Source organism: Podarcis gaigeae (genome assembly GCF_964106915.1).
Source record: "Podarcis gaigeae genome assembly, chromosome: 16".
In the NCBI taxonomy this organism is placed as follows: Eukaryota; Metazoa; Chordata; class Lepidosauria; order Squamata; family Lacertidae; genus Podarcis; species Podarcis gaigeae.
In genome coordinates this window covers 38,213,654-38,448,533 of record NC_139693.1, presented here as the reverse complement: position 1 = coordinate 38,448,533, position 234,880 = coordinate 38,213,654, and the positions used below count along the sequence as shown (strand labels likewise).

At 44.0% G+C, this 234,880-nt stretch overlaps 10 protein-coding genes and 1 long non-coding RNA gene across 16 annotated transcripts; 7 read left to right on the top strand and 4 right to left on the bottom strand.

Annotated features, from left to right (window-relative positions):
• Window positions 1–23,815: 23,815 nt before the first annotated feature.
• SBNO1 (strawberry notch homolog 1) lies at window positions 23,816–62,913 on the bottom strand. Of its 2 annotated transcripts, none has more exons than XM_083716887.1 (32): window positions 60,539–62,913; window positions 57,770–60,444; window positions 56,313–56,417; window positions 54,859–55,168; window positions 53,199–53,299; window positions 51,488–51,584; window positions 50,323–50,483; window positions 50,063–50,196; window positions 49,868–49,958; window positions 47,933–48,094; window positions 47,075–47,210; window positions 46,884–46,989; window positions 44,899–45,052; window positions 42,905–43,087; window positions 42,653–42,750; window positions 40,806–40,957; window positions 39,398–39,595; window positions 38,622–38,789; window positions 38,334–38,503; window positions 37,207–37,338; window positions 36,522–36,657; window positions 34,880–34,992; window positions 33,415–33,486; window positions 32,976–33,075; window positions 32,457–32,531; window positions 30,964–31,110; window positions 30,295–30,389; window positions 30,088–30,180; window positions 28,576–28,713; window positions 27,690–27,766; window positions 27,091–27,284; window positions 23,816–25,310 (listed from the first exon to the last, which is right to left on the bottom strand). In XM_083716887.1, exons 2-32 carry the CDS (start codon window positions 57,893–57,895, stop codon window positions 25,168–25,170), a joined length of 4,167 nt encoding a protein of 1,388 aa, XP_083573013.1. In that variant the 5' UTR covers window positions 57,896–60,444; window positions 60,539–62,913; the 3' UTR covers window positions 23,816–25,167. The 2 variants fall into 2 exon arrangements, with proteins under 2 accessions (XP_083573013.1, XP_083573012.1); XM_083716886.1 differs by having other exon boundaries at window positions 57,770–57,897; window positions 61,617–62,913.
• Window positions 62,914–66,659: 3,746 nt separating this feature from the next.
• Window positions 66,660–82,459, top strand: KMT5A (lysine methyltransferase 5A). 2 transcript variants are annotated; one of them, XR_014559104.1, is made up of 8 exons: window positions 66,660–66,805; window positions 70,413–70,531; window positions 72,154–72,310; window positions 73,860–74,067; window positions 75,549–75,636; window positions 76,689–76,748; window positions 78,637–78,914; window positions 80,118–82,459. XR_014559104.1 is itself a non-coding variant. In XM_083717579.1 (8 exons), exons 1-8 carry the CDS (start codon window positions 66,796–66,798, stop codon window positions 80,326–80,328), a joined length of 1,044 nt encoding a protein of 347 aa, XP_083573705.1. In that variant the 5' UTR covers window positions 66,662–66,795; the 3' UTR covers window positions 80,329–82,459. The 2 variants fall into 2 exon arrangements, 1 of the variants encoding a protein (XP_083573705.1); XM_083717579.1 differs by having other exon boundaries at window positions 66,662–66,805; window positions 78,637–78,827.
• A 3,291-nt stretch (window positions 82,460–85,750) lies between these two features.
• On the bottom strand, window positions 85,751–95,626 carry RILPL2 (Rab interacting lysosomal protein like 2). The gene is made up of 4 exons (XM_083717737.1): window positions 95,068–95,626; window positions 90,971–91,122; window positions 86,863–86,976; window positions 85,751–86,049 (listed from the first exon to the last, which is right to left on the bottom strand). Exons 1-4 carry the CDS (start codon window positions 95,428–95,430, stop codon window positions 86,028–86,030), a joined length of 651 nt encoding a protein of 216 aa, XP_083573863.1. The 5' UTR covers window positions 95,431–95,626; the 3' UTR covers window positions 85,751–86,027.
• Window positions 95,627–99,219: 3,593 nt separating this feature from the next.
• Window positions 99,220–101,398, top strand: SNRNP35 (small nuclear ribonucleoprotein U11/U12 subunit 35; the record flags this gene model as incomplete). Its single annotated transcript, XM_083717699.1, has 1 exon — window positions 99,220–101,398. The coding sequence occupies one exon, from the start codon at window positions 99,220–99,222 to the stop codon at window positions 99,961–99,963; it is 744 nt and encodes a 247-aa protein (XP_083573825.1). The 3' UTR covers window positions 99,964–101,398.
• Window positions 100,938–138,409, bottom strand: RILPL1 (Rab interacting lysosomal protein like 1). Of its 2 annotated transcripts, XM_083717383.1 has the most exons (10): window positions 137,677–138,409; window positions 132,913–133,063; window positions 125,974–126,092; window positions 124,787–125,005; window positions 118,902–119,077; window positions 117,697–117,789; window positions 106,444–108,563; window positions 104,700–105,926; window positions 103,629–104,384; window positions 100,938–103,263 (listed from the first exon to the last, which is right to left on the bottom strand). In XM_083717383.1, exons 1-7 carry the CDS (start codon window positions 137,974–137,976, stop codon window positions 108,419–108,421), a joined length of 1,203 nt encoding a protein of 400 aa, XP_083573509.1. In that variant the 5' UTR covers window positions 137,977–138,409; the 3' UTR covers window positions 100,938–103,263; window positions 103,629–104,384; window positions 104,700–105,926; window positions 106,444–108,418. The 2 variants fall into 2 exon arrangements, with proteins under 2 accessions (XP_083573509.1, XP_083573510.1); XM_083717384.1 differs by lacking the exons at window positions 100,938–103,263; window positions 103,629–104,384; window positions 104,700–105,926 and adding an exon at window positions 111,520–111,607 and having other exon boundaries at window positions 106,707–108,563; window positions 137,677–138,405.
• LOC310834329 lies at window positions 114,922–117,803 on the top strand. The gene is made up of 2 exons (XR_014559193.1): window positions 114,922–115,780; window positions 116,210–117,803. It is a non-coding gene; the product is annotated as an uncharacterized lncRNA (long non-coding RNA).
• A 16,810-nt stretch (window positions 138,410–155,219) lies between the features above and the next one.
• Window positions 155,220–166,897, top strand: TMED2 (transmembrane p24 trafficking protein 2). 2 transcript variants are annotated; one of them, XM_083717740.1, is made up of 5 exons: window positions 155,220–155,694; window positions 159,483–159,675; window positions 160,237–160,257; window positions 163,109–163,216; window positions 165,048–166,897. In XM_083717740.1, exons 1-5 carry the CDS (start codon window positions 155,515–155,517, stop codon window positions 165,170–165,172), a joined length of 627 nt encoding a protein of 208 aa, XP_083573866.1. In that variant the 5' UTR covers window positions 155,220–155,514; the 3' UTR covers window positions 165,173–166,897. The 2 variants fall into 2 exon arrangements, with proteins under 2 accessions (XP_083573866.1, XP_083573867.1); XM_083717741.1 differs by lacking the exon at window positions 160,237–160,257 and having other exon boundaries at window positions 155,293–155,694.
• Window positions 166,898–169,950: 3,053 nt separating this feature from the next.
• On the top strand, window positions 169,951–183,699 carry DDX55 (DEAD-box helicase 55). Its single transcript, XM_083717317.1, has 14 exons — window positions 169,951–170,147; window positions 172,752–172,802; window positions 172,891–172,977; window positions 174,348–174,439; window positions 174,548–174,610; window positions 175,626–175,775; window positions 176,306–176,495; window positions 176,969–177,051; window positions 178,117–178,248; window positions 178,831–178,923; window positions 179,121–179,235; window positions 179,921–180,089; window positions 181,955–182,247; window positions 183,492–183,699. Exons 1-14 carry the CDS (start codon window positions 170,040–170,042, stop codon window positions 183,639–183,641), a joined length of 1,776 nt encoding a protein of 591 aa, XP_083573443.1. The 5' UTR covers window positions 169,951–170,039; the 3' UTR covers window positions 183,642–183,699.
• A 1,677-nt stretch (window positions 183,700–185,376) lies between these two features.
• On the bottom strand, window positions 185,377–197,247 carry EIF2B1 (eukaryotic translation initiation factor 2B subunit alpha). The gene is made up of 9 exons (XM_083717838.1): window positions 197,153–197,247; window positions 196,212–196,317; window positions 195,188–195,350; window positions 193,762–193,878; window positions 193,034–193,150; window positions 190,204–190,268; window positions 189,054–189,129; window positions 187,388–187,513; window positions 185,377–185,543 (listed from the first exon to the last, which is right to left on the bottom strand). The coding sequence occupies exons 1-9, from the start codon at window positions 197,163–197,165 to the stop codon at window positions 185,388–185,390; spliced, it is 939 nt and encodes a 312-aa protein (XP_083573964.1). The 5' UTR covers window positions 197,166–197,247; the 3' UTR covers window positions 185,377–185,387.
• Window positions 197,248–197,302: 55 nt separating this feature from the next.
• On the top strand, window positions 197,303–209,804 carry GTF2H3 (general transcription factor IIH subunit 3). Its single transcript, XM_083717627.1, has 13 exons — window positions 197,303–197,414; window positions 198,818–198,897; window positions 199,278–199,384; window positions 199,975–200,120; window positions 201,411–201,473; window positions 202,040–202,069; window positions 203,018–203,046; window positions 203,141–203,215; window positions 204,462–204,515; window positions 205,263–205,331; window positions 207,480–207,615; window positions 207,729–207,765; window positions 208,477–209,804. Exons 1-13 carry the CDS (start codon window positions 197,405–197,407, stop codon window positions 208,544–208,546), a joined length of 906 nt encoding a protein of 301 aa, XP_083573753.1. The 5' UTR covers window positions 197,303–197,404; the 3' UTR covers window positions 208,547–209,804.
• A 9,979-nt stretch (window positions 209,805–219,783) lies between these two features.
• TCTN2 (tectonic family member 2) lies at window positions 219,784–233,927 on the top strand. Of its 2 annotated transcripts, none has more exons than XM_083717227.1 (18): window positions 219,784–219,898; window positions 220,976–221,080; window positions 221,279–221,352; window positions 222,031–222,235; window positions 222,986–223,086; window positions 223,781–223,977; window positions 225,366–225,489; window positions 226,040–226,172; window positions 226,979–227,044; window positions 227,147–227,251; window positions 228,632–228,709; window positions 228,993–229,073; window positions 230,081–230,192; window positions 230,721–230,824; window positions 231,465–231,621; window positions 232,186–232,311; window positions 233,165–233,253; window positions 233,667–233,927. In XM_083717227.1, exons 2-18 carry the CDS (start codon window positions 220,999–221,001, stop codon window positions 233,780–233,782), a joined length of 1,950 nt encoding a protein of 649 aa, XP_083573353.1. In that variant the 5' UTR covers window positions 219,784–219,898; window positions 220,976–220,998; the 3' UTR covers window positions 233,783–233,927. The 2 variants fall into 2 exon arrangements, with proteins under 2 accessions (XP_083573353.1, XP_083573352.1); XM_083717226.1 differs by having other exon boundaries at window positions 219,792–220,182.
• The last annotated feature ends 953 nt before the right edge of the window (window positions 233,928–234,880 follow it).

Genomic DNA, 234,880 nt, shown 5'->3' with positions numbered 1-234,880 from the left:
ATAATGTGATCACGATTTTTCTAATATGCCTGTTAATGCAGGCTTAATTAATTGAGCAATCAACCAACATTTTGGATGACAGCCCAAATGATAATGATATTTAGAATTTTTATAGCTTTTTCAAGTAGGCTTGACAGCGGATCACAGAAAGCTCTTGCCATTTAATCAAATAAATATTAATTAAATTTACATATATTTTATCTGCCATAGTTGTATGCCATTCAGTAACAAAGTTCTTTGGGCACCTTAAAATAAAGAATTTATTTTTAAAAATTAAATACAATTCCCCCTACCCCATAAAATCAAAAGCTACATGCATGCAGCAAAAGACAACAACTACTCACCCCCCCCAAAAAAAATAAAACAGGCCCAGACTGTATAAGTTATTTAAAGATCTTCACCTGGCACAGAAAAGACAACAAGGAGAGTGGCAGGGAAGCCGTTTTGTAGCTGCGGTGCCACTACCAAAAAGACCTTTCCCCCTGGTGATTAGCTCCCTTGCTTTCTTTGACAGGGACACTGGGTGCAGGGCCTACAAAGATCTTAAAAGTTAGGGGGGTAGCTTTATATGATAGTTTTGAAGAGGAAAAAACTTTTTGATTTGTTTTTTAAATGAGCTTTATATTTGTGTGGCAGCAGGCAACATCTTAGAAGCGGCAATTCCTTCCAGTGCAAGTATGAAGAGAAAACTCTTCAGACAGCGCCTGCCATCAGCTGTATTTATATTTATATTGAAAATAATTAACTTTTAAGTGTGTTAGAAGGCACCCCAATTTATCACCCCCCTTTTTCTAAAACCTACTCTTTCTATATCAGCTATCTTATTCAAGGGCAGATTTATTACGCATTATTATTGCATTTTATTTACATACCACGTTGGAACCTCAAAGGCCCCTGAAATAGTGAACAGCATTTTATAACAACATGTTCAACAGAGTACAAAAAAAATCATAAACTAATCCGCAAGTGCAACAAAAAAATCACAACATTGGTCAAGCAAACAAGAGGGTCAAAGGGTCTCTTGTTCACCCTTCTTTCCACAGGCTAGAAACCTGAAGGGACAATGTGAAATGGTCAACGAGATAAATGACCCCAACTAAAAGTATTCAGGGTGTTCTCAACATTCTATCGGTACTTGAGAGATTCAAGGTGAACAAGTAATCCAAAACTATTTTAAAAAGCAAAATTGGGAATACTTGAAATATTAAGAGTTTCCACAAAAGTGTATGATGTCCTACGCCCATGCCTTCTTAGAATAAAAAGAAGGCCGCCTTTTCTTACAATAAAATGAAGTCAAGAAAATACAACAGCAGCATCTGGAAGTTGTAAAGCAACAGACTATTAAAAACACAGAATCAAACCAAATTCAGTTAATGTTTGAGATGACCTGAGGAAATAAAGGGGGGGGTGTTCTGGCACCAATACCAGCACCCCACAAAAACAGGTGTCAGGTGGGTTTTATGGGGAGAGCGCACCAGAGATTAGGGGCAGAAAGCCTGTAGGCTTCCAAATGCTCTTGGACTCCAGCTCCCATCATCCCTGACTCTTGCTTATGCTGGCTGGGGTTGATGGGAGCTGGAGTCTAGACACCTGATGACTCACAGGTTCCAGTCCCTGCCATACCACCTGCCCTCAGCTTGGTGTTTTGACAATGAACATAGGGTACAGACAGGTGTGTTTATATATATTTAATAATGATTTTAATCTGCTCAGTTGGGCTTACTTCTGAGTGGACAAGCATATAATTGCACTCCAGTTGCCCACATAAAACTGCAGTTCTGAACACATGCACACCATGGAAACAGTAGGTTACTGAAAATCTTAACATGCATTTTGTCTGCTAGATGCTGCGGAAGTCATCTTTAACATTTAAAAGGGAAGTCATCTTTAACATTTTCCTGTCATAGGAACCAACACTAGAGCCTAAGGTCCCTTTGCTCCCCAATAAAATATATGAGGGGGCAAGGTCCCCACAGAGTTGATGGGCATTGCTATTTAAATGGGGTTTGTGTGGTGCATCATAGAATCATAGAGCTGGAAGAGACCACAAGGGCCATCGAGTCCAACCCCCTGCCAAGCAGGAAACACCATCAGAGCACTCCTGACATATGGTTGTCAAGCCTCTGCTTAAAGACCTCCAAAGAAGGAGACTCCACCACACTTCTTGGCAGCAAATTCCACTGTCAAGCAGCTCTTACTGTCAGGAAGTTCTTCCTAATGTTTAGGTGGAATCTTCTTTCTTGTAGTTTGGATCCATTGCTCCGTGTCCGCTTCTCTGGAGCAGCAGAAAACAACCTTTCTCCCTCCTCTATGTGACATCCTTTTATATATTTGAACATGGCTATCATATCACCCCTTAACCTCCTCTTCTCCAGGCTAAACATGCCCAGCTCCCTTAGCTGTTCCTCATAAGGCATCGTTTCCAGGCCTTTGACCATTTTGGTTGCCCTCCTCTGGACACATTCCAGTTTGTCAGTGTCCTTCTTGAACTGTGGTGCCCAGAACTGGACACAGTACTCCAGGTGAGGTCTGACCAGAGCAGAATACAGTGGCACTATTACTTCCCTTGATCTAGATGCTATACTCCTATTGATGCAGCCCAGAATTGCATTGGCTTTTTTAGCTGCCGTGTCACACTGTTGGCTCATGTCAAGTTTGTGGTCAACCAAGACTCCTAGATCCTTTTCACATGTACTGCTTTCAAGCCAGGTGTCACCCATCTTGTATTTGTGCCTCTCATTTTTTTTGCCCATGTGCAATACTTTACATTTATCCCTGTTAAAATTCATCTTGTTTGTTTTGGCCCAGTTCTCTAATCTGTCAAGGTCGTTTTGAAGTGTGATCCTGTCCTCTGGGGTGTTAGCCACCCCTCCCAGTTTGGTGTCATCTGCAAATTTGATCAGGATGCCCTTGAGTCCATCATCCAAGTCGTTGATAAAGATGTTGAATAAGACCGGGCCCAAGACACACAACAATCTTGTGATTGTTTGTGCAGGGCAGGGCTTACCTGGGACCCCCTAATATTTTATTCAAGTTGGCACCTCTGTTTCCTGTTCATGCTTTCAAAAATAACACCCCTAAACCAAATCTACTTAAGAAGATAATAGTGTGTCCTCATTTAAGTATAGAGACAGCCTCATCAATTTAATTTAGCCCTCCTTGATTAAATGGCTCCCCACCAGCCAACATTTAATTGGTTAATTTACCAAACAGTACCAAACCCTAGTGATAGCAGCAATAATCTCCCCAACTCTGCAACCTCCTTGCCCAGGTGCTTCTTGTCAAGAAAACTAGGCAATGACTTGCATTCCCTTCCCTTCCTTCAGGTTGCTCCCATGACCTGTAGAACTAACAGTCGCCTATTCTTAGCCAACTCCCATCTGAAGGGGAGTTTAAAAAAAAAGTTTAATGTTTTCTTATGTTTTATATATGATGGAAGCTACTCAGATTGGCTGGGGCAACCCAGTCAGATGGACGCAATATAAATAGTATCATCATCATCATCATCATCATCATTAGTGCTTTTCTCCAGGGGGACGCAGGGGGATGCATACCCCTAAACATTTTGTGAATCTAAGTTTGGCCTCATTGAGGGGCAGTATTTCAATACAGTGGTACCTTGGGTTACAGACGCTTCAGGTTACAGACTCCACTAACTCATAAATAGTACCTCGGGTTAAGAACTTTGCTTCAGGATGAGAACAGAAATCGTGCTCTGGCAGCATGGTGGCAGCAGGAGGCCCCATTAGCGAAAGTGGTGCTTCAGGTTAGGAACAGTTTCAGGTTAAGAATGGACCTCCAGAACGAATTAAGTTCTTAACCCGAGGTACCACTGTACGAGTAGGAAATTGAGAGTACCCCTAAACATTTTAAAGAAAAAAGTACATGATGATGATGTTGATACGTCCCTATTTTCATTGGAGAGATATTGGAGGGTATGTGAGAGAGGGACTCGGATGCATTATTGCAGCTAAAAAAGTTATCTAAATAGGAAGGCGACTTTCACCCCTCCCCCAATAATTTTAATTGTTTTTCATTTAAATACAATAACAACCTATAACTACAGTAACTTGCCCAATGGTACATTCTTATTAAGTTTCATATGCAGTACATAGTACACAAGCAATACATTTATTTATGTATTCAAGTAGCCTCTCCGCAGAGATTCTGGTGTTGATGATGGTGGAATTAAAATATTTTCCGTCTCATTTATAAAGGAAAAGAAAGGAAGTCGGCATCCCACCAAAAGTTTCCATCCATTAAATGACTTTAATTACCCTTCTGTGGTGAGTAAGGCGTTCTGGTAGAGCCACATTCCAAATACTATTTAAGTAGACTTCAATGGGGATTTATAGGGACTGTTTCCAATACCTTTATTGGCATCACAGTATAAAACATTTCAAGTCACTGGGATAATTAAAAGGACAAGGGTGAAGTTGTTGAGGGTCATAAGGTCACACTGTGATTGTGTGCACTTAGATATTCTGCTTCGCCCTGTCTGTTCCCCAAAAGGATGAATCGTTAGGAAACCTTTCAGGTAAGATTGTGGCTAAAAAGGAGGCTACTAAAGCAGTGATCATCTTTGTCCCAGGATCTGCCAGGAGAAGCCTCATTTGACGTCTTCTCGGAGTTATAGGCCGGAAGTCCAACATTTTGCTCAGCATCAGTTGGCGAGGTCTGCTGTGCAGAGAGCAATCAAAGAGAATGTGGTCCATTGAATCAGGTACTTCTTGGTTGCAGGCACACAAACGGGCTTGATATGGAGTATGTGAGAATCTGCCTTTGGTCACTGCAGAAGGGAAAGTGAAATATACTCAGTCGAGAGTGGATTTCATGCTCTTTATTCAGCTCATAGTGGTAAGGAGGAAATGAATGTCCCCTCAAAGTATCTGCTTTATATACATTATTTACACAATGGGCTGCACGTGATTGGCTAATTCCAAAATTCTCCTGTAGGCCAATCAGGTTGCGGATTCACTTCTATCTGGAGCTGGATTGGATGGCTCCTGCCGACCAATTATACTGCTGCATTGTTCTAGGACCAATCAGACTGCTGCATTCTAGATTCTATTGTTCTAGGACCAATCAGACTGCTGCCTTTTAGATCCTATTGTTCTAGGACCAATCAGACTGCTGCCTTTTGGATCCTATTCAACCGAAGACATAACAGAAAGCATTTAATCTCATGAGCATAAAGGCTCTTCAATGGGAGGGGAGTAGTAGATCCTTTAGATATTTGGCATGGGTTCCGTAGGGTGTTGTGATACCTAAGGCCTCTGGAGAACAGAATCTTGGAGTATGAGGTAACAAGCGCTGTCTTTTGTGGTTGTAGAGCAGCTGCTTAATTATTTGGAATATGTAACTTTTGTCACATGCTTCAAGGCTCTTGAGAGCAATGCCCAAACTTTTTTTTTTAAATAATGTTTATTAAATTTTTGTTTAACAATAAAGACACATAGTAACATAACATTTTCCAATATCCACATTTCATACACTTCCTTGGACTTCCTCACGCCTCTTGTTCCTGCTTTCTAAACTCATAAAAATTTTGCCAGCAAATTGTCCGGAGGCGGCGCGAACGGTAATGGCTGCCCTCTTCTAAACGGGAGAGGGAAGCTCCGCTGAGAACGGGTCGTCCGCTACGGCGAAGCGGAGACCCACATCGGGAAACCACAGGCGGCAGAAGCCTGTGGTCTTGGGACCCGGCAGGCGCCAGGAGCAGCCCCCAAAACGTTGAAGGAACCCCGTAAGGGGCTCCGGATCGCGGAGGGGGTAGCGGCGCTGAGGGTCGTTCCGCAATCAACGGAGCGAAGCCGCGAAGCTGTTGCCGGTGAGCGCTGACCTTTCTTCCTAAAACCTCTAATTCGGAAAGCAACAACCCGTGAGTAATAAGGACTTTAAAAAATTTATCGACTTAAAATACACTGAATTTGGCTGAAAGCGGAGTGATGAAAAAATAGGAAGTCCGTCTTCCGCTGCTACTGAACTTCAAAGCAAAGAGCAGGAGGAGTGGAGGCATAGAGTGAACTTTTAACCCAACTGATCTGAGCACCCACTGAATTTTTTTAATTTTTTTTTTTTTTTGAAGCAGAATAAGGACTTTAAGCATTGGATTTTATGTCTTTTATTTGGACTGTGATATCTCCTTCTATTGGAATTACAATTCAAGCAAGAAACCCAGGTGCTGGAACTGCCTGAGTAACTGAGCAGTCAGTCTGCAGACTTGGATAATTTGAATCTAAACTTTGAAACAATCTGAGGTGTTTGGATTTGCTACTTTGAAGCACCACTTGGAATGCCAGCAAGCACTGTTTGAGACATTGTATTTTTTTTCTTTTTTAACACCAACTCTGCTAAAACTTATCATATGAAGGTTCCTGGACATTAAAATTGATTTTATTAATTCTTTTGGAACTGATCTCTTCCCCAAAGACTTTTTAAGCTCCCCCTAGAGGATTTGGGATTTACAGCAGTGGCATTGTTTTACTTTTCCTTTCCCGGCCTCCTGTTTGACTGTTACCATCTGGGCCGTCTCTTTATCATGGGAACAACTCAGCTTGACCTTGACTTTTAGATAACCTTGGAATGAGTGGTGCAAGAAAGAGGGGAAGAGGTAGGCAAACAACTTTAACTAATTTAACCGCAGCCTCGCAGACACGTAGATCATCTGTGCCGACTTTGCCTTCTGAGGAAGAAGTTGCCTCTCTGCCAAGGGCAGGGGAGACTGAAACTGAGGAATTACAATTGGAAGATATGGCCTCAGGTGCTTCTGCTTCTATTTTAGAAAAAATCTTTGAAAAATTTGAATCTTTGGATAAGAAAGTGGAATCTTTGGATAAAAAAGCTGATGAGCAAACCTACAAAATCGATCAAAACACAGAATGTTTGAATAGACTAACTGGACAAGTTGCACAGAATGTACAAGCAATTGGAGAATTGAAGGAGACTGCAGGTGAAAATCGGAAATTGGCTGAGGATACCAGCCAAAGACTTGGAAAGTTAGAAAAAGAGGTAAGACCACTCAGTAAACAAGTAGGTGAGCACCAGACCTACCTCTCTATGATCGAACTGCGGAATAGGGAGACTAATTTAAGGATAAGGTCGGTACCAGAAGTGGAAGAAGACAACTTAGCTGAGTTTCTGACCAAAAATTTTTCCAAGTTCTGGAACTTAGAGGAGAAAGATTTTAAAATTGTATCAGCTTTCAGGCTTGGTAGACTTATAAAGAAAGAGAAGCCTAGAGACTGTTTGATAACATTGAGATCAAAGGAGGAAAGGGACAAGATTCTGGGCCTGCATTACGGGAAGTCACTGGACGATTTGGACAAAAGAATTGAGATCTACAAGGACATTCCTAAACAACTGTTGGACCTTAGATCTGATTATTTGGAACTAGTAAGATTGTTAAGGAGCAATTCAATCATCTTCAGGTGGGATTTTCCTCAAGGATTATCTTTCACTTTTAGAGGGAAGAAGATTAAAATTAGAACACCGGAGGACAGAGGCAAGTTTCTGGCCGCATACGGAGAGGACCTTCAAAAAGGACTTGAATTACCCTCAGGGCCGGGAGCACCAGAGGCACCTGCACCCTTGGATTCTGAAGACCCAGCGAGTAAGGTACCACCCCAAGGAAAATAACCAGATTTATTCAGGATGTCTCTGCAACTTTTGAGTTGGAATATAAATGGCTGTAACATCCCGGGGGAAAAAAGGAAAAATTTTCATATATTAAAAAAGGAACAATTGGACATTATTTGCTTACAAGAAACACATGTGACCAGGCTCCATAGAAAAGTGTTAATAAATAAAAGACTTGGCCAGGAATTTATATCTTCAGACACAGTAAAGAAGAGAGGTGTGGTGATTTATGCAAAAGAGAGCCTGTCACCTAAATTTTTATTCAAAGACGAACATGGAAGAATCTTGGCAATCGAAATACAACATCAAGGAGAGAAGATCTTGATATTAGGAATTTATGCTCCAAATGAGGGGAAATCAGAATTTTATAAGAAGTTGCATGAGACCATGCTGGACTATCTGGACTATAACAACATCATTATGATGGGAGACATGAATGGAGTCGTATCAACTAACATGGATAAGTCACAAAGCCAAAACATTACAAAAGATGGCAGACTACCAAAGACCTTTTTTTGAAATGACAGACAATATGGACTGGATTGATATCTGGAGAATGAGGAACCCCCTGGGAAGAGAAGGAACATTTTTCTCTTAAGCCCAGCTGACTTGGACGAGAAGCGACCAAATATGGATAACTAGAGGTCTGGCCCCCAAGGTCAGGAAGGTGGAAATCTGCCCAAAGACCTGCTCCGACCATAACGCACTGAAACTGGACATGACACTAATACCAACCGGATCCTTTAGATGGAGGATGAATGACAACTTGTTTAGAGATCAGGAGATTACTAAGAAGGCCCAAAAAGTTTTGAAGGACTATTTCGAGATAAATATGAACACTATGGTGGAAAAAAGAATCATTTGGGATGCAAGCAAAGCCGTGATGAGGGGGTTCTTGATACAACAGAATGCTGTAAAGAAAAGAATACAAAATGAGAGGAAAGATAAGATCTTAGAGAAAATTAAAGAACTAGAGAAGAAGTTAAGATCAAATCCGAAGTCACAGCCGATTTTGAGAGAAATCAAACTTTACCAAGCACAATACTCTAAACTGATCAATCAGGAAATAGAGTGGAAGATTAAATTAATGAAACAAAAAACTTTTGAATCGGCAAATAAATGTGGGAAACTGCTAGCTTGGCAGTTGAAGAAGAGACAAAAACTAAATACAGTTACAAATTTGGAAATTGAAGGAAGGAATATTCAGAACCCCGTGGAAATTAGAAAGTGTTTTCAGAAATATTTTAAAAAGTTATATACCCAAGGGCCGCAGGATGAGGTTGAGATTAAACAATTTTTGAGAAAAAATGGACTTAAAAAACTGTCTCAAGAAAATAGATCACTCCTGAACACCAAGATAACACGACAAGAGATTGAACAAGCCATTCAGAATATGCAGCTGGGCAAGTCTCCAGGGCCAGATGGTCTGACCTCCAAGTACTATAAGACACTAAAAGACTACTTGATACAACCATTGATGGAGGTCAGCAATGAAATTATGGAGGGGAAGAGGGCGCCGGAATCGTGGAAGGAAGCCTTTATCACATTGATACCTAAATCGGAATCTGAAAAGACACAACTTAAGAACTACCGTCCCATCTCCCTTTTAAATGTGGATTACAAAATATTTGCAGACATTTTGGCAAGTAGATTTAAAAAAGTATTGAATGAAGTAATTCACAAGGACCAGACAGGCTTTCTCCCAGGTAGACATTTGTTTGCTAATACAAGGAACATTATTGACATCTTGGAACTTTTGCAAACAGATATAAATACAAAAGCAGTGTTAATTTTCATAGACGCGGAGAAGGCCTTTGACAACATCTCCTGGAAATTTATGAAGGGAAATTTAAGAAATTAAGAGAGACTTAGATAGTTGGACAAAGTTAAAACTTTCTTTGTTAGGCCGAATTGCCGCCATTAAGATGAATGTATTGCCAAGAATGTTGTTTCTGTTCCAAACTTTACAGATTGTTGACAAGACGGAGTGTTTCCGGAAGTGGCAGAGAGATATTTCTAAATTTGTCTGGCAGGGCAAAAAGCCCAGAATTAAGTTTAAGATATTAACTGATGCGAAAGAAAGAGGGGGCTTTGCCCTGCCAGACTTAAAGTTGTACTATGAAGCCGCAGCTTTCTGCTGGCTAAAAGACTGGCTACTTCTTGAGGACACTGATGTCCTGGATTTGGAAGGTTTTAATAACTCTTTTGGTTGGCACGCATATTTATGGTATGATAAGGTTAAGGTCAACAAGGCCTTTAAGAACCACATTGTCAGAAAAGCAGTATTCAATGTCTGGACAAAATACAAAGACTTCTTGGAAAATAAAACACCAAGGTGGCTCTCGCCTCTGGAGGCTAAGGCCCGAAAAAGACCCAATATGGAGGCCAAATGGCCAAAGTATTGGGAAATACTAGAAAAAGATGGAGACAATTGGAAATTGCAGAGTTTGGAGAAAATGAAGGATAAAGTGTGAGACTGGTTACATTACGCTCAGATTAAAGAAGTCTTTAAAAATGACAAAAAGCTAGGGTTCCAGGTGGAGAAATCGAAGTTGGAAACAGAACTGTTAGAACCTAAGACTAAGGTACTTTCAAGAATGTATAACTTGCTGTTGAAATGGAACACACAAGACGAAATGGTTAAATCGGCCATGATAAAATGGGCACAGGATATTGGGCATAACATTATGTTTGAGGACTGGGAAAGGTTGTGGACCACTGGGCTGAACTTCACTGCATGTAATGCTCTGAAGGAAAATGTAATGAAAATGATACATAGATGGTACATGACCCCAGTTAAACTTGCCAAAATATACCATTCGTCTGATAATAAATGTTGGAAATGTAAAGAAAAGGAAGGAACATTCTTTCACCTCTGGTGGACTTGCCCTAAAGTGAAGGTCTTCTGGGAAATGATATATAACGAGCTGAAAAAGGTATTTAAGTATACCTTTACTAAGAAACCAGAGGCCTTCCTTTTGGGTATTGTCGGCCAGAAGGTGTTAAAGAAGGACCGAACATTCTTTATGTATGCAACAGCGGCAGCAAGGATACTCATCGCTAAGAACTGGAAAACTCAAGATTTACCCACACTGGAAGAGTGGCAGATGTAGCTGATGGACTACATGCAATTGGCCGAGATGACTGGCAGAATCCGAGACCTGGGAGATGAGAGGGTGGAAGAAGACTGGAAGAAATTTAAGATTTATCTACAAAAATACTGTAATTTGGTTGAATGTTAAGAAGGATGCTAGATCATAAATAATTGACCACCACTAATTTAGATTTAAATTTGATGTTAAATGAGATTAAGGATAATATAAACTTATTGGAGAAGTGTTAGATTATATTTAAATGAGCGGATACAAGAATGTAAAGAAGATGATAATTTGTTTGAAAAATTTATCTTTAACGATGTAAGTGGGAGCGGGAGATGTGAGGGAGTCCAAAGAAGTTATGAAACTTTGTTACGACACAAGTAATGTTGTTTATTGCTTATGCTTTATTTTTAAAAATTTTAATAAATATTTTATATATATAAAAAAAATTGCCAGCAAATTATTAACTTAATTTAGTATATATAATAAAATTTTCCACTATTAATATCTCAAGTTTTGAAATTTAACGACTCTCTTATTGGAACTCAATTATAAAATACTGTTTATCCAAAGTTTGTCTTTTCTTTCAATTACCTTCAAATTTGTATTCCTTATTACTAATTTGTTGGAGCCATGTTATTACAAATCTTACATTTTTCTTAACATTCATACAATTTACAATGTTTTTGTAGATAATCCTTAAATTTCTTCCAGTCCTCCTCCACCAGTTCTTCTCCCAGGTCTCGGATTCTGCCAGTCATCTCAGCCAGTTCCATATAGTCCATCAGTTGCATCTGCCAATCTTCCAGTGTGGGCAAATCTTGAGTTTTCCAGCATTTAGCAATGAATATCCTTGCTGCTGTTGTAGCATACATAAAAAAGGTTCGATCCTTCTTTTGCACACTCTGGCCGACAATGCCCAAGAAAAAGGCTTCTGGTTTCTTAGGGAAGGTATACTTAAATACCTTTTTCATCTCACTATATATCATTTCCCAGAAGGCCTTCACTCTAGGGCAAGTCCACCAGAGGTGAAAGAATGTTCCTTCAGCTTCTTTACACTTCCAACATTTATTGTCAGACAAATGGTATATGTTTGCAAGCTTGACTGGAGTCATGTACCACCTATATATCATTTTCATAATATTTTCTTTCAAGGCATTACATGCCGTAAATCTCAAAGCTGTGGTCCATAACTTTTCCCAGTCAGCAAACATGATATTGTACCCAATGTCCTGTGCCCATTTTATCATAGCTGATTTGACCGTTTCATCCTGTGTATTCCATTTTAGCAGCAAGTTATACATTCTTGAAAGTATCTTAGAGCTGGGTTCTAACAGTTCTGTTTCTAATTTTGATTTTTCCACCTGGAATCCTAATTTTTTATCTGGCTTAAAAACTTCTTTGATCTGAGCATAATGTAACCAATCTCGCACTTTCCCCTCTAATTTCTCCATACTCTGCAACCTCCAGTTGTCTCCATCTTTCTCTATTATTTCCCAATATTTCGGCCATTTTATCTTGAATTGCTCTATATCATCTAGATGAAATGCGATCTTCAAGCACAGAGGTTAAGAAGGAGTTAGATGTTGTTTTGAAGTGAACTTTCAGCCAGGCCTTGATTGTATTCAGCCATGCTTTGGCTTCCATCAGATGTTGACCGGTTTCAACACATAAGGTTAAGTAACTCATGCATTTAGGGGCACCAAGGAGCTTACGAAGAAAAGTCGCTTGAATTTGTTCAACTTCTCTATTAAATGCTTGTATCCAAATTGGAATGCTGTACAATAACTGAGAAAGGACCTTGGCATTAAAAATATTTATTGCAGCAGGGACCATCCGGTTGCCTCTGAGGAAGAAAAAATGAAGAATCGGCATCTGTGTGTTGTCCAGTTTAAATTTCACTGGTAGAATATCCCTAGGAAATATTTTACCTGGTCAATGGGGTGATTATCTAGTCTCCATTTGACAATTTGACGACTTTGAGAAAAAATCATAATTTTAGATTTTTCGTAATTAATTCCCAGGGAGTTGATCTGGCAGAAGGAAGAAAACAAGTTCAGAAATCTTCTAAGGCCGACCTGGGTATGAGAAAGAATTGTAGTATCGTCCGCATATAAAACAGTTTTATTTTATGTTGGCATAATGTCAGTGGATGCCCATTTACATCCTTAGAGTGATGAGCCAGGTCATTTAATAAGTGGGGTGCCAAGATGCATCCTTGCTTTACTCCTTTGGTTATATTTATTCTTTTTATCAGCTCGCCTTTAGAGTTACATTTAATTTGACAGAATGTAGCAGTATGTAATTTTTTAATTTAAAACAGCAGTCATTGGTCAATTCCTATTTTACATTATTTGTGCCAAAGTAGATCACAGGGGTCAGAAACTCTTTTAGTCTAGGAAGGCGGGAAGAGAAGCCTGCAGGATGGAAATGGGGTGGGTGGGGACTTCCGGTTTGGATCGCAAGCAGCAAGGAGCGCGGAGAAGCTGCGGAAGGGCTTTTCCGAGCCTCATGGGGGCTTGGGGGCAATGCAAGGGCACTGCAAACCCCAAAATCTCAAGGGGGACACCCTTGATTGACAAGCTGTCCAGCAGCGTTGGAGTAGTTCCAACGTTTTTTCGGTTTGTTTTTTTAAAAGGACTCGAGAGCGACGGGACTGAGAAACGCGAATGGTAAGCTCTGGGGACCCCGTGTTGCGATGCCTCTAGCTCCCACTGGAAAAGCGTCAAACCTCCGTAACTTTAGGAACAGAACCCTTAGTGTTTTTGGAATAATTCTTGGCTAAAAATTTGGATTATACACTAAGTGAACTCTGGATGTAAAAGGATTTAATTGGGGAGCCCGACCCATTTTTTGGAGTGAAAATGGCGCAGGATATATTGCCGTAAGAGTCTTGAAAGGAAGTGATTAGTCACCCGCTGTAGAAACAGAAAAGTGAAAGTCCTCAGCAACTTTTAAGCGAGGCAAAGGAAACTAAATAATATAAAAGTAACGAAGAAGACCTTTAGAGACTTTGTATTCTTTCTGGGGAGAGCTTTAAAAGATAAGAGAAAGAACTGAACAGAGTGGTTACAAAGAGTGAAATACTTCGAAGCCTTAATCCTTAATATGGAAACATAAGGGGGAAGGAGGGGAGAAGAAAGAAGATGAAATAAAACACAAAAGCTTTAAAATAGACATTAAATAATAATATCCACTTTTTTAAAAAATCCTGAACCCCCTATATTACAGCTTGGTAATTGATAAACAGGAGTGTAAATTTTTGCTTCTTTTTTTCAAACCTCAACTTTGGACTTTAACCTCCCCCCCCAAAAAAAGAACTTAGATTTTTGACTTCTTCTTCACTTCCTTTTTCTGAGTCACCTGGAACCCTACATGAATTGAACTTATAGGGCTATATACATATCTTTATTTGGATACTTATCTGTTCTCTTTGACTGATTGGATTAAACTCTGAATACCCTGCACTCTCAAAGGTTGGAGCTTTTTGAAATGGAATTATATACAAACTAAGTCATAGAGGGGTATATTTAAGATTACTGGGGTATATACTCCCCTCCATTTGATAGACTGATTTTGGATCTCTACGTCTCTTTTCAACATAACTCAATATTGGATTAAGCCAGCAAGTGGCTGAAGAGCATAGAATTTATAACTTAAAATAAACAACCCTCTCTTCTCTACCTTTTCCTTTTTTTGGAGGCCTAAATGTTTGGAACCTACCAGACTGCACATTAGAGACTACGCTTATTTTTTATTTTTGTTTTTTACCCATCCATTTTTTTCTCTCTACAGACTGTGTTGGCTCTTTTTGTCTCTTTCTGGATACAGAATAAATTTATTTAGACCGATTTCCAAATACGGATTCTCTCTCTTGATAAAATATTTGAATTGGATTAAGCCAACCAAGTGGCTGAAGATCAAGTAAAAGAAAGAACAGGAAGCCATTATCTAAAACAAAGTCAGATATATGTTAAATTCATGATTTTTCTAATGGTTACTTTACATAAAGTCTTTCTTGTAAGATTAATATTTTATTAACGGTTTTCATATAAGGCCCTTATCATTGCATAAATAACAATTTCTTAATAAGATTATTACTGAATCAATTCAAATTAATCTGTATTAATTGTAAATTTACCTTGGACTTTACCTAAATTCGGAGTTTTCAGATTGTAAATTTATAAATTGGGATTTTGATTTGGGAAACTAATTGATATTTGGGACTTTAGATTTGGAGTCGGAAATTCTACAAGCTAATTTTGAATGAATAGCATCTTTGTGTATTTGTAAGAACCTAAAGGGACTGAGAACAACCTGATTTGTCATATTCACAGAACTACCTCATACGTTTATTTTTTTGATTTCTATTGGTAAATATTTTTTTTTTGGAATTAGATTGTTTAAGAAAATGCTGTTGAATATATTGTCTGATAATTAATTAAAACTGGTTAAGATTGTGCACCCTCTAGGGGAGAGAACAAATATTACAAGAAACTCAATTTAAAAAGTCGAGAAGGAGAAAATGTCTGGGAAAAACGGGAAAAAGATAGGAGGAACACCATTAGATAGGAAAGCATCCCGACAAGAAGAAATAAAGGACTTGGATATCCTATGGCTAAAAATAAAGGAGGAATTCAAACAGAGTGAAATACATATGGAGAAAAAGCTAGGAGAGATGCATGAGTTGATAGATAAGAAAATAGAGGGAGCAGTAGGAGAACTGTCAAATAAAATTAAAGACTTGACAGTTCGGTCAAAGACCATGGAAGAAACAAACAAAAAAATACAAAAAGATATGAAAGAACAAAGGAAGGAGACAGATAGGATAAAAGATGAAATAGGAGAACTGAATAGAAATCAAGATCAAGTTTTGGATAATTTAGCGATGATTGAAATGAAACAGAAGCAGCTAAATTTAAAATTTAGAGGAGTAGGAGAAGAAACAAATGAGAATATTAAAGAAAAAATGACTAAAGAGCTAGCGAAATGGTTAGAACTGAAAGAAGAGGAAGTTGCCTATACGATGGAAAACGCCTTTAGAATAAAAATAAGGTCTAAACAAGTAAAAGAAAAAAAAGTTCCAGGAGATTGCCTAGTTATATTTAATTCGATGGAGATGAAAAATATGATATGAAGTACAAGTTATCAAAAGAAATTAATCGTCGAAGGCAGACCAATCATCATCTTTAAAGAGATACCAACTAGACTCCTACGCAAAAGAGAAGGTTACAAACAGCTAGTAAGTGTGTTAAAAAACAATGGTATACAACATAGATGGGAGTTCCCTAAGGGGATCTTCTTTTTCTATAAAGAAAAAAGATTCAGAATTACTGAGACCCAAGAACTGAGTAAATTTTTGCGTAGATATGAGAAAGATCTTGGAAAAGTAGAGGAGAGATATGGAGGAAGAAATGGAGACCCAGAGGAGAGAAGAAGGAAAAAGGAGAAAGGAAAATAACAGGAAGATAAAGGAAGGGAAGAAGAAGTAGAGGAAGAGGAAGAGGGAGCAGCGGAAGAAGAGGAAGAGAATACAGAAAACAAAACCACTCGAATCTAAATTATTCGTTATTTGTAGATTGAAAAGGAAATACAATAATGAATCTGAAAATTTTGTCATGGAATGTGAACGGTTTGTATGAAAAAACCAAAAGGAATAAAATCGTGAATGTTTTGAAAAGAAAGAATCTTGATTTAATCTGTATACAGGAGACACACGTGACTAAAAAGCATAAACATATTCTGATAAACAAAAAAATAGGGGTTGAGTTTATAAATTCTATTGCGGGAAAAAAGAGGGGTAGCGATATACGTCAAAGAAAAATGGGAATCCAAATTAATCTGCAAAGGCGATGAAGGATGGATTTTGGGGGTACAAATTAACTTCCAGGGTGAAAAACTTCATGTGATAAACATATATGCCCCGAACCTGAATAAATTGGAGTTCTTTAAGAAACTGGAACTAATATTACTGGAGCTAGAGTGTAACAAGACGATATTATTGGGAGACTTCAATGGAGTGCCGGCACCAGAAAAAGATAGACAATCAGAAAAGAAAAAATGTAATCAAGGGAAACTGCCAAGATCCTTTAACAATCTGGAGGAAAATTTACATTTAGTAGACATCTGGAGATACAAACACCCAATAGAGAAGCAATTCACCTTCTTTTCAGAGCCACATAAGATCTGGGGCAGAATTGATCAAATCTGGGTCTCTAGAGAACTCACATTAAGAACTTCAAAGTGTGAAATCCAACCTAGAACCCTCTCTGATCATAATTCAATAGTTTTCGAAATAAAAGGTGTATCACAGGGCGGGTTCAGATGGAGAATGAATTAATATTTATTAGAGAGTGAAGATGTTATTGAAAAGGCCAAAGCCACCTTAAAAGACTATTTCAGTCTGAATCTCAATAAAGAAACAAGTATAGATGTAGTCTGGGATGCCAGCAAGGCGGTCCTAAGAGGGTTTATTATTCTGCAAAATAGCTATAAGAGGAAAGTAAGAGAACAAAAGAAAGAGGAAATCCTTAGTCAGCTAAGAGAATGTGAGGAAAAATTAATAACAAACCCGAAAGATGAACAAAACATACAAATAATAAAAATGTTACAAACACAGTATTCAATGCTAACAAGTCAAGAAATTGAATGGAAAATTAAGTTAATGAAACAAAGATATTTTGAATCGGCTAACAAAACAGGTAAACTATTAGCTTGGCAACTGCGAAAAAGGCAAAAACAAAATGTAATAAATAAGATACAAATAGAGGAACAATTGATAGAAGATCCAAAAGAAATAAAGGAAAATTTCCTCAAATTTTATGAGAAATTGTACAAAAAGGAAGACGAAGAGATAACCCGGATAGAAGAATATTTAGAAGACTACAGTGGGAAGACCATAACAGAGGAAGAAATAACTCAATTAAATAAACCTATAAAAGCAGAAGAGATCCAGGATGCGATAAGGAAGATGAAACCAGGGAAAGCCCTGGGACCGGATAGACTGTCAGCTAAATATTATAAAGTATTGGAAAACCAACTAACACCAGTGCTATGTGACATCATAAACAATATATTAAGAGGAGGTAGGATGCCAGAGACATTGAAAGAGGCCCACATTACGATGATCCCTAAACCAGACACGGATAAATTAAATATCAAAAACTATAGACCTATATCACTATTAAAAACGATTATAAAATTTTCGCATAGGTGATGGCAAACAGACTCAAAAAATCCCTAGTAAATTTAATACATAAAGATCAAGCAGGATTCCTCCCAAATAGGTTACTCAAAGACAATGAAAGGCATATCATAAACATTATTGAATATCTGGAGTGTAAGAATGAGGTACCTGCGGTGCTGATTTTCATCGATGCAGAGAAGGCATTCGACAACGTCTCATGGCTGTTCTTATTAAAAAGTATGGAGAAAGCAGGGCTAGAGGGCGAATTTATGGAAGGAATAAAATTGATTTATTCGAACCAATCTGCTAAACTGATTATAAACAATAATCTAACAAATTCATTCAAAATTGAAAAAGGAACAAGACAGGGATGTCCTCTATCCCCGCTTTTATTCATTATGGTATTAGAGGTAATTACGAACAAAATAAGAGCAACACCAGAGATTCGAGGGGTCAAAGTTGGAAAGAAGGAATACAAACTAAAAGCGTACACAGATGATCTGGTGCTATCCCTAGAAGAACCGCAGGAGAGTGTTAGTAAGGCCTTGGAGATATTAGAAGAATATGGCAAACTATCTGGTTTTAAATTAAACAAATTAAAGACAAAAATGTTGACTAAAACTTTGGGAAAAGATGAAAGAGAACAACTGGAGATACAGAATGGAATCAAGGTGGCAAAAAAAATAATTTTTTTGGGAATTTGGCTAACTACAAAAAAACATAAATTTAATTCAGGATAATTATTCCACAACATGGAAGGAGATTAAAAAAGATCTGGATACGTGGAACAGAGTAAAACCTTCGTGGGCGGGAAGGATGGCGGCAATAAAAATGAACATACTCCCAAGAATGATATTTTTGTTCCAAAACATCCCAGTGATTAGAGGTTCCTCAATGTTTAAAGATTGGCAAAAAACTCTTTCGAAATTTATATGGCAAGGGAAAAGACGAGAATTAGATTCAAATTACTTACAGATCGGAAAGAAAGAGGGGGATACTCGGTACCCAATCTGTAATTATACTTTGAGGCCTCCTGCCTCTATTGGATCAGAGATTGGATTAATTTGGAAGACACCGATCTGTTAGACTTAGAAGGCTTCAACAACAGATTCGGTTGGCGTGCCTATTTGTGGCTAAATAAAGAAAAGGTACATAAAGGTTTTTCAAACCACATTATTAGAGGGCCACTATATGAAGTTTGGGAGAAAAATAAAAAACTTCTGGAATGGAAAACACCCTGGTGGTTATCACCAATTGATATTTTAACAACCAAAAAAGCAAATATGGAAGGAGAAAGACTGACATATGAAGACCTACTGATAAGATCAGAGAGTGGATGGAAATTGAGAACATATGAGGAGTTGAAAGACAAATTAACAGGCTGGCTGCAATTTCATCAAATAAACGCAGTATGGAAGGAAGACAAAAAAGTAGGGATAAACGAGAAAAAATCTATCTAAATTCCAGATAGAAATAATTGAAGGTAAATCCAAGTTATTATCTAAAGTGTATAACATATTATTAGATTGGGACACTAAAGATGAAGAAATAAAGGAGGTCATGACAAAATGGGCAATGGACCTGGGATACAATAGAGAATATTATAAGTGGTTGAAATTATGGACTAGTGGAATGAAATTCACAGCATGTGTCTTACTCAGAGAAATTTTAGAAAAAATGATGTATAGGTGGTACATCACACCGGCAAAACTAGGGAAAATGTACAAAACAAGAAATAAGGCTTGCTGGAAGTGTAAAATCAAAGAAGGCAATTTCTACCATATGTGGTGGACCTGTGAAATAATGAAGAAGTCAACAACTTTGGTCAGCCTCACGGCCCTTCACTTCATGAAATCTGGCCCTCTTTGAAAAAAGTTTGGACAGCACTGGCTTAAGCTTTAAAGCTGTAGGCCAGAGATTGTTGGGCTATTTCAACTCCCATCAGCCATTCTGGCTGATGGTCTGGGACAAAGGCTTCTGTAGCCCAGAAACACACCCACAAATTGTGTTCTAAACAACCCAGCTTACATTTTAAAAGCCGTTTTGATGCTGGGATTGTCAAAACAATTGGCATCAAATCTTTGCAAATCATTATGTTGCAGCAATTCCTGTAATCCTTGCAAAGTACCGAATCACAGGAAGTTTCCTAGTGGATTGCACACCTTCTTTAAATCTTCCCCTTCCTTATTTGTTCCTAGAAGAGTCTTTACCAACATGGCCTCTGCATATTTCATATCCTCCAAGTGTCCTAATTTGCTAGTGCTGGAATTACAAAAGCAATCCTGGCTTCTGCTTTGATCCCAGAACGTCCCGATTTCCCCTGCCAGTGCTGCTGCTGCTGAGCTTAGGGGGAAAGGATGAGCCATCCCAAACTGTGACTGTGAGGGAGCACCCCTTTGCCTCTCCTGGTGCTGCCGGCCTCCTCTCCATGGCAGCTTTTAGTGGCTGCCGGAGAGCGGGTGAGGAGGAGGAGGAGGAGGAGGAGGAGAGGCGGCCACTGAGACCCAGCCCCACATGACACACTGGCTCTGAGAAGGCAGAAGGCAGGGCCACCCTGGGCAGGAAGAAAGGGGGAGAAGAGCAGAGCACAAGGCTTGATATTTAAAAAAAATGCTTTTTGCACCTGCGTCCAATCTTGGCCCTTTCCAAAATTTATTTACGGTGCGTCTTTTTCTTTTTGTAAATCTACCAAAGAATAAAATAAAACCGGGATTAAGCAGTTTTATCAGGATGGTATCCCGTTGGTGTAGTGCTGGTGGCACTCGCCCTTCTACTTGTAGGAAATGCTCTGCGAGGGGTGGGAACACACAAAAATTGGGAATCAAGGAAGGTCAGTTCCTGAGGAGTGCATAATGTCCTTATTTTCACCTGAGGGTATGATACTTGATGGGAGTGGGAGTCCAAAACATATGAGAGCGCCATGTTGGCAAAGTCTTGTCTACACTAAATAAATTTAGACACCAGCTGAATGGACAGACAACTCAATGAATAGAAAATCGGGGGGGGGGGGGCAGGGGAAGAGCACACAGGTCTGCTTCTATGCCGCTGCCAGTCTCATCCCCTCCTTTTAAGGGTTGCACATTTCAAGATAGCGACAACCCATTTGGGAATTTATTCCAAGGCACAGTTACCTGATCTCTTGCTATGTGGTAACAAAGACTTTATTTTAACTTGGAATCTTACATTTCTATTCCCCTTTCACTCAAAACACTGTCCAGGTAAGCTTAAATTAAATTTTAGACAGTGGAGTATATTTTAAAATACATGCATGTTGCTCTCTGTAAAACGTTATAGCAGTTGAACAGACTGAAACTAAAACCTACACTAAAACAGGCAAATGAATCATTTTACATTAAACCAGAAGAATCAACACATCAAACCAGGAAAAGCAGCAAAAGACTATGAAACAAAGCCCTCCCCACAAAAAAAGTAAATTTCAGCTATCGCCAAGACAACAGGAGGGAAGAAGCTGAATGAACCTCCTGGGGAGAAGGTTCCGAACCAGGGCTACCACAGAGAAGGCGCTTGCAGAGCCCAGAGTGGAGACATGTGGCCTTCAGGTGTTGCTAGAACTACCACTTCCATCATCCCTGGCCACTGGACCATTCCAGCTGGGACTCATGAGCTGGGAGTCCGGCCACAATTCCTACCCGAGAAGTATCTCCATCCTAGACGCTGATCCTTGACAGCATATGCCCCTGTTAATTTCTGTTTGGATTTTCCTCTCTCATCCCACCATCTTGTGAAGTTCTTCAGAATTCAAGAAGGGTTGAGCAAAGAGCTAAGGTTGCATAAACACACCAAATTCCAGGACGAGGGGCATTGGAACAGCCCCAATTCAGAACCAGAATGCAGACTTGTTTCATGAAAGCAGTATTTGAACTGGAATAGGTTCTCTCCTTTTGTCTGTGTAAAGCAGTCCAATGCCATTTATTTGTTGTGCCTTGCTAGCTTTTGCTGTAGCCTTTGTCCAGCTTTGCAGGGCTTCAGCGGCACCTTCTGGCAAATCACAAGTAGGTCCATTAAAAGGAGGAGATTGCTAATAAACAAATGGGAGGGAGCAAAACTTTACAGCTGGGTTTGAACCTTCATCTCACTCCCAACCAAAATTATCAATTGTCAGGAATCATGGGAATTGTAGTTCAACATCTGAAGGGCCAGAAGTCCCCCATCTGTGCTTTATAGCCATAACAAAAGCCAACATCCTTTTTGACCATGTAACTTTGGTCTTATTTAAGGTAAAGGTAAAGGGACCCCTGACCATTAGGTCCAGTTGTGGCCAACTTTGGGGTTGTGGTGCTCATCTCGCTTTATTGGCCGAGGGAGCTGGCGTACAACTTCTGGGTCATGTGGCCAGCATGACTAAGCCACTTCTGGCGAACCAGAGCAGCACACGGAAACGCTGTTTACCTTCCCGACGGAGTGGTACCTATTTATCTACTTGCACTTTGATGTGTTTTTGAACTGCTAGGTTGGCAGAAGCAGGGACAGAGGAATGGGAGCTCACCCTGTCGCGGGGATTTGAACCGCCGACCTTCTGATCGGCAAGTCCTAGGCTCTGTGGTTTAACCCACAGCACAACCCGCGTCCCCTTGGTCTTATTTAAGTTTGTGTAAATCACTCTAGGAACCAAGGGTAGGATATAACTTGAACAAGTGAACAAGCATTTCTCAAATTCAGTAAGTGACGGCACACAGTTTGAGGAAAAAACTGAGACTAATTTCACTCCCACCAAAACAAGACTTGCTTTTTGGAATCAGAACCTTCCTTAGATGATCCCACCACTTCTACTGGAGTCACCACTGATTTGAGCACCTCCTGGTTGTTATGAGGCAAGCCCAGCGCAGGGACTCCAGAGCGTGGCTAATTCAGCTGTAAAGGGAAGCGGGTGGTGCTGTGGTCTAAACCACTGAGCCTTGACGATCGGAAGGTTAGTGGTTCAAAACCCTGTGACAGGGTGCGCTCCCGCTGCTCTGTTCCAGTTTCTGCCAACCTAGCAGTTCGAAAACACACTAGTGCAAGTAGATAAATAGGTACCACTCCAGTGGGAAGGTAAACACCATTTCTGTGCACTCTGGCTTCCGTCACAGTGTCCCATTGCGCCAGAAGTTTAGTCCTGCTGGCCACATGACCCGGAAAGCTGTCTGTGGACGAACGCCAGCTCCCTTGGCCTGAAAACGAGACGAGCTCTGCAACCCCATATTTGCCTTTGACTGGACTTAACTGACCAGGGGGTCCCTTTACCTTTTTTAAATGCCGCTGTGCTGATAATGGTTGATTCAACCACACCTGATGCAGGTTAATGGAAAAGAGGCAAGTACTGTGGTAAATCAGTGACAAGCCGGCCACCTCCCCCTTTGAATGGGTTCACAAGTGCCTTCAATTGTTTAATCCTGAGTAATCGAGACATGCTCATGAATCCAAGGCAGTGTTTGGGAGTTAGTGGTGTGAACTTCGGTTAAAAAAAATGGTAAAGGACCCCTGGATGGTTAAGTCCAGTCAAAGGTGACCATGGGGTGTGGTGCTCATCTTGCTTCAGGCTGAGGGAGCCGGCGTTTGTCTGCAGTCAGGTTTCTGGGTCATGTGGCTGAACTGCTTCTAGCAGAAAGGAACACTGTGATGGAAGCCAGAGTGCACGGAAACCTTCCCGCTGCCACAGTACCTGTTTATCTACTCGCACTGGTATGCTTTTGAACTGCTAGATTGGCAGGAACTGGGACAGGTCACACAATTTGAACCGCCGATCGAGACAGTTGATTGGCAAACCCAAGAGGCTCAGTGGTTTAGACCACAGCACCACCTGCTCCCTTCTGGTGTGAACTTAACCCATGACTCAATCACTAAAATGTTCTGAGAACTGTGACAGACTGATGAAAAACACAGGACTCATTGCTTGTTAGAACAATAGCTTTTTTATTTATTTGACACCTACAAGATTTTGGTATCTTGCAGTTCTGTGGACAGGTTTATACAATCTCAAATTTTCAATAGTGCAACCTGTGCAAGCAAGAAGAAAAATGACAAACATTGTCCTTCACTTTCTTTATAAACATCTACTATTATAGGCAAAACAAAACTTACCCATATTTTTTAGATAAGTGACTATTCACATTTTTTACATTTACAATTTTAAACAGCTCCAGGATAAACTCTACAATGTCTTACAACATAAACAAAAGTATTCAAGTTAAGGGGCAACGGGGGAAAAAAATCAACCCAGCATACACATCGTAACCCTCACGTGCTGCTGCCCCCCTCCCCCCCATGTCTAATTTACAGCTCAAGTATTGAGTAACAAAAAACGAAAACTTTTTTTTAAAGGGCTGTAATGTGAAATGGAAGTAAATTTGCACTTGTGTTTCCTAAAAACCTCACTGGATAAAGGAAACATTTGAGAAGGAAAGAAAAAAAGAAAATAAATCAGGCTTTTTTAAAGCCATTCTTGCAGCACACAATTAGGAACACCATTAACACATTTTAAAAAAGGAACTTTAAAAATTTAAGATGTTTTCATCACACACGCACACAAACATGTTGCAGATTCAAATATATAACCTCTAGAAGAAAGCCAGAAAATGCAATTGCTGGGCCTTTTTCTTAAAATGCAATCCTCAATGCTGTACTGAGATTGTCTCTCTCTTCCTTTTCCATGTTGACTTTTTTGTAGGAGATCCTGCTCATGCCTAATCCAAAGACATGCACAGCCCAAACAAAAACGGGGAACAAACTTGAATGTGTGGTTTGCAAACTTTTAAATTTTCATGCTGCTTTTTAAATAAATGTACTTTTTTATTGAGACCTGTGTTGCCACAATTATATATATCATCTCTACAATATGAACTCAAAATACATGCATCTGAGGACCTCTCCCGCAGCAATGGCACCGATGTACTGCATTAAACCCTGAGCACTGTATGACAAGGTGAATGGATAAGTTGGTTGGGAATTTTCAAGCCTCTTCAAAAACAAAAAGTCATGGTTTGTAGCTTAAGTAGGACAAACATTTTTTGTAAAAAGAAGCAGCTCTATAAAGAGCAGGGGGGGGGGGGGTAAAAAAAAGGACACATGGACCGCTGTGAAACAATGTTTGGCTTTCAGTTTGACCACCCTTCAGGTGTCTCTCCACTTCTGCACAGTTCTCAGAGAGCATGATGGAACTGAAAGTTATTTCTTTGGAATCTGTCCCTGATATTTTTTAAAAATGCAATGATACGCTTGTACAGCCAAATACCAAAGACTCTTTTCTTATGCATTGTTGAAGTTGGTAATGCTCTGTGGGTGATGCTGTTGCCATATCTGTTGCTGTTGCACTGCAAGCTGTTGTGACTGGTCTGATGTCGAAAGGAGGTTTACAAGGGGAGACACACAATTTGCGGGAATGATCAAGCCTGCAACAGAAAAGATTGGGTCTTATTTCACAGACATTCATGCTACTTGTAAGCAACCTACAGTATCCTTCTTGACTCCAAGTCAGTGAGTGGTCCTCAATTAACTGACCACCTAAAATCTTTTACTCTGAGGACAATCACCAGCTTTGTGGATTTATGGCGGCTATTGATGTCCAATCCCATATACTGTGCACACACAGGGATACTAGCTGCTACCATAGATATTAAGGAAACAGGTAAGTTCTCCGTGCATCTGGGATATTATCCTTCTTTAAGTAGAATCTGGCCACAAGAAATGCCGTCTGACCACTCCTCCTCCCTTTTTACCTAATTTAGGGGACAGAGGCCTAATTAGAAAAGGTTATTTTAAGCATGATCAAGAGCTTGTGGCGAGCCCAGTACACCCACATCCCTCTACCTTTTCAACTATGAATGAATGAATCTTTATTTACGTCAGCCATTGGCCATAGCAATAAAACAACAATACAATATAAAAGAATAGAAATAAAAAGTCAATTATATAAAATACATTTTAGGGTTTTGAATCAATAGTCAAATAGTGGATCTTTTTCTAACTGCCCCAGCTAAAACCTTGCAACCTTTGCTGTCACCTGCTCATCTTGATCTGCCAAGAGAAAGGACACTGTGGCAGTGGCTGGGCGACCCGGAATGGACAATAAAAGAGGGGTGATAACCTCAATCCTCAAGTCTTTATAAAGAGTGCAAGCCAGAAGGGCATGCGCCACCAATTCGGTACTGCCATCTCCACAGGGACATAAGTGTTTTTTGTGTGGAAGTGAGAGTAAAAGTGTGTCGACATTTTAGAATTGCTGGGTTATGCAGATAGGGTGCCAGAGAGTCAAAATGGGACGGTGGAAAATAGTCATACCATGGGCAAAATTTCCTTATTGTGGCCAAGTTTTTCTGACGCTCAATATCATTTAGGCACTGATAAATTAGACTGTTTGCTTTACTAAAACCCAAAGTGAGTAGCTGTTGTGGTGATAAACCACAAGAGTGAAGTTTTTGATAGACCAGGGGGATTTAAGTTTAGGCGAAGCCAATAGTTAAGTGTCCTACGCCAGATCCGTAATTCTACTGAGGGAAGATTAGTCTCTAGGCGCAATGATGCGTTTGGGACTCGGTGGTACACAGAAAATTTGCCTTACGAACTTTGATTGGACAGCTTCCATAGATCCAAGGTGAGTGCCTGTCCAAATCTGAGCCCCATATAACAACTGTGCTAGTGGTTTAGCTCTGGAACACTTCCAGGACTGATGGTATAGGTTTACCACCTTTTGTGTAGAAAATGTGTGTCAGAATTTTGCATTTCTGGAGTGCTCCCCATGACCCCATAGACTGGGAAATAAGGCCAAGATATTTGAAAACTTTAACCTGTTCAATTAGCTGGTTGTCCATGCGCCATCTACGGGCCCTATAGTTTCTGGAGAAAACCATGACTTTGGTTTTCTTGTAATTCACGGCCAGCTGTTCTCTCTGACAATATCCTGAAAATGCTCTCATCAGTCTTTTTAGGCCTACTTTTGCTTGGGCTATGAAATGCAGGCCCTTTGCTCCTCAATGTAAGACACTAAAGAAACATGCTGCAGATTCATTAATGTATCCTTGGAGGGAAAAATAAAATAAAATGCAAAATGAGACTTCTTTTCCAAGAAACCAACAATACACAAAACTAGTTGTACACTTTTTAAGGTTAGAGAGACTTCAGGAGTTAGACTGCCACATGGACCAAAAGGTAATGACAAATTATCAGACTTGCCTACAATCCTCTGTCCATCCTCCGTCCGTAGCCGAACGATCTGCATTTTAACATTTGTACCGCTTACTGAGGCTAGAACTCCTTCTACCTTTGTCCAGACACTTAGGACTGAACCACACAGGACATAGTACGTCCGACAGCGCAGGCCAACTTCACAAACCAGCCCCAGGCCTGCTTTTTTGCAGTTGCCTCTCCTGAAAGAGGAAGGGAAGGAGGAATACTTAAAGATAGATCCTTTTCTTTAACACATACACAATTTTTAATGAAAAGCAACACACAAGGATACTGATGTCCCACAATATTTTCTGAATAACACTTTGATTTTCCATAACAAATTGTTGCCACACAATAGACTAGGATGAGCTGCTCAAGCACGCAAGTCAGACAAGAATAGAGGATAAAGTTAGTTCTGAACAAAGAAGGTTCCTCAAGCCTAGTTAGAACTAGCACAAATCTCAGGCTCAATATTTCTTGTGGAAAAGCTGCCAATGCAACGCTTTGGTGAAGCTTTCACTAAATAGTTTCTTTTCTCAGACGCATTTTGAAAAGCCCAGCACACCACGCTAGGCATTTTGTACCGCAGCATTTCAAGAACTCACCAGTAAGCATGGGTGCAAGTGTCTGCTGATGACGTGTACTGCTCTAGCCAGTGGGCCACAGCATCGTCAGAAGGAACCTGAAAATGAAATAAATTAGATATTGCATATTTATTACAGCCAGATTTGGCTTCTTGATTTCCAAGATTAAGAGTAACTTTACAGGTCCCATCAGATGCAAGGCCAAGCCATGCTCTCATGTTACATGGATGAGAAGAATCCCAGGGCACCTCAGGTTCACATGCTCTTCCTGCCTATGCAGCCCCCAGTCCTTACTGATAGAATACAATAGTTCAACAGTTGTCTGAAGGTGTGATGGTTTGCAGAAAAGCACAAATTAGAGGTTGCTTGTTTGGAAGAACTGGCCAACTCTGATTTGGAACAAGAATCATTTTTATTTTTATTTTGCCAGGGGGAGGGAGGGAGGATGCTACATGTGAACAGAAGGCCCCACAGAATAGGACTATTTAACACCAAAATTATGGTTTGGCATTATGCCTAATTTAGTTGCAATACCAACTATTCAGCACCCAAGTATTTCCACAGGGTCATCTCATTTGACTATGGCTGCAATCCTAGGCATGCTTTACTTATGTAGGAAGTAAATAAGATGGGTAGTTCGCCAGTGTGTGAGAGGGCAGCCCAGGTGAGAAGAGGCAAGCGGCAGGGATGGGGCATGTGCACAAATTATGGGTCATGTGAATAAACTACTCTTTACATCTAGGATCTGTGTATTTTTAATGTAATGAATGCATATTAAGGGTATTCATGCATGATATTCATGCATACTTTCTTTCTCCCTTCCGCAAGATTATAGGTTTAATACATATGTGGTATTTTAATGTTTTCCACATGTTGTAGTTATATTTGTTTTTAAAAAGCAAGTAACCTTTTTATATTTTTTCTTTATTTCTGCATACGTCTCCAATTTCAATTGTTTTCCGGTATTTGGTCTATATACTAGAAAAAGCTTCTTTTTGGGATTCACTTCTTTCACCAGGATGGCAGTTTTCTTATTGTTTCGTATCTGGAAGGGGGGAAAAAAAGGGGGAATACTGTGAAAATGCAGTAAACATTACGTAAGATTCTGTCAGGATTTAACATTTATTTAAAGACAGACCAGGTTTAGAATGTGTTGGTTGAAGCAAAACTTACCAGAAAAATAAGAAATCAAGATAACCAACTTTGTATTAAAAAAATGGAAATGGTTTATTGAATATTTATAGATAAATTGTAAACAGATAAAAACATTGGCACGAGTATTGTAATAACCTGGTTTCATAAGAGTATATATTTAAAGACGATGAATAAATGAGCAAATTAGGTTAATTCGGATACGCAGAAAATATTAAAAATAAATTTAAGGAACCGCAGAAAGGGGCAAGGAAGTCAAGTTTTGAAATGTTAAAACGACTGTAAAATTAGTGAAATGTATAAACTGGAAAAGTATAAATAAAAAAAATTAAAAAGGAAAAAAGAAAGAAAAGAAAACAGTCCTGTCGATGGCGAAACACATCCCTAACCGCAAAACAGAATTGGTTTTATACAGAAGCAGAGTTGGTGGCTTGTTTACACACACGTTGTGGTAGCAGTCAATAAATCACACTACACTCCCCAGAAGAAGAAGAAAAAGAAACTGTTGGATGAAGTTAAAGAGGCAACAAAAATTTCAAGGAGGCAGCTTTATGGCACATGCAAGAGTAGTTCTGTCCTTCTGACCCAAACCTCAGCTCTGCTCCCAGATCTGGTCTGAGGGGGCTGCTATTCCGGGAAAATCTATCTTTTGCCACCATACTCTCAATCTCAGGCTCCCACCTGAAATACTGACTACACAGTCCTTCAAATGCTTAAAGATACACTGCATAAATGTCAAGTATTATTTCTTTATTACGTTAAGAAATTATTAGGTTTGTAAGAAGGTAAAAGGTAAAGGACCCCTGGATGGTTAAGCCCAGTCAAAGGTGAATATGGGGTTGCAGCACTCATCTCGCTTTCAGGCCAAGGGAGCTGGTGTTTGTCCACAGACAGCTTTCCGAGTCATGTGGCCAGCAGGACTAAACTGCTTCTGGCACAATGGAACACCGTGATGGAAGCCAGAGCGCACAGAAACGGTGTTTACCTTCCCACTGGAGTGGTACCTATTTATCTACTTGCACTAGTGCGCTTTTGAACTGCTGGGCTAGCAGAAGCTGGGACAGAGTAATGAGAGCTCACCCAGTTGCAGGGATTTGAACCGCCGACCTTCTGATCGGCAAGCCCAAGAGGCTCAGTGGTTCAGACCACAGCATCCACCTGCTCCTTTTTTTACCTTTCTTTTTTTGTTTTTATTATATACAAGATATACTAATGTCCAATGAAGTTAACATGCTTTTGGGTGGAAGTTTGCAGAGAACAATCTCACCTGAAGTGATAAATAAAATCCATCTTCTGGTCCAGTTTGTTCAGCCCAAATCTTAGTTGCTTCTTCCCAAGACATCCCTCTCTCCACGCTTATCTAGAAAATACATTAAAAGTCAAAAGGGTACTTAGCAAGAAGTTTTACCATTTAAGAGTCAACAAAAAATGTCAATGGCTCATGCAAAGGTGAACAATTAACCAAGAAACTTACAGTATACAATTCAACATGTCCTGAGGTAGAATATCCTGGTGTGAGGAATTTTTTAGCATCTGCCTTCCTCACTTTCTCATCTCCTGAACCCAGATCTTCAAGAAAGAGAGTCACAAGGTACATATGAGTATAGGACACAGAGAAGAACAAAAGTCTGTAACGATTCCTGTGTGGAGGAATCACCAGTCTCTGAACAGCCTCCTCTACTGAGGCAGCATATCACTCTCAGAGGCATTTCTGAAGAAAATAAGGCAGCACAGCACATAAAAGTAGCATTACTCAAGCCTGCCTGCTTTGCCATCACAAGAGCTACATGAGCAGTGCTGCAGAAACATGAGATAGAGGCTAGGCATCGGGGGCCCTGCAATCTTCAGTAAGCATTACAGAGCAGCACAAGAAACAGCGACTATGCATGCGATGCCGGAATGGCAGAAAGACAGAGAGCTCAATCGGGGGGCTAATCAAGGAAGCAGGTCTGAAGAACTTCAGTTGTTTGGCTCTTGCTGCTACTAAAACCATGGAGCACTTCCTATCCGTTCAAGGCACCATCTCAGACGCTGAAAGAGGTGGTGGCTGGTTTCCACCTGCCTCTATTACTGGCAGTGGAAGAACGTGGGCTCCGAAAAAAGCCTGGCAACGCAGGTTGTGCGAACGAACTCATGCTCTTACCTAAAATGCCCATGTCGTATCTTCCATTCTTTTTAGCATTCTGTATTACTGCATTTAACGTGTCTGAGAAATACTGGAATAAAGCATTCTGCTGGTGCACTTCCATACCCAGAATCCGGTTTAGAAATTTCCCTATATTGTTGTAATCTAGAACAAGAGGAGATGAAGCACTTTAAGACAGATATTTTTTGGGGGGGATGGGGGGAGAAACACAGCATTTTATTTCATCTTTGTTTTATCAGTGGAAAAGCACTATCCTGGCAGTCTAAACAGAAGGCAGGAACCTTATGGATGTTTTGGGGACTCCCAGCTCCCATCAGTCATAGCCAGAATGGTCAATAGTCAAAGACAATGGGAGCCATAGTTTGGCAACATCTGGAGGGCCACAAGAACAAGGAGGAGTCTCCACTGGCCAATTCTTTGCAGGGTCATGCCACAATTCCACAGAAGCACAAAACACCTGCAGTGTGTTGTATTGGGTACCAAATTCAGCTGCTGTTTTCAACATTTTCGATAGCTGTGGGGAGCACAGCAGCATTCTCCATAGCTCTTTGGCTCAACTTTATCTACAAGTACCTCTGCTAGTAAAACCAGAATTGTGCACAACAGGAGAAATAATGGAATACAAATCTCCTCGATTTGTATAATTAAAACTAGTTGATGAAGTTAGCTGTCTTGGAAAATAATTTATTTTTTGAAGCACACAGTACACACAGCCCCACCCTCTCTATAAATGCAAGTCATCCACCCACAATGAATGCAACCAAGATCCTACATAAATGGATGGGTTATAAGACAAATCATGAAACAATCGCCCTTAAAGTTCAGAGACATACAGAATACATTTATGGGAATTCTCCAATTCTCTGAAGAGGCAGATCTGTCTGGCACCTACTCCACTGTCTCATGGCTCATCACAAGGTTACCAACTGCATTATGTAGATGCAGATGGAGGACATAGCTGATTCCTATAACCCCTTTGTGTAGGCACCAGCTGCCCACCTTTCTAGCTCAGTAAGTTATTTGCACTCTGTAGTATTTCTTCCTTAGTTATACTAGGCATTCTAGATTATTTTATGAGCAGGGATATAGGCAACTGTATGAGGTACACACTCTTCCTGAACTCTGTCTAAGCAGTTTCTTCCCACCCCACCAATTTCAAATCTAACCATAAAAGCTGCATTAAGTTGTTCTTCTCCCCCTCCCAAGCCCCCTTCTGTATTAGGTCAGTGAGGCAGAGGGAAAGAGACAGGCTGGCCTCTGTCTTTAGAGCCATAAAGCACTTCAAAAGCACATTACCAATTTCAGATCACTGTGTTATCTGAAACCGTAGCTTTGCTTTGTATAGTCATACAAAGTTAGTCATGTATTAATTTAAATGGGTCTACTCATAGAAAACAACCCTTTCCGAACTTTGCTGTTGACTTACAAGGCCATTACAGAATTTTTTTTTAAAAAAGTCAGTTACATAGACATTAAAAAGGAGCAAGTACCTTTGTCAAGCGTTAGAATTCCAGACCGGTCTTCTACATTTATTAGGCCCACACCTATTAAACCCTGACGGACATCTAGGAAGAACAAAGGGAAGCTGTCATGGGTTCCATTCTTGCTGTTTACTAGTTTAACTAAGGTAATTTAAGTACCATCAGTATTTGTGAAATGTAACCAAACCTTTGATAGTTTCCCTCCCCTAAAAACTAACACAACTGATTCAATGTGCAAGAGAGGTCATATGGCAGTACAAACAGGTGCTGCTATCTACTACCCAAAGGCCCAACGATTCCATAGCTGGAATGCCATAATTAACCCAAACCATTTGTACTCTCAGATCCGAATTCTGAAAACAGATCATGCAATTTCAAAAGGAACTGTTGAATTTAGTTGTTAGGAAAGGGTACATATAGTCTCACCAAACAATTAGAGTACATAATTTTAATTCATTATCTGAAATTGTTTCCCTTCACTGATAAACGTGATTATCACTGCAGTATTTTTTCAAAAAATTCATATACCTTTAAAGAATTCTCCTGGATAGTCAGCAGGTGGAGACACTAACGGCGAGTCTAAGTTCACAATGGACTTCATCACTATTTCCAATGCATTTCGGCCGTACTGTTAATGAGAGAGGGGGGAAAACTATTGTAGCCACCATAAAATACAAACACCCTTCTTTTAAAAGTATTATGTTTGTCCCCTGGAAAGTTAGGACACTTGCCTTTCACATCCAAAATCTGGCCAATTTATACAGGCAGTTTTTAATGTTTGATGTTTTACTATGTTTTTATATGTGCTGTAAGCTGCCCAGGATGGCTGGGGATGTTCCAGAGTCTATAACCCCAAAAGGGAAAAGGATAATCATGCAAAGAAACACCCCCCCAAAAAAACAGCCTATTGTTTTTTAAGTGTCAAGGCAAGATAGGGCTTGCTTTATTCAAAAGGTGTCTCGCTTACCTTGTTGTCAAAGTTGAACCTGCTGAGGTCTCTCGTTTCTGTTGCTCTTCTGTCGCCATGAGTGAGAGCTCCCTATCAAGAGACAATAATTTTGAGACCAAGTTGTTTTTATATTATCTCCTAAATGCTTAACACATCTTTATTCACCATTATTTCACTTATCTGCTGAAGAATGCCTATCATCTGAAGCCAACAGCCTGGATCCAGAGATAAGCACAATGAAGGGGCTGGTGGAAATGGACGTTCCCACTCCCTCCTCCCTCTTGCAGTCTCCAACCCTTCCTCTCTGAGGGTCAGGACCTGTTGAGTGGAGAGGACTGCAGTGCAGGAGACAAAGGGAACTCTCAAAACTAGATAGAGGTGCCTTCTTCCAGCCAAACTCTCACTCATGGAAGCTGAGTCTTGAGGAGCGGGTGGAAAATTCTGTTTCCACCAGCGCCCTTTGATATGCTTATTTCTGGATCCAACCCAATTTGCTTGTGCCTCAGCACATAACAAACGTGGTGCAATTTTGTTCGATGAGAGGTACATTTTGCCCACTTGATTAAGAATTTAATCATCCAGGAGCATGGAAGATATTACAAAAAGTTGCCATAAGAAGCCAAAAGTATGTCAGAGAGTAAGGCTCATCAGATAGTGACTTGTACGACCATAGCCAATAAAGATGGGTTGTTGTTTTTCCGTTAAATATTTGTATTGAAAGTTTTCAACATAAGATACAATAAAAGCCAAACTAATCAAAAAAAGAAAAAGATACAGAAAAGCCAAAATAAGAGAAAATAAAAATAAAACGGCAAGGGGGGGGGGTAGATATAAAAGCCTTCTATCACAACTGTATCGTGTCCTTTAACCATATACAAAAAGGTAGACCTTCCCAGCTCCCACCTGGGAACTTTTGTTTCTTCCCCCAGACTCCCACCCTGGGGGATCTTTTCTACCCTGTCTCCCACACAGAGCCCTTCATCATCTACCTCTCACTGATGAGAGGTACATTTTGAACACCTGATCATGTCCACAAGACAGATCCTGTTCATTCTGCAGAGTAAAGTACAATCTATACTGGGGATAGGAAACCTGTTGCCCTGTAGAAGATGCTAGACTCCATCTCCCACCAGCTTCTCCCAGCAAAGCCAGCAATTGGCGATGATGCGAGTTATAGTCCAGCAACATCTGGTGGGCCAGATTCCCTATCCTGCATCCACCCAATTATTTGTATTGAGTCTCCAACATATTAACATAAATTGGGAACTGCTTAAACCCCCCTATGAACCCCTACCCCACACAATTTGAGATACGAGAGCCACTCTCTAGACCACAGAATCTTAGACGTTTTCTGCTTTGTTTTCAACTTGAACAGAACCTGGTATAATTGAGAAATGTGTTTTCACAGTTCTGTGTCTTTAATCAAAATCTGCTCGCTTGCAGTAAATTTCCTAGTCAAAGCTACACCTAACAATCTGCTTACCAAGCTCTCCAGGCGTTTGGCAACGATTGACGCAAATCTCTGTTCTCCAGCCAGTTCAGATATTAGGAAGACATATTCTGGTGCAGTCACTTGGTTGGACCTGTGAGTTCGGCCTGGATAGGAAGAAAAAGAGGTTTTGTTCACTCAAGTCACCCAGCAACAGCCACCCGTTCTCAAAAATACTGGCTAGGAAAACAGAGGTATATTTGGAGGCCATGTTCTTCACAACAATAAAATAAACAAATGATTCAATTAACCATCTCAAACTGTTTTCCAGGGAATTCTGTGGTTCCTCACAAATTTATAAGAGGTTTATTTTATGATTATAAAAACATTTCTTTACTGCCACATCATAAAATACCAGGGTGGGGTATAACAGGAGAATAGAAAACACTATGAAAACAACAATACATATAATAAATTGAGCAGCTGATAAAAAAAATTAAAATTAAACAGCCACAGAAGCCTGCCAAGAAAAAAAGCGCCCTCTGTGAAAATCAGTAATAGCAAATAGCTTGCTAACTGCTATCATATCCTCCTTTCAGTATACAACCACAGACACGGGTGATGCTGTGGTCTAAGCCACTGAGCCTTTTGGGCTTGCTGATTGGAAGGTCATCAGTTTGAATCTGAGCTACAGGGTGAGCCCCCGTTGCTCTGTTCCATCTCCTGCCAACATAGCAGCTCGAAAGCATGCCAGTGCAAGTAGTAAATAGGTACTGCTGCAGCAGGAAGGTAAACGGCGTTTCCATGCGCTCTGGCTTCTGCCATGGTGTACTGTAGTGCCAGAAGCGGTTTAGTCATGCTGGCCACATGACTCAGAAAGCTGTCTGTGGACAAACATCAGCTCCCCTGGCCTTAAGCAAGATGAGGGCCACACCCCATAGTCAGTTCATATGAGGCACAACAGGCCTAGGAAATGTACACTGGAGGGATAAGACCCCACCAAGAAGGCAACACAATCCACAAACACCAAAACTTGTCCAAACCCCATGTTCATTGCCAAGAATAGTCTGGACATAGTATTGACTTGAAAGAAAGAAAGACCACTCTCTGTGGAGTGGGTAACACCAGGCCTAAGCAAATTTGAATCACTATCCTTGGAGCTAGTAGGAGACTAACTCTTGAAGACAAACAATTTTTACTGAACTATGAAGATTCAACTTGCTTGTGTTTGAAGCTACATTTTGGCTCAGATATACCCGAAGTGAAGAAACAAGAATTTAAATTTTACTTTTTAAGGAAACTGTTTTAGAAATGAATACTTAACTACCTTGCAAGTCACTTCTTCCATAGACACCGATTGAATTGTGTTCAGTAGTTTGTCTCTGTGGCAATAGAAATACTACTCAAACTAGACAGAACTAGAAAACTCTGTTCGAAGACTCCTACCATTATGTACCAATCAATGTGTTGTCAGATTTCATTATCTTCTGGCACTGTGCAAAACCTAGCATAGACTGAACTCTAGTTTGCATATCAGAACACTATGTAATTTGAGAGCCTACACACATCTGTTTAGCAGCATTGCAAAAATAGGCAACTCTGCTAAACCTCTCTTACTGCAAATGATACAAACTCAACATTAAGTGCCTGACAAAGAAGCATCATTTCCAAGTAAAGCCAAGACAAAACTGCTTACCAAACTGCTGTATTGCCCTATCTGCACTCCACGGCAACTCCAGAGTCATGTGTACCCTTCGCCTCTGGTTCTTGGCTCGTCGATCTGCTTGCAATGAAATACCAGAGCTGGCTGCTTCAGAAATGATGGCAATATTCTTTAAGAGAGAAAGAATGGAAAGGTTGGATTTTAAAATTTTAATATGTCTATGAACAGGATGTGAACATGTGTTTGAATTGGTAGGAAGAGACTGTAATTCAAAAGGTAGATCACATTCTTTGCATGCAGAAGGGATCTCCAAGTCACCTTTAATGAAACAGAAGTTACATGTGTTTTATCTCTATTTTACCTCTTTAGCTACTATTAACTTTAATAATCTTTTGAATGTTTTAAGTAACTGTTTTAACAGTCTTTTATCGAGAACAGAGTCAGAGGTTTCCTGTTACTGTTCTGCTCTTGTTTGATAAAGACCATCTTGGCTTTGAGTCCTGGAAGACCTGCAAGCCTTTTCCACCTGTCCTGGGAGGGCAGGACCCTGACTGACTCCAGCTACAAAAGCTGAAGCTGCTGAAGAGGACAGGGACCATTTTGGCTGTCTCTTAGTGCAGACCCAACCAAAATACTGCCAAGAATTCCCTGACATCTGTCCATCTATTTTATATGAATCTTTCCTTGAGAACGGATGTAGAGTTATGAAAATGGTTACCTTATCTCCATCCATGAATCTTTGCTTCTCTGTGATGTTTAGGATTTCAACAGGAACATCGAGCTCAGACCTGGACTCGTAAGAGATGCTGCCATCATCATTACTCACGACTCTCCCTTTGCGACCTGTCATCTTCGGAAGAATGACCTGTTTTAGCATGCTAAATAGTGCTTTTAGGAATCCATTACATACTTCCAAACAATTTCACATGCACTCAAGAAAAAGATTGTATGATTAAACATGCTGCCCATTTCTAGCAGAGTTTGTGTCCAAAGCCTGACTCGCCCTAACAAACTTTTAGGTTAAGATTAATTCTGCTTCCCTTATTCTCCTCATGTGTCCTGATAACACCTGAAGGCTCACTCCAATGGAAGTAAGAACTGAGGGGTTGGTGGGTTTGGGGTGAAACAGTGACTGGTCAGAAGCCAGTGAGTTATTTTTAAAGGGACACGGAAGAACTTGTGTTTAAAAACTTCTCTATGAACAAAAGGTTGCTTTTGCAACTGTTTGGTTTTTCCTATTTGACAAAAGAGGGGGAGCAGGGAAGTCAGGACAGCAGTGCTGGCTTTCTAAAACACCTACATGCTGAAGACATCCCAGTCTACTTCTCTACCCAATAACTTTTGCCTTCCATTCAATTCCTTATGTATTAGTGTCTGATATTTCCATTTGGAAGCATCATCACCTGAAGCTCAGGATATCCAAGACTCTGGACTTCTAATCACTGAAGGCAATACCTTCTTTCTTTACTGACAATGTCACCATCCGTGTTGTTGATATGAGAGAGAGTGAAAGAAAGAAAGGGCGGGTGGACAGGCAGTCCTCATCAACAGTTGCCCATAAGGGTATGTAATCCTCAGGCTAAAATAGGTTTGCTACCCCTGTTATTAGTGGAAGGTAGTTTGACTCTAGGCCAATTAATGCAAAGGCACTGGAATGAACATCACTAGGCTTTATTTTATAAAATTATGTTTTGGTTTATCAAATCTTTATTTAATTGCATTTAATGTTAAACATGTTAAGGTATGTGGATGTTCTGTAGCAATTCCTGCTCTTATGTGTGCACACCATAACACCTCAAACTACAGGTCTGCTTCCCACACAGTTACATAAGATCCAGCACCTACCTCAGCCACATTCTCAGGACCACCCAGTTCATCTATAAGTTCATCCAGTGTATTAGGAGGAAGATCTTCTGATAGTTTTTCCAATTTATCAAGCAACTCCTTTTTCATCTGCTGGGCTCTCTCAACAGCATCCTGACTTGTTACATAGCTGGTATGTGTATTACTGTTAGCTGCAGCATATATATAAAAAAAGGAATGGTGGTGTTTAGAAATGTGAAAGTGTTGTTTCCCTTGCTGGAAGGAGCATTCTGACTTCAAAAGCCAATTCAGAAGCTGCATTCAACATACCAGACGTATTTGTAGTAGAGGAGGTAACTACTGTGGAAGAAAGAGAACTGGGCCGTTTGGATCCAAGTCCAGACGCTAGTAAGGCACTCTGAATGGAATCTGGGTCTATGCTTTTCTTTTTTTTCTTCTCTTTATTTTTCTTATGTTCTTTCCTAATTAGCCAGGGGTCTGAAGAAAAATAAAATGTATTAAAGGAGAAAAAAAGACTTCTGGAAAAATATGAAAGTTATGAACCAGAGCAATTTCTTTTGTAGGTAAATCTTGTATCAGCTTAATGAAAAACAGTACAATTGTAACTTATGAACATATAACACATGCGGTTTCAGTTCTATGTGCTTAAAGGTTGGCCGGCTGAAATCACACAAATTACCGGTAAATGTATGGAAAGCAGAAAGCTTAAAAGATCTTTTGTGCAGGGTTTTCCCAGCACAGAAGCTTCCAAGCCTTGCTTACATGGCTCTTGCAAGATCTTGTGGGAACTTGAACAGCCTCTTGAACTCTCTTACAAGAGCACTCCAGAGCTTGAACAAGAGTATTCTAGAACTGATCAAGGCCCACTTGCTAGATGGCTCCAGAAAGGTAAGGATGCTTGCAAGGCGAGTAGTTCAAGTATACATGCTTGTGTGTATAGCCCTGGAGCGTAATCCCCCCACAAAATGTGACAGTACTACACTCAGCCTCTGCAAAGTAATACTACTGTGAATAGTGGCAGCACATGCAGCAAAGCAACAATTGAAAAGAAATACTAAATTCCATGATACCCATTATTATCTCACCATCTTCATCATCCTCGCTAGATTCATCCTTAAATGGGTTGAAGTCATCATCTTCCCCAGAGCTTAAGAACCTGGAGCTCTCATTATCACTCTCTTCATTGTCCGAGATGTCCGACTCACTGTAGCTTTCATCAGAACTGCTCCCAGCTAGCCCGCCAGTTTTACGCGCTTTCTTGGCTTCTCTGCTTATTTCTTCACCTTTTTCATATGAAAGGTAATAAAGAGGTGGCTATCACTGAGTGGCATTTACCCCCACTATTCTCTCTATGGGTTGTTAGCAAAGACTTTGTAGATTTTTTATTATTTATGGATGTTTAACAAGGAGGAAAACCATATCAAAAGAAAAAGAAAAGGGGGGGGAAGGGTCCTGTTGTACTCCTTACACATTAACAGGCTTCCTTTCAAGTCTTCTTCAAAGTATAAAATTACAACTTCACTGGAACTGATAAAAAAGGGCTGGAGATGAGGGAACCTCACAGGACACTGCCAAGTTTACAAGCCAAATGTTAAAAACCCAAGGTTGTGCGTATGTGTGTGAGTTTCCCTTTGCTTGTTCTAACTGTATGGAGACTTTTCCCGTAACAAGTCATGATATTTCACTGCTGTTATCACCTACTGTACCAGTTATAATATTTTAAACAAAGTTAAGGAGCTGGAGAGAAGGGTCCTTATGGGAGCAAAGCAGTTTAGGACCCTGGGTCACTCTGATGTGGAAACTGGGATGGGAGGCATATATAACAGCAGGGGTTGCTGAAGGTTCTATGTTTGTTGTGGTGCAGCAGGCCTATTACGTCCCTATATGGTAAGAACGAGCAGTGCAAAGCCCTCTGCAATCAATTTCTGAACACTCAAAATTAAATGAGCACCACTTACAAAAAGGGTGGTTCAAATGAAATTTGCTTTTCACATCTCTTGATATTTAAATCAGTTCAGGCAATAGAGAAAGTGACAAACATAGTAAGTATTTCAGACAAAAAGCTTCACAGCAGAAGACAGACACTATGGTCTGTTCAAGTAAGGAAGAGCTTGCAGCTGAGTGTGGGTAAAAATCAGTGTACCAGTAGCTTGAATTAGTTCTTCAGTGACCCAGTGCCAAGACTCCCTGCTCTATACAATTGCTGATTAGTCTTCCTTGCACACCTGGGAACACAGTTACTTGCCAATACTGCTAGATTTTCCTATTTCATTTCATTTTATCTATATCCAATATTCAAGGTGGCGTACATGGCTCTTCCCCTCATTTACTCCCCACAACAACCCTGTAAGGTCGGTTAGAATGAGAGACTGGCCCAAGTTCACTCAGTGAGCTTCATGGCCAAGTGGGGATCTGAAACTTGGTCTCCCAGGCCCTAGTCCAACACTCTAACTGCTATCTTAACTATATTAGAATAGCATTACAACTATGTACCTTTGCGTTTCTTCATTTTGTCCTCCTTGCAAGGACTGTCTCTAGGAGAGTTGTTATTACTTTGAGCAGACAAGTCGATTCCCAGCAAGCTAAAAAGCTTCTTCCTGTCAGGAGCTGGGAAATGTTTCTCAATGAGAGACTGAAATACTCCCCTGCAGATTTAAAAAAGAAAAAACAGTTTTGCTTGGTTGAATGGGCAACCTAAAATTTCTCTTCTCCCAGCATTTTTAAATGCTGCTGTCTATGTAGTATTTTCCTGAAGGTCTGACTTGTTTCAGGCAGATGCTATTAAATCTCAATTCAGTCCGAACTGCCATACCAAGAGCGGCAATGAATCAGATGGGGACTGGTTAGTCTTGGGTCAATACTGTTCGAAGGAAGACCATCCACAGTACTGCATCATGGCAGAAAATTATGAAGGACCATGACTTGACATGTGAGAGTCACTGAAAGCACACTATATTATATGCTGCTTGAACAAAGACCAATCAACTAAGAAACCAAAGACCTTAGAAACCATCTCCCCTCTTACATGAAATTGCAATTTCCAGAGCTCCAGAGGCAAACCGATGACAGAAAGTAATAGTACCACTTTATTCTGCCTTGATGAGACCACACTTAGAGCACTGTGTCCAGTTTTGGGCACCACAAATTAAGGATACTGACAAGCTGGAATGTATGCAGAGGAGGGGGATCAAGATTATTGACGTCCTGGAAAACAGGCCTTATGAGGAATGTTTGGGGGAGTTGGGTAAGCTTAGCATGGAAAAGAGGAGACTATGATAGCCATCTTCATATATCTAAGGGCTGTCAAAAGCTGTAGCAAGCTGGTTTCTCCTGCTCAAGAGGGCAGGACCCAAACCAATAGATTCAAGTTACAAGAAAGGAGATTACGACTAAACATCAGAAATAACTTTCTGACAGAGCTGTTCGGCAGCGGAATGGACTCTTTCAGGTGGTGTTGGACTCTCCTTCCTTGGAGGTTTTTAAGCAGAGGTTGGGTGGCCATCTGCCATGGATGCCTTAGTTGAGATTCCTGCATTGCAGTGGGCTGGACTAGATGACCCTCAGGGTCCCTTCCAACTCTACAATTCTATGATTCTATAAACAATGATGCAGCAGAAGGCTGCATCATTAAAAGAACATTTTGCAACCAGAGATGAGATTTTTAAAAATAGCCTACAAGGTGCCGCTATACCCAGCAAAGTCACTGTGCAAGTCGCATGGCTCCTGCTTCTTTTTGTCCCACAACCCACATACACCTCAGGCCTGCTCCCAGGGTTCCTCCCAATACACCAGAGCAATTAGGGGTGTGCAGGGGGAGGACGCTCTGGTGTGGAAGCACAAGTTGCTCTACTTATGCAAGGACTTTGCTGGATACAACCCAGTGAATACATAAACTTATGTACAGCACCTATAATGAAAGTAGAGAAACTTGTAGCAGCTATGCGATCATTTTAGAGCTGGCACAAACTTTTCCTCAGGATAAAAGATCAACTAAGTTCTGTAATATTCTTTCCTATTGTTCTCAAAGCACTGTACGCTCTCATTAGAATTCCAAGAGTTTCCAGAAATTCTGATTGCTTGGGGTGAAGAAAAAAGGCAGCTGCTGGACAAACATCTCCAACATTTGCAGTTTTAAAACAGCACTGAAAGACTGAGTGCAGTTGATTAGCCTGCCCTCTTCCTCCTCCACTTTGTGAGCCCTCCCTCCCTTCATGTTCATTTTTTAGTAAGCTTGCTGGCAAAACCTATATTGATTTTTAATGTACAGTTCTCTGCATTTTCCAAAAACCTGAAAAACTAAGTTACTTCTCCCAGATTTGTATGACTGATAGGAGTCTTACTTTGCTGTGGAAACAAAGTCGTTCAGTTCCCCACCACCTTCTTCCAAAGCTTCTAAGGTTCTTGCTTCCCCCGTGGACTGCAACCCAATGACTACACACTGGAGAGAGAAAAGAACACTCAGTTTAAAGCTCTTCCAAATATACAAAGCATATCCGACCCCCCCACCCCCCCACACATCCAGTCACTCTGACATTTCCCTGAGAAAATGAAGCCATGTTTTGAAAACATTCTAGAGTCAACCTGAAACTTACTTTGCCATTCTTTATTTCTTCTCGTGCCAGCTGTACCACCCTTTTCACCTTGGAAGCTATGCAGAGGTATTTGAAGAATCTCTGGTGGGCAGACCAGAACTGGCCCCACATAGACTTCTTCATCCGCTGCTCAGCATCAATGAGGTCGGCTGCTTGCTGGAATCTCTCCCTGGCACTTACCCACTGAAAAAGGAACACCATAATTTTTTCTATAAGTAAATATGATGAACTTCTACAGTGTAACAGATTAACCTGAGATGATTTGTCCAAGAATGTTTCAGTTTATCACAACAAAAAAAATTCTTTCCAGTAGTTTTTTTTGTTTTGACTATGGCAGACCAACACGGCTACCTATCTGTACTCAGTTTATCACAGTTCTTTTCTAACTTGCTACCTTCAGGGAATCAAGGATGTATCATTCTAAGGTGCTTAGTCAATTCAGAAAGAGTGCTGTCAATAACTACTGGACCTCAGTGTTGCCTCCTATGAGTTGAATACACCCTAAAATGGGAGACGGAACCTGGTGCCCTCCAGATGTTGGACTACAACTTTGATCTTCTCCAATAACTGTCCATGCCGGCTGGCGCTGGCGGGAGTTAGAAATCCAACAACATCGGGACAGCCACAGACTCTCCATTCCCACACAAGAATATACCCCATGATAAAACACTGCCAAAGACTACTAGCAACAATGAGTATTCTGTCTTTCAGGGAAACTCACTCACTGCACTGATCTTCTCACAGAGGAGTCCCAGGGTTCCCTGTCAACTACTGCACTATAGAATGATCACTGTAACTTTGTTCAAATCAATAATTTTATCATTAGTGCTTTTAATCTTACTCTGAAGACTGCAGTTACATTATGATGTACAAGACACACACCTGAATATTTAAAAGTCAGGACAAGTGACAGCCATCTCTTACAGGCTTTACAAATATGTATTGAGAGGTCCAGTAAAAAAACCGCATTTTCGAAGGATGGGAAACACATCAGTGATAAAATAATAAAATAACTTATTTGAAACATTTTAAAACATGTTCTCCTAACCTCTTCCTAAGCCTTCACCAATAAGAGCATGAAAACCAACTTTTCAAGGAAATATTTTTATTTCCATAGTACAAGCATGTCTCAATCCAGAGAATTTACACATAGCACTGAAATCAATGGGATACGTTAGTCATGACTAATTTGAATTATTTAAAATATTATTTATTATTGTAATATCAATCTCACATGTAGAATAAATAAATAAATATAAAACACACTAGTTAAAGAACCAAGTGGTATTAGTCTTAACAGGCAACATTAAATTAACAGGCTTTAATTTACAACAAACAGTTGATAATGAAAACTTATCAGTAATGTGTCAGGTGGAAGAAGTTCCCCAACTGGAGCATCAGCACCAAGAAGGATCTTTCTCAGGTTACTGCATTATATGCTTCAATGTATGTGGAGGGCCACCACCACAAACCTTAATACAACCCTTTAGGTAAGAGCAGAACCACTGTACTGCCAACTGCCAACCTACACAGCTAATCTAGCAAAATACCTTGGGTGTTGGTATTAAGAGCTGCTGAGAGATCAAAGAGGAGAAACAGGGTGGCACCTCCCCTTCTGCCCTCCATCAGAGCAGCCAGGGCTGACTCAGTCCCTAACTCAGGCCTGAACCCCAACTGAAATGAGTCCAGATAATCTGTATCCTTCAAAAGCATCTGGATGGCCATCACCCTCTTGCGCACCTTCCCCAACAACATGTGCAACTGGGCAACAGCTTTCACAAACTGCTGGGTTCACTCCCACCGAGGAGCAGGCACACTACTGCATCTTTAAGAGTGGCAGTTACCCCCCCATCCTGCAAATATTCATTTACACCTTGGACCCACCTGATCAGCCACCCTACACCAGTGTGGATTAGGGTCTGTGTGTTCAACTACAATTCAAAAGGTACAGTGCCTAGTTTAACATGTAAAATGCTGTATTTAAATACACTTACCATTTTTACAGATTTATTATACATTTTAACATAGTGATGTGAAAGCTGAACCTCATCAATTTTGAAGGTTACACCCGAAAAGCTCAGCTGCCTTGCTATATACATTCCTCGTAGCTTCATATCCATAGCAACAATTTCCATGGCACCTACACCTCTGAAAACAAACAAACAGAAAGGAACCATCAAGGTAATTGATAAGATGGAAATTATTTTAAAATAGAGAATTCTTGGATTTTTTAAGGGAAAGCTAATGTTGTATTAAAGCCTGATTAAATATGGTTTTTCAATGGAACAAATATCTTCAAGCACTATCACACAATGACATCACCACCAGACTGAGTTGCAAGCACCATATTTTAAAAACACACTAGAGACATGAGAAGGGAGAATCTGTCAAGCTTTCTATTATTTACATCAATAGATGACATGGTAAAGGTAAAGGTAAAGGTACCCCTGCCCGTACGGGCCAGTCTTGCCAGACTCTGGGGTTGTGCGCCTATCTCACTTAAGAGGCCAGGGGCCAGCGCTGTCCGAAGACACTTCCGGGTCACGTGGCCAGCGTGACATCGCTGCTCTGGCGAGCCAGAGCTGCACACGGAAACGCCGTTTACCTTCCCGCCAGTAAGCGGTCCCTATTTATCTACTTGCACCCAGGGGTGCTTTCGAACTGCTAGGTTGGCAGCCGCTGGGACCGAGCAACGGGAGCGCACCCCGCCGCAGGGATTCGAACCGCCGACCTTTCGATCGGCAAGTCCTAGGCGCTGAGGCTTTAACCCACAGCGCCACCCGCGTCCCATTAGATGACATGGACTTTGCCTCAAATAAGAAGTCTCCTGGGAACATACAACTGAGGACCCAGAAGGCATTCTCACCCCCTTCCTGTGCCTGAACAGCTAATGTCAACTGAGTGGAGAAACGCTTGCAGTATGTGAGTTCTCAGCTCAGCAGGATCCCTTCCTGCATTTGCATCCGGCTTGAGTGCGGCACCCTATGGCTTGGATTGTTCTTTTATTGGAGGGGAGAAAGCAAGGTCCAGGTGAGCAAATGACCCTGCTCTGTGACTGAAGGACTAGATAATGTGGCCTTCTGGAGCCATCTGATTGCAGTATCCAGTAAGAGAGACTTGTATTGCAGTCACCAGCCCCGTGCTGTGTAACACTCCTCCAGCAGATTCAGCAAGCACCTTCAGCTTTTGACTGAGGTACCTCTTGAAGACCTTTTCATGCCAACAGGCCTTTGCAGCTATTTAAAACTTTCTTGACTAGTCAGTTTAATAATTGTTTTGGACCATTTATATTGGTGTTTTATGTCTGATTTTTATACCACAGCGATATTTTAGTATGGTGGCATATAGATACTTCTATAAAAAATAAAACTTCCAAGTGACGCAATGCAGTATCTGCTTTTGAAGGTAGAAATGGGTCCTTTACTTGCCATCATTGACAGAGACCTCTACAGAAAAGATCCTCCCACAACTGCTTTTGCATCTCTAGGAAGTTTGGCACTGAACTGAATAGTCTTCACATTTAGGTATTCTACTTACAAGCATGCATTTTGAATAAGGCAATTCACCATATTTCACTAGAAGGCAATTCAGATTTTCCTACAGCAAGTCTCTAATTTGTTTCATGAAGCTCCCCAGATTTAGTATAGTATCAGTTTCATTTCTGAGTCACATGAAATACTCCCTCCTCTGTCTAGGAATTAAATGTTTGTTCTTACATCCTCTGGCAAATAATGTTGCCTTCAAATTCAATCCCTGAGTTGTCCCTCTAAAACAGGGAAATCTTCAAGAGCCATGTGCAACTTGATAACAAATAACACCTCATATGAAACTGTCTTATAGAGTCAGACCATTCCCATGAGCCATCTTACTGAGGATAACCATTTTCATGCTGGATCTTCATATAAATCTTGAGCTCTACCACATAGTTATAGCCTGCATATTAAACAACAAGAGTTGACATATGGAGTCAACAACTTACCTTCTTTCAACAGCCTGAATAAAGTCACTGAACTCCCTAAATGGAGTTCCTTCACCCCATATCCCAAGGCGGTTCATATATGCCATATTGCGTGGCTCAGATGCACCTGAAAACAAATATCTAGATTAAATTTCATACCTTTCCACCAACTTAACAAAACAACAACACCACATTTAAAACAGAGTACATACCTGTGGCACTAGCATAGACAACTCTGGCTTTTGGAAGTTTATTCTGCAGCTCCAGAACCGCCAAACCTGTCTTAGTCGGTTTTGATGACCCAACAGGACAAAGATTTTTAGCCTTGTGACATTCATCAAATACTATCTGAACATATTGTTAAGGAATAGACATTAATAATAAAAATAATCTTACTCCCAAGGAAGTTTTGACTTACAGTGAAACAGAAATATTGGTCGTAATGTTACCCAATTATAAATAAATAATGCAGCACAATCCTAAGCATTTCTCCTTGCAAGTGAGCCTCACTATGTTCAGTTGGACTTTCTCCCGGATAAATTGGATAGGGTTGCAACAGCAGCCGATTAATCATACAAATATTAGTCAATCAAATGTGCATATTGGTTGTTTTGGTATGACATATATATGCATGTGTTTCAGTGGACACCTTGTAAGATCATTCCTTCTATTTGGAAGAGAATGAGGGACACCTCAAAACAATGTTTAACATATACAGTTTTTAGAAGTAGTGTACTTTTATTAACAATAGATTTTGCAAGTAAGAAAAGGTGCTCCATCTGGACAATCAACTAAGAGCTAAAAAGTCAATCAAATACTGCAGCTTAAAGATCAGTTTAGTTTTTTATTAATTAACTAGACATCCATGTCTTTACATTTAACTATAAATACAAATGTTTGACTGCTTAGAAACACTTCTACACTTGACAGATGTCTTTCCCAAGTGACTGAGAGTCCAATAATTTAAAACCAGCAAGACGCACATGCTTAAGAAAGTGAGTGCAGGCACAGGTTTAAAGAGCTATGGGAAGAGTCTGTTATTGTACCAAGTTAGAACACTGAAAAGATACAACTCCATCAAAGTCATCTCCGCACCAGTGAAGAAGTTGTTTGAGCCTGGTTTTATATTTGCCCCCAGACTGACTTTCTCCAATAAGAGAGGAATAGGTGGCAAATATGACACCTTTCTTCACACTCCCGTTGTGTTTTGAAGAAATTTTTCCATATTTGAACTAAAATAAAAATACCGTATTAGTATAAAAGACACCCTGCAACTGGCACAACTATTAGTTCCTTACAAGTATTAGTTCCTTAAACTTTGTTTATAAACTTGTACATCCAACATTCAATTTCCATCAATATAATTATTGTAAAGTTGCAACAGGATGCACGTACCCAATATAAGCAACACAGGGCAACACAGTGATCTTAATATCTATACTTTCTCCTACAAAGATCATACACATTTCCTCTATTTTTAAAGTTCAAATGACAAATGTTCCTAATCTTGGCAAGTCTGTGCCTGTGCCACTTTTTGTTTCTGCTGAAATAGTTCTAATACCAAGAGACATGGAGAAATGTTTTTTGCCTGAAATCTATGGTCACAAGTTACAATACCCTTTTATACTGTAACTGTACAACCCTGGGAAATGCAATTCCTTAAAGGTGGGCCAACTCCCAGCATTCAGTACACTATAGTAAGGGAAGAAGCCCAAATATTCAACCCTGCAAAGAGCATTAGACTTCTTTATTCAGTGTGAAAAGTGGCACTGGTGTGGCACATTCAGTACAACTTTGCTCTTTATTAGAAATAGGGATACTGCAGGATTTTGTTTAGTACACATTTTTTAATGAACTGACTTGATTTGTATTTCCCAGACCAATACACAGATTGTAGCAGTTATCCTTCAGTTTATGCACTTGTTCACATTTTGTGACAAAGTTCTTGGCCCAAACATGTTCCAAAATGCTTATTTTATAAGAAAAGGCATAAGAAAAGAGTACAGTCATATCTCTTGCTGCGTTAGGTTCAGGATACGTCCTGCCACAACCCGGAAGTAACGGAACGGGTTACTTCCAGGTTTCGCCGCTCGCACAGACGCTCAAAATGACGTCACACACATGCGCAGAAGCAGCGAATCGCGGCCCATGCACACACGGGTTGCATTCTGCTCATGTTACGAACGGGGCTCCGGAACAGATCCCATTCACAACTAGAGGTACTACTGTACAGTAGTGTGGTTAAGAAAATTCACGATGCAGAACAGAGTGGATTTATGAGTGAACACATGCAAAACAGAAGTGGACTGGAAATAGATCTGTCCATTCCCAATCAGAAACCTGCACAAATGCAGTTCTTTCCAAGAACTTGTTAAAATGTTATGCAGAGCTTCCACCCAGATCAATAAGACTCTTTCCCACTGTATATTTAACATCTAGTTGCCAATAACTCATTTGTTACTATAATCTTGCAAGTTTAATAGCAGGTTTGTGAAATCTATGAATGTCTAAGAGATAATTAAGACATGGAGACCCATGTAAATGATGATTCATAAAACTAATCATATTAATTAATAAGTCTAGCAAGATATGCAATGCTCTAAAGCAAAGGACTAACGAAACATTTTCCACAACTAAATTTGTTGAGAACTACAAATTTCAGTGGAAGAGTTCAGAAGGAAATTTCTACCCAAATAAACTCAAGAAAGCGCAAGCAATTGTCATGTGCTTAAATAACTGGACAACCCCACCCTACCCCAATCCTGAAGTCTTCATCAAGTCTGTAGCAGTGCTCTAACACCATGCCAACATCTTGATTTTATAATATTGCACTGGAATAGCGGCATTCTAAGCAACTAGGTGCTAGTATTGCAACTTAGGAAGGCAACAAAACCATAAACAGCAGGTTTTAACATGTCTAAGATATACAGCATTCACATAACATGCATCTCACACAAGCATACCTAATACTTTGCTTCAACTGTACATAGTAAAAAAATCCACACCTTGTTTAATGAATGAACCAAAATGTTTTTTGCTCCAATATCTCTCAGATCTCTTTCTGCATCGTATTTCAAATCATTTGAAACACTAAACCTAGGAGAGAGCAAACACAACTGTGAAGATACAGGCAAAAAAAAATGTTAAGGATTTTGCTTACATAGCACCCCCCCCCCCCAATTTAAGTGATCTCTACTTACCATACTGCCCTTTTTCTACCCAAGAGGTAGTTCTCATATATTATTCCAGCTATGGTCCTTCCTTTTCCTACACCTGCACCATCACCTATCAAGAAACCAGCTCTGTCTCCATTGGGTAGGAATGTTTCATGTTGCTGCAGAATGTTAAAAAAAAGGAAGATAAAAGATTCAGCATAGGAGAAGTTACACGCCAACCCCACACCTTCTGTAGCTGAACAGGAAATTGGTTCGTTTTGAGTAAACATGAAACCATGACATACCTGTGCTGCGTATGTAACAGCTTCAAGCTGCAATGCTGACAGCCAGCCACTATCAATACTCTCTTCAGGAATTGAAGACTTATACCAAACTTCTGGAGGGGTAACACTGGAGAGAGAGCTGGTTTCTACCACTGGATCAGGATGACGCAGACCAATTTTTACTGTTTGTAGAATATAATACAAATATTATAGGCAACATCCTATCAGAGGTTACTTCAGCAAGATAAAAATTTTAGTGACTCTAATTCAAACATTTGCTCTTTATAAAACTAAAGCTAAGAACTGCTCTAAATACAAGGCTCTTAATCTACAAAGCCAGCAGGAATTCTGAGGGTTTATTAAGTAAAGGGCAGAAACTAGAGTTCTATCTCAGTGTGACTCATGATTTATATACAGCCTTGTTTGCAAGATTTACATGTGATGGTACAGGCCTAGTCCCATCTCCTGAAGAAATGCAAGAGACTAAAGATGCTCCACAAAAAAATTAGATGCATGCAAAGCAACCACACTGCCTTAGACCACATGATAAAGCCACCTTGCTGAAGCTAATGAGGTTTGAGTTGGGAGAATGCCTGGATGGGAGATCCCATGCATGTCACCTTCAGCTCCATGATGGAAGATGCAGGACATAAATGTACTCAACACATGAAACAAACATCTGCTGATTGCTTACTCAAGCAAGAGGCAAAAATGCCCTGAAGAAATAATCCATTGAAGTGATATCCTAAAAGGAGCCTTGGATAAACACAAAGGCAATTCTGCCTATGCAAGGAATTCCCTCTCCTAAATTCCTGCATTTCCCCTTGGGCAGCACGTACTTCCATTTGTGTAACTATCCAGTATGTTTTATTACATCCTTCTAGCCCCTGCAACACTAGATCGAAAAACATCTAGAGATCTGCGGAGAGTGAAGAAGGCAGATGTTCACAGTGACATCTTTTATGGATGGTTCCCCCCCCCCTTATGATTTTATTGTCTAAATTATGCCAATGAAGGCTGAATGAATCTAGAGATCTGTTGAAACCCAGTCTTCAAATGAACAGAGGTAGGAGACATACACATAAACACTACAATTATCTACTTACAAGAAAGATATTGGTATACCTATATATAGTAGTTTAATATTTTTTAACAGTTGAATAACCTATGCAGTTGAATAACATACATTTTATGGGCATGTACTCTGCATACGTCTCTGCATGACCCATTTCTTCCTCATCTTCTTCTTCAGGCTCTTCTTCCTCTTTTGCTACTGGAACTTTCTGCAGCAAAGATGAATATTTGTTAAATTGTGATACAGAAACAGCAACGCTAAAGACTAATCAGGAAGATGGAGCCAAAAGACTCTGCTACACCAAGAGAGAAGAATGCTTATCTTTTAAAAGTGCTATGCCAGACTTCCAGTGTGCTGCAGGCTATGGTGGACGATGGGGTTCGCTCATCCTGAGCAACCCGATTGCTGCGAGGAGGCGGGAAGGGAGCACTAGCAATGCACCTTCTCTAAAAAACCCAAAAGGAAAATTCGGGTTCTGAAGGCTCCAGTGGTGTCAGGAACGCCCTCTAGTAGCCCCCCAAAGCTCTGGAGGGAGCCATGGGAGCTCTGACATTGAGCACAGACACACGGCGTGATCAAGACCTCACAATAAAATGCTTCATGAAAGCATTTTGCCATTAAAGCAGCGACTTCTCTAAAAAGTAAAAGGAATCCAGGCCAGATTTAATAAGAATACCGTATTTTTCACCCTATAGGACGCACCGTCCCATAAGGCGCACCTAGTTTTTTGGGGGGGAAATAAAGGGGGGGAATTATTTTTTCCCCAGGCGCGGGGCTTCCCCCGACCCCAGCCCCCAGAACACGCAACTCTCCGCAAGCGAAGTCTTGCCCAGCCTTCGGCATGCGGGCAACTCTCTGCAAGCTGCAGGAGCCCAGCGCAGGGCTCCCACGGCTTGTGGAGATCTGCGCGAAGCCTGCATTCGCCCCATAGGACGCACACACATTTCCCCTTCATTTTTGGAGGAGAAAAAGTGCGTCCTATGGGGCGAAAAATACGGTATATCAATTGGATCCACACCCGAGAGGGAAAGAGGAGGGGCCCCCTGCAAGGAGCTACTGATCTGCATGGAATAAAATCTGCAGGGACTAAGAGAAGAATAAATAAAATACCCGCTAATGATTTTTCTTTTTAAGCATTCCAGTGGATGAATCGAATTAACATTGTAATTTGAGCTAATACTGGAAGCATAAATTTAAGGCTTTAAAGATCTTTTCCGGCAAACTTGCCAAACATTGGAAAGTTAAGAGAAGAAAGTGGGACATGAACTTTGTGGATTATCAATCTTAATACTCTAAAGAAACATCTTTAATTCATTTGCTTCTTTTTATGAACTAAATGAGAGACAGACACTGTATGTATGCATTTAAAATTTAAATATTAAATTGGGATTGGCTTGGAAATATTTTTAGAGCATGCTATAAATGGATGGTTAAATATATTTATTATTGTTATTGTTGTTTCCATTATCATCACCATCATCATCATCATTATAAGGGTCCAACAGAAACCAGAAACAATTTGGAGGTGGGGTATTTATTTTTTAAAAATAAACCTAAATCTTTACAGCTGTAGGCACCTGTGAATATAGCTGGGTAGGAAATTCCCAAGTCACAGTACCACAAAAGAAAGGCTTTCTCTAATCTCTGGATAAGCAGAGCAAGACCTCAGTAGATCTTAAGGAGTAGACTTATTTGTTACAGGAGCAGGCACTCCTTCAGTAGCTTCTATATTTGGCTTCTGGGTGCAGGGAACTAAAATTTTCAGGAGCAGTGTTCCGTTAGAGAGCAATGTATACCTCGCTGCTGAGGAAGTTGCACCTACCATTGTAGGAGAAAAGCTTCTCATTTTCATGTCATTTATCCATATTCTTGCTACCTCTTTAGTAGATGCCTCCTTTTTTACAGTACCATTGCTTAGATCAGCTACAAAGAGAAAAATTCCAAGTTACTATATAACAAATTAAATTTTCTAGAATACAATCAAATCTTCTCTATAGTTGAATGCTGAGTCAGAGCATATAAATTTCTGCCAATCTTAAACAAACAAACAAACATTTCTCAACAGGTTCTGCCACAGCAACACTAAACAGGTTGCTGGCTGTTAGATCAGGGCTACTAGTGCAGGTGCCACCGTTAAATCAAACTTACATCTGGATCACCTTGAAGGGTGGGTTAAAGAGAGGAAGCCCAATTCCCAGTCTTAGCAGTGAAACCAAAGTTTATCTTACCTGATTTGGTGGCATTTACCACCATTGTAGAAACTACAATTATTTCTGGAAGAAAGTCAACATTTTGGGGTCTAAATAATTTTTAGATTATTTAGATGAACACATAATTTAGCAGTCTCTCTCTCTCTCTCTCCATCCAAATCAATAATATGGCAATAGTACTCATCACTTGATATGATTCTGGGATGTGTATATTATGTTCAAAGACTTGCAGAAATTATTTAATTTCCATGTGTCATATCCATGGCCCCTGGACAAAGTGTACTTAAAGAAAACAATTTCACCACATCTTTATGAATGAGAATGTAAGGCTAAAATGTAACTCTATTTTCACAGGAGATTTTTCACAACAGGTAACAATGTAAATGCTTTTTAATCAAGAAAACATTCATGTGCTTCTATGCCACCTAAGAAGAGTCTATTCATTCACAGAAATAACCCCCCCCCCCAGAGGAGCCTTGTATCTTTCTGCAAGGGTTTGCTTTCCATCACAGTCTGCATTTAGAGAAAATGAAACACAGCAAGTATGTTCTAAACAAGAGTCCCGTTTGTAAAGGTACTCAAATGTAAACTTCATGACACAGGTTAGCTTTTAATGCACACCATGCCCAGCAATTCACCTACATCGGCCTTCACTAACTTGGTGCCCTCCAGACATTTTGGCCTACAAGTTCTATCAGCAGTGCTGCCTGCTAAGTTCATCAGGTTGGCCGAGGTTGGCCTACTGTATTACATGCTACAAAGTTTACTATTTATTTAGAAGAGTCACATTAACATAGTTGGCCTGTCCAGTTTATGCTTGCACACCATTTTGTTGTATGATGCTGTAGCAAAAAAAATCAGTCTGAATACCAAATATCTAACATAGCCTTCTCCAATGTGGTACCCTCTGAATCAGGCTTCCTCAACCTCGGGCCTCCAGATGTTTTGAGACTACAATTTCCATCATCCCTGACCACTGGTCCTGCTAGCTAGGGATCATGGGAGATGTAGGCCAAAAACATCTGGAGGGCCGAGGTTGAGGAAGCCTGCTCTAAATGTTTTAAACTATGAACTATCATCCCCAGCCAATGTGGCCAATGATAAGAGAAGATGGTAGCTGTAGTCCAGAACTTGTGGAAAGCATCAAGCTGAGGAAAGGTGATCCAGCATAAAGACAAATGGCTAAAGAGTCTGCAATGAGCATGCTAGATTATTCTGTTCAAGTCCCCCCAAAACTAATACTCCATCCAGTCAGCTTCTTAAGCCACTTACTTGCAGCTGTCGCAACCGGCTGAGCAATGTTGGGAGGTGGCTTCAGCTTCATCAGCTCATTAAGACTATTGTTTTTTAGCAGATCTTTTAGCTGGATCTGGTCCTTGGGAGTTGTGGACGTCAGGGCATTCCGAACTGCTGGCGCTGCAACTGACGGCCTGGTAGTGGTGCTGGTCTGTATAATTTTTGCTACAGTGATCGTCTGCCTGGTAGTGGTGACTGGGGTTGTTTTTGTCATTACTATGGTAGTTCCCAGAGTAGGAAGCTGGTTTATTTGATTCAACACAAAGGTTGTAGTTGATGGTGGTTGCTGCAGAAAGAACAGAAAGATCATGACCGTTTGCTGGAAAACCAAACTTAAAACTGTTATTTAGTCCTGGCCTGCAAGTGAAAGCAAAAATGTAAAACTGAATAGTTCCGGTTTCAATTTCAGACTCCACAGCAGTGTCTCATTTGCTTGCTTGAGCTGGGCAAGACAGAAGTGTTTGTATAAAGTCTTATCTTTTTTAGAAATTTGGTTATAATAAAAAGTAGTGCTTCCAATAATTAATATAATGAAAGCGATGAATGGAGGAAATGGGTAGATATATACTCTGCAGGCAGGAGTTGGCCAACAATGCAGCAAGAATGAAAAAAATAATAATGGCATGCAGAAACTGTGAGCAACTGTGAGTTGGTGGGGAGGGAATTAAGATGGGGTACTTATAAAGCTTTGTTTTTTGTTTTTAAAAATACATGCTAAGTTAACTTTGGGGCATCAGAAAAGTTCTCAACACAACTTACCCTATACAAGTTTCCTAACTTAGGTAAAAGTTAAGTAATTTTTAAAAGACATTTTCCTGGATTCCCGCCTCCATATTACTATTTAGTTTTTTTGTTGAGCTGTCATTTTAATAGTGGGTGGCATCCAATGTTTTTGTTCTGAGTGGATAAGGCTTTCATTCACGGATCAAGAACAGTGCATTATACAATGTTGATAGTATGGGCAGTTTGGGACCTGTTTAGTACAACAGGTCTTAAGAAGCACCATATACAATACTAAGGGTTCCAAAAATACTCAAGTAAACTGCCTCCCCAAGATAGATTTGGCCCTAACCATACAATATATACATGAATCAGCATGGTATGCAATAGTTTAACACCTTTCCCATAGAAAAAACTGTTTCTTCATAGCTCAAACCATTCTGTGAAACAAGGTATCTGCAGGAAATTTGTCCTTACTCATTTTTCTTTCTTCATGTAATCAATTCCATCAGAGGCAAATTTCCAACTCAAATACTTACAGTATTTTTCCGTGTATAAGACTAGGTTTTCCCCCTAAAAATAATGTCAAAAGTTTGGGGGCATCTTATACACAGATACATCTCCCCCCATTTTCTTAAATCGGAGTCCCCCAAAACAGGGGGCACCTTATAGGTTGAAAAATACGGTAATTAAGGCTTTACGTCTCTTACCCTGATGTTCAGTACAGCTGGAGAAGATGCAGTCTGTGGTTCTGTTTTAACAGCAAGTGATGCTTCAGTCTCCATGCCCAGTTCTAAGGCACTAACTGGGGCTGACTAAAGAAAGACAGAGAGAACATATATTGGACACAACATTCAATTAAGACAAGCATCTCACTTGCTATGCCTTTTTATTTATCTATTTAATACAGTCTACAGTCAAGAGGAAGCCAAAGGCAGTTGGTCTCTCAACCAGCAATGAAATTGCTCTGCAACCTGAGTGAATGGGTTAGTACCAAATGACAGTTGGAGAGCTTTTATTCTTAGATATATCCCAAAGAAGATACTGTATGCGCAGACATGCAATATGTGCTCACAACACGTATGCAGATATTCCACACAAGATACTCCTGCATATACTTCTGAAAAATGAAAAACACTGACAACTGTGACCTCACAACACTTATTTTTATATAGTGATTGTACGAGTCCTCTTCAGACATTTGCGACGGAGTTTCTATATGGAGTGACAGTGGTGCCCTTCACTCTCACTCTGCATTCTCCATGCAAGCGCAGTGCTGTAGCTCAGTGTTTCTCAACCTTTTTCCGACCATGGCTCACTTCTGATCTTGTTTCCTTCCTGTGGCCCTTCTGTCCTACCGGACAGCTTGGTGCAAACAGTAGTGGAGTGCGGAAGTGGGAAGGAGAAGGGGCAGCAATGCTGCCATAGAGTACGTGTGGCGATTCATCCACTAGGAAGCATGGTCACTTCTCTGTTCATGCTACTTGTTTTCTATTTTCTTCTGTTTGTGTCACGGTCCCCCATTTACCTGTGGCCTCCTTGAAATAACCTGGGGGGGCCCAGGGGGCCATATGGCCACCAGTTGAGAAACAATGCTATAGCGTACACCATTAGCCTACACACATCTCCTCCTCAGTATCAAGAGGAGGGCAGCACAGGGCATAGTAGCAAGAGTGGGAAAGCAGTCTCTCTCCATATGACTTCAATGGCATGAATCGAAATGCTTAAATGAGGCTAGGTTATTGCAATTAATTTGAAAGACAAGACTGACCAGGTGATGGATCTAATATTATTAAATGCTTAAAATTTTGCAAGACGTAAGCAGCACCACAGGCAGAAATACAAAATGTTACAATGTCACAGGAGAAACTTTCCCAAACTTTCTACCACTAGGAGCAGCACATAACCCGAAAAGCTTATTTCCTAGATTTTATCACCCTATCTCTAGCCACAACACTAAAGCACCCAAACTGAAGTTAGGCACACTTATTCAACAGCCATGTTGCTTCATATCCAATCTATCACTTTGTTTTAGTGTAGAATAGGTAACTTTTTAAATATCATTATTTTCCCTTTTCAATCACCCAGTATCAGCATTGTACTTGAAAAGAAAAGGCAGCTCAAACGTTATTACAGTAACAAATTTAAGTGTTTTTGGTTTATCAACCTGCTGAACAGCTGGAGCTGGGGTTGCAAGACCCATATCTGTAGACTCAATATCAAACAGGTCATTTGGGCTGATTCCACTCTCACTCAAAGCAGCAAGCAACAGATCTTGTCCTGGTTCCACCATCTCTGAAACAAAGCAAATTTACAATTAGGTGGTTTAAGTGGCAAGAACTCAAGAAGACAATCCTCCTGCACACTTTCCACAAGCACAGCTACAGCACCTATGAAGTTACAAATACTTATAAAATTATTCATAAAGCATTTAAGTCTTCACGGAATTAGGTGAAGAACTGTTCCTGTTAGGTAAAGACTATTAGGTTATGTCACACTTCTACTGTTCCAAAGAACCACCATAATGTCACTGGGATTTGCTTCTAATAAACATGTTTAAAATCAGGGCATTGGAAGATTTGGTCAGAGCAGTGGAACTTAAATTACAAATAACTATGTTTACAGCAACTATGCTGTTAGAATATAGAGGGATTCTGACAACAGTTCATAGTTAAGAGGACTGCACACCTTGTTTCGCCAAGCCAGGGATGGGCAACTGTTTTGACAAGTGCACCTAAAGTCTGAGGTATTAGGTCAGAGATAGGGAACCCTTAGCCCTCCATATGTTGCTTAACTACAACTCTTATCAGCCCTAGTAAGAATGGCCAATGGCCAGGGATCTTGTCTTCTGCGCATGATAGTAGGCAGGAGTGCAGGCGTGACTATGCCACACATAAGCTAGTGGGTTCTTCTACTCTCTTCCAGGAGTGCCCGTGTCACATAAGAAAGGGGTATCACATGTTGGCCACAGCCACCTGGATAAGTTGGCCAAATTATAAAGTATCACCCCTAATACTTTTATATTTTCTGCTTTGCGTCCTTAATATGGACATTATCACTTGGTTCTACTTTTCTGTAAAGTCTGCTCAGCATGTATGGTTGCTATACTCTGACCATATCCAATACTGTTAACTTTAAACGCAGAGCCACAATTTCTATTTCTTTTACTACAACTGTTTGCATTAGACTAACCCTTCCCATAACAAGTAAGGTGATACCATTAGTTTCCAGTAATGAAGAGCAGAGAGTGAACTACCAAAAAGCAATACTAAAACACATTTACTATTAAGGTTATTCTCCCTTGAGTTTTGAATGAACTGAATTGGTCTCTGAAGTTCTGTGCAGCTTCATCAAGAGCTCTACTAAGTTTTGACAATTTCTCTCTCTATATATATATGAAGCCTTCCACCTGAATCATTTTCAAGGTGGATTATAGTGGTTCTAATAAAGTACAACACTTTGCCCTCCAACTGATGGATGGGGCCTTTGAAAACAGTTTGGAAGCTTCAGTTACTGCAGCCTCACAGGTTTAGGATGAACAGAAGAGAACACCAATTCTGTTCACATTAAATTGGTTGCCTGTATGCTTCTGAGCCCAATGTTATTGGGAAAGGCATTCCAGAAATGAACATACCTGGACCCTTAGATCATTATGTGAGGCCCTTCTCCAGGTCCCTCCTCTGAGGGAGGCTTGGAAGGTGGTGGTGGCAAAGGGAGGCGGCCTTTTCAATAGTGGTTCCACATCTGTGGAATGCTCTCTTTAGGAGGCCTGCTTGGCACCTTCACTGAAATCTTTTCAGCCCCAGTCTAAGAGATAATTTACCCAGGCCTTTGATACATTCAGTTGAGTTTGGTTTACAACCAAAGCTTCCTGTAGCTGTTACTGGGGGTGGGGTTTTTATATGTTGCATGAAACATTTCCCCCTTGCCTACAGTACAATGTATTGTGTATATGTTTTTAAATGTAAGTCACTTGCAGACATTTTAGGTAACCAATGATAAATACATTTAATAAATAATAATATGAAACTAGGTCACGGATAAAATATATTCATTATTAAAAGAGAATCTCAAGAAAGCCTGTGAAAATTACTACCGTCATTTATCAGGATTTTAAGTTGAATACAACAGCTTTCAAAAAGTACCATTTATTTCAAGCAGAAAGTTTTCTGTCTTTGGAGCAAGAAAATATACTCATGTTCACAAAACAGATCCAGGTAGGTTGTTTTCCCCTATCAAACTCTGAGAATTATGTTCACAAAGTTAAACCAGCAGGGTTAATGGTCAGGGATGGTATGGGTTGCAATTCAGCAACTTCTGGAAGGCCACAGGTTCCCTGGCGCTGGGTTAAACAGACTTTGGATCTATTTCACAAATTAATGTTTTCCAAACAATGTTGATTCCACAGGAATGCCGCAAAAAAGTTCCTATGTGGATCACCAGATCTTAGCCTTCCACAGAAACCACATGTGCAGGACATAAACCTCCAGGTTAGGTTAGCTCCACCTGTGTAATTGTTATACACATGGTATTGATTGATCAACTAGAATACCCCTCTTAGTAGCAGACTTTTACATTTCACTGAAAGATGAAAGTCTGCTTGCTGAGATAAGGAAAGGGAACTAGAAACATCCAGGAATGAAAATGATTTCTGCTTAGTCAGGCAGGCAGAACAAACTACAGCTGTCCTCAAGTTTTAAATGCAGCCAATTCTCTTTAGAACTTACACACCTCAACAGGGTAGCTCAAGGCATCCTTTGACAAAGGGCTATAAGCTGAAGATTGTAACTTCTTTCACAAACAAAAGAAACAAAAATCCCAGCTCACTGAAAAAGGCTCCATCTGCAAGCATGCTATTGCCACTGGCAAACTGCAGTGGAGTTTGTTCTGACCTCTCATCAGTTGAAAGAGCCTGTGAAAGAGTATGTTTATATACATTATAGAGCAAGCCAGAACAGCCAGCTGCTATTTCAAAACCATGCTTCTTTACTATCTCTAATCTTGATGTATCCACTGCTATTAACATTTAGATTTAAGCAATGTGTGTGGAAGAACCTTGGTTTAGAAATGATTAGATTTTTTAATGGACCATATACAATTACAGTGCTATACATATAGGGGATTGATTACCTGTTACACACTCAGTCCTCACCATCTTTCTTCTCTGCCCAGCCTGTGTGGAAGCAGGGGGTGCTAGATGATTAGTTCAATTAAGGTGGAAACAAGACCCTGCCCTAACGAAGACACTAGGCCAGTGGTAGCCCATGTGCTGTCCTCCATATTTCACTAGACTACAATACGCATCAGTACAAGCTGGCATAGCCAATGATGAAGCATGATAGGAACTGCAGTCCAACAGTAACTCGAGGGCACCAAGCTAAGCCGCAAAGGGAGCTGCAAGGCTTTTCCAACAGCCTGGTATCCTGGCATAAACCACAAAGAAAGTAGAAAAACCCATTCCTAACGGGGAAGGAGGGAGAAGACCCCTTGCACCATAGAGAAATTGAAAGGAAAACCCGTAAGATATTTTTTTTTGGGGGGGGGGGGTTGAGTGTGCGAAAGAGACGACACACCAGCTCAGTTACTTTCTTCACAGGGGTGGTTTTAAAGCAAATTCCTCCTCTCTCATGTCTGTTACATGGGGCCAGCTATGCTTGTTCTCAACCTGAAGGGTTGGGAAAAGAAAGAGCCCGCTCCCCGCAATGCAACAGAAGAACTTCAGGGCTCTACGCTGTGTTGTTGTTATTAAGCCCGTCTGGGGTGCGCTGAGGGGAGGGAAGAGGCGGCAGAAAACGTTCCCCTGTGCAGGACTGAGGGAGGGGACGCGAGAGCAACACCTGAGAGAAGGTGCGTGTGGGGAAGGAGCGCGGGGGGGGGGCGCTTCTTCCTTCAATACAGCAAAGCTACGAGAGACAGAGAGAGAGAGAGAAGGCGGGGCGGCAGCGGAGGGGCCCCCCACCGACGACGGATGAAAACCAAAACACCCCAGAAGGGTCGGGGCAGGAGGGACTCACTCTGGCCGGGATTCCTTCCGCCGAGCTGCTCTCCCTCCTCGACGCCTCAGCCGCTTTCTAACTCGCCGCCGCCATCTTTGCGCGCCCGCCTGCCCTCCCCTCGCGCAGAGAGGGCAGGGGGAGGGAGGGGCGGCGCGGCGGCGCGCGACGAGGGGAAGGCTCGCGGCGGCGGGTGACGCTGCGCCACGTGACCTCAGCAGGACGGCTCGGCTGCTGGAGTTGCTGCTGCCGCCGCGGCCGCCGCCTTCTTCTGCCCGGAGACGCGCGACGCCACTGCGCAACCACGTGACCATCGCCCGGACTCCTCTGCCCCGCCCGTCTCCCTTGCCCCTCGCGCCCAGGGAAAGGCCAGTGCGCACGCGTGCTCCTTGCTCTCCTCGGCGTCGTCACCACAAGCTCCTTCGCCGCCTTCCCTCGCATCACGTGGCGGGCTGCCCGGACGATCCTTCGCCGCGTCCCTTGGTCACGTGGCCCGACGTTTCCTCACGCTCTTCCCTCACTTCAGAGGAATGCGAAGGGGAGGGGGAGGCTTCTAAAATGCGAACCCCCTCCGTGAATCCCGATGCCGGCTCGTAGTTCGCTGGAGTAACCCGCAAGCTGCTGCCTCAGGCTCGAGGGCCGGACTAGGCCCGGTTTTTTTCCCCGTTGGGAGGGGCAAAAAGGAGGAGGTCGAGGAGACGACCGTTGGGAGTCACGTGGTGCTGCTTCCCAAGATGGCGGCGTCGTGCGTGCTCACGCAAGAGTAAGAGGTCACACGTCTGGCCCCATCGCGAGAGTTTGTTGCTCGTGTGGTCTGACGGGAGAGAGTCGTGCCTCCCGAGCGAGCCATGAGGAGGAGGTCCGGGGGCGCGGAGAAGGCACTGCGCAGGCGCGTCTCTCTTTTGCATGGGAAGTATCCGCAGCAACGCGTGTCGCGTTTGGCCCCATTCCCTAAATGTAGCTGCACGTCCTCGTCGTAAAAACTGAAGCCCAGTTGCTCTGCCTCTCCACCTCTCAAAGTCGAATTCCATTTCAGAGAAAATGCACACGCTATTTCTTATTACCACTACTGTATTTAGAATAGAAATACAAAAATACATAACAAAAAACAGTGACTCCACCCACGTACAAAACCATTTAAAAGGCTGTCCGTAGATGGGTCTAAGGCCGTTGGTGTAGAGGAATGTTTTTGTCTGGCACCTATTTACAGAGCATCTTACTGTTACCACATATACTGTGACTTACACTATGAACGCAGGTGTTGCACTGTGCAAAACTCCCCAGTAAAGCTGTGTAGGTCATGGGGAAAGCTGTGTAAAAAAATTTCTAGTGTTTTTATTTATAAACTTTTGTCTGATTCTGTTGGAGTCTCATCATCGCACAAGGGGCAGAAACAGAGCAGATGCCATCAAATGGGACTTTGGTCACATCCGTAGCACAATGGCTTCTTCCAAAGAATCCCGGGAGATGCAGTTTCCTCAGAGTTTCAATTTCCACCACCCTTAACAAACTACAGTTCCCAGGAACCTTGGGGGAAAGCCATGTGTTTTAAATGCACTGACTGCTATGGAAAAAAAGGTTAAGACTGGATCTGGAAGTCCTTTTCCATTTCTGAAATAAATCTTCCTGTTGCCAGTTCACATTGTTTTCACTTTCTATGGTGTAGAGCATTCTTCAATATTTTAGGCATCTTTTTATTCACTCACAGTGTGATAGGAATTTTATGGTCTTAGATATATGATAATGTTCATAAGTTTACCAACCAAGCACATACATAGATCAGCACAGGAAGGCCAACCTGGAACCATTTTGATTCCTAAACTGAGCAAATGTTTTTTCTGCAAGGTCAAACTGGAAAAGCCTCCCCATTGTCTTTTCCTTCACAAATCCTGTCTTAAGGGTATGTCTGTGTTTGAATAGGGTGTGAGCCTGTGACCTGGCCCAGGAACTAAGTATTTATCACTACAAAAGAACGGCCAGGCTCCCCAGGCAATCCAATTAAGTAACCTGCCAGATAGGAGATAACAGGAGAAAACCAATATTCAAAATTCTGTTTTAGACCGCCTTATCTGTGATGTAGGTGTGATGTATCTGAGGGGTGGTCTTAGATTACACCCCTTCTGTGATGTATGTATGATGTTTCTGGGGGTGGTCCTGATCTACAGGATGGGAATTTCAAAAGTATAAGGCCTTGCATACCATTTTTCTGGGTCCCTCCTCTCTCCTGCAGGTGAGGGGAGCACCCTGTTGCAATAAAGATCAAGCTTAATAGCTACTTTGCTTCTTTGGCCTCTGTTATTCTCTCCTACCAATAGGGAACCTATGTAAGGAGTCTATATGGGCTCTTGGATACCCCATAAGGGAAAAGGGCAATTTTTGTTTACAACACGGGAGACTCTGTCTTTATGATTCTCCTGAGACAGACGGATACCAACAACAACAACATACATACATATACTTACATACACACACATATACATAGCTGTCAACTTTCAGATTTGAAAATAAGGGATCAGCAGCCTCACCTGTCCTGGGGACAGTCTACGAGATATCTAACAATCCGGAATAGCAGTGGGAAACGGCGCTGGAATAAGGGAATTTCCCGCAAAAAAAGGGGATGTTGACAGCTATGCATATACATATGTTGGGAGAAGCAATATATATATAAATGTATTGCTTCTCTCAGCCTTGGATTCAAGTAGAACTCAAACATGACTCTCACCACTATTTTTCTTGAAAATTTGGTGCTGGAACTCACCATTAAGGCCTCCCTCAGCCTCTTAGAATGGCAATGGTCCCTACCTGAGAGGTGCTGGAACTGAATTCATGCGAGTTCCAGCTGCAAGAAAAAGCCCTGGCTCTCACACTCTGGCTTCTGCCTGCTCCTAGCCCAGCTCTTTCTCACACAGGACTCTGGTTTTGTCTTTCTTACAGGAGCCAGGTGAGGGAGCACCCCCACCCATTTGTCCTTTGACAGAAAGCCACTTACATACTTAGATGATAACTATGACCTTTTCCAGGGGACGCAGGTGGCGCTGTGGGTTAAAGCCTCAGCGCCTAGGACTTGCCGATTGAAAGGTCGGCGGTTCGGCGCCTGCCAACCTAGCAGTTCGAAAGCACCTCCGGGTGCAAGTAGATAAATAGGGACCGCTTACCAGCGGGAAGGTAAACGGCGTTTCCGTGTGCAGCTCTGGCTCGCCAGATGCAGCTTTGTCACGCTGGCCACCCAAGTGTCTCCAGACAGCGCTGGCCCCTGGCCTCTTAAGTGAGATGGGCGCACAACCCCAGAGTCTGTCAAGACTGGCCCGTACGGGCAGGGGTACCTTTACCTTTACCTTTACCTTTATGACCTTTTCCTGGCTAATTCAACAATGGAATCTTCCAATGGATTTTAACCCTTGCTGGATTCAGGAATTAGAAGGGATGCAGGCATCATAACAGCCTAACCTCCACTCCAGTTTACACCATTATGTTACAGGATACACATTTGAGGTGTTTTGTGTTTATTTAAATATTAGTTGAATTGTTTTAACAGATTCTAACTTGTATTTTATGTTGAGACACTTTGAGACTTTTTATATAAAAAGCAACTATTAAATAATAAATAATAGCTATTAAAGAATAATCTCACTTGTGAAGAATACTCACAACTTCAGCAGCGCCATAGTTGCATGTCTCCTCAGAAGTAAAACTCATTGGTGGTTTAGTAGTTATGCACTGCATATTGGGAGAAGGCAGTGGGGTCTGCATTGTGTTTTACTCGAGCTCCAAGATTCACCAACAGGAGTCAGGCGAAAGAGACATTCACTTAGGGCTCACCCATACTGCTGATTAATGTGGGTAGAAAGCTCCCTGTACCTCCATTGATTCTTTCCTGTCTATAAGATGTTGTCCCATAGACAAGTCCTATATCACTGCTTTCCCACACTTTCCTCTCCCTCAATCCAGACTTTCTCTTGCCATCTGCTTTATGGAGTATCCCTGATGCAGTATGAGAAAATATAGATTGTGGGAGGGAAAATGAGCGAAGGGTAGGGTAATTTTAAGATGTTTCAGTATTTTAACCTTTGCATATTTTAAAATAGGTTTGTAATTTTTTCTCAGTGTTATTATTTATTCTTTTTGTAAACTGATTTGAGTGGGGGGTTTTTTACAATCAAACAATGAAACAAACAAGGGACACGCGTGGTGCTGTGGGTTAAACCACAGAGCCTAGGACTTGCTGATCAGAAGGTCGGCGGTTCGAATCCCCGCAACGGGGTGAGCGCCTGCTGCTCAGTCCCTGCTCCTGCCAACCTAGCATTTCGAAAGGACGTCAAAGTGCAAGTAGATCAATAGGTACCGCTCCAGCGGGAAGGTAAACAGCGGTTCCGTGCGCTGCTCTGGTTCGCCAGAAGTGGCTTAGTCATGCTGGCCACATGACCCGGAAGCTGTACGCTGGCTCCCTCAGCCAATAAAGCGAGATGAGCACCGCAACCCCAGAGTCAGCCACGACTGGACCTAATGGTCAGGGATCAATTTACCTTTACCTTAATGAAACGAGCAAGCAAACACCTGTTTTCCAGCCTTAGGGTGCACCCCTAAACCCCGTTATTGGAGAAAAAGCCTCAGCTTGAACTCTGTGGCGCTTTCTATCAGCTACGTGTGTTTCCTTATGCCGGCGTTCTTAAACTTGGGTCCCCAGCTGTTGTTGGACTACAAGTCCCATCAACCCTAGCTAGCAGGACGAGTGGTCGGGAGATAATGGGAGCTGTAGTCCGACAGCAGCTGGGTCCTTCCGCCTGCTACACATAATAACTCGAAACTGTTACACACACGTGGAGTTAGTCCCGCCGAGAGGAGGGACAACTATCACCCTTCTCCTCCTATCAGGCGCCTGCTCTCCGCCTCGCTCGCCAATCAGCGGCAACCGAACGCCAATTTTAAACACTCCTCCTCGGGAAGCTGTACTGAGGTTCAAGTGCAGAAAGGGAGCCGTAGCCAACCAGAGGCCGGGGAAACGTGAGCGGCGGGCAGCCGGACCAATCGAACGACAAGGAGAAACTCCACTGTATCCATTTCTTTGAAAGCGGTTGAGAGGTTGGGGAAAGCCTCCCGCATCTTTGCTGCGAATTGTCCAAAACGGGGAGAAAGGAGCCCCCCTCGGTTGGTTCTCGTCTGCCCCGTTTGCTGTTGGCTGTGAGCTTTGCTGCTGGCGATCATGAGCAAAGGTATTCCTCCCCATTGGTTGGAGGACTATTATGGGATGGGGTTTCGGGAAGAATTTGATATGGGAGGAGGGGGGTCCCAAATGGACAGAGGTGATGGGGAGGGGGGGCAAAGGGCGCTTGGGAGAGCAGGCGAAGATGAAAAGTGCCTTTTGAGGAGTGAACTTTTAAAAGTGAACGGAAGCTAATCTGCAGGATGGGAGATGGGATTTTTGGTGCGTGGGTGGAAAAATTCAAGTTGCCCTGGGGTTGGGGAGCAGGGGCACCTTACAACCATGGATGGTGGTCCCCAGTTTTAGACGATTATGGCGCTTCTAACAGCAAAAGGTGTGGGGCTTCCCCTCGGACCTGATTCTACCAGTTCTTCTGATATCTTCTGAGCTTTTACAGTGTGTAACTGTAATGGATAGTTGCTGAAGGGAGTTGAATTATACCAGTGTTTCTCAAACTTGGTTCCCCAGCTGTTGTTGAGGCCATGTACATTGTCCCTGCACAATCCATAGCTAGCAGGACCAGTGGTCAGGGGGGTGGTGTTGGGATGTGGTTGTTACCTGCATCTAGGATTAGTTGTCTAGCAGCATGGCTTTTAAAATTGATTAAATCTGCAATGTCATTTAGCTGGGAGTATGCCCCAGTGAATTCAGTAGGACTTACTTGGAACATGGTTAGGATTTGTGCTGTAAGTTTGTGTAAATAGCTACCTGACAGTTCTGAAGGGCCCTATCTAAGGAGAGGCATTCCTTTCTGAAGATGAGATACAGCAATGCCTCTTTTAAAGGGGAACCCTCCCATCCACGGCTTTCACAATTTTAATTTTAAAAAATCAAAAAGAAGTCTGCTGTTTAATTAATATTGGAAGCACTCAGTGGCGTAGCGTGGGGGTGCAGGGGGGGCAGCTGCACCGGGCGCAACATCTGGGGGTTAGGGTTACGGGCGCAAATCCACGGGTTAGGGGGTGCAAATCCACGGGTTAGGGGGTGCAAATTACTTGCCTTGCCCCGGGTGCTGACAACCCACGCTACGCCACTGGAAGCACTTTTAAAAAAATAAATAAAGAAAAAGGATCTGAATCGATAAATTGTGGAAGCTTCCGAAATTAAGATTTGTATGTAGAATAAAATATAGTGTTTCGTTAATTCACCCTTCTGAAAACTGTTGTTGTTTTGGTATTTTTTAAAATTGCATTTTCACATACTGTACAACAAACGTTTGAAAGACAAATAAAAAAACAGCAGCTACGGTAGTTGCTTAATTGTCAAGGATGAAAGTGTATCTGGCAACTTAAGGTTAATGCCAATACAAAGAGAATGCCTACACTGTGAATTAAGGTCATTAGTCCAGTAAATTCCCCAAAGGTTTCCATGAGTTTGTTGTGGTTGTCTGATTTGATAATCACATCATCTTTAAGAGATTAATGTTTCCTGCTTGGCAGGGGGTTGGACTCGATGGCCCTTGTGGTCTCTTCCAACTCTATGATTCTATGATTCTAATGGGTGCCAAGCAGTGTAGGAGGATAAAAGATCCATTTTGCCACTGGCTGCTTTGATCTGGCATGTCAATGTCCCAACCTGGGCAACTGACCAAACATGTATGTACCAAGAATCAACAGACAAACCTGGTGCAGACCCCCAAGGTTTGGCTACTTCCAGATGTGTAGCCACAAATAAGAACATTAGCATTTCCCTCTAGAAATTGTTTAAGGTTAGAAGTTCAGGTGATGGGGGGCACTGTAAGGAATGCATAATTGAAGATGAGATCACCTCAAAAAAAGGATGCTGAAGAATTGGAAAAGGTTCAGAAAAGGGCAGCCAAAATGATCAAGGAGATGGAGCAACACAGGAAAGTACAGTACTTATTTACACAGTGCATAGTTGAACTATGGAACTTGTTTGCACAGGAGGTAGTTATGGCCACCAACTTGGATGTCTTTAAAAGAGGATGATGAGACAAATTTTTGGAAGAAAAGACAACCAGTGGCGACTAACGGTGATGCTTCTGCTCTGCTGCATGGTTGGAGGCCGTAATACTTCTGAATGCCAGTTGCTGGAAACTGGAGGAGGGGAGAGGCTCTTGTGCCTGGATCCTGCTTGAAGGCGGCCACTGTGAGAACAGGAGGCTGGACTAGACGGGACACTGACACGATCCAACAGTCTCTTATGTTCTTAAATAGTATCTGGGGTACCTTGTATAAATGTTAGGAGGACGTGAACCGTGGTACTGTGTGCTGGGAAATCTGAAGGAATACGGAGTTGAGGCGTTATGTGTAAGGTTGCAGCCATGGTCGAGTGTCTGAGGTCCCAGATTTTGTAGCCCAACCACCTCCAAGGAAGCAATTTGCTTTTGCTTAAAAAGGTATAAGGAGCTATTCTATGACTGGAGCTATTTCATGACTAAGACATCACACAAATACATAGCTGTCAACTTTTCCATTTTCTTGCGAGGAATCTTATTCTCTTAAAAAAACGGGGACGTTGACAGCTATGCACAAATAAACTTGTGATCCTACACACCAAGGATCCTTCAGCTTGGCACCCTCCAGGCGTTTTGGACTACAACTCCCATCTGTATGGCCAACAGTCATCAATAATGTGAATTGTAGTGCAAAACTGAACACAGTGAATATGCACAGATAAATGTCAAATGTCTGAGGCTGCCTGTATTTATGACTTGGTTGTTTTGCAATGATTCTGTTTCCCTGCCACAATATTTCAGTCTATAGGCTGTGGAGCATGTTTAGGTACAGAGGTAGGGCAGAGAGTTATTTGGCATATGAAGTGCAGATGACAGCAGAACTCTCTGGGGAGGAAGGTTTCTACTTTGTAAGGGGTCTGGGGCTCCATGTGGAATAAGAAAAAAGAAGCTTTTTAAAAAGCCATTGTGGGGGTGCATACAATTGCAGGTTCTTGTGCAGAAATCCAACAAGTCGTTTTTGTTGGTGTCAGTGCCTCTTCAATGTCTTCATGCAGCAGCATTTTTAAAGAATCTGAAGTCCTAATACAAAGGTGTGAGCTCTAGGGGTGAAGGGGGAAGCCGAGTGGTAGCAGGAGGTGGGCTGTTTTGGGGGCGCCGGGGGAAAGCCATGCTATGGATCAAGCGCTGTCATAAATACCAGGACGGAAGGAATGGTAACTTGGGAAAGTCATGGCCGGAATCTATATCTGGGGGTCTGGAAGTGGGGTAGGTTATGCTCAGTGCATATCAGGGCCGCTGTTTGGGGGGGGGCTTAATTAGGGGCGGAAAATCAAAGGGAGAAAGGCTTTTGCGGCGGCGGGCGACTTGGGATGAATGGCGATGTGGTCTGTGCCGGAGCTTGAAGGCTGGCAGCTGGAGGCTGCTTGCTGCCGGCAGACGGACTCGGGGGCGGGGGAGTCTAATTCCGGGGGGGGACGGACGGAGATGACCCCGGCTGCTGAGCTGCCTGCCTGCCGCGGCTCCACCTGGTGGCCGGGAAGGAGCCTGGCCAGCCCTTTAAACATGGCGGTGGTGGGAAGCGGGGCGGCGGCGGCGGCTCCTCTTGCGCGCCGGGGGCTCCGGGCATGAGCCGGCGCCGCGCTCTGACCGCCGCCTTTGCCCGGCCTCTTCCCGCCACCCGACCCCGCTCCACCCGCAGGCCGGAGGAGGAGGAGGAGGAAGATGTCCCGACCCCGAGAGGGCAGAGCCGACGGCGGCGCGGAGGTGGTCGCCGAGAGCGCGGAGAAGCGGGGCGCCAGCCGGCCCAGGATGAACGGGGTAAGCCGGGGGGGGGGGATCGCTGCTTCCCTTCCTCTCCCCCAGCCTCGGATCTTCCCCCTGCCCTTTCCCCGCAGGGACCCACGCTCGCTCTCTCTCCTGCCCCGCACTTGCCAAAAGGAGACGGCGAGGCTGCTCGGCCTCTCCAGCGCGCCCTGGGCGCAGCGCGGCGCCCCCGAAGCGGGCGGAAAAGGCCTCTGGCGCGCCCGGCTCGTGGGCTCGGAAGCGCAGCCGGGGACGCCGCGCCCGGGGCTCCCCTCCCCGGGTCACCCGCCCCCGCGAGGGCCTTTGCTGCTGCTGCTGCTGGCGGGGCGCGGTCCGTGATCCTCCCCGCCTTCGCCTTTTTGGTCATCTTCGGGTCCCACCAAGTCGGAAGGTTGGAAATGGCAACTCAAGATCCTGTTTTGAAAAAGAGCCTTTTAAAGTAGGGGGTGAGAGCCCCTGGACTTCTCAGGAACTTCAAAAATGAGTTGGGCTACAGATCTGGATGGTAGCCTTTTATGGGCTTGCACCCCCCCCCCCCCACCATGAAGAGTATTTTATACTCCAGATTTGTATGCTGTTCACCCAGGGCAACTCTGATCAAGCAGGCTGCATCAATCCCCATTTTATAGATGAGGCCAGAAAGGAATTGGCTAACCGAGGCCAGCATGTGAGTACATTGCTGAGCAAGGATTTGACCCCCTGCCTCCTTGCTCCAAACTCAGAAATAGAGCACTAGGTCTTAAAATGAGACATCCCCCCCCTTTCTCCTCACCCCCCTCTGCTTGCTGCTACTTTCATTATCACTACTGTTATTGTTATTTCTAAAGTGCTTCAAAAGCTAAATGCTGTACAAAATTAGACCTTTTCTCCAGGGATAGAACTGTTGGTCCCTTGTACCATTTTGAAAGTGTAATATTTACTTGGAAACAAATGCCCACTGTTTTAGTGGGCATTGCTCCCTAAGGCAGGAGTTACCACTGTGGTGTCCACAGAGGCTCCCCCTTCTATTCTCCCTAGTAGAATAGGATGTGGTGTGCACTTAGTTGTGTCTGGGTAGAGCCCCTGATATCTTCTCCAGTTTGCAGATTGTTAGTGTTACTAGATTATTACCTGCCCTTCATCAAAAGGTACCAGGGCAGGTCAGCAGCTGTATAGCCCTGAATGTGACAGGAGAGTCTTGTTGCCTTCCTGCCTCAGTTGTAGGCTTCCTGGTTAGCCACTGGGAGTGGCAGGATGCTGGACAGGATTCAATCTTTGGTTTGACCCAGCAGGGCTTTTCTTATGTGCTCAGTCCTATTCATGACGTGGAAAAAATTCACATTGAGTCCAGTAGCAGTTACTGCCCTGTCAGTGTGCTATGACTGTATGTACGTGCACTGCCACTAAGAATCCTAGTCATGTTTCTCTCTTCCAGTGTTGCATCCTGATATTTTATTGGGAATTGTACACACAGTTGTAAACCTCAGCTTCAGGGGCTAGAAACTTGGTGAGTTCCCTACTCTGCCCACCCGCCCGCCCCCAAAAGAAAGCTGGCATTATCCACCACAATTCTAGAGCTGCATTTTTAAGAAGCACAAAAATATGCCAAGAGAACCTGTGTACCTGCATACTAGAATATTTTGACTGTTTCATTTTAGGAGAACATATTTACTTGCCAGTCCAAAATCTATACCTACATGAGTCCAAACAAACCTCCTTCTGTACGACCTCCACTTCAAGAGGAAAACTCCGCCACACATCACGAGGCAAAATGCCAGAGCAAAATGGGGAATGAAAGCTACAGAAAAGGAGACGGTAAGCATGAGCTTTTGTTATTAGCGACTTGGTTGGCAATGGGGCCAAACTCATTTAGATCAAGGTGTGTGTGTGTGTGTTTGTACACATGCATGTTTCTTTTTAAATTTGTTGCCTAGATTTCACTCAGAGGGAAAACGCTTTTTCACGAGCACCATAAGAGGTTTCTTACAGTGATGTTGCATCATCTCTGTGGGTGCTGCATCTTTCCCCTTCCCTACCCCATGCTGTATCCTCACAACAGCCCTGTGAGGTAGGTTAGGCTGAGACACAAGGATGAGCACAGATCCATCTGGAGAGCAGAGATGTGAACACAGCTCATCCCCCCCCCCAGCCCATCCACATTCAACTTTTCAACATCACACTGACTCTCAAGCTCTAGAGTCTAGACCAAGAGAGGCTAAGCTTTTTCACTGCAAGGGCCACATTGCTTAGTTGGAAAAAAAATGAGGGGGAAGGGCACCCGGTACCTCCCCAACCCCAAGCCAACACGTTTGGTGTTTACAGGGAGGATTTGCATATCCTAGTATCCAGGGCATTCCTAAGGTGGAGGTAGAGACATGGGGTGGTATCCAGTGCTGGATTACCCATTAGGTAGACTAAGTACATGCTTGGGGCATGAGATGTTTTATTAAAATAATGTGGCATTTGAAGAAGCATCATGGGAAAATATATCCTACAAATGTTAATTTAGCTAATGCAAAAGAATCGGAGCCTGTGTTGTAATAAATATATGTTTTATTACTGATATAGTATTGTGAGTTATATGTTCCTGATTTGGTCTCATCCCCTGTCCCCCGAAGCATATTGTGCAATTTGGTTTCTTTGTTGTTTTTATTTTGAATTACATACCAGGGAGGGCACAGTAATCATTTCAGTCCTTAGGGCCTCTAAAGGTCTTAATATGCCCCTAGTTGTGTCCAGTGTGGTGCTGAGTTGAGGTCACTTACAGACTGACTTGTTCCACTGGTGAAAAGTGTCGCCCCAGTGGAACGCTGTTGCGCTAGAGAATGCCTAAGTAGGATGCTGGCAATATCTGTGACATAACAGACTGCGCAATCTCTTGCACAATGGGCTTCTGCTTGCACAAAGTGGTTGTGCTGGATTTCTCGCTTGCGCAATGTTAAATCCCATCTGTCCACTAGCACTGGATACAGCCCAGAGGTAACATTCAGGTTTGTTGCTCTGCACACCTTTGCCTCTGGTCTCCTCTATTACTGGCATGTGGCCTGAGGAATGTTGCCCAGATGGTAATGCAGCCCTTGAGGCAAAAAGAGAGAGAAGATTTCTGAAACGTGCGGTAGAGGAACCAAGGTTTGGGTGAGAAGCAGATCTCACTGACTACAGCACTCCCGTGTCCATTCAGTTGTTGGACGGGTTTAGCCGTCAAACGCATCTGTCTATCTCCACAGCCTTTTTCACCTCCTGTGGGTTAGAATAATGTTTAAACTGGAGCACTGTTTTGACATGGAGCAAAGCAGATGTGAGCTCCATCTCCTTTCATGTTTATTTGCATCCCCCCCCCCCCCTTCCCGGCCATCATTTGCAGACAGACTAAATATTGGCAATGCAGCCGACAACACTATGAAATCTGAGGACCAGAACAGCAAAGAGTGTGAATCTCCAGCCTCCTTCTGTAGTCCCAAACCCGAAGCCCCACAGCCTCCAAAAGCCCTGCCTCCAGAGCCCGCTGATGCACCAAACAGAAAGGAAGCCCCGAAGAAAGGTAGCAAGACCAAACCTGGCTCCAAGAGAAAGTAAGTGTGGCTCCAAGAGTGGCTCAGGAATACAACTGATAAGGCAGCTTTCAGGCTTACAATCTGAAAGTCATGGCGCAAAAGGAAGAGCAGAGGTTGAGGGAGGAGTGGGGGAAAGCGAGCACTGTTCTTAGTTTTGGAGTTCTTGTAATATCCAGCTGGAATGGAAAATAATTTGAAGAGAGGAGGACCATATGTTGCTGTTCTCTCAGCAGGGCTGATGGCAAGACCCTGCAGTCCTGTTTTTCTTCCTTTCTTGTAGCCTGATAGAATGGCTTTTCTTGGCTTAATAAAGCGGTCACTTTTTAAATGGGGCTAATGCCTGCTTAGGGACGTGGGTGGCGCTGTGGGTTAAACCACAGAGCCTAGGGCTTGCCAATCAGAAGGTTGGTGGTTTGAATCCCCACGACGGGGGGCTCGGTGCCAGCTCCTGCCAACCTAGCAGTTCAAAAGCACATCAAAGTGCAAGTAGATAAATAGGTACCACTCCGGCAGGAAGGTAAATGGCATTTCCATGCACTGCTCTGGTTTCGCCAGAAGTGGCTTAGTCATGCTGGCCACATGACCTGGAAGCTGTACGCCGGCTCCCTCAGCCAGTAAAGCAAGATGAGCGCTGCAACCCCAGAGTCGTCCGTGACTGGACCTAACGATCAGGGGTACCTTTACCTTTTAATGCCTGCTTATTGTCAGTAGGTGCCACTAGAGTGCAGTCTGTAAACAGTAAAAAAATAATACTGTACAAGCAACTCCCGTTTTGCATGCATTCTGAGAACACGCAACTGTGCTCACGTGCATCACCACAAACCTAGAAGTGGCAGAAAAGGGGGGTGGGGTGGGTTTATGCATGCTCTGCCGACGCACATGATGACCCAGAATGTAATCCCCATGCAAAACGAGGGTTGCCTGTATTCCCAAGCATAGCAATAATGACACCTAGTGGGAATAACCAATTATCATAACATGAAGAGGATGAAAAGGACACACAAGAGGAAGAGGGGAATCATAGAGTTGTAAGGGACCTCAAGGGTCATCTAGCCCAACCTCCTGCGATGTAGGAATCACAGCTAAATCACAGGAAAGAGGTTGGACATTTAAAAATTGATCACGTAAACTGACTGTATAAGCCGTGATTTCAATTGCAAGGTGATTTTGGGTGTTGTTACGGTATAATGTAGGGCTTGGGGATCTGTGGTTGCTGGATGTTGTTGGAGTCCCATCAGCCGCAGCTGGCTTGGCCAAAGGTCAGGGGTGTTGGGAGTCCAGCAGCCTCTGAGAAGCCTCAGCCCCCCTCCCCATCTCCAAGCCAAAAGGATGCAGAGCTTTGAGGGGACAGCGAGCTCTTTCCCAAGCAGAATGGGGACGTGGCAACCTCATAGGCGTACTCAGCACAGAGATGCCTCAGCCTGGGAGAGACGAGGCTGATTTAAGGGGAGAGTGGGGGAGCCCCTGGGCGTTCATGTGGCTTTCTCCATCTCTCTCAGAGCCCAAGGGAAAACGCAGCAGAACCGAAAGGTCACAGATTATTTCCCTGTTAGAAGAAGCTCCCGGAAGAGCAAAAAAGAATTACAGGTACTGTCTTCTCTTTTGGTGCCTCTTCAAACAACTTTGCCAAATACCCCTTGGGGACAGATATTCCACCAAGGAACTGTGAAAACTCTTGCAAAGGGTACCATGGGAATGACTGCCCCATCTGACAGCCCAGTTCTCCCACCTTGTTTCTGGTTTTGCTTTCTTTTAATTCCAATTGCTTATTCAGTCACTTTTGGGGGCCAAGCAAAGCCTAGCAAAGCAACAAACAGAGAGAAACGTAAGGTATACGGACATACAGATACATGGGGGTTGCTGAGTTAGATCATCAGCATTCTCTTAAAGGCAGTAGTAGAAAATTGTATGGTTTTAGGCCTCCTTTGAATGCCAGAACCTGACAGGGCCAAACAAATGATAACAGGAAGAGAGGTATACAACTTAAGGGCCACCACTGGGAAAGCCCTGTCTCATGTGCTCACCAGTGCAGTCATTAAAAAAAAAAATTTAGTGTCGTCAGTTTCACCCAGTGGGCACATGAGCAGGACCCCAAGATTACTGATCCTGCATTACAAATTTTAGTGGTCTCAGACTTTTGATTTTAAGTTTTGAGAAGCCTTTTGCCACTTCGTGCATATAACAAAGCCGAGACTTTTGCTTCCATGTGTGTATCGTACTTATATTCCTGAACTTACACTAAATAAGGGCTGTAGAATGCTTATATGAAATGGGAGATTTTATTTTATCGTTGTGCAGTAGCAATCCTATGTGCATTTACAGGGAAACAAGTCTCGCTGTGATCAGTTCGACCTCCTAGTAAGTGTGTGGTTGTGTGTTAGGATTGCAGCCCAGCCCTTTTGCATAAATGCTGTATCCCTCGTCTTGTTTGCTTGAGAGTAAGCCTTCAGGAACTTTCTAAATAATAGCACTTAGGCAGTGATGCTGTGCACACTTTGCATGTCTACTCAGCAGTAAGCCCCATGGAGCCCAGCAGTGCTTTCTCCCTTGAAAGAGTGCATGGGATCACAGCCCTAGGCTCATTCTTCTAAAGGTAGTGTTTCCAAGTAGCATTGCTATGTTTCTTGATCTCTTTTCAGATAGAGGAGAAAAAACGGATAGATGACTTAATAGAGAGCGGCAAAGAAGATGGCATGCAGGTAACGGCAACAGCATCATGGCACTGCTGCTGGCAGTGGTGGTCTTCCAAGGGCAGGCGTGGGCAAACCTCCAGGGGAACTATGGTTCCCATCAGCCCCAGCTAGCATGACCAATGAGCAGGAGTGATGAGGCTGTAGCCTAGCAGCTACTAAAAAGCTACAGGTTCCCCATTCCTGCCTTGGGGCAGCCTTCCCCAACCCGTTTGGGTGGCAACTCCCATCAGTGCCAAGCAGCACAGTTGCAATCCCAGGAGTTCCTCCCAGTCCACCAGGTGCCATTTTGGCAACGCTGGGATTCTCCTGTGGAGAGTGAGTTAGCTATTAGTATACAGCAGGGGTACTGGGTAGGATATTTTAAAGGTAACCCCACCCCAAGTGGGAGGTATTTATTTTTAGTTGTTTGTAGTATTACAACAATTATTGTAATATTGTAATGTAAATATTTTTAAAGGTTTTTGTTGTTGTTGTTGCTTTGACCAAAATAAAGCAACTAACAAATTTAATAAATACAAATAATCATAATTCTGTCCTCCTTTGACCTCCAGTGAGGTAGCAGCTGCTCTGTGCTGGGTTCTGGCCGACTGCAACAAGAGAGCGGAAATCGGGTGTTTCTGCAGCAATGGTCGGCCTTGGACTGAGCCCCACACAGAGGCAGCAGTTCTGTCCCTGCCACAAACTCTGCTTTCTGTTAAAGGGCCCCAGCATGCTCCAGCAGCCGTTTACTCTGATAGGGCAGGGGAAGCTCTGGTTGCGCCGAGGGCTCTGTGGTGAAATCTTCCGAGGACAGCAGGGCGAAGCCCTTGGCTTCTGGGGCCTTCCCGGTGTGCGGTTCCGCTTCTGATTCAGAGGCCCCACCAGCAGTGCATATTTAAAGCAGTGTTCCACCCCTTAAACTTCCCTCAGAGAATCCAAGGAATGGGGGTTGAACAAGGGCCAAGACTTCTTGGCAGCTGAGGCAAACCACAAAATGGCAACACACCCTGCCGGGGAAGAGGGGGTGAAGAAGATCTACATCTGGAACGAGGGGGGATGAAGATCTACATTGGGAAGGAAGGTGGGAGGAGACTGGCCGCACCTTCTGTTCGCCTGTTTGCCAAGGAGGTGGAAGTTCCAGCCTCCAAGGAGGGCACCACAGCCATTGCTACCACTGTGGCAGCAGCAGCAGGCAATGGGTTCCTTGGAGGCCGGAACTGCTGCCCCTGCGGCTCCTGCTGCCCAAGATAGTCTTAATGCCTCATGGGGGGCCAGCCCTGGTGCTGAGAATCATTAGGAGACCCTCATTCCCCTCACAGAGTTGCAGTTCCCAGAATTCCCTAGGAAGAAAGATTGGCTGTTAAACCACAATGAGAATTTTAGCTCTGTGAGGGCAACCGGGGCGGGGGGTGTATGTGTGTGTCTCCTAATAATGCTCAGCACCCTTAACAAACTACAGCTCCCAGAAGTCTTTGGGTAAGCCATGACTATGTAAAACAGCATCATAGTGCTTTAAATATATGGTGCTGTTAGGGCCAGAGTCCCTGGACTGCTTCTGCAAAAGAAAGGGAAATCTGACCCCAAGGTAACCAACTTGGTGCCCTTCAGATGTCACTGGACTCCAGCTCCCATCAGGCTTAGCTAGCACAGGCAGTGGCTGGGAATGATGGGAGTTGCATCCCAGCGACAACTGGAGGGCAGCCGGTTCCCCACAGAGCTTTGGGGTGTTTGATTTCTTAGGCAGTAATCTATTTTAGAAATTTGGGAGGTCTCAGAAGCAGTGCAAAATATGTTAAGAGGGATCAGCTCCTCAAAGATAGAACGGGGGAGATCCCACTGGAAACCCACAAGTCCATAGCTACAGCTGCAGCCGTCCCTGGCCTGCGGGTAGGTTAACATGTCTTCTCCTCTGCAGATTGACTTCATTGATGGTAAAGGGCGAGGGGTCATTGCAACCAAGCATTTTAAACGAGGGGAGTTTGTGGTTGAATATCATGGGGACCTCATTGAGATCACGGATGCCAAGAAACGAGAAGCTGTATATGCCCAAGACCCTTCCACTGGCTGCTATATGTACTACTTCCAGTACTTGAGAAAAACATACTGGTGAGCTCCACTCCTTCTGCGAAGATGCATCTTACATCAGGGCTGGGGAGCCTGTGGACTTCAACTCCCATCAGCCCCAGCCAGTAGGTCAGTGGTCATGGATGATGAGAGTTGTAGTCCAACAACATTGGGAAGGCCACAGAGTCCCTACCTCTAATTTGGAGGGTGAGGTAATGTTGCTTCAGACAGCTTCGCACTTGGGGTTTTCCTTGGCTTGGAGATATGGGGGCGGGTTCCTGAATGAAAATGGAAGGGGCATATTTCCATGGCAAAATATTTACTGAGAATCAGGCCATGCTAGAGTAGTTTGGAAGCTTTTTCTGCCTATGACTCCCATGACACAGAGCCAGGATGGGAGGCATGTGGTGCACCCGACGTTGTGGGACTCCAATTCCCTTCAGCCCCAAAGGGCCAAGGCTGATGGGTGTTGTGTTCTAATGTCATACAGAAGGCTACAGACTTTCCCACCAGTGTGCTAGAGAACTGGTTCTCAAAGGGTGAGGCAAGTGTGGTGGAAAGATTCAAGGGCAATTTAAACATTTCACCATAGTATAGTATAGTATAGTATAGTATAGTATAGTATAGTATAGTATAGTATAGTATAGTATAGTAATAATTTCTTTTGGATACACAACCAGGAACAGTACTCACGCTTTTCTTCAAGAGCATTGGCTACTCTACAGTTCTCCATGACATATTGTTGTGAACAGGGATTTTCAGCTCTGACAAATATGGAAGATCAGAAAAGAGAGAGGCTTCTTTGTGTTGATGAAATGAGAGTCTGTTTGTCTCAAATTACGACCTAATATAGATGAGATTACCTGGAAAAAGCAAACTTACACCTCTCATTGTGTTTGTGTACATACTTAAGGTACATATTTAAGAGGCTTGTTTATAATTATTTTTGGGAATGTTTCATGTTCTTATGTAGCTGCATTGTTCTATACTTTCTGGATATCCCAAGATCACAGTATAAAGTAGTTGTGTTCTATGTCATAAATCAAGCACTGCTATGAATTTTTCTTTTCCAGTGTATTTCTTATCAATAAAAAAATCAGTGTGGCATGAACAAATTTTTATTCTAAACAAGTTTGAGAACCATTGGCCTAGAGCAGCTTTTCCCAACCTTGGACCAACAGAGGTTGTTGGGCTACAACTCCCCTCATTCCTAGCTAGCAGGGCGAGCGCTCAGGGATGATGGGAATTGCAGTCCAACACCTAGGGACCCAAGGCTTTGCTAGAGAAATTGTGCCTTTCTTGATTTAGCGTTCCTTCTCTTCTCTTCTCTAGTGTTGATGCCACAAAAGAGACCCACCGTCTTGGAAGGCTGATCAATCACAGCAAATGCGGCAACTGTCAGACAAAACTTCATGACATTGACGGCACCCCCCACCTCATTCTGGTCGCCTCCCGTGACATTAAAGCCGGCGAAGAACTCTTGTACGATTATGGAGACAGAAGCAAAGCTTCCCTTGAAGCTCACCCATGGCTGAAACATTAGCGCAACTTCCTGGAACAGATTTACCAAGAGGACTCTTGTTTACAGCTCTTGTGGTAGACCCCCTTCCTAAGTCTGCTCTGTAACGGTGATTTGAGATGGCCGCTGCAGGGTGGAAGTCTTCCAGCCCTACCCCAAGCAGACTTGAACCTGAATTCCTGGTGATTTTAATTCATTATGCTCATTTGGATTTCCTAATCCTCACTTCCTCTACCCATCTGCATACGAACAGAAGAAATAATCAGTGATTCCTGACTTGGGATTTTTGGGACTGAATTTTTACCGATGAGAAAGCAGCTTTTACTAAGGTTTGCTCATTTTGAAGTCGCAGTTTTGCTCGTGTGAGGGAGGGAGGGCGGGAGGGCGGGGAAAGGATAATATTAGGAAAGCAAACGTCTGAGGAGTGTTGACCATCTCAGGTGAACGTCAGGGGCAGGGGAGAAACCTGTTTCCCCTTCCTCTTTGGTCACTGCTTCAGTGAATGCCATTTCAGACACTTCCAAACTTCATTTGGGATTCTCACAATTCACAGGTGGGTTCTGGTGCTATTAACAGAAATCAGATCCCTGCAAACATTGGGTCTAGTCTAGGCAGGGATGTACTTGTCCCAGTAACCCTGGGGGCTGCAAATGGGGAGGAGAGGAAGGAGGAGTTTTGTTGTATTGGATACAGTCCTGTTAGGTTGGCAACTAGATGGGCAAAGGGGTTATGTGATGCTCTGCTAAAGGTGAGCAAAGCTTTCTCCTTTCCACAGTGACTGTCCATGCAACCCTTCTGGCACTGATTATGCAGCTACTGCTTCTAGATGTACCTTCCTGGCTACAGGAAGTAAACTGGAGCGAGTTGGTCTATCATCACCTGCTTTGGATAACCATAGACTATATGGTCTGCCACCCTTCTCTGAAGCCTGGGGTGGGGAGCATGTGGTCCACTGGTGGACTACAACTCCCATCAGCCCAACCCAAGCAATGACCAATGTTCAGGGAAGATGGGTGTTGTAGTCCACTAACATCCCAAGGGAGCCACTGGTCTCCCCTCCTGTCTTAAACCCAGCACGGATAAGTAGTCAGAGAAAGGAAAAGCTCTTCCTGCATTTTAGGCCCCAGTGAGCGGCCTCTTGCCACCTTGGCACGGCCACACAGCTGTCCTTGTTTAGCTTCCTGCCACCAAGTCCTCCAGGGCTGCCAGGGGTCCGTAGGATTTAGGGACCCAGCCTCTGTTTATCTTTTTTAAAAGAGCTGTGAACTCCACTCCTGAGGTTGCTGGATTATTATTTTAAGTTTATTTTAAATAAAGGGCGTTTGATCCATGTAGAACTGTGAAGCCAAAATGTTAATAATTAACTGCACTTCCTCTCTCTCTCTCTCTCTCTAATAGAAAAGAGGGAGAAGAATAACTTGGAGAAAACTCAATGCTTTTTATAGAATCAATGGCCGACTTTTGCTTAAGGGGATTTTTTTAATGAAAGCTTCTTGGGACAAAGCTCTTTTTCAACAATCTGGCTGCTGGGAAGCATCAATCAGTTCTGGTGCGAACATGAGATTATTTATTTACTCTTGACTGCTCTTTGGGGACCATGTCCCCAAACTTGGACTTCCTCTTCTCTCTCTCTCTCTCTGGGTGGGTGGGTGTACATACATACACACACACGCATGCATGTATGTGCACACACATACAGGCACCCTTGGCACACCTCCGATTAGATCTAGTGGGATTAAATAGGTACTTGCAGTATATCTCTTAGGGCAAGAATGGTGACCCTGTGACCCCCAGATGTTGCTGGAATCTAGTTTTCATCACCCCAGATCACTTGCCATCTTTGCTGCCACAGTTGGGAGGCAAAGTCCAGCAACATCTGGGGCACATCAGGTTTCCCACTCCTGATTTTGGCTGTGCTCCTCAAGCTGGCACCAAGTGCTCTTGGACCTTGGCTGCATCCAAGGCTCTGGGAGACAGTTGGGGTGTGTACGTCCACAAATACTGTGACATCCTGGTTGTATGCTTGAGCAGCAAGTGGGGTGGGGCAAAGGGAGATGGGTCCTGACTTGGTAATGTATTTTTAAAAGCTTAAAAAAGACACCTTGAAGAAAATAATATTTCTCTGTATAAGAAAATAAAGTGATGTATTTATTAATGATGAATTGATTGCTTTAGCCAGCATTGCGGTTCTGCCTTCACCCTTTCCCAGCTGTCTCTGACCATGTTCTTATTGGGTGTCATTGGACTACAACTCCCATCATCCCTGGCCATTGGCTGGCTGGTTGAGCCTGATGGGAGTTGAAGTCCACAACGCCTAGAGGGCAACAGAATGGGAAAGCTGCTTTTGAGTGTTGTCTATGAGGACATTTTATTTGCCATGTGCGAGCATTTGGGCTTGTGGGAACACCAGTGGCAGTTTTGGGATAGCACAACCGGTTTGTGCCACACTGCAGGGGGGCGTCACAACTATGGTGTAGAAACGGAGCATGAGAAGCAGGGGGTGGGGGTGATTGCCACTGAGTAAACTGGGAAGCTATTAAAATCCTGTGGCTGCAGCATGAAACCAGATTCAGAATCTTGCCACTTAGCTCAGCCTGATTAGCACACATAGTCGTAAATATTACTGCCCTGCTCTTTGTGAAACTAGGGTTCAGTTCCCTGGGCCTCCAAAACATCTACTTCATGCATGGCATAAATTAACGTATGCAACTCACTGCCACAAGATGTGACAGTCGTCTGTTAAGATGGCTGCTAACCACAATGGTTGTGATCTACATCCTCTTTTGGAGGCCACAGGCCCCTGAATGCCAATTGCTGGGAATCACAAGTGAGGAGAGTGTTACTCCTCTTGGGTCCTGCTTCCGGGCTTCCCAGAGGAATCTGGTAGGCCGCTATGAGAACAGGATGATGGACTGGTCCAGTGTTTCTCAAACTTGGGTTCCCCAGCTGTTTTTGGACTACAAAACTCCCATAATCCCTAGCTAGCAGGACCAGTGGCAGGGAGATAATGGGAATTGTAGTCCAACAGTTGGGAACCCAAGTTTAAGAAACACTGGACTAGTAGATGGGCCTACAGGGCACTTACTGTGTTCTAGTGGTTGTGGTCCTCCATATGTTGAAAGTTTAAAGAAAACAGCAGGGAGAAAGTTTAAAGAAAACAGCCTCAGGCCAAGGCAGATAATTGACCCATCTACATTGGTGCTGCCTACATCAGAGTTTTGGATCCTGTGTCCCTCCAGATGTTCCCGACTACTCCCATCAGCCCCAGTGTGTGTCTCCAGCAGTCAGGAATAATGTAGTTCAAAATGCATGGAGAGTACAAGGTTAGGGAAGCCTGCTCCACATGTTACTGGCCTCTGACTTCCACCAGCCCCAGCCAGTAGGCGAATCGTCAAGGATGAGGGAGCACTTAGCCAGCCACGCTGGGGGTGGTGGGACACAGTTTCCCTATCCTTGCGATGAAACATGGATTCAGCCAAGTCAGGGAGGATGAATTTGCCAAAGGCGATTTAGCTGTGATGGTGAGATGAACCCTCCCGTGCTGTGAGGGAGTGTTTCACTAGATGTAAGGAAAAGCAACTGTCTATGGCTGTTGCCTTCATGTTATCCTCTGTGGCTTTGCAGGACTGCTGCCCTGGTCCAGCAGGGCTCATCTTTATATTCCTCCTCCTTCCCATGAAATCAGCATCCTGTACCATGATGAACATTTTTTTCCTGTAATGTAAATGATTTTCTGACCAATTCATGATAAGACTCTCCCTCCTGCGTAACCTGGGAGGTTATGCCACTGAAGGGGCTGTACCCCCTGACTCTCAATGTGATGGCCTGGGAATCCGATTCAGAGACTGAACCGGAGGAATCCCAGCCTGCACAGGAGTCCCCGCCTCCAGGGCCGGCTGAACTGGGGCAGGGCCTTGATTCTGAAGCGCCTGCACCTGTGCCGGATCCTCAGGAGCAGGCACCAGGTGATTCCACTCCAGCTCCAGAGGTGATTAAGGACACAGTGCCTACAGGTGCGCCTCTCCCGGCCCTGCCAGAGGAAGGAGAGTCTCCCCCTGGCTCCAGTAACTCCCTAGCCTCTCCTGAGCTGCAGAGGCTCAGGGCAGAGAGGCGGAGGGAACTGGTTTCTCCTAGGAGGAGTGCTCGCCTTAAGGCCAGGAGAGGCGGGTCTCCTGGGGGCCGGGACCGCCCCTGGCCTCAGAGAAGATAAAGGCCAGTCAGCCCGGTCCCAGGTTGTGGGAGCAACGTCATTGAGTACCTGCTCCTGCTCCTGCCCGGACCCAGACCTGACCCTCCAGTGTTCCTGTCGCCGCCCGGCTTCCTGCTTCGGACCTCGCCCCGCTCCTTGTGAACTGTTTCCAGGCTAGTGACCCAGGACCAGACTTTGACTATGCCTACAGTAACCTTACCCCCGGGACCAGCACACTCAAGAAGAACATCACAGCAAGGCGAAGACTAGCTTGGCCCCCTCCATCGGCCAGAGAAGGAGCAGGGCTAAGTACCTGCTTTTTCCTACCAGAGAGAACATTTGGCTCTAAGTGCTAGTTGCCCTGTGGCTGCAGAGCTGCAAGGAGGCACCCTCTGTCAATACCCATCAGCCAAGACCACTGGAAGGCTGCTCCCCCCCCCCCCCCCGCATCCAAGGAAGGATGCTGGAGAAAGGTGAACACCAGTTTTGTTGTACTATACAAACCCATGTGGGTATGAAAGGGTTAACCAGAGCCCTGAGCTGAAGTTGCCAGTGAGTGTGAGCAGGTTCCCCTCAGCCATTTCTCCCCCAAACTTCTTTCTCTCTTTGCCACCTGCTGGAACAAGCTGGAGCTGCGGCATGGCTCCTAGCTACAAGAAAAAAGCCAAGTGAACTAAATCTCTAAATAGAGATTTGTACAGCCTGCATCTTTAATGTAACCCAAATATTATATGATCCTTTTTGTAAGGAAACAAAGTTCTTTTTCTTCTTTGTTTTTACTGCCAGCGGAAGTAGACTTGTTTGCTGTAACTTCTGAAACGTATTTGCACTTCACTTATTTGCAAAATGAAGTGTCTGTGATTTATTCTAGCCTAAGTATTTACATGGGTAACGTTAGTTTAAAGTTGGATGGTGGCAGATGTAAATCTAAGTTTAATGTGCTTGGAGCAATCAACACTGTGTTAGCTCTGCTGCAAGAGATTAAGGATCTCTCTTCCAAACCCCTCTCACCCAACAAGTTTGGCCCCATTTGTTGAACAAAGAATAACAGCTGCAGGGAGTTTCCTACCACCAACATCACCACCACTGTCCCTTGCAAGCTGCTTTGATGAATATCATTCAATTGAAAGCCAGATTGTAAACCTTCACAATAAATACAGAAATTATAGGCGTGCACAGGCCAGACAAATAGTTTCCCCCCCGCTGTGACGTAAACCCTGTGAAAAGCAACAAATCAATAGGCAAACCTCAGAATGATTAAAGAAACGAAGGTGCGTACCAATTTATTCCACTCTTTGCAGGTGTACAAGCCTTTCCAGTAGGACAGCTGCACTCATAATATGGGTGAGAAACATTCTGTAGTAACAAGGAACTTGGGAAAGGGATGCTAACTTTGCCCAGAAACACAGTTCCCCAACCTTCCTGCTGCTGCAGTAAACAACCAGCACAGCCTTCAACTAGTGAAGTCCTTGAGTTTTTGCTCCAGATGTTGTCTCCCATACAGCCTTCAAAGCTCAACAAAGGAGGCTCCTCTTCAGGGCTTTTTAAAAGCAAACCTGCATTTGGAAGGAGGAATAGATGGTGAGTGAGGATGAGATACCCAAGTGCAGTGAGGCAACAACTAGAGTCAGGGCCACCATCACAGGTAGGTACAGTGGGGCACATGCCCAGGCCAGTGACCCACTGTCACCCCGTTCAATGGGGGGAGTAGGGACATGTAACCCTATGATTGTAGTAGAGACTACAGAGTCCAGTCATTGGCTTATCTAGATTAGTATTGTCTACTGACTGGCTCTTCACGCCCCCAGCCTGACCTAGAGATGCTGGGATTGAACCCGGGACCTTTTGCTTGCAAATCAGATGCTTTGCCACACAGAGCTACAGCCCAGGTAGGTGAATTACTGCAGGAGGGCGATAGGATAGGCCAAACGTGGCCCACCAGGGAGGACATATCTGGCCCACAAGTCCATTTTTTTCAACAAGCGGCGTCACCTGTCAATCAGCTGACATCACTGATGGAGTGGCGCCATCTGATGAGTGGGAGGTGGGTTCGATTCTGTGCTGGCTGCACAGGCCCATTTCCTTGCTGGGAAAAGACGTATGCAGCCAAAGTGAGGCTGAGGGAGCTGTGACCCTTCAGAGGCATGTTGGACTCCAGCTCCCATCAGCCCCAGCCAGCAAGGCAGGAGTCAGTGATGATGGGAATTGTAGTGCAACAACAACTGGTTCTCCATGCCTGTTTTAGCTGATTCTAATAATGGTATTACCTTTAAAGCGGATTTCAGGTTCCCCTGGTAATAACTAGACCAACAGGACTGGCTAGGCTTTCTTTCCTGCCCTGGGCCCACAACTACAGCAGCAGAACTCACAGTCGCTTGATGGTGGTCTTTTCTTGCCTTCTTTGACACGAATCTGAAGTGGTTCCCACAGTCGGAGCCTTCTGCAAGGGATCACCCCAGTCTTGCTTCTCTGGAACAAGGCCACTGAGAGGAAAAGAGAGGGGATTATGCCCCCTCTAACATGACAGGTGGACGTCATATACCCTTTTGTAATCATTAAGCACGAAACTGGTCACATTGAAAGCATATTTTAAACTACCGTATTGGCCGGAATATAAGCCTCATTTTCCCCTCAAATTCCGGTTGTGAAAAATTAAAGTGCGGCTTATATTTGTGACCTTACAGTATGCAGCCAGGAACGTGGGGCAAACAGCGCCAGGAGTGCGGCAAAGTGGCACCCACCCAGTGTGTAGCCCCCCATCCTCTCCTCCAAGGCCAGGAAGGGAGAGAGCGAGGAAGTGGAAAGGCCACTGGCAACGCAGCTCTCCCCCATGAGCAGCGAGGAAGGGAGCGGCTTATATTCAGGTATTTTAAACCCCCCCCCCATTTTAAAGCTGCAGCATATATTTGGGTGCAGTTTATATTTGGGCCAATATGGCACATGACTTCCCGCCCCCTCACCACCTTAAAGAATCTTGGCAACTTAGCTCAGGAGCTTTAAACTTTGACATGACACGTGAATGCTGTCTCCTGTACCACTAAATATCAATTTTGACAGCATAGCGCTGGAAAGATCTTTCCAATACCTAACTAACAATCCTTGCAGCTTGTAACATATGTCCAACAAGTTCATTACCGTGTAGGTCTGTTATCGTCTGTAAAAACATTCAGTTTCAGAAACACTAGTGCTACCTCAATTTATTTCTGTGTTGTTATATTCATTTCAGCAAAAAATAATAACCAAAATACTTTTACCTCAGGGCAGTCCCACCATACATGGAAATAAGTACCTAAGAACAGCAGGCTCTCTAACAATTCAGTGGTGATCATGGGTGAATCACTGCTAAGTTTCTAGGGGTCAAGTACCACCTATGTATTAATTTCAAAATCAGTTTCAAGTTCCTCATTGAACCTGATCTGAAATGAGACTTCGTCCACAGTCTAGTCCACTGATCTGACTATTTCTTCCCCTAAGCCTTGTTTCCACTGATAGAAGAAGAAGAGAAGAGTTTGGATTTGATATCCCGCCTTTCACTCCCTTTAAGGAGTCTCAAAGCGGCTAACATTCTCCTTTCCCTTCCTCCCCCACAACAGACACTCTGTGAGGTGAGTGGGGCTGAGAGACTTCAGAGAAGTGGGACTGGCCCAAGGTCACCCAGTAGCTGCATGTGGAGGAGCGGAGACGCGAACCCGGTTCCCCAGATTGCGAGTCTACTGCTCTTAACCACTACACCACACTGATATTTTAAAGAGTCTAAAGAACATACATAGATCTTAAGAAGTTAAACCCTTCTTCCCCGCACTGATTTTACAAAGGATGGGAGTTGTTCTTTCTGGTCAGTGGAACACTATTATTGTTGAACCGACATTAGCAGTAAATCATACACACAACTAATATTACTTCAAAGTGGGTGGAAAGCCAAAGGCATCACAGGTGACTGAACATCAGGAAGATCTTTCTGACAGGAAAAGGGCTTCGATAGTGGAACAGACTCCCATGAGAGGTGGTGGATTCTCTTTCCTTGGAGGTTTTTAAGCAGAGGTTGGATGGTCACCTGTCAGGTATGATCTAGCTGAGATTCTTACCTTGCAGGGAGTTGGACTAGAGGACCCGCGGGATCCCTTCCAAGTTACTCTACAATTCCATGTTTCTATTAACACATCTGCTTTTACCTTCCAAGAGTTAAACATGGTTTATGTAAATCTATTTTCCATCTTAAGACCAGTTCTATTTTTTTGTTAATTGATATTGGAAGCTCACTCACTACTTCCATTTCTGTTTGAACCAAGATATTCTCTCTTTCTGACACAACTTTATCTCTCTCTCTCTCTCTCTCTCTCTCTCTCTCTCTCTCTCTCTCTCTCATGCACACATTCACATAGAACCTCTCCCACTCATCCTTATCACTCTCTCCATCGCTGCAACCCAGCCCAGTAGGCTGCTGGAAGAAGGACAGATCACACTTACTAGAATCCTGAAGCTCTCACTTGCGGAGGGCTTCCTCTACTCCTCTGTCCATTTCTCTGTCCATTTCTGCATTCTCCCTGCTGCCCTGTCTTCCACTTCTCCATCTGTTTAGGTTCTTCCCTATTTTTCCTTTCCAGTCAGCCCAATCCCATGAAATTAGAGGGGCTCTATCAGTCAAGCAATAAACACATGGATGTGTGTTACCCAGTGTCTAAATCATAGCTACACGGCTTAATTCCTCAGCTGCTCACAAACTGCAAATAATTGCACAGTCCAGTATGGTAAGTCTGTATTCCAGCAGGAAAAACAGAATGTACAGTGGTGCCTCGCAAGACGAAATTAATTCGTTCCGCAAGTCATTTCGTCTTGCGAGTTTTTCGTCTTGTGAAGCACGGTTTCCCATAGGAATGCATTGAAAATCAATCAATGCGTTCCTATGGAAACCGCCTTCAGACCAGGTCCGGGGACAGTCTGTCCCCCGACCTCTTCTGAAGGCCGGCGGGGGGCGAAAGTCTTTGCTTCCCCCCGCCTGCCTTTCCGGGACAGCGGAGACTTCTCGGCTGTCCCAGGGCGATCTTAAAATGCTGGCAGGCGGCAGCGAAGGCTTCGCTGCCGTCCCCCAGCATTTTAAAAGCCCCCGGGACAGCGGAGGAATTCTCCGCTGTCCCGGGGCGATTTAAAAGCCCCCGAGAAGGCAGGCAGGGGGGACAAAGACTTTTGCCCCCCGCCAGCCTTCAGAAGAGGTCCTGGACCTCTTCTGAGGGCCGGCGGGGGGCAAAAGTCTTTGCTCCCCCCCACCGGCCTTCAAAAGCCGTCCAGGACAGCAGAGAAATGCGCTGCGTTTCTCCGCTCTCCCGGAAAGGCAGGCAGGGGGGAGCAAAGACTTTTGCCCCCCGCCGGCCTTCAGAAGAGGTCCAGGACCTCTTCTGAAGGCTGGCGGGGGGCAAAAGTCTTTGTCCCCCCTGCCTGTCTTCCCGGGGGCTTTTAAAATGCTCCCGGACAGCTTTTGAAGGCAGGCGGGGGGGGGAGCAAAGACTTTTGCCCCCCCGCCCGCCTTCAGAAGAGGTCCAGAGGGCTCTCCAAGCTGCGGATAGCAGCCTGCTGCTCCGCGTGAGGGGCGCTCTTAAGCAGAGCGCCCCTCGCGCGGGGCAGACATTCGCAGCTTGGGGAGCCCTGTAGGACTTTCCTGCAGAGCTCTCCAAGCTGCGGATAGCAGCCTGCTGCTCCGCGTGAGGGGCGCTCTTAAGCAGAGCGTCCCTCGCGCGGGGCAGACATTCGCAGCTTGGGGAGCCCTGCAGGACTTCCCTGCAGGGCTCTTCAAGCTGCGGATAGCAGCCTGCTGCCCCGCGCGAGGGGCGCTCTTAAGCAGAGCGCCCCTCGCGCGGGGCAGCAGGCTGCTATCTGCAGCCTAGGCGGGAACTCTTCTGAAGGCTGGCGGGGGAGAAGGGCTTTTCTTCCCACCGCCAGCCTTCAGAACAGCCTTCTGAATGTTGGCGGTGGGAAGGAAAACCTTCCTCCCACCGCAAGTCTTCAAGACAGGTCCGGGAACAGAGGAGAAGCGCTGCGCACCTTCCCCTCTGTTCCCGGACCTGTCCTGAAGGCTTGCGGTGGGAGGAGGGCTTTCCTCCCCACCGCCAACATTCAGAATGCTGTTCTGAATGTTGGTGGTGGGGAGGAAAAACCCTCCTCCCACCACAAGCCCCGGGAACAGAGGAGAAGCCCTTCGCGCCTTGTCCTCTCTTCCCGGACCTCCCACCGCAAGCCTTAGGACAGGTCCGGGAACAGAGGAGAAGGCGCGCTGCGCTTCCCCGCTGTCCCCGGAGATTTCCCTATGGGCTTCCGTCTTGCGAAGCAAGCCCATAGGGAAATTCGTCTTGCGAAGCCGCTAAAAATCGGAAAACCCTTTCGTCTTGCAGGTTTTTCGTTTAGCGAGGCATTCGTCTTGCGGGGCACCACTGTATTTGACGTTCCAAAGGGCTGCCTTAAAAAAGCCATAACCTGGCAGCTTACCTCTTGTAACACTGCAGCTCCTCCTGGGCCACCAGCAGCTGGGCCTTCAGCTGGTTGCGTTCCTGAAGCACCTCCCTCAGCTCCTGCAGCGTGAATCGCGGGCGGTTTGCATCCGTGAGGTCTATGATCATTTTGTTGGGGCCAAGGTTTACCTACAAGGCAGGACAACAGCAAGACTCAAGCGGCGCGTGCCAACAGAAACGGAGCCAAACAAAATGGCACCACTTGTCCCTCCTTGACCACTTCCCAGTACGTTTCCGAGCACAGTTCAAAGTGTTGGTGCTGACCTTTCAAGCCCTGAACGGCCTTGGTCCTGTATAGCTGAAGGAGTGTCTCCACCCCCATATAAATTTTACAAAACGAAAAAAAGAGGCCCACAGAGAAACAAGAGCAAGGCATTGACGGGGTCGAGGAGATCCCTGACGTTTAGGTGCACAAGATAATCTTCACACACACCCCCCCCAAGATCTGTGCACACTCAGTAAAGTGGGAATGCCAGTTGTAAAATAAAAAATGGAAATGGGAGGGAATCAGAACATAAGAAGAGTCTGCTGGATCAGGCCAATGGTCCAGCTAGTCCAGCATCCTGTTCCCACGGCGACCAACCAGATGCCCGTGGGAGACCAGAACACGAGCCCATCAGCCCTCTCTCCTCCAACTAGTATTCAGAAGCAACCACGGAGGCACAGCTGAGGCACTGTGGCTAGCAGCCATTGCTGGCCTTCTCCTCCATGGATTTGTCTAATCCTCTGTTGAAGCCATCCAGATTGGTGCCATCACTGTCTCCTGGGGGAGCGAAGAGGTACCAGTACTTTCTTTTATCTGCCCTAAATCTTCCAACATGAGATGCTCACGAATTCCAGTCTTATGAAGAAGAAGAAGAGAAGACTTTGGATTTGATATCCCGCTTTATCACCACCCGAAGGAGTCTCAAAGCGGCTAACATTCTCCTTTCCTTTCCTCCCCCACAACAAACACTCTGTGAGGTGAGTGGGGCTGAGAGACTTCAGAGAAGTGTGACTAGCCCAAGGTCACCCAGCAGCTGCATATGGAGGAGCGGAGACGCGAACCAGGTTCCCCAGATTACGAGACTACCGCTCTTAACCACTACACCACACTGGCTCTTATAAGAGAGGGAGAAAAACTTTTCACCATCCACTTTCTCGATGCCATGCATAATTTTATGAACTTCTATCCTGTTGCCTCACTCGCCTTTTCTCTAAACCAAAACGTCGGAAACGCTGCCACCTTAACCCTGTGGTCCCTTTGAGCTTCTTTCAGGAGGAGGGCACGGCTGGCCAGAATCCTGAACAGCACTGCTCCTGCTGGGAGGCAAGGGGGATACACTTCAACATTCTGTTGCAGATCCTACTTGCAAGACCATATGAGACTTAAAGAAAAAATCAGGTATTTAATGCTCCATTTCTATAACTTGGCAAGGGCCAGGATGCTTACAATAAAGAACGATGTACACACTGCAGCATATAAAAACATAGGTCAGCTGTTTGAATTTGAAAGCTAGGAGAGAACTGAGTTCAAATTCGAGCTTTGCCATGCACCCCTGGGTGGCCTTTGGATAGTCACTTATCTTCTGGCTTCTTCGCTGCTATGTTATCACATTTATATCGCACCTTTTCATCACTCCAAGGAGCTTAAGTTCTCCTCATTTTAGCTTCAGAACAACCCTGTGGAGTAGACTAGATGGCGACACCCAAGTTCACCCAGTGAGTTTCAAGGCTGAGTGGGGATTTGAGCCTGGGTGTCCCAGGTCCCAGTCCAACACTTCGTTTTTTCCTTATTTTTCCCATTTTTATTTCCCCTTTCTCCCTCCCTGAATTTTTGAAAAATAGGAATAAGAACGATTTTCCTTTTAGGACTGATTGCATAGTGTGAAATTTGTGTAAGTCACTTTCTATTGTAGGACTTCAAAAAAATTCACAAACACGTAGTTTAAGACAAGGACCAGGAATGCATCTCCAGGCAGGGCTGGAAAAACCCTCTGGGATGTTGGATAGCCACTGGCAGTCATTGTAGACAACTAGGTAGATCGGTAATCTGATTTGGTATAAAGCACTTTCCTCTGGCCAAGGACTCCCTCTCAGCCTAGTCAACCTCACAAGGCTGTTGCGAAGAAAAAGTGCAAGAGATCTGATGTATGCCAGAGATTGGGAACCTGCGGTCTTCTGAATGTTGGCCTCCAACTCCCATCAGCTTCAGCCAGCATAGTCAGTGGTTGGGGAGGTTGGGTGCTGTAGGCCAAGAGCATCTGGAAACAGGGCGCCAGCAAGGGCAGACTGGCTAAAAATCTATGCAAAGCATATAAAATAAATGTGTGGTCTCATTTTTATGGTAATGATGTTAACATTCATACCAGATGAGAATATTAAGATCCTAATGACTAATATCAATTTGCAAACACCCACACGATTGCTACCAAACTAACCACACACTCTAAACATTAAACTTCCATGTGTAACACAGCAAAACGTGCATCATGCAACGAGTTTGTTGCATTCACAGTGTTCTCTTACAAAAATGCACAACTGCAGCTGTGCTTCAAAAGATGAGACTGCAGAGTTACACCATCAAAGCACAGACGCCAACAATCGTATAGAGTTGGAAATGCTCAGTTCACGGCACAAGTTTGCAAGCTGTAATTCAGAATTATGTGTGCATTGCACATGAAACACATTTTGTTGAGAATCAGATAAAACATATGCAAGAAGGTCTGGCTCCCTCTCATCGGCCCTGTCTGGAAGGTGTGTGTGTGTCATAGACTCCCAGTCCTCAGTGGACTTGGAGCTTGGAGGAAGGGTGGGATAAAAATATAATAAATTTCAACCATGTGCATAATTTTCACTTCTGCTCTAGCATGCGATCTGCCATGGAGCTATGACACTGCAAACAGTGGAGAAGGTTGCCACATTGCAATCTTTATTGAGGCATATCTGGCTAGGTGCAGGATGCGGGTGGCACTGTGGTCTAAACCACTGAGCCTCTTGGGCTTGTTGATTGGAAGGTCGGTGGTTCAAATCCCCACAGTCCAGTGGAGTGATCTCCTGTTGCTCTGTCCCAGCTCCTGTCAACCTAGCAGATCAAAAGCATGCAAGTGCAAGTAGATAACTAAGTACTGCTGTGGCAGGAAGGTATACGGTGTTTCTGTGAGCTCTGGTTTCTGTGATGGTGTTCCGTTGCACCAGAGGCAGTTTAGTCATGCTGGCCACATGACCTGGAAAGCTGTCTGCAAACAAACCCCGGCTCCCTCAGCCTGATAGTGAGATGAGCACTGCAATCCCATAGTTGTCTTTGAGTGGACTTGGCTGTCCAGGGGTCCTTTGCCTTTTCTTTTTTTTTTAAGCTTGCCAGATGCATATCTGGCTAGGTGCAGAATGCTGGCTTGGCTGGTCAGTTCTCTTTTCTCCACTCAGCTGTGGGACACTGGAAATAACTGCCTGGCTTTGTGCAGGCATGACGCTCCTTCCTTTTCCCCCTGTGAGTAACTCACTCCAAGACTTGCATGACTGATATGATATGATGCCTGCAGACAGCTTCCTGTTCAAATGGTGCCAGACCCAGGCAAAGGCATCTCTTGCATCTCCAGACTGATGATGATGGTGGTGGTGATGATGAGTCCCATCAAGGGAAAAGGCAGAGTATAAATAAATATATAACAGTAGTATTAATAATTGTAATGGGAACCTAAGGAGTTGCCTTATACCAAACCAGTCCCTCTAAGACTCTCCCAGCCTGCCTGGAGACGCTGGGAGCCTTATCCCTGCAAAAGAGGTGCTCTACCCCTGAGCTATGGCCCTGCACATCTCAGAATGAGAACCGGTGTTGTGTGGTGGTGAGAGTGTCTGCCTGGATCGTGGGAGACCATGGTTCGAATCCCCACTCAGCTATGACGCTCACTGGGTGACCCTGGGCCAGTTGCACTCTCTGCCTCTCTCTCCTAAACTACCTCTCAGGGTTGTCGTGGGGATGAAATGAAGAAGGGGAAGAACTGTGTGACCAGCTCGAGGTCCTTGGCGAAAAAAGGTGGGATATAAATGCAATAAATTACAACAACAACGACTCAGTCCCAATTTTGGACAGACCTCTTTTGTGCTTCCGCTGGCCGCCTGCTCCCGGAGCCCCTCCACCTCTCTTCTCAAGCTGTCTCTCTCCATCTTCAGGGCTTCCACCGTCAGGTTGGTCTCATTCACCAGCGCCTCCAGCATCTCCAGGATGCTGACGATCTTGAACTGCAGCTGGGCCACCTTGGAGGGCACGGCCAGGCGCGGCTCGCTGCTGAGCTTGTGCAGCTCCCTGCCCAGGACGTAAGAGATGTCATAGACATCCTCAGCAGTCAGTTGGAAGGGGCTTTTCTCGAAAGCGCTGTCTGGCCCCCCACTGCTTTCCTGCTCCTCATCTTCCTCCTCCTCCTCCTCCTCCTCCTTCTGGTGCTGCTCAGCTTGCATGCCAAACTAACGGGATGCACCTGGGAGATCCAACTGCGCGAAGGAGGAAGGGGGCTCCGGATGGCAAGGAGTTGCCTGTTGCAAACTCCAGCCACTTCCTTCCTCCTTTGAAAGTTTCGAGCAGAGGCCAAATCCAGTCCGCCTTGAGGGCGAAGCTCCCGAGGACCCAATCAAAGACCAGCGGCAGAGGTAAGGGAGGAGCGAGGAGGGTTGCCACAGGGATGCGGGCGGGGGCGCAAGCAGTGCGGTCCCGAGACGAAGGGGCTCCCTTGGCAAGAAGGTTGCTCAGTACACGTGCATGTATCTCAAAACCACACACCCCAGTGCATTTATGACCCGTATCATAAAAAAATAAAATAAACTTAATGATTTCATCCGTAGGCATTCTACATAACAATCCACATTTGCCTAGAGTTCAGCAATGCACTTGCTTCCACATTTATAGCACTCTTAATAGCATAAAGAACTAACTTTATGATTTCATACAATGTGTACACATTACATATCAAAACACCCATATTTAAAGCGTTCAGTTTAAAGCTTTTCTGAAAATAATAACAAAGCTTTTTAGTGTTAGAGAACTAAAATAATTATTACACGTAGAAATAAATATAACCACAGTATTGCTTACTTAACAAAAAGGGTGCAGATACTTCTGCTGCTTCTCCACCTGCAAAGAGCTAAGATCGCATACAAAGCACAACCGTCATATCCATACCATACATTTATGGCACTCTTATATTACTTTTAATAGTCATGGCTTCTACCTCCCTCAAAAGAAAATCTGGGAAGTTGAAGGGCAGGGAAAATAATTGGCCCAGCATATTCCTGAGAACAACCAGTGCTTACACGCTGCACTTTTAAATCACATTTGAAACACATTCTTTCCCTGAAAGAATTTTGGGCAGTGTAGTTTACCACTCACAGAGTTACACTTCCTAGCAACCCTATAATGTCATTTAAATGTGTCTGAAAGATATACAAGCAGCTCCGTTTACGTGCGTTCAATATGTGCATGACAGAGTATAGGCACATCACACTGAACTCAGAAGTGTCTTGGAAACGCCATAAATACATGACTGAAACATCACTGGGGGGGGGGGGCAGAACAGGGGGTCTGCAGGCTTTTTCAATGCATTCCCATTATACTTGATTTCATTGTGTGTGGTGCCCTGTGGAAATAGGGCTGCCTGCAGTGTGTACGCAACCACACTTGACTTCTGTCAATCTCCTGGGGGTTGGACTCAATGACCTTCAGGGTCTCTTTCAACTCTGCAATTCAATTGCATGATATTGAATTGAATCCCAATATTGAATATTGGGATTCGGAAACCATTTCCAGGGCTGAGCGTGGTTTAAAAAACTGCCTCCTCCACGTTGCCATGACTGTAAGCAACAGAATACTGACTGGACTGCTATGAATTGTTTAATGGATAGGACATGTATTGTACAGTGGCTTGTAAATATAACAATTTTTTTTCTTTACCCAGAAAAAAATGAATTGTACTTTCTGACTAGATTCAAAATGGTTTTTTTGCTGGTTTCTGCTTCTTCTTTTTTGAGCGGCCATGAAGGGAGATGGCAAGGCACCACCAATGGCAAGGCAGGCCAGATCAGTCACCTGAGACGCTTGATCCATATTACCCAATAAAAAGAACTATTTGACACCCTAGAGACCTTTGGGCTCAGTAAAAGAAGGTTTTGTAATGTGTTGGGCTTAGAAAAACCTGATTCTTTATTCTTATTTAGCAAAATGTATATACTGCTTTTAAAATACATATATATATAAAATATCTAAGCAGTTTACATGAAATGGTATAAAATTGCTGTGAACTGCCCTGAGTTCTTCAGATGAAGGGCAGTACACTCACTCACTCACTCACTCAATAAATAAATAAATAAATAAAGTTAAATTAAATTAAATTAAAATAGATTTTAAAATCAGCTGGGTTTTAAAACACACACACACACACACACACACACACACACGTATATAATAAAATTACATTTCTAAGTTGGGTTGCCTAAACAAAAAAGTGTTTAGCAGGCGCTGGGTATAGTACAACGAAGACGCCTGCCTAATAATAACAATAATACATAACTTTCAAGGCATAATAGGAGGGTAAAATCAGGTGTAACGTGCGACCTCTGCCGCCAGGGGGGGGCCGCGGATACCGCGGCAGGCCAAACGCCTTTCCGGTTCCTGCCCCGCAGATTCGCGCTGGGTTGCTGGGGAATTTCTTTTGGCGCGTCCGGGCCGCGGAGCGGATGGAGCCTTTGAAAATTAACAAACCAACCAACAAGTATTAAGATCCATCGCTCTTCTTGCCAGGTCCAAGGAATCTAGTGGTGGCGAATGAGCCGCTGCCAATGAGAAGCCGCCTTGCGAACTTCCTGCCTGGGGGGCTCCGCCTTGTTTCCTCTGGCAGGTGAGGATTTTCCCCTTGGGAAAAAGGGGGGGGGCGTTGGCTGCTGGCTGTGCAGGCCCTTCTCGGGGGGGGGGGGGGTTGAGCCGCCGGGGAAGAGGAGGAGATCCTGGGCTGCCAGCGGATCAGAGAAGCAGCTTGCTTTGCTTCTGCAAGTTTTCCTTTTTTAAAAAATAAATAAATAATTTTTTATTAACAAACCAATCAAATCACATTAATTCCAAATTATATCAATACATACTAAATTCCAAATATTTCCAAATATTTAACCGATTTTTTTTTAAATTTTTTGTTGGGGTACCCATGCTTCGAGCTCAGAAAGTTTTCCATTAGGAGACTCGCCTCCTGCTTCCCGGCCTCTGGGGCTTTGCAAGGCAGGCTGCGTTGTGAGACAGACACACGCACGCAAAAGGTGAGGCAGAAGTTCCACGTGGTGTTAAATCTCCGGATTGTTCAAGCAGAATATTCCTGCACTGAATGCGCAGCTTGCATTTAAAACGCACGACTCTCCCACCAAAGAATCCTGAGAACTAGTTTGCCAAGGGTGCTGAGAGTTGTAGCTCTGTGAGGGGGAAAACTACTGTTCCCAGGGTTACTTTTTTGGGGTGGGGAGCCGTGAGCTTTTGCTGTGTAGTGCGCATACAACCCAAGTCCATGGGTCTCTACATCTGGGCTCCGACCCACATCAGTTCTCCAGGATCTGAGGCAGAGGTCCGCCCCATCTCCTGCTCCTCAGTCTCCTATGGGAGTTTTCACAGGGGGTTGTTTGCTGCTGTGGCAGCACAAGGTCCTTTGATTCCTTTCCGCTGAGCAGTGCTGAATCTTCTGCAAGGAAGGGAGAGGGAGGTGGGACGGATGAGAGTCCAGTGTGGTGGAGTGGTCAGAGGGTCATACTAGGACCCAAGAGAGACGAGGGTTCAAAGCTGCCCAGAATGGCTGGGAAAATCCACTCAGATGGGTGGGGTATTATTATTATTATTATTATTATTATTATTATTATTATTCTCCTCGCTGGGTGACCTTGGACCAGTCACTGCCTCTCAGCCTTTTGGAGAAAAAGGTGAGATTTAAAAACTGCAATAAATAAATACAATACATGAAATTAAGAATGGGAAGAGAAGGATGGTTGTGGAGGAGGGCAATAAGTCAGATCTCTCACCTCCCCGAATTATTATTTTTTTAAATGGAATGAGGAATGTGACAGTAATACAAATATAGTCCTGTAGCAAACCAACACTGACTTGTTTTACATTACAGGTAAGAGGTGTGCTAAATATCATATTTTTTTTTAAAAAAAGAGGAGGCACAAACGGAAACAGAAACCCTGAAATCTGGAATGCACTAAAGGCTCCCCCTGCAGACAATGAACGAGTGGATGCCCATTGCAAAAGAATATGATCCCCTCAAAGCTGGGAGCATTGATGGTACGGATGAAGAGCCCCATGACCGGGCTGTTTGGAGGGCCATGACGGCACGGTATGTCCCCAACCGAGGCGTTTCAGGGGACCCTCACCTCACGCTGTTTGTGGCCAGACTCAACTTGCAAACCACAGAAGAGAAGTTAAGGGAAGTCTTTTCTCGGTACGGAGACATCCGGAAGATCCGCTTGGTTCGAGACCTAGTCACTGGCTTCTCCAAGGGCTACGCGTTCGTTGAGTTCAAAGAGGAGCGTGCCCTTGTGAAAGCTTACCGAGATGCCAACAAGCTGGTTATTGACCAGCGTGAGGTATTTGTGGACTTTGAGCTGGAGAGGACCCTCAAAGGGTGGATCCCTCGGAGGCTTGGGGGCGGCTTTGGGGGCAAGAAAGAGTCAGGGCAGTTGCGGTTTGGTGGCAGGGACAGGCCCTTCCGGAAGCCCATAAATTTGCCTGCCATGAAAAGTGAGTTTTACGGGGAAGGACAGGCGGAAAAAAGAGAAAGAGGTTGGTCCAGGGACTGGAAAACGAGGAACAGAGACCAGAGGCGCTCCGAACGGGAGTGGTCGCGAGAATGGGGAGAGAGAGATGGAGCGCGGCACTCCAGAGAGGAACGGAGCAGAGGCAGAGAGAGGAGAGATCGAAGTCGGGACCGCAGCTCAAAGAAGCAAAGAGATGAAGACAGGCACTGATGGGCCGCTCCCTTCCAGTGCTACGCAGCCACAGAACACCAGTGGATTATGGGAAATTGTGGGCCCATCTTCAAAAGCAAACTGAGACAAAGCCTGGATAACTGGCTCATAAGCTTCAAAACAGTGGGGTGTTTTCATCATCACGCTCCACTGTACACTTAATGGGTTTTCCTGTATGGTGTTGCAGGTTTTGATGAAATTGTTTAGTCATCTTGCTCACTCTTCTACACCACCCTGTCCAAGCTTTTAGGTGCATATGACCAGTGATGCACAACATACGTGGAATTCTAACAACAGAGCAGAGAAAGGAAAGCTCAATTTGTCTAAGGGGAATGTAATAATTCACAGGGCACGGGGAAAGGAGGCTCTGCAGTGTAAAGGCAGGGTGGGTGGGTGGGTGGGTGAGGAGAGGGATTTTAGAGAAGCAAGAAAAGGGGCCAGATAGAAGGTTGCTAAACAAAAGGAGATAAAGAGTAGGCCAGAGGTGCTTGTGTCCTTTGAGATGCTGCTGGACTGCAGTTCCCATCATCCCCAGACAGCTTGGCCAACAGTTAGGGTTGATGGAAGTTGTAGTGCAGCAAGACCTGGTCAACCGCCGGTTCCCCACTCCTGAGACAGGCAGTGGGTTGAGGAGCATGTGGTTCAGTGGGATGAGAAAAGGAGACACTAAGGAGAAACAAGGGTAGGCCGGGAGGGCTCTCCTGTAGGCCTTTGAGGTGGGAGTGAAATAGAGCAGCAAGACTGTGGACTGGGATAGGGAACCTGGGACCCTCCAGATATTGCTGGACTACAGCTCCCATCATTCCTGACCACTGGCCGTGCTAGTTGGAGTCCAATGGTGTCAGGAGAGGCACCAGGTTCCACCAACCTGGGCCTAGGATGTAGGACTGGATTTCTTGTATCAATTTGGATTAAGGAGCCAAACCTTTGCCTGAGGTCCGTGGCTTATAGAAGATGCAAAAACAGACAACCTCTTGTTAATCCAGAAATAGTTTATTTAGAATATTAAAAAGATCTAGTGTTAACATAGCCCTATACCCACCCGTTCCCTCCAAACATGCTGTTTATTGCCTTTTTTTACCTTACAGTACCCTGAATCTTTATTAAAGATACACATTCACTCCTTTTGCATATCACACAGTTGTGTGCTAAGCCTTATCAGACAATTGCATTAAGGGAATGCTCAAGTCTGTGACACTTAGCGAGATGTTAGCGCCTTGCTAGGAACTGAAAGCACATTGGCAACCCCTATAATACGGGATTGATATGGCATGGAGACTTGTGGCTTGTTTTGATGGTGGTTCTTCTGGGGTTTTTTATTTGCCCTGCACACCTTTGAAGTGCGCCCTTGGGAGCATGGTTGGGTTTGAATCCAGCCTTTGGGTTAAAAGTGTTTCCCAAGCCCTCCTGTAGTATAATAAATTATGCAAAACAAGCATCTTTGCAGTGTTTATTCAGGTTGTTGCATCTGTGTGCATGTGATAAAGAGCAAAAATAAAAACAACCTCCCCTTTTAAAATTATAGGACTATGGGGAAACTCAATTTCAGCAACACTTAAGCATGTAAAATATTAACAAGGATTTCCATTATTGCATTCATACTATAGTCCATACTACCTGGTGTCCATTAGGACAGGTAGGCTGTAAAGCAGGAGGCCAACAGGAGGTGGAGCCAGAGCCAATGAAAGGGTGGAACTAACCATAGTTTTGTCTCCATTCTCCCTGCTAAGTCAGCGCCATCTCCCTGGCCTGGTCTTAAGAAGGCAGGCAGCTGGCAGCTGCTGAGGGCAGACTGAGATTGGTGGGGCAATGCCCCATTTGCCCTAATAGAGAAGCCTCCACTGTACACACAGTTCCAGTGATGACCTCACGGACAGAAGGCAGCTGCTGCTGCTGATGTTGCTGCACAGGTCAAGTTCTTGGGATACACCGAACTGCCTCTGTTCACAGAGCCATGGGAAATGGACGAGCTGCATATTTGGGGCAGCTCTCTCCACTTCTTCACAAGCAGTCGGAGAACAAGAAATAGCAAACAGAGTTTTAAAAAAGAGCTACATGCCCAAAAGCTTTTAAATACAATCCGAAACCTAATCTGTATTAGGAGCAACAAAAAATGCTTTCCAGTTTTCCAAAATACTTCTAATTTAAGAAGAACTGGGGAGGGAAGAAAAATCAAAGAATTGTAAGAGTTCGAAGGGACCACAAAGGTCATCTAGTCCAACCCCTTGCAGTGCAGGAATCTTTTGCCCAACATGGGTCTTGAACCCACAACCCTGAGATTAAGAGTCTCATGCTCTACTGACTGGCATGATGTTAAAGTCCTGAAATCCGCAGCTTGTGGCAGCCGGGAGGAATTGTACACTCGACTTGAAAACTGCAGGCTTATAGGGCAGCCTTGTAAATAAAGAAATTCACAAAATTTACTAACCTGCACATAATTTTTTTAGGTTCCTAAAGGGTTAATATATTCCGCTGACCACTCCTCTGTATCAAGGTTGGAAACACAGGCTAGCATCTTAGCAAGCTCTTAGGAAACATACAGGTTTGTGGGGTGGGGTTTATTCTGTTATGGCTACCATAGAAACCCAATGGGCTAGTGGTGGAGAAACGAGGAACCATGATCTGTCCTTGTCCTCCTCCAGCCCACTAACTTGCTCGCAATGTCTTGTGTCATATGGCTACAAAGCAAGTTGGTAAATAATACAGGGTTGCTCTCAGGCTTTAGCATTGTGTAGTATTTTATCTCTTCCTCTGCCCTGCTTTGTTTAGCATCTAGCTCATGGAAGAACTCTGGGGAACTCAAAAGCAGGCTCATAACATGACATTTTCGCTGGTTCTGATAAAAGAAGCCTGGGGATCCTGTGGCGCTCCTGAGACTCGGTCTACAACTTTCATTATCCCTGGTCGCTGGCCGTGCTAGAAGGGACTGGTGAGAACTAAGAGTCTCACTATATCTGATGAGCCATCCGTTCCCCATCCATGCAATAAAGGGATTCTGCCTATTGGAGTAGTATTTTTAGTAGATCAGCACAACTACCCACAATGTTTAGCTATAACAATGTCAAGTGATGGCAAACAGACGCAATGAAGCAATAGTTGTCAGTGGTCAGTTTTTGCCAGGCTTCTCCATCTTTTGCAGCTGCACAAGAAACATAAATTTGGGAGGCAAAGACCCGGCCCCAATCATTGCTTCTGAATTTTGGAAGAACTTTAGCTGCATGGCCTGACATGAAGTAACTGAACATTTAACTGCAAATCTGCTATCAAGCAGCCCAGCTCTTAGCTTGCCTGCAGCCTGGACTAAATCTATTTAGGTAAAGGTAAAGGTACCCCTGCCCGTACAGGCCAGTCTTGACAGACTCTGGGGTTGTGCGCCCATCTCACTCAAGAGGCCAGGGGCCAGCGCTGTCCGGAGACACTTCCGGGTCACGTGGCCAGCGTGACATCGCTGCTCTGGCGAGCCAGAGCCGCACACGGAAACGCCGTTTACCTTCCCGCTGGTAAGCGGTCCCTATTTATCTACTTGTACCCGGAGGTGCTTTCGAACTGCTAGGTTGGCAGGCGCTGGGACCGAGCAACGGGAGCGCACCCCGCCGCAGGGATTCGAACCGCCGACCTTTCGATCGGCAAGTCCTAGGTGCTGAGGCTTTAACCCACAGCGCCACCTGCGTCTATTTACTCAGAGGCTAAATGGGATGTGCATCCTATGCATGAAGGATTTTAGTTTACCTGAGAAGCAAGTCCCTTTGAGAATCCAAGGGGAACTGCCTTTGCTTACAGCTGTTTGGGATCAGTTGGGTTTGCTTACATTAGAGAAATCTCAGTCATCCCCTAAACCCGTTTTTAAAATTCAGTATTAAAAGCTGCCATATGCCAAGTCATACCACTGGCCCATCTATCCCCATACAGGCTACTGGGAATGGCATAAGCTCTGTGAGCTGAAGACTCTCCCAGCCTTGAGTTCTTTTACAGTAGAGAACCCAGTTCTTTTAAGGGGCACTTTAGTACAGTGGTACCTTGGTTTGCATACGTCTTGGTTTGCATACGTTTTGGATTACAAACATGTCAAACCCGGAAGTGCATGTCTTGGTTTGCAACCTTTCTTGGGATTACAACCCATTTTGGATTACAAACAAATTATTTTTGGAGGGCCCATTGGCGAAAGCGTGCCTATGGTTACAACCTGTTTTGGTTTACAAACAGACCTCTGGAACAGATCATGGTTGTAAACCAAGGTACCACTGTAATTCCAAAATATACATTAGAACAAAGCAATACATTTATTATACCAATCAAAATGTGGACAAAATAACTGTGCTCACAAGCTTCTGAGTTCCTGAGAACTCTGCATCAGGCTAGATGCAGCTGGAGGATTCAAAAGCTTTGCATGCTATTTTGTGACACAGCTAAGAATGGACCCACTGAAACTAAGGTAAAGGTAAAGGTACCCCTGCCCGTACGGGCCAGTCTTGACAGACTCTAGGGTTGTGCGCTCATCTCACTCTATAGGCCGGGCGAGCCAGCACAGCACATGGAACGCCGTTTACCTTCCCGCTGGTAAGCGGTCCCTATTTATCTACTTGCACCCGGGGGTGCTTTCGAACTGCTAGGTTGGCAGGCGCTGGGACTGAACGACGGGAGCGCACCCCGCCGCGGGGATTCGAACCGCCGACCATGCGATCGGCAAGTCCTAGGCGCTGAGGTTTTACCCACAGCGCCACCCGCGTCCCTTCTACTGAAACTAAAGCACACAACTAATTTAAATGGGCCCACTCTTGAGTTTAATTCAGTTGAATACCACCCATTTTGGTTGGTTTAATGAAGGTATTGCCTTAATTCAGCCTTCACTGACCTGGTGCAGATGTTGTTCAACTGCAACCCCCATCTGAAGGAATCTGTAGTCCAACAGAATCTGCAGGGCATCAGGTCAGCGCAGGCTGCCCTATGTGCTGAAATTACTGGAACGAGTGTCCCTCCTTAAATTTACAAACACTTGCCTTAAACAGGCTTATTCCCAACAGGAAAAGATTTGTTTTGGCCACATAAATGGCTTCTTTAAGGATCAGGCGGGTCCAGGCAGCCGCCAGGCAACACCAGGCCCTGTTCCAGGAAGAGGGTCTTTCACATGAGACAAGAACTCTTCCAGTTGGAAAAACACTAAGTAAAAACCCTTACAGCTGAATTGCGGGGCTGTTAGTGACAGTGGCAGCTCTAGAGATACTTGGAGTGCCCACTCCACATAGAAACAGTGGCCAAGGAGTCTTACCAATACTACTAGCCTCCCTTTATATATAGAGTACTGTGATAATCAGAGGCCACCAGAAAGAAATCTTGGTTTGCTTTTTCCGCAACCAAATTAAGACCGGAATTACCAGAGTTAAAGTGATTTTTAGCTCAAAGGTCATCCGGCTAAGTTCTGCTGAGGGAAGGCCCGTTCACATTCATGGACCCAAGTAAGTCACGTTCATTATTTTCAGTGGTCTACTCTGCATATGATCAACACCAGATACAACCCTATGCTAGTTTGTTTCCATGTTCTGGAATGGCAAGCGTTTTTTAAAAAGTGTTTTATACACTGGCCCTGCTATTTAGAGAAGATTCACTATGCTATTAGTATTCTACATATGCTATTAGCCCAATGCTGAGAACCATAAATGTAATTGTTATATAGCATTTATGTTTAACTCAGAAAAATGCTTGAAAATTTTTGATAACCTTTACAACAGTCCGCAATGGATTTGTGGTCCAGAATTTTTTATCCCTGTATTGTAGATGTGAGGCTGAGGCACTAGCAGCTTGGTTAAGGCCACTAAGTAGGCTCATTGTGAAGGGGAGGTCTGAACAGGGGACCATCCAGCGCAAAGTCTTAGCTAATATACTGTGTGGTGGAGAAGGGTCTTCGCACAAAACCCTGCTTTATCTCCAATGAATATGTGAGGGGGAAGCAGAAAGCTGGCAGTTAGCTAATACAGTGGTGCCTTGCAAGACGAAATTAATTCGTTCCGCAAGTTTTTTCTTCTTGCGAGTTTTTCGTCTTGCGAAGCACGGTTTCCCATAGGAATGCATTGAAAATCAATCAATGCGTTCCTATGGAGACCGTCCGGGGACAGAGGGGAAGCGCCGCGCGCCTTCCCCTCTGTCCCAGGACCTGTTTTAAAGCAAGGGGCAGCGGGGAGAAGATTGCTTCTCCCCGTTGCCGCCCCTTGGTTCAAAAGGGGTCCTTCCCCTCTGTCCCCGGAGATTGCGGGGCTGGCAATGGGGAGAAGCGATCTTCTCCTCGCCGCCCCTTGCTTCAAAAGAGGTCTGGGGACAGCGGGGAAGACGCGCTGCGCTTCCCCACTACCCCGGAGATTGCGGGGCAAGCTTCGTTTTGTGAAGCAAGCCCATAGGGAAATGCGCCTTGCGAAGCGGCTAAGAAAACGAAAAACTCCTTCGTCTAGCAAGTTTTTCGTCTTCCGAGGCGTTCGTCTTGCGGGGTACCACTGTACACTAAAATGGGACAATTGACCAACACTGAACAATGACCAATCAAGTTCCCACTGAGTTTGGGGTGGAGGGAACCCTACACACACATGACATCATTCCATTTCATAGCAAACACAGGTGATGAGCGACAGCATGAATGGAGCCAAAATGAGATTGCTGAGAAACAAGAGGGAGGTAACAATACACTCTGGGAAACCCAGAGGTTTGCAAAAGTACAAGAAAACATCCTCCCTCTCTTTTTTTGAAAAGCTCCTGCCTGCCTATTAAATAAAGCCCAGTGAGGATGGAGCAGGCTTACCAGCCTCGGAATGTTGAATGCCAGTTGGAAAAGTAATATGGAAAATGGTAGGATGAGGAGGGACCTTCTTGGAGGAAATGGCTGCCTAGAACCTTGATCAGGAACACTCCTGCTGGGAGTGGGGGGCAACATTTTGTCACCAGTTTCATTTGTTCTCACTATAATGCCAAATGGGTGGTTGCCAGGGTTGGGGGCACGGCCATTGGCCACATCAGCATCCATGGGACCCCATACCTATGAGCTGACTCCATCACACACTTATTTTAAGCATGGGGTAGGCAGGAGATTGCATGGAGACTCCTTACATCAGCTTTGAAAATATATTTCCTGACCTTGCCAAATGGCACAAAAAGCCTTGGAGGTAGGCAAGTATGTGTGTTACCCACATAGGTGAAAAAAGCACAGTGCGGCAGTTTGACGGCCCTGTCGTCACATTGATAGATCATGAACCATGTGGCAAAACCACCTCAGGCACAGCCCTACTGTGAGCAGGGTCCCCAGCACTGATCACTCAAGGGGCACATTTAAAGCCATATCATACCCCTTTAAACAGTCATGGCAATAACTACTCTAGGGTACTGCGAGTTGTTACAAGAGAGTTGTTATGAGATGTCTATTCCTGACACGGAGCTACAATTCCCAGAATGGTTTAGCAATAAATCCTCCTTCGCAGGAAGTATGAAAATTATAGCTCTGTGAAGGGGTCAGGGGTCTCCTAGCAGCTCTCAGCACCCGTAGCCCATTAGTTCCCAGAATTCTTGAGGAGGACACTACTTTAAACATTTAGTGTGCAGCAGGCTCCATATAGGCAGAATTTGTTTCAAAACTTACTTTTGTTCCCAAGGCTATTGAAGAGACAACACCTGTGTTTTCTGTAGAAGAGACTGCCCTCCCAATTACAGAGGGGGAAGAGGTTAGAATACAAGGAGGAATTTTTAAAAGGGTTAGCATAAATTTCAGATGTTTAGTTTCCATTAATACATCAGAAAATTCATAGCAAAAATGCAAGGCACCATCACCTTGTACACCATGCTTTAGGCACTATAAATAACAAACCAAAAATAATAATACATAGTCCTGATCCATTTGGAAGGCGATCCAATTCCAGTATGTTGCATTAGTCATTTTCCACCATGGATTCATTCCTGCAAAAGGAAGGTCCTGCTTCAGCTGCAAACAGGACTTGCCTTTGAGCACGACAGCTATGACTAGACGCCACTTCTCTAGAACAATCATTAGAGGAAGATGACGGCTGAATGATCAGGACGAAGTTCCCATCCCCAATAAACTGGGCAAGGGGAGTCTTCAGACCTTAGCAGGACCTTGAATGCAACTCTTCAGCAACAACATAGATCTCTTTTTTTGGTTTAAAGTGAACTTGTGTTAAGTGAAGTGAATGCAAGCTTTCAAAAACAACCCACAGGCTTGTTAAATTAGCACACAGCAACGACCCTGCAGGGTGGCTACAGAGGCCCTAGGATCTTGCTTTTGGAGTGTAGTCACCAAGTAAACATCAAGGGATTCTGTGTGGAAAAAGAAACCCCTCATTCCAACTGGGTAAGGGGCTTGGAATGGGGAGGAGAGCCATATCCAGGCGCCACAATCCACTAGACAAGTTCCTTCATCTTTTCTTGTGCTGTTACCATTGCAACCGCAATCCCTGGGCTCCAGTCACAGGTGCTGTAGGGCCTCCAGGCCTTGTTCGGTGTATGCATCGTCTTTGTTAGAGTTGGCCCACTCGCCAAAGGAACTCTGAAAGGGGGCATTTCTCTGCATCGCTGGCATCCGTTTCTTATCACGGGAAAAGAAACTAAACCTTCCAAGAGAAGTGGGGTGTGGAGAAGAGGAGAGAGAAAAAAAGGGGGGACACCACACAGGTTAAGGTGTTGAAACTTGGAGGAAGGATCTGAAAACATCTTTCAGTGCTAAGTGATGCAACAAACATGGCCAAGCAATGCAAGAAACCAGGCCATATTCTAATAGGGGAGAGAAATCTCTTGTTTTGGGGGAGACAGGTTTAGAAACAGCCTCTCAACTGGGACAAGAACCACATAAGTACCATTAGTGGAAAAGTGTAAGCCTTCTGTAGGTATTTCTCCATGCCATCATAATATGCTGGATTCCAAGTCACAGGGGGCAGTTTATGTGCACAGAGCAGGCTCCCACAGGTCCCGGGTCCAAGGTATTTTGCCACCTGAGGCAAAAGCCAATATGGCACCTGTCTCCCATGTATAAAAGCTGACCAGATTGCAGTGGCGTAGCGTGGGGGGTGCAGGGATGGCTGGCCGCACCGGGCGCAACATCTGGGGGGGGGCGCACTCGCAGCTCTCTGCCCCTACTAAAATCCACGGGTTAGGGGGCGCAAATTACTTGCCTTGCCCCAGGTGCTGACAACCCACGCTACGCCACTGCCAGATTGGCAGCTGAATCGTCCTTTGACAATGGCAGTGGACCAGTCTTCCACTGCACCCGAGGGCAGGATAGCTAGGTGGGGGGCCCCACAAGGCAGGCCGTATGACACATCCAGCGCTGTCCACTCCTCACCCCACACATTCTGTAGCTGAGGCGGCCGCCTCACTCTGCCTCATGAGCCAGGCCTCTTCCTCAAATGCTCTCCCCGCAAACACAAGGACAGCTGAGAGGGGGCAGCGGGGGCAGGACCAACAGGCCCACTCCCACCCCCCGCATGCCATGTGATTATGGGCACATGGAGCAGACGATCTGGAGGGGGCTTGTGATTTTGTACCAATTACCTCAAGTGACATTGCTTTCTGTTTTTACACCAAGTGAAGGAAATAAAAAAAGTGAACTAGGGAGAACAACATTTCAATGTTCTAATTATTATTACCTTAGTCTGTGTGAAGGGAAAGGGATTTCTGTGCATTTTTTGAATTATCTATTATGAACACTCAATGAAACTGTAAGTTGCCCCCTTCCATCCACTCCAGCCAAATTCTGCCCACTTAGAAATGAGGGGACTTTCCAACAGGCCAGATTTTGAACAGGTTTTTGTGACAAGCACAGATCTAATTCCAGCCAGCTAAAAGCTGTTGGCAATTATCCTTCCATCAAAGAGACTTATGTTAAAATTTTATTTGATTAGTCTTGGGCAAGCTATTTCTCTGTCAGTCTCAGGTTCCAATTAGTAACATGGATTGTGGGGATAAATGCAGAGACTAAGCAGAGGGTCTCCCAATATACACAGTTCCAGTTATTTGTGTGCCTATGTGCAAATCTAGCCCAAATCCCCTCATTTCCAAAAACAGTTTGTTATACAGACTGGGAAGAAGTTGGGGTAGCTATTTGACAGGTGCAAGTCCAAAACCCAGACTTTTAAGAGCACAAATTCAGCAGTCAGTCAGAATTTGGGCAGTGTACACTTCACAGTTAGTAGCATTTCAGCACAATCCTATGACATCTACTCAGAACCAAGACCCTTCAGTTCAATGGGGCTTGGGTCTCAAGTACATGAATTTATGATTATAACCTGAATTACACTATGATCTTCTATTGGGACAGCACAGTCCAACAGAAGCAGAAGAAGCCAACCACCTTCTTTGAGACGGCCACAATTAAAATATACATTGAATTTAGAAGCAGGATAGAGGGGGACAGCCCAGGTGTCCTGGTAGCCCAAACACCTACAAAGTTGATGCTGGCACCTCCAAACTTGAGATAGGTCTCCAGCCATGACATACAAAGGTGAGCACCTGTGTTTGGGCATCCATGTTAGCAGATATATCCTTTACTCCAATTTGGGGTGGTCTGTGGGCATTACAACCAGGTCGTAAACCTAGGTTGCCAACTTGACAATGCTTGTTCATTGCTGTTTCGAGGTTTGATACCCATTTGAGTCTCATTACAAGCTGACATGAAAGATGACAGGCTATGCTATCCTAACATTTGGGGCTTTGTCAGTTAAATCAATATTGCATATTGTATTTTCACCTGTTGCGATTAAATTTAAAAATAAAAACAAAAATTGCTGTGATCTGTCAGTAGGCAGGTTTCAAAAGCAAGATTAAACAACATTAGTGATTAATATGCTCCTATCTAATAGGTCAACAATAGGTTCTTGTTTGTCTGAACACCCGCTCCATCACTGGCAAAGTTCACGTCATGGATGTCTAAACACATCCTAGCTGCCGAATGGGAATGGCTCACTATCAGAGTGTTGACAAAGTGACAATTCTACAAAGGCAGCACAATGCCAGCTGAACAAAGTAGGCTTATAAGTTGTAGCCAGACAAGCAAGGGAATTTCAGGTAGAGCACTGGGGGCCAAAGGGCCAGAAGATGGTAGGAAGGACCGGAGTGTCATATATAATTTTTCAACCAACTGTCCACATATTTGCTTGAAAAACTCTCAATTAAAATTTATTGTCTATTAAGCCAATTATTAAACCAGGGATGGGTAAACCTGTGCCTCGCCAAGTATTGCTGGACTACAACTCCCATCATTCCTGGCCGCTGGGCATTCTGGCTAGGGCTGGTGGGAGTTAAGAGTCCAGCAAGATTGTTGAGGCCAGAGGTCCCCCTTCTTGCATTAGAAGAAAGTGCAAAGGGGCACAGACTGCTTGGTAAATAAGCGGTTACATCATGCAGCAGAGGAGCATTCTGATTGGCCATCTTCAAAAAAAAAAAAAAAGGTTTTATGATCCCACAGTCAGCCAAGGAGAATACAGCCAAGGTTAAGGTGAGGAACAGCCACACATCATGCACAAATAGGAGAACAAAAACTCCACAGTAACCAATTATAAAGAGAGTTCCTACAAGGGACATAAGTCTTCTTATTGGCTGCAATGTGGGATCATCAGGGATCAATCCGGCAGCTACCATAGGCATTATAGCTGTAAACATCCTGGTTGGGAAAGCACAGACACAAAAGAGAAAAGAAGCTTAAGTAAGAAATTAAAAGGTATTCAAGTACACACAAGCACAGGAGAGGGGGGGGGAGTAAATAAAGGAAGCCAGAGGAAACGACAGACACGGGTGCTGACTTACACAAAGGACAATGTTTTTACAAGGTGGGGAAGGGTCTGTATTGCCCCAGAGAGCCTCTGATCTCAAGGAGAGTCCTTCTGAATCAAACCAATGGAGAGCCAGTTGTGGGGGAGTGAGAAATGTCCTTATTTTCATCTGAGGAACGTTAGAGAGTATGAACATAGGATCCAACTCCTGGGGGTTGAGGTCACTTCAGCCCACCCAACAAAATACTGGAAGGGTCCAGCCCCTCCCTCCAGGTTGATGGGCATTGCCACTCAAATGGTGTGCATGACCGTGTAATGTGATTATGTGGGGCAGTTGGCACCCCTGCCCATGAATGTTAAAGTAGTGCAAGAGGGCTTGACGTGTTTACTGTGGATGTGACCTTAGTGCTTAAGAAACAAACAGGGAAAGACTAACTCCACCATGTCCTGCTTGTGAGTTCCCAAAGGCATTTGAGGGCTCTTGCACTAGCGGATGGGTAAGTTTTGTGCAAAAGAGGAATCCGCTGTTCTAGCAGAAACTCATTGCACAGTCTATTATGCCTGGGGCTGCCATATGTCCAGATTTTCCAGGGGGCAGGATATCCAAAATGTGGAGTTTTGTCCTGGATCTTAGGCAAGCCAATCAAAAAATTGCAGCTCAACAATTTTGGGGTCTTTCTAAAAAAGTTGCTTATCTATTCTTAGGCAACTGTGTCTCACAGGCACGAAACATTTCAGCAGTAGTGCTGAACATTTCAGTAGTGTAGCTGCTGGAGTGTCGGGGTGAGAGAGTTCAAATCCCCACTTGGCCCTGAAGCTCCCTGGGTGACCTTGGGACACTCTCTACCTCTCACAGGATTGTTTCAGGGATTAAATACGGAGGGGGAGAACTCTATATGTCACCTTCAACTCCTTGGAGGGGAAAAAGGTGGCATGTACCGTATTTTTCGCTCTATAGGACGCACCCGACCATAGGACGCACCTTGTTTTAGAAGGGGAGAACAAGAAAAAAAAATATCCCCCTCTCTGCTCAGTGCCCCTTCAGCGAAGCAGCAGGAGTGTGCTGGTCCCGGGGGGATAGGTTACCGAGAGGCGAGGTCAGGGTCCTGGGTCGAGGGTCAGTAGATTGTCCTCCAAGGGCGAAGCGGGGTCTGAAGCGAGGAGCCGGGCAAGGACAGGAACTCAGAAGGTGCAGGTCTGGGTGCTGGCCGAAACAGCTCTTCAACGACGTTGCTCCCGCAACCTGGGACCGGGCTGACTGGCCTTTATCTTCTCTGAGGCCAGGGGCAGTCCTGGCCCCCAGGAGACCCACCTCTCCTGACCTTAAGGCGAGCACTCCTCCTGGGAGAAACCAGTTCCCTCCGCCTCTCTGCCCTGAGCCTCTGCAGCTCAGGAGAGGCTGGAGGGTTACTGGACACAGGGGGAGACTCGCCTTCCCCTGACAGGGCTGGGAGAGGCGCACCTGTAGGCACTGTGTCCTCAACCCCCTCCAGAGCCAGAGTGGATTCACCTGGTGCCTGCTCCTGAGGATCCGGCACAGGTGCAGGTGCTTCAGATCCAAGGCCCTGCCCCAGCTCAGCCGGCCCTGAAGGCGGGGACTCCTGTGCAGGCTGGGGTTCCTCCCGTTCAGCCTCTGAATTGGACTCTCAGGCCATCACAAGGAGAAACGGAGCCCCTTCCATTTCTCCTCCCGCTTGGCTGAAGGGGCGCTGCGCAGCTCTCCCTCTCTGCTGATGCCAGGAGAGTCTTGCTCTCCCGGCTTCAGCAAAAGGAACCCGAAGCCTTTGGAGCGCAGCACGAGGTCCCACTGTGCTCCAAAGGCTTCAGGTGGCTATCCCTGAAGCCTGGAGAGCGAGAGGGGTCGGTGTGCACGTAGTTTCCGGAGCATGGAGGGAGTGCTCCCTCTGCGCTTTGGAGGCTTTGTGTTGCTTTCGCTGAAGCCAAGGAGCCTGCATTCGCTCCATAGGACGCACACACATTTCCCCTTAATTTTTGGAGGGGGAAAATTGCGTCCTATAGAGCAAAAAATACGGTAAGTGCAATAAATAATGAAGTACAGTTTACCACTGGCTTTAACTTAGTGCTGCGTTGCACACAACTCATACATTAATAGCAAATTCATTTGCTGAGCACCTGTCTTTATGTAGCCAAAACGGCACCATCCATGCACAAGACAGGAAATGCCAACAGGTTTGGGGGAACCCAAAGGTTTGTAGAAGTACAAACAAACATCTGTGGGAGAATAAAACTTAAGGGGGGCACAGAAAAAGCCCAATGAGGACTGAGCATGTTCTCTATGCATGGATGGTGGCTGATTGCTGGAGTGGAATGAATGGGACATCATGTTGGGACCTGGAAGGGGAGCAATATCCCGCTGCAACTGTTGGCTGCAGATGCCACTTGTTGCTGTTGATTAAGGACACAGCTGAGATCACCAGAGCACTTTTTTGCTTCTGACCTAAACACAGCTCCGAGACATTCCCAACAGAGCTGCTTCTGGGAGATGCTATTATTAGAATCAAAAACAGCACACAGAGTTGTTATTATTCTGAACGGGTTTTCTACAGTTACACAGCTTGGCTGGCTGGGTTGCATCAAGCCTCCCCCCACGTCATTAAACACACACACACACACACACACACACAGAGAGAGAGAGAGAGAGAGAGAGAGAGAGAGAGAGAGAGAGAGAGAGGCTTTTGTCTGTCTTCTTTTTAAAGCCAGCACTGATGATCATGTCAGCAACAAACAAGTGACACAACCTTTGAAACAAAGGGCCCTTTTTGCTCAGTGTACAAAACGAGGTAGATCTGGCTTCTTAAAAAACAACAACCATATAAACAAAAATCCCTGCTCAAAGATTTACAATTTAAAAATTTCCTAATGGGTTTTTGCCTCCATTAATTTTTTTTGTCCATGACAGCGACACAGTCACCATCCTGTGTTAGCATCTCACATAGCTTGGGGAGCGGAGAGGGACATCCCTCCCCAAAACACCTCTTTGCCAGTGCTCTCCACTGCTGAACCTCTGATACTAATTGAAGGAAAGGTACTTTTCACATACAAATGAGTAATGAATCACTAACTGGAAATTAAGCACACTTTTTTTGAAAGTTTAACGCTAGGAGAATCAATTGGACTTACTTTGGAGGAAATACAGTTTAGGATTTAGAATTAAGTGCTAATGGGGGAAAGGGGGGTTCTTTTTTGGAACATCTAAACATTTGGGACAAAGCTCTCTCTCATATAGAGATTCAAAATGCAGTTTGCCACTTTGGACCCACCCACGTGCTTAATTGCCTCTCCATAGTCTCAAGAGGAGAAAAAAACAAAAGAAAACAGAACTTCAAGGGAATTTATGCTAAGGACATAGTGAAGCACCACATGCTTACTGCAGTTTGGTGCTTGCCATTTTCTAAGGTAGCAGCACCAGTGTTTTCCAGGAAGCCCACACCCTGGTCCAGAGGTTTCCAAGAGAGCTTGGCAGGCATCTAACTGTATGCACTGCCCGGCACTCACTCTTTTTGCACTACAGTACCAACAGATTTGGTGCCAGTGCATCCTGGCATTGTCTTCTACTGGCACACGGAGCAGCAGGGCAGGAATGAGGAAGCCGGGGGCCCCCAGGGGCTGCTGGACAGCCATTATCCCTGACTGTTTAGCCATGTTGGCAGGAGAAAAGTTGGAATCAAACCCTATTCTGGAGGGATACAGCTTTCCCCCCCCCCCTTGCAGTAGGGCAGGGGTTGCCAACCTGGTGCCTGCCATGAGCTTCACTGGCACACCAAGGCAAGGGCCCTGGACTCTGGGCTTTCTTTCTTTTTAAGTTCATCTCTAGACCTCCTAGAAAGAAAGTTATGAAGAAGTCACCCTTCCGAGTAATTTCTGTGAAATGAACAAGGCTGCCAGTGTTTTTAGCCAATGAGTGAAGTTGGAACTGTGACGGGAAAGTGCACCGTTTGGACATGAGGAAATAAGAATCCCTGAGGTCCTAAAGAGCTGCTGCCCCCTCCCCTTTAATGCACTTTTATTGTTTCTCTATAATCTTGCAAGCAGAAATCCAACAGGTTTCTGGTCAAAGGTCAAAGGCCTGGAAACGATGCCTTATGAGGAACGGCTAAGGGAGCTGGGCATGTTTAGCCTGGAGAAGAGGAGGTTAAGGGGTGATATGATAGCCATGTTCAAATATATAAAAGGATGTCACATAGAGGAGGGAGAAAGGTTGTTTTCTGCTGCTCCAGAGAAGCGGACACGGAGCAATGGTTCCAAACTACAAGAAAGAAGATTCCACCTAAACATTAGGAAGAACTTCCTGACAGCAAGAGCTGTTCGACAGTGGAATTTGCTGCCAAGGAGTGTGGTGGAGTCTCCTTCTTTGGAGGTCTTTAAGCAGAGGCTTGACAACCATATGTCAGGAGTGCTCTGATGGTGTTTCCTGCTTGGCAGGGGGTTGGACTCGATGGCCCTTGTGGTCTCTTCCAACTCTATGATTCTAGGTCATACCTTTTATGAAAATACAATTACAGGGAAAGCTTCACCATGATTGCTCTCTCTCTAATTTCATGTTATTGCTCTGCCATCACAAGGCAACCATTTTGTGACTGGCGCCCCAGCACTCTCTCAAAATTCAAAATGTGCCCCCACCCTGGTCCAAGAAGGTTGGCGACCCTCGTTGTAGGTGATGACGCACACATTAATAAAATCCGTGCTGCTCATTATTTACATAGCACTATTGGTGCACATAGCACTTTTCGGAGTCCAAGAGGAGAGGTCTCTTGCCTTAAGGAGTTTATAGTCTAAATTTCAATGCAGGGGAAAGCAAAAGAGGAAACAGGTAGAAGGGGAGTCAAGAGGTAAGCAGGTGGCAATATGAAGTGGTTTCAAGTTTAGGCTTGGTTACAGACTTTGCTGCAGAAGGGTCATTATTATTAATTATTATTATTATTACCTATAATTTATTATTTGCTTCTAAACCACTGTCTCAAGGCAATTAACACATAAAATAATTTAAAATGGTTAAAAACACTAAAAATGAATACATTTAAAACAAGATTAAACCGCTAACAAGTGTTTAGGGCCACCTAAATTAGGCTCACACACCAATGTGGTGATTGGGAAGGGGGGCAAATCACAATCTTCCTTGCTCCACCCACCACACATTAAAAAACAAATTCCTGCATATTAAAAAGTAGCTCACCAGTGAGAAAAATCTGTAGTTGGGTCTCATGGGAAAATATTCAGAGAAAGCTTCATGCTAGGAATAGCCAAGGTAGCAATGTGTTACTACTAACCCCAGGGGAAAATGCTTTGCTATGAGTTTGGTATGGGAAGTAGGCAGAATGCGAGATCCTTCTCACCCCTGGCCCCACCAAGCATAAGTCAGACTGGCTTCCTGTGTTGAGGTGATCGCCTGGGTGATGGGCCATTAAGAGAACAAAGGAAAGGGGGCTCAGTGTGATAAGACAAGTAGGTGGAGCTACTCGCTCAACACAGAGATACTTTGAAGGACAAAGCCTAAGTTTAGAGCTGAAAGGGACAGTGCTGTGACCTAGAAGTAAAGAAGCAAGCTGGAGAGTCAGAGCAAAGTTTGAGAGCAATTTTGATTTATTCTTGAATCTATTGCACTTCTAGAGGAAGCAAGACCCTTATATATGTGTAAATAAACCATACACCAGACAGGGCACCACAGTCTCTGTTGTGTCTCATTCCCAAAGGAAACACAAACCCTGAGTAAGCACCTGGAATCTCGCAGTACTCAGAGATCGGGGAGGCAGGCAACAGTATTTAAACTGTGCCAAAATGAATCAAACAGATAAACAAAAAGAGGTACGTTGTGGCATTATGGAGATTATTCAAAGGACACTGAGCACCATTCTTTCTTAGAGCATTTTTAAAAGCCCAAGGACCCCAAGAAGCATAGGGGAGCAAGTTTCTTCCCCCCATGCTTGGTTTAAGGCAGCCTTGGGGAGAGGAGGGTACTTACAGTCGTTTGATTCCAGATTCCTGCTGAGTGGATGGTTTTGAATGAATAATGGTTGTGGGTTGGGGAGACCTCATTTCTTCATCAGCCTCATCACTTAAAAAAACAAACAGGAAAAGATATGAAATGTATATGTTAGATACCAAATACTCTCATTACACCTAGGAAAAATTAGTCACTCACTCTACACACGGAAAGGAGAGAGAAAGCATACCTCTGTCAGTGCATATAATTGTGTGAATAAATAAAGGGGCCTCAGTCCTCTTGTCCAACTGCCTGCTCATTGCCAGGTGTCACAACTGTATCCATGACAGACAGATGCCCAGTCTCTGCTTAGATACCTCCGGCACAAGTGGAGAAAAAATGTGAAGAAAAGGGGCCCCATACAGTGTAGAGAAGGGGTTCCCACATTGTGGGAATGTTGGATGTGGTCGATATAAGCTTTATTCCAAAACATGTGGAGGGTACCATATTTTCAGAGGCTGCGCCAGAGAGCCACTTCCAGTCAGAGTAGACCAGAACTTTCTAAACTGTTTCGCGACATGTTAGTGTGTCGGATGCAGTGTATAGGTGTGTCATTTGAATGCTCTTATAAGGGGTTAGTTTAGCTAGTAAAACTGAATTACTGTGTCTCAAAACGATGCATGTCTAAAAAGTGTGTCACCAACACACTGACCTGGTATAATGTAGGTTTACTGATTACTGCCTGAACATTCTTCCTTACCTTCATAAGAAAAAGGAGCAGAGAGAGAAAGAAGAAGAAGATGAAGAAGAAAAAATTGGAGGAAATAGTTTGAAATATTCTTGGCCCTTTTGACTAGCGGTGCATTTAAAAGTGTACCTAGTGGCCTCTGAAGAATGTGAAACTTGTTGTTCTCTAGATGTGGTTGGACCCCAACTCCTATCAGCTCCAGACAGCCTGGCTAATGGTCAGGGACAAGGGGAGTTGCAGTCCTGCAACATGTGGAGAGCTGTAGGTTACCCCCAAGTGGCCTCACCCAAAAGAGCTCCCCATTCTGGCTCCACTCCACTTCCAACTAGTGTGGGCTTGCAACTGAAGTTCAGTGATAACACACACACAAACACAGAGGAATTGAGCAGACAACTGCAGCCTCAACAGGACTGATCTCACTGAAAAGCAAACTGGCTTCAGTCCAACTGCTTCCACATAGAATCAGACTAGAAAGGAGCTGAAAGCAACAGCGCACCTCTTATAATACAGAAGCTCCTCTTGCAGCAGAAAAACTTTAGATTTCAGTTCATTTCTCTCATGCAAAACATCTCGCAGCTCTTGCAAAGTAAACCTTGGACGGTTGGGATCCTTCAAATCCATGGCTATCTTCTCAGATTCTGAGATGTATTCATCATTGTTTGGTTCTTCGGCCTGGGAGGAACAAACAAAAAATCCTACATTAATACATGGCTTGGGTCTTACTTACAAGTCGCTTTGACTGTATTTTTTTCATAAGTAACCTAGGGCAAGCGTTTAATCTTAAAAACAAACAGCCAAGGCTGAAAAAGGAGGCAGCCAATGATGACAGTACTGGCTGTAGAGAGCGTGTGGTAATGTCATCTCTCTGCCAGGGTCTATTGTACTCAGAGAAAGCTGGGAACAGCTCTAAGGAGAGAAAAGAGGCAACATCACCATAAACCAACAGACTATAGAACAGCAGAAGAAAGCAACTGTTCCTTCTAAGGGTTTGTGCAAAAACAGACCTGGCGCCTGGCTGTGGAAAACTGGGTACAGAAGCCAAATCTTTCCCACCATCTGAATGAACAAAAAGCCAGTCAGATGATAATGATAATTTAAATTATTAATTATGGCTTATTGGTGCATTTATTAAGATTTATTATTCATAATAAATGTCATATTTGTTTATATAACGTTTTTTATATATTGCTTAATCAACAGAAACCTCCAAGCATTTAAAATAAAGCAGTACAAACTATATACTGGATAAGCAAATACTGTACCCAGAAAGTATAGACTATATAATCCGCTTTTCATAGAACTGTAGTGTTGGAAGGGACCACGAGAGTTAGATAGTTCAAACCCCTGCAATGCAGGCATCATTTTGCCCAACGTGGGGCTTGAACCCACAAATCTGAGATTAACAGTTTTATACTCTATCAACTGAACTATCCCAGCCCAGAATAGCAGTCACAAGACATTTAAAATATCCATTTCACAACAATCCTAAAATACTAAAAGCCAGCACAACACATATACACCTAAACAATACCTAGCACACGCAAACCAATCTGTAACACCAAACCAGCAACCAAAACCTGCAATCTGTCAAGGAAAACAGAAAAGGATGCCCACTCTACTCCTCAGCTTGGGAGAGATTCAAATTATCTCCTTGTGTTAAAAGAATTCTAAGGTCTGAAATATAGAAGAAATATTTATAAATGCACACATATCTAAATATATAAACTGTTAAGTTGTGGGTGAACATATCAGACGACACAGCGATTCTCCAAACATCTCTTGTTTATTCAGAGGCCAGAACAGAACTGAGCTGAAGGGTTCAGCCAGCCTGCTTATATAGAGCTCCAGTACCACGTAACTGTAACAACTTTCTGTAACTACCCAATCACTGAACGTCACTTTTGATCCCTTATTTGCATATGTGGACCTGAACTATCTACAGTATCCCCCAGCTGGCCCAGGGTGAGAACTTCAGTACATAACATAAACCTGAAATAGTATAGGAGAGCAATCCTGAAGCAATTTTGACTCTCCCAATGACCTCAAATATTGCTCTGAAGTAAAGGAAACAAATGAGGAAAGCTATCCCGTTGTCTTTTTGCTTACAAATTCTTCAGGAACTAAAGTATTAAACCATCACAAAAGAATGGCCAGGCTGCCCAGGCAATGCAATTAGCGACTATTATCAGGTATCCGCACAGACAGGATTTCTACTGTAGACTGCCTCCTATGATGTACCTATGTATGATGATGTTGGGGTGGACTTTGGCTAAGGGGGTTGGGCAATGTCAAAAGTCTTTAAAGGTTCCTGCACACTTTTGTCCAGGGTCTCTCCCTCCTTGGAAGGAGGGGAGGAAACTCTGTTGCAACAGAAAAATAAATGTCTGCCTTACTTTCCCCTGGATTCTGCCACCATCCATTCTTCTCGGACCGATCATGGACTTGGGGGACTCAGAGTCCCATGGGGAGTTGCGCAGCAAAAATTAATTTTTTTCATCAGTTGCATGTTCACATTCTGTTTTGGGAAACAAATCTCACATTTCTTTCTTCTTCCTTGGCGCACAGTGTAAAGTATTTTATTTTAAAAGCTATATACAGAGCCAGATTTAGAAGCAGACAACACAGACGCCAACTGCCTGAGGCACCAGGCTCTGGAGTGCAGTACAGTAGTGTCTGAGAGAGGGCATTTATTTAGCAACTCTTCTCTTAACTGCTGAAATAAATACAAACAGTACAAACAGTTCAGGCCCACTTGTAAAGCTGGCACCCTCAAGCTATATAGAGAGTTTGTATTAATGCTAGGTTTTTGTTGTTGTTAATTTGCAGGAAAGAGGCACAGCTCAGCAGTTCAAGCATCTGATCTGCATGCAAAAGCTCCTAGCTTCAACCCCCAAGAGATCCAGGTATGACTTGCAGAGAGCCCTGCCTGAAATGCTGAAGAACTGAGGGCAATCTAAACAGCACGGACCTAGATCAGGATAGTCCGGCCCACGAGACCTCATTTCGCTTTACAGACAGTTTTTCCGGGTCATGTGGCCAGCATGACTAAGCTGCTTCTGGCTTCGCCAGAGCAGCACATGGAAACGCCGTTTACCTTCTTGCCGGAGTGGTACCTATTAATCTACTTGCCCTTTTTGGTGTGCTTTTGAACTGCTAGGTTGGCAGGAGCAGGGACTGAGCAACGGGAGCTCACCCCGTCACGGGGATTTGAACTGCCAACCTTTTGATCAGCAAGCCCAAACTGGAACGTGTCCAGAGGAGGGCAACCAAAATGGTCAAAGGCCTGGAAACGATGCTTTATGAGGAACGGCTAAGGGAGCTGGGCATGTTTAGCCTGGAGAAGAGGAGGTTAAGGGGTGATATGATAGCCATGTTCAAATATATAAAAGGATGTCACATAGATGAGGGAGAAAGGTTGTTTTCTGCTGCTCCAGAGAAGCGGACACGGAGCAATGGATCCAAACTACAAGAAAGAAGATTCCACCTAAACATTAGGAAGAACTTCCTGACAGCAAGAGCTGTTCGACAGTGGAATTTGCTGCCAAGCAGTGTGGTGGAGTCTCCTTCTTTGGAGGTCTTTAAGCAGAGGCTTGACAACCATATGTCAGGAGTGCTCTGATGGTGTTTCCTGCTTGGCAGTGGGTTGGACTCGATGGCCCTTGTGGTCTCTTCCAACTCTATGATTCTATGATTCTATGAGCCCAAGGCTCAGTGGTTTATAGACCACAGAGCCACCCACGTCCCTCAATAGTGTATGTTAAATAATATTAAATATACTGCAAACACTAATTTATGATACGAAACACGCCACTGTGGGTTGTGAACGTGCATGCCGCACGGATCACGTTTGCAACCCAAGCGTCCACTGTATATAAAAAAGAGGAAGTACTTTTAAAGCGGATGCAGAGGCCAAGCCAGAAGTGAGATTGTGGAGGAGGAGGAGGAGGAGGAAGTGGACAATCAGGCCCACAATCTGAACTGGTTGTAAGTAAGAAGGCAGTTCACCCTAATGGGCCACCCTTCACTGGAAGATAGAGCCGTTAGAGTGTCAGGACAGAACAGGACCCAGGTTCAAATCCCTACTCAACCATGAAGCTGATTGGATGCAGTGGCGTAGCGTGGGTTGTTAGTACCCGGGACAAGGCAAGTAATTTGTGCCCCCTAACCCGTGGATTTGTGCCCCCTAACCCATGGATTTGCGTCCCCTAACCCATGGATTTGCACCCCCTACCCCTAACCCCCAGATGTTGCGCCCGGTGCGGCCGGCCCCCCTGCACCCTCCACGCTATGCCCTGATTGGATGACCTTGCGCCGCTCACTGCCTCTCAGCCTAACCTCCCTCACAGGGTTGTTATGGGGATTAAAAGAGGAATGGGGAAGAACTATGTGCACCATCTTAAGCTGCTTGGATAACAGGTGGGATATACGGTAAACGCAATATATAAATCATCTAACTATTATAGTGTCTTGCTTGCCCTACAGCTCCCTCACTTGAGATTTTAGTGGGAATTGGTTACATTTTTAAATCTCACCTCGGGAACTTTGAGAGTTAGAAAGCTTTTAAAAATATAATAAAAAGAGAAAGGATGTTGCAGTTAATGCCTAGTACCAGATTTTAAATACTGTACACCAGAGCTTTCTGATGTTTGTGTCAAGACACATTAGGGTGTCGGCTGCAGTGTGTAGGTGTGGTGTGTCATGTGAATGCTCTTCTAAGGGGTTAGTTTAGCTAGTAAAACTGAATTACTGTGTCTCAAAATGATGCATGTCTAAAAAGTGTGTCACCAACATGAAAAGTTTGGAAAGTTTTGCTGTACGCTGTGTGGTTTTAGTCAAAGAATCATGTAACCAACCACTCCAGCTCTGTTAGCAATGTAATATTTCCTTCCAAAGTCACTTTTTCTGCAAAGCCACTTTATTTTGGAAAAAAGTTTCACATTCTAAGCTCCCCTCAGGTATAAAATAATGAACCTCCTGAGTTATTAGGGGGAGTAGGAGGACAGGCTGTGTCTAAGCAAGGAATCCTTCACGTATCACAGAATCCAGTGCTTGGGGTTACATATGATACCTTAAGAAGTTTTTTGTTTTTAAAAAGATGTATGTGGGCTGTTTCTTTTAAAATACCAAGCTCCTAGTCCTCACTATTATGCTGACAACTTCCCTTGCACTCATTCTCATACATCTCCTACCTCCTTGTTAGGAAAGTAAATAGAAACATTTGCATACATGAAAACACAAACAGAATTATGCATTAATATTTAAATTTGTTCTGCACCCACAATTTGAATATCCATTGAGGAATTAGTACTGGGAGCCCCTTCATGGCATTTACTTCTGCTTCACTGTCAGCTTTTGAGCCTCGGCCATAAACATGAGAGGCAGACAATAGTCCTCAATCTCCATAGCAGTGTAGAAGGTCAAATGTTTCAGATGAACTCATGCATTAAAGAAACTAAAACTGCACTGCAATGGTAGTGGGGGAAGGGAACATTGGATATGATACTGGCTCATGGGACACAATCTTAAAATAGATCCCAGAGTCGCTCCTGCATTTCATCCACCCCTCCAAAATAAAAATCAATTAGCCGTTCAAGTGAAATGTTAAGAATTCAAACCATTTCGAATACAGCCCTGCCAAAGGCCTGGGGAACCTGCAGTTTTCCAGATGTTGCTGGACCACAAATCCCATCACACCTCACCACTGGTCATGCTGCTCAGGGCTGATGGGAGCTGCAATCCAACAACATCTGGAGAGCCACAGGTTCTCCACCCCTGCCCTCCAGGATCAGATAAAAAGGTCTACCCCCCCAGCTACCAGCTTCTCACTGTGGCAAAAAAATGCCTCCAGGAAGCCCCCCAGGAGGACATGCAGACAATAGCCCTTGCCACTGTCCCCCACCTGGCCCCAACAACAGACATTAGGAAATACGCAGTGTATGATTTTGGAGGATACATCTATCCACTGTGAGTTTGCCACACCTATTTGCCTACTCAGAGCTGAGCTGCCGCCACCCCCACCTCCAAGTTCAAAGGGATTCACTCTGGGTAATTACAGGTTTAATTATGCATTATATGAAGGAGAGAAGAAACATACAGCAGCACAACCAGACGCCGTCATCTGCCCCAGCTGCAACAAAACAGGTGTCTTCTGTATTGGTTTCTACAGCCACAGCGGACGCTGCCACCTTCCAACAGTTTAACTTCACCCCCAAAGGCGCCCTCCCATCCACTGTCTCCCAAGACAGACAGATGCCAACAATTAGGGAAACCAGGCGATTGAAGTGGTATGAAACCAACACACACGCAAATACATCATACTTATGTTTATATATACACTGTATAATATTATATATGTTTCATGGAGACAAAAGCAGGGCTGACCTGGATTTCTTCTCCATTTTGACTCGGCTCTCCCTGCAGTTTTTCTCGGAGCTTTCCGAGCTCAGCCCTCAGGGCTCCCATCTCTTGTTCCTTGGTCTGCAGGTAGGCCTCCAACTCGACTTTCTGCTCAATCAGAGCTTTTCCCTGAGCCTCCACAACCGTGATTCTGTGGCGAAGGTCATGGTTGATTTTCATTAACCTGTTTTGCTGTTGCTGAAGCTGTGAGAGAAAAGAAAGGAGGGAAGGAGGGAGCTGATAAGACGCTGCAATTATGGCCCCATGTACACTATACAATATAGAGCAGTATCATTTCTTTTAAGCAGTTGTTGCTTCATCCAAATAATCCTTGGGAAGTGTTAAGAGTGCTGGGACTTGTTAGGAGATCCCTATTCCTTTCACTAGGGACGCGGGTGGTGCTGTGGGTTAAACCACAGAGCCTAGGACTTGCCGATCAGAAGGTCGGGGGTTCGAATCCCCACGACGGGGTGAGTTCCCGTTGCTTGGTCCCAGCTCCTGCCAACCTAGCAGTTCGAAAGCACGTCAAAGTACAAGTAGATGATTGGACCCTTTCTGAGCTTGAAGCATGGGTACCCAATTTATTTAAATAATAAATTATTATTATTATTATTATTATTATTATTGCCCCCAACAAAAATTTAAAATTCGGTTTTGTAATTTGGAACTAATGTGATTTGATTGGTCTGTTAATAAAAATTATTTTTTTAAAAAAAAAGTACAAGTAGATAAACCTTTACCTATTCCTTTCACAGAGCTACAATTTCCAGAGTGGTGTAACAATCCCTCTTGCCAGGAAACTGAGAATTTTAGCTTTGCTTTAATTTAGTACTCCCACATCCCTCCCTGTCCTCAGTTCAGGAAAGCAAAAAACATTAGCAGGTGCATTCTAGCCAAGGAGGGTGCAGTGCAGAGCTGGTCAAGGGGTTGGGTCAGATGTATGGGCTTCAAGGGTCAGGCAAAGAGGCCTGGAGGACCACATTCTGCCCCTGGGGCTGAGTTTCTCCATCCCTTTGGACACAGGAGCACCATTATCTACTAATAGTCAGGGATAAGCTGGCCTCTCTGAATTTGCTACATATCAAAATAAATGGGTTTAGATATTGGGGCCTTTAAAAAAGTTACTTGGCAGTACTTTGGCATTTATCCCTAAAGGGATGAAACAGACTTACAGCTTCTACATCCTCATTTTTAAGACCAAGTTCACGGTCCTTTGCTCTGATTTCATCCCTTTGTTTATCTACTACTTCCTTCAGTTTTTTCATCACTTGTCTTTCCCTTTCAGACATTCCTGGAGAAAAAGAGAGAAAGAGTGATAGGAGGCTCCAATTGCAATACTGCTCCTGTTAAGTAAACATAATTGGTTGTTGAAAATACATAACTAAGGTAAACATTTTTTTTCCTGGCAGGGGCTCCTGCACTTTTTATCAACTACATGACAGGCAGAAATTCATCAGGTTAGGGCCATCCAATAGGGCAGGGATGGGAAACCTTTGGCCCTCCAGATGTTGACAAACACTAACCCTCATCAGCCTCAGCTAGTTTGGTCAATGGTGAGAGATGATGTGAGCTGTAGCCAAGCAGCATCTGGAGGATAGCCAATGTTGAGCCCTCTGGATGATATTGACTACAACTCCCATCAGCCTCATGCAGCATGGAGGTCAGGGATGATGGGAGTTGTAGTCCCACCATACCTACTATTCATTCAGCCTTTATTTACATATTTTAGACAACAAAACCATAAGAGAAAAAAACCATCAAACATTGGCAATCCCAATATAGTAAACACATAAAAAGTATAAAAGACTCAGTAGCCACCATTAAGTAAAATTAAGTAGTTTTAAATTTGACTTTAAAAATCTTGGCTACTAGCCATGGCTAATCTGCCTCCATAGAGGCGGCGATGCTTCTGAATACCAGTTGCTTGAAACCACAGGAGGGGAGAGGGCTCTTGGGCCTGAATCCTGCTTGCTAGTTTCCCATAAGCATCTGGTTGGCCATTGTGAGAACAGGACATAAGGCCAGATGGGCCACTCACTGGTCTGGTCCGGCAGCCTTTTCTCATGTTCTTAATAATAATAATATCTTTATGGTCATTGCCCCCTCTCGGGGACAACGAAATTACTTGGCTGCTCCATCCACCCAGGTAAGGCACTCCACACAAAATCAAAACAACTATAAAAACACTAATTAAAACAATACAGTATAATACAGCAAGGAAGATTAGATGACTTTCAAAGTCCAGGCTTCCCATTCAGGGCCGAGATCGCTCTGAAGAAGCTGTTCTTAAGACAGCTCGTTCTTGTCTTCATCGTCCTGTATCTCCGTCCCGATGGCAGGAGCTCGAAGAGGAATGGCATGGAGTAGGAAACTATCATAGCTGTTGGTACCCTGAAGAGAAGCACTCCACACTGCAACATCTGCCTGCAGGTCCCATGTGTAGCAGTACCTCTCTTCCATTACTAAGCTTATTTGCTTCTCAGCCAATATTAACGACTACAGGGATTTGTAGATTCCTTCCAAACTGACTACCTAGTTTTTTAAAAGTGTTAAAGCTTAGAAAAATAACGCTAAGGGCATAGTTTAAGCGTTAAGCATTAAGAATCAATCTCTATTTTAAGTTCTCTGCATTGAAAGATTTTCTTAATTTTGTTCCTCCATTCCCATTTTGGTTTCTGTCGGGGCGGGGGGGGGGATATGCATAATTAGACTCCCAATACCTTCCTAAAATTTCCAAGCAACAAGCTATATCATATCCTGAACCCAAACTAGGGATGTCTCTACAGAAAAATAAGCCTCACCACTGAGATTGTTTCTTGCTCTCTGCAGCACTACTGTGTGAAGTCTGTGGTGGACCTTAAGGACTCTCTAAGCAGGTGACTCCACCCCCCACATCAAAAGGATGCTCAGAAAGCACCTGTGGTAATGTAGAGCCCTCAAGGCAAGTAGCCTCTCCAATTCTGGAAGCTGCATTACTTGCTAAGCTTCTGGTGTGGCTCCTGCTAAATTCTGCTAACGATGCATATTTTGCTGCCTAGGAAAACATCAGAAACCTGCTTGCTTTGAACAGATTTACTCATTTATTCTTGGCACTAGATTAAAATGTTTCCCCCCCACACACACATCTGAGCATTAATTTTTTACTTGCAATAATTATTATTGTGTGTATGTAGGTATGTTTTGTGTATACACATCCCTTTTGGGGCTATATGTGGTAGTTAGGGGATGGAGAGATCGCTTTTATGGTCTGGTTGCTTCAAATTGTGCTTTGCTCGCACGCTCTCTCGCTCTCTCTCACACACACTTATTTGTAAGCCATTTTAAAACACTTATTTAAAGCAACTAATAAATACTATTTAGTATGTAACCCTAATTAATTCTAAATGTTGATTCAGCACAGGTGTACACAATGGCATTGTGATCAATGCTGCTCTGCCCCTATCCTATACTCATTTGTTTAGCAGTAAATACCATAGGCTTACAATTTGTTTCCAAGGAAGGGTGTGCTGTAGGACCGCTTATAGCTCGGTGGCCTGCTTCTGTGCATTTTTATTCAGAAGCCAGTCCCATTGAGTTGAGTGAGGTGGACTCTTCAGAACAGTAGCCTTTCATTTCACTCCCTTTCCTAATTGTGGTTGGTAACCAATGGATTGAATTTTCACCTCTTCGTACAAAAAATATGTCCAGGGCAGCTTACAGATCAATAAGAAACAAGACATTCCCTGCCCTCAGGCTTCCTAATCTAACAAGACATGACAGAAAAGGAAATGGGTGGGGAGGAGAGAGGAAATAAGCAAACTCAGGCATCAGCTGCAAGTTCTTTTAAAATAGTCTAAGATGGAGAAATAGTCTAAGATGTATGGGACGTGGATGGCGCTGTGGGTAAAACCTCAGCGCCTAGGACTTGCCGATCGTCAGGTCGGCGGTTCGAATCCCCGCGGCGGGGTGCGCTCCTGTTGCTCGGTCCCAGCACCTGCCAACCTAGCAGTTCGAAAGCACCCCCGGGTGCAAGTAGATAAATAGGGACCGCTTATTAGCGGGAAGGTAAACGGCGTTTCCGTGCGCTGCGCTGGCTCGCCAGATGCAGCTTGTCACGCTGGCCACGTGACCCGGAAGTGTCTCCGGACAGCGCTGGCCCCTGGTCTCTTAAGTGAGATGGGCGCACAACCCTAGAGTCGGACACGACTGGCCCGTACGGGCAGGGGTACCTTTACTTTACCTTTAAGATGGAGAAAAGCCATATTTTAGTGGTGGAGTGCGACATTTGCAGGGATGCAGATGGTGCTGTGGGTTAAACCACAGAGCCTAGGACTTGCCGATCAGAAGGTGGGCGGTTTGAATCCCTGCGACGGGGTGAGCTCCTATTTCTTGGTCCCTGCTCCTGCCAACCTAGCAGTTTGAAAGCACGTCAAAGTGCAAGTAGATAAATAGGTACCGCTCTGGCGGGAAGGTAAACGGCGTTTCCGTGCACTGCTCTGGTTCTGCTCTAATAAAGCGAGATGAGTGCCACAACCCCAGAGATGGCCACGACTTACATTTGCATGGAGAAGGCCCCAGGTTCATTCCCCAGCATTTCTAGGCAAGGCTGAGAAAGACCCCTGGCCTGATTTCCTGGAAAGCGGCTGTCAGTCACTGTAGGTAGAGCCTGGTTCACACATAATCCTTATCTATGAGTTGTCCCACAGAGAATCAAATAAACCATGGCTTGTTCCTTCAAAGTTTGTTTTGTTTCCCAGATGCCCTTGCTTTTTACCTTTGCAGTTTGGCCAAACCACCCCAGGCATTCACCAGACAAACCATGGTTATTGGGTTAGCATACTTAAAAGCAAACCAAGGTTTGTAAGCCACCAACAAACCATAGTGTTGGATTGTGGTTTGTTGGCAGCAAACACAACATAAACTGGTGGGCTGGTTTTATGCATAATGTAGAACCAAGGCATAGTTTAATAAACAACAATGTATAGGATTGCAGCTTAAATGTTCTGAGACATTTCATGGACTGATGACACAGTTCTCAGCATGGCTACCTACAAATACGCCCTATTGAATTCAGTGGGTTTTACTCTCAGGTAAGTAGGGATAGGCTTGCAGCTTGCCTCAAAGATTGAGAACAAAGGTTCATGACTCCATCAACCCCAGCTAGCATGCCTAGTGGACCACAATTGATGGGATCCTAGTGGATCAGAATTGACATTATGCTCTTATGAGAGCTTGCTTCCTCAGGCCAATGGCCCCACTAGTCCAGAATCGTGTTCTCACGTAGCCCAACCAGATGCCTGTGGGAACCCCCAAGCAGGACCTGAGCGCAACAGCCCTCTCCCTCTCCTGTGTTTCCCAGCAACTGGTGTTCAGAAATATTACTGCCTCCAACCTTGGCGGCACAGCACTGTCATCAAGGCTAGCAGCCATTGATAGCCTTGCCATTCATAAATCTGCCTAATTTCTTTTACAGCTGTCCACACTGGTAACCATCACTGTCTCCTGTGGGAGGGAGTTCCATAGTTTAACTATGCACTGTGTGACTTCCTTTTCTCTGTCCTGAATCTTCCAACATTCAGCTTCACCGAAAGTCCATGGCTTCTTGTGTTTTGAGAGAGGGAGAAAAACTTCCCTCTGTCTACTTTCTCTGTGCCATGCATCATTCAATACTCTTCTATCACACTGCCTCTCGCTCACTTTTTCTCCAAATCCCAAATACTGCAACTTTTCCTCCGAGGGAGTCTCTCTCCATCCCCTTGATCATTTTGGGGGTTGTTTTCTGATCCTTTCCCAACAATACCCCTTGTGAGGCAAGGTGCCCCAAACAGTACATAGTACCCGAAATGCAGCTGCACTTGTTACCCAACAGCACCGGGGGAGGGGAGTACAGTGGTACCTCAGGTTACAGGCGCTTCAGGTTACAGACGCTTCAGGTTACAGACTCCACTAACCCAGAAATAGTACCTTGGGGTAAGAACTTTGCTTCAGGATGAGAACAGAAATCGTGCTCAAGCAGCGCAGCGGCAGCGGGAGGCCCCACTAGCTAAAGTGGTACCTCAGGTTAAGAACAGTTTCAGGTTAAGAATGGACCTCCGGAACGAATTAAGTTCTTAACCAGAGGTACCATTGTACAGGTTCTACCCCACCTGGGCAAAGTGGCTGTTCTCTAGGAGAGATGCAATAACAAGGGGAGCAAGTAAGGGGACAACCTGTGGCCGCTGTGGAAGTTCTGTTCTGCTCCTCTGCTGACCTAGATCTTGACAAAGCAGGTGCTGCACCCACTGCATCCCAAGAAGATTCTTTCATATAAAAATAGTTTTATGTGAAACATGATGCTGGCAGCTCAGTTCTGTGGGTGCCGTGCAAAAGATCTGATGGTGCATGACTAATTCCACCAGGGCAAGCTGCACAGGATTCTGCAGGTTTGTCTAGGATTTGTTTACCAAGGGGATGTCATGGAGGTAAGACAGCAGCCATCACCCTCATTTCATGTTTCAGCCCACACGTCTACTATATATTTTGGAAATTTGTTTCGTCTCTTGCTGTGTGTTTAGACACCCTTAATTTATCATAACCAAATTTTGCATGAGGGTTCCTGAAATCAAGAAGCAAGTTTTCATTTATATTTGGATATGATTGGATGTTGCTTTGAATCAAGAGGGCAGACTGAACCTTTCAAAACTTCACTGATTTTAACAACTTATTTCAAAACTGCGGGGGGTGGGTTGTTTCTTAAAATTCCCGAGCAACACTGGCTATCAGGCTGCTAGTATTTAATATTGGAATCATCCTGGAAACTTTTATTTTTCAAAGCTACTAATGATTAAAATATAATAATTTTCACCCAGTGAATTTGGCTGGCAGTAGATACAGCACTCAGCAAAAACAAGCTGTACTTTACACAACACAGAGATAATTTATGGCTGGACTGGGAACTGTGCAGCCCTGTAATGTTGTTGGACTACAACTTCCAACTATTAGCTCTGCTGACTAAGGGACAGATGGGAGTTGTGGCCCTTTGGATGTTGTTAGGCTTCAAGTTCCTCAGTCCTGATTTACAGAATTTGCTGCCACAAAGGCTGGTGGCGCCACTTGCCTTCATGGCTTCAAGAGACCAATTGGTGGAACGGTGGTATAGAAATGTAAACAAACTAATAAAAAAGGACTTGGGCTCCTCCTCCTCAAATCTATCAATTCTCAGCAATGCAATGGAACCTCTGTGGTTGGTGAATAGTGAATAGTCCTTGCTGAGGCACACCAGGAAAAGGAGGGCTGTTGCTTCCATGTCCTGCTTGTGGACTTCTCTGAATTAAGAATTTGACTGGCCACTGTGGGGAGAAGGGTGTTGAACCTCAATGGACCTTTGGTCTGATCCAGCCGGCTCTTTTAAAATTCTCTCTCCTCAACAGCACCCAAATTTCTAGTCAACAAAGGCAATTGTTATAAACCAGAGGTGGGGAAGCTGCAGCTCTCCAGATGTTGCTGGATTAAAACTCCCATAATCCCTGACTATTGACCATGCTGGGTGGGATGAATGAGTGTCAGAATCCAACATCTGGAGGGCTACAAGCCACCCTGGTATAATTAAGTGGCCAATACTAGCCCCACATGCCAAGAGCTCAAATCCCTTCCCCCCCTCCCATTTAATTGACTATCTGACCTGAATGCATTTAATTACTATAGTTATTAGAGGTGATATACAAGGAACTGCAACAAAAACCATTATTTTCCCATGTACTTCGCTCCTGTGCACCTGAGGTTCTGCACAGTATTCTCTGCCAGCTGAGGTTCAGCAGGTGAGCAAAAAAGAAGCGCATTTTCAGTTGTGGTGCCCATATGCCTCAGCCAGAATAGCCAATGGTCAGGGATAATGGGAGTCCAGTACCATGTGGAATGACATATGTCCCCCATTCTGGTTTAAAGGTGCTGAAAGTCAAAACCAGGCCTTTGAACCGGTCCAGGAAACCAAAAGGAAGCCAGTGAACTTGTCATACAACCGGAGTCACGTGCTCCATACAGACTTATGTCAGTACTTTTTGCCAACTCCTATACTTTCCCGAACAGTTTCTTACTGAGTTTCAGGTCAAATGAACCCAATGCTCTCATCGAGAATCTCTGCCTACCCCACTTGCCTTCATGCTTCTGGAACTCTTCTTCCGAAAAGTTGACGTCCTTGTGGGAGAGGTTGGTCATCAGCTGCTTATTCTCTTCCTGAAGCTGGGCGATTTGGGTGAGGAGATCTTGGGCTTCCCCTCTCCAAACATCTTCCACCAGCTCCAGCTCCTAGAGGGTGAGATTGCATACCATCACTTTCAGGTCCCGGACGGTCAAATGTCTCCCGTTCAATGGAAGGGTCAGATCTTGCTGGTTATAGCATCTTTCCAGGCAGAAGGTTCCAGGTTCAAAGCCCTGCATGTCCAGTTAGGACTGGCAAAGACTGCCTGTCTAAAACGCTGGAGAAATGATTCCAGACAGTGTAGCCACCCCACCCCCCATATTATTGGATTACAACTCCCATCAGCCTCAGTTTTCAGGGCTGAAAGTGAGGAATGTTGGAAGCTATAGACCAAGATCCTCTGGAGGGTCACAGGTTCTCCACCTTGGAGTAGACAATACTAAGCTTGATGGACCAATGATATAAGGCCACTTCCTACATTCCTATTTTCATATGGAGGATCTTAGAGGCACGTGAAGCAGCAAATTTTCCTGAGGCTCAACAGATCTGGCCTTGGTCAGTGGCTGAAGAGAAGATAAGACATAAATGCAATAAATAAATATGAAAGTTTAAGGAACACAATAGGACCTTAGATGCCTTATGCCAGATCAGATTGCTGGTCCATTTAGCTCACTAAACTGGTGGAAGCTGCGTCCTTCCAGATCAGCCTCCCCTGACCTGGTGCCCTCTAGATGTTTTGGACTACAGCTCCCATCAGCCCCAGTCAGTATGACTAGCAGTCAGGAATGATGGAAGTTGTAGTCCAAAGTGTCTGGAGGGTAGCAGGTTGCTCCAGATCTTGTTGGACTCCATCAGTCCCAGTCATCATGATCAATGGCCAGAGGTGATAGACCACCTGTAGACCAACAACAGGCTATCCATACCCTACCAGCACTGACTAGTATCAGACTTTTGCAGTTTTAGACAGGAGTCTTTCGCACTTCCACATGGAGATGCCAGAAACTGGACTTGCAACTTCTCCCTGCCAAGGCAGCTGCTCTGCTGCTGAGCTATGGAGCTATTTCTTTTTCTGAAGACCCTGGTCTGCACCTGCAGAGTAAACTGACAACCAAGGCTGAGATCCCAGCTCCAGAGGGAGGCGTGGAGTGCTTTGTTAAGGAGAAAACCAGAGAAAGATGCTTGGTGGGGCCTCTGGAAAGGTTTGGGAGAACATATGTTTGCCAGCTTTCTTCTCAGCTCTTGCTCCTGTGACTGAAGTCAGTGTGGAGAACCTCTGGCTGTCCAGATGTTGCCCAGCTCCAACTCCCATCAAGCCCAGCCAGATTGGCCAACGCTCAGGAATTAGGAGAGTAGCAGGCCAGCAACATATGGAGGGCTGCAAGCTTTACCAAGCAGCTTGATCAGTGCATGTTGATGTTTACCTCTTTGCTATGAAAAAGCTTTGTGGGTAGATCTCCATTGCTCTTTAAGGCACAGAGACATGCCATCTTCAGGTCAGCTGGCAACCACACTCGGCAAGCCTATTATAGCTGCTTTCCCACAATGCAATATGATCAGAGAATGTTGGTTTGCTACTGGTTTACGTTTGTATTACTGTCACCTTCCTTAACCCATTTCATTATTATTATTATTATTATTATTATTATTATTATTATTATTATTATTATATTAAATTTGTATACCACCCTTCATCTGTAGATGAAGGCAGTTCACAGCATAAAAATACAAGACAAAAACACAAAATGCATATTAAAAACAAGAACAAACCAACAGCCCCCTCCCCAGCTTTTATCGCAGGAGGAGATCTTAGTTATTGCTCCTCTAGCCATGCTCTCTTCCCTTCCCACCCCTCTCTTCCGTTATTGCTTTAAAACCTGCTGAGCAGGAAGGAATTTTAAAGCACTTTTTGCAGTGCCAGTAGCAAACAAAGCCCATGAGGAAACACACCAGCAGGCAGCGGATTGGGGAGAGCCATCTTCCCCCCCCCTTCTCCATTCTGAGATTGAAAGCAACACACAAGGGAGGTACTGAGAGGCTGGATTAAGGAGGGAGGGATGCCTGGTGCAGTTTCCAAAATAGGACACCCACCCCACCAAATGCATTAAATAAAGTACCATAAAATTAAGTCATGTGGGTCCTTAAAGACATCCAAATGGATCATGGCATAAGCTTTGATGGGCTATGAAAAAATATTCTGATCATGTGCAGTTTCAAAACTCTCAGCAAAACGCAAACACATTTTGCCAACCTTGATAAAGAAAAATAACTGAGCATGTGTAGTTTTACATTTAACACCCACATAACTCATTGATGTTTTCACTCACTCCCTGACTTGGGTCAGGCACCAGCTCTCAGCATAACCCACCTTACATGTCTGTTGAGAGGATAAAGGACGACCTGGTGTAATTGCCCCAATGCAATATGGCCATGGTCACAGCACATGCTAACCACAGACAAAGCTTTGCTTAAAACAGATGTGGGGAACCCGTGCCCCTCCCAGATGCTGGTGGTCTCTACCTCCCATCATCCAGCACAGCCAATAATCAGCAGTGTTTGGTGCTGTAGTCCCCAAAACATCTGGAGGACCATAAATTCTCCAGGGCTGGCTTGAAATAATTACCCAGAAGGCTTAGTGTTACCCATCCTCTCATTCTTTGCTCTTTCATTGAATGGGAAGTGATCTGGATGATAAATTTCCCTGGAAGTGTGGCAGCTCTGAGATTATCTTGGGGCTGCAATTCTTACCCAAAGTTATACACCCCAATATTTGGAATCAATGAATTCCAGAGAATTACAATTACGTAGTGCCTCTCTGCAACAGTTACCTCCATCCACCAGAGTTGACAGCCCAGCTATTGTTGCACAATTTATTCTGGGCAGAGAGAGGGAGAAGTGAGTCAAAGGCCTGTGATCTTTTTAGCGGCTGGTGACTCTATTTTAGCCTCTCGTTTACCACTTTAATGCACAACCAAATCGGAGGCTGATGTCAGCTCAGAGCATAATTCTAGGAGAACTGAATGGGTACAGTGGATAAATTAATACTCCCTAGTTCCCATCCCATATCCTTTCTTATCTCTTCCATCTCTTTTTCCTTCTTCCTAGGGCTCTAACATAGCCCAAGCTCAGCTTGCAGAACATCAAAGCCCCAGAACTTGTATTTGAAGCCAGGGATCAACTCTAGAGCATGTAAAAAGTAGGACTCCGTAAGAAAAACAACTTGAGTGCCTCTAGGCAAGTGCAGAGTACAGAGCTAGGCTGATAGATGCTTAGAATGCTAAACTAAGCCTGGGGAGACCCAAGTTTAAATCTCCACTCAGCTATGAGGCTCACCTTCAGCCCATCACTATTTTTCAGTCTGTCCTCCCTGACAAGGTCATTGTGAGGATAAAATGAGGAGAAACATATATGTGCCTAGAGGTCCTTGAGAGAAAGGTGGGATATAAATGTAATTAATAAAAATAGTAAGAACCTGTTTCATCACCAAATAACCTCTTTTCTGGTTAGAATCAAGTGGGATAGGAATTCTGCCTCAATGAGTGCCAGGAGCACCTTAATTTCTAAGACTGCAACTATATCCCCACTTAATTTCAAGAGTTAATCTCATTGGGTACTTAGAGTAAAAATGCATAGGCTCAGGCTAGTAAATTTGGGCAAAGTCAATCCCTTTTTATTTTAAATCTGGGCTGCAAATTGTTTTATGCTGCCTCTATGCAAATAGGGATTTCCAATATATTTTTATTGTTCATTGCTGATTTTAAATGATACTTGTGTGTTTCATATTTTTGTTTGTAAGCCACCCAGGCAATATTTATTGATGATTCAATGATGTGCTAAGTGGTTCTGAGGCAGAAGTTTTTATCTGGAAGCTTTTAACCTGAATGGTATCCATATATGTTTGGTTGGTTGTTTTAAAGATTTATATCCCACCTTTCAGTTGAATGATGTTCAACTGTATGAACAGGGTGGCTAGTCAATGGTGATTGAATGGCATTCTGCCCATGTTCAGAGACTCGTCTCATGTCAGACATACTATTCCACAGCAGGAGAGGGAGACCTTTTTTCAGCCTGAGGTCCATATTTGCTTCTGGACAACCTTTTCGAGGGCCACATATGTTGCCTTTGTATAGCATTGAAGGCTAGTTTCTACACAGACTCCTCTCTATCCACCATCCCGGTAAGCAAAAGCCATTGTCACCGTTAAAGGACACTTTCCAGCCAGGCAAAAATAGGGTCCTGGGGGGAGAGAGTGTGTTGTTTAGAGAGAGTTCTGGGGGCCTGACAGAAAGGCCCGGGGGGGCACATTTCCTCCACCCCTCTTCAGGAGTAAACCCCATTCTTGGAAAGAGTTACAGGGAAGGGAGGGGCTCAAAGGCTTCCTCGGGGCTTGGCGACTTTCCCCCTTTTGCTTTGGGGTCAGCAAATGCTCTGCACGGATTCCACCCACTTCCGTGTAGAGGATCCTCAATCCTACGACCCCCTTTTCCCGCGAGTAAACCCTACTGATCCCAGCAGAACTTAAATTCTGAGGAGTAAAGACCAGAAAACAAAAGCGAGCCCGGGCACCCGAGGCGGATGCCGCGAAGTCTTCCGGCACCAGCGCGCCGCGCAGCCGGCTCCCTGCCTCGAGGACCGTGCACGGGAAAGAAGGGCTGCCTTGCCCTGAAAGCGACCCCCCCCCCCCCGCCGGCCGAGAGAAGCCCCGATCCCGCCGGCGGCCGACCTTCTGGTGCTTCCTCTCCTTCTCGATGCGATCCACCCTCTCGAGGCGGAGGCGGTCGAGCTCCAGGCGCAGCTCCTCCATCTCGGGGTTGAGGTGGTTGCGGCTGACCAGCAGCTCCAGGATCTCCAGCACGCGCACCACTTTGGGCATCAGGCGCCCGATGGCCTCGCAGCCGTGCTGGTCGATGAGCCGCTCGAACTCCTGGCCCACCGCCGAGGCGATGTCGTACACGTCCATCACGGTCAGCTCGGCCACGTTCTTCTCCAGCGCCGGCGAGCCCAGGCCAGAGACGGCGTCCATGGCTGCGCCTGCCGCCGCCGCTGCCCGCTGCCCCGGCCCAGGCTCCCTCCCAGGCGGCGGCGGCAGCCAGCCAGCCTCGCGGGGCACCGGAGCGGCCTTTCCCAAGGACCAGAGAGCCGAGCCCGCGGGCCGCGCAACTTGCAAACTTCTCTGGCTTCGCGCCGCGGCAAAACTTAGCTAGAGGCAGCTGCTCGGCGCTGGACACCCCCGGCCCGATCCCGACTCCGGCCCCTCCGGAGGTCCGGCGGGCATCCTGGGAAGACGACGGAGAGGGCGAGGAGCAGACCTCGGTCGCCGCCGAGCCCCAGACCCCTCCTCCGCCTCCGCCTCCCTCCGCTCACTTCCAATATAAACTTGAGCCTGTGATCAGGCCGAGACGGAGGGAGGAGGAGGAGGGCAGGAGGCTGCCCCGGACGCAGGCCCGCCCCCGCCCCATCCAAGCTGGGAAGAACAGCTGGGATGGACTCGGGAGCAGCGCTGCGAGGGGATCGGGAATGGCGGCGGCGCCGCCGAAGGATGCGCCAGCCCAGCTCCCCAGGATGGGTTTCCCGGCTCCTTGGTTTGGCTGAAGCAGCGGCGTGGGGCGGCCCGCCAGATGTTGCCCGGGGAATCCTCCCGGATGTTCCAAGGAAGCTGAACGTGGGAAGATGATCCCGGGCAGGGGAGAGAAAGCGGCTCATCATCACCCCGGAGCCGGCGGCGGGCGCCGTCCTGGGCAGCTTTGCAAGAGGAGCGGACGGATTCACGGAGGGCGAGGCTCTCAGGGGCTGCAGGTCGGAGACAGTTTGCCTCTGAATCCCAGGGAGGCAAAGGGCTGTTGCGCTCAGGTCCAGCTCCCCGGCTTCCCACAGGCTGCTGAGAGAAAAGGATGCTGATCCAGCCAGCTGTTGCCTTCTTGATTCCCATTGTCCTTGGCTGGGTGGGAAAGAAAAGAGCTGGGCCCCCAGAACATCTGGAATGGGCTTCCTCAATAAATTTTGGACTACACGCCCTTCACGATGGTCTCTTTCATCCTGAAAGAGATCAGACAATCCCAGACTGCTCTGATTCATTTGTGGGGAAGTTAGATAACAATTGAGCCAAAGCAAGCATCACCCCACCTTCCCAGTGCATTTCCCCTTCACTTTCTTTATCGCGAAAAGTCTGGTCTTTTGGGAAAGCGAGTTTGTTAGGCAAGAGCTTCCAACTATAATTGCCCACCTGATTTTGACAGGTTGTGATCTGCATCCTGCCTGAAAATAGGCTGGGAGAACCAAATGGCTTCCATCCCTATTCCTGATTGCTGGCTATACTTGCTGGTGAGAGTTGTTTTCCAAAATATATGGAAGGCCCCAGGCTGGGGAAGGCTGACCTGGAGCACAGCTGTCAACTTTCCCCTTTTCTTGCGAGGAATCCTATTTCGAATAAGGGAATTTCCCTTTTAAAAAGGGAAACATTGACAGCTATGAACTGGAGGGACACAGGGTCCTTCTTCCTCTGGTGTAGACAGAGCTGAGTTAGATGGACCAGCAGTCTGGCTTCCAACGTTTGGAGGATGCTGTGTTGGCTGTCCTTGATTTGAAACATCTGCAGCCTGCTTTAAAAAGCTCAAGGAAGCTAATAACAACAGGTAATGCTTCTGATGAAGCAGAAGGCAATCCAAGAAAGTGTTGGTTGTGTCAGATTGTTGTCACACGAACACTCTGACGCCACTTTAACAGCATGGCTCCCCACCACCACCAATCCTGGGAACTGTAGTTTCTTAAGGATGCTGAGAGTTGTTGTTTTTTATATAATAAATTTTTATTAATTTTTTCATAAAATCTCCAATCATACAAAATTCCACATCACATATTTTGACTTATTGAACCTCCCTCAACTCCTCTGACAATCATCCGTAGTTAAATTTCTATCTTCACATTCCTTAATTATAGTATCGCCTTTAAATAAAAATTTTCTGTCCTCATTTACATTCTTGCAATATTCTTTATTTTTTTTCACAAAGCTTCTTTAAAACACACTAGGGTTGTATGTTCCTCACATGCAGTTTTCAAATATTCTCTGAATTTTCCCCAGTCCTCTAGAAACTTATGATCTCTTTGGAGTCTAATTTTTCCAGTTAATTTGTCCAGTTCTTCATAGTCTGTTAGTTTTGTTCTCCATTCTTCCAGAGTCGGTAGTCCTTCTTGTTTCCATTTTTGGGCCATCAATATTCTTATTTATTTCCTTTCTAGTTATTCCCAGTAAGAAGGTTTCTGGTTTCTTTACAAAGCTATATTTCAGCATTTTCTTTAACTCATTATATATCATTTCCCAGAACCCCTTCACTTTCTTACACTCCCACCACATATGAATAAATGTACCCTCTTTCTCTTTACATTTCCAACATTTGTTACAGGTTTTGTACATTTTTGCCAATTTAACTGGTGTCATATACCATCTGTATACCATTTTCATAACATTTTCTTTTAACGTAGTACATGCTGTAAACTTCAGATTTTCATTCCATATTTTTTGCCAGTCTTCCATATCTACACTATACCCTAAATCTCTGGCCCAGTGAATCATTACCGCTTTAACTTCCTCATCTATCGTGTGCCGGATGCTGAGAGTTGTTAGGATGTCCTTAAGGAACTACAGTTTCCAGGATTCTTGGGGGAAGCCATGCCTGTTAAAAGTCATACAAGAGTGCTTTCAATGTAAGGTGTGAGTGACCTTTGTCTTTAAGGTGCCACCACAAGACACTTACGGTAGTTATAAAATGACGCAAAACCAAGCATTAAACATTTGGGCACCTTAAAATCTGCCCGATATTTATTATGGTGTGAAGCCCACTTCGTTGGACTTGGACTTCATTGGACTTCATTGTTAGTAAGGTGTTGTTGGGGTTTTTTTTTTGCATTAACTTTCAAGAAAGACACTTTTATAGCGGAATAAGCTTTCATGAGCTAGAATCAACTTCAACAGATTCATGAAGGATGCTGAAGGTCACACTCATGAAGTGGATTCTGATCCAGGAAAGCTTTGGCCCTCATAAATTTGTTACGGTACCCCAAGGACCCCCCCTGTTGATTTTGCTGCAGTGGGACTGACACAACCCACTAACCTCCTGGAAACTGTAACCAGTAAGTTAACAACTGCTTAAAAAACACAAGTGACAAAACGATGAAAAGCAGTAGGCTACACACACACACACACACACAATACAAAGCAGTACTAATCATGTTGTGTTGGTTGTGTTGTTGTTTTTTTTTTTTTTTACTTTTATGTACTTTCAATAATAATAATATCTAGGTTCACTATAATAACAATGCCTTCAGCAGTACATATATTTGTCGTTTTTAGTCAGTAACAGTTACTGCAAAGGAGGAGGGTTGCAATGCATCAAGTAACAATTGAGCAAATAACTATTTCTCCCCATATTACAACCCCACAAAAACAATAAAAAAAATTTTTTTGTTAGCAATCTATACACAGTGGCTCCTATATAATAACACTTCAGCAAAACTCAGGCCAGGAAAATTGTTTACATTACAAAATATAAAAGGATAAGATCATATTAAGCAAGCATAATGGGAATGTGGTACTAAAACATAAATACAGGTGTTAAGCATTCCAAATTCTTACATAGTATGAGAGCAGATGCTGTGAATTGGCTTCCTTATTAATTTAATAAAAGAGCTCCAAGGAAATGTGTCTGTCTTTGAAGTGCCACATAAAACTCTCATTTTGGGGGTTTCTCCATAAATGTGATATATCATACTTTGTGGTACCAGTCTGAAATAGTAATTATTAATGTTTAATCAAAAACAAGTCCTATTCAGTTCAATGGGGTTTACTCCCAGGTAAGGAGTTAGGACATCCAGCAATAGTTGAAGCAGTGATAATAATTATGATAAAACAAACATCATCCACCTTCTCCATGATGTGTATAATTTTATAAACTTCTACCGTTGCCTTCTATCAAGATGGCTAGGATGGGGAATACACATCTGGAATGCAACACTTGAATGTTATTATCAGGCACAAAATGGAAGAGAGATATTCCTAAATCAGTTGTACCCTCCAGTCAAGGAGGCCTTTTCATTCAATTTATGAAAGCTGGAAATGCAATCATTGACTCAAACATCACTTGTGAAAACAGTCACAGTCTATCACAACCTAGTCAGTCATGGTAAGTGAAATGAGCCAACTTCCCCTGAGCTATTCTAAAATCAACAAATTACATGGCTGAGAAGGCAACAAAAATACGCCAGTGTGTTTCCATTAGATTCCATATATATATATATATCACATCCTAGAGATTACCCAGCCTTTTAGTAATTTAGCTTTCCCCAGGCAACTTCCTTCACACAACACAGGATAATCTATCTCTTGACAGACTAACCTGTTTCAAAAACTCAGGCAGTCCATTAAAATATCAGACCCTTACAAAGATGACAATGAAATGTCCATACAATAACTTGGTGAGACTAGACGTTATTACACCCATTTGACAGATGGAGAAAATTATCTGGAACCACGCCATACATTTAAAGCACTATTCTACCACTTAAACTGTCATGGCTTCCCCACCCCAAAGAATCCTGGTAACTATAGTTTGTTAAGGGTGCTGAGAGTACCCTAAGCTCAGCAGTTCCCAGAGTTCCCTTGGAAGAAGGATTTATTGTTAACCACTCTGGGAACGTTAGCTCTGTTGGGGGAATAAGGGTGTTGGGAAAGATGGAGGGCACAAGGAGAAGGGGACGACAGAGGACAAGATGGTTGGATAGTGTTCTCGAAGCTACCAGCATGAGCTTGACCAAACTGCAGAAGGCAGTGGAAGGCAGGAGTGCCTGGCGTGCTCTGGTCCATGGGGTCAAAAAGAGTCGGACACAACTAAATGACTAAACAACAACAAACGATCAGACTACTGGGGGTGAGTCTCATTACAGGGGCAAAAGTCTAATCATAGTCCTTTCTGTACTTTTGCGAGTAACCTTTCACCACACATCTTGCTTTGTAGCACTCAACTTCACCTTCTGCCCCCTGCTTTACCTTGAATACCCATTTCCTTGTAATAGTGTGTGGTGCTCCCAAATGCATGTGGGGACATGCAGTAGCCACTGCAGTGTATTTGGGAAGGCCAGCATCTCTCAGCATGCACCTAGTCATCTCCATAAGAGAACTGAACTTTCTCTCAGCAGCTGAGTTCTGTTATGGAGTGTCACTAACACTCTTTACACATGTAATCCCTTCCTTTTCCAGGAGGGTTTGAATGTGGTATGTATTAAACTCATCCCTGTGGTCGCTGACGAAAGTTGTGGGTTTCCTCTGAAACTTGTTGCTCTCCATGGCAAGGTATTTTCTCAACATCTCCACTGTTTAGCTTTTCTCATTGACAAAATACACAGCACAGTAACTTGAGAAATCAAATAGTAAGATTAGAATATACGTCTTTTCTTTAGGGAAGAAACCAGTGGCATAGCATTGGGGGGCAGCGGGGCTGTGGCCCCGGGTGCACAATTTTGAGGGGGGGACGAACCAGGTGCCACCACACAGGTGCTGGCTTCTGTGTGGATACCCATCCTGCCCAGGAATGATCTGGTGGGCCCCATCCCCAATTCCCTATCCTTCCCTTCCTGCTGCCAGGGGTCTCTGGGCCCCGGTTCCAGCCTGGCCTTGCTGCCATGTCCTCACTGAATGGAGGGAGGCGGGCAAGGGGTGACCCCAGTGTAGGCTGGCACTTCTCTCCCTGGGTGTTGGGGGGGGGATTTGCCCGTGAAGGGCCGCATCAACCAACCGACCTCCCCCCTGTGCAGGTGGGCAGGCGGTGCAGTGTGGCCCCGCTTGGCAGGGGGTTGATCTGATGGTGACTGCGGCAAGGGCTAGGCTGGCCCAGCAGGTGCAGGCACCTCCAGTATGTGTGCACCCCAGGCTCCAGCAAACCACATTATGCTGCTGGAGGGCACTCCCTGGATCCCATACAACACTGTAGACTACATCAAGCACTCTGGCGCTTTTCTGTACATGGAGGAAAAGAATGCTTAACACTTTCTTCAGTGATGCAACTTAGAAACTTTATTGTGGCTGGTGAACTCTGGGCTACCTTCACCCCTCTTACAAGCTCCTTGTGTTACAATTCCACAATGGCTTTGATCTCTCTGTTACCAGATCTTCTATGCCAAAGTTCTGGATCTGCTTCTGGCATGAATGTGCCCCATTTGCAGACTGGGGTTCTGAAAGATTAGTATCATATACACCATCAATCAAACATGCTTCAGCATATAATTCACCATCTCTGGCTGCCCCGTCAACTTTTCCCTTTTCTTGCAAGGAATCCTATTCGGAATAAGGGAATTTTCCTTAAAAAAGGGAAACGTTGACAGCTATGATCTCTGGTCACCTGGCATTTTACATTTTCAAATTGTACAGAGAAAGCTATTCTGTCCAAAATGGACACAATAATTATGTTGCAATTCAACTGTAGGACATACAGAACCGGTTCCACAGGAGACACTCAGTGAAAACTAAACCTTAATAAAGAAATGGCAGCAGCAGAAAAATCTAGCAGTGGTGTCCACCACTCTGGACAATATTTAGATACTCAGATGGTTCACACTAAGACAGGTGAAACAGCTGCTCAAATCCAAAAGGCATTTGGATTCACAAGCAAGTGCTCTCACTGTGCCTGGGTGAGAGATTTATTTAGATTAAAGCTTGAATCCAAAAAGGACAGTAGCAGTCACGTGATAGACTTCCTATCCATTATTGAAAAGCTAGAACATACTTAATACAAACTGGATGATACATTCCATTATTCCCCTAACTAAAAATCTGGCTTCTAAGCACCTTTTCCATCGGTTGAAATTGTTTTCAGTAAGCTTAGGTAAATTGGGGCTTTCGTCTGCAATGGAACTCTTGCTATCTATCTTAAAATAAAAAATACCAAAAGTCATAAAAAGAAATATTTTTCAAAAAGAACATTAGAAAAAATGGAAAAACCATCACAAAATAAAAAACCCAAAATAAATAGCCTTTTCCCTACTTCCTAGGTTGCATAGGAAGGATTTTTCTCTGGTGCTGTGAGGCTAAGAAAAAAATTCTCTCTTTTGCAGTTTAAAACTCAAGCCTCAAAATCCATTCAAAAACTGAAAAACTATTTAATATATCTGGAAATAATTCCTAAACTGGGCCCATAACCTTATGATGGAATTAGTAAGAGGATATATTAATTATATTCAATCCTGTGCAGACCCATGTATGCTTTTTTTCACTCTTCAAGGGGGTAGAGGGCGGTGATCTGCTTCACACAGCTGAACAGTAAAGGTTTAATACCTTTCCCCTGTGCTTCATTTATCTGCCCAAGTGTTAGGGTAAAATCTGGGTGCGAGGCTGCTCTGCCACCCAGCTCGTCGGACTAAGTCCGCGGGTCCCAGCGGAGGAAAATGAGCTCAGCCAGAGACAGGAGCAAGCTGCAGAAGATCCAAGTTTATTGTGCAACAGGTTCAAGGCGAGATTGAACAGCGAGAAAGGGGTGACATGAACTTTTGAAACTTCCCTCCATGCCCCAGAATACAGTGCAAAACACATCCCAGGTACATCATGAATACATTAAGAAGAGGTTTGGTTACACAGATTACATCATGAATACATTAAGAAGAGGTTGGGTTACACAGGATTAACATATGGAGGAGGGGGGGGGAATATGCAGAGCTGGAGATATGCGCAGATAAGCACATCCTGAGTACCAGCGGTGAGAAGACAATGGTCCATGTACTGGCATTGCCTGGAGGAAAGGCTTGGCGGAGTGATTTGACAGGATTAGGGTCTTGACACCTTGCTTGAGGGATTATGGAGGACAGGGGAGGTGTCATGGAGTCCTAGAGAAATTGAGCAAATTGGCACGTTGATTTTCTATGAATTTTATAGATTTTATTTTTTTTATAATATTTTTATTAATTTTAAGAAATACAGAAAGAAGAATAAAGGATAGTTATAAGAAAGTAGAGAAGAATAACAAGTTTCCATATTCTTTTTCCATCAAATCTAAAGGGCTTCCCCGCATCCTCCAAACCCTGCGTTCTCTGTCATATAAAACATCAGCAATTTGTTAACTTATTTCAAAACTTAATGTATCTTCCATTTTATCATGTTCCCTAATTTCAATTTTACTATAACCCAATTCTTGTATGCTTTGTATTAAACACAATAAAGTTATTTCATTACTTTACCTCTAAATCCTTGTGTCTTAATTTTCATTTCATTAACTTACATTTGCTGAAGCTAGAGTTTCCTAAAAGGTGCATTTTTTTTTAACATTCATACAGCTTATAGTGTTTTTTTCAAATAGTCCTTAAACTTTTTCCAGTCCTCCTCAATTGTTTCTTCTCCCAAGTCTCGGATTCTGCCAGTCATTTCAGCCAATTCCATATAGTCCATCAACTGTGATTGCCATTCCTCCAGCGTGGGTAAATCTTGTGTCTTCCAATATTTTGCAATCAGGATCCTTGCTGCTGTGGTAGCGTACATGAAAAAGGTTCTGTCCTTCTTAAGCACTCTCTGGTCCACCATGCCCAGAAGGAAGGCCTCTGGTTTCTTAGGTAAGGTAAATCTCAGTACCTTTTTTAGTTCATTATGGATCATTTCCCAGAAGGCCTTCACTTTCGGGCAGGTCCACCAGAGATGAAAGAATGTCCCTTCCGCCTCTCTACATTTCCAACATTTATTGTCAGACAGATGGTATATCTTAGCTAGCTTGACTGGGGTCATGTACCACCGGTATACCATTTTCATAATATTTTCCTTCAAGGCAATGCATGCCGTAAATTTCAAACCGGTGTTCCATAACCTTTCCCAGTCTACAAACATAATGTTATGCCCCACATCCTGCGCCCATTTTATCATGGCGGATTTGACTGTCTCGTCCTGTGTATTCCACTTAAGCAGCAAGTTATACATTCTCGAAAGTAGTTTATTTTTTGGCTCTAACAATTCAGTCTCTAGTTTCGATTTTTCCACCTGGAATCCAACCTTTTTATCTATTTTAAAGACCTCCTGAATTTGCGCATAGTGCAGCCAATCTCGCACCTTAGTTTTCAGTTTTTCCAAGCTCAGCAACCTCCAATTGTCTCCAATTTTTTCAATTATTTCCCAGTATTTAGGCCAATGGGCCTCCATGTTAAGTCTCTTTCGTGCCTTGGCCTCGACCGGTGAGAGCCACCTCGGAGTCTTACTCTCCAAGAAGTCTTTATATTTTGTCCAGACCATCAAAATTGCTCTTCTGACAATATGATTTTTAAACAATTTGTGCACTTTAACCTTGTCATACCACAAATATGCATGCCACCCAAACGCATTGTCAAACCCTTCCAGATCTAGGACGTCAGTGTTCTCCAGTAAAATCCAATCTTTCAACCAGCAGAAGGCTGCAGACTCATAATATAACCTCAAGTCTGGCAGGGCAAATCCCCCTCTTTCTTTCGCATCAGTTAATATTTAAAACTTTATTCGGGGCTTTTTGCCCTGCCAAACAAACTTAGAAATATCCTTCTGCCACTTTCCAAAACATTCCACCTTGTCCACGATCTGTAGGGCCTGGAACAAAAATAACATTTTCGGCAATACATTCATCTTTACAGCAGCTATTTGGCCTAACAAGGAAAGTTTCAATCTTGACCATGTTTCCAGATCTCTTTTGATTTCCGACCAACATCTCTCACAGTTATCTTTAAACAAATTCAAATTTTTGGAGGTCAGATACACCCCTAGGTATTTTACTTTTTTAACCACATTCAACTCCGTTTCTTTAGAGAACTCATCTGTTTCTGTAGCTGTCAAATTTTTTGCTAAAACCTTGGTTTTTTGCTTATTTAACTTAAACCCCGCCACCCGACCAAAATCTGAAATTAATTCTAACACTCTTTTAGTACTGGAGACTGGTTCCTGTAATGTTAATACCAAGTCGTCTGCAAATGCTTTCAATTTATATTGTTTCACTCCGACCTCGATTCCTTGGACCAACCGGTCCTTTCTAATCATGTTTAGCAACACCTCCAGAACTGAGATGAACAATAGGGGGGATAGGGGGCACCCCTGACGTGTCCCTTTTTCAATTTTAAACTCCTCTGTCACCACATTGTTTACTATCAATTTAGCTTTTTGTTCTGTATAGATTGCTTCTATACCATTTTCAAACCCCCGCCCCACTCCCATCCCTTCCAAATTTTTCTTCATGAACATCCAAGAAATATTATCAAAGGCCTTCTCTGCATCAATAAAAATTAAGGCCGCTCTAGTGTTAAGATTTGTTTGTAGAAGTTCCAAAATGTCAATAATGTTTCTTGTGTTGTCAAACAAATGCCTACCAGGGAGAAAGCCAGCCTGGTCCTTATGGATCACTTCATTTAATACTTTTTTAAATCTACTTGCCAGAATATCTGCAAAAATTTTGTAATCCACGTTTAGGAGTGAGATGGGGCGGTAATTCTTAAGTTGAGTCTTTTCAGTTTCTAGTTTAGGTATCAATGTGATGAAAGCTTCTTTCCACGTTTCCGGTGCCTTCCTTCCCTCCATAATCTGGTTGCAAACCTCCATCAAGGGTTGTATCAAATAATCCTTTAAAACTTTATAATATTTGGAGGTTAGACCATCAGGGCCTGGAGACTTGCCCAATTGAAGATTCTGAATGGCACTTTCAATTTCTTGCTGTGTGATGTTACAATTCAGGTTTGTTCTCATTTCCAGGGGTATTTTTTGTAATCCATTAGTTTTAAGAAATTGATCCACCTCGGAAGCTTTTTGCGGCCCTTGTGAGTAGAGTTCTTTGAAATATCTCTGGAAACACTTTCTAATTTCCTCGGGTTTCTGAACCATTCTCCCTTCAATCTCTAGATTTGTAACTGTATTTAGCTTTTGTCTCTTTTTCAACTGCCAGGCTAGCAGTTTCCCACACTTATTCGCTGATTCAAAGGATCTTTGTTTCATTTGTTTAATTTTCCATTCCACCTCTTGATTTATCAATTTTGAATATTGCGCCTGGAAAAATTTCACTTCTCTTAACACATCCTTCGACTTAGGCCTAGATCTTAATTTTTTCTCTCCTTCTCTTATTTTCTCCAATATCTTCTCCTTCTTTTCATTCCAGAGCTTTTTCTTAATCGTATTTTGTTGTATTAGAAACCCTCTCATAACTGCCTTGCTTGCGTCCCAGATTATTCTTTTTTCCACGGTGGTATTCAAATTTATCTCAAAATAGTCCTTTAAAGTTTTTTGGGCCTTCTTAACAATCTCCTGATCTCTTAATATAGTGTCATTCATTTTCCATCTGAAGGATCCGGTTGTATTTAGTCTCAATTCCACTTTCAAAGCATTATGGTCGGAGCAGGTTTTTGGGCAGATTTCCACTTTTCTAGTCTTAGGTGCCAGTCCTCTAGTTGTCCATATTTGGTCGATTCGTGTCCATGTCAGATGAGCTTCGGAAAAGAAAGTCCCTTCTTTCCCTAGAGGGTTCTTAACCCTCCATATGTCGATTAAGTCCATATTGTCAGTCATTTCAAAAAAGGTTTTAGGTAGTCTGCCATCTTTCGATATGTTGGCACTTTGTGACTTATCCATGTTTACAGACACAACCCCATTCATATCACCCAACATAATGATGTTATTATAGTCCAAGTAATCCAGCATAGTCTCATGCAGCTTCCTGAAGAATTCCGATTTTCCCTCATTTGGAGCATATATTCCTAATATCAAAAATTTTTCTCCTTGTGTCTGTATTTCAATCGCCAAAGTTCGGCCATGTTCATCTTTAAATAAGAATTTCGGTGACAAGCTCTCCTTTGCATATATCACCACTCCTCTTTTCTTAACTTTATCCGAAGAAATAAATTCTTGGCCTAGTCTTTTATTAATTAGCACTTTTCTGTGGAGCCTTGTCACATGTGTTTCTTGTAGGCAGATAACATCCAATTGTTCCTTTTTCAAAATGTGAAAAACTTTCCTTCTTTTTTCCGGGGAATTTCCGCCATTTATGTTCCAACTGAGAAGCTGCAGAGACATCCTGATTCAATTGACGGGTCCTACAATGGGGTGTCTAAGTTTCCCTCCGATCCCGGAGGAGGTAGTGCTGGTCCAGATCCAGGTGGTATGACTCTTGAAGGTGGTCCCGGTGGTGGTGGAGGCCAAGAAGCTGCAGCTCCTTTTTGCAGGTCCTCCTCGTGGTCGTGTAGGAACTTCTGCTGGTCTTCAGGTGATTTAATTTTTATTTTCCTTCCTTTGTAAGTAAATGAAAGTCCTTGTGGAAACTCCCACCTATAAGGAATTCCGTTGTGTCTCAACAGTTTAGTCAGGTCTATATAGGTAGTCCTAAGTTCCAAGAGATATTTGGGTATGTCTCTGTAAATTTCCGCCCTTGTGCCTTCTACCTCCAAAGATTTCTTGAAATGTAGGCCTAATATCTTATCCCTCTCTTCTCTTGATCTCAGAATAACTAAGCAGTCTCTGGACTTGTCTTTCTTTACAGATTTTCCCAGTCTAAAGGCTGTCACAATTTTAAAGTCCTTTTCTTCCTCGATTCCCCAGAATTTGGAGAACAAAAGTGTCAGAAATCCCTCTAGATTGTCTTTCTCCAGTTCCGGGATAGCCCTTATCCTGAGGTTACTTTCTTTACTTTTCAATTCAACCAATGACAGGTAGGCTTGTTGTTCCCCTACCTGTCTTTTCAGAGACCTTACTTCCCCTTTAACTTCATCAACCTTTATATTCGCCTGTTCTGCTTTTTGGTTGGCTTCCACAGCTAATTTGTAGTTCTCAGCCGTAGCTCCTTGCAGTTTTTCAATCGCCTGAGTGTGCTGCGAAACCTGTTCAGTTAATCTGCCAATAGAGGATGTAGCTTGGTCAATTTTTGATGTTTGATTGTCCACTTTTTGATTTAAAACTGCCAGTTGTTCCAAAATTTGTTTCAAAACTGTTTCAGATCCTCCAGTTGCCATATCTTCTGTAGCAGGCTGTACAAATTCCACCTCCTGTGCTGTCAGCACAGTTGGGACGGATGATCTACGATGATGAGTTAAAGTTGTTTGCGTAAGTTGCCCAGATTTTTTCTCTTTTTCTTTATCTTTAGCTTTAGCTGCTCTTGTTCTCCCTGAGCCGCTCATTCCACACCTGCCTCTGTTCAAGGTCAAATGATCTTTTGTCCCATGAGAAAGACGAGTCCAAAGTATAAACAATTAAACCACAAAGAATTTCAATAAAGTTCAATTCCCAGGCCACTATACTTCCACAATCCTCTAGGGGGAGTATTTCAAAATTTCAAAGAAGGAAGGAACTATTTTCTGCCATTGAAGTTCCTATATTCCCCATGTTAAATTTTTGTAATTCCAATGCACAAAAGGAAGGTTTCCAAAGCTTCCTGTTTCTTAAACTCCAGCCACAAGGTGTCAAAGGAGGTCTCAGCAACAATGTTAAACGTTAATATCTCAGACCATGCAACAGTTTAAGTCTCTGCTACAATGTCGTCAGTTTGACAGCAGTTTGACAGTTCTCTTCTATTCACTGGCAGCCCGATGACGGGGTTACCCCTTTTAATTCCGTTTAGCTCAAAAATAGGGGGACAGTTCCAAAAGGCAAAAGTCCATAAATTTCACAATTCTTTCCCTTTTCTCCTCAAAGGTACACAGTCTATCAATGCACTCTTTCCTCCACTTTTACAGTCCCTTTTAAACACTTCAGCTCGCTTCAGAGCCCTTGCTTTGGTCTAATTAGCAGAGTCGGGAGGCGGACTTCCTGTTACTCGCCTCCCGTTTTCAGCCGAATTTCTCCAATTTGGTTAAAGATTTAAACCCTTTACTCACGGGTATGTTGCTCCAAATTCGATGTTTTCAAGAAGAAAGGTCGGCGCTCATCAGCAGCAGCAGCGCGGCTTTGCATCCACGAAAAGAGCGATGAACTCACAGCGCCGCTCCCCCTTTCACGTTCCGGAGCCTCTTACGAGGCTCCTTCTCCGCTTCTGGGGGGGCTCCAGGCGCCCGCCGAGTCCCACGGCCGCAGGCTCGCTCTGCCTGCGGTTTTTCTTGGTGGGTCTCCGCTTTGCCGTAGCGGACGACCCTTTTTCGCGGAGCCCCTCTTCACAGCGCGAATAGGACCGCCATTGCTGTTTCGCGCCGCCTCCGGAAGTCTGAATTTTATAGATTTTAGTCCCTTTTGACATTGACAATTGGAAATAAATGGATATATTGTAGCAAAGAAGAAGGTGAAGAAGACATGCCCCCCCCTTCCGTATCACCAAGGATGGGACTTAATACACTGTTACTGGGGCACTTATGCTCCAACTGCTGCAAGTAACAGTATCATTAAGGTTTTATGTACCATTTGCTAAAAGTGGGACTTGCTTCAGAATAAACATGTATAGGATCAAACTGTTAGTAATCTTTTACATTAAAGGGTGCAGGTTGAGTGGAATCCAATCCATGAAAGATTATTTCACATTTATAGCCCTGAGAGGCTCTCAAGAGTGGTTTCTAAAAGATTCTCAAAATAGAATTGCCCTCAAATATAGTACACTGACAGAAATTACACTGCGTCGAAATAGATCCAGTATTATTCAGCAGCATTTTCAGCAGCTCTACCAAACATCAGTTCTCACCAACCTGTTAACTGCCCATGGTGGAAGAAGCCTTCAGGCTTCTCCAGGCAACCTATTCATTGAGTGTCCATCCTGATTTGCTTGCACAAAGCTTATGCAGAGGTTAGATTAGACCAGGTCTTTATTCAGCATGAATTCTGATTTGTCTGTGAAGAGGATATGAACATTAATCCTACAACCCTAATTTGCTTGCAGGGTGTCATGTCCTCCCATTAGTACACATTCTAATTTAGATTAAAGCAGCAATAGGAGAGTGAATGTAACTATCATAATGTGCGATTACAAGTCTGTACATATACCAGAACAGGCTGTTTGTTGTTGGATAATTTGCTATTTCGATGTTGTTACTGTAATCTGAATAATAAATGAATAAATAAAATATTGCACTGCAGGGGGTTGGGCTAGATGACCCTCGGGGTCCCAGTGTTAGAATTAATTTCTGACTTTGGTCGGGTGGCGGGGTTTAAGTTAAATAAGCAAAAAACCAAGGTTTTAGCAAAAAAATTGACAGTCACAGAAACAGATGAGTTCTCTAAAGAAACGGAGCTGAATGTGGTTAAAAAAGTAAAATACCTAGGGGTGTATCTGACCTCCAAAAATTTGAATTTGTTTAAAGATAACTATGAGAAATGTTGGTCAGAAATCAAAAGAGATTTGGAAATATGGTCAAGATTGAAACTTTCCTTGCTAGGCCGAATAGCTGCTGTAAAGATGAATGTATTGCCGAAAATGTTATTTTTGTTTCAGGCCCTACAGATCGTGGACAAGGTGGAATGTTTTGGAAAGTGGCAGAAGGATATTTCTAAGTTTGTTTGGCAGGGCAAAAAGCCCCGAATAAAGTTTAAAATATTAACTGATGTGAAAGAAAGAGGGGGATTTGCCCTGCCAGACTTGAGGTTATATTATGAATCTGCAGCCTTCTGCTGGTTGAAAGATTGGATTTTACTGGAGAACACTGATGTCCTAGATCTGGAAGGGTTTGACAATGCGTTTGGGTGGCATGCATATTTGTGGTATGACAAGGTTAAAGTGCACAAATTGTTTAAAAATCATATTGTCAGAAGAGCAATTTTGATGGTCTGGACAAAATATAAAGACTTCTTGGAGAGTAAGACTCCGAGGTGGCTCTCACCGGTCGAGGCCAAGGCACGAAAGAGACTTAACATGGAGGCCCATTGGCCTAAATATTGGGAAATAATTGAAAAAATTGGAGACAATTGGAGGTTGCTGAGCTTGGAAAAATTGAAAACCAAGGTGCGAGATTGGTTGCACTATGCGCAAATTCAGGAGGTCTTTAAAATAGATAAAAAGGTTGGATTCCAGGTGGAAAAATCGAAACTAGAGACTGAATTGTTAGAGCCAAAAAATAAATTACTTTCGAGAATGTATAACTTGCTGCTTAAGTGGAATACACAGGACGAGACAGTCAAATCCGCCATGATAAAATGGGCGCAGGATGTGGGGCACAACATTATGTTTGTAGACTGGGAAAGGTTATGGAACACCGGTTTGAAATTTACGGCATGCACTGCCTTGAAGGAAAATATTATGAAAATGGTATACCGGTGGTACATGACCCCAGTCAAGCTAGCTAAGATATACCATCTGTCTGACAATAAATGTTGGAAATGTAGAGAGGCGGAAGGGACATTCTTTCATCTCTGGTGGACCTGCCCGAAAGTGAAGGCCTTCTGGGAAATGATCCATAATGAACTAAAAAAGGTACTGAGATTTACCTTACCTAAGAAACCAGAGGCCTTCCTTCTGGGCATGGTGGACCAGAGAGTGCTTAAGAAGGACAGAACCTTTTTTATGTACGCTACCACAGCAGCAAGGATCCTGATTGCAAAATATTGGAAGACACAAGATTTACCCACGCTGGAGGAATGGCAATCACAGTTGATGGACTATATGGAATTGGCTGAAATGACTGGCAGAATCCGAGACATGGGAGAAGAAACAATTGAGGAGGACTGGAAAAAGTTTAAGGACTATTTGAAAAAACACTATAAGCTGTATGAATGTTAAAAAAAAATGCACCTTTTAGGAAACTCTAGCTTCAGCAAATGTAAGTTAATGAAATGAGAATTAAGACATAAGAATTTAGAGGTAAAATAATGAAACAACTTTATTGTGTTTAATACAAAACGTACAAGAATTGGGTTACAGTAAAATTGAAATCAGGGAACATGATAAAATGGAAGATACAATAAGTTTTGAAATAAGTTAACAAATTGCTGATGTTTTATATGACAGAGAATGCAGGGTTTGGAGGATGTGGGGAAGCCCTTTAGATTTGATGGAAAAAGAACATGGAAATTTGTTATTCTTCTATTCTATTTTCTTATAACTATCCTTTATTCTTTTTTCTGTATTTCTTAAAATCAATAAAAATATTATAAAAAAAAAAAATAGATGACCCTCGGGGTCCCTTCCAAGTCTGCGATTCTGTAATATAAACAAGAGGGCGGAAGGCCCTCGCTGAAGTCACCCCTGACGCCCTCCCTTGGCAAGACAATCTAGGAGCAGCGAGGAATGTCCTTCCTCGGCCTCCGTCGCTTTGCCCATAAGCTGCGCCGAGCACGCGGATTGGCCTCGCGGGGCCGCCGTCCGCCTTCCTCTCCTCTCCTCCCCGCCCAATCGACGCGCGCCTCGCAGCCAGGCGCCGCCCCGTCGCTCCCTCGAGAGCCGCCATCCCCGCCCCGCCCCCCGCAGGCCGTACGTGGCATCGGGCCGCGTCTCCGACCTATGAGCGAGGGCCCCGTGCGCCGGAAGGGGCGTGGCGTGGGCCGGAAGCTGCCCCTCCGCCGAAGCCCATTTGCTCTGCGGGCTTGGCAGGCGCCGGAGCGCAGCGCGCGAGCCCGTCGGCCCTCTTCTTCCCCCTCCCCTCGCCTGGCCTCGCTCTCTTCCAGCCTCCCCTCGACGCCGCCGCCGCCGCCATGTCGCCGGTGCGGGCGGTGCTGGCGCTGCTGGCCGCGCTCTCGGCCCCGGCGGCCGGCTACTTCGTCAGCATCGACGCGCACGCCGAGGAGTGTTTCCTGGAGCGGGTCCCGTCCGGCACCAAGATGGGCCTCATCTTCGAAGTGGCCGAGGGAGGCTTCCTCGACATCGACGTGGAGGCGAGTCTGGCGGGGCGGCGGGGGGTCGTGCAGGGCGCGGCGAAGAGGAGCCTGTGGGCCTCCCCCCCCCCGGGGGCCTGGGCTCGGTTTGCGCCGGGGCTTAGCCTCGCTGGCATTCTCTCCCGCCCCGCACGCATTAGCACGAGGGGTTTACGCTAGAGGAGGCACTAGAACAAGCTCTCTCTCTAAAGGAGAGAGCTTGTTTATGCAGCTGTGTCCTTATTATGCTTTTGCTCAACAGCTCACGTTTTACGCATTTTAGAGTTCTCTCTTTTGAAAGAACAAAAGGGGGGATTGAGTCAGTTTTAAACTTACTACGCAGAAACCCATTCCTTCACTAGTACAAGCGCCACATAATACTCCTTCCGCATTAGTAATGACCTGGCAGCACCAGCACTTGGGAACTCCCTGCCTATTGAGATCAAGCAGGCAACCTCACTGTACTCTTTTGGGCGCCTGCTAAGATCATTTCTGTTTAGGCAACATTTAGGGATTATGAAAATCGTAGTGTGAAGGGATTGCAGTGGGGTACAGGTTCCTCTTGCCTGCTGTTAGAAGAGGACTTGTCCAGGGAGGTAAGTTGCAGTCAGCTGCCCTGGGCGGTGTGAGCCATGAGAAGGTGAAGAAGAGGGCTTATAAAAGCCCCCTTCGTGAGGGTTGGAAGGGCCTGGCCTTGGCTTGTGTCAGGGTTTACTCTTGCTGGCATACATAGGGAGCAGCTTCCCTTAAATGATGCTCTCCACATGATCTGTACTATAGCTCCCCGTCTTCCCAAACATTGGCTGTGCTGGCTGAGGCTGACAGGAGTTTTAGTTTGAAACGTCTAGAGGTCAACAGGTTGGGGAAAGTTGATAGAGAGTATATTTATGTGTCCTTTAATCACGTGCAGACTGCAGAGTGAATTCTTCTCATCAGAAGAGTGTTGATGGCTTTGGATCAGAGGATTGTCAGTCCGTGAATACGGAAAGTGCAGCATATGCTAAAAGAGAAGGCCTGCAGGTTCAGGCCGAAGGGGGCACCAAGCCACCACCGCCTCATCTCAACCCCCCCCCCCCATCAACAGGGTATTTTTGGAAAGCTCAGCAGAAAGAGCACCCAGAGAGAGCGAGAGAATAATAATAGAATTGTAGAATTGGAAGAGACCCGTAGGGTCATCTAGTTCAACCCCCAAGGGGTGTGCACAGCTAGGGAAGGACTGTTTTAGATCAGAGGGTGTAAGTCTGAGATAGCCTTGAGCCTTACGTGTGCCTGTTTCTGTGTACCTTTTCTCTCTCTCACTCCAGGGTTTAAGCATCAAATGTGGAGGTTGGCTCTGATGAATGGAGGGAGGGGGTACTGGACAGCTTGGAAAGCCAACCTCCACATTTGATGCTTTCTCTTAATGTTATTGTTTTGTTTATTATACTCTTGAAGTGATTTTCCAACTTAGAATTGGACACAGAAAATGTAAAAGGCTGAAAATCCAGAGTTGAATCCCTCTAGTCATAGAGGCTTGGTGGAAATCAGCAAAATGCCTTGCTGTATTTGGAATGGGAGGGGTTTTCAGCTAGAGGGAGAGGCTGAGGAAGAACGATAGAGGATTTTAGAGTACAGTGATACCTTGGGTTAAGAACCCAATTCGTTCCGGAGGTCCGTTCTTAACCTGAAACTGTTCCTAACCTGAGGTACCACTTTAGCTAATGGGGCCTCCCACTGCTGCCGTGCGATTTCTGTCTCATCCTGAAGCAAAGTTCTTAACCCAAGGTACTATTTCTGGGTTAGCGGAGTCTGTAACCTGAAGTGTCTGTAACCCGAGGTACCACTGTACTGTGTGAATGAAGTTAATCAAAAATTTGTGGGCAAAGGAGGACCAGAGTTTTGAGAGAAGTGCTTCACTCTCTGGATGAATCTCCCTTTGATTCTAAAGTACAGCAGAGCAGTTAGAAGATGGTACTTAAAGTTTACTAACTCTAACTTGCCTGGTTTGTGTGGAAACACTTGGCTATGAAATTAGTGTCAACTTACTTCAGTACAAAAGACAACATGTAGCACAGGATTTATTTGAATAATATTTTACTGAGATTGGCCCAGGGGACAAAATGAGTCTCCCAAAAGTTGAGTCTTTCCCCTCTGTGACCACTGCAGTCATTCCTGCACTGAACTTCTCTTTCATAGTTCATAGTGCGGGGGAGCCTTAGCTAATCAGAGGAGGTGGGATGGAGTGGGGCTGGATGAGAAAATGGTTGTGAAGTGAGGGTGAGCGAGGAGACCTTCTGCAAACTCCTTACTTACTATGCTGTGCATGTCACCAGGGTACAAATGTTTGCTTATGCACACTGTACTAGGTTACTACATGGGGGTGGGAAAAGAAAAGGTTTTATTGTGAAGTGGAACACTGGAAGGATGTGATGGTTAGCCAGTAGGAGCATATTGAGGGTAGGGCATGGAGACGTGTCTGTTGGCAATGGGTGTGTGGTTGTAGTTATGTTGTAACCCTGTATTAGGTGGTTGGCTGATTTGACAAAATGTGTCTGGGGTAAAATGGAAACTAAACACTAACTGCTGTTGAAGGCATTGGAGCAACCATGGTGTGCCAAGCTAGACTTGAAGGGCAGTGGTACCTTGGGTTACAGATGCTTCAGGTAACAGACTCCGCTAGCCCAGAAATAGTACCTCGGGTTAAGAACTTTGCTTCAGGATGAGAACAGAAATCGTGCGGCAGCGGCACGGCAGCAGCGGGAGGCCCCATTAGCTAAAGTGGTATCTCAGGTTAAGAACTGACCTCCAGAACGAATTAAGTTCTTAACCTGAGGTACCACTGTACTGTATTCCATCAGGTCAAATTACACAATGCTCCTTGGCTTTTGTTAGTGCCGGTGTAGTTGCAGAAAGCAACTCAGACAGGCACACTGGCCCTCAGATGCCTTGATTTTGAAACCCTCCCCATCATTCTAAACACAGTTTGCTCCCCCCCCCTGCATTCTTAAAATAATTCCACATTGGTGGAGAAATAGGTGCACTGATAAACTCATGTAGCTGTGTGAAGCAGTAGAATGGACAAGGTTGCTGCAGTTGGGATTTCATGTTTGTAAGCTTCCCTATCTTTTAGTTTAGTTTAAAGGAAATTAGCACAGTAGTGAGTAGGTTGGGCTAAAGGCTTAATTCCTGTTGTGTTAGTTTTAATTTGCTGGGAGGTGCTTTTTAATAAAAAGATTTAATGTTTTCACATATAAAACAAAAATGAACCCTCACCCCCCTGCTGCCCCGAGTACAGTTTATGATAAGCAAAACAATAGAGGAGGGAGTGTGTGTATTTTAATGTGGAGGAACATTTAAAAATGGCATCACTCACCCACAGCCAGAAGTGGCATTGTTTGTTCTCCCTCCTTTTTCTTCTGCTACATGAGTAGATAAGATCTGTTGCTCATGTGGTGAAGCAAGCTCAGAGTCGGAGGATAGACGGAACATGATGCAATGCCCTGGGTAAGAAAGGCCTGGAGAGAAATGCTTCTCTGGTGCCTACTGCAGGGTACTTCATCAAGCACAGGTAAGATCCTTGTGTTCAGTGCTACAGGTTACGCAACAACCGCACCTGAGATGTAGAGCAAATAAGTAAAAATTAAACGTTGGTTGGAAGTTAAAATTGGAAGATGTCAGCCGAGGCAGCAACAAATGCTCGATTTGCCCTTGTGGTTTGTCACTTCATTTGTACGATGTGTCAGCCAATTACTCCCCAAGGCTTATGTAATTTATTGATGTGAATGATGCATAAGGTGGTAAAAAGTAAAGATTTTCCTTCTTGTTTCCAGATAATGGGGCCTGATAACAAAGTCATCTACAAAGGAGACAGAGAGTCCAATGGGAAATACACCTTTGCTGCTCACATGGATGGAACATACAAGTTTTGCTTCAGCAACAAAATGTCCACCATGACTCCAAAGATAGTGATGTTCACTATTGACATTGGTGAAGCTCCAAAGGGGCAAGATATGGAGACAGAAGGTGAGGGCGAATCCCGGAAACAAAATGGCACCTTTCACCCATGTTCTCCTCCTATATGTTATTGTCCTTCCCCAGCGTCTCCGTTTTCCAGATATTGTTCTATGGGCTTCAGAATTCCAAACACATTCTCTCCTGGATTTAAATGTTTCATAATATAACTTATTAGCCCTTTTTGCTATGTGATGGACATGGATCGAGGAAATATAAGGGATATTTAATTAAATGACCGCTTTCCGCCCCATCAATTTGAAAAATAAATACGGGTAATCTTGTGGCTTGAAGTCCCTAAAAGGGGATGTCTTAGAATTGTACATAATTCTTCAGCTTTCTGCAGAGCAGCGCTCTAAAGACTGGTTGGTGCCAGAACAGTTGAGTCAGGTAGCTGGTCGCTTTTCTCCCACCTCTCCCTGTGGTTTCGTCATACCTCTGTCCCTGTGACATTTGCAGCCTTACCTTCATCCCTCATTTCGCCCATCGTGTGTTTTGATGTATTCACCTTTGCTTACTAGACATGCTCAGCATCTTCCTGTATATTTGTTCATTTCTCATGCTTTTTTTTAGGTGGTGGAGATAACTGGGATGGTATGTGCAATGCTTTTAAGAAGCTTGCTAGTCCTCCTGCATCGCTTCTCATAATTTGCTACATAATCTGCTAATGCCTATTGGGGCCACTCTTTGTGTGACTTCCTGCTAATACGCAATGATTACCACAATGGTATTGCACTCAGGTCTGAGTGTGAACAGCTCCTGCCACTTTGAAGTCCTTCAACCATTAAGATCCAAATTGCTACTGTAGGCTTTTTTCTCTTTCCCCATTCTCTATCTGAACAGCAGTCTTCTCTAATACCAAATCTGGAACTGCTTTTAAAACTGGTTTCTCATTCAGTTGTGGAGGATTCTGTTTGAGAAATGCAAGTATAAACACTCAGACCAAGTTGCATGGTTTGGATCATGACCGTGGTTCTCATCTGTGAGGTAGGCTGGCCTAAGGAGGTGTGGCTAATTGTCAGGAAAGGTGCACACTCCTATACTTTCTCTCTCTTCTGCCCTCACATCCTGTTATTTTGTATGTCTCTTGAGGAGGCCATTGACCCTTCACCCCAGCTTTAAAAATTCATAGTTTCCTCCTTGTCCTTCATGCCATTACTGGTCTCCTGCTGCCAGTGTTGAGGACAAAAACTGCAAGGATGGATATTGGCTGGGCCTCTCGTCGTCGTAAGTATCCATCACCCAGATGAAGCCGGATGTTGGACTAAATGACCTAAAGACCCCTTCCAGTTTTCGGGTCCTTTTGTTTTGTCCCAGCTATTACTACCAGTAGCCTGAGTATCCATACACAAAACTCTTGACAGATTGAAATCGTTTTGAGAGGGAGATCATTGTCTGAAGACCACCACTTAACACGCATGTGTGGGTGTTGGCATGTTTAAAAGTGTGCATAAGAGTGGTCTTACTAATAGGGCACCCATATTGCATTACTTGTGTGATTTGTCTTGGACCTGAAGGTCTTGATGTAAAGTTTGAGGACTTCCTTTGTATTTCCCATTGTTCTTCTCTCACTTTATACCAGTTTATCCCTCTAGAAAGAATTCTGCCTTTTTGTGCTAACTAAACACCATGAAGGCAAAGTAATTCATGCCAGTATTTCTCAAAGTGGGTTAACTAAGCTGCTGGGTGTGAGAAGAGTGTGTTTCTGTGTGAGTGAGAGGGAGGGAAGGTCTCTCTGTAAAAGTTTTTCACTCCCTAACAGAGATTCTGTTTGAATGGGATTCTACAAAACTACAAAGTCACCAGGTACTGTATTTCTGTTCAAGGTTGTTGGCTTGCTCATTGAAATCTCTGCACCTGTCCTGTTCTCACTCCCAGCATTAAGCTTCTGTGAAATAGTTTTGTAAGTTTGCTTTCCAGGCATAGTTTGCATGAGACCCCCACCTTGCTGAAGCTAAGGAGATCTGGGTCTGGTCAGTGGCAGGATGGGAGGTTGCTTGGGAACCCCATATGTGAGTTGCCTTGACTTCTCTTGTTGGGAAAAGAGCAGGATATAAATGTAGTCGGTTTCAGGTAGAAACTGCTTTTCATTCCCTTGTCATACTTTATCAGGCAATGCCTGCTTGGTAAATGGTTCTTTCAATGATCAAATAAATGCTTAGGTCCTTGAACCGAGATGCCTCTTCTGCAGTTTGCCAGGAGGGGTGGTGGTCACATGACGTTGCCCCATCTCCCTGGCCATAAAGGGACCCAGCCGTAGATGAAGGGAATTGCTTTAAGGCTGAGATTAGGTGAGAGAGTAAGCCACACCGGGTCCCAAGCAGCTGTCAGAACAGGGATCAGAGATAACAGGTGCCGCTGGAGCAGTGATGATGCAGCAGAGTTGCTCTTCAAAGGGACATGCTGCTGAGCAAGACCCCTTTCTGCATTTTTTTTGGGGGGTATGGGGGTTACTGGGAATAGACTCCCTATAAACACACAGAGAGAAATATTGAAGACCAGCTTTCTGATAAGTGCTCTGGAGTAGAAGAGAGTAGACTACAAATATGTTTTGAATTTATATGCTGCTAAGAGCATTGCATTGGATGTAAAACACATCCCTGTTAAAACCCATTAGTAAAACAAAAATCATCACCCTAAAAACACAGCAATTAAAAGGGCAATCCTAACCATGTCTATTCAAAAGTAAGTCCTGTTGAATTTAATGGGTCTTATTATACCTAGGATTGCAGCCTGGCAGCCAGTTCAATAGAATAGAATAGTGGAAGGGGACTTTTACCCCCTACAAGCCCCAGAGAATAAGGGATTAGGAAGAAAAGACTAAGCAGTAAATCCCACAGAAATCTGGAGTGGAGTCCCTAAGATGGTTGGATGGCACCGTGTACGCCTCTTTATGGCAGCTCCTGCAGCCAAGCTGGCGCCAAACGTCTTGTTCTGCTTTCCTTTGGACCACATCAGCAAGACGGAGAGAGGGTCTTGTAATCTGGGCAGCCCAGGTCCTCCATGTATACCACGCAGGCTTCTGCCCTGGAGGAGTCACTTCAGTGCTGCTAACGCAGCAGTTTGCCTTCACCCCCGGAGGTGCACTCCATTGTCTCTTGAGTGAGACAGACAGATGCCAACCAACCACAGAATATAAGTTAATGCAGTCATATGTGACTTATAGAACAGAACTCTGTATGTATTACAAAGTTATTTACCTTGGTTTTCTAAAGCATCTTAATTGTAATGCTGTGAAAGCAGTACTTGTTCACCTAACTTGCCCGAGGTAACTGGATGTTGGAATGAATACCCAGGTAAAGGGAATTTTTGTGCCTGGTTAAAAAACATCAACCCTTCCCCAAGATGTGCAGTGGTTGGCTGTGAAGACTTCAGTCTTATATGCCACTGTAGTTGGGTTTTGTTGCTTACATCACAAATCTGATGTCTTGTGATCCATCTGCAGCTCATCAGAACAAGCTAGAAGAGATGATTAATGAATTAGCGGTGGCCATGACCGCTGTCAAGCATGAACAGGAATACATGGAAGTCCGTGAAAGGATACACCGAGCAAGTAAGTGGTTTTGGTTGGCATGTACAGGTTACCTGCATCGCCATCCAGCAAGGCCTTCCATTCCTTGTGGCATGGGAATTTAGTGGGCTAGTGGAAGGTTAGCAGATTGCTGCCTCTCCTTTGTCAGTCTGCACTTGGTAGAAAGCTGCTCTCTAGAAAATTATCCAAGGGGCTTTAGCAGCCTGTGCTTCTATGCATGTCCTGAAGGAGGCGGCTTCCCCTCCAGATCCACAATAGAACTGCACGCTATAAGAGTTACTGTCATCATCATCAAACCTTTTATTGGCATCACATCCAAACATCCAAAGCAAATCAATACAGAATTACCACTTCCCCAGTGGCACAAAACATTTGCTAAAAGAAAGGAGGCAGAGCAGTCTGTCGTCACATCTCTAGGTCTCCAGGGAGATCAGGCGTCTGCAGTGTATTTTGACGACAAAAAACCAAATAGAGATATTTAGCTACTAACTTGGTGAGCTCCTGATCATTCCCCAATAATAGAAAATGTATGACCTCCAACTCTGGTTTCCATTTGGGGATGCAGAGTTGATCTAGAAATTGCTGATGGAGATCAACATATAGTTTACAATTAAGAACCATATGTGTGAGGGTTTCCACCAGGTGGTCTTCACATGGGCAAGTTCTTCTCCTTCCACCCTGCCTGAGAACCTTCCCCAAATAAGAGTTAGTAGCTTCCTATCTACACAGCTGATTTATATGGTGCATCAAAGTGCTTCATGCTCATTATCACCTAATAAACCCCAACTTGAATACATTTGGGAAGGCCAAGGAAGTGACTTGTCTCCCTGCTCCCCACCACAAAAATCAGAAATCGGGAAAATCAAAACTGTATTTAAAGGAACACTAAAGACTTGAGTTCTTTGGCAGACTTTTAACAACTCCTGCAATGTGGCAGAGACTTTGGATACTTTGGAGGATTTTAATGGGGAGAAATTATCATACACAGTTGGACTTAGATATACTAAGGACCGACAGAGAGGAGGAGGGAAGTCCTAAAATTCAGAAGAATTTTGTCTAATTTCTTAATATTAATGTGTTAGGTTTGAGATTTATTTTGTAAAACTAATAAAAATCATTTTTAAAAGTTCATGGCAGAGAGATACTTAAATCAATTAAATTTATTAATTGTACCTTAGTAGTCTCTTAGACACTGCTTGCCACTAACTTTCTTCATGCTGCTTCTTAAATGCTGGCATGTTTTTAGAAAAGAGAAAACTCGAAACCTTTTTTGAGAATCCTGTAAAACAAATTGCATAAAACATGGTTGTACTCCCAGGGCACATATGGGTGTTATTACTTCCTTTGCATCAATAATTATTTCCCCCTGTTTTGCATCACTTAACACTGTTTTTCCAATGTAAGGGCGAGTATCATTCTCAAAGCAGCACTTTAGAAAATGACAACGTATTTACCAAGAACTATACACTCAAAATAAAGTAGCCAGCCATATCGGAGAAGGAGCTGGCACCTGATGTTGCAACACTAATCTATAGAAGCGAAGACCCATAATTTTCATGATTTAATATGTGTTTATTAGCATCTTGTAGAAAGGCAAGGAAGTTTGGGCCACTCCTATTTCTTGGAATGTTCCATGGCCTGGGTGCCCAGAAGGCCTAACCTTCTGTACCCGCCTGCTGTACCTCAGCTGGCAGGTTGGAAACACAGAACAGGGTTTCCGCTGATGATCCGCGCATGCAGGGTGGGTTTGTATGGGAGGAGGCGATGCTTTGTTTCTCTAGGCTTCAGTGTGTTTAGCTTCTTTTCATTCCTGTATTTTAATCGTGTGTTTTTTCCTCCTTTTTTTCACTAGTTAACGACAACACAAATAGCAGAGTGGTCCTCTGGTCATTCTTTGAAGCTCTTGTACTAGTTGCCATGACACTGGGACAAATCTACTATCTGAAGAGGTTTTTTGAAGTCCGGAGAGTTGTTTAATCAAACTTTCCCCCCTTGGCCTCTCTCTCCAGTGATCCCAGATTCTCCATTCACTTCTACAAAACAACTTGGTCACAAAATTCACTTAGTTTTCTTTATCCCTATGTTCTGAACTATAAAACTTGTGTTTTCAGTTTCTTCTTAGCTTAATTTTATATATCTATGTATCTATAGATACCCTCTCTAGGGAAACATGGGCTGAGAGTTGTACATTGAAATTGGTAAACTTTGTTTCTCACAAGCCAAAGTGAGTTCAACGAAATTGCAAAAGTTTGTTTTTAAACCAGCGCTATTGATCAAGTGAAAATTTTCCTTGATTGTTTTCTGTCTCCCTTTTTTGGTAATAGAATACTGTTTTTGTGTAAGGGAAATGGCACAAGGTCCTAAAAAACCTTTTAAATGCCTGTGGGGGAGACCCTTTTTAATTTGATCAGAGGATTTCCTCTCCGCTTTACCCAGGAGTGGAATTGTGGCATGCGGACAAGCCTGACAAAACTGTCAAGAAAGCATGCCAAGAAAGAAATGGGCATGTTGGTGTTCAAACATACTGAAACCAGCGGATTGCTCTACTAGGGGGTGCATAGGTGGCTTCTATAAGGTCTCCTGTACTCCTTCTGTAATTACACTGGCTTGGTCCTGAAGTTCTTAATTAAAGATATGAAAATACAACACAGTTCTTGCCAGTTAACCATGTGTTCTTGTGTGCAAATTTATGAACAGGCAGCCATTTAGGGGGGACTTAGCTACATCTTTTCCTTTTTGCTTACAATCCAAAGCTGCTCCTGTGTTTGGCACTGTTGTAGAACTAGTATCCAGGATGTTGGTTCCTGATGCCAAAGGGTTTTAACAGTGGTGATGGGCGGGCTGGGAGGCGGTGGTAGGGAGGTTATTACCGTGCTACACATCCGATACATGAAAGAAGCAGCAGCTATGCTGCTGTGTGGTCACAACACCACTAGGACTGCAACCCCCTTTCCTATAACGAAGACTCCTGTGCCTTTTATGTAGCGGGGAGAAATGAAACGGGTGCTGTTTCCCTGCTGCAAGTGCATCTTCCCAAGAGGCTTTTGCGCATTTAATAGCAGCACATAGAAATTTAGCAGGTGCAGCTCCTGTTACTGCAGCTCCATGATAAAAGTGTACCTGTTGAGGTTTTCCTTTTTTGCACTGCTGTTAAAGGAACAGGAGCCTCACTCAGGAAAGGAGTTAGCACTCCCAATTAGGCTGTATTGAAATAATTTTGTTCCTCTCTTTTAAACACACATCAACTTCAGTTTTTGTACCAGCTATTTTTCTTCTTGCTGTCTGGATGATGGGTTTAAAAATCACCATGTCTGTCTCTGGGAGCGGGGTGCTGATCCAAGATTATGTTGTGGCTGATGTATATTGAACTGATGTATATTGGTTGTAATTTTGGGGGTGGGTGGGGCTGGGTTCTTTTCAAGAGTGGGGGAAGCATTCTATCGGTAATGCATAAGAGTTTTGTACCAAATTTAATTTAATTAAAATTTGTTACAAGTTTTCATGGTTCAAGTAAATCTTTTCAGCCTCAGCTAGACACTTAGCAGCTGTCCTTCAAAGGGGTGGCTCTCCCCCCCTCAGTGCAGCTGTTGTATGCCAACCCTTGTGTGAGACAAGTTGAATTCTAATGAGAAGATGTACATTTAAAAGTTCTTGATATATGGCCAGATTCGATAAATAAAACACCTTCTTTAAAAAAACAAACCTACAGCCTGATGCTTGCTTTGCGTCTTTAAGGAGCAATTCTACTCTTTATTTCTTTGTTTTACTGTTTGTTAGCAGCTGCATGTTAAGAGCTTTGTGGGATTATGATAAAAAGCTTACCCAATAACTTCTCGTTTAAAGTATTTCCATTCCCAGAGAATTTAACATAATCTGATGCTTTTTAAGTCTCCCGCTGCAATTTTTATTTATGAAAGAATTTAATCCGTTTTCCATTACTTTCTATGGGAAAGCATGCCTTGGTTTAAGACCACTTTGGTTTAAGTCCGGACTCCAGAACGGATTAACCAAGGAACCACAGTAAGGCATTATTTAATGGTACTAAGAGCCATTATAAAATTGGTGAATTAATTGAAAGGTAAAAAATTGCTTAGAAACATAAAGAGTAGCTCCCTATTTAAAAGGTCAGTCTATTGACGCTTATATAGTGGGACTTTGGTTTAAGAACATCTTTGTTTATGAACAACTTGGATTAAGAACACTGCAATCCCGGAAGTAGGTGTTTTGGTTTGTGAACTTTGCCTTGCATGTAGAACATGTTTCGCTTCCTGTTGAGCGTGTTCCATTTGTAAATTGAGTCCCCTGCTGCTATGGGAAAGCACGTCTTGGTTTAAGAACGGACTTCCGGAATGGATTAGGTTCGAAACCAAGGTACAACTGTATATTGAAATAAGTGTGTTGAATCCAAAGTCTTAACAAAAAATCCTTAAACAATGAAAAGGCAACAATCATTTCATTTCCTACACCCTTTTTTTTACACTTGGCCAGGACAATAGGGGGTACTCAACTTTGCTGGGAAACAGGAACATGTATATATTTTCCTTTGTTTTACTTAATGTAAGGTGTAAGGTGGAGGTCAAGGGAGGGACAGGGACAAACCTGATACTCAGGTTTCCACCAGAAAAACCTCCCAGTTTGTGACACAAATGAGAAGAAAAGAAAGGGATGCTACTTACAGCCTGACAATGTCATCCACAGAAAGATCCCCCCCTCCTATCTGCCACGATCAATCCATTTGTTTCTAAGGTGCTTGGTGGCTCTCTTTTTCTGCTTGCTGGGGGGGGGGGCCTTAAGGATATCACTATCCTTCCTTCCGCATTCTGGGAATTAAGCAGGGGCATGGATTTGCAAGCATTTGTAACTTCTGCCACATAATTTTCAGGTGGAACTCAAATCGGGAGAGAAAAGGGTAAATGCAGCCTGCTCTTTCCATGTGGGGGGCACATTTCGTGGTGTGTGCAAGTTTAATGGTGGGCCATAACATTAAAGGCAGACGCGTGGGGGACCTGTCTGGCCTAAGTGGGGAAAGGAACCATCAAATTCGCTTATAAAACCTCTCTGGCATGGGAGCACATGAATTCCAGAGCCATGGGCACATGGGGCACACGAATGCTTCACAGTTTGTTGTTTTTCTGCGGAATGCACATTTGGAAATATGCCCAGTCGACTGCAAAAAGCACATACCTATTTGTTTCCAAAGGAGTGCTAAAATAAATTAACAAGTCCTCAAAGGCAGGCCTGTTCCAGTCCCCACCTCAGATAGTCTCAAAGGGCAAGGAAGCCAGTGCAAATTTATCAGCAATTTCAGCAGACGTGTCTAAAGAGTGCAGCAGCTACCTTTGGGCTGACCAAAATTCTGGCACCTTGGCTGAGTGTCCTGGAGCATGCACAGAAATCCTTGACCTCCAAGGGGGATATAGCATTTCAAAGACCGCAGGGCAAATGTGTTCCTGAGCATATGCAGAATCCTTTTCCTCTGGTGAGGTGTGGGGAACCTTTGGCCACCCCACCTCTTGCTAGATTGCAACTTCCGTCAGCTCCAGCAGGCAGGAGTTCAGCAACATCTGGAGGGCCAGAGGTTCCCCACATCTGAGCTAGAGACTCTGCAGGTATCTGTGGATTCTGGAGTCCCAGAATTCGCCTTAGGTATAGTTTTTCATGGAAGTTAGTGACTTCACCTGCCTGATACTGCATAGGAGGTGACCTAGGATGAGATTGCTGGCAGGTACTCATGCTATGGCCTGGCTGACTTGCTTGCACACTAAACTGGAGACGACTACTCAGTGTGTAATCTGATCACAGTGAAGAACGGGAGCAACTTCCCCAAATCTCTTGCTAAGCAGCAAAACTCTGTATTGCTGGGTTTGCCTGCTGGCAAATATAACATTGAATCACAATGGTACAAAATAACTCAGCAAGCTGACATTTATCAAGAGTTAAACAAAGGTTAGTATACTAAATATTATTTCCGATTCTAGGTAGTTTGCTATTGGAGAAATACCATATATGATTATAAAAATCTAAAGCAAAAATTATTTTAAATTATGATTTCATTTCTAGATCAGACAGACAAGATTTCTTCTACTATATATTTCTTTATCATATACACACAAAGCTTCTATTTTTAAACAGGAAATATTTTTGTAACCTAAGGTCTATTATACAAATCCATACAAATGTTCATTTTGTTACAGTTCTCTTAAGTTGTATACAAATTATAAAGATTCCAAGTTTTTTAATGTTCTGCCATGAGTCTATCATTTACTAAATTCGCGAGTTTTGCCATTACTGCATATTCTCTTTCCATGCATCTATTCCAGGACAACACCACTCTGACTGCTGTGGTCATATAACTAAATAGTTCCACTGACGATTTCACAATACAGTAGCTGAAGGAGTCATTCCCAATTACATAGTTTTGGGGTCCAATGCAAATTTAGGGGTTTTTTTTTACATTTTTTTTCATTTCGAAATGAACTTTCCTCCAAAACTTTTTGGTCTTTTCACAGCCATTCGTACTTCTGGCTCTGTTCTGGTCTCTGAATGGAAGCAGGGTTCGTATCCCACTACTGACACCCGTGTCTGTTGACAATGAGCTGTGGATTCCAGAGTTTTGCAGGAATGGGTAAGTCAGCAGGCTTTTAAAGGAAACAAACTGTGATCCCGCGGGAGTCGCCTGCTCCCTGCGCCCCGCGCCGCTCAGCGCTGACGCGGAACTAAAGTTCCGCAGTTCTGTTTCCCGGAACGGCCGCTTAAGGCGGAGGACGCCTGCCCCGTGGGGGACCGCAGGAAGGGCGGACGCGGATTGGCTGCCGCGGCGACGGGGAGCTGAGCGCCCGGGAGCATGGAGACGGTGACCGAGGGAACGTGGGACTCGCTGCCCGTCCGGCTGAGCCCTGGCGTGGGACGGGCCTTGCGGGAGCTGGGCTTCACGCACATGACGCCGGTGCAGGTAGGCAGCGGGGACGGGAAAGGGAGCCGGCTCTGATCTCCCTCCTCGGGAAGGGGGTGGACTAGATGGCTCCCCGGACCCCTTCCAGCGCCACACTTCTGGGATTCTTTCCTTAAAAGAGATGAGAGCGATGTGTATCATGCACATGTGCGTTTATCTAGGTATATAGATGTATATGTGTAATGCAAAGCCTTCAACCCAAATGAGCCTGGATTTTTGCACCAAACCCCCTCTAGGGTTTTAATCGTCTTTGGCATGTATTGCTCTTGTTACTGGTGCCCCCCTTTAAATCATGGCTCTTGGATGGTTGTGGAAAAGTGTGAGTTAGAAATACAGTGGTACCTTGGGTTACAGACGCTTCAGGTTACAGACTCCACTAACCCAGTAATAGTACCTCAGGTTAAGAACTTTGCTTCAGGGTGAGAATTGAAATCGCGCAGTAGCGGTGTGGCAGCAGCGGGAGGCGCCATTAGCTAAAGTGGTGCTTCGGGTTAAGAACAGTTTCAGGTTAAGAACAGACCTCCGGAACAAATTAAGTTCTTAACCCGAGGTACCACTGTAAGTTAGTTCTGCTTTCAGAGTAGTTGATTGTGTACCTTTGCAGTCCTATGTATCTTTACGCAAAAGTAAGTATGCTTGTCTTCTGGCAAGGCAAGATGGCAAGCGCCACGGCCGCACCAAGCTCATAGGGACCGCCAGCACCAACAGGGCTCTCTAGCTGGTCCCCACGCTGCCAACGCCATCACCACAAGCAAGGGAGAGCCAGGGGTGCCCAAAACGAAGATCGAGAGGGCTGTGCCTCGTACATAAACACCATGAAACCACATTGTCTTCCTACAAGAAATATGACTCGCTAGAAATCAACAAAACAGTGATCAACATTCTAGACCAGGGGTCAGCAAACTTTTTCAGCAGGGGGCTGGTCTACTGTCCCTCAGACCTTCAGACTATATTTTTTTGGGGGGGCAGGAATGAACAAATTTCTATTCCTCACAAATAACCCAGAGATGCATTTAAAATAAAAGGACACATTTAGAAGGTGATTGGGCCGGATCCGGCACCCGGGCCTTAGTTTGCCTACCAGTGTTCTATACTCAAAACAAGGCTTCTACGAGTGTGGAGGGGAAGACTCCAGACTATTAGCAAACAGGTGTAGGAAACAGTCACTCAAAACAAGAATACAAATACTGTTTGGCACTGAAAATACAGCTTAGTAGGTGCCAAATAAGCTTCTGTTGTGATAGAGTTCCATGAATGGCGTTGCAAGTGAGAAGGACCTTTTCCCAGTCATAATGTGTCTCACCTCTGATGGTGGAGCCATACAGCAAGGATTTTGGTGCAGCTTTAGCCAGGTTGCATATGGGCAGGACTGCAGTGGTCTCCCATTCATTCGGGTGCTGATCAGGTCCACCCCACACAGCTTTACCAGTACTATGTCTCCCATACAAAGTAACGCTTTCAGAGCAGCCCTCATAGTGGTTAGAGTGTTGGACTAGAGTCTTGGAGACAGGATTCAACTCCCCACTCAGGCAGGAAGCCTACTGAGTGGTCTGGGGCAGTCACTGTCTCTTAGCCTAACCTACCTGTCAAGAGTTGTTGTGAGGATAAAATTGAGAGGGGGAGAACTCTGAGCTCCTTGGAGGAAAAGTGGCATATTTCTTCTTTCTTTGTTAATTAAGTTAATATCCTGTCCTTCCTCCCAAAGAACTCCAGGTCGGCAAACAACAAGAGATAAAACAGAAACATCTTAAAAACAATTCCAGTACAGTGGTACCTCTGGTTACGTATTTAATTCGTTCCAAAAGTCCGTTCTTAACCTGAAACTGTTCTTAACCTGAAGCACCATTTCAGCTAATGGGGCCTCCCGCTGCTGCTGCACCACTTGAGCACGATTTCTGTTCTCATCCTGAAGCAAAATTCTTAACCCAAGGTACTATTTCTGGGTTAGCGGAGTCTGTAACCTGAAGTGTCTGTAACCCGAGGTACCACTGTACAGATGCAGACTGGGAAAGCGTAAAAGGCTTGTGCAAAAAGGAAGGTCTTCAATACGCACCAAAAAGGCAGCAGAGAAAGTGCCAATGTAATAAATTTATGTCATAAAATAAAAGACTAAGGTTCCACCAGCAGCATCTGCTTTACATCACCTGCTTTAATAGAAAGATCATTTCCCCAATATTCCCTCTGCCTGCAGTTCTCTTTAAAACAAGGTTTGGGGGTTTGTGACTCTTTATAAGTTGTTGGACTGCAACTTCCATCATCCCTGCCTATTGTCGCGGCTAGCTGAAGCTGACGGGAATTGGGGTCCAACAACATTGGCAGGTCACAGGTTCCCTATCCTGTCACTTAGCATTGCCCCGTAATTTCTTTTTCTTGTTTTTGTTTGATATTTTAGTTATGTTGACCGTTTTTGGAAATTTATTATAGGTTTTTATGTGAATACCTTGATTTCTTGATGGGCATTGGAATGTGGATTGTTACGTATTTTAATATTGTTGGAATGCTTGGATTAGTTAGCCATCTTGAGTTCCTTTTGAAAATTACAGAGGGACTAAATTTTAAAAATGAAATAATAATCCTTTTTTTACACTTCTGCCTCTCTTCTAGTCTGCAACGATTCCTTTGTTTATGACAAATAAGGATGTGGCAGCTGAGGCGGTAAGTGTCTTGCCGCTCAACTTCCCTGTGACTTTTGGCCTTTTGCTGAAAGAACTATTTTTGATGTCTCTTGTTTTCATGTCTGCAGGTAACTGGCAGTGGAAAAACTTTAGCTTTTGTTATTCCAATCATAGAAATTCTTCTCCGACGGGAAGAAAAGCTCAAGAAAATGCAGGTAAAATGTCACTGTTCTTTTCTGCCCTGCTTTTAAAAAATAGGAAGATTGGGAGAATAGTTTTGAGCAATTGGTTCCCAGGAGCCAAAGGTCTCTTATGCTGGTGCCTAAGAACATTGGTATTTCATTTCTGTTTTCTGCAGAGGGCTAGTGAAAAAGACTTGTCACTTACATAGCTTATTTCCAGTGTTCTAAGGGCTTATTTATATATTTAATTTATATACCGCCCTATACCCAGAGGTCTCAAGGCGGTTCATAGTTGTAGATGGTTTACCTACATCTGACCTAAGAGTGGTTTTCTTACCTAGTGCATTCCTCTGTGAACCATAATTTGCACTCTTAGGGCAGAGGAAGACTGAAATAACGAGGCTGAAAGTGCTGTGATCTCTGAGGTTTCTCTTCAGCGAACATGTGACTGTAGCATAGCAGCAGTTCAAAAGCTGCAATGTTAGAGTCACTTGACTGGCTATTCCATCACTGCCATTTCTTCTTGGGAATCAAGGTGTGTTGAAGCCATTTGTCTGAGATGAAAGGAGGCTGTGGCTGTGGAATGCTTTAATTTCTGGCAGGAGCAGGTAAGCAAGTCACCATGTGCAATTCCTTGAGGGAGGAGTCATAGCTCAGTGGTAAGGCATCTGCTTTGTATGCAAAGGATCCGGGTTCAAATCCTCAAACCCTGGAGAGCCACTGCCAGTCAGTGTAGTCAGTATAGATCAAGCCAATCTGCTGGCCTCTAGATGTTGTTACATCTTGATTCCCATTAGCCTCAGCCAGCATGGCCAATGGTCAGAGGTATGATGGGAGTTGAGGTCACCCATGAGATTGGCTACCTGTGGTGTGGACCATACTGAGTTGGATGGAGTAAGGGTTTGATCAATACGAAGCAGCTTCTTAACTTCATATGTTTAGCATGTGAAAAAGGAGACAGAGGAGATATGATAGCTATCTTCAGAAATCTAATGGGCTGTTGCATGGAAGATGGAGCAAGCTTGTTTTCTAACACCACCTCCTTGTCTAATGAAAAGTGCTCCACAGCTGCAAACCTCTCCTGTCTCTGGCAGGTAGCCACAGGCTACTTCGTTCCCCAGAAGCAGAGAGGCAGCAGTAGTGGCACATCCAGCCAAACAGCTATGGTGTAGCAGCTTTTGATTCACCCCTATTTGACAGCCATACATAAGGAGCTCAAAGTGTGTTGAGCCCCTTGTCATCTGCATTTCTCTGGATCCTCAGCCACTCTGCCATCACCTCAGTTCAGTTCAAATCCGCAGGAAGTGCTACCAGTTGCATTTGTTCAGGGTGGAGGAGCGGATTGCATTGAAGAAAATCGTTGGCCTGTATATTTCCCTCCCATTTTCTTTCTGATGTTTCAGGTTGGTGCTGTTGTCATCACTCCCACACGAGAGCTTGCCATTCAAATAGACGAAGTGATATCCCATTTCACAAAGTATTTCCCACAGTTTAGGTAATAATGTAAATGATTCTTACATAAATGATTCTGATTGCTAAGAAGCTGGGCACGATGGCTCACTCTGGTGGCTTTTTTGAATAGCGTGTGTGTGCTTTGTTTCAGCCAGTGCCTTCTAATCGGCGGAAAGAATCCCATGGAAGATGTAGAAAGATTCAAAGAACGAGGGTGAGTTGCTGACTGGCCAGTGCTGCTGAAATCTTACTACTTGGGCATCAGATTTTCTGAACTCCTTTGAGTTTGAAATTACTATGTGTCCTGCATTTTCTGAGTAGAATCGTAGTTCAGTAGCAATTCCAGGGATCTGCATTTGGGATTATTCAACCAGTTTGTCCCAGTGTAAATATAGGAGAAAAGCAATGATACCATGTTATCATTGGATCATCTTGGCTGTGTGTCTTGGGAGACTTGGTCCCTGCCTTGCTGGCCTTTTCCCACCTGACCTGGGAGGGTGGGGCCCTGACTGACTCCTGCTGCAAAAAACTCTTGTTTAGTTTTTTTTGGGGGGGGGGGTTGGTGGTTATTGATACTATTTTTTGGTACAGTATCTTTAGATATTATTGAGATTTATTATAGCAACTCCCCAGCCCCTATCTGTCTATTGGGTATGGACAGTGCTGTGCCATTTGATCCTTGTGGGTCCTAGTAATAATTTGATCTCTGATAGCTCAGTTAGTAGTGTATGAGACTCTTAACATCAGGTTTGTGGGTTTGAACCCTATGTTGGGCAAAAAGGATTTCTCCATTCCCTTTCAACTCTACAATTCTAAGACTCTAAGCACATGGTTGACTAGCTTAATTTCAGTGGAATTTCACAAAAGCAGTTTTTGACATGCTTTCATATTTCGTTCTCTCCTATTAATACTGTAGCACTAACAAGAGCTTAGAAGTCATAAGATTTGAAAATGTCACTTTGCATTTTGGGCTTCTCAAGCATTCAGCAAGAGCCTTGTGGCAGTGGAGTAAAACGTTTTGGTGCAAGGGGGAGGAAGAGGTGGCAGTTGTGTTTGTGATATATGGTAGTGCACAGACAGAGAACATCTCCTTTTCCTTCTTGATTTCTTTCTTGATTGTATTGATCCCAGTTCCAAAAAGATTGGACTCTCCTGTGACTTTCCCTGCAGTTATATACTTTCCCCCAAGCCAACCATAAAAATGAGGTTTTTCCCTCTGTACCCAACAGTGGACACATCATGGTAGCTACTCCAGGCCGTTTGGAGGACATGTTCAGGAGAAAATCGGATGGGCTGGATTTGGCCAGCTCTGTGAAATCTCTAGATGTTTTGGTCTTGGATGAAGCAGACCGGCTTCTGGATATGGGCTTTGAAGCAAGGTATTTGCTTTGGGAGTAAGAGGGACCTTCCATCAGCACTTTTGATTGTTGCCTGCTCTTGAGCTGGATTATAAATTTCATAATAGTTAAATTGCAAGACATCTGATTGAGCACTTTGGGACTAAGAAGTATGGATGGATGGATCAGTTTACTGCCATTCTGTGACAGTTTTGCTGGTGTTGAGTTCATTCCATCTTGCTTTCTGTGGCTTTTAAAAATACTACCCAAACATTTGCTTAAATTGTAGGCATTTCCCCCTAAATGTGCATGTAGTTGTCCCTGAAACATACATTTTGTACACATTCCCACTCTAAAACAGAATATATGCATTTTTTAACCAAAACTGCATTGCAAAATTTGGAGAAGTGCACAATCCAAATGATAACTGTTTTTATCTACATGTTAATCCATATCATTAGCATTAGCTTGGTTTCCTTTAAAATGAAGACTGAATGAAGTTCTCCCCTTGTGTATCTTTGGCCTTGATTCAGAAGAGCTCTTCTGACCTTTCTAACTGTGTTCGCTTGCAGTTTAAATACCATTCTGGACTTGTTGCCCAAGCAGAGACGAACAGGGCTCTTTTCGGCAACTCAAACTCAAGAAGTCGAGAACCTGGTGAGGGCTGGTCTCCGGAACCCTGTCCGCATCTCGGTGAAGGAGAAGGGAATGGCAGCGAGCAACACTCAGAAGACCCCCACCCGCCTCCAAAACTACTACATGGTGAGGATGGCTCTAGAGTAACCCAGGAAGCTCCCTTCAGCCATGTCAGGTTCTGGGAGTCTCCCCCAGCTCTCTCAAGCAGAGCTCTCTTTGGGAGGTGAGAAAGGGAGAGGAAGGAGAAAGTCCATTTTGCAAGTCCATTGTCCATGCCCGACTAGGACATCTTTGTTGGCTATAACCCTATAGCTCCTGCAGCCAGTCAGAAGCTGCGCCTTGGTTTTCGAACATTTTCAGAAGTCGAATGGACTTCTAGAACGGATTCCGTTTGAGAACCAAGGTATGACTGTAATTGAGATTTTTTTATTATTATTATTTTTGGTTAACAGTTGCAGTCTAAAGGGAAGCTTCCAGATTGATCTTGAAAAGGGTTTTAAGGAGGGCTTTGATTGGCTCTGGTGTTTGTTGTGTTTTGTTGCTTCCTGCTGCCATCTATTTATCCCTGCCTCTTTATGTTTCTGTCCTCCTCTTCTTAGATCTGCAAAGCAGAAGAAAAATTTAACCAGCTGGTCCACTTCCTTCGCCAACACAAGGCAGAAAAACACCTTGTCTTTTTCAGGTGATGCTAAGGGCAGGGAGGTCCTTTAACACAGGGCTGGGGCAATCTGTGGCCCTCCAGATGTTGCTGGCCCCTAAGCCCCATCATTCCAGACTATTGAACATAATGGCTGGGGCTGATGGGAGTTGGGGGTCCAGCAATGTGGGGGGACGGGACAGGACAGGTTCCCCACCCTTAGATGTTCAGATATGTCTTCATCCGGGAAAGAAATGCCCATGACGTGATCAATGTCTCATTCAGCATTGAGAAAAGGAAAGTAGATTGAAACACATAGAGAAATGTTTTTGGTTTTGTTTTGTTTTAAAAATAGAACTATCTACCACCCTAAGCACTCTAATTTGTTGGCTCAGTAGCTAAAGGGGTGTCCTCAGAAGTTCCTCAGAATTACCGTATTGGCCTGAATATAAGTCGCACCTTTAAAATTCAAGGGGGAAAAAGAAAAAAAGACAATACCCGGATATAAGTCGCTCCCTTAAAATTCCGCAGGCACTCACACCCTTTCCGTTTTACCGTATGTCTGTTTCAGCAGCGATATTGTAAAAGCCCATTTTTGTAAGGTCGCGAATTTAAGCCGCACTTTTCACTGTCAGAATTTGGGAAAAAGTGAGGCTTATATTCAGGCCAATACCTTCTGGACTCCAGCTCCCATCATTCCCAACCACCGGCCATCCTGGTTGGTGCTGGTGAGGGTTGGGATGTCCAGCAACATTGGAGTTTCACAATTCCTGTTGTAACAAGTCAAGGTTCCCTGTTGCCTCAGTGGCATGGGGCACTGCTGGGAAACTCAGCTTGAAGGAGGAAGGCCCTGCTTGAGGGCGTGGAGGACAGATGTAGAGGGACTGATTCATTTAGATTTTTAACAACTCTGGTAGAGCATGGCCTCAAGGAAGCTGCTCTTTTCCAGCTTCAGCTCCTTCGTCTGCAATACTCTGAGGTAATCATACTCTCCTGCCTTGAGCTCTGGTCAAAGTAGTTTCACCACTCTTTGGATCTTGGCCTTTAGGCCGTCAAAAATGAAGAATCGCAAAGCTGACCCATTTTGTGGCATTTTGTTTATACTTGCAGTACCTGCGCTTGTGTGGAGTATTTTGGAAAGACTTTGGAATCCTTGATTAAGAATGTGAAAATAATGTGCATCCATGGGAAAATGAAACACAAACGGAATAGGATCTTCACGGAGTTCCGGAAACTTCCAAGGTGAGATGCATTTTCATAAGGACTGGTTTAGCCAACTGCTAGAAATGTGTGGGTGTGTGGGTGTGTGCATCTCTTCCCCCCCCCCAACACATATATATATGATTTCGGTGTAAGACTGTTGGAAAAACTGCTAAGACTTCAGGATTGTGTGCTTCAGGGTCATTTCCTCTATTTCTAATGTTCAGTCTGCAACTGTTGATTCTTCTGTAGCCAAAATAGTACCATCCATGTACAACAGGGAGATATCAGCAGACTTGGCAGAACTCAAAGGTTTGCAGAAATCCCAAGCATCTTTAGAAAACAAACCCTAAAAGTGGCGGCTGGGCAGGCAGGCAGGGCTCAAAAACACCCCAGTGAGGACTGAGCATGCTCTGTGGCTACAGAATGTTGATAGATTTTTTTTAGGTGGGAGGGGGAAATAGAGTGGCTTGATTCCTGATCAGCGCTACTCCACGCTGCACCTTTTTGTTGCAGGATCAACGTTCTGCATATAAGAGCCAATTAAGTTGGGAGAATCACTAGGTTATTTCAGTTTTATTTCCGTCCCCTCCTAAAACTTTGCATTTCCCCATGATTTCTTAGTGGCATTCTGGTTTGCACCGATGTGATGGCCCGAGGCATAGACATTCCAGAGGTGAACTGGGTTTTGCAGTGTGACCCTCCAAGCAATGCAAGGTACTGAGTGTTTCTTCCCTTCTCTTTAAGAATGCAACCAATCTTTAATGGCCACTCTGGTTTATGGCTGCGAAAAAGTGGGAAGTAAAGGGTCTGCTGAGTTCAACAGTGATAGCATACAAATGTGGGGGCCTGTGCTGGCCTCCAAGGAGGTGTGCCTTTTCCTTGTGTTGAACCACTTTCCCCCGCTGTTCCAGTGCCTTCGTTCATCGCTGTGGCCGCACTGCACGCATCGGGCACTTGGGCAGCGCACTTGTCTTCTTGCTTCCCATGGAAGAAGCCTACATCAGTTTTCTAGCCATTAACCAAAAGGTGCGTGGGCTTCTCTGTTTTCAAAAATGGAAAGGGAGAATGCTTCCAGGTTCCACTGAGAATGCAGTTCCTGAATAATCTGTGATGGGGAAGGAATATTGACTGTTCTACAAAGTCCTCTACATCTTTTAGGGACCAGGGTATGTAACCATGCACTGTGCTCTGCAGGTGAGGGCCTTCTGCAGTTCTGTCTTACTAGATCTGTTCTGTACAGTGTGGGGATGAAGCATTTAGTGTGGTGGCACTTGCTTTTCAGAATGTGTCAGAAACAGGTGCCTTCTAATTCCCCTCGGTGCCTATTGGACTTCCTTTTCCAATGGGTCTTTTATGTGGAGATTTGTATCCTAGCCTGCCTCTCTATTGGATGTGAAATTGTTGTCTTACTGCTTTGGGATGCTCTATGGGAGACAATAAATGAAATTAATAAATAAGTAATTATTGACAGGTGTGACTTTTCCTGCTTATGCAGTACTCCTAGTTTGGGGGGGGGGGAATGCACCTTCAGAAATTCTCCCTTCTGCACAAATCTTTGGCAAGCTTTTTTTGGCAAAGATGATGTGCAAAAAAAGGTCTTCTGACTTGCAAAATTCTTCACATGGTATGTCGTATTTAAAAGTAGCTGAATTAAGGGGTGCACTTCCAGTTTCTTGTTTCAGATAATTTGAAACTGGACTCCTCTTGACAGTGTCCCATGCAGGAAATGAAACTGCAGAGCAACGTGGCAGATGTCCTGCCGAAGCTGAAGTCTCTCAGTCTGGCTGACAGAGCTTTCTATGAGAAGGGGATGAAGGCCTTTGTATCTTACGTGCAAGCTTATGCCAAACATGAGTGCAACCTGATCTTCAGGATGAAAGGTAATTTGCACTAGGGGTGTGTATGTGTGTGTATTTTTGCTGGCCGTTTTGATTCAGGAATGCTCTATGGCAGCCGACACCAACCTGGTACCTTCCACAACTTCCCATCATCAGGGAGTTCTAGTCGAAAACATCTGGAAGGCCCCCTGCTGGCATATGCTGCTTCTTACTGAACCATTGGTCCATTTAGTTCAGTGTAGACAGTGCTTCCTGGCAGTGGCTTTCTTAAAGTTTCAGACAGGGGACATTCCTAGCCTTTAGGTAAAGGTAAAGGTAACCCTGCCCGTACGGGCCAGTCTTGACAGACTCTAGGGTTGTGCGCTCATCTCACTCTATAGGCCGGGAGCCAGCGCTGTCCGCAGACACTTCCTGGTCACGTGGCCAGCGTGACAAACTGCATCTGGCGAGCCAGCGCCGCACATGGAACGCTGTTTACCTTCCCGCTAGTAAGCGGTCCCTATTTATCTACTTGCACCCGGGGGTGCTTTCGAACTGCTAGGTTGGCAGGTGCTAGGACCGAACGACGGGAGCTCACCCCGCCTCAGGGATTCGAACCGCCGACCTTTCGATCGGCAAGTTCTAGGTGCTGAGGCTTTTACCCACAGCGCCACCCGCGTCCCTCCCAGCCTTTACCTAGAGATTTATAATTTATTTATTAAATTTGTCTTCATCCTGGCTTGAACCCAGAACCTTGGGTATTGAAAGCAAATGCTCTACCCCTAAGCTGCGCTGCCCCTTCTTGACCTCTGTCTCTGGCTAGAGACGCAGCTTCTCACATGCTTTGCCTTCTCCTTTCCTTCTCCTTTCCAAGGCCATGAGGAAGAAGTCTAAAGCCTAAGCTTTTGGCTTTGATTAACCACAGCCTGTCATTTCATGCAAACTGAGCAAACTGGTTGATTTTAATTATGGTTTGTAGAAACAAGCCAACTTCAAATCATGTGTTGTGAAGTCAGCTTGTTTATCAGCAGCGTAGCTAGCCAAGCCGGGGCAGAGTGTGCTGTGCGGAGCCTTGCCCCCCACCTCCCCTTCAGCTGTAGGGTGACTGAGGCGGTGGCCAGAAGCAAGTCCCACGCTGCTGTTTTGGGCAGCACGGAGCCTGCAGGCGTCGGAGCCACCTTCTCAATCCCAGGAGAGATGCGTGGCTCAGGCAGACTGCAGGCCCCACAGTAAGTTAAGATGAAACCGCAAAGTATGGTTCTGATGTTAACGCTAATCCTGAGTTTATCAGAAATGGAATTTCCTGATCTCCTCACAGCCATATCTGAGGAGGAGAGGAAGGGGGCATAACATGAGTCCAGGGCTTGCCAATGGTCCTCCCAACCACAGTGAACCATGGTTTATCCCATGGACTGCCAACATGGCACCCGTGGGCACCAATAGCCGACCTGTCTATGGCACCTCCCATGAATTATCCCTTCAAAAATTCACAATCCACAAGACTTTTTTTCCTGCTGATTTTCTTGTTTGCAGTGGCTGAGCATCTCCCAAATCGAGCACTCTCCCTTCCATTCTCCACAGAGGGTGGGTGCAAGCATGGAGGTGGCTGACGCAGGTGCTTTCTCCATTGGGGCATGAATGGGGCATGCTTGAACCATTTTTGTGAGTCTGCCTCTCTTTCTCCCCTTTTAGATGCAACAGCCATTTCATGTAATGCCGCATACCCAGCACCAGCCATTTTGTGACTGGTGCCCATGGTACTTTCTCTAAATTCCAAATGTGCTCACTGGCCCCAAAAAGCTTGACGGTCCCTGCTTTATTGTGACATCCCAGCTGTCTGTGTAGTCCCTGCTTTGTCACATGGTTTCTGTATGTGGCTTGATCCATATACTTTTCTCTCTCTCTTCTTCCCCGCCCCCTCTCAACAGACTTGGACTTTAGTAGCCTGGCCCGCGGTTTTGGTTTGCTGAAGATGCCACGGATGCCGGAGCTGAAAGGCAAGTGCTTTTCGGACTTCACACCTGTTGATATTGACACGGACACGATTGCCTTCAAGGACAAGAACAGAGAAAAACAGAGGCAAAAGCTGTTGGAGCAGCGAAGGAAGGAGTGGCAGGAGCACGGTGCGCAGAGAAAATTCACCCGCAACAAAGCCTGGTCCAAGCAGAAATCAAAGAAAGAGAAGAAGAAGAAAATGACAGCCAAAAGGAAAAGAGAGGAGGTGAGGGGAGTATGCTACCATGTTTATTTTATTTTTGATTGCATCTAGGGCTAGTAGACCTATTGAGAATAAAGAGTCATTAATTTCAGTGGGTCTACTCTGGGTAGAGTTTAATTGACTTAACTACAGTTCAACACCTCCACTTCTGCCTAGCATGTTGAATCTTTTCTTGTGGATTTTAATTGCAAGCTGCTTTTTTGAGAGCCAGTCTTGTCTGAAAAGGGTGGTAGGGTGGATAAAGAAATACTAGGAGCAGCAGAGGGCTTGATGCAGTTGTTGGGGGAAGCTGGAACTATGTGTCTGTCATAAGAACATCAGGAGAGCCTGCTGGATCAGCCCAGTGGCCACCTAGTCCAGCATCCTCTCCTCACAGAGGCCAACCAGATGCTTCTTTTGGGAAACCTGAGCACAAGAGCTCTTCCCTCCTGCGGCTTCCAGAAATTGATATTCAAAAGCATTGCTGCCTCCCAACTGTGGAGGCGGAGCCAAGCCACCATGGCTAGGATCCCTCTTCTCCTTCATGAATTTGTCTAATCCTATTTTAAAACCATCTAAGGGTTCCATATTTGACTACAGTGGTGCCCCGCAAGACGAATGCCTCGCAAGACGAAAAACGCGCAAGACGAAAGAGTTTTCCGTTTTTTGAGTCGTTCCGCAAGACGAATTTCCCTATGGGCTTGCTTTGCAAGACAAAACATCTTGCGAGTTCTTGCGAGTTTGTTTCCTTTTTCTTAAAGCCGCTAATAGCCGTGCTTCGCAAGACGAAAAAAACGCAAGACGAAGAGACTCGCGGAACGGATTAATTTCGTCTTGCCAGGCAACACTGTATGTGCTGCATGAAGCACTTTCTTTTATCCATCCAAAATCTTCCAACATTCAGCTTCACTGGGTGTCCACGAGATCCAATGTTAGGAGAGAGGGGAATTCCACTATCCGCTTTCTCAATGCCCTGCATAGTTTTATAAACTTCTGTCATCTCGCCTCTTACTTGCCTTTTCTCCAAACTAAAAACTCCCAAACGCTGCAACCTTTCCTAATAGGGGAGTCGGTCATTTGGTGGCCCTTTTCTGAACTTTCCCCAGCTCTACAGTACCCTTTTTGAGGTCAAGCGACCAGGACAGTCCACAGCCCTCCAAGTGCAGTTGCACCATAGATTTGTACAACGTCATTATGATACCGGCAGTTGCTGCCCAAGTATTTCTGTGCCCTGCTAAGCTCTGGTCTTCTTCCCCTTTTCCTTGCAGGGTTCTGATGTGGAGGACGAGGATATGGAGGAGCTCCTGCAGGACACGCGACTCTTGAAAAGGCTCAAGAAGGGCAAAATCAGTGAGGAGGAGTTTGAGAAGAAGCTGCTGCACGGCGTGAAGGAGGCCCAGGCAGGAGGCTCAGACTGAAGGGTGAAATGTCAAGCTGAACTCTCCTTTTTGATGCAAATAAAACTTTATATACACATACCGAGTGCCATTTCACTCTTGATATAGTTGCTGTTGGGGCCTTATGTTACAGCAGCCTTGTTCAACCTGGAGCCGTGCAGATGATTTGGGCTTCAGCTCTCATGAGCCCCAGCCAGCACAGCTTTCAATCAGGACAACTTGAAGCCACCGCCTGCTGAGTCAGACTATTGATGACCTGCTACAGGAGATTATTTTAACAAGAAGTGCCAGGGACTGAGCTTGGCAAAGTGTGGGCTTTGCCAGGAAGTTACGAGTAAGGACCACTTTGCTGATAAGATTTTAAGCATCATGTTGCAAAGGTTCCCAGATTTTTCCTCCCACCCATGTCTTGCAATAAGTTGCATTCTACAAAGCCAGTGGCACATTCTTGCTGGGTAGTCTGGTCCCAGTTGCTGTGTTTATTTATTTTTATTTATCTATTGAATTTATATACCACCCTATACCTGGAGGTTTCAGGGCGGTTTTGCAACCTAACCTATTTTGTTGGACTCTGATGAGGCTAACAAGGGAAGATTGTGTATCCAACTCCGAGCTCCTTGTAGGAAGAAGGGAGCAGGATTCTGCCTTCCACGCCTACCTGGCCTGAGGGATTGACTGTAAGTAGTCACTCCCTAGCTGTCTGCTTTAAACATTTTGTGTCATTCCTTCTGAAAAGTCTGGCTTCTCTTATCTAAGAGAATTGAGGTTCGAATCATCAGCCACCAGCTGTTCTCCATCATCTTAAGCCTGCCTTCTTAAAAGATATATTTTTAAAAATATATTTAATTTTAGTGTTTTTTTTAAAAAATAGTATTTTATTAAAGCTTTGTCATAATACAGTAAGATAAAAGAAACTAATCTAAATAAAAACAGAGAAAGAAAAAGAAAATACGAATTCCTCTCTTAAAGGCAGCTCTTAGCGTTTTGTCTCACACAGAAAGTGGTGGACCCACCCAGCTTTCCTTTCTTCTCCCAGCCTCTCCCCCTGGGTGGTCTTCCCTACCTCCCACTCAGGGTCCTTCCATCCACCCACCACCTTCATGTGTGTGTAATCCTCAATAATGGTCCAGAACAGAAGACCTACGGTGAAGGGTGGGTAATAAACTGAATTACAAATAAAATCTAACATATCTGAACCTTCTGTGAATTTGTTCCTGACAATTTAACTTTCCAAGCTGCATTGTGGGCTCTGCTGTTGAATGGTTTCTTTAAATGTAAAGGTTCATCATTGTTCCACCCAATGTGTATGTCTTTAAGGGGCCAGAGCAAGATAACGAGACGCAGCTTTAGAGCTGTGAAACATAGCAGGTGCTGCTGAGTTGTATTTGATTAAGCTGTGTCAGCATTTGGGTGTAGTATATAAGGAGCAGCGCCTAGCTCTCCCATTCCCCTGGGGGATGGGGTGGTGGTTGGGTCTGGTTTGTTGAGGTATTTAGAGTAAATGGAGTTTTTGTTTTTCTTATTAAAACCTTGTTTAAGTTATTTTTGAGTCCCTTTTTAATGCATGGTCTCCCCAGCAAGCTCTCTGCAGCGCTTCTAAACTGCAAATAGCCAACATCTTTATGCAACCCATTTAAGAGACTTGGTTCTTCAAATTGAGCCATCCAATGATTCATCACCAGCAATCTTCTTACTTACAGGGTTTACCTTTTTAACAGGCTGATAGAGAAACATAATCACCCTTAGGCACGCCAGATGTGGACAATTTTACAAGTAGAGTTTAATCAGTTCATCGCTAACAGCAGAGGGTGTCAGGACCCCAAGGTCTGTAAAGAGCAGAGTGATCAAAGATGGGGAGGTATAATCGATCCAGGGATGCTCCTCTGTAAGTGCCTTACGCTGATTCAGCGTGTCCGCTTTGTACTGGGGAAGAAATAAGAAAAAGTGGTGAGTTATCATTTTCTGTGAAAGGACACTTTTTCCACCCAAGTTTGGCAGCATGACTTAGAACACAGGATCACAGAGCTGAGAGGCACTTAAAGGTAATCTGGTCTAATCACCTGCCCATTCAGAAAAGCTGGCTACTACATCGTCCCTAATAGGCAGGCACCCAGCGCCTGCTTTAAAAGCTCTAATGAGCAAGAGTGCCGCACCTTGCAGGGAAGGGAGGCAGCTTGGGGGCCAAGCGTTGGCTTCGCGTGCAGTAGGTCCCAGGTTCATTTCCTGGCTGAGAGTGTTGCCTGCCAGCAATGCTGGATCACAGTTTTGCAGACAATACTAAGACAGAACGATTAGTATTTGATTTGATTCCCACCCCCTCTTTCTTTTTCCTTTCTCCTCCTGTGATGAGGCTGCATTTTAATATTTTAATGTTTCAATATTTTAATGTTGTATTTTAATCTTGTTTTTAAGTTGTATTCATTCAACTTGTTTTTATTATTGCTTGTTAGCCGCCCTGAGCCCGGCCTTGGCTGGGGAGGGCGGGGTATAAATAAACATTATTATTATTATTAATAACAATAATAGACTGATTCAGACTGAGGCAGCCTGTTCCCCTGTCTAACAGAGTGGTCCATCAAGAAGGTCCTCCTGACATTTTGCTTAAATCCTTTTCCTTGCCATTTGAGCCTGTTGGTTTGGGTCCTGTTACATGTGTATTCTGTACCTGTGTAACATTCAACACACATATGCCCAGGCTGCATAGTCTGAACGCAGGCTGACGATGGGAATCTACCTTACACCAAGTCAGGCCCATCTAGCTCACTGCTGTCGACACCACGAGTGGAAGAGGATGAAGCAGCCCTTCCCCTGCGCTTGGATCCAGCTCTGTCCCTTGCTGAATTGCGACCTGAGGAACTTGGTAACTAAGATCTAATGCCTGAGCTTGATTTCCTTCTGCTTCCCACAAACCCTTTTCCTTTTATGTCATTCTTTTAGATTGTAAGCATGAGGGCAGGGACTGTCTTACTGGTAAGCATTTGTAGGCTACTCTGGGAGCCTATTTTGGCTGAAGAATGTGGGGGAAAGTGCTTGAAATAAATAGCTGAAAGAACTCTCCTCAGCTCGAGCTACAGTATGGCTTTTAATAAAAGGTGGGGTTTTGCTTAGTTGACAATTTATATATTGCCCTTTCCACAAGTTACAGGGCAGTTTACAACAAAGCAAACAGATAAAGAGATATAAAACAGATAAATCTATTAGAAACATGTACCATCAAACACTGAATTAAAATTATTAACAGCGGCCGAAATCAGTGGCTCCTCAAAAAAACTGCCAAAAATAGGCAAATCTTGCACAGCTTCACCCAATTCGGATGCCATGGAGAGACAAGAACTGGGTGTCACCCACCCACCATTTATTTCTCCATTGAATGCACATCCTGCCCTTCCTCCTGAATTAGTCCAGGGTGGCACACCCACCCACAATTCAAAAACAAAGCAGCTAAAATTAGAAAAACTATTACAATTAAAAACATCTAAAAGCAGTGACCATTAAAAACAACACTTCATCTGACACTACAGGGTTGCCAGGAACAGGATTCTTCAGTCCCTAAATGCCTGAGTAAACATTAATGTTTTCAAATTCATTCTGGAAGTTGATAATGAAGGCGACAAATGCACCTCAGTGCCCCAAATCCCTGGGTGGCTGCCCCTTATACTGGTTTACTTCCAAGATCGGACATTAAATTCCTCAGAGGTTTCCACCCGATTGCAGGCTACAGAGTTTTGAATGCAGATAACCACGAAGCAAAGTTAGTTTTCCTTTACCTTAAATTTATCTGGGACATCCTGTTGGTTCAGAGGGAAGAGTCTCACAAACTTGAAGCTCTCTGCCACCACGTAGAAGGGCTTGTTCTGAGCTTTGGCGCACACAGCCATTTGATTTGTGCCAATCTGAAAAGGCCATGGGGGGGGGGGGAGAGAAATGTTCTCAGCTTATGATGAGGAACCAAACACCCCTTGCTTTATGATACAAAAGAAACCCCAAGGGTAAGATTATGTCAAAGCCGAGCTCAGTGAAGTCTTGTTGGAGAGATTTACAGTGCAGTCCTATATGCATGTCTACTCAGAAGAAAACCCCAATGAGTTTAATCAGGTTCCCACGTAACTAAGCTACAATTTTATACCTACTAAGCTACTGTGAAATAAAGGGATTTCCTCCTAAGTTGACATGCCTAGGTTTGCGCTATATAAAGTACATATTTCCCTCTCTCACTGAAAATCAGTGGAACTTCAAAGCGCTTAACTGTATCCTGTATTATACCTGCAAGAAAAATAACCAACTCCCTTGATTCAGGTCTCAAAACCTGTGAGAAAAAGGGTATGTTCACATATAAGCAAGCCTTATGCTATGCATGTATGATAGGATTCCACAGAAGCCAGAACATTCATATGTACATGGGTGTGTGGCTCCACATTCTAGCTTTCTATTCTATTTTATTTTAAAAAACCATTTTCTGGCCCTTATGGTTGTAAAGAACGCAGTTTCCACTCAGAAGGAACATACATGGTTTCTGCTCAGATGACAGAGGAGCAGCTAAACAAGTTTTCCACTGGTCAACACTTCTGCTATATGTAGTTTTATGTCACTCCCCTTGACTAGCAAAATTAGTACCGTATTTTTCGCACCAGAGGGCGCACCGGACCATAGGGCGCACCCAGTTTTTTGGGGGGGAAATAAAGGGGGAAAATTATTTCCCCCCCAGGCGCGGGGCTGGGGAAGCTCGAGCTTCCCCCGACCCCAGCCCCCAAACAGGCAGCTCTCTGCAAGCAGCGGGAGCGCTCCCGCTGCTTGCGGAGAGGTCCGCGAAGCCTGGGCGCGCTGAGCTCAGCGTGCGCAGGCAACTCTCCGCAAGCAGCGGGAGCCCAGCGCTGGGCTCCCGCTGCTTGCAGAGAGGTGTGTGAAGCTTGGAGAGCGTGAGGGGTCGGTGCGCACCGACCCCTCTCACTCTCCAGGCTTCAGCGAAAGCCTGCATTCGCACCATAGGACGCACACACATTTCCCCTTCATTTTTGGAGGGGAAAAAGTGCGTCCTATGGTGCGAAAAATACGGTATATATTATGTACAATTATGCCCCATATAAGTAAACAGGCAATGCTGCTTATTTATTTTGAACAATATATACAGGCTGCAGAATTCTAACTTTTATTTGGGACAGTTGGGAAGAAAGAGAGGGAATGGAATCACTGACTAGGATTTTTAAAGTCTTTTTTTCGTGTGTGTTGGAGGGAAAAAACTAAAGAATGACAAGCACTTTCTTCTGCTGTTCCCGAGCTTCTTCCTTAAATAATCTGGCTAACCAATGGAAGAAAGCAGGACGTTGGAGAAGACAGGACTTTTGTTCAGATCTAGCAGGACAGCTCTGGAAAAACAACTATCTCCCAAACTGTGTTTAGGGAGCCACGAAAAACCTGGGCAGACGCGCACTTTACCTTGTTAATAATTCCTCCATTTTCTACCACTCCTTCAGCGCCAACTATCACCAGGTCCACTTTCTCCATGATGTAGCTGTTCAGAAGGAATAAAAACAACTCAATTCCTGTCCCATCCAAGGAGTTATTTCGGGTGGGGCCACTGTGATGCACAGAGCCACTCCTGTTACGCTTTCAGCTATACCTTACGGGGTCCTCGCTGCAAGATCACATTCACCCGGTGCTATACCAGCTGCACTGGCTCCCGATGGAGTACAGGGTCAGGTTTAAGGTGCTGGTTTTAACCTTTAAAGCCCTATACAGCCTAGGACCCTTGTACCTACGGGACCGCCTCTCCTGGTATGTCCCACAGAGGAACTTACGGTCTTCAAATAAAAACTTCTTGAAGGTCCCAGGCCACAAAGAGGTTAGGCTGGCCTCAACTAGAGCCAGGGCTTTTTCGGCTGTTGCTCCGATCTGGTGGAACACTCTGTCACAAGAGACTAGGGCCCTGCGGGACTTGACATCTTTCCGCAGGGCCTGCAAGACAGAGATGTTCCACCAGGCCTTTGGCCAGGGAACAGTCTGACCCTCTCCTTTGGCAATCTTCGCAGAGCTCTGGCCCAGTGGCTGCCATTAGTTTGATTTGAGTTAATTTTATAATGAATGATTTTGGTATGTTGTACTATTTTATTGTTGTTAGCTGCCCTGAGCCCGGCTTCGGCTGGGGAGGGCGGGATATAAATAAAATTTATTATTATTATTATTACCCTCCCCTTGCCACTTGTTTTACACTTGGGAGAGAAACACAAGACTAGCCGTGAAACAGCCAAAGAGAAAGGAGGGGGACACAGGAACACAGGAAGCTGCCTTATAGTGAGTCCTACCACTGGTCCATCTAGCTCAGTACTGTCTACACAGACCGGCAGCAGCTCTCCAGGGTTTCAGGCAGGGCTCTCTCCAACCCCCACCTGGAATCTCTGGGGACTGAACCTTGGACCTTCTGCACCCAAGGCAAACGCTCTCGCACTGCGCTATGGCCAACAACCTTGGCTTACTAGTGCAAGAACCAGGATGCAGCAGGTTCTCTTCCTCTGCAGCCCTCACAGCAGGTCACTATGTCCCACTGCCCTTCAAAAGCCCAGCTGCAGCACCAGCCACACAGACTTACCCAACGGCAGCATCCAGGATGATGGTCACAGGAATGCCAAGTTGACTGAGTGCCTTTGCCATCTTCTGCCTGTGTAATTGTTAATAGGTTTTTAAAATTAATAGTTTTTGTTCAAAACAGTGTTCTAAAAATTAACAGAATATATATATATATATATATATATATATATATATATATATATTTGCTTTCGTAGATTTTCACGGGTACAGGAATGCAGGTTTTGGTGTCCTCGGGTGTCTTCCCGTGTAAAAGTTGGGGTGTCTAGGCGACGTTTCGACGAGGTCTCACTCGTCATCTTCAGGCTGGTGCTTTCGGCTTCTTGTTACTGGAACAGAGCGGGATCTCAATGTTTGAGTTCCTATAAATACTGTAGAGGGGGTGTGGTGTCTAGCCTCCAATGTTCTGGGCAGAGAGGAAGTTCCCAGGCTAGTGTGCCTTTTCTTCTTTTGTTCCTTAATTACTTGAGAGATACCTCTGCCCAGAACATTGGAGGCTAGCTCATCTCCAGAACCAAACGCCTGGCTGACAAAGACCACTTGACAACTGAGTTACAGAATCTCTCAAATGTGTTAATTGCCAATGGATACCAGCAAAACAGGATTACGAAGCTAATCCAAAAGGAAACACCCCCCAAAAACCAAGACACAGAAGAAAACAATGGCATGGCCCTCCTTCCTTATATCAAGGGCACTACAGATAAAATTAGCAAAATCCTCCATAAACACAATATCAAAACAGCCTTTTGCACCAACCAAAAAATAGCCAATATCCTCAGAAACCCCAAGGATAAAATCCAGTTGGAAAACCAAGGGATCTATGAAATACCCTGCAAAGTCTGCCCAGCCACGTACATTGGACAAACAAACAGACGAATAAATGCACGTATCGCAGAACACAAGAATGCCGTCAAAAAAGAAGAAAAAACTTCCTCTCTTTTCCAACACATGAAAGAAACAGGACACGAAATTAATTTTGCAGATTCCAAATTGCTCTTTAACACGGAACATCACCACAAGAGAATAATCATGGAAGCCATCGAGATAGAGAAACACCCTCACAACATGAACAAGCGTGACGACACATCCCGCTTGCCAGACATCTGGAAATTAGCCCTCCCCACAAAAACTGACACCAGATCCAGAGGCACACAGAACGCCAACACCAATCAACCACACCAGACCCAAACCCAGACCCTCTCCACAGATGAATTACTGACACCATCCAGTAGCCAATCCATGGTGGCACCTCCGGATGCTGCACCCCCCTGCAATCCCTACACAGATCTGGCTGACACAAGCCACAAAACCACAGCTCGCCCCTATACACGAAGCCAAGCCAAAGCACAACTAAGTGCAATACAGCCATCTTCTCAGGAAAACTCTTCACAAAGTTCAAGAGGTCAAGACACAAAGACTTTAGCAACTAATCCACACCTAATGACCCACCTAAGTGGTACTCAGGATATCACTCAAGAAATCACTCAAGGTATCTCTCAAGTAATTAAGGAACAAAAGAAGAAAAGGCACACTAGCCTGGGAACTTCCTCTCTGCCCAGAACATTGGAGGCTAGACACCACACCCCCTCTAAGTATTTATAGGAACTCAAACATTGAGATCCCGCTCTGTTCCAGTAACAAGAAGCCGAAAGCACCAGCCTGAAGATGACGAGTGAGACCTCGTCGAAACGTCGCCTAGACACCCCAACTTTTACACGGGAAGACACCCGAGGACACCAAAACCTGCATTCCTGTACCCGTGAAAATCTACGAAAGCAAATATATATATATATATATATATATATAAAAAATCAAATTAGCTCCTGGTATAGAATTGTTTTTTCTTCTCATCATCAGCAACTCCTACCCCTCCTTTTGCACTGAGGATGTTGTTTAACAGACAGCAGGTCCTAATGAACTCAGAGGGGTTAATTTCTAAGTGACATGCTTCACATTGTGCCACTGGAGATTAAGAAAACTATGGAGCTCCACAGATTGATTCCCCTGGTCACCAAGGGTGACATCTCCTTCCACAAGTCTTTTGAGATTTGCAGAGAAACCTTTCCACAAAGTGAAACAGACTCCTCCCTCAAGCCCTCTGGCTGCTTTCCCACTAGTTCTTCCCTTCACTGTAGCCTGGCATGAAGCAAGGTTGCTCTTCTCCACACACTCCTCTGGTTCATGCAGAACACTAAGGGGAAGAGAGGCAGAGCTGTGTAGTGGTTAGAGCAGGCTTTCCCAAGGTGGTTCTCCTAGATGTTGTAGGACTCCAACTTCCATCAGCCTCCAATTGCTAGGAATGATCAGAGTTTAGTCCAACACCTGTAGGGCACCACGTTGGGGAAGACTACGGTAGAGTGTTGGACTGTAATCACAGAGGCCCGGGTTCAAATCTCCACTCACCATGTGGCTCACTGTGAGGTCTTTGACCCAATCACCATCTCTCAGCCTACCTTACCTCACATGGTGGCTGTGGGCAGAAAATTCTGGGGAGTAGAAGAAATAAAACCTTGTATACTATTCTGATTTCCTGGGAGGAAAGAGGAATTTAAAACATGGGACATGTGGCAGAAGCCCAACCTAAAAAAAGTTGGCAAATCCATTCACCAAAACCTATTGATTCTTGGGCTGCTCTTAAATCAAAGTGATTTACCAGCTGCTGAATTTGCAGACTGATCTGCTGCGTGCTTACTTCCAAGTTCAGTGTGCAGAAGACTGCCCCCTAAATTCGTAGGGAGGCAAACCTTTTCAGATAAAGACAGATAGCAAATGGCTTCCTCTGTTTGCACAGAGCCTCGTGCCCCTAACATAAAGAAAAGAGAAGTCCCATCTACTTGCCCTGCTTGATCAGGCTGTGATTCAGTGATGTAGACACTGAAACGTTTCTTTGCTTCCACGGCGGCTTCTAACACTCGCAGGACCACTTTGGAGTAAGCGTGAGTTAAGATTCTCTGCGGAGGCAAGGCACAGGATTCTTTAGTTTATTGCGTGCCACAGAAATCCACTCGAGATTCTGTCCAGGCTATATTAACACCCATGAGGTTGGAAGGGATCCTGAGGGTTACACTAGGGCAGTAGACCCTCTTCTGGCCATGGGGCTCTGGCAAATGCCCAGCCCCTGGCGCCAACCCTGTGAATAGCCACTGTCACAGAATCATATTATCGAAGAGTTGGAAGGGACCCCAAATAACATCTAGTCCAACCCCCTGCAATGCAGGAACTTTCTGACATTAAGAGCTGTTTGATGGTGGAACAGACAACCTCAGGAGGTGGTGGACTCTCTCCTTCGTTGGAGGTTTTAAAGCAGAGGCTGGATGGTTAGTTAGTCTGGGTAGTTATATAACACAGTTGCATCCTGCATTGCGAATGCTTCTCCCTGAGCGGAGGGCATGGCTGGAGGACCTCCAAGGTCTTTTCCATTCTATGATTCCATGCCTGGCTTAGCTCAGAGATTCATAGGATACAATGTTTTCTGCCCAGCATCAGTTTCTGCACACACATGGAGTATCTGTGGGATACGCACAAGACATTTCACTCTATTTCTTGACCCAAGCTCACTTACCCCACCATCTTTGACAAAAGTGTGGCAAAGTTCGGCAATTTTGCTCCGTGAATTAGAGGTTCGAGCGAGGAAAAGCTTCCCTCGCTGAATCATGATATCTTTGCATTTGGAATAGTCCTGGGAAAAGCAGCACAAGAAACAGAATTAGAGTATCTTCCAGTCATAGTCCAGTGGAGTCCTTTGATTAATTTTTGAGAGATACATAACAGTAAAAAATAATCCATATCAGCACTTTACTGTTATATATATGATAGCACAACAATATAGTTTCTTATTCTGTATAATTTCAAAGTGAAATGTTTAATATGTCTAGATATGCATTATGTAATTTGTACTGTTTCTATAGTTATACCAGTTGGAAAAAGAAAGAAAAAATAACTAGTGAAATAAACTAGAGTATGCCCTGCGTATCATGCTTAGCACAACTTTGTTTACAAGCAACTGCTTGGTAGCCACAGGTGATAAGGAATTGCATGCATGCAAGATACTGAGCCAGCTAGCAGAAGGAGGAAGGAGCCCATCATCCCTCTACAACCAGCACAGAAATTTATTATTAACTTGATTTATTTATTCTCCTCCTGTCAGCCCTCTGCTGTTTTTTTGTTTGGTGCAGGCTAGTAACTTCTATAGGCTTATTTACAAGACTGGCTTAGCTTTTTTTTTTTAAAAAAAAGAGAGAGACAGAAAAAGTGCTAAAGACACCCTCTGAGTCTTCTGAGGTGCACAGAGTGATATACAAACTTTGCAAATGCTACAGAGTCCTCTTTCACTGTTACCAGCACATGATTTGTTCCAGTGCTGGTCCCTGATATTTAAAACTGGTTCCAGATTATAGTAAGGAAGTAACTATGTATTTATTTAATTAATTTCTATACTGCCTTTCATCCAAGGATCACAGGGCAGTTTACAATGTAAAAACAATGTAAAAATGTAAAAAAACAACAACAATGTAAAAACAATGTAACAATGTAAAAAAACTATGTAAAAATACGTAACACAGGAAGAAACAAAAACAATACCTGCCACAGCTTAAAAGGCCAAACATTGCTCAATTAGCCAAAGGCCAAAGGGAAAGAGGAAAGTTTTCACCTGGCTCCTAAAGATATGTAACCAAGGTGCCAAGTGAGCCTCTCTAGGGAGTGCATTCCACAAATGTGGAGTCACCGCAGAAAAGGCCTGTTCTTGTGTTCCTGCCCTCCGAACCTCTCGTGGAGGTGGCACAGAAATAAGGGCCTCAGATGATGATTGCAGGGTCTGGGTCAGTTCATATGGGGGGAGGCAGTCCCTGAGAATGCAAGGTAAACGTGTTTCATTGAAGCTCTTGTGGTCCTGCTCTGTATTGCCTTCATCTAAAAACCAACAACGGTGTAAAGAAGACTACTACCAAACACTTGCCACCCTTTATGAAAATCTAAGTGAAACTTACTGGATTCTCCAAAGACGTGAGGCTGATGAATCTTAAGAAGAGCTCTCCCCCAGAAGAGACAGCAACTGAAGAGTCAACACCAGAGAGAATTTCTATTGCATGTTTGAGGTTTGCTCTCAACCCTTGAATTGTCTCACCTTGACAGAAAGAGGGAGAGAGTAAGCTACTAAAGGCCCAATGACAGCATTATCCAGGGGTGAGCAGACATAGCTTACAGGATCTACTTATTTATTAAGTTTATATTCTGCCCTTCCTCCCAGAGCAGCAAATAACAAGTGATAAAGAATGAAAGACATATTTAAAGCATATTAAAAAAAATACCAATACAGATGCACACTGGGACAAGAACTACATTTAAAAAGCTTGTTGAAAGGGGATGTCTTCAGTAGGTACTGAACAGAGACAGCACCTATCTAATATCAAATATCAAATATCCTTTATTAGGCATAGCAAACCACACTTTATCAAACAGACACTGTATACAAATTGTGCAAAATATGAGCTCAGCATAATAAGGTTTGTCTCAGTCAGATCTTTAACTCCAGAGGAAATCAATTTGCATAAATAATACAGCACAACACTACCACATCACCGATCAATTAAGAACCACTAAATCTCTTTATAATGGCCCAGTCTTTCTACATGGACAGCACTCAAAAATTCAGCCACTATTAGAGTAATTTGATTATACCTGTCCGAAAGCAGGTCACCTGTCTAATATTCAAGGGAGGGAATTTCAAAGGGAAGGGACCACAATACTAAAATAGCTGATTCCTACATTGTGCAGAACAAGCCTTCTGATGAGATGGCGTCTGCAAGAGGCTCTCACCAGCAGAACACAATGGCTGACTGGGTATATAAGGGTATTCAGGTATCCTGGTCGCAAGCTGTATTAAGGCTTTATACACCAAAACCTTGAACACAGCAAGAAGGCAGCAGGTTTTACTATAAATCAAAAGTTCCCGGAAAACCAGGTGCAAACTGGTAGCTCCACAGCTCAGCCCACCCAATCTGATTGCCTTACGTGCCTTTGTCTCTCTTCAAGAACTCCAACAAGACATTGATGGCTGCCACAGCAGAGGCAACATCTGGCTCCTGTGTAATCTTGGTTTTAAAAGCTTCAACCAGCTCTGAAAAGAAGATATGGGGCAGGATGGAAAACGGGGAGAGTCATTGAGGTTCTGCTTTCCCACTTCACAAACTAGCTGTGCTTTCAGTTATTACAAATTCATTGCAATGGTAGTTTAAATTGTCATCTTTGGAATCTCCACAGTCACAGTTGCTGTTTTTAAGAGATCCAATAACTATGATAATCGACACAACATTTTACAAGAAGGTAGCTATGCAGCAGAGCCCCGGCATCTTATGAAAAAGGTTCCAGATTCACTCCCCAGAATCTCCAGTCAAAAGGATCAACGAGCAAGACCAGCATGCTGATCTGGTTCAAAGACAGTATGGGGCTTCCATCGGGCTTGATCCGGAAGCTGCATTTAGTGCAGAATCATAACATTTATGAGGTGGGAGCCTTGTGACACCATAGAGGTTAACACACTTATTATGGCTTTTGCGAACTCTTGTGGTTTATATACCCTTCAACAGATGCTGTCCCGAGATGCAGGTGTGTGTTTGTGGAACTGATAAAAGCGGAGTCAGAAGGAAAAGAAATACATAAAAGCACGAACAAGGTAATTACAGAACCAACAGTGGCCAGTCTCACACGCGGTTGTTGTGGCTAACACCAACATGGGTTTATATCTGACAGTAAACCATTTAATATTATTCTGTTTCCCCCTAACACACACATATAAAATACAAATTTATTTGGCCACTGATGGAAATCTCCTCCTTTTGTTGCTGTTTTGATGACAGAGTTGGGGATAACCGAAACAACAATGATAACAATAATAATAATATTATTATTATTAATAATTTGCCAGCCGCAGCGCGCAACACTCACTGCCTTACCTGCTTCGTTCATGGTAGGAGAAAATGTCACCCAAACCTTCCCAGCCTCTCTCCCGATCCACGCTGCCCCTTGGGCGGAACCTTCGGCGCCGCGCCGCTTGGCCTCGCCGGAAACCTTTCCATGCTGCAGTTACTTCCGGGGAAGCGGGAGGGAAAGTGGGAAAAGTGACGTCGGGATGACGCGCCAGAAGCTGGCGTGACCTCATTCTCGAGCGACGGAAGTCCGCCTTCCTGTCCCTGCTGCGGGGCGATATGAGCGGAGGTGAGTCTGCGGCGCCTGGCGTCGCCTCCCCGCTGCTGCCCCGGGATTTCAGGCAAAAACGGGGCGGGGAAGGCTCGGCGGGGCGATTCTGGCTCCTTCCGTGGGCTCCTCTTGAGTTAGCCCGGAGGGAGGGAGTCTCACGCGCGTGGCTGTCAGGTTCCTCCTCCTGTGTGTGTTTTAAGTTCTGGTTCTGTGGTGTGGCTGCGTCTGAGCATGTGCTGAGTGTTTTTCCTGGTCCTTAAATATGAGCAGAACTCCCCCCCCCTCTTTTTTAAAAAAGAAAACTGCATTTAAAATGGGATCTAAGCTAAGCACTCACCTCTTAGCACAATTTTTACCCCTCCTTGGGATTCAGGTGTAAACGTAGGCTACTAAACACCCACTGAAATGCACAAACGTATCTCCACACACACAGAGATCAGCTTTCATTTGCATGTTAACAGCATTAGTGCTAACTGGAGCAAAATAATTGATTACAGCTTTCTCTCCTCCACTTTCACTCTCCCCTCCCGCCACACCTCTTTCTTTTCTGGCAACTTTCTTGGGCTTTTAGGACTAGTAAAATTTTGTTTGCGTGGCACCCCTCCATTGCCTCCAGAGACAGACAGGTGCCAACTGCCTGCACATTTGCTTACATTTCCTATCTGTAAAATGAAAATAATAGTATTTAACTCAAAGAGATATTACAAAGATTTTCTTTTATTTTCTTACAATTATATCCCACCTGTCTTTCATCATAGAGCTCAAGGTTACATACACTTGGTTCCCATCAACACTACAGTATTCAGAAAGAAAGAAAGAAATGTAACTCCCAAGGGCTGCTGCTGCATCTATTTAAGAAGACACTGGAAGCTTTCCACACTGAGCAGGCCTGCTGTTATAGCACCTCTGTGGATGGATGTAGACTCATAGAATCATAGAATTGTAGATTTGGAAGGGACCCTGAAGGTCATTAATCCAAGACCCTGCAATGCAGGAATCTCAGCTAAAGCATCCATCCACTCTGCTTAAAAACCTCCCAAGGAAGGAGAGGCCACCACCTTCTGAGGGAGTCTGTTCCACTGTTGTACAGCTCTTACTGTCAGAAAGTTCTTCCTGATGTTTAGTTGGAATCTCCTTTCTTCTCCCTGTAGATTAGGGGTGGGGAAGCTGTGTTGTTGTCCAGATGTTGTTGAACTCCAGTTTTGACCAAGCTCAGCCAACAGGGCCAATAATGATAATGGGAGTTGTAGGCCCACAGCATCTGGAGGGCAATGGTTCCTTGCACCTTCTGTAGATCATTAAGAGACAGCAACAAACAAAATGGATATAGACTGCAAATTTCAATCCTCCTACAGAGCTGGGAAACTGTCAGCTAATGTTTTCACAGTTTTGGGGGCTGATGTTTCATTATTTTTTTCCAGATGATGAGCTGAACCTCTTAGTCATTGTTGTTGACACTAACCCTATTTGGTGGGGAAAGCAGGCATTAGGAGGCTCAGAGGTAAGACTTTCCCATTATATGTGAAACCTATGTCAGGATCATTGATTTTCTGACCTTTTTTAAAAACAACACTAATTTGGATGCATTATAATCTAGATTGAAGTCTTCAGCGTTGATACTAAATAAATGCTCCTGTGAGTCTGAAGAACTTCCAATTAAATGCATGGTCCTATGTCAGTTGTAGTTAGAACTGGACTGATAAGGTGCTAATTCAGTGTGCTAATGTGCTGTGTTCAGTGCAGAGCCAGCACCAGGGGTCAGCATTGTTGGGCAGTTGTCAAGGCCCAACCTAAGTACAGTTTGATGAGATGTTCACAAATTTAATTTCCCATTTTAAATCTCTGTGGTGTTTAATAATTCTCCCCTGCTTTTACCCACAGCTTACATTATCAAAATGCCTCGATGCAGCCATGGTGTTGGGAAACTCGCACTTATTTATGAACCGCAACAACAAACTGGCTGTGATAGCCAGTCATATACAGGAAAGGTATTGTAGCTTTTTGGATGGTTGTAGCTTTTTAATGGTCAGGCATTTGGAAAGAGAGCTGTGGATGGACTACACTAGGAAGAGGCTAGGGTGGGTGAAGTTCAAATAGCAGCGTATCAGATTCTGAAGTTAAACAGTGGTGGGATGGCTGGATCTCAGACTTACTCTTCTTTGGAGCCTCACAAAAGACATCAAACTGGCTGTTCTTTGGAAACAGTGCTGACAACGATGAATTTTGTCTGATCCAGAAAGATGATTCATGTATTTGGACTTGCGCCAGGTGAGCATGTGAATGATCCAGCAAGGCAGTGCATGAGCTCTGATTGCTCACCTAGAGGCTTGTAGCCACGTGAGCATGTAAATGGCAAAGGGGGGCTTACCGCCCTCACAATGTTGCTGTGAAGATAAATGAGAACTGAACTCTAAAGCATTTTATATGCTGAAGTGTATGATAGAAATCAGTAGGAACAAAATCATGCACATTTCCTTTTTACTTTTCATCTTGTCTTTAATGCTGAATGTTGTCTGATGCTTCATATTGTGGCAATTAATTATGGTAATTATGTTAATACAACTTCAATTTCTCTTAGTCGTTTCCTCTACCCTGGAAAACATTGGGCACCAGCTGATCTCTTTGGTGAATCTAATATATCTGGCAGCAAGGATGGAAAATACGAGTTGTTAACAACAATAAATGAAACTATTGCAGAAGAGATCAAGGACCTTATGACCAACAGTAAGATGAGAAGCTGGTTTGCTCTGCTCTGTTTCACAGTCTCTGTGTTTCCTACTTACTTTTCCCCTAAACCATTTAACCCTATGACCAGGTAGAGGGTTGACTTCCCTTAGAATGCATTACTATGAAAGGCAGTTTTGCTTTATGTAAGGGATGGGGAACCTGGGGGCCTCCAGATGTTGTTCAGCTCCAGTCAGCCCCACTCAGTGTGGCCAGTGGTCAGGACGTAACATCTGGAGGCCTACAGGCTTGGATGCAGACCCCTTGGATGCTGCATCATCCACTTTCTCTTTTTCCTTTGTGGCTGTTCCCTCCACCCAAGTTGACACGGACAATTGCCACCTGCTCTTATTTAGTCTTGAGAGATGCCTACACTGCAAATACCATGTGTGATTTAAATGGCTATACTAGTGGTTCTCAAACTTTTTTCTTTGGGCCACACTTTCCAGATTTTTTTTTTTTAATTAATAAGAAAACAAAAAGAAACAACTCATAGCAGTGCCTGATTTATGACATAGAACAAAATGGCATATGAAAATGGTGTATCCAGGAAGTATAAAACAATGCAGCTTTATGAGAACAGAAATCACTCCCAAGGTATAAGTATATATGAGTCTTGTCCAGCACTCTGTTCAAACTGCGATTCTGGATCACAACCAGGATTGTCCTCGGTATCACGTGATGCTCTTGCTCTCATTTTAAAAAGATACCTATCCTTATTCTGCAAATAAAAAATCATTTTGATACTATTCTATACTGCACTGAAATGTTTAAATGTTTCTTTGATTGTCCTTGAATCTTTCTGCCACACTTGCCATTCTGCCCTGCCACACCCTTTAAGAACCCCTGCACTATACATTTCTTTCTTTAGTTCTAACATTTTAGATCTCCTTTCCCAGGCACTGACCACCAGACCCGGACATGCTTAGCTTCAGCAAGGGAGTGGTCTCATGTGCCTTTGAATTATTCCCTAGAACAGAAGGCACCAACCTTTTCAGGCTTGTGGGCACATTTGCAAACTAGAGAACCTTGTGGGCACTGCACACATACCAGAACCAGGCACACAACACAACCTGTTCTATAAGTTACAATAGAATCCTTCTTTCAAGTCTAATTTCCATGGGGGAAGGAAATCTACAGCAAATGGTTAACAGGTTTTCATCATCATCAAGAACTACCTGTAGTTAAAGCATAATGTGCAATTAACACAATAAAGCCAAGAAATACCAAACCATGTACTCATTTTGTCTCTGTGTTGTGTCTGTGTGTGTGATTTCTCTTTTGTGGCAGCTGAAATAAGAGGGCAGCAGACTGAATCATTACTGGCAGGATCTCTTGCTAAAGCAATTTGCTGTATCCTTCTGAAACCAGACTTTTAAAGTTTTTCCTGTTCTTTCAAAACCAAAGAATGGAGATAATTTATGCAACCACTCCTGAATTTGTTGTATGCATGTGTTGTGCTGTCATTCTGCATCATACTTTATAAAGGGTTTTATAAGCAAAAAAAGGGTGGGGGGAGAGCGGTAGGTCTCTGCCCCCAAGGAGCGTCCAGTGTATTACATACATCTTGACAGTGGAGCATCCAGTATACATTTGGACGGGGGAAGGGAGAGACAGACAAGCCTAGCAAGAGAGAAGTGGGGATAAATGAAGCTATCCCTACTTAGGCATGGTCACAGTTCAGGAAGGAGGATGAAGGAGTTATGCTAAATGTTTAATGGAAAAGGCAAGGAGAGAGCTGATTGATGCAAAAGAGGTGGCAGTTCATATATATTCACCCATGGAAGCATAAAAAGGTACCTTATATATCAGGCCAGATGTATTAGTACCCATAACCCAGAAATTCTGCTTTTATAATATCTGTTACATGAAGATGCTCTTATTTTTAACAAATTATTCCTGAATATTACATGTCTTAGATATTCACAGGATAACTAAAGAGGGAAAAGGTACAGTATTATGCTTAACTCAGTAACAGTTACTGGGGTTTTTAAAATAAAAATGGGAACAAATTAAGAGAGAGAGAAATGTGGGTTGACTTTTTTTCATCTTTATTACTCTGAATTAAATGAGCTTACTACTTTTAAGATTTATTAATTGACCTTTGCATGTGTGTGTTGTTTTCTGTGCAGATATTAGATATAATTTGGCCTGATGCATTCATACCTGAGCTCTGGTTAAGGTCTGAAACATACAGCAAAACTATAGTATAGCTTGCCAAACTAAGCTCTGGACTTGGAAGGCAAATATAGGGAAACCCCTGTTTTAAACTATGGTTTGCAATTAACCATGGTTGATACTAACAAGAGTTTCTGAAATATCTTTAAACGAAGGTTTCATATCCTGTTTTCCAGCCGGTCCTTAACAATGTTTGGGGTATATAGGAAGCAGTCTTACAGCAGGCCAGGCTGTTTGTCTATCTAGTCCAGTTTGCTCCAGTATGTGCCATTGTGGTCCCCTCCAGACTTCAGGGTCTCAGTCAGAGAAGGATCTTCCCATCACTTCATAGAATTGTAGAGTTGGAAGCGACCACAGGGATTATCCACCCCAACCCCTTGCAATGCAGGAATCTTTTGCCCAATATGGGGCGCGAACCCATAACCCTGGGATTAAGAGTCCTATGTTCTACCAACTGAGCTACCAAGGTAGATTCCTGGATCCCTTTTTTTTAAACTGGAGATGTCAGGTGTTGAACCTGCAACTGCATGCCAAGCATGTGCTCTGCTACTGAGCTATGATTGTAGTCAGGTGATGTAACATTTAACCTTGCTTAAAGAAAACAAACAATGGAGGCTGCATAGAGATTTTGTGAACAGACTGACAGCAAAGCTTCGGAGTTAGATGCAATTATATCTGTATATTTCTCCTCTTTCCCCCTCCCCTCCTTCAATCTGCAGCCAGCCAGGAAATCAAGTCTAGGATTTTGGTAAGACTTTTCAGATTTCCTTACAAATACTGAATCCCAGCAGACTCCACTTGGTCAGTATAGTAGACTAAGAAATGCCAATTTCTTCACCCAGGTCATAAAAGCTGCTGAAGACAGTGCGTTGCAGTACATGAACTTCATGAATGTGATCTTTGCAGCCCAGAAACAGGTGATGCTAATAGTTGATTATGACACCAGCAGTATTTCTTAACATGTTAAAATTGGGGCATACTCTGGGGTTGGCCAGGTTGGCCCCCACCAAGGGTGCAGGCCCATGGGGGTGCAAAAATTGTGCCTCTCCACTCTGGCTTGGAGCGGCTCAGAGCCTGCCTGGGCTACTTCTCCCCTGGGTGCCTCAGCAGAGGTCGCCAGGGACGGGAGAGTGCCAGCTCTGCACTTGCCAATGGTGCAACGGAGCCTAACTATGCCTCTGGGTATCGTCCCAGTCCTGATTTTTAAAATTCCGTTGTTGTGTTCAAGACATTGGGGGGGGGGGCTGACAGTTTAAAATGCCGACACCCACACAAATGATAAGCACCTTTAAAAACAAGAGTGGAGACCCTGTAGCCCTTTGGATTCTGTTGGGGTCTGACTCCCATCAGCCCCAACCAAGATGGCCAAGTCAGGAACGGCCAGAGTTGTCGTCCAGCAACATCTGTGGATGGCCACAGGTTCTCCGCTGTTGGAGCAATGGGTTTATTGTGGCTCCGGCTTTTGGAACATTGGAAGCTGCCTTCTACAGAGTCGGACCACCACATCATAGATTAAAGTCCACATCCTCACTTGCCTTCACCATGAACTCATGGACCCAGCTCAGTTCTGATGCTAAACCTTAGTGGATTCTTGCAAGAATGAGCTGCAGCAACCCTCAAGCTTGCATGCCCTTCCCTTTAATATTCTGTTGGGAGCTGCCCAGAGTGGCTGGGGAAACCTAACCAGACGGGCGGGGTATAAATATTATTACTTCTATTACTATTATTGTTACTACTCCTTTCCTGCTTGTATTAATGTGCAAGCTCCTTAATAATTTGGGGCTGCCTGATCCCTTATCTTCCTGCCCAATCACTGAGGTCTTTGCACGAGGGAGGGGGGTCACTATTAGTGGCATCCACCAGAGTCCTGGATTCACAGTTGTGGCCGCAATTTTGTGGAACTCTTCCAGTTGAGGTCAGTAAGACCTCCACCCTGTTGAACTTCCAGTGCCTCCTGTTGCCTTTTTTAAAATTCCAGCTAGCATTTTAATTGCAGCCTGACTTTAGAACTGATTTTCACTTTTTATATTGCATCCTTGTAAACCACCTAGAGATGTTTCTAGTTACATGGTATATAAACGGTTTAAATAAAAAGACAAAACTCCCATTTCCTTTACTCACATTTCCAATAAAACCTAACTCTCATTTCCCCTGGTTTTTCAGAATATTTTGATTGATGCCTGCGTTCTGGATTCTGATTCAGGGCTCTTGCAGCAGGTAAGATGTTACTGAGTCATTGTCATTGGCTGCATAAATCTGGAGTAGGTGGGGCAGGGAGGGGAAAGAAGAGTGAGACGTCATCCAGAAAAGGAGGCACAGCTGCTGGTTGTTGTGCTTTATTTACCAGAATGCATTAGTTGTGATTCCTGCACTGCAGGGGGCTGGACTAGGTGACCCCACGGGGTCCCTTCTAACTCTACAATTCTGTCTTTCTGTCCTGCAAATAGATTATAGTGTTAGGAAGCCTTTTGATCAGCACCCCAGTATAAATCCCAGCACAATCTGGGAAGTTATTGCAGCACATCTGACTATTATCATTATCATTAAATAATGTGCATTATTTGCACATAGTTTGAGTATGGAAGGTATTGTTATCTTGGAATTATTTTGCAGGAGAGGGGCTTCCATGTCCTTGAAGTAAATTTTAGAATACCCAGATATCTAGAAAATAGGAAGAGGTTGTGACAGTCATGAGGTCTAGGAACTTTTTATTATTTTTAAGGGAATTAACAGATATGTACAGGCCCCAGGCACATTTATGCTGAGTCAGGCCATTCCCTATGCTGAGTCCGCCTCGCTTTACTGGTAGTATCTCTTTCAGGCGGGGTCTTTCCTAATCTTACCTGAATAATCCAGGATTGAACATGGGGCCTTCTGCATGCAAAGCATATGTTCTACCACTAAGCTGCTTACTTCCTCCTGGTGTTACATTGTTTTTTAAAGTAATAACGCCATGTTTTCCAGGCTTGCGATATTACTGGTGGCATTTACTTGAAAGTACCCCATATGCCATCTCTGCTGCAGTATTTGCTGGTGAGTTCCACTTTTCTATATTTATTCTGGTTCAAAAGTGCTCCATGAAAAAGGTTGTAGAAATTGTTGGGCCAAGAGTCATGCCTGCATTTTGTGTGATGATCTGTAGAGTGCCCCTTTCCTTCTTGACATATGGGATGCCCAAACCTTTTGTGGCCTTGGATTGATTCTCAGTGCAGTGATTTACAGTTTTTTTAAAGCTTTCCTTTTTTAAAAAATAATATTTTTTATTAATTTTCATCAAGAAAAATACATATCGCACCACATTACAACTTTAACAAATTTTCTCGTTTTTGGACTTCCTTCAGCCTCTCTGACAATCATGCAAATTAAACTTTTTAATTACCGGTACACATTTCCTAAATTTGCTATTGCCTTTTAACATACCCTTCCACACCTGTTTTTCTTTCTTACAATATTTCTTAGGTTTTTACAGAGCTTCTTTAAATGCCACTAACGTTATTTCATTATCACTTATACATTCCCAATCCTCCACTAGCTTTCCCCAGTCCTCGATAAACTTTTGATCTCGTAGATATCTAATCTTCCCTGTCAGTTTATCAAGTTCTGCATAGTCCATCAGCTTCATTCTCCACTCCTCCAATGTTGGTACTTGTTCCTGTTTCCATTTCTGGGCCAGTAATATTCTTGCCGCTGTTACTGCATATTGGAAAAGTTTACAATCCTTTCTATTTATTTCATTTCCTATAATTCCTAAAAGAAAGGCTTCTAGTTTCTTAACAAATGTATATTTCAACATTTTCTTCAATTCATTATATATCAATTCCCAGAAGCTCTTCACTTTCTTACATTCCCACCACATATGGTAAAAAGTGCCATCCTTTTCTTTACATTTCCAACATTTCTTACATGTTTTATACATTTTTGCAACTTTTATATTATATATTTTATATATTACAGATGGTGTAATATACCATCTGTACATCATTTTCATAACATTTTCCTTTAACGCAGTGCATGCGGTAAATTTGATATTTTCATTCCATAATTTAATCCAATCATTAAATTGTATATTATATCCAAAATCTCTGGCCCATTGTATCATAACAGATTTAACTTCTTCATCCTTTGTATGCCATTCCAGCAAGTTTTTTTAAAGCTTTCCAGGGAGGGTAAATGAATAAATTTTGTGCTAACATTTCGGATAGGTAGACATTGCTCCATAGAGCATAGCTGTATAAGAGGTTCTCAGTCATGAAATAAACTCAGTGGTCAGCAAACTTTTTCAGCAGGAGGAGGCTTGTTCACTGTCCCTTAGACCTTGTGGGGGGCCGGACTATATTTTGGAAAAATAAATGAATGAATTCCTATGCCCCACAAATAACCCAGAGATGCATTTTAAATAAAAGCACACATTCTACTCATGTAAAAACACCAGGCAGGCTCCACAAATAACCCATAAAATGCAGAGATGCATTTTAAATAAAAGGATACATTCTACTCATGTAAAAACACACTGATTCCCGGATCTTCCGCGGGCCGGATTGAGAAGGCGATTGGGCCGGATCCAGCCCCCCGGGCCTTAGTTTGCCTACCCAAGAATTAAATGGAGCCTCCAGGTTCAGAGACAATGTGCTTGTGAACATAAGACAATGCACCGTGCTTTCAAGCTGCCAAAGATAACTGACTAACCACCACTGGAAACAAAGCAACGGGCTCAGCAGACATTGGCTTTATCCAGGAAGCAAGTCCTTGACATTCTTAGTCCTCAGATCCAGGTGTGGGCAGACTTAAGGCTTGTGGAATTTACCTGGTTGTCAGCATCTTTTTTATACTGGAACCCCAATGTCTCCCAGCTAGAGCCAGGTGTGAAACAGTGGCGCCAGTGGCCAAATGAACCCCATGAACCACCCATTGGAGTGAGCTGGATATGCAAGGTCAAAGCCACATCTGGGTTACTATGCTCAAGGATTCTAACAATGTACAGTAGTTTAGAAAAAAAACTTACTGTGTTGTGACAATTGGGAGTTGGGAACTCCTGTCAAACATTGCAAATCACCCTGCGCTTTTCTAATGCATCCTAATCTACCTTCACCTGACCCCTACTTTAATCTAGCCATGTTCTCTGAAGTTAGAAAGCTGCTGCTATTATTATTATTATTATTATTATTATTATTATTACTACAGTGGGTATATTTGCCTGACCAAGAACAAAGATCGCAGCTAATTCTCCCACCCCCTGTTCATGTTGACTACCGAGCTGCCTGCTTCTGCCACAGAAATCTCATTGAAATCGGTTATGTCTGCTCTGTGTGTTTGTCAAGTAAGTCTTATTATCTGATTGGTTTCACCAGGTTTTGATTGATTTCTGTAGCCTTCCTTAACTAGTCTACAGACTGTCTGAATGTATCTGTTGTTGTTCTTTTGTCCACACAGTATTCTGCAGCTTCAGTCCAATTTGCACCACTTGTGAGTAAGTGACCTTGATATATATTTATATATATATGTATTTAAAATAAAACATGTCCAGGTAGGGCTGCATTTGTTCTGCATTCTCTGCATAAAAGCAATAAAAAGTTTCTGGCCCTCATTCTTGCAGAGAGAGGGTTTCAGACATGTGTTCATCATGTTTGTGGGAATTGGAACTGGGCATAGTTTTCAGTAGTTTGTAGACAGGAATTTGACCCCTTCACCTTTTTAAGCTGCATGACCCTACTAGACATGTTGAAGATTCAGGACAAATAACAAGTACCTGTTCACACAATGCATGTGGGATTTGCTCCCACAATAAGTGATGATGGCCATCAGCTGGGAAAACTTTAAAATAGTAGACAAATTATGGCGGATGTGGCTACCAATGGCTGTTGGCCACAATGGCCATGTTCTGGCTCCACTGTGCCTCTGGACACAGGCCCCTGGGAACTGTGGATGAGGTGAGTACTGTTGCACCCGGGTTCTCCTTGTGGGCTGCCCATAGGCACCTGGAGCAAGGCAGGAGCAGTTAGGTAACAAAAGCAACATCAGGTGAAACAAGCCATTGTTACTTTGCCTGATCACAAGACTGATCCTGGATTGTTCAACACATCTTAGATAAAACAAACAATGGCTTAATGTTATGTGTGAACACACCCACAGGTGCAGCTTCTAGCAACCCAGCCAGGATTATTATTTTTTGTCATTCCAGGACTGCATTCAAGATTTCACTGCCAGCTGTCATGAAGTCTAAGAAAAAGAAATTGAAATTGGCTGTCTAACAGCATTGTTGGTGTATGTTGATTTCCATGTGAATTTCACATTGTAGCTGTTAAGCTACCGATGACGGTTATGGGACACTGGAAAAGAGGGACCTGTATGATAATCTCTGGGGCTAAACGTTTTGGAACAGCCACATAAGTTGGATGCAACTAGTCTGTTCAGTGGCCCATGTTGACACTTAAAACTTGTGCCATATTACAAAGTCAGGATGGTTAATCTGTTACTGCCTTGGACCAACGGCTTCAGCTAGTGCAGCTGTAAAGCCAGGAATGCGTAAACCCAAGAGTGATGCTTCTCTAATATAGCGTCCTTGGACCAACTGCTCCGTTTGGAACAAATCAAATCAATTTAAGCCGTGACACCTCCTTTAAAACGAAAGCCCCGATTATTTAAATAGAAATCTAATATTTGCCTTAGGAACTGAAATTTTGGGGCTCCTGGGCTGGTCCTGTAGAGCTCCTTTCAAATTAGTAGAAAGAACTGCCCGATTTAAAGAGTGCAGAAGCCTTGGACTCTAGACTGCTCTGAGCTATGGCTTTCAGTATGGTTAACAATGCATCTTAGGTATTTGTCCACCCTCACCACACTTTTTAATAGTGATCACTACACCTGCTTTTAAACAGAGCCAGCTCAGCCAAAAATTAAGCTGGAACAAGCAGATTAACCTATCACAGTTAAATGCCACCACTGAAAGCAGACCAACAGCTGCTTGGCAATTTCAGTAATGAAACTGAGTCATATGCTTCCATGCCGTGAATTATCCCTGTTTCCTAACAGAATGAAGGAATTCTGACAAAGGCAGCTGCTGCTCATGCTGAGTTTGCTCTGCTTTGAGAAACCAGGAAAGGTTTGGTCTTCCACACTGCAGTACCAAGTGGCTTATCCTGTCTCATGTTTGACCAGCAGCAAGGAAAGATTGAATAGTGTGCTGAGGCATAACCTTTTCTCCTTTTCAGTACTTCTGGCAGAAAGCCTCTGCCATGCAATTTTATTTCCTTGAATGTTGGACAAGGTTTCAGCACAGCCAAAACACACTTTCTTCCATCCTTCCACAAACAGTTGTCTGTGTGTGCTTTGCTTCCTGAGCCCAAATTTAAAGATTTATGCTACATTTGGTGGTCTATCAGGAACCAGTGCTTTCTAGAGATGCTGTAATTTATTGACAGGCCTGTATATTATACTGAATCTTTGCCATCTCAATGCTGTTTTGTTTTACAAATGTTTTGTAACTTTTCCTTAATAAACTGCTTCTAAGAACACAGGATTCGGGTGTTTTCCCTGTAACAGCCTATAATTTATTTGAAGAGCTTTGCTATAGGCAAGACCCTTTACAGGAACCACCATTGGTGGACAGACATAAAATCAGGCTCATTTAGGAGGGGCCTATGCAGGATATCTACACAAGAAACAGGTAGGAGTTGCGCAAGTGCACAGTCCTCTGGCCCACTAAACTGCATAGTTACTTTATTTAGTTAAAAATGCATGTCCCACTTTTCTTTAATTACAAAAACCCTCAAAGCAGCATACAAAGAAGCTCATAAAATGACTTAACCTGCAATTTTTAAAAGTTCAAATTAAGAACGGTTCAGTTACCTGAACAGCAGAATCAGGAGCAGGACAAAACAGTCAAATTTAACCTACATTGAAAGGTTTCTGAAGCAAAAAATACAGGGGGGAGATGGAGCCACGAGTCAGACGCCTCAGTAGAAAAGGACCCATCTCATGTTCCAACCAGTTGAGGTTTTGAAAGCAGGAGGGTGCATAGCAGGGCCTTCGACACTGGATGCAGGACAATCTGGGAGGAGGTAGAGCTTCAAGTGTCCTGGTCCCAAACTGTTTGGGCTTTATAGGTAAGAACAGGCACACGGAATTTCATCCAGAAATTAACTTGAAGTTGATGCAAACAAAATAAAACTGGAGGATAATTGTTCACAGAGCAGCCTCCCAAAATCAGTCCAGCGGCTGCAGACTGTGTAATGAGTGGGTAATGTACAAATGATATATTGGCTTGGAAAATTAGCTGCTTTTCCGATTTTGCAGGAAAGCAATTTGCCTCTTGTAATAGCCATTGATTTGAATAGGGTCCAAAAATGCACCAGAAGTCACTGCACAATGGAGTTGCATGCTCAGAAAATCAACCGTGGTCTAGATCCAGCAGCTGACATTTATAAGATTCCTATGTCTGCGTGAGTAATTTATGACATTAATTGCCTAAAAAGAAGTGTGGGGAACTGAATTACTTTCAATATATAGAATTCTGCCTGATCCACCTGCTGGCAGTTGCTACCACTCATTTGCAACCGGGTTAGTAGCTGCTTACAAGCCAACATTAATCAGTCCTAGAGAAATCTTCTCTGTTCACATATCTCCTCAAATGTGCATGTGAACAAATTTATACATAAAACTGCAATCTTGTACATGTCTACAAAAGTCCCATTGAGTTCAGTAGAGATTACACCAGGTTTAAGTGAGGATTGCAGTAGGATTGCAGCCTAGCCCACCTCTCGAGTGGGACTGAGTGGAGACTGCCTATGGTTAGCTTTCACTTTTTAAAAAACAACACTCTTTCTTGATAATTCCGTGAAAGTTTGTGGACGGCATCGTGACCACTAAGAGGCAGCTAACTTCCACTTCTTGTTCATTCCTTCTTGCTGTCTAGGCACATTTGTATATATTCGCTACCAGCACAGAGCCTGGGAAATAAAGATTGGGTGCCTGTGGGTGGAAAACACAGAAGAGCCAGTTCAGACATTCAGGCTTGCACAGAACTCTCAGATCACTTTTGAATCCTGCCTTTCTTCCAGAGAATTGGGGCTGATTTTATGTTGCAGGACTGCGGAACTGGATCTGACAAGGAATGCCAGATCCTTGTCTCTGCCCTTACCTGGGGAAAAATCCCACTGAACGCAACATGACATACTTCTGAGTAGACATACATGGGATCATGCTGCTATTGTATGCCACTTTTAAATCTTGACAATAACCATGTGAGTTAGGTTAAGCAAGGACAGATGTTGCTGAACTGCAATTCCCAGCAGTCCCAGTAAGGTTCTCCATGCCTGGCCTGGAACCTTACATTTTTAAGATCCAATTCTCCCTGGGTGTCAAGCTTACATTGCAAAACTTTTGGAGTGTGAGTTGCAGGAACCTATCGTCCAATGGCTGAAAAGAAGCCAGGGCCTGATCGGGGGTGTGGCTTGCTGCCATGCCTCTTCCAGCTGCTCTTGCTTGAAGCCAGAGAAGAAAACTGGACACTGGAGAATGTCCTCTGGGAACCCCTTTCCATGGTCATGGATGACCCTGTCCTGATGATGACCCCGGGGCTCAGTTTCTTCCTCATGAGCAGACTGAACTGTTTTTTCTCCTCGTCCAGTTGTCGCAGCCTGCTCAGCTTCTGCTGTTCCAGTTTCTTTATAGTCTGGAAACGAACAACGAAACAATCAAATTTAATAAATGTTAAGTTGTGGGTGAACATATCAGACGACACAGTGATTCTTCAAACAGCTCTTGTTTATTCAGAGGCCAGAACAGAACTGAACTGAAGGGCTCAGTCAGCCTGCTTATATAGAGCTCCAGTACAACGTTACTGTAGCAACTTTCTAAAACTATCCAATCACTGAACGTCACGTTCGATCCTTCATTTGCATAACTATCTACAGTATCCCCCTGCGGGCCCAGGGTGAGAACTTCAGTACATAACAATAAACAACAACAATAACATCTGTTGAGGGTGAGGGAAAGCAATGAAGCTGGTCACCTTACCATTGTTAGGTCCTTCTGCTCCTTGAGAAACTTATTCTTAACCTGCTGGGGTGCTGTCAGCAAGTCTGAAAGGCAGAGTGAATAGAAAGGGTCGTTCTTATATAGGAACGCCAGGCAGATCCTTGGATCAGCATCCATGGCTGTTTCTTTGATTTCTGTCTTTTGAAAGTGGTTGGGAAACAAATCTCTCTCTCTTTCTCTCTCCTCTTCTGGAATTACTGGACCCTTGGCAGACGTGCAGAAGAGACCTTGCTCTCAGATGGAGTGGGAGGTGGATGACAAGGATATCCTGGTTCACTGGTTGAAGCTGGCTAGATATATCTCCCCACCAGCCATGCACAACACCAGCTGCTAAACATTCACCCGGTCTTTGAGGGAGGTCAGGCAATTGAAGCTTAACCTTTCCGTACAAAGCTCTGGATATGTCAAGCTTCTCTTCAGTGTCTCTTTTCCCAACCTTGCTTTTAAAAAAGAATATTATAGACAGAAAACACTTTCCAGTGCTGTCTTGAATTGGCTATATCAATTGCAGGCATAAAGTATATTTTGGCTGTTTTGCTTCTGCTGTTGAGTTAGGAGAGGTATGCTGTGAATATTTTTTTTTTTTTTTAATTGAATGGGACTGAACTGTTTAAGACAAACCAGCACTATAGCTTTATATCACAGTTGAAGCACATTATTTTCTTCAAAGAATTCTGGGCACTGTAATTTGTTTAGGGTTTGTGTTGGTTAAAAGAATGGATTACGTTGGATAATGCAGACATCCTGGGCTTAGATGGTCATGATTTAAAATTCAGCCGGCATGCATGTTTATGGTATGGGAAGGCGAAAATTTGCAAAAGTTTTACAAACCATTTTCTAAGGAAGGATTTGTATAGAGTTTTGGAGAAATATAAAAGTCTGCTGGAAAGGAAAACACCTTTATGGCTATCTTCTATTGAGGCTATTACAATAAAGAAAGTTAATATGGATAGACAGCAGGCAACTTAACAGGGAATTGCTATACAGTGGTAAGAACTTAATTCGTTCTGGAGGTCCGTTCTTAACCTGAAACTGTTCTTAACCTGAGGTACCACTTTAGCTAATGGGGCCTCCCACTGCCGCGCGATTTCTGTTCTCATCCTGAAGCAAAGTTCTTAACCCAAGGTACTATTTCTGGGTTAGTGGAGTCTGTAACCTGAAGCGTCTGTAACCCGAGGTACCACTGTACTTAACAGAGGGGGAACCCAAACTGAAATCAATGGAAAGTGTAAGGAGCCATGTTACAGACTGGCTACAATATCATCAGTTATATGAAATGTTTAAAATAACAGGAAAAATTGTTTTTTTGGACCAAAGCTCACAATTTGAAAAACAACTCCTGCAAAATAAAGAAAAACTTTTATCTAAAATGTACAATTTGTTATTAGAGTGGGAAACAAAAGACAAGCTTGTCAAAGCTTCTGTGACACACTGGGCAATAGATATAGGACACAATATATATTTTAATCTTTGGGGGAAACTTGGGACGCAGGTGGCGCTGTGGGTTAAAGCCTCAGCGCCTAGGACTTGCCGATCGAAAGGTCGGCGGTTCGAATCCCTGCGGCGGGGTGCGCTCCCGCTGCTCGGTCCCAGCGCCTGCCAACCTAGCAGTTCGAAAGCACCTCCGGGTGCAAGTAGATAAATAGGGACCGCTTACCAGCGGGAAGGTAAACGGCGTTTCCGTGTGCAGCTCTGGCTCGCCAGAGCAGCGATGTCACGCTGGCCATGTGACCCGGAAGTGTCTCCGGACAGCGCTGGCCCCTGGCCTCTTAAGTGAGATGGGCGCACAACCCCAGAGTCTGTCAAGACTGGCCCGTACGGGCAGGGGTACCTTTACCTTTTACCTTTTGGAAGAGTGATCTGAAATTTACAGCATGTTATTCCTTGAAGGGGGGGACGCAGGTGGCGCTGTGGGTTAAAGCCTCAGCGCCTAGGACTTGCCGATCGAAAGGTCGGTGGTTCGAATCCCTGCGGCGGGGTGCGCTCCCGCTGTTCGGTCCCAGCGCCTGCCAACCTAGCAGTTCGAAAGCACCTCCGGGTGCAAGTAGATAAATAGGGACCGCTTACCAGCGGGAAGGTAAACGGCGTTTCCGTGTGCGGCTCTGGCTCGCCAGAGCAGCGATGTCATGCTGGCCACGTGACCCGGAAGTGTCTCCGGACAGCGCTGGCCCCTGGCCTCTTAAGTGAGATGGGCGCACAACCCCAGAGTCTGTCAAGACTGGCCCGTACGGGCAGGGGTACCTTTTCCTTTACCTTTATTCCTTGAAGGAGAATTACTTGAAAATGATTTACAGATGGTGTCTAAATCCGAGTAGACTTGCTAAGATGAGGTGGCGTAGCGTGGGTTGTCAGCACCCGGGGCAAGTAATTTGCGCCCCCTAACCCATGGATTTGCACCCCCTAACCCGTGGATTTGCGCCCCCTAACCCTAACCCCCAGATGTTGCGCCCGGTGTGGTCGGCCCCCCCTGCACCCCCCACGCTACGCCACTGCTAAGATGTATAAGACTGAATCAGATAAGTATTGGAGATGTGGGTACGTTCTGTCATAAGTGATGAGACTGAGGGTACGTTCTGTCATAAGTGGTGGACCTGTAAAAGGATAAAAGAGTATTGGGAAATAATTCATAAGGAACTGAAAAAAAATGTTTAAAAGTACATCTTCCCCCCCCCCAAAAAAAAAACACAGAGTCCTTTTTGTTGGGGATAACTCAGATGGAAATTCCCAGGTGTCTGAAAAGGTTATTTATGTATGTCACTACTGTGGCTCGTGTTTTGCTAGCCCCAAAATGGAAAACGAGTGAAGTCCTGACTAAAGAAGATTGGCAACTTAAACTGATGGAATATGTGCAGCTTGCAGACCTAACATATAGAATAAGAGAGCAAGAAGATTGGAACATGTTTATTGAATATATGGAGGAAAATTGTGTTTATTTGAAAACTTGGGCAGCATTAAGATAAATTCAACAGTGTAAATAAGTTTTGATGGATGTAATAATGGAATACTGAATAGTTTAGTTTATATAAAATATGCAGGTATTTATGTTGTTCAAAATGAAGCATGGAAAGAGAGGAAGGGAAGTCATGGATATTTTAAGGTTGTCTAAGTGAATATTCTAAGAGGTAAAACAGAATAATAATAATAATAATAATGATAATGGTAATAATAATAATAATAATTTCTTTAGGGTTGTAGAAGAAGAGTTTGGATTTGATATCCCGCCTTTCACTCCCTTTAAGGAGTCTCAAAGCGGCTAACATTCTCCTTTCCCTTCCTTCCCCACAACAAACACTCTGTGAGGTGAGTGGGGCTGAGAGACTTCAGAGAAGTGTGACTAGCCCAAGGTCACCCAGCAGCTGCAGGTGGAGGAGCGGAGACACGAACCTGGTTCCCCAGGATTACGAGACTACCGCTCTTAACCACTACACCACACTGTAGCAAATTGTGACTCAGTGAGAGTTAAACTACAGTGCCCAGAATTCTTTGAGGGAAATGATGTGTTTCAAATGAGCTTTATAGTGTGAACTCAGCCCCAGAGCTGCTTAGCTTTAGCTCCATGCGTCTTTAGACCATTTCCATTGAAGGAAGGTGAGGACAGGTGACCTCACCTAGGCCCGAGGTCACCCCCCACCAAAGCAGGCTCAAAGCTTCTCAGAGCTTTTCAAAATCATTTTTCTCAGCAGCTAAGCATCAGAAACATTCCGCTTGCTGTAACAAAAAGATTGTAACAAAGGTAGAGAACAGTCCATTGTTTCTCAGGCCTTTCTGATGCCTTCTGGCCTTGCTAAAGAACCACATTGCAACTTACTTTCTGTCCAGGAACCATGCCAGAACAAGAGATTGAAACATATCTGAACACTCTGAAACCCCTTTCCTGGGAAGGGTGCCAAGAGTCCCAATAGTCCCAAGACAGCTTTCTGTTCATGCTCAGAGGACTCCTGAGGGAGGAGAAAGGAGGAGGGAACTGGAAAGGGGTATATATGCTTGTACACATGACTGTGAATTTCGTGCATGCTTTTTGTGACTTATCACACTTGCTCCTTCTACCAGTTCATGGATGGTAGAAATAAAAGCCTTTTCTCTGAAACTATTCCTTGAGTGTCTGTTGACTCCCACTTCCCTTTCCCAGGCGCAATATTTTTCCCACCCGAGGGCAAAGCCTCATAAGGCTACACCATGTATACGGAAGACTGCAGTCTTATTTAGCAGAGGCTCTAAGGAGCAATGTGGGCTCTGCTCCATTAAAGTTCTTGCCATAATAAGTTCTAAGAGTGCTTAGTAAGCCCCACTGGACACAGAAAGCGTAATTCCAAGTAGACACACAAGGAGTTGCACTGTTAATCTGTTAGTGCTTAAGGTGCCATGGGGATTGCTTGTTTGAGTCAACTTCTGGCAGTTCCTCAGTGACATCCTCTGCTCAGAAAAGGAGAAGGTGGACCTATCTTTAAAGAGAACAATGAGGGGGGAAAAGGTGTATTTTTGTAAATAGATGTTGTATGGAGTTGTGTGTGTTGCATCATTGCTGTCATGGTGACATTACATAGGAATTTGTACTGTGCCTGGGGTCCTGATAATAAATCAACACCTGCATATTACGGACTCACAGGGCATAAGCATTGCATGGGGTCACCACAGTGTCGTGGTTGAACAGGTACAGACACATCTTGGTAAGAAATGAGGACTGTAAAGTGAGAAATCCATGGTTTCATTTTCTTCAGCTTTTCAGGGAAAGTAACCAGGTTCATTTACAGAATGAGGAGCTACAGTGTGGAATAATAATAATAATAATAATTGTTGTTTTTGTTGTTGTAGATTTAGGTGGAAAGGAGAAAAAGCTCTGGGTGATATCAGCATGCTAGTGAAATCAACACCAAAATTTCAGACCACCTTTCCCAGCAGTTTGATGAAAATGTTATATAACATGGCAGACAGGACAAAACCCTGAGGGACCCCGCAGACCAATGGTCAAGGTGTCAAACGAGAGCCCCACAGCACTGCCTTCTGGGTGTGCCGGCCAGAAAGGAATGGAGCCATGGTAAAACTGTTCTTCCAAGTCCCATCCCAGCAAGGTGGCCCAGAAGGACAGCCAACAGGGACACACACAGTCAGTCCAGCCCCCAGTGTAAGACACCTACCAAGGCGACCAAAGTCATCTTTGTCCCATAACCAGGCCTGAAACCATATTGAAATGGATCGAGATGTTCCAGTACCTTGCTCAAGAATGGGATATTAGAGACTGGCCAACAATTATCCAATATGGTGGGATACAGGGAGGGCTTTTAAAAAGAGGTCTTAAAACTGCCTCTTTTAGGCCTGCTGGAATTGTGCCTTGTTGTAAGGAGGCACTGACCGGTCACCTTCACCCACTCAGCCAGTCCCCTGCTGGCCATTTTGATGAGCCAGGAAAGACAAGGACCTAGCACACATGTGGTAGCTCTCACATTGTCAAGGATCCTCTTCACATCCTTAGGGTGTGCAAATTTAAAAGTATCCATTAACAATGGACAAGCAAAGGCCAAAGTTACATCCACCAGACTTGTATCAATTATAGTGTCCAAGTCAGAATGGATCTGAACAATTTTGTCAGGGAAATGCTGAACAAATAGTTCACAGCGGGCCATTGAGTGGTCTAAACTCTCTTCACACGGGTCAGAGTGTAAAAGACTCCTGACCACTTCAAACAGCTCCGATGGACAGCTCCTCACTGATACAAATGAGGCAGAGAAAAAAGATTTATTTGCTCCCTACACTGCCACAGAGTAGGGCTTCAGAGAGGCTCTATCCTGTGCTTGGTCAGACTCATTTCATCACAGAGAACCAGGGGACACTCAGAAGTGATTCTGTCCACCGCCTGGGTCATTTCTCTGTTCCGGAAGTCCACCAGGGCTTTGATGGTTGCTTGCCAAGGTGACAGAAAACTCTTCAAGTGCCTCCAGGAATCCATTCGGATCCATCAGTCTCCTGGGGCAGACCATCTTAACTGGTTGGCCCACCCTTGCAGAGGCTCTGAGTTCGAAGGAGTCTAATACCTGGCAACCCAGGTATATAGCTAGAATGCACCCCACAGATTGTGGGAATATTTAGGAGCGATAATAGCAAGTACTTCTTACTGCAGCGCATTGTAAAACTACGGAACTTGCTCGCACAGGAGGCAGTGAGGGCCACCAACCTAGATGGGTTTAAATGAAGACTAGACAAATTTAAGGAGGCTATTAGGGGAGAGTGTTCTTGTGCTCCGATCTTGCTTGCTGGTTTCCCACAGGCATCTGGCTGGCCATTGTGAGAACAGGATCCTGGACCAGGTGGGCCACTGGCATGTTCCCTCTGGTTTTTGGATCAATAAAGGTGCCAGCATGGCCAAGAACATGGGTAGGCAAACTAAGGCCCGGGGGCTGGATCTGGCCCAATCGCCTTCTAAATCCGGCCCGCAGACGGTCCAGGAATCAGCATGTTTTTACATAAGCAGAATGTGTCCTTTTATTTAAAATGCATCTCTGGGTTATTTGTGGGGCCTAGGAATTCGTTCATTTTTTCCCTTCAAAATATAGTCCAGGTCACCACAAGATCTGAGGGATAGTGGACCGGCCCCCTGCTGATAAAGTTTGCTGACCCCTGGCCCAGAAGATGCCAGTGTGGTTAATTGGAAGAGCCAGCCTTCCTTCTCCTTCGCCTCAGAGGAGGATGGGGACCTTCCTAGAACTTGTGGTCTCTCTCCAGCTGCTGTTGGTCTCTCTTGCCTTCCATGCTACCAATTCCAATAGATACCACCCACCACTTAAGCAGGATGCTGGTGGCCACACGGGGGCTCTGAAGTGGGAACCGTGGCACAGCCTCCAAGCCGTGGCTCCCCCACCAAACAGAGCTACAGTTCCCAACACCATAGCTAGAGCTCCCAAGATACTCCGACTGTTCAAGCGGTGCATGAAGCTCTTTGACAGCATGGCGTGGGCATTGCTTTGCCGCTACAACTCTGATAGGAGTTGCTTTAAGAACAGGCACAGCAGCAGGCCAAGAAGCAAGCCAACTCTGAGAGCCCAGAGGGCAAATTGCATTTAACTTAACCTCCCCCACCCGTTGTTAAAAGGTAAAGGGATCCCTGACCATTAAGTCCAGTTATGACCGACTCTGGGGTTGCGGTGCTCATCTTGCTTTATTGGCCGAAGGAGCCAGCGTACGGCTTCCAGGTCATGTGGCCAGCAGGACTAAGCCGCTTCTGGCGAACCAGAGCAGCGCACGGAAACACCGTTTACCTTCCCACTGGAGTGGTACCTATTTATCTACTTGCACATGACGTGCTTTCGAACTGCTAGGTTGGCAGGAGCAGGGACCGAGCAATGGGAGCTCACCCCGTCGCGGGGATTCGAACCGCCAACCTTCTGATCAGCAAGTCCTAGGCTCTGTGGTTTAACCCACTGCGCCACCCGCGTCCCGTTGTTAGGCACGCCTTAATATTGGAACATACCATTCACGCAGAGGGGTGGAGGAAAGGAGATTTGACACTAGGGACTTCAGACTGCACTCTTTGCTGCTTTATTGCCTTCCCCCACCTCAAGCCTGTGTTAATCAATGTACGTAGTGAAACACTCTGGGCTTGAGTTTTTTGGGGGGTCTTCTCCCGTTTCAGAGCCGGGCAACGTGAGGTGGTTCCTTCCAGCCGTTTCCACAGCAACCGAGGGACCCGTTCGCAAAATGGCGCCCGGGGAGGCCTCGGCTCGGCTGCTCCTTGTCCGGTGCGGCGGCGGCGGCGGCGGCGGCTCTCTTTAGCGGCGGCTTCGCCTCGCCATGCTCGTCCGGCGGCTCCTTTGGGGGCTGCTGGCTTTTTTCGGGGCTGGAGCCCAGGATGGGAATCCGGGTGGGTAGGAAAGGGCAACGTGCGCTTCGGCGCTTCTCCTGTGCATTTGTTGGCTTGGTTGTAAGTTGCCCTGAGCGGGATGAAGCAGCTAAGAAATTCTAGCAATAGCATATGCGTGACAGGCAGAAATCTTGCAGGTGCAGGCGGTGCCCACTTCGTCACCTCGCCGCGCTGGGTAAAAAGCCTCACCTGTTGTGTTTCTGCCTGCCACGCAGCTGTGGAAGCACAGAGCCCGCTCACAAGGCGCGTGGGTTGGGGAGCAAACAGATGACACCTAAAGCCTTAGGAAACAAGGCACTTGAGGTGGTCATTTTTCTTTTGTCACCCTGCAAAACTCTTTATTAAGTGCTTCCCCTCCCTCTGCCCAGCCTCCCAGTATGTCAGACCTTGTGCAGTGCAAGCCAGGCAACGTTTCTTTTCCTTGTGCTCCTCAGTTCAAAGTGGAGGACATCAAAACAAAAGGCGCCTCTGTTCTATTACGTATTTCTGTAAACTAGCCCAAGAAAATTTCTTAAGACTTACTCTCAAAGAGCTTTCTACTTAGAGGGGTCTGAAATGAAATCCCTAAAAGGGGAGAAATTGTCTCTAGATAATAATAAAAAATACCTGTCGCTTGGGAGACTTAACAAATTTATTATGGACAAGCCTTTTGTACACTGCAGTCCCCTTCAGCTGATGCATGGGGTTACAGGGATTATAAAAAGTGAGGTTAGAGGGATTGAAATGTACAAAAGTACAGACAGTGATAACATTTTTTTATTCCACGAGTGCTAATGTTGATTTATATTTGTAGGTTTTCAGCCTCCCTTTATCTACATGTCTGGGCCTGTAGTCACTGCTTCTTTGGTGAGCAGTCCGTCAGATGTTTTCACTATTGCTGTGGCAGACAATGAAACAGGTAAGATTCCTTTGACGCTGCTTTTTTTCAAATTGGATGTGTTTAAATACCATAAAAATTGTGGGACCATTTTGCTGTCTCAAAGATCACTTGGGACTGAGTACATGAACTTTCCTACTTCTACCATCTCTCACAGTGATGAAGTGAGAGAGAAGAGTAAATCTGAAAGTATTCATATTGCTCTTTACTCTCTTCCAGGAATGTTGCCGCTTGCAGATTGTACTGGAAGAAACAAAACTGGTGACTGGAGTTTGAATGTAACGTATCAAGGGGTTAGTAGAAAAATCCCATAAGCCATCCTTCCATTGTGGTTCAATATTTTAACTGTATACTTCTTAAGTACGGTACCCCATTGACTCTAATTTTGTGCATTTTTGAACTATGGGATTAGCCTGTTACTGTCTGCCATAAAGGACTCCTGCCTCTCACATAAGCGAATATTTGTTTTATTTGTTTGTTACACTTGCATACTGTCCACCAATTATGTCTTCTGAGTGGTTTGCAATTTTTTTTAAAATTACAATATACAATAAAAAATGTAAAACAATAAAGAACTATAAGCAATACAAATTGCATAATTTAAAACCAACAAGGTGATAAGAAATTGATGCAAAAAATTTAAAACCATCAAAAATACATGCCTGTCACACAGGCTTGTTAAAATGAGAACTGTAAAGTTAACGCAATCCCACACAGAATCCCAAATAATATCTCTTTCTGTGGTCGTTTCACACATGTATCACTGATCATTGGGTGTTTTCCCACTAGCATTGCAATACTAAACACATTTTGTTCGGTGCTTGTTAATTATTGCTCTTCCAGCCCCTCCATTTAATTGACAGAGGAAAATACACTGACTAGTGTTGAAGGTCACTTTTCCAGCAAGATGTGTTTGAAATTTGTGTGATGTTTAGTAAATGTATTACCTGCCATCAAACTGTGTGTTTCAGAATGTTTCCAGAGTGATGGTATCTTTGACCAGGAGTCTGCAGCTGTGTACTTCCAATCTGACCAATTGCTGCACAGAAGCCCTCTGCTTGGTTGAAGCTTTGCAAGTCTCGGCTTGTCGGGACTCGGTGGTGGTGGCCCATCTGTTGATCCAAGCTGAAATATATGCTAATACGTCCTCAGGAAATGTGACAGGAAAAGGAGAAGGTATTTCAGTCGCTGTTGTTTTGTTATACCATATTTTTTGCTCTATAAGACTCACTTTTCCCCTCCTAAAAAGTAAGGGGAAATGTGTGTGTGCGTCTTATGGAGCAAATGCAGGCTGCGCAGCTATCACAGAAGCCAGAACAGCAAGAGGGGTCGCTGCTTTCACTGCACAGCGATCCCTCTTGCTGTTCTGGCTTCTGAGATTCAGAATATTTTTTTTCTTGTTTTCCTCCAAAAACTAGGTGCGTCTTATGGTCTGGTGCATCTTATAGAGTGAAAAATACGGTATTTTAGAGTTTCCTTTTCTGCTTCTCTGTGATACTCTGTGTGTATTTTCACTGAGGCTTCAGCCTTTTGATGCAGCAGTCCCATTAGACTTCAAAAGTCCTATATAAGTATATGGAGAAGAGGCCACTTTGCCTACAAAATGGAAGAACTCTTTCCACCCTGCACCATATTTGCCTCTGTGTGTGTGTGTGTGTGTGTGTGTGTGTGTGTATCTAAACGTTCAGGGAGAGGCAGGCTGGAGAAACCCAGTCAGATGGGCAGGGTACAAATAATCAAATGATTAAAATTATTATTAAGATTCAAATGCGGTTGATTTCCCAGCAGAACCAGTGGAGTGGCCCTGCTCCCCATCTTTTCCCCACTGCAGTCAGATGGACTGGCTGCCACTAGATAACAGCTGTGGGGTGGGGAGGAGCTCCTTAAGTTTCAGAGCTGAAGTTATTTTTCTCCTTTTTTAAATAGATAGTACAACAGTGATCCCCAATCAAGTGTTTCAGCCACTGGGATCTTGTCCTTGCAATCTCACTGCAGGAGCCTGCGATATCCGTTGCTGCTGTGATTTGGTACTATTTCTACATTTAATTTTGAAAACTTTCTTCACTGTAAGATTCTTAGGGAAAATCTACAAAAATGCCTGCAACAACTTTGTGTTGTTCTTTATATTTAACACTATGACACAATAAGCCAACAATGGTTGTAACTTCTGGTCTTCAGAAGTTGAACTAATTTAATAAGAAGGAAAATATATGAAAAAAATGTGGCTGATGGCTCCCGGGTTGATAAGCAGCAGGGGTGACCTCCACAGTGTCTGCCCTGCTTACCTTTTCTTTCTTAAAAAGTGCATGTAAGATAAGTTCATGCAGGCCTCTTTGTCCATCTAGCCCAGTATTTTCTGCTCTGACTGGAGTGGATCTTTCGGGTTTTAGGTGTTGTCTTTGGTCCACTTGCTACCTGTGATCCGTTTAACTCAGGTGTGGGGAACCTTTGGACCTCTGGATGTTGCTGAGCTATGACTCCCATCATCCCTGCCATTCAACATTCTTGGTGAGGCTGATGGGAGCTGTAGTTCAGTGTGTAGTTCCCCACACCTGTTTTAACTGGATGTGCCAGGGATTGATGAATCTGGGACCTTCTGCATGCAGGGCATGTGCTCTGCCACTGAGCTACAGTCACTCCCCAAAGCTTGTGCTTTATTGTACCACGTCTTTTTAGTTTGGCAAAAAGTAGAATCCTTTTGTTTCCTTTTCCTTTTTCTAGGAATGCACCTCAGAGATGAAGCAACTGTTCAATGGGTCATGTTTTAAAGGAATATTTGGTGGGGATGTCAGTCCACCTTTTGACCAACTGTGTTCTGTCCAGACGGGGAACAATGCCCCTGACTGGTTTCCCTTCCTATGTGTGCAGTCTTCCATTAACAACACACCTTTCCGGGGTTATTTCTATCACGGGGCTGTGTAAGTATGGAGACTTATCTGGGATATGTGTGCATTCCTGTGAGATAGTCCCTAACTAAGTGAATGCAAGTGACACAGTTTCTCTCCACCTCTCATGCTTGCACAGTTTTGTTAATTTTCTCTTTTCAGTATGTTTCCGGCAGTGGAATTACCTCTTCCCACCAATTCTGTCTTCCAAGAATATTTTTAAAAGAAACAACAAGCACTTTATGAACCTTTCATTCTTATAAAACTTATTTATTAAGACATTTATATATCACCTTTCATTGTAAAATAAGTAAGGCACTTTATAGAACAAAATCAATGCAATAAAACAGTAAGTTACTAAAAGCACAGATATCACAGATACCCAGAATTTCCAATAGAGCCACTACTGAAAGGCAGTACTTAGGGAATGCCATCGCAAATAGCTGTGTTTCAGACAACCAGCATTACTGTAGGTGCCTGCCATATCAAATATATTTGCTGCCAATCAGGTGCTTTTCAGATGTTTTGGTCTGCAGCACCTAACAGTTGCAACCAGCACAGCTGTGCTGGCTGGGGCTGATGGGAATCATAGTCCAAAACGTTTGGAGGTTGACAAAGGCTGGAACAGAGCTCTTCCTCCCTGTCCTAGTTTTTGCTCGGGTCCATGCAAGCTGGGGCTGATGTGAGTCGGTCCAACAACACCTGGAGAGCTCCAGGTCCTCCATCCCAGCGGTTCTCTTTCTCTGGGCCCCATGCTTTATTTTTAATCTTCTCGCACAGGCTGTACATTCTCTTGTTTCCTGTTGCCACATACAGGATAATAAAACATTTGGGAGGAGGGAGAGAACCAGCTGCAGAGATGTTCAAGCTATTACCCACTGCTCCCTCTTAGTTCATGTGCTGAGCAGATCTTGCTACCGTTACAAACATTGGAAGAGCCTGGCTGTTGGATCGGACCAAAGGCTTGGCAGCTAGTCCAGCATCCTGGCTCCAATGGCAGCCAAGCAGAGTATGGAGGAAGCAGTCCTCTTCCGTTGTTCTTCCCCTAAAGCTGATACTGAGTGGTATTCTTCTTCTGTTTTACAAGAATGTTACTTTTGATCTATCAGTGGCCGCTAGTCTGACTAGCTACTCGGCCATCTGAGCTAGAGGCTATCATAACATCATGTGGCAATGTGTTTGATGACTGAAGTACAGTATGTACTTCTGAAGGAATACTTCTTTTTATCAGCCCTGAATCTTTTGATCATTTTCATTGAGGGATCCTGAGTTTGAGAATTATAAGAGAGAAAGAAAAGCTCCTCTCTCTGTCCTCTTTCTCCACTCACCAAGCATAATGCTCTCATTCTGTAGAAACTGAAGGCTTTAATAGTATACAAATATGGGTTGTTGTTTTTTATTTAAAAAAATGTTTTTTGCAGTTCTTCACCCCAAGTTTCTTCATTTAAAGTACCGTTACAAACCATCCCAGGAAAACTTTCCAGTGGTTACAGACAAGGAGATCCAGTTATGACTGTTCAGAATGGGTATTTTACAGTTCCTCAGGTAATGACAGCCTGCTTGAGTGAGTGACACCCCCACCCCCACCTTGGCTCTTTTTGTGTTTGCTTAGAGCAGTGTGAGGGACCTCTGGCTCATGGGATAAATGGCACCCACCAAGCTCTGAAATCAGGCTTTTTGGGAGTCTCCCTCGGTCATGTCCCTTCTTCCAAAACACCTGCTGCTCCCTGCTGTGTATCCCCTTCATGTGCCTTTGCCTGGCTGGAATTTATCTTTGAACTCTTGCTTGTCTGGATGAAGAAACACGGGATGTAGAGGCTGTCTTTTATATGGCTGGGCTACAGTATGACCTACTGTACAAAGATCAGAGCCAAACCCATTGCTGCTCCTGCTTTTGCTTCTAGCCCTGCTCAGTTTTGCCTCTGACTTCACCCATCACTGGAATTCAGCCCCCACCCCAAAAGTGTCCACTGAGGAAGTGGCCCTCAAGATGAAAAAAAATTCTCTACTGCTGGCTTTGAGCTTGTTTAGGAGAGAAAACAAATTTCACAAAAACAAATCTGATGTTCAGCTCTTTTCTTCCTATATGATGCAGCAATTCATGGCTGGGCAATGTGCAAGAAATGCCCCTGTTGCCTTCCTTCAGAATTTTGAAGCCGAATGTCTCAGCGCTTGCGATGGAGTGGGGAGCTCGCCACCTAACACAGCAATAAACAGCGGTACTGGAGGTACGTTGGGATCAGAAATAATAGATTGCTCTTTGCTCCACCAGAATGAGGTTGATTGAAGTGTTCTTTTCTAATCCCTGTGACCATTGTTTTCAGGCATGGCTGCCAGGCTTAAACTGTTCTTTATCTTCAAGAGTAAAATGAAGTAAAATGATGCAAGGTATAATTTGACCTGGCTCTTCTCCCAAATCGTACTGTGAGCTTGCAAACACCGATCCACCAACAATATATACATACATGTAGGTCAAGCTCAAGGTAGTGTGCCTAGAGCTCCTAGATAATTTCCTGTCTGGGTACTGACCACAACCTGAAGACCTGCTTAGCTTCAACAAGAATGCTGCATTCGCTGCTTTCAGACCATGCCCTGACAACAAAGGGCACTACCGGGACTGATAGTGTCAAGTCATCGGTTGAAAAGAAGAAAGAACTGCAAGTACCTCCTCCCCAACCAACTGGTTGCTAGGTTCAGGAATCCTGCTATTCAAGCTGCATATCCATCATCATTTTTATGCTGACTGGCCTGATCAGTTCAATTTTCTTTTTTAGATGAGCCAGTCATATTTTGCATTGTTTTGCATTATTTTATGTAGTGCAATACCTTGATATTTTACGAGTGGGAGATATATGAATACGTCTATAAATAAATCATAATCTTTCCCCCTGTGCAAGTTATGCTCTAGATTAGAAAACCATCTGTATGTCTTATTCTGCAACTGGGATCCCGCTTGCTGCAATTACAATCTGCTTTTGTTGCAGGTTGTTTTTCAGACTTGTTGCACTCAATAATCTGTTTGTTTTCTTGCCAGACAGCATCAAGCCACAGGTGACCCATGAGAGGAAAGACACTGATGTGAGTAGCTGCACTGGCAGAGGTAAGTCTGTGTTCAACTCTCTCTCTAAATCACCAGATCGCTAGAGCTTTCCTTAAATTACAATGAAATTTGGATTTCATACAAATTGTTTTTTGTGTTCAGAATGCAGAAATGTGACCTTTGGAGAAGATTATACAATCATATGGGAAGGCAAGAGAATAATAGAAATAAAAGTCACCGTCGTTTCTGGAGCAGTATGTCCAGAAGGTACCATCATATTTCTTTTTTGCATTCCTTGCTCAGTTTCTCTCCCACTCCCAATCCTTGTTGTTTATATGGCATAATCTTGAAACATTATTGGAGTGTGTAGTGGTTCTAGGGGTTGCTCGTGCGTAAGTTGCCGCCACTCCTGGCTAGGTTGCCTGGTTGAACCCTTTCTGTCTGGACAGCCTCTCACCCGTGGCTGTCTCAATCGCTGGCAGAATCCGTCAGTGGGCGTTTCTTGAACTTCTTCCAGCAAAGAAGTTCTTTGACGCCAAGTCTCCTCCTACTCTCCCTGCGCAGGAGTCTTCTGCGCAGGGAGGGTGTGGGCAGCGGAGGACCCGTGCTCTCCCCGCTGGTCTCCAGCAAGGAGTCCTGGAGCCTCCTCTCCGATTCCCCCATCTGCCCCCCTTCTCCACTGGTGTTACGCTGATTTCCTTCCCCAGCAGATGGGCTGCCTCTCTCCCTACTGGGAACCTCTCCGGCATCCCTCTGGAGCCTTCCCTCCGCCTCTGGCTCCGATGGCAGTTCCCTGACAGAGTGTGACATGAAAGAGAATTTTCAGCTCGGTGGCTGGTAAGATGGGGCCAGCAAATCCTGACCTCCATGGCATGCTGTTTTTAAACCCAAGGAGAACTGGTGATATTGAATGCGGGTCTGCTGTTCAAATAGAGTGAGGAAGGGAGCAACGTTTCTTTTTGCTGCCTCTGTTCAAGTACTTGGGTTGCCTCTAGCCCACCACCCTTTCTGAACGTGCCAAATACTTGCTGCATCCAGGTCTGCGTAACTTCTCCCACTTGCTTCAGAGGCAGGAGAATGGAAATGACTTAATGCTTGGTCTATTTCAGTAGGTGGAGCCTCCATCAACTCCAGTCATGCATGCTGTGAGACAAAAGACCTCTCAGGAGGGTTTTCACAGACCTCTAGCTCTGTGCAGCAAAAGAGGTTCACTAGATTTGACATTTGTTTACCTGATTTTGATGAGAAAAGATTTTGCCACATGTCTGCTATATGCCCCATTGAAAGAAAAACCAAGCAAAAAAGAGCAGGACATCCTTTGTGCTGGTTGTATCATATCCTGAGGTTCTTCTCCTGTAGCTACAAATACTAAAGGGTTGCCCCGGAGCCATCATATATGCTGTGTATCCAGAAAAGTGCACATCTTGCCCTCTGCAGTGGTGTATAGAAATCACGAAAAGATCTATTCAGCTTTGAAATGATCTATACATAAACAGAGAAATATCAGTGGGTTTTAAAGGATGCAGTATTGTATTAGTCATCAAAATTTAGGTTATGATTTGTATGATAATTGCTGAATTAAAGGTTCTACAAAGTGGTATTCCTCCTTTTCATTAGCATTCATTGTGTATCCTTTTCCTTTTTCAGAAATACTGACACAGAAATTCACAGTCAACTTTGTGAGTGTAAACACTACAAGCAGAGAAGAATTGTCTGGGAATCCAGGTGAAAAGCCTCATTGGTGGTGTTTATATGCTCACCAGAGAAAATGCAACATATTTGTAATGATGTATGTGGGGAGTGAAAATGTCAAAACTTGATGCTTTGGGTGTTCACTCTAGGAAGACTTAAGGTTACAATCCCAACCCCTCACCTGGGTTTAAGCATTAAATTCAATAAAATTTACTTCTGAGCAGACATGGCTAAGAATGCACTATAACACAGTTATTTGACAGTATTGCTTGTCGACAATGATTATAAAACTATAAAACCTTCTCTTTCTGTATAGGTTATCAAATTGGCAAACCGATTAGAGCAGCAAATCTGAATTCTTCCGATGCTGTCACCATTTTGCAACTTTGGAAGCCCGGTACTACATTTTGATATGGAGTGTTATAGAACCGTGATACAAATGAACATTTCAGAATTAGGTTTATCACCCTAACACTAATTTCAATCTTCTATACTGTTTGGTTAAGGTAAGCTGCCCAGAGTGGCTGGGGAAACCCAGCCAGTTGGGCGGGGTATAAATAATGAAATAATAAATAGATAAATAAATACTTAAATTGTTTATTATTACAGTGGTGCCCCGCAAGACGAATGCCTCGCAAAACGAAAAACGCGCAAGACGAAAGGGTTTTTCGGTTTTTGCGTCGCTTCGCTAGACGAATTTCCCTATGGGCTTGCTTCGCAAGACAAAACGTCTTGCGAGTTCTTGCGAGTTTTTTTCCTTTTTCTTAAAGCCGCTAAGCCGTTAATAGTCGCTAAGCTGCTAAGCCGTTAATAGCCGCTAAAACTATAAAACTTCACACATTAATAGCCGTGCTTGGCAAGATGAAAAAACCGCAAGACGAAGAGACTCGTGGAACAGATTAATTTCGTCTTGCAAGGCACCACTGTATTATAACAGTGTAATTGGAGTTGATATGTGTTTTGTTGATTTGAAATATACTGTAAAACTAACTATAAATATGTATTTATCTGATCTATGGCAGATACAGAGATAATTAGACACTGTTTCTACCTAAAGCCTCAGTTGGCTTTTCTGCTTTTGTTTCTGATATCATACCACTTTCCTTTGAAATGCTTCAGAAGGGAAATACTGAGATCTGCCATTTAAAAAGCTTTCCTGAAACAGCGTTATAGTCTTGGTCCTGTGTAGAAGTGCTCTGTGACAGCTCAGTCACTTCAGCTTGGATTGAATTAAAACATCTCTGTTTCTAATGGATGTAAAAAGGTGAACTCAGTAAGATCTCAACATTATTATTTTATTGTGCACCTTAGTAATTTTTGTTTAAAAATTATCTTACATAAAACTGTAAGCAAGAACCTGAAAAAAATATGAGGTTTTCTCAAGCAAATACTTCTGTTACATAGATGGCAAAGGCTTGTGTGCATCGGCAAGTCTCACACCAATTTTGTTCGGATTAAATTCAATCTCTGGATGCATTTTAGAAGTTGATCTTAAGGACAACTGCAATCAGTTGAGGTGAGATGGAGTGTTTTCTTCCCTTTTTCTACTTGTGGAAGTCTGAAGTGATGAGGGAGTTTTAATCTCACATTGAAATTCTATCATTGGTTACATTTGAACATAACACTTAGCCATGGTTTCTTTTAACCATGGTTTGTTCAGCAAACCGTGAATTATCAAAGAGATGAGTATCCAAGCTGCAGCTTGTTTCTCTAAAGTGTGTTTTGATTTCCTGCTGGTTTTGCTTTGTGCCTTTAGTGTGCGTTGGACAACCAAACCATGGTTAAATAGGGCTGTTGTGTAGTTAAAATAAGCCATCAACAAATCATGGTTTCAAATTGAAGTTTGTTGCCAGAAAACAGACTATGGTTAGCTTGTGGGACTTGGTTTGGACGATAAAACAAACCACACTTTGGCTAAACAAAAATCCCAGGACATTAAAGGAGAGCAATGTTTTCATCAACAAAGCTGTATTGGTTTCTGCTACCCTGAATAATTTATTTTCAAGTGTGGATAATTGTAATGTTCCAACTTCCATTATTGCAGGGAGAATGTTACCAAAAGACTTAATTCATTGGTGCAAGCTACTCATGTCGGAAAGAGAGGGAACTCCTCTACTAGCGCTCCAGATGATTGGGTGGAAATTATTTGTGAGTACCAACATTCACTAGCATTGAGTCAATTGCTGAGTTTTCATTTAGTTAAGTCATTCCTATTAAAAAATTAATTTAATAGCATATGGCATAACCACATGTATAAACATTTTGAGATAGTAACATTTTAAACACCACAAAGCATGACTATTTTTTCCATATTAGATTCAAAGTTGTGCAGTTGAATTTTGATATTTTATAACAAATAAAATTAGAGAATAATTGTTATACTGATTGGGGGGCCATCGGATGCAGTGGTGTCATGTGGTCCCAGGTTAAAGTCTGAAGACACATGCAGAATCTAAGCAGGTCTGGGTCTGATCAGAACCTGGATGGGTAGTTGCCTAGGAACTGTGTGTGTGCTGTCTTGAAGACAGGTAGGATGTAGATGTAAGAAAATAGTATCTCCATGTATTTAAGAGTATAGGGTTGCTCTGTTTTCTGGAAAGCATGATTAATTATTCTGTCCTCTGTGTGTTTACTCAGCAGGTCATCTCATTGTGTTCAATTAGCCCTGCCCCTTAAAAAAATGAAAACAACAACATTGCCCCTTTTTCCTTGTAACCTTGAAAGAAAAAGATAAGCTGTTCAACACTGTTCAATAGTTTCTCAGAACAATGTTTCCCTCCATTAACAGATTTAGATACGTTCGGTGCAGATACAAATGCAAGTTTTGGAGATTTGAAAGGGATTTGCCTTGATATTCCTACCCACTTGAATATTCAAATTATCACTGCTGATGTTGGAGCAGTAGAAGGGATTCCACAGCAGGAGATAGTTGGGGTACAGGTCAGGTACGTAAGAAAACTAGCTATGTTTGGCAGAACTGCTCTTTCTTTTCTTTCATAGATTTACAATGGTTTTATCCATTGTGTTATACTCTGCACTGGGTGAGAAGAGTCTTGGGTCAATAAAAATACATTATGCAAATTAAGTAGATTTGTATTGTACTAATCTCCATTTTCTGCTAGAAGAGGGGCAATGCAATGTGATATGCTAGACACTTGAGCCCTTTGACCAGAGCACTGGGAATACTATAACTTACAGTTATTTATTCAATTCAATAAATCCACTACCTGCTCATCTAGATGAAGGCAAAGGATATTAAGATTGCTACCTTTTAAATGTTAGCCTAATTGATTACAATGCTCCCATCTAATGTTCAAAATCATTACAAGAAAGTAGGTAGTTGAAGTGAAATGCAAGTGTAAGATTGACCTTTGTACTTTAAAGCAGATCTAACTGGTCACCTTATGTAAGGATATTGACAAAATCAAAGCTGCTATAACAGTATGTAGCCTAATATTGTAGTGTTGTTGCTTGAGATTTTGTAATACAGATTTTCTCTTCACATTTAGTATTTCAACAGTAACCTGGCAAGTTCAGTGTCCAATTGCCTGTGAAGATAAAGCCAGCACTCTTTCTATCTCTGCTGCAGTGCAGTTTATTAAAATACCAGCACAACCCCCTGTTCCAATGACAAGGTAACCCTCTTGGATGCTATGTTACTGTAATTCTATTAGATGTGTTAATATCTATGGTTGATCTGGTTTACATCCTGTGCCCTTTTAAAATGTGGTTTTTTTGGGGGGTATTGGGTGGTTGTTTTTATTTTTATTATTTATTTTGTGGTTTTATATCTTGATTTTATTCTGTGAACCACCCTGAGATCCCCAGGTATATAAATCATAATAGTAATAATAATAGCATCAAAACAAAAAAAAATTCCTTCCAGTAGCACCTTAAAGACCAACTAAGTCAGTTCTTGGTATGAGCTTTCGTGTGCATGCACACTTCTTCAGATACACTTCAGTGCTACTGGAAGGAATTTTGTTTTGTTTTGACTATGGCAGACCAACACGGCTACCTATCTGTAATAATACCATCAGTTAAGCATTGAATTTGGCTTAATAGAAAAAAAGGGGTAGTCATTTTGATACCTGAGTAGCTTGGTGCAGTGTATGCATTGGACCGGGGTCACCAACCTTTTTGGAACAGAGAGCACATTTTGAATCATGTGAAAGTCACAAAATAGCTGCAGTGGGCTGTGACATAACAATATGGCTGCCACGGGGGCATAGTATAACACAGAATTGGAACAAGTAAACACCATTGCTGCTCCCCCCCCCCATGCTTACCATGGGAAGTCAGTTGTGTCCTGCTGGTCCTGATTGTGGTGATCACACAATAAGGATCTATCACACACACATACACTGCCCCCCTCCCCACTGTCTATGAACAACAGGTAGCATTCCCCAGCATCAGGAAAAATTTACAAATCTAATAAAACAACAACACCCATCTGACTGTAAGACTTTATTTTAAACTGTTTTGCAGGTTTCAGATTAACTACACAGAATATGACTGCAAGAGGAATGATGTTTGCTGGCCAGAACTTCTTTATCCCTTGACACGCTACTACACTGGTAAAAAGATAGAGGGAACCTGGTGGTTTCTTGACAAGCGTTCAGATGGGTTATTTACACAAGGGTGTTGAGCCTTGTTAAGGTGTTGCTGGACTCCAGTTCCCCATCATGCCTCACTTTGGCCACTGTGGCTGGGGCTGATGGGAACTGGAATCTAAGGAGGCTCCTTATCCCTTACAATTTACAGCTAAATAATTTGTAGGTGTTTTAGATGGGGATATGTACTAATTACAGGAACTTCCTTGCTCAGTATCAGTCTGTGCTATATTTGCAGTCAAGTGAATCTCATTGTGAGAGGTTCAAATGAGACATCAAGTAGGGCTTTTACGGCGGTGGTTCTGGCTTTGGAATGACAGGACTCAAGACACAAATCAGCTACCATGTCATGTGTTATTACTATTACTGTCTTTCAGGAGAACCGTACTCCCAGACTCTTGCCAAAGGCTTGATGCTGATATTTTTCATACTAGTTGCAGCTGTCCTGAGTAATCCTTGGAGGAGAATCCACAGAGCACGGAATAAGAGATGAATCTTCAGTTACCCAGAATAAAGCCAGCATTTTGTTAATGCTTTGCTATACTTTTAATATGTGGTACTAGATGGAAAGAGACTTTTTAAAAAATGTATATTTTTCTAAGGGCAAAAAATAAAAAGATAAAGTATTTGCAAAATGACAGCAGTGTTGTGAGTTTGTGAAATTGAAATAAGAATCCCTGCTGGACTTTGAAGTTTTCTGGGTAGCCTTGAGCCAGTTGCTGTCTCTTGGCCTAACCTACCTTACAAGGTTGTTGTGAGGAGAAAGTGGGGAGAAAGGGAACCACGTATCCCACCCTTGAGCTCTTTGTAGGTGAAACAAACAATCCATCTAATTTAGATTTAAAAGGAAGCTAATTGGATCTGTATTTTTAAAATTTGGAATCAGCCTGTGTACACCACTAAATAAAACACTGCATTTGGATGCCGAGCGCAGAGGCAGCATCCAAACTAAGTAAACTTGAAGAGGCTTGCACTCTCATTGTATTTTATTGCTTTTCCAGTGCAGTCTACATTATCCCAATATTACAGCTTGGGGGTCGGGTTGTGGCTAAGAAAGAGAGCCTAATGGCAGCATCACAAGATCAGTCTGCAAGACAGAGATCCAGCTCGCCTATGCAAAACATTTCAGGTTCCAACAGCAAAAAGTAAATGCTCTCATTCAGCTCAAATCCAAAAGGCATTTGGGACCTTCTGCAGAAGAGAGGATAATAATAATAATAATAATAATAATAATAATAATAATAATATGTTGTGCTGCATTGCTTTGCACTGAAATGGCTTGTGCTTTTAAATCTGCCTTGGGTACTTACAGTAAAGGGCAGATAATAAATAAAATGAATGTTTAAAAATGCTACCCCACCAATATTTTTCATCCGCTGGCAGTTCAACTCTATGGTCTACGCAAAAGTTAAATACAATGGAATTTACTTGACTTACAAAAGAGCATTCCTAAGACTGCCCGGAATGTACCCTCTGTGTGAGTCTACCTTTATAGAGTTTGTGGATTCCCACTTAGCAGCAGGCTCAATACCTTTCAGGTAGATGGAATGATGGCTTTAAATACTCTGTGCTCAGCTAACATCATGATGTC

Bases quoted from the DNA above. Each gene is read 5' to 3' on its own strand.
- SBNO1 (XM_083716887.1), bottom strand. From the start codon at position 57,895: ATGGTGGAACCAGGACAAGATCTGTTGCTTGCTGCTTTGAGTGAGAGT. The intron at 48,095-49,867 runs GTGTGGATTTTT...TTTTTATTTTAG, and splicing joins TGGTTCATTCATTAAACAAG to TTCAAATATGGAAAAATTTC. The intron at 37,339-38,333 runs GTAGGTGCTGGA...ATTCTTCCGAAG, and splicing joins GTCCTGAGAATGTGGCTGAG to ATGACAGGTCGCAAAGGGAG.
- KMT5A (XM_083717579.1), top strand. The intron at 70,532-72,153 runs GTAAGCCGGGGG...GTTTCATTTTAG, and splicing joins GCCGGCCCAGGATGAACGGG to GAGAACATATTTACTTGCCA. The intron at 72,311-73,859 runs GTAAGCATGAGC...CATCATTTGCAG, and splicing joins AAGCTACAGAAAAGGAGACG to ACAGACTAAATATTGGCAAT.
- RILPL2 (XM_083717737.1), bottom strand. From the start codon at position 95,430: ATGCAAGCTGAGCAGCACCAGAAGGAGGAGGAGGAGGAGGAGGAGGAA. The intron at 91,123-95,067 runs GTCTGTCCAAAA...CCTGCCTTGTAG, and splicing joins CCAGCGGAAGCACAAAAGAG to GTAAACCTTGGCCCCAACAA. The intron at 86,050-86,862 runs GTGAGTTCTGCT...TTCCAAATGCAG, and splicing joins AAGACCACCATCAAGCGACT to GTTTGCTTTTAAAAAGCCCT.
- RILPL1 (XM_083717383.1), bottom strand. From the start codon at position 137,976: ATGGACGCCGTCTCTGGCCTGGGCTCGCCGGCGCTGGAGAAGAACGTG. The intron at 126,093-132,912 runs GCAAGTGGGGTA...CTTTTTCTCCAG, and splicing joins AGAGTTCCAGAAGCATGAAG to GAATGTCTGAAAGGGAAAGA. The intron at 117,790-118,901 runs GTGCGCTGTTGC...TGTTTTTTTAAG, and splicing joins GAGCTTCTGTATTATAAGAG to TGATGAGGCTGATGAAGAAA.
- TMED2 (XM_083717740.1), top strand. From the start codon at position 155,515: ATGTCGCCGGTGCGGGCGGTGCTGGCGCTGCTGGCCGCGCTCTCGGCC. The intron at 155,695-159,482 runs GCGAGTCTGGCG...TCTTGTTTCCAG, and splicing joins TCCTCGACATCGACGTGGAG to ATAATGGGGCCTGATAACAA. The intron at 159,676-160,236 runs GTGAGGGCGAAT...GCTTTTTTTTAG, and splicing joins GCAAGATATGGAGACAGAAG to GTGGTGGAGATAACTGGGAT.
- DDX55 (XM_083717317.1), top strand. From the start codon at position 170,040: ATGGAGACGGTGACCGAGGGAACGTGGGACTCGCTGCCCGTCCGGCTG. The intron at 174,611-175,625 runs GTGAGTTGCTGA...TGTACCCAACAG, and splicing joins GAAAGATTCAAAGAACGAGG to TGGACACATCATGGTAGCTA. The intron at 178,924-179,120 runs GTACTGAGTGTT...CCGCTGTTCCAG, and splicing joins GACCCTCCAAGCAATGCAAG to TGCCTTCGTTCATCGCTGTG.
- EIF2B1 (XM_083717838.1), bottom strand. The intron at 187,514-189,053 runs GTAAAGTGCGCG...TGGCCTTTTCAG, and splicing joins ATGGAGGAATTATTAACAAG to ATTGGCACAAATCAAATGGC. The intron at 185,544-187,387 runs GTAAAGGAAAAC...TTTCTTCCCCAG, and splicing joins ATGTCCCAGATAAATTTAAG to TACAAAGCGGACACGCTGAA.
- GTF2H3 (XM_083717627.1), top strand. The intron at 201,474-202,039 runs GTATCCTTCTGA...TACATGTCTTAG, and splicing joins TCTTGCTAAAGCAATTTGCT to ATATTCACAGGATAACTAAA. The intron at 204,516-205,262 runs GTAAGATGTTAC...CATGTTTTCCAG, and splicing joins ATTCAGGGCTCTTGCAGCAG to GCTTGCGATATTACTGGTGG.
- TCTN2 (XM_083717226.1), top strand. From the start codon at position 220,113: ATGCTCGTCCGGCGGCTCCTTTGGGGGCTGCTGGCTTTTTTCGGGGCT. The intron at 223,087-223,780 runs GTACTATTTCTA...TCCTTTTTCTAG, and splicing joins TCCGTTGCTGCTGTGATTTG to GAATGCACCTCAGAGATGAA. The intron at 225,490-226,039 runs GTAATGACAGCC...TATATGATGCAG, and splicing joins GGTATTTTACAGTTCCTCAG to CAATTCATGGCTGGGCAATG.